This window comes from Pan paniscus, chromosome 12 (assembly GCF_029289425.2).
Source record: "Pan paniscus chromosome 12, NHGRI_mPanPan1-v2.0_pri, whole genome shotgun sequence".
In the NCBI taxonomy this organism is placed as follows: Eukaryota; Metazoa; Chordata; class Mammalia; order Primates; family Hominidae; genus Pan; species Pan paniscus.
Window position 1 is genome coordinate 106,393,275 of NC_073261.2, and position 288,358 is coordinate 106,681,632.

The 288,358-nt window shown below is 42.8% G+C and overlaps 4 protein-coding genes and 2 long non-coding RNA genes across 10 annotated transcripts; 4 read left to right on the plus strand and 2 right to left on the minus strand.

The window, feature by feature from the left end:
• Window positions 1-17,281: 17,281 nt before the first annotated feature.
• Window positions 17,282-82,891, minus strand: LOC134728623 (uncharacterized). Its single transcript, XR_010109218.1, has 5 exons — window positions 82,534-82,891; window positions 72,982-73,255; window positions 21,020-21,199; window positions 20,085-20,259; window positions 17,282-17,340 (listed from the first exon to the last, which is right to left on the minus strand). It is a non-coding gene; the product is annotated as an uncharacterized LOC134728623 (long non-coding RNA).
• Window positions 57,262-72,355, minus strand: LOC117979091 (uncharacterized). The gene is made up of 4 exons (XR_004669732.3): window positions 71,558-72,355; window positions 63,224-63,321; window positions 62,582-62,697; window positions 57,262-58,996 (listed from the first exon to the last, which is right to left on the minus strand). It is a non-coding gene; the product is annotated as an uncharacterized LOC117979091 (long non-coding RNA).
• On the plus strand, window positions 80,111-101,854 carry LAPTM4A (lysosomal protein transmembrane 4 alpha). Its single transcript, XM_003827009.4, has 7 exons — window positions 80,111-83,618; window positions 93,510-93,630; window positions 96,889-96,965; window positions 97,065-97,187; window positions 99,441-99,536; window positions 100,088-100,186; window positions 101,226-101,854. The coding sequence occupies exons 1-7, from the start codon at window positions 83,508-83,510 to the stop codon at window positions 101,298-101,300; spliced, it is 702 nt and encodes a 233-aa protein (XP_003827057.1). The 5' UTR covers window positions 80,111-83,507; the 3' UTR covers window positions 101,301-101,854.
• Window positions 101,855-120,897: 19,043 nt separating this feature from the next.
• Window positions 120,898-142,442, plus strand: MATN3 (matrilin 3). Of its 3 annotated transcripts, XM_055108211.1 has the most exons (8): window positions 120,898-122,108; window positions 128,197-128,763; window positions 131,222-131,347; window positions 132,431-132,556; window positions 133,946-134,071; window positions 137,231-137,356; window positions 140,085-140,193; window positions 141,326-142,442. In XM_055108211.1, the coding sequence occupies exons 1-8, from the start codon at window positions 121,886-121,888 to the stop codon at window positions 141,381-141,383; spliced, it is 1,461 nt and encodes a 486-aa protein (XP_054964186.1). In that variant the 5' UTR covers window positions 120,898-121,885; the 3' UTR covers window positions 141,384-142,442. The 3 variants fall into 3 exon arrangements, with proteins under 3 accessions (XP_054964186.1, XP_054964187.1, XP_054964189.1); XM_055108212.1 differs by lacking the exon at window positions 132,431-132,556; XM_055108214.1 differs by lacking the exons at window positions 132,431-132,556; window positions 133,946-134,071.
• A 1,796-nt stretch (window positions 142,443-144,238) lies between these two features.
• WDR35 (WD repeat domain 35) lies at window positions 144,239-222,277 on the plus strand. Of its 2 annotated transcripts, XM_034952656.3 has the most exons (28): window positions 144,239-144,497; window positions 145,207-145,324; window positions 152,365-152,436; window positions 154,117-154,209; window positions 156,025-156,153; window positions 159,237-159,370; window positions 160,264-160,429; window positions 161,194-161,339; window positions 165,309-165,434; window positions 168,001-168,186; window positions 173,353-173,385; window positions 175,064-175,124; window positions 181,355-181,499; window positions 183,709-183,778; window positions 186,959-187,012; window positions 188,607-188,716; window positions 189,184-189,394; window positions 193,363-193,443; window positions 196,804-196,940; window positions 197,258-197,461; window positions 198,840-198,986; window positions 199,605-199,737; window positions 201,693-201,803; window positions 202,759-202,923; window positions 203,796-203,936; window positions 204,653-204,809; window positions 221,244-221,484; window positions 221,813-222,277. In XM_034952656.3, the coding sequence occupies exons 1-28, from the start codon at window positions 144,342-144,344 to the stop codon at window positions 221,961-221,963; spliced, it is 3,678 nt and encodes a 1,225-aa protein (XP_034808547.1). In that variant the 5' UTR covers window positions 144,239-144,341; the 3' UTR covers window positions 221,964-222,277. The 2 variants fall into 2 exon arrangements, with proteins under 2 accessions (XP_034808547.1, XP_003827053.2); XM_003827005.6 differs by lacking the exon at window positions 173,353-173,385 and having other exon boundaries at window positions 144,319-144,497.
• A 6,582-nt stretch (window positions 222,278-228,859) lies between these two features.
• Window positions 228,860-238,758, plus strand: TTC32 (tetratricopeptide repeat domain 32). 2 transcript variants are annotated; one of them, XM_003827004.6, is made up of 3 exons: window positions 228,860-233,808; window positions 237,476-237,642; window positions 238,385-238,758. In XM_003827004.6, the coding sequence occupies exons 1-3, from the start codon at window positions 233,660-233,662 to the stop codon at window positions 238,522-238,524; spliced, it is 456 nt and encodes a 151-aa protein (XP_003827052.3). In that variant the 5' UTR covers window positions 228,860-233,659; the 3' UTR covers window positions 238,525-238,758. The 2 variants fall into 2 exon arrangements, with proteins under 2 accessions (XP_003827052.3, XP_008950599.3); XM_008952351.4 differs by lacking the exon at window positions 228,860-233,808 and adding an exon at window positions 233,815-234,483.
• The last annotated feature ends 49,600 nt before the right edge of the window (window positions 238,759-288,358 follow it).

The following is a 288,358-nucleotide window of genomic DNA, read 5'->3' on the forward strand; positions in this document are numbered from 1 at the left end:
GCTCAGCCCCATCCACTGCACCCTAAACCCAGCCTGGCACTGGGGTCCTCACGCAGCCTGGTGCCCTTCAGTCCTGTTTTTCTGGCAGCTGCCTCAGGCTTGAGAATAAACTCCACCCAGTTGCTTCCACTCGATCCTCCCCACAGCAAATATCTGGCCCCCCTGCATCTTTTGCACGCAATTCCCAAACTGGAGAATTTTCCATATTTTGAGTCTGTCCCAGTCAAGGTAGAAGCCAGAACTCACTCCCCACCCTCCTCAGGGGGCAGTCATTATGACCAATGTCCCTACGTGAGACTTGTAAGGAGTCCTCTATAGAGAATGGGGTGGCAGAAGCCTCTGGCCCTTCCGGGCAACGGTGGCAGTGTTCTGGGGTCATACTGGAGCAGGGCTTTCTGGGGTCGGGGGGCAGCCTCTGCTGTGAGTCTTAGGTATTATTCTTAGCTCCGTGGCATCCAAGTCTGACTCTTTGGTCTCCTGGAGATCCCATGAGCTTCAAAATGCCTTTCAATAACTTGCTTTTCTGTGAAAACAAGCTGGAGTGAATTGTGTTGTTTGCAATTTACCTCCCCTCTCCCTAGAGGCCCTGCCACTCTTAGAAAAACTCACCAGGCAGAAAGGATGGGAAAAGCAATCCTAGCAAAGAGTAGCAGTTCTTAACCCTTTAAGCCAGCTGGGCACTTATAAACGTGCCCACACCCAGCATCCTGCTTGCTTTGGGCATAACCCACATCTGAGTCGTTAGGGTGGCTTTAAATTCTGCAATGTTATGGGATTACACTTTTCCGTAATATTTGCATGAATTGGCTTGGGTCCCTATCACACATGAGGTGAAGATCCCAAGATGTTTTCCCTTCCCATGTCTTCAGGGGGTCTAGGGGACAGTGAGTTTTATTCAGGTCTCTTCTCTCTTCTTTGCTGAGCTTCTGCTTGTTCTCTTCTTGCTCTCTGTACAGTGTCGCCCTCCACCAGACACCCCCGAGGTCCTTTATTCCCTAAAGGACACCAATGAAAGGCTGAGTGTTGAAATCTGGGAGCCAGAAAGTGGGGTGAGTGATACCACAAAACAGCACAGCAGACCATCTCTTTTTTCTTTTAAGATTTTATTGTAGGATGTATCACACACAGAAAAGTGCATGAAACATAAATGTACACTTTAGCAAATCGTTATAAAGTAAAGACCTCTATAACAGTCACCTAACTGAAGAAATAGGCTATTGCCAGTGCTCCAGGACCCTCCCATGTGCCCCACAGTAAACAGTCTTTACAGTGACATGTTTCATACATTCAGAAGAGTGTATAAAACAGATACAACTGAATGAATCATCCAAAGAGGAACACCGTGTGCCCATTAAATATGGTATTACTAATATCTAAGAAGTCTTCTTTTTTTTTTTTTCAATGGAGTGTCACTCTGTCACCCAGGCTGGAGTGCAGTGTTGTGATCTTGGCTCACTGCACCCTCCACCTCCCGGGTTCAAGCGATCCTCCCACCTTAGCCTCCTGAGTAGCTAGGATTATAGGTGTGCACCACCACGTCTGGCTAATTTTTTTTCTAACAGTTTACAAAAGTCCTTTCTGGGGACATCACTGGACAAGACCATGAGTGAGCCTAGGGAAACACAGGCTCCCTATAACTGAGGCATCGGGCAGGGCTGTGATGTGAGCCAGATACCAGACACCTGGCAAGAGGAGAGAGCTGTTTGGTGTTTTTTCCTTCTAAGCTCACTATGGCCCACATCCAGTTCTCAGGAGCAGGGCAGATCACACTGAGGTGGGGGTGGCAGCAGGCAAGGAGGGGTGGGCACAGACTGCACAGCACATGGTCAAGACAAGGCAAGGGCAAATCAAAACTGGGGCCGGGCTCACCGGAGCCTCCTGTCCTCAGGTTGGAAAGACTGTCCAGTGGCAGTGATGCTGCGACAGCCCTCGATGTACCTCTTGCTGGCATTGTGCCACCCCCTCGGGGACCAGCTGCCCTCCCTGTCTGGTGCAGCGCTGTCCTCCTGCACTACCCTCCTACGGACTGCTCCTTGCCTTCTCCCCGTGCTGGCTGTGCCGTTTCCTGTGTCCTGTGTCTTCCCTTCTGTTAACTCTCAGTTTGAAGGAGCACATTCTCCAGTAGCTTCTTGAGAAATGTTGCATGGGAGGAAATTTTCTTGCAATATCGCACGACTAAAAGTGTCTTTAGCCTCATACATAATTAGTATTTGGCTGGATAGAGGAGTCGGCTTGGAGAGCGTGTCCCTCCAGCATTTCGAGTTTGCCTTTGCTGTCTTCTTGTGTCCCAGCGCAGCTGATGAGTGATCAGAATCATTCCGAGTCCTCATCCTTTGCATGTCACCTGTTTTCTGCCCCATCTGAAAGCTTGTGGAATTCCATTGTCCCCAGCTGCCTGAAATTTCACAAAGATATGCTTGGCATGGGCCTGTTTTCATCCCTTGCCTGGCTCTTTTTTTCTCTGTAATTTCTGTTATTTCCATATTAGATCTCCTGGGCTAAGCCTCCAATATTTTAAATCTTCTCTCCTACTTTCCATCTCTTGTTTTTTTTTTTTTTCTTCCTGATTTCTAGGAGATTTCTTCAACTTTATCTTGCATACCCTGTGATGTGGTTTGGGTCTGTGTCTCTGCCCAAATCTCATGTTGAATTATAATCTCCAATCTTGGGGGTGGGGCCTGGTGGGAGGGGACTAGATTATGGGGGTGGATTTCTCCTGAATGGTTTAGCACCATCCTCTTGGTGCTGTCCTCATGACAGTGAGTGAGTTCTCCTGAGATCTTGTTGTTTAAAAGTGTGTGGCACCTCCCCCTTCTCGCTCTTGCTCCTGCTCTGGCCATATGACATGGCTGCCCCCACTTCACCTTTCTCCATGATTAGAAGCTTCCCGAGGCCACCCCGGAAGCAGATCCTGGAGCTCTGCTTCCTGTACAGCCTGCAGAACCATGAGCCAATTAAACCTCTTTTCTTATAAATTCCCCAGTCTCAGGTATTTCTTTATAGCAATGTGAGGATGACGTAATACACCTTCTACTGTGGCTGCCATGTTTTTCATTTCCAAGAGTGTTTTACTTTTATTCTCAGCATATTCACTTTTCCTGTCTTCTAGGGTGGGGCTTGCCAACCTTTGACTTCATGGGGGAGTGGTCTGGATGTGTCATTTGTCAGAGATCCCCCCATATCAGGATTTAGTCTTCCTTTTGAGTTGCCCAGACTATTTAGAGAAGATTGTTCTAACTCCTGCTTTGAGAGGAAGGCTGCCTTGTGTTTTGGGTGTTTAGAGTCAGAGTCTGGGGTGGGGTCTCCATAGGCATATGACCCAGAATCTTCCTGCCTTCTGGGCAGTAACCACTCACAGTAATTTTCCAGTGGGGAAGGGGAGGGGACAGGAGGGTTTCCAGGCATCTGACTGCTTCTTAAACAACTTTCAACCCATCCTTATTTCAACTTCCTTCTTTACCCAGCTTAGAGAGGTTCCCTCTAGAGTCAGTTCCTGAGACTTCTAAGCATCCTGCTTGTAAATGGTTTTGATTCTAAACTCTCCCCACTGCTGGCCTAGGAACTGGCTTTCTCCATCTGCGTCAGAGAATGCTCATCTGCTGGCTTCCCATGTTTTGCTCCTGTTTTCTCCTCTTCTATTTCCCTCATTTTTGTGGTTTTATGTCTTCCTCTTAAAGTTCTCTATTATTGTTCTAGTGAGATTTGGGGGAAAATGCAATTAGATGTGTGTTTAGGCTGCCACTTTAACTTGAAAACCTCAAATATTCCTCTTCTGAAAGTCCCCCAGCCACTTCCTGAGAGTAGGAATTTCTCGCCAGCCCTCTCTTCTCAAATGCCAGCTTCCCTCCGTGTGGCTTGGATGCCTCAAACTCAACACCCTCATCGCCTTCATTTCTGTCTTCCTCACAGAGGCCCCGTAGCTCCGTGTGAGGCCTGCACACAGGAGAGACAAAGAGACATGAACTGGGAGACTCCAGAGAAGGTGTCTGTGCTGGGAAGAGAGACGACAGGGCCTGGGGCTGCTGCCTAGCTGGGGAAGAGCTGGGCCCCAGGTGAGGGCTTCTGGGCCCTGGCTCCGATCTGACCCAGGCAGACTCATAGACAATATCAATGTCCTGTGGTTTATGCCAGGATACAGAAAGTACGGGATAGAGCAGGAGCCCAGAGGAGGTGTGACTCACCCAGCTGGGAGACTTCGGGGAGAGCAGGGAAAGGTAAAGTGTCCTGGACTAAACTGGGCCTTGAAGAATGAGAAGCTCTTGGCCAGGTGGAGGAAGTGAGGAAAGGGGTGTTTCAGGCAGGCAGTCCACTGACCTATGTATGGTACCTCTGCAAATTAGACAAAGGTGTCCCCTCTGGGTAAATGTAGACAGTGACAGAGAGGCCTGCGTGTGCGAAAGCTTGGTGTGCTCTGTGGCAGGCAGGAGAATGACCCTCGAAGAAGTACAAGCCCTAATCTCTAGACCCCGAGAATCGGCTTGTGGATGTGATGAAGGACCTTGGGATGGAGCGCATATCCTGGATTATCTGAGCAGGCCCTGGGTAATCACCAGGGCCCTTCTAAGAGGGAGGCGGAGAGAGAGGTCAGTGTCAGAGAGAGATGTGACGATGGGAGAAGAGGTCAGAAAGAGATTGGAAGATGCTACTCAGTGGCTTTGCAGATGCAGGGAGGGGGCATGAACCAAGGAATCGGGAGGCTTTTTGAAGCTGGGAAAGGCAAGGCAATGGATTCTTTCTTGGAACCTCCAGAAGGAATGCAGCCCTGCTGGCACCTTGGCTTTCATCCTTTAAGACCCATGTCTGGACTCCTGACCTCCAGAACTGTAATATAATACATCTGCGTTGTTTCGAACCTGTAAGTCTGTGGTAGTTTGCTGCAGCAACAACAGGAATTAATACTCAGGCCCTGGTGCTTTCAGGGAAGGGCTGTGGCCAATGTGCCTGGGGCCTGGGGTGGGAGAGGTGGAGTGGGGACAGATGAGGCTGGACAGATAGGCAGGGGATACACAGGGCCTTCCAAGTCACAGCAAAGAATTTGCCCTAGCCAAGGCAGTCCAAGTGAGACAGGAGGAAGAGGGGAGCAGTATTTTGGGGGGATCCGTGCTGTGGAAGATGGTCTGATGGGAAGTGGCTGGGGCACACTGACATTGGGGAGCTGCTGTAGGTGCAGCCGAAGGTGACATGGCCTGGACCCAGCTAGTGGCAATGCGGGAAGGCATAGCCTGCCTGAGAGCTGAAACACAGCAGAGGGCAAATTCCTCTTCTCCCCTGCCCTTGTTTTTTTTCTTCCTGCCTCACCCAGCTATGGTGCCAAAGGCTCCAAAGGGCCACCTGAGATAAGGTAATGATTTTGGAGGAAGAGTAAATTCTGGGGAATGTTCCCAATGGCTCAACTGGGAAAGGACAATTGACTTCCTATGTGTGCACAGCTACGCATGCACACTCACACCAACGACACACACACACACACACACACACACGAGGGTTTCTAGCATGCCCGTGGCCTTTCTCCTCATTGGCCTTCTCCCTCGCGGGGCCAGGGAGAGGCTGCTCACCCTTGGCAGTCCCAGGAGCCCGAGGTGCGGCCCAGGGGGCATGTCTGATGTCAGGCCTCCAACAGTGACTCCCTTTTGGGGCCAACAGGTGAGGCAGACAGGAGGCAGGAGTCAGAGGACTGAACCCTGAGTGGGGAGGCACAGGGCACGCTGCCAACCGACTCTTCAATCACACCTGTGATCACAGCAGAGGCGAAACGCTGGTCACTTTATCAGAAAGATCAAGATTGCAAACCACAGCACCTGGTGTGTGCACACCCTGCACCCTTCACTCAATCTCCAGCCACTCTGAACCACCTGTAGCTCTCTGAATGCCACCTGTTTCACCTGTCTCTTTCTCTGTCTGGGCATCTTCTCTCCCTTCTGGTCTGCCTGGTTATCTCCTCCTGATTGTTCAGGTCTCACATCAATAAATTCCTTTTCCGCAGGGACTGGCTGGGACTGGCTGAGGTTCAGTGCATGGACCCTGGAGCTAGTCAGCCCTGCAATGAGTGCAGCCCTGCTGCCCACCAGCTGTGTGGGGCAGTCAGGGCTCCTCCCTGGGCAAGAGACAAAAAACCCAACCCACACTGGCTTAAGCAAAAACAGTATGTATTGGCTTATGAACCTGAACAACCCCAGGATGGACTTCAGGCAAGGGTTTATCCAGGACTCAAACGAAGAAACCTGGGCCAGGTTTCCTACCCTCCATTTTTCAGCCCCATTTCCCTGGTGTGAGCTCCATTCTCAGATACACTCTGTCCAAAGCCCCAGGCCACATGCTCCCCTATCCAATTTTATATTCAAATTTAAATTTATCTAAAACTTAAATATGAATAAACTATGTAAATCTGTAATATATATTTTATAGACAATATGACACACATATTAAATAAATTTAAATTTATATAAATAGTAAATATTTTAATTTATTAAATTTATATTTATATTTAAAAGATAAAGGAGGAAAATAAAAGCATTTTAAAATGAAGTATTGTCTTCCTCCTTTTCTGCTGGCCTGGGTCTTTACACCATGGCAGAGGTCTCTGCTGGTAGATGAGAGAAAGCTTTCCAAAGCTGAGACATGTGTTTTTGAGAACTAAATGTTAGATGGAGGGCAGTTAAAAATTAAAATATACCTTTGGCCAGGCGCAGTAGCTCATGCATATAATCGCAGCACCTTGGGAGGCTGAGGGGGCGTGGATCATTTGAGGCCAGGAGTTTGAAACCAGCCTGGGCAACATAGTGAAACCCCATCTCTTCAAAGATAAAAAATAATTAAAAATGTTTAAAAATAAAAAAAATTAAATGCACCTTTTCTAGACCCACTTCTATTCTAATAATTCTGCTTATATGCATTTATCTTATAAATATATGTCACTTGTTCAAAATAATTTATGCACAAGATTATTTATTGTAGAATTATTTGTATTAGTAGTGGATAGTTAGAAAAAGCATAAATATTCATTAATAGGCAATTGGTTAAACAAAGTACAGGACATTCCTATAATGGAACACTGTGATACTATAAAGTCATAGTATCATTAACCAAGAATGAAATCTCTGTTTTTTTTTTTTTTTTTTTTTTGGAAACACAGTCTTTCTCCATCATACAGGCTGCAGTGCAGAGGCATGATCTTAGCTCACTGCAACCTCTGCCTCCCAGGTTCAAGCAATTATTGTGCCTCAGCCTCCCGAGTAGCTGGGACTATAGGCATGCACCACCATGCTCGGCTAATTTTTTTTTTTTTTTTGTATTTTGATAGAGACAGGGTTTCACGGTATTACCCATGCTGGCCTCAAACCCCTAATCTCAGACAATTCACCCGCCTTGGCCTCCCAAAGTGCTAGGATTGCAGGCATGAGCCACCATGCCCGATCTAAGAATGAAGTATCTCTATAGTGACATGGAATGAGCTCCATGATATATTAAATGAAAAAATAGGCCAGGTGTGGTGGCTCACGCCTGTAATCCAAGCACTTTGGGAGGCTGAGGCGGGTGGATCATGAGGTCAGGAGATAGAGACCATCCTGGCTAACACGGTGAAACCCCGTCTCTACTAAAAATGCAAAAAATTAGCTGGGCGTGGTGGCGGGCGCCTGTAGTCCCAGCTACTTGGGAGGCTGAGGCAGGAGAATGGCGTGAACCCGGGAGGTGGAGTTTGCAGTGAGCTGAGATCATGCCACTGCACTCCAGCCTGGGCAACAGAGCGAGACTCCGTCTCAAAAAAATAAAATTAAATTAAAAATTAAATAAATAAATAAATGAAAAAATACAGAATATTATATAACCACTTATGTAAAATGTGTGTGCATGTATGTGTGTGTGCATAAGACAAACAAACTTGTATTATGCGTAAAGTATCATATGTCTGGAAGGCAGAAATTTTGGAAAAGGGCGTGCTCCTCTGGGAATGCTCATAGGGTGCCCATTAGCACCATCAGAATTTTGTATAATTTGTCTATATTTACCTATTAGAAAATAATAATTTTTTTAAAAAGTACCTCAAAATAATGAGAACATGAATAAATGAATAATGAATAAATGAAGTGCTTAGACCAGAGTCTGGCCTAGAATGATCACTAAGGAATGTTGCCTGTCGCCCCCTCCCAGGGCTGCCTTGGCACTCTCTGTGCCCTCATCACATTGCGTACACACCTCCATCCCAGCAATTATATCACTGTGTCATCACTGCCAAGTTCCACGTCTGTCCAACTGGACCAAATATGACTGTACTTCAGGGGCATTATTTTTGAGCTTTATATCCTCTGCCCCTAACATAGACCCTGGCATGGAGTAGGTTGTTGAGTGAATGAAGGACGGAATACATTTACTAATGAATGTATTAGAGGGAAAAATGAGGCTTTAGCCTCTGCTCTCTAGAAGCTCATGGCCCAGTAGTGGGACAAGAGTCACACAGGAAACATTTCAGTGACTACAGGCTGCATATGACAATGGCCCTGTGACCTTGGGGATCTGGGCGAAACAGAAGGGAACGCTCCCCAGAGCAGAGAAGAAGTGATTACAATGGGAAGGGTGGGTTGAAGCCTGCCAGCAGATGGGAGTCAGGGCAGCAGCAGGACCACACCTGGTATGGTGGGAAACACAGGGGAACCTGAACTTGACCACAAGGCAAAGCTATGCTCAGTTGACCTGCTATTATAACACAGGCTTCAATCTCAGGGCCATGCAAGGACACCTGAAAGACGCCTGAGCCTAACGAGCTGCTGCTTGGAGTCAGCACTCAGAGATGGAGCTGGGTACCCAGTCAGCCCCTCTGCCTTCGTCTGCAGCCCTGCGGGAACTGGGTTTTTGTGTCTTCTGGAATCTCAGGACTAGGATCAGACAGGAAGTATACACCCTTCCTGTATTTGTCCTAAAAACTGGCCTGACTGCTTGGAATGGTTATTAACTTGATTATTAACTTGGGCATTAACCAAGGCCTGACCTAACAGTGTCAATTCTTGGGGGCTGGAAGGTGGCACAAGGCTCAGGAATGCCAGCCAGCCTCACCATCAGGGAGATTGCTTTTGTTATCTATCATTGTATCACAAACCACTCCAAAGCTCAGTGGCTTTAAAACCACCACAATTTTATTGTCTCTCTCATGGTTCCATGGGTTGTCTGGGATCAGCGGGTGGATCTTCTGCTGGTCTTGCTTAGGAGTCTCTCATGCAGGTGCATTCAGATAAAGCTTGAGGCTGGAGTCAGCTGGAAGCTCAACTAAAATGCTGGATCAGTGGACCTCTCCTCCTCTCCATGTGGCCTCTCCATGTGGCCTCTTCAGCAGGGTGGCCAGAAATCTTTCATGGTGACTCAGGGCTCTCCAAGTGAAAGAAAGAAGAAGTATTAATAGAAGCTCCCATTTCACTTTTTTGTTTGTTTTTGGTTTTTAGAGACACGGTCTCACTCTGTCATCCAGGCTGGAGTGTAGTGGCATGATTATGGCTCATTGCCGCCTTGAACTCCTGGGCTCAAGTGATCCTCCCACCTCAGCCTTCAGAGTAGCTAGGACCACAGGTATGTACCACTACACCTGGCTAATTTTTAAATTTTTTGTAGAGATGGGGGTCGCACTATGTTGCCCAGGCTGATCTCAAATTCCTGGCCTCGAGCACTCCTTCTACCGCAGCCTCCCAAAGTGCTGGGATTACAGCCATGAGCCACCGCACCCAGCCTGCCATTCCTCTTAAAGGCTAAACCTGAAGCTGGCATGGTATCACTTCCACCGCATTCTGTTGGATAGTGTGTGTCAGAGGCCAGCCTAGGTTCAGTGTGGGAGGGGACTACATCAGGGCATGAATGCCAGGAGTGTGCTTCACTGGGGCTCATCGCTGGAGGCCAGCTGTCAAGCATGGCAGAGTGTTAGAGGCGCAGCTGAGGCACCAAGGAGAGAAGTGATTGGTCAGTGATAGATCCAGGTCTCATGGTCCTCTCCACTCGGCTAAGGAGGTCCTGGGGCTGGTCTTGGCTCAGGTCTTCCTAGCACAGCAGGAGTCAAGCTCAGGCGGATCTGCTTGTATATCACACTTTTTCACCCCCACCTTTCTGTACACCGTGCCTGTGCTCAGGGCTTTGGCCCCACTGTTCTCTGAATGGATGCCCCTTGACTGGCCACTTTAGCACACAGAGTTAAAGAAGCTCTCAGCGTGGCAGTGGTGGCTTGGCTGTTGCAAGGGAAACTCCAGTCTACTATACAGAATTGCCTCCTGGGCTGTTCCACTTGCTCCTCCCTAAAGCACCTCTACATCAATACATCCAGAGCTAATCCCCCACCTCCCACCCTGACACTCTCCAGAGGAGACTTCATCCGGGAGCTCCAAGGCCATTTGTCCTTCCTGAATAGATGGCTCAAAGACAGCCCCTGTTACAGTAGAGCAGAAAAATCAAGTTTAATATCTGGAAGTGCCCTTTCCCTAGAGTGAAATGCAGGCAGTAACCATGCCTGACTCAATATTATTTCTTGATAAGTAAACGGGATAAATTATGTGGAAGCATGAAAAAGTGTGGAGTGCTATAACCAGGGGAAGGACTATTATTTAAAGCAGGGACATTTCACCTCCGTTGATTAGTACTCTTTACCCACTTCTGACAACAGAGCCCTTTCCCTTAGGAAACCCATTCCGTGTGGTTTGGATGGGGCTAGCCTACTGAGAAGTTGGTACACGGCCTTAGGCCTAACCAGTCAAAGACTCCATATCTCCGACTATATGGATTGGTTCAGAAGTGGGCATGTGACCTCAGACTAGGCCAATCAGAGTCCTCAAGACTTTTCTGCTGGAGCTCTCAGGAAACACACTTTCTGTCACTTGAATTGCTAAGGTCAGTCTGGCCTCCCATCTAGTAAGAACCCACTTGGGAAATGTGTGTGTGTGTGGGTGTGTGTGTGTGTGTGTGTGTGTGTGTGTGTGTATCTGAACTATATATACTACATGATGTGGTGATTTGAGCAGGCTCTCATATATATATAATATATATATTATATATATAAAATATATAATATATAATATATATATTATATATATTATATATTTAATATATATAATATATATTATATAATATATATATTATATATATTATATATTTATATATATATAATATATATATTATATATATATATGAGAGGTAGAAACCTGTTGACATTATTCTAGCCTCTGGATCCAGCATTGCCTGAAGTCAGACCAACCCTGACATTTCAGTTCCATGAACCAATGTGTTATCTTTTTTGTAGTCTGAGGAGCCTAACTAATTGTCTTAAAAAATCTGGGCTAGTCATGGTGGCTCATGCCTGTAATCCCAGCACTTTGGAAGGCCCAGGCAGGAGGATCGCTTGAGCCCAGAAGTTCAAGAATGCATAGTGAGACCCTATCTCCACAAAAACTTAAAAAGTTAGCCAGGTGTGGTGGTGCATGTCTTTAGTCCCAGCTACTCCGGAGGCTGAGGTAGGAGAATTACTTGAGCCTTGAGCCAGGAGTTCCAGGTTGCAGTGAGCCATGATTGTGCCACTGCACTCCAGCCCGAGTAACAAAGTGAGATCCTATCTCTAAAAAATAAAATAAGAATAATAAAAAATCTCTTTTCTCTTCATTTTCACTATTCTACGACTCTTCAAGACTCAGCTTAGGCTGGGTGCAGCAATGGTTCATGCCTATAATCTCAGCACTTTGGGAGATCGAGGTGGGAGGATCACTGGAGTTCAGGAGTGGGCAACATAGCAAGACTTTTTCTGTACTAAAATTAAAAACAATTGGCTGTACATGGTGCCGTGTGCCTGTAGTCCCAGGTACTGGGAGGCTGAGGTGGGAGGATTGCTTGAGCCCAGAAGATTGAGGCTGCGGTGAACTATGATCGTACCACTGTCCTCCAGCCTGGGTGATAGAGCAAGAAAAAAAAAGCCATGGCTCAAATTCTCCTTTTCCAAGAAGCCTGCTCAAATCACCCCATCATGTAGTATATATAGTTCAGATTACATTGCCTTGTACAGGCTTGTCTGTACTATTATAAATTGGAGGTGGGGATGGTTTCTGGAAACTATGTGGTCCTCCCAAGTAGCTCAGGAGCTTCCAGGAGCAGGAGTGCATCAGGCTAGCTGTGAGGATCTGCACACTGGGCTCACCACCTGGGGTGGAGTGTGTGAGTGTGTGACGATCCAGGCACCCACCTGAGATCCTGAGGGTAGGTGTGGGCATGTGCATGTGACCAGAGCAGAGGTGATGTGCACGGCTGTGTGTGTGGTGACTGAATGAGGGATGAGTGAGCAGAAAGACAGGCTCTTCAGGAATCAGGACCAGTTCAGGGACAAGTCTCTGCAGGGCTGGCAGGAGCCCCAGAGCCCAGGCTTGTATGTGGTGGAGGGACCCGGCCGTGCCCTCCGCACTGGGTGCCATGGTCTCGCAGTTTGGTCTTGGGCTGGGACTTCCTTTACTTCCATAGTTCAGCTTTGTCTCTTCAACCACAGAAATCTGGGTCTTTTTAATTCTGCCTCCCCCGTCCAGGCGGGATGGCCTGGGCAGAGTCCCCTCTGCTCTTCCAAGTGGCTCCAGGAGGAAGAAAGATGGCCCTTCTCTGTCGGGCAGGCTAGATGATTTGTAAGCACTGTTTTCTGAATCCTCACTGTGCTTTCACTGGCTCTTTGAACATTCAAGTGTCCCTGCCTGGGACATGACCCTCTCTCTGCCCTGCACCTACCTCCTCATCCTTTAGGTCTCAACTTGGACACAACTTCTCCAGGAACTTTCCCCTGCACCGGCTCCCATGCATGCAGGGTAGAGTCACATCTTCAAGGCTCCTGCAACCCCCGTCTGCCGTGTAGCAAAGTGTCCATGGAGCTGCATGTTATAGATGCCAGTTTGTCTCCATCGCTTCTCTAGATTGGGAGCCCCTGGGGCTGTCCCCACTACCTGGTCTCGGTTTGCTCATTTTTTCAACAGCACTTTATTGAGCCCCAGCTAATGTGCCAGGAACTGCTCTCAAAGCAGGAAATACTGCAGGGAACATGATAGAGAAGGTCTCTGCTGTCACGGAGCTTCCAGCTTAGTAGGAAGAGAAACAACAAGCAAGTAAACAAATACTCAGAACACACATTTCACTGATAATCAAACAAATCAGGGTGACGCAGCTAGGAGAGCCTGGAGGGTGAGAGAAAGCCTCTTCTTTAAGAGCTTGTGTTTGATCTGAGATGTGCAGAAATCCGGGCAAGAATAGTCTAGGTAGAAGGACAAGCTGGAGAGCTCCCCCTAAGGTGGAACTATCTCCTACTTCCCAAGTTTGAGCAAGGGGATGAAGGTCGATGAAGGGGAAGAGTGGGAGGGGTTGGCGTCAGAGGGGCAGGTGCCTTGCACTGAATTGCAGGCTATGGCAAGGACTTTAGGCTTTATTCAAATAACAGTAGGGAAGTGATCTATCTTGTTTAAAATTTTAAAAGATCAGCTGGGCATAGTGGCTCACGCCTGTAATCCCAGCACTTTGGGAGGCTGAAGTGGGCGGATCACCTGAGGCCAGGAGTTCAAGACCAGCCTGGCCAACATGGCAAAACCCCATTTCTACTAAAAATACAAAAATTAGCCAGGCATGGTGGCAGGTGCCTGTAATCCCAGCTACTTGGGAGGCTGAGGCAGGAGAATCACTTGAACCCAGGAGTCAGAGGTTGCAGTGAGCCGAGATCATGCCACTGTACTCCAGCCTGGGCAACACAGCAAGACTCTGTCTCAAAAAAAAAAAAAAAGTTTTTTTAAAAGATCATCCTGGCTGTTGTGGGTAGAATGGACTTTGGGGAACAAGCAGGGGACAATTGGGAGGCTCCAACAGCCACGTGGATATGACAGGTGATGGCTCAGACTAATGTGGCAGTGACAAAGATGGAGAAGAAAGAAGGGGCTTGGGACATAACTGAGTTAAGTCTGTGGGACTTGGTGATGAATCTCAGGTGGCTAGGAAGAGAAGGAGGAGCTCCAGGAGGCCTACTAGTTTTGAGAAATGGAGTGTGTGCTGGTGCCAGTTACCAAGATGGGAAAGGTTGAGGTGGGGACAGAAATCGAAAGTTGTATCTTATCTATGTTAATTTTGAAATACCTGGTAGATATCCAGATGGAGACGACAAGTAGGTGTGAGCCTGTAGCTCAGTGGAAAGGTCAGAGCTGAAGATGCAAGTGCAGGAGGCCTGAGCAGGTGAATGCTTTTCAAAGACTCCATGAGCTCATCTAGTTCAAGACTGTCTAGAAAATAACAGAAGGCCCGTGACCAAGCCAGATACACACAAGAACATACAGAGGTTGATGGAAACCAACAGAGGAGCTTGAGATGGGCAAAGAGAGATAAGAAAAGTAAGGAGGTTGTTTTCTCTGAAACCAAGAGATTATTTCAATGAAGAGACACAGCCAGCCATTCAAATGCTGCTGATGGATCTGGTGCATTGACAGAGAAGTGACCACTGGCTTCAACAACATCAACGTTATTGGAGGCCTTGACCAGAGCAGTGTTTTCCTTTCCTTCCCCTTCCTCTTCCTCTTCCTCTGCCCCTTTCCTTTCCCCATCCCTTTCCTTTCCCTTCCCTTCCCTTTCTTTTTTTTCTTTTTCTTTCTTTTTCTTTCTTTTTTTTTTTTTTTGAGACAGAGTCTCACTGTGTCGCCCAGGCTGGAGTAGAGTGGTGCTATCTCGCCTCACTGTAACCTCTACCGCCCGGGTTCAAGCAATTCTTCTGCCTCAGTCTCCAAAGTAGCTGGGACTACAGGCTCATGCCACCACGACCAGCTAATTTTTGTATTTTTAGTAAAGACGAGGTTTCACCATATTGGCCAGGCTGGTCTCTAACTCCTGACCTCGTGATCTGCCTGCCTTGGCCTCCCAAAGTGTTGGGATTACAGGCGTGAGCCACCATGCCTGGCCTCCCAAAGTGCTGGGGTAACAGGCGTGAGCCACCATGCCCGGCTGGCTTTCTTTTCCTTTTCCTTTTCTCCTTCCTTCTTTCCTTCCTTCCTTCCTTCCTTCCTTCCTTCCTTCCTTCCTTCCTTCCCTCCCTCCCTCCCTCTCTGACAGGATCTTGTGCTGTCACCCAGGCTGGAGTAACCATAGCTCACTGCAGCCTCAAACTCCTGGGCTTAAGTGCTCCTCCCACCTCAGCCTCCCAAGTACCTGGGGCTGCAGGTGTGTGCCACCATGCCTGGCTAATTTTCTTAAAACTTTTGGCAGAGATAGGGTCTTGCTATGTTGCCCAGGCTGGTCTTGAACTCCTGAGCTCAAGCAATCCTCCTGCCTCAACCTCTCAAAGCACTGGGGACTTGGGCAGTTTTAGTGGATTGGAGGCAAGGGGAGCCAATGGGGTGAGCATGGAGAGTGGGAGTGAGTTTGCAAGCATGGCGAGTGTGGAGTGCGTGGGAAGCTATCACACTGTGGAGGAGAGCAGAGAATGAAACAGCAGCTGCTGAGGAAAAGGGGCCTCAGAGGGAAGATTTCCATTGTGTGTGTGTGTGTGTGTGTGCGCATGTGTGTGTGTGTTTTGAGACGGAGTTTCGCTCTTGTCGCCCAGGCTGGAGTGCAATGGCACGATCTTGGCTCATTGCAACCTCTACCTCCCAGGTTCAAGCAATTCTCCTGCCTCAGCCTCCCGAGTAGCTGGGATTACAGGCGTGTGCCACCACCCTCGGCTAATTTTGTATTTTTAGTAGAGATGGGGTTTCACCATGTTAGCCAGGCTGGTCTTGAACTCCTGACCTCAAGTGATCCACCCACTTCGGCCTCCCAAAGTGTTGGCATTACAGGCATGAGCCACTGCACCCGGCCTCCATTGTGTTTTTGTTTTGATTTTTGTTTTCAGGAGATGGGCTCTCCTAGAGCATGGGTTTATGCTGATGGGAATGGCCCTATAGAGACAGGGAAATGATATAGGAAGATAATGAGGTAATTTCAAGGGAATGACCTTTCCAAGGCAAAGGGTGGGATCCACAGCACAAAGACATTAAAGGAGAGAGAAGAAGGCAGAGAGAAGATCCCAAGGATATTAGGGAGAGTGCCGTGAAGTGAGAATGCCGGCGTGGTGTGTTTCTGTCCACACATGGGTGTGGACACAGAGGAGGCGGACAGTTAAGACAAATGGTTCCTGGGTAACCCAGAACTTGGGCCTGATCAAGAGGATGAGTCTGTCCTGTGGAAATATGGGACTCAGGCCTTGGGCCAGGGTGTCCCTGTTTCTGGGCTGGGAGCATCAACACATCTGCTGGTCTTTGCTGATCTTGGACTCACCCACAGAGATGTCTGTGCCACCCCTGCTGGCTCCTGGTGTGTTCAGTGCTCAAGAAACCCTTTCAGTGGCAGAGGAGCTACCTGGAGTGGGATACCTGCATGTGGACTAATTGCATGGGATTCTCAGTTCTTGCGTGCTCAGCTCTCTTCACATCCCTCCCACCCCAGCATGAGGTAGAGGAACCACATGGTGGACCCAGGAACACAAAGATAACACAGCGTGAGGCTGGGCCTCGTCCCAAACATACTTGGAAGACAAACAGGCTGTCCCGGGACCCAGCACAGGCACAAAGAGCTGCTCAGATGGAGTTTTATTGGGGTGTATGTGTGTCTGTCTCCCACATCATCTGGCACCCACTTGCCTCCAGAGAAAGGGCTTCTTCATCTCTCACGTTAGTCATCCATGCCTGCACGAACAACTGGCTCTTTCCACAGCTTCCTCACCCATCCCGGGGCAAAGCCAGCATGGTGCCTGGCACAGAAAGCTGCTTCATACTTTCCTATCGAATAAACAGATGAATGCACACCTTGAACAAGCACCCACCCACAGGCGAAAACACCCGCTTCCTCTCCAGCCCAGCAGGGACCCCTCAGAGGCATGAGCAGCCCCGTGGCCCAGTGCTTGTTCCCACCACAGTGATGAGGCTCTGGACCTTGGGCTGAGCTCCTTGTCCCCCAGTGGAAAGGCCACCTTGGGGACTGCCAGGCCAGGAGGTCAGCCAGTCAGCGGCCACGCTGAGCAGGGACAGCTGTTTCCAGCAGGGCTCCCAGTTCTGGGATTGGGCCGAAGGGATGTGGCCCGGGTCCAGGCCCGAGGAGAGATGAGCCACCCCGCCCTCCTCCTGATCTTCCAGCTGCTCCTGACCTCCACCTCCAGGCTCCTCCTGCTCCTCCAGCTGCTCCTGACCTCCACCTCCGGGCTCCCCCTGCTCCTCCAGCTGCTCCTGACCTCCACCTCCGGGCTCCTCCTGCTCCTCCAGCTGCTCCTGACCTCCACCTCTGGGCTCCCCCTGCTCCTCCAGCTGCTCCTGACCTCCACCTCCGGGCTCCTCCTCAGTGCCTGGTCAGCTGGACGAGGAATGGAAACCCCAGTCAGATTTCTAAAAGAAATCTGAGAAGCCAGCCTCGGGAGCACTTGCCAAGCCCTGCTGAAGTTGTTCTCCATCTGGTCATGAGCCGGGAGGAAAACCGAGGTCAAGTGACAGAGGGCCTACAAGCGACACCGATGAGGGGAACCCACGCTGGCCCCAGCCCTGCTGGGCAGGAGAAGGCAGCCACTGCGGGCTGCAGAGCAGAGTGAGGCTGCAGTGCCAGGGAAATGAGAGGGCTGGAGACGATGAGGGTGACCCCACTTCAAAAGTCAGGGCTGGGAGAGGAGTACGACACTGCCCAGCAGAGCAAGGGTCCAAGGAAGGTTTGCCTGTGGGGATGCCTTGAGGAGAAGCCAAGACAAGTGGAGGAGACCCGGGGGCTGAACTGGACTCCTCTGAGTGACTGTGTTAGCCCTCGCCATAATGAAGTACCGCAGGCTGGGCAGCTTGAACAAAGGAGTTTATTTTCTCACAGTTTGAAGGCCAGAAGTCCAAGATCAAGGTGTTTCGGGTTTGGTCCCTTCTGAGGCCTCTCTCCTTTGCCTCCAGATGGCCACAGCTGCCTCCTCGCTGTGCCCTCCTATGGCCTTTCCCTTTCTTATAAGACCACCAGTTCCATTGGATTAGGGCCTCAGCCTAACAGGCTCATTTGAACTTCACCACCTCTCTAAAGACCCCATCTCCAAATGCAGTCACATTCTGAGGTACGAGGAGGTTAGGGCTACAACATACAATTTTTGGGGGACATGATTCAGTAAATAACAGTGGCTATGGAAACATTATCTTGATAGTGACTGTGCATGTTATACAACAATTGACTGCTGGGCCCAAATAATATACCAACAATAGGGTGAGAGTTCCTCCGGTGTGTGTCTGTGTCTGTGTGTGCATGCATGTGTGTCTATGTATGTATGTATATGTGCGTGCATGCACATGTGTATGTGTATGTATGTGTGTATGTGTATGCATGTATATGTGTGCATGCATGTGTCTATGTATGTATGTATATGTGCATGCATGCACGTGTGTATATATATGCACATATGCATGTATATGTGTGTGCATGCACGTCTGTCTATGTATATGTGTGCATGCATGTGTGTATGTATATATGTGTGTGTATATGTGTGTGCATGCATGTATGTGTGTATATATGTATACATGCATGTATATTTGTGTGTGCCCATGCATGCATGTGTATGCATGTGTGTCTATGTGTATGTATGTATACATGTGTGTATGTGTGTGTGCATGCATGGGTATGCATATGTATTTTGTGTGTGTGTGTGTGTGTATATGCATGCACACACACACGTACACAGCAGCCTGCTGTTCACCCACTAGATCTACTTCCTTTGGCCTACCTGATCTTCCCCTCAGCCTGGGAGGAGGATGGGCATCATGGACCCATTTTATGGATTAGCTGGAGGAACTTGCCCAGGTCACACAGCAGGCAAGGGTCAGCCCTGGCACTGCTACCCAGCTGCCTCAGTGTCCTGGACACTCCCCACCTACTGCCACATGCTTTCTAACAAGGTCACTCTGCGAGGACCTCTCACCCCCAGCTGAAGAGCCCCCAGCAGTCACCCGGGCTCCTCTGCCTATGTGGTGCAGGAGGAAACTGAGTGAAGTGAGTCACAAGGCTGTTATGTTTGCAGCTTAATGCAGCTTCTTATCTGCCTGTGGCTTATCTCTCAGGCTTTTGATGATCAGGTTCTGTGCTGGCTCACAGCAGGTCCCTCAGGCAGGGCACACCCAGCCTTGGCCCCACCCTGACAGCCTCAGCCCTCCTTTTGGGGGCCTTTGCCTCTCCCATGCCTGAGAAACCTGTGGCCATTCCTGTTCCTCACTCTCGTCCCTCTGCTTGTGTGCAGAGGAGCGGAGGTCCCCAGAAGCCTTCTCTGGAGGGATGAGAACAGTGGCAGGCAGGGTGGGTGCAGAGGGCAACCTGGAGGCCAGAGGCCCAGTCTCCAGGACACCCGAGATTCTCATGGGGGCCACAGAAGCTATGCTGTGCATTGGCCCTGCCTGGTCCCACCTAGCAGGATGGCCTTGACCAGTGGTCCTTGCCCCACTGATTGAGGCACTGGATTTCCGGTTGGAAGGCTTCATCCAGATGCTTCTAAAGTGCTGAAACTCTGAAGTCCCCGGCTCCATGGCAATGGCAGGATGGGGGACCTGAGGGCAAGTCCTTCCTTATTCTGGCCACACCAAGTGAGGGAATCCCTGGGGCAGGGCTGCGGTCTGGAGGTTTCATCTTAGGCTGTTGGGTTCTTCCAGCCAAGCAATTGCTTAAGTATCATAAAGCAGGGGCCCTAGAGTGTCACCATCTACAAATGTGGGTTTAATCCAGACACTGTGACCTTTCCTCCCTGACCACAGTGGCTTGTGAGTGGACTGACAACTATGTTGTCACTGACCCCATGACAGCCAGGTGACTTGGGCTATTTGGGGTCTCTTTTCCTAAGTAGCCCCAACATTCAGGCCTACCCTAGTCAGAAAATGATGGCCAAAAACCACATACTGCCAGAGCTGTCAAGGACGCCCTCTCCCTTACTGTGCAGACCGTGGGGCCCACAGCTCGCTTGCTTATATCGGTTCTGGGCTGTGTTCAATTGCTACCATACCCTGGGCCAACCGTGCACCCAGAAGGTGGTAGACACTCAGACATGCTTGTATTTGTGAATGAATAGCTAGGTCCAGTCCCTGGTTAGGTCATACCTCTTTGGCCCATCCCCACTCCCAGTTGGGGTTATGGCCTGAAGGTCTTGAGAGCAAGCTCATCAGTGCGGGTGGTGGGGACACCTCTCTGTTTTCACCAGGAGCCCACGGTGGGTTGCCTGGTTGGAAAGGACTGCAGGTCTGTCCCTGGCCATTGCTGTAAGTGTGAGGCTTCCTAGGAAATAAAGAGGCATTGACTGCGTGAGCCACAGCAGGTAACTGAACCTGACTGATTCCCCTCAGACCAAACCCTGAGGCACTCTAGGCTGGGCTGTGAAAGGCGCTGGCGGGGCCTGGCCAACCTCCAGGAGCAGTGTGGGAACGTGGCCTTTAGCCCTGCCAGTCCGCACTGGGGAGCTGGGGTGGAGGGGGCTACTGAGGACCAGACACCAGTGCAGCCTCTGACGGACACTTCTGGAAGAACCTCAGCGGCCCCACAGTGGCCACTTCTCCTGTGTTCTCCCTCACTCCATGGGCTTCCAGACTTCTGTCTTTTGATGGTTGAGGGGGCTCTCTGGAACCCCTTATTCTCATAAGCAGACATGCAGGGCTCCTGACCTGTGCCACTGCCTCCCCTCCTCAGAACAACCTTCCGCCTCTGGAGAAGGATGATGGTGAGTGGAGGAAGCCCCTTGGAGGAGGGCGTCAGAACCTGCATCCGACAATCCCATCATTCTTTCCACCACATCTTTGGGAGAAGGTGGCTTCTATGTGTTGACCCATCAATGACTCCGAGTGTGGGAAACCAAGGGTCACGGGGGTGGGCGCTCCTGCCTAGGGGGCCAGTGAAGCTGCTGCTCTGAGAACGAGCCTGCTGTGCCAGAAAGAATCAGTCTGGCCTGGCTGATCCGGAGCCTGAGGCTGCAGGAAACCTGCCTTTCCTGCCCGGCACTCCCGCCCCATCAGGGCCCTGGGAGAGGGCAGGGCACTCTCACCAGTTCTCACACAAAGGTCTCTTGGGTTGGGTTCCAGAAAAACAAGACCTTGCTCCAGCCAGCCCACTCACTCTTCTTCTCTGCTTGGTGCAATGGAAAGTGGTAGACAGTTCTGGGTTCAATGAGGCCTGGGGCCAAGCCAGGTATTCTCTCCAGCCTAATTTCCTGCTCTGGAAAACTCTGTGAAACAGGATCACAGTACCTGCTTTAGTGGAGTTGTTGTGAGAGTTACCTGAGGAGATGCCAAAACTGTCTGCATCTTGCGGGCATTCCCTGATTGGTAGTTCTCGTCCCCACTCTGGTTCCCAGAGTCCTGAGCCCTGGGGCTGTCTGTGCCCCTGGCCCAACCCTGCCAGACACTGGCCATGCCCAAGGTTCAGCCTCGGCTTCCCAGCTCTTTCTCTTGTCTCCCTGTGCCCACAGCCAGCTGCTCTGGTGCTCTCCTTGGAGCCTGGTGGGCTAAGTCCCACCTCCAAGCTGTGTGCTGCTGGAATGGGACTGCCCTACCTCCCTCCCTTCCCCTGGACCCATGTTTCCTGCTCCTTCGAGGCCCCTCTTCCAGGCAGATAAAGGTCTCTTCCTCAATGAACCTCATCAGAGCACCCCTGGCCCCATGGTGGCCATCGTCCACTGGCAGTGTCTGCCAGCAGCCTGGGGCCCTATTAGCAAGCCCCATCCATGCCTCACTGGGAAATCCAGCTGACTGTGCAGGGTCCTCACAGAGCAGCTTCTGCACTCTCTGACCTGGGTCTGTTCGACACAGTTATGGGGTCCTGCCCTTTGAGGGAGTCAGGACGGTGGCGCCAGCGTCGCTGCACCTTCTGGGCACTTAGCGCTTCATACCCAAGATCCCCAGTCCTCACAACAACCACAACACGGTGACAATATACCACCTTGACAGATGGGTATTATCCCCACTCACAGAGGAGGAAACTGAGGCTCAGAGAGGTTAAGTGACTTTCCTGAGGTCACACAGCTAGTAAGTGATAGATCAGGGACGTGACCCTAAAGTCTATGCACTTTTTGCTGTATAAAGAAAGGTACTTCTGGCGGGGGCTGGGGGTGAAGAGATGTCTCAGATCTCTTGGGCAGTACAGGGCAGCAGCACCCCTCATTTGGTGCACCCCTAGCCTGGTGGAGTCATCTTTGGAAATCCCATTTCATCTTTGACCCTTTAATGTTTGAGACCTGACTCCTGTCCACTCTAGATGGCCGTCAGGGAAACACTCAGCTTCAGCTGGGCCTCCATGGTGGGGAGATACTCTTCCCAGACAGCCAAAGCCTGTCTGCCCACTGCTCTCCCTGTCCTCTCCCTCGGCCCAGCCCCATAGTTCTGGTTCTGCCCCATAAAGGGGATCAAGGATGAAATGGGAGGCTCCCAGGTTAGGTGACTTCATGGACTCAGGGGCTGTCTGCCATGCCCAGAATACATCAGAAACTCTTCATAGCTTCTAGTCTGTAGTTTGCAAAGAGACAGATTTGAATTCATACGGTGGCTGCAAAATGTACTGTTGTGACACAATGGAACGTTTATTTAACTTCTCTGAGCCTCAGTTTTCTCATCTGTAGAACGGGTTCTTATAAGGATTAAAATCTGAGAATAACGACCTGGTGCGGTGGCTCACGCCAGTAATCCTAGCACTTTGGAAGGCTGAGGCGGGTGGATCACTTGAGGTCAGGAGTTCGAGAGCAGCCTGGCCAACATGGTGAAACCCCGTCTCTACTAAAAATACAAAAATTAGCCAGGCATGGCGGTGTGTACCTGTAATCCCAGCTAATTGGGAGGCTGAGACAGGAGAATCGCTTGAACCCGGGAGGCAGAGGTTGCAGTGAACCGAGATCGCACCATTGCACTCCAACCTGGGGGACAAGAGTGAAACTCCATCTCAAAACAAAACAAAACAAAACAAAACTGAGAATAAAACTTTTGGTATTGTACTTGCCATGTAGTAAATCCTCCATAAATGGTGGCAGTTGTTAGCATTTCTGTAGTTCTGGATATTTTGGGTAGAGTCACCTGCCCAGGAGTTGGGGAAATGTCTGGATTTCATTACTGCACTGTACCGAGAGTTCACAGGGATGATTCACTAGGTAGAGGAACGCTCTGTAGATCAGAAGGGCCCCACAGTGGGATGAGCTTCCGTAGGGTCAGGAGAGGCAGCCCAGAGGAAGTGAACTCACACCCGGGGCAGCCACAATAGCCCCCGACTCAAGGGCCTAAGCCCTGCCCCCTCCTTGAGCCCTCTGCTCACTTGTAGCCTCACTCCACAGCCCCAGTGAGAAGAATGCACGCCTGAGAGTGTGAGCATCACAGACGTGGTGCAGGAGGGCTCTGCTCTGTGGCTTTTGTGGAAGGTCAGCCCTGCCCCTGACTGCACAGGCAAGGTGGGCCCAGAATGGCATCAGGTTGGCCTGCATGGGAGGGTCTTGATACCAGGTTGAGGACGCTGTACTTTCTGCAGCAGGACAGGAGCTGGAGGTGACAGAAGCAGAAGAAGCTAGCAGAGGGCTTGCTCGGGGAGCCAGGGAGAGATGGACAGGACCAGCTACACAGGAGGGCTTCCCACCATCCCAGGGCCCATGCTCCACATCTTCAGAGCCACCCTTTAGCAGGGCCTGCTAGGCTGGGCCAGCACTGTATTGAGGCTAGCACAGAGCATCAGCCTGCCTCGAGGCTGGGCCTAGGCCCCCTGGGAACCAGACCCCAGCACACTTGTGCTGTCTGGCAGGAAAACTCTCAACTGTTTTAACTGGATTTCCAGAGCTCTCAGGCTTGGGACGGGGACCTCAGGGAGAGAGGCTGGGGGAAGAACCAGGACATTTCCTGGGGCTTCAGCTGACTCAGGAGCTTCAAAAGCAAAATTGCTTCCAGTTTTTGTTTGCATAAAAGAAGCCGGTGGGAGGAGGAAGTAAGATCTGTCTACTTGTGGACAAGGTCAAAGACCTGTAAGATTTCCAGGGGATGGAACCCCTTCTCAGGTGACCAGGCATTCCCACTATATGCCCTGGTGGCTTTGCTGGTCACAGCATGGCGGCAAATTACATGTTATTAGAACAGTCCGGATAATGAAGTCACTGCAGACCTAATCCTATTTATTTCAATGACAGCTTTGGCAGAGCAGTAAATCTTGCTGCCAACCGTGTCTCTTGTGGCCAGTTCCCTGAAGGAACTACCATCAGACGTGACTATAGGGAGGGGTCCTTGTTAGAGCCTACATTCGCTATTCGTCACCTTTTTCCTCCAAATGGCAAGTTCTCCCAGGACAGCCTGCCCATGTGGCAGATTGTACTTTCAAAGTATATCTCATCTCACATGCTCTCCCTGACACTCTTCCCATTGAGTCCAGGAGAGGTATATGTCACCTCTCCTTGTACCTTAGTGGAAGAAACTTTATGACTACCTTGATGAGTAGAAGTCATTGCAAAAGAGACACTATGTGACTTCCACAGCTAGGTCAGAAAAATGCCATGCACTTCTACCCTGTGATCTTGTATCCCTTGCTCTTGGAATCCAGCCACCATGCTGTGAGGAAGCCCAAGCCACACAGAGAGGCCATGGGCAGCTGTTCTGGCTGATGATTCCCCATTAGGGGAATCAGCACCAGCCACCAGACATGTGAATGAGGAGACTGTCCATATGCCTCCAACCCCAGACTGCAACTGCATGAAAGACCCTGCGTGAGAAGCACTCGGCTGAGGCCTGCCAGCCCCCAGAGCTGTGAGAGGTAATAAAATGATTATAGTTGTTTTAACCCACTGTGATTTGGGGTGATTGGTTACATAGCAATAGATCACCAGAATACCCATGAACAGTGATAATGGACAACCCTTGCCTCTCAGGCATCTATTTTATTGAAAAATGGAAGTCCAATCCTTCCTTCCGAACTTGCCTTCTCAGGTTCTGAAACTTCCAACTATCAAGTGATTCAATCTCTCAAAGTGAGATTTGAAAGTGGGACTTCCAGGCCGGGCACAGTGGCTCATGCCTGTAATCCTAGCACTTTGGGAGGCTGAGGCAGGCGGATCACGAGGTCAGGAGTGACCAATATGGTCACTCCTGAACCAGCCTGACCAATATGGTGAAAACCCATCTCTACTAAAAATACAAAAATTAGCTGGGCATGGTGGCTTACACCTTGTAGTCCCAGCTACTCTGGAGGCGGAGGCAGGAGAATTGCTTGAACCGAGGAGGCAGAGCTTGCAGTAGGCCGAGATTGCGCCACTGCACTCCAGCCTGGGTGACAAAGTGAGACTCTGTCTCAAAAAAAAAAAAAAAAAGTGGGACTTCCAGTTGTCAGAAGCTGTCAGAACACTCTCCTACTCAGTTTCTTAAGGAAGTTAATCTCTTTAACATTTTTACTAAGAAAGGCAGTTATGATGCAAATTATTATGGAAAGCTTATGACTCAAACACCAGGTAGACCCAGGTACGATTCCTGATTCTGCCAGTTTCTGGCACTCTTTCCTGAGATGAGTCACTTTGCTTCTCTGTGCTTCAGGAGTCTCAGCTACAAAATGGGAAAACTCACACTGATCTTCTAGGATGCTATGATAATTAGAGATTTTTTACAAACAGTATTATTCTTAAAAAAAAAAAGAGAGGGGATTTGATACAGCTTATGAGCTTATGAAGATGATACATATAAACTGCTTTGTATTAGCAATAATAACTTATATTTGTCAAATGTCTACTAAGTGCCAGGCACTGTTTTAAGCACTTTGCACATGTTAACTTTTTTGGATAGTTATGACAACCTTGTGAATTAGATATTACTACTACATGCATTTTATAGATGGGGAAATCAAGGCACAGACAGGTTAAGTGACCTTCCCAAGGCTATACAGTAAGTAGCAGAGCTGGAATTTGAACCCAGGAAGTTTGATCCTAGAGCCCACTGTGACATACTGCATCTTGGTAAATGTTTAACTCTGGGTTCTGGGTGTGATGGAGTAACGCTCAGCCATCTCTTCCTGAAGAAGCGATCTGGAGCAATCTGGTGCTCAAACCAAAGTGCTATCAATGGTAAGTAAGATCCCTAGCGCTGATGTGTGCTAATGGGAGAGATACAGTAGGGATGAAAGTCACACCCAGCAGCCCCAGGCTGCTATGGTGGTTACAGACCAGAGAAAAGGAGACATCTGAGGAAGGGGACATTTTGTAACATCAGGACAGTAGCATGCATCTGGAGCATTCAGAGGCCTGAGTTACTTGGACAGAGGCAGCGAGGGGAAGTGGAGCTGGTTGCAGAACTCTTGATACTGAGACCTGCCCTTTTACTCACTAGCCATGGGACCCTTGCTGAGTCACCTGCCCTCATCTCTGAAATGGCAATAACTTGTGCAACCTCCCAGATGAGAGCGTGTAAACAAAGTGCCTGAAAAGCCAGAAATGGAAGCTACCAATAAGTTTTGGAGGAAAATTTACTTAAAATGAATAAGACACTTCCTTATCTTCTTCTTCTTCTTTTTTTTTTTTTTTTTTTTTTTTTTTTGAGATGAAGTCTCGCTCTGTTGCCCAGGCTGGAGTGCTGTGGCACGATCTCGGCTCACTGCAACCTCCACCTCCTGGGTTCACGTCATTCTCCTGCCTCAGCCTCCCAAGTAGCTGGGACTACAGGCGCACGCTGCCATGCCTGGCTAATTTTTTTTTTTGTAATTTTAGTAGAGATGGGGTTTCACCGTGTTAGCCAGGATGGTCTCGATCTCCTGATCTCGTGATGAGCCCACCTCAGCCTCCCAAAGTGCTAGGATTACAGGCATGAGCCACCGCGCCCGGCCCTCTTCTTTTTCTTCTTCTTTTTTTTTTTTTTGATGAGGTTTTGCTCTGTCGCCCAAGCTGGAGTGCAGTGGCACAATCACCGCTCACTGCAGCCTTGACCTCCCAGGCTCAAGAGATCCTCCTGCCTCAGACTCCCAAATAGCTGGGACTACAGGCATGTGCCACTACACCTGGCTAATGTTTTTGAGAGACCGGATGTTGCTATGTTGCCCAGGCTAGTCTCAAACCCCCTGGGCTCAAGCAATCCCCTGCCTCAGCCTCCCAAAGTGCTGGGATTTTAGGCATGAGGCACTGCATCTGGCCCTTATCTTCTTAAACAGAGAGTCTTGAACATCACTTAGCTTTTCTTCATGATTCAGCGTTAATCACTGTGCAGGGTTAATCACTGTGAACATCCATTCCCATACTGAGCTACAGAATGAGGAGGGGCTTAGAGGACACTGCCTTGTTGGGTTTGACTCTGCCCTGCACTGGATGACCCCAGGCTGCTGGGCTTCTGGAGGCCTCAGGCTACCCCTCGAAAGATGAACAGTCTCATCCCTCGCTAAGACTATCACCTGTCACCTCTCAGCACTGTCAGAATGTTGGCCTAAAGCAGTTTAATGAGACTGATTTGTTGCTTCTAATCTTTTTTGTGTATTTACAAACCAGATGCCTGCATTTGTTAGAAATGTTCATAAAAGCAGGGATTCCTGAGTACAGAGAACGGAGGGGTTCAGCTCAGGGTAAAGAGCATAAGCTTTCATGCATGGAGCTTGTGACATCCGTGTTGGCTGCTCAGGACCCTGTTTGCTCCATGGGTTTCAACCGCTCTAGACGGGGAATGTGTCACTGTAGCTGGTGATGGTGACCTATTAGGGACTCTATTTAGTTCTTCCTTTTTTTTTTTTTTTTTTTTTGAAACAGAGTCTCGCACTGTCTCCCAGGCCGGAGTGCAGTGGCGCCATCTCGGCTCACTGCAACCTCTGCTTCCTGCATTCAAGCGATTTTCCTGCCTCAGCCTCCGGAGTAGCTGGGACTATAGGCATGTACCACCATGCTCGGCTAATTTTTTGTATTTTTAGTAGAGACGGGGTTTCCCTGTGTTAGCCAGGATGGTCTCCATCTCCTGACCTCGTGATCTGCCAGCCTCGGCCTCAGAAAGTGCCGGGATTATAAGCGTGAGCCACCGCACCCGGCCCATAGTTCATTATTTGTACATTGATCTGTTTCTCTTCCTTCCTGATGTTTATTGTCACAGTAACTTCAGGGCAAACTCAGTGTCCTTCCCAGTGAGAGGTGACAACGTGCTAGCAGCCCTCACTCTTGGCGCTTCCTTGGCCTCGGCGTCCGCTCTGGTCGCACTCAATGAGCCCTTCAGCCTGCCGCTGCGCTGTGGGGGCCCCTCTTTGGAGCTGGCCGAGGCCGGAGACGGCTCCCTCTGCTCGCAGGGAGGTGTGGAGGGAGAGGCGCGGGCGGGAGGGAGGGAGAGGCGCGGGAGGGAGGGAGAGGCGCGGGCGGGAGGGAGAGGCGCGGGCGGGAGGGAGGGAGAGGCGCGGGCGGGAGCCAGGGCTTAGCACGGTGCTCGCGGGCCTGCGCGGGTTCCAGGTGAGCGCCGGCTGGCCTTGATGGGAGGCTGAATCCCGTGCGTGGACCGCCGTTGCCTCTTCGCGGGATCGTTGGCCACAATAGCAGGTCTCCCTCTCTTTCTCGCTTCCCCTGTTTTCCTCGATTGTCTGGGACGAGCTCCCTGTGGGCTGCCGGAGTGCCGGGGTTTGGTGCTGCAAAGTCCAGCAGAGAGTCCCAGTTAGAGATGAAGCGGGCTGGGCTTCTGGGACAGGTGGGGACTTGGAGAACTTTTCTGTCTAGCTAAAGGTTTGTAAACACACCAATTAGCGCTCTGTGTCTGGTTGGTTAATCAGGTGGGGACTTGGAGAATTTTTGTGTCTAGCTAGAGGATTGTAAATGCACCAATCAGCACTCTGTCAAAATGGACCAATCAGCTCTCTGTAAAATGGACCAATCAGCTCTCTGTAAAATGGTCCAATCAGCAGGATGTGGGTGGGGGCCAGATAAGGGAATAAAAGCAGGCCACCCGGGCTTGCAGCGGCAATCTGCTTTGGTGTTTTTCTGTGCGGTGGGTGCTTTGTTCTTTTGCTCTTTGCGAGAAATCTTGCTGCTGCTTACTTTTTGGGTCCTTGCTGCCTTTATGAGCTGTAGCACTCACTGTGAAGGTCTGTAGCTTCACTCCTGAAGCCAGTGAGACCACGAACCCACCAGAAGGAAGAAATTGTGGACACGCCTGACCATCAGAAGGAACAAATTTGGGCCATATCATCTTTAAGTAAACGGTAACACTCACCGTGAGGGTCCACAGCTTCATTCTTGAAGTCAGTGAGACCAAGGACCCACCAGAAGGAACCAATTCCGGACACACCAGGACACCACCTCTGTCTCTTTAGTCCCACATCCTCTATCCATGCCTTCGCCCCAACTTCTGATGCAGTGTCTTTAGATTACCCCTGCAAGCATTTTCTCAGTACCCCTATGTGTTCAGTGTGTGGCCATGCACTCAGTGGGGACTGCTAGGGTAGGCTCAGCCACAGCCCTGCCTTCCACGAGCTCAGTCTGGTTGAGGAGGCTAAGGCAATACCCAGAAACAGGATACAAATAGGATGGTGAGAAACAGAGGCTGGCCAAATCTATCCCAGTGTGATACGTGAGTGCAGTGGATGGTAAGGAGCAATAGCTACAGGCATATCAGGAAAGGAGTTAAGGAGGACGCTTGCAGTGACAAAGGGTGGAGGGACAGCTAATACTTAGCAATGCTCCGGCTCCAAAAAATGCTAGCAGGTATGAGGAGACCTGGGCAAAGCCAGCCCTGGATCCCCTGAGAGCAATGAGGAGTGGGCAGGTTATGGAACATGGCTGGATCCCCTTGGGACTGGCTGATGGAGAGCCTGTGGGCTTCCCTCCAGGGGGCTGGGGCTGGTGCTGGGGTTGGGGCTTGGGGATGGGTGGGGAGAAGAGCACGAGGAAACAAACAGCAGAAGGCATGTGAGTGGAGGAGGGCAGGAGGCTTGGGCAGTACAAGTCCCAGCTGTGGAGGGTGAGGGCGGGGGCTGAGACAAGTCATGGAGGGGGTGTCCAAGCTCCCCCAGGATCCCTGGAGTCCGCCCAGGCTAAGCTCAGCGATAGCTACTCTGGCCGAGCTGCAGACACTCAGGTTCTCCAAGGCTTTGGCTCTAGGTGACCCCTTACTCTGGCAGTTAGCAAAGTGAAATTGTAATGGGCAATTAGCAAAGTGAAACGTAAACAGAAAACGGGAAGCCTCTCAATTACCTTGAAATTGGTTTCAAGCCATGTTAACTGAGAACACACACTCCCTTCCTGTTAAACCTCATGTACACACATCACAACAAAAGGAAGTTCTTGTCCTTGCAAATTTGCAAGTGGCGGGGAGCATGCATGCTCAGGGAATGGCTGGGCATCCATTCCTTGCCCCACTCCCCCAACAAAGCAAGGTGCTTTGAGCATAGAGATAGATGTTCCAGGACATAGGGCCCTGGAAGAGCTTCAGGAGGTTCTTTGTGCGTCCCCCAACTTTGTTGGAGCTCAGAGAATCAGCATATCGTCCATACCCATCCTGCCCCGATATGCCTGGCTCCCAGTGCTCTGAGGACTGGGCAGAGGGGCAAGACATTGCGCTTGCAAGGTTGGGGTCCTAATAAGAATTCTGGCAAGGGCAGGTCAGTGGAATCCTGGCTCTTGGTCCAGAGGCCCCAGGAGTGGAGCAGGACAACTGCGTGTCAACATTGCTTTGCACACACCCTTCAACTTCCATTGCATCCTCTCAGTAGATACCTGGCATCTCCACTTTGTTCACATGAAGCAAGAAGGGCCCAGAAGTGTGCAGCCACGGGTCACACACCTGCTAGGTGGCAGAACAGACTCCTTACAGCTTTTAGGGCCCAACATGATATAGAGGGGCCACTGGGGTGGAGGTGTGGGGATGCCAATGGCAATTCTCACTCTTTCAAAATATGGCCAGGTGCAGTGGCTCAGGCCTGTAATCCCAGCACTTTGGGAGGCCAAGGTGGGCAGATCACCTGAGATGAGGAGTTCAAGACCAGCCTGGCCAACATGGTAGAACCCTATGTCTACTAAAAATACGAAAATTAGCTGGGTGTGGTGGCGCCCCTGTAATCCCAGCTACTTGGGAGGGTGAGGTAAAAGAATCACTTGAACCCAGGAGGTGGAGTTTGCAGTGAGCCGAGATTGCGCCACTGCACTCCAGCCTGGGTGACAGATGGAGACTCCATCTCAAAAAAAATAAAAATAAAAATAGAGACCCCTGTGTTTCAGAAACTATCAACAAGATGTGAGGGCCTCTCCATCCTGAATGTCTTTGGTTCTGCAGACTGCACTTCCCCATCTAGGTCCTGGGGAACACCCTCATCCCAAGGGTTCTGTCTCTTCCCAGAGAGAGGCACCCAGTGCCCCCAAGGCTCGATTGCACTGAGAGGTGGGTGGTCCAGCATTCAGCTGTAGACAGCTTTTCCCAAGATGTTGGAACCAGGCTCCATATCCTAATGAGACGCTTACCCTTTGATGCCTCTATTTTTCACTTGGCAGGATCATGCTATAACTGAAATTTCATAATCAGTAGCTTCTGCTTGTAACTTGACAGAACCTGACCTAAGAGATCCTTTAGTCCACCTAGTGGGTGACCTTGGCAACATCCCTAATACAACTGTTGCTCACTCTGTTTTAATTCAACCCAGTCATGGGATACTAGATGATAAAATTGCTCTATATTCTTTATTGATTAAATAAATGTCTGTACTATTGCTAATACTACATGCTGTACTTGGATAAATTCCTCTGGAAAAGTTGAGACTCATATACACAAAGTTTAAAAGAAAAACAGGCCACATGGTTACAAGTCTCACCTAATTCCCCATAATCATTTCATTTATTCGTTGGTTGCCTTTGGGTCTAGTTCATGACTCAAAACTACTACGCCAATTGAGACTATTATTTTACTTGATATTTTGCTTTTAAATTTTTATTTGTTACTTGTTAAATTTTTGCAGAAGTACAACTCCTAACAAATAATGCTGGCCTATACTTTGAGATGATAACAAATGCCTACAGAACAGATAAAACTGAAATTAACAATAGATTCTAGGTAGACTTAGCCTGAGAGTCACTCCCTCCAGAACTTAATTGCTCCAATGTGGCTGAAAGGGTTTTGACACTGACTCCTAGCTGCTAATCACAACTGGTCTTGGTGGGACCAGACCAAGCCAAACTGGGACAGGTCCCAGCACTGGGGGACAATCAAAATCTAACTACAGGAATATTGATCAGCAGTGCTTTTGGAGAAAGATCTTGATCAAAAGGGGGAAATGTGGAAGTTGTCAGAATCAGGATGGAGTTACTTATGTTAAAAACTCAGACAAATAGAGCTAGGGAAGCCCATGAAGGGAGGGTTGTCATGCACAAATACCTTATAACAAGAACTATCACAAAAGACTCACCAACTTCACAATCTTGCATAAAGGCCAAAACAACCTTACCAAAAAAATACTTCTGTATGAAAATCTGCCCATCAACTGCCTGTCAAACCTCAGACTGGTACCATCCCCCTCACCACCGTCTTCGTCGTCTTCTTCTTCTTCTTCTTCTTCTTCTTCTTCTTCTTCTTCTTCTTCTTCTCCTTCTCCTTCTCCTTCTCCTTCTTTCTCCTTCTCCTTCTTCTTCTTCTTTTTTCGTTTTTTTAGACAAGGTCTTGCTCTGTTGCCCAGGCAGAGTGTAGTGGTGTGATCATAGCTCACTGCAGCCTTGAACTCCCGGGCTCAAGCAGTCCTCCTGTCTTAGCCTCCTGAGTGGCTGGGACCATCATACCAGACTAATTTTTAAAAATTTGTTTGTAGAGATGAGGTCTTATTATGTTCCCCAGGCTGGTCTTGAACTCAAGCAATCCTCCCACCTTGGTCTCCCAAAGTGCTGGGATTATTGGTGTGAGCCACCACACTCAGCTCACCATCCTTGTTACTAATCCTTGTAGCTAAGGACAATTGTCTCAAAACAATTATGTAATCCCACTTCTGACACCATTATGTCAAACTGAATAACAAATAGGAAGAATCGACAAAAGAAAATCATGTTTATTGAGGAATGGGCATTGCAATGGGAATATGAGTATCACAGTAAACTATATTCATATGCCCATGGCAATGTCTATTCCCAAATAAACATCATTTTCTTTTAGAATCTTCCTCTCTGTTATTTAGTTTGACAAGGAACACCTTTCTTTCTGCCATGCCCTGAGTGTATGTCCATGGAAATGCCAAGAAAGCCTTGGGAAGTACTTGGCATGCTTTAAGGCGGAGCACAGAGAGGTCAGGCGGCATTTTATAAAGATCCTTCTGGTTGTCCCAATGGAGGCAAAGGGACAGGAATTAAGAAAAGGAGTTGGGGGCTGCTGTCAGAGTCCAGGAAGAGGTGAACCAATGTGTAGCCTCTGTTTTGACTTTAGGACCTCCTGAAGGAGTTCTTGGTACCCTAAGGGGCACCAGACCACTTTGAGAACTGTTGAATTCAGAATATGGTCATATGAGCCACAGGTCCCGGTACAGATCTAGAATCTAAATGTTTTTTAAACAGAGGCTATCTTTGGCATTCGGGTTCTGTTTCTTTGTTCATCTGAAGAATCTGCATTGAGGTTTCATGCTCCTGTGATATTCAGTTGAATCAGGAGACAGTAACGGGAACCTTCCTAATCGTGTTAAGTAATTCATTAAATGTAGGCAGACAAACACAATTACAGACACTATTTTGTTTTCGTTTATAAGTCACTTTCCAGCACAGAGACATAAGCAGCATTATGGAACTTTAGAGCTAGCAGGGCTCTACGAATTTCAGTCCAACTCTCTTATTTTAAAGATGGAGAAGTTATAGCCCAGGTAGCCCAATGTAACCCAAGTTAATAAGCCTTGAGCACCTATGACGTGGCAAGTAAAATCAAGCAAAGTAAGATGCCAGTAACTGATGGATGGAATGTTGTTTTAGATAAGGTGTCCAGGGAAAGTCTCTCTGAAAGGTGACTTTTGAGCAAAGGTCTGAAGGAAATGAGGAAGCAAGTCATGTAACATTTTGGTGAGAGGATCCAGGCAGTAGAACAATAAGTGCAAAGGTCATGAGGTCAGAGGATGCCTGGCATGTTGAAGAAACAGAAGGGAACCAGTGTGGCTGGCATTATGGGGCATGCAGAGCAGGGGTGGAAGTAGAAAGTGAAGTCAGAGAGGGGACAGTACAGATTTTGTAGGGCCTATAAGGCCACTCACTATAAGAACTTGAATTTTGTTCTGAGTGAGCTGAGATACATTAGAGGGTTTTAAGCAGAGACATCCCATGATCTGACTTAGAGTTAATTTTGGTCAGTACACGGAGAGTAGTCAGGGCTGGAGGGCTAGGGCAGAAGCCAGGAAATGAGTTACAAGTTCCTATAGTAATTAAGACAACAGATTATGATGGCTGGGGCAAGGGCGATAGGAGAACAGAGATGATATGTAACTAGACAGAGTACAGATAAACACTGAAGGCAGTGTCTTGATGAAAGGGACTTGTCCTAGTCACACATAATCAGGACATGAAATAGCTGGGGTTAAGGCCTCAGGTCTCTTGAGTCCTTGGCCAGTGCCTCAGGGCCTTTCCTATCTCTAAATGTCATCACAACTGGGAAGGTAGGTTCTATTAGTCCAGTTTTACTGATGAAGAAACTGAAGTTGAGAAAGAACAAAGAGAGCTTCCCAAGGTCACACAGCTGGTTAGTGGCTGTCTCAGGACCACACCAGTCGGACCCCAAAACCCCATTTGCCAGGGTATCACTACCGATCACCTCCTTCCCATACACCTCAACCAACACTGTCATGGAATGAGGATGGCTGTGAACACGCCCCAAAGCCTCCTGCCCTAAAATGTACCCATTGGTGGCTCTTCCATTGGTCTGAGATCTCCATCACTAGAGATTTCTCTGCGGGGTGAGGCATTGAAGACCACTGTCGACTACGCAAAATGAGTGATTCCTCAAATCCCAACGAGCCACACAAGTGCCAGGGGAGCCCAGGAGGGTAAAGAGCAGGGGGTCCAGGCCAAGTCCTCACAGCAGTGGTTTTGGATGGCAAGAGTTGGATCAGGGACGGATTTGTTTCTTAGGACAAAGAAGACATTTTTCTCAGCTTTCTTGTTTTAGAGGAAAGAGTGGCTGTCCCCAGTTTGCTCAGGAGGTCGAGAGTAACCTGAAATGACAATGTTAGAGCTGCCGAGAGCAGTCTCTAGGCAGTGGCTGAGCAGGAAGATGGGTGAGTGATCTTCTGAAACGTGCTAGGCCAGCGAGAGATGGCTGGAATGCCTGCCTGGAACAGCTCACCCTCCTGCCTGTGATAGGCCTGCAGGTCAGGACCTCACCTGACAGAGTGAGGAGGGGGGTGTTTCCTCCCTTCTCCTGCACACACAGCATTGCAGGAGCATGAACCCTGCCCCTCTCAGGCAATTTAGGTTCTTTGGATAGGCAAAAAAAAAAAGGGACTTGGATGCTGAAGATAGACACTGAAACTTTCCCTTTTTTTGGTTCTAGATTTACACCCAGACTTGAGGCTCACATGACCATATCTTTTTTTTTTTTTTTTTTTTTTTTTTTTGAGATGGAGTTTCGCTCTTGTTGCCCAGACTGGAGCGCAGTGGCACAATCTCGGCTCACTGTAATCTCCGCCTCCCAGGTTCAAGAGATTCTCCTGCCTCAGCCTCCAGAGTAGCTGGGATTACAGGCGCCCACCACCATGTCCGGCTTTTTTTTTTTTTTTTTTTTTTGTATTTTTAGTAGAGATGGAGTTTCAACATGTTGGCCAGGCTGATCTCGAACTCCTGACCTCAGGTGATCCACCCACCTCGGCCTCCCAAAGTACTGGGATGACAGGCGTGAGCCACCGTGCCCAATGTCACATGACCATATTCTTAATTCAGCAGTGCTCAAAGTGGTCTGGGGCTGCTTGGACATTCCCACGACTTTCAAGACAGAGCGTCCCAAGATCAAACTTGTTTTCATAACAATATAAACTGATTGCTATTCAGATTGGAAAAAATAAAAATATGTAACCATACAAACACGTTATTTGCCCTTTCCACTTTCATTCTATCTCAGGTGTACAGCGGAGTTTTCCAGAGGCTACATGATATGATACGGCGAGAGATTGCGTTTAGAAGCAAATGTGAAAATCAGTTGTCTTCTACTGATCCAGGTCTTAAAGGGAGGGTTGCAAAAGTATAAAATAATGCCACTTTCTGTACATTAAAAAAAAAACTAGTTATTTTTATTAAAATGTTATACTGGCTGGGCGCAGTGGCTCACGTCTGTAATCCCAGCACTTTGGGAAGCTGAGGCGAGTGGATCACCTGAGGTCAGGGGTTCAAGACCAGTCTGGCCAACATGATGAAACCCCGTCTCTACTAAAAATACAAACAAATTAGCCAGGTGTGGTGGCGCCTGTAGTGCCAGCTGAGGAGGCATGAGATGGAGGCTGAGGCACAAGAATTGTTTGAACCCAGGAGGCAGGGGTTGCAGTGAGCCGAGATTGTGCCACTGCACTCCAGCCTGAGTGACAGAGCGAGACTCCGTCTCAAAAAAAGAAAAAAATAATAAAAAGAAAAGGAAAAAGAAAAAGTTATATTATAAAATGAAATTTTAAAATAAATATTAAAATTATCAGTGTTAGTTGCCAGTATGGTATAACTCAGTAGATATTAGCCACATAAACATATTGGGATCCTCAATAATTTTTGAGAGCGTAAACATGTAAAAAGTGTCAAGGGACAAACTGGTTCGGATAGAGTAGCTGTAGCCCGGCTTGGGCGGCTGCTGCCCCTGCCCCAAGGAGCCAGCTGAAGCCTGGTGTTTCCCTAGGAACGTACCAAGTGCTGACCTGCACGCGGGGAGAAGGGGCAGATGCGGCTAAGACGAGTTGACATTACAAGGCAGCGACGCAAGAGGGCGGCCTTACCCACGGGCAGGTTTCTTGTAGTGCTGGATGCAAGATGACTGATGCAAATGTCAGTTTTATTCACCTCATTAACGAAAAGCAACTTTGGTTTCTTGTTTACGATGATATAATTTTTACCTCTCTTGTGTTTCTCTGGCTCAATATGGGTTCCAGTAAACACGTGCTGCCTGCTCATTTAAGGACTCCACACTGGGGCATCCTATGTGCTGGGGCAGGCACTCCCTGGTCACACCCCTCTGGCCCCTCAGGACGGAATCACAGAAAGACACATCAGCCCTTTGACCCTGTGTCTCCTGAAGTGGCCGCTGGAACACTGGCCTCCCACGGGTCCTGGTGAGGGTGGGCGGACATTTACTCCGGGGACCTCCATAGTAGCAACCGTCCAGGCTGGCCACTCCTGGTTCCGGCTGACATCTCACACCTTGCTTTGTGATACCACAAAGATGTTTTCTTGGTTTGTGTGTGTCTCTGGCCCATCCCTGTGGTTCCCAATGCCTGAGACTGGTTCATAGCAAGTAACCAGACTGGGTCTTTAGAGGTAATTAGGGGAGGGGATGGGCACTGGGAGGGTCCCTGGCTGGAGGTAAGGGACCCAGCTTCCAGGAGGCCTCCTGAGTGCCCTTAGGCCAGTCATGTGTCCCCTGGAGCCACAGCTTCTCATCTTTCAAAGGGGACTTCTGCCTGGGTCAGAGAGCTGTTATGGGACTCAGGTGGCACAACCGTGCGGTGGGCGCTGTCTGCCATGATACTGAAGTATGAAGTACGGGTGTTTATGGAATTCTTTTCTCTCTCCTATTGGCGGGGACAGTGGACGGTGTTTTTTTTTTGTTTGTTTGTTTTTTGTTTTTTGTTTTTGTTTTTGTTTTTTTTGAGACGGAGTCTGGCTCTGTCGCCCAGGCTGGAGTGCAGTGGCGCGATCTCGGCTCACTACAAGCTCCACCTCCTGGGTTCACACCATTCTCCTACTTCACCCTCCTGAGTAGCTGGGACTACAGGCGCCTGCCACCACGCTCAGCTAATTTTTTTGTATTTTTAGTAGAGACAGTGTTTCACCGTGTTAGCCAGGATGGTCTCGATCTCCTGACCTCGTGATCCACCCGCCTCGGCCTCCCAAAGTGCTGGGATTACAGGCGTGATCCACCGCGCCCAGCCGGGCAGTGGAAGGTTTTTGACAGGGAAAGGGCACAGTCTGTTTTGTGCCTTGGAAGGGTGTATCTGGTGACTGGTGAGAATGTTTGATTGATTGATCGATTGAGACAAAGTCTCTCTCTCTTGCCCAGGCTGGAGTGCAGTGGCACAATCATGGCTCAGTGCAGCCTCAACTCCCTGGGCTGAAGCCATCCTCCCACCTCAGCCTTCTGAGTAACTGGAACTGTAGGCATGTGCCACCATGCCAGGCTATTTTTTTTAGTGTTTCATAGAGATGGGATCTTACTACATTGCCCAGGTTGGTCTCAAACTCCTGGACTCAAGAGATCCTCCCACCGTGGCCTCCCAAAGTGCTAGGATTACAGGTGTGAGCCACCAGGCCTAGCCAGGAGAATGTTTTAGAGCACAAACTAAGTGGAGGGATGGGAGTTAGGAGGCAGTTGACAGGGGCCAGATAAAAGATGATGAAAGCCATCTGAGGTAGGCTATGAGAATGGAGGGCAGAGGGTGGGTGGGTGAGAAACCCTAGGAGCAGATGGAGGAGGCTTGGTCATTGGTTAGATTAAAGTGGGAAGGGGCCAGGGTAAGAATAGCCTAGGACAACTCCCAGGGCCTCTAGAAGGGGAAGGAGTAACTTGTTCTTCTAGACGGAGGGCGTTTTCCTCACTGGTCCAGCCTCACTGAGTTTGCTCAGATCCTGAAGGTGGTACAGGCTTTGTGTCTGGCAGCCTGAGGGCTCTCAGAGGGGCCTCTGCGGTCCCAGTTGGCTCTTCAGCAGCCAGGACCCCACCCCCCTCAACCACTGACTCAGTAGGATGGACACAGGCTCCCACAAATAGGACTCCCCCTCATTGTGGTAGACAATTCATTAAATGTGTGCAGAGAAACATATTTACAGAGACTATTTCATTCCCTTTTATAAGTCATTTTCCAACACAGTGACATAAGCATAGTTGTTGGACATTGGAGCTACTGGGACTTTTAGAATTCTAGTCCAGCACCTTCATTTTACAGATGGGAAAATTGTGTCCCAAATAATTCAATTTGACAGACAACGAGCATTGAGCACCTATGATGTGGCAAGTAAAATCAAGCAGAGTAAGAGACTATGAACTGATGCATGGGGTGACATCTTAGGCTGTTCAGGAACAGTTTCTCTGATAAGATGAGACTTAGGACCTCCCAGGCACTTCATCGACATGAAGGCCTTCAGCGGAGGCAGAAAGTGGACCGCAGAACTCCCTTTCCAAAGTAAGCTTACGCTCTGACTCCTACCACAGGCAAACTTAGCTGGATGCCTTTGCTTCCCTGGCTACATTCTAGAACCACAAGATCTGGTTACATTCTGGGGAAAATGGTATTTCCATCTATATTCAAAGGGTGGAAAAAAATACCTACTGTCAGAGAAATTGTCAAGGAAATATTTCAAGAAAATGTCCCAGACAAGAGGGACACGTTTCCACATTAAAAGGGCCCATTCCAGCACAATGGATGAAGAGACCTACAGCAAGGTCGGTTATTGTGAAATTTCACAACACTGGGGACAAAGAGAAGATGTAAAAGCTCCCAGAAGAACAGAAAAAAAAATCCCATCACATACAAAGGAGACAGAAATCAAGCTGGCTTTATGTTTCTCAGTTGCAACATTTTTTAAAGCAATGGAGCAGTGTTTTCAAAATCCTAAAGGAAAATGATTTCTAACCTAAAACCTATACCCAGCCAACCTATCAATCAACTGCAAGGGTAGAAAAGACTTTTCCAGGTATTCAAGTATCACGGCCCCAAATGCACCTTTTCTCAGAAAGCTACTGGGGGATGTGCTCTATCAAAACATAGGGGTGAAATGAGGAAGAAGGCAAGGGGACCTTAACCCAGGAGAGAGATGAAGGGATTTTCCCAAATGGTTATGCACAGGACTCTAGGGTTCAGAAGAGCTTCCCAGGAGGTTGAAGTTGGTAGGACACCACAGGCTTTCTGAACAGCCTGAAAGGAGATGTCTATACTTGACAAAAACTTTGGGGTTTCATTAGTAATAAGTACTTAGAAACTTAAACAAACTAAAACAAAGAAGCAAACAACAAGGTAATGATTAATTTCAGGAAAAGTACAAAATAAGCAAGCAAAAGGTTACCATGGTCTACTATATGATTCAGCTGTGAGTATTGTTGATGTAGTAATAATAATGTAATGCAAACTATTAATGAACTAAAATTATAATGTAACTCTATTTGAAGGGATAGGAAGTATGTTTATGTATACTGCTCTCACTATACATAAACATCTCATCTTCTGTAGCAGAAACTCAACGAATGACATTATAAGTAGAAAAATCAAATAGTAATCTAAGCCTAATATTTACAGCTATGAAGGTAAATACTAAAAGAACCAGCTGAAAGCTTGGGAAGCAGGAAAAGGCAAAATCTGAGACTGGGGGCAGGGATCCTTAAACTATGACCATGCATAAACAATAAAAATTCAAACTAAACTCCCCCTCCCCAGGCATTCAGTGTTCTTTGTGGTTTGGCCTCAAGCTGTTTTTACAAGCTTATTTTCCACTGCCCCTCCTTCTTCTGACATACCCCTGATGCCCCAGCTTCAATTGTAAACCCCTCCCAGAAACTGCCACCTTTCTCTAGAATGGCTTCCTCCTGCCTGTCTCAAGGTCCTAACTTAAACCCAACCTCTCCCAAGAAGCCTTCTCAGATCCCACAGAGCCAACCCCACCCACTGCCCAAGCAGGAATCAGCTGTTCAGGCTTCCTCCTCCTTATTGCAGCCATCCTGCTCCTCACGGGCTAGGGATCCACGCATGAGGCTGCCTCCCCACTGGGACCCAGGAGCCTGAGAGCAGGGCCTTGCCACTGTCTCCTACAGGGCCCAGCACCCCTGTGTATGGCCCCAGTTGCCTTGTTGAATCACAGTCCTTGGCATCAGGGCCAGATTCATACGTGGGGTGATATCAGTCACTCCAGAAGCCCCAACCCTGGGCTGTGAGGGTGGCTGACGGTGACTCCCTCCTGCCATTCAGGACCAGAGGCCTTCTTTCCCTGCTGGGCTCATGCTGCTAACATGCTCCTCCCAGGCTGCCCCCCACTCACTGGCTGGGCCCAATCTTTCCCCTCACAGCCCTGTCCCTCGGCCTCTAGGCTCTCACCCTGTTTAGAAGGCAAGCTTGGTACAGGAGTCAGATTTCCTTGGAAAGATGGGGGGATAGTTAATTGAGAAAGGAGTACGTGTTCTCCTGGTGTCTTCTCACATTACCAGGAGGTCGCCAGCCCTTGGCATGGCCTTGTCTGAGGGATTTTGGCAAGGCAGGCTTGCTGTGTCTTTAATAAAAGCCCAAGCTCCCAGAGAGACCGTGTGGATGTCCTGCAGGGGGTGCCTTTGAGAGGAGTATGGAAGAGAGATTTTTTTTTCTCCCAGGCTGGAGGGAGATCACAAGGAAGCCTGTGAACAAAAGGCCAGCCCAGGTGCACCTGGGCCCCCTGGACCTTAGACCCCAGGGCTTCCAGCCTTGCCAGACATTCCCGCAGTGGCTCAGAGCCACTGACCCAACGGGTCCATGTCAGATTCCTTCAGTCGGTGGTTGTCCAAACGGTAAACAGGAAGACCAGTAACTGATGACAGCAGGAAGTTCCTGAAGTTTCCACGCTGTGTAAGACCCCCACAGCCTGGGCACAGTCCTGGTGTGTGGGGATTTGGGGCAAATTAAAGTTGATTTGGAAGAATTAAGGCTAAGAGTCAGTGGGTCTCAGAGGCTTCTGCCCTTGCAGCCTACCTGGGCTGAGTGTGCATATGGCTGGGATCTCAGCGACACGTGAGGATGGCTTTTGTTCCCAGGGTGGCTGTGCCAATGAGGATGGCGAGGTCACACCAGAGACTGGGTGCCAAAAAGTGCCAAATTGCTCACAAGGGGAAAGGAATTACCACAAACAGTTTAGGCTAATTAATTCATCTCGTGAGGCTGGAAGGGGTGCTTGGATTCATGGCCACCTTCTACCAGGACAAGACGAAAAGGTGGCCAGAGAAGGCTGGTGGCTGGGAAGCCCTGGTGTCTGCCTCACACCTGCTTCAATGTGGTCCATACTGGGGAGGACTTTGCATGTCGCTGTGTAACCTGGAAGGAAGGGAAGAAGGAAAGAAGATTGACCTGTTCTTTCTGATGGAGCACGCCCCACCCTAAGCCTGGGGCAGGCGTGTGTGGGCCTGCCTGGATCAGTGATGGGGAGGCCACCAGAAATCTGTCTTGGGGACACAGGAGCTTTCTGGGAAAACATTCAAATTTGAGGACACAAAGTGTATCCTCACAAAGAGGACCCAGACCCAAGTCTGAATCAGTAAGAATCCCTTACTGACGAATCTCGAAGACGAGGAATGATGGAAGGCCCACAGAATGGCCACCACTCTGGTTCATTCCCTGGCCCGGTGCCCTCATGCCTTCAACAGTAGAGTTAGTTCCATAGTTGAGTTAAAATAGAATGAGTGACTTCACCAAAGCTCTGTGAGTTATTGCAGCTTGCACTTTGAAACCATCTGGGAAGCGTAGCATTTTCCTGGAACAACGTGGCTTGGAAGACCCCAGAGAACATAGTGCCGCTATGGCACCTCATGGGGAGCCTGGTTCATCATCATGGTGGTGACCTGGGGCAGTGGCAGTGGCACCGGGCAAAGGCGGCTGGTGGGATCTGGCGGCAGGCCCCAGGTGGGTCGTGGTGGCCGCAGCAGGTGACTTCATCTAGAGGGGGACACCAGCCGGGCCTCGGCAGGCACATACCTTTCCAGGAATTAGAAATAGGCACCCAGTCTGGGCCCCCCTCCGCTGGTCAGAAGCAGAACTTGACAAGCAGGGCTCAGGCTGTGTTCCAGCCTCTGCGTACTCCAGGCCAGGCATCTTTGGGTGACGGCCCTGGACACCAGTGAAACCCTGTAGGAAATCCAGATGTGCAGAGAAGAGACTGGGGGTGCCATGGAGGTGGGGCCTGGGAAAACACCCTGGCTAGAGCAATGTTTTAAAATCTAGAAAACCATGAAGAAAATAATGGAAAGCATTTGTAACGTCAGCATTTGATCTTCAAGTTTCAGAAAACTCGATGCAGAGCGAAATCCGATTCTGAGGGTCGTTTAAGAGACCTTCCTTCAGGAGATGCTCTGGGTCTCACTGGAGGAACCAGGGCTTTGCTAGACCCCGGGCGCAGCTGCTCCCTCACTTGCCTGCAGCCCTGGCCAGGATGACTACAGTTTATGCTGAAAAGCGTTACTGCTTCCTGTGCAGTCCCCACTCAGGAATTCCATTTCTCTTGGTAAGAGTCCATGTGTCAGATTCCTGGGGCTCACCGTCCCTGGAAAGCCCCCAAGCTCTGGAAAATGATTCATCGATTCATGCTCATTTCAGAATATTGCTTGAGAACCTTCTGTGCCCCATCCTTACCCTCAGGGAAAAAAAAAATCAGTGTGTAAAAAGGCCAACATAATCGCTGGCACTCCTCCCCTCTACCTGCGTGGCCCAGCACCTCTAACTCCCTGCAGCTGTCCCTTCTACTCAAAAGCCTGGCTCCGCTGTGTCAGGGCCATCATGAGGCCCCCATCACGAGGTCCTCACACCGCCTGCCAGAGATCTGGCTCAGACTGCTTCCTCGCAGCAGTCATTCCCAGGAGGTCTCATTGTACGTCCCCAGCTTCATTCTGCCTTTCGCAATATCCCTTAGTATTGGCTCAGGACTAGTCTCCACCCTTTTCTTAAAGGTCCCAACAGATGAGAGAAGGTGATTGCAATGGAAGGAGGAACTGCTTCCATTGCACTCCTCTGATAAAACTTCAAGGTTCTGAAGGTCATAAGAGGTGGAAATGGAATAAGAAGGGTATTTTGAACCCCTTTAGCCCTGCACAGTGTGAACACACATCACCCTCACACACACGCTGACACAACACACCTGCATGCTCACACCTGAGTGCTCACACTGTGTAACGGGCTCAACCTCAAGCTGACCCCTAAGAACTTTAACGCTTCCCTGAGTGGGAAAGGGGTTGCAAACAGCTTCCGACACCACAGGTGGAGGCTTCGTTTTGTCTTTTAGGGAAAATCCTTCTTTTTGCTTTTCTTCCCTCCTTGTCTCTCTCCCCTCCTTCTTCTTTCCTTCCTTCCTTTTTTTCCTGGCTTCTTTCCTTCCTCAGCAAAAAGGGCCCTTGAGTCCCACAAATGTAGTGTGACCATTGTCCTTGGGGGAAACTGTAGTTATTAACTCATAAAAGATTGTGTATAGACCCGTGTAATGAGGAATGTCTGAGTTGTCACCAAAGCTGCTGGGAATTTGTGTGGGGTGGGAGGTGGCGAGGGGTGTATGTGCAGGGACAATGTGGAAAGAAGGGAAGAAAAGAGCTTCCGAAGTGTGGAGGAGGAGGAGGGACAACCCTGGGCCTTCACGTGGCTTGTTCCTGGGGTGAGGCGGTCACTGCCCAGGCATTTCACACCGGCCATTATGAGGGCTTCTCGAAAGCTTTTTCTTCAGGAAAATGAAAATACATAAACACCACAGATATGCTCACAGATAATTGTATTACATTGTTCGGAAGTAAAAGAACTGTTTCTAAAAAAATAAAAATATTATAAACACCACCTAATCAACACGTTGAAATTAATAGCTGAACTGTGTGAGTGCCTACTGTCAGCAAGCTATGGACATGTTGCCCCCCATGAGCTGGCGCTCCAGTGTGCTTGGGGAGGCCATCCCAGGCGGAGAGGGCTTCTTTGAGGGGGTGCAGGCTGAACAGAGGGAGGAAGCTGAGGGGCTGCTTTCATGAGGCACTTGGTGGGAGGCAGGATCAGGAATAGCACTTTTCTTCCTCATTTACACGGAGGCAGAGCACCATCACTGCTCTGGCCATGGGGAGTGGACCTTGGCGGCTTTCAGGTGATCACATCACCGAGAGTCCTTCAGGAAACTTGAAGAGCAATGGGCACTGGCTGGGGAGGCCAGACCAAGAGAGGATACCAGGAGTGCCAGGACATCTGTGGTGGACCAATGGGCTCGGGAACTCTTGGGGTCCCCTTTTGAAGATGCCCAGAAAATAACCAAGAGGTCAAACACAGGCTGCAGAGGTACCGAGGGTCTGCCTCCTGCTAATAGGAGCTCAGAGTCACTGATATTTGGGCTATCAGTTCAAAAGAATCTTTTCTGCTCTGTTCTGATAAAAACAGGCGCTAGCAGCTATCTCAAAAGGCCAACCTTAGGTTCCACAAGGATGATGTTATCTGCAGGAGTGATTGGAAAAGTTGTGTATCTTGTGACCTCCGGAATAATGGCTGGCAATAATTTATGTCTACACCTTAGCAGAATTTAGGCTCCTCTCCTCCCCCTAACCTGGTGGTCTCTCATTAGCTTTACAAAGGTGGTTGAGTTTTGGGGGAAGGGCTATTATTTAAACTATAAATTATTGTCTTCCAAAGCTAGCCCTAAGCCTATGAATAATGAAGTCAGCTTGAAGGCAAGGGTGGGGTTGGTAGATCAGATCTCTGCCATTGCCATAATGTTCTCACTGTTATCATTTTTGCAAAGGTGGCTTTACTTCTACATACTCTTTAAAAGAATTCACCAGATCCTTGAAATTTATCCAGGGACTGCAGGTGAAGAACAACAAAGCTAGAGAAAAGGGTGTTTGGTAATCCTGATTCCAATGAAAAAATTAAACTTCATATTGAAGTTAATCTTGTTCAAAAGTTATCGTGTCTTAGGGGAAGTAGTGCAAAATGCAGAAGTAGTTTAAACATCCATCAGAAGGGTCCTCACTCTACCAGGACAGGACATTTACTCCCCAGTCTGTGTGTGACACTTTCAGCTGCAATAAGAACTTCTTTCACCAGAGTAAATTCAACAAAGATTTGTTTTTAAAAAAATACAAACAAACCCAGGCTATTTGATTCTAAAGCCTGTGGTTTTTTATCCCCCCATTATACCACAGGTACCAAACTAGACAGATGTTTAAGTTATTTAATAACTATGATTAAATTGTTGAACTATAATCAAAGGATGTAATTTAAAAAGAAAATTGTTGCATTCAAATTCCCAACACTATGCTGAAGCGAAAGTTAAGAAAAAGAACTTTGTATTCTGGTCAGGGAAGAGGGAGTTGGAGACAGGCAGCAACTAGAAACAAGGCAGTCAGTGATCAAAGGGGAGAACCTTAAATGCAGTCCAAGGACAGGACAGGCAGCCTGCATGGCTTTCTAGCAGAGACCATGGCTGGAGAAAGGAGGCTAGGGAAGGTTGGTAGGTGGGAGAAGCGTGTCACTTTAAGTGTGTCACTTCTTCCTACCAAGTCTGAGGTTTCCTGTCTGGGCCATAAAGGGGTAAGAACAGATCTTCCTAAAAGCCTTCCCAACTCTATGTTCCATGACTGTCCAAGGGAATAGCATAGGCAAAAGCTGTGAGGCTGGATTGAACCACAATGAATTAGTTGTTTGTCTAGGAGTCCTGTCTACTTAGAAAAGTAGATGCATTCCAGGAGATTACAGGGGAAAGGCTAAGACTACTCAAATGCGAAAACGATTAACCTTGGTGCTGAAGACAGTGGGAGCCATTGTAGGTCCTAGAGGAAAGATGTAGGAACATGATTAATCCAAACAGCTAAGGATGGAATGAGGAGGGAATGGAAATCTGTATGTGCACTGTGTTGAATATTTTCTATTTGCCTCTCTGCCCAGATCTATTCTATGCCCTGCTCTGTGCCAAGGACCCCCTGATGATTACATCAGGGGACTCTGTCTTAGTCTGTTTTCTTTTGCTGTGACAGAATACCACAGACTGGGTAATTTATAAAGAAAAGAAGTTAGGCCAGGCGCAGTGGCTCACGCGTGTAATCCCAGCAGTTTGTGAGGCCAAGGCGGGCAAATCACCTGAGGTCAGTAGTTCAAGAATAGCTCTGCCAACATGGTGAAAGCTTGTCTCTACAAAAATACAAAAATTAATTGGGCATGGTGGCGGGTGCCTGTAATCCCAGCTACTGGGGAGGCTGAGGCAGGATAATTGCTTGAACCCGGTTTCACGCGCATCCGTGTGAAGAGACCACCAAACGGGCTTCGTGTGAGCAATAAAGCTTTTTAATCACGTGGGTGCAGGCAGGCTGAGTCCGAAAAGAGAGTTAGTGAAGGGAGATAGGGGTGGGGCTGTTTTATAGGATTTGGGTGGGTAGTGGAAAATTACAGTCAAAGGGGGTTTTTCTCTTACAGGCAGGGGTGGGAGTCACAGGGTGCTCAGTGGGGGAGGTTTTGAGCCAGGAGAAGGAATCTCACAAGTTTAATTGCTCAGTTAAGGTGGGACAGGAACAAATCACAATGGGGGAATGTCATCAGTTAAGGCAGGAACTGGCCATTTTCACTTCTTTTGTGATTCTTCACTTGCTTCGGGCCATCTGGACATATACGTGCAGGTCACAGGGGATACGACGGCTTAGCCTGGGCTCAGAGGCCTGACATTCCTGCCTTCTTATATTAATAAGAAAAATAACATAAAATAGTATTGAAGTGTTGGGGCAGCGAAAATCTTTGGAGGTGGTATGGAGAGATAATGGGCGATATTTCTCAGGGCGGGATTAGGGGCAGCGTGGGAACCTAGAGTGGGAGAGATTAAGTTGAAGGAAGATTTTGTGGTAAGGGGTGATATTGTGGGGTTGTTAGAAGGAGTGTTTGTCATATAGAATGATTGGTGATGGCCTGGAGGCAGTTTTGGATGAATTGAGAAACTAAACGGAAGCTACAAGGTCCAAATAAAAGAAGGAGAAAAATAGGTATTAAAGGACTAAGAGTTGGGAGGACCTAGGACATCCAATTAAAGAGTGCCCAAGGGGGTTCAGTGTAATTACTTGCTTGGTTGGCGAGTTTTTGGGAAAAGACCATTAGTCCATTTTACCTTTCCTGAAGATTGAGGACAGAAAGGGGTATGAAGTTTCCACTGACTACCAAGAGCCTGAGAAACTGCTTGGGTGATTTGACTAGTAAAGGCCAGTCTGTTATTGGACTGTATAGAGGTGGGAAGGCCAAACTGAGGAATTATGTCTGACAGAAGGGAAGAAATGATGGTGGTGGCCTTCTCAGACCCTGTGGGAAAGGCCTCTATTCATCCAATGAAAGTGTCTACCCAGACCAAGAGGTATTTTAGTTTCTTGACTTGGGGCATATGAGTAAAGTCAATTTGCCAGTTCTGGGCAAGGGTAGGGAAGGGAGGGGGCCTGAACAATCCCTGAGGAATAGTAGAATAGCAGATGGAACACTGAGAAGTGATTTCCTTGAGGGCAGATTTCCACAATGGAAAGGAAATGAGAGGGTCTAAGAGATGGGCTAGTGGCTTGTAACCTACATGGAAGAGGCTATGAAATGATGACAGAATAGAATGGGCCTGTGAGGCCGGAAGGAGATGTTTTCTTTGGTCTAAGAACCATTTGCCTTATGTGGGAAGAGATTGATAGGTGGCAGTTTCACTGGGGGAGTAGGTGGGAATGACTGATGAGAAGGAGAAAAACTGGTAGTAAGGGACAGAAGTTGGAATGCTAGCTGCTTCTTTAGCTACCTTATCAGCATAAGTGTTGCCCTGAGCGATGGGATCTGACGCCTTTTGATGGCCCTTACAGTGAATGACTCCAGCTTCCTTTGGAAGTAAAGCAGGCTTGAGAAGAGTTTTTACTAAAGAGGAATTAATCATGGAGGACCCTTGCGTAATGAGGAAAACTCTTTTGACCATATAACATCATGGTGGTGCAGGATATGGAAGGCGTATTTAGAGTCAGTATAAATATTGACATATGGTCCTTTTGCAAGAGTGAGGGCTCGAGTTAAGTCAATGAGTTTGGCTTGCTGAGAAGTAGTGGATGGGGGCAGAAAGTATATGCATCAGGTGTGAGGAAGAAAATAGATTTTGGAAGTTATGAGAACTGTAGAGAGTGAGTTGAGCACAGTTTGTGATTTTGAGGGCCCCTAAAAGTATTAAGGCAGTGGCAGCCACTGCACGCAGACATGAGGGCTAGGCTAAAACAGTAAGGTCAAGTTGTTTGGATAAAAAGGCCACAGGGCGTGGTCCCAGTCCTTGTGTAAGAATTTTGACCGCACAGCCCTGCACTTTGGCTGTGTGTAATGAAAAAAGGGTTGGGATGAATCAGGGAGAGCTAGTGTGCGAGCAGTCTCTAAAGCTGTCTTCAAGGAATGGAAAGAGGAGTGGGGAAAGGATTTAGGATCTATGGGGTCAGCTAGGTTTCCTTTTGTGAGTTTATATAATGGTTTTTTTAGGATGGCAAAACCAGGTATCCCAAGACAAAAGTATCCAATCATGCCCAGGAAGGAAAGGAGTTGTTTTGTAGAAGGGGTTGGGGGTTTGAGAGATCAGTCGGACACAATCGGCAGGGAGAGCACGTGTGTTTTTATGAAGAATTGTGCCAAGATAGGTAATGGATGAGGAGGAAATTTGGGCTTGACTGAAGTAATGCGGGCTGTCCGTGAAGCCTTGCAGCAGTACAGCCCAGGTAATTTGCTGAGCCTGATGGATGTCAGGGTCAGTCCAAGTGAAAGCAAAGAGAGGCTGGGATAAAGGGCGCAAAGGAATAGTAAAGAAAGCATGTTTGAGATCCAGAACAGAATAATGGGTTGTGGAGGGGTTGTGGAGGGAGGTATTGAGGATAGGAGAGTATATGGGTTTGGCACCACGGGGTGGATATGCAAAACAATTTGGTTGATAAGGCACAGATCCTGAACTAACCTGTAAGACCTGTCCAGTTTTTGAACAGGTAAAATGGGGGAATTGTAAGGAGAGTTTATAGGCTTTAAAAGGCCATGCTATAACAGGCTTTAATCCTTTTAAAGGATTAAAAATAGGATGGTAAGGGGTCGCAAAGGAGGGAGTAGAGGTGTCCTATACTTGTGGATTAAGGTGGGGAGATACAAGGAGAGGATATGAAGGAGGCTTTGAACTGGGGAAAAGGGTGGCAGTGAGGTGTGGCTGTAGCCTAGGAATAGTCAGGGAAGCAGATAATTTAGTTAAAATGCCTAGACCTAATAAGGGAACTGGGCAGGTGGGGATAACTAAAAAGGAGTGCATAAAAGCATATTGTCTAAGTTGGTACCAGAGTTGGGGAGTTTTAAGAGGTTTAGAAGCCTGGCTGTCAATACCCACAACAGTTATGGAGGCAAAGGAAACAGGCCTTTGAAAAGAAGGTAATGTGGAGTTGGTAGCCTCCATATTGATTAAGAAGGGGACAGACTTACCCTCTACTGTAAGAGTTACCAAAAGCATCTGTGATGGTCCAGGAAGCATCCGAGGCAATCGGGCAGCATCAGTTTTCAGCTGCTAAGCTGGGAAGATCTGGGAAGGAGTCAGTCAGACAGCCTTGGGCCAGAGTTCCAAGGGCTCTGGGAGTGGCTGCCGGGTGAGTTGGACGGTCTGATTTTCAGTGGAGTCTTGCATAGATGGGACATAGCCTAGGAGGAATCCCAGGCTGCAGGCATTCCTTGGCCCAGTGGCCAGATTTCTGGCACTTGAAGCAAGATCTTGATGGAGAAGGTCCTGAAGGAACACCTGACTGCTGTGGCTTAGGCATTTTGAAGTTCTTGTGTGCTGGAGATGTGGCTGGGGTTTCTCTCACAGCAAAGGCAAGTAACTGCAACTCTTCTCTATTTTTGTACACCTCGAAGGCAAGGTTAATTAAGTCCTGTTGTGGGGTTTGAGGCCTGGAATTTAATTTTTGGAGCTTTATTTAATGTTGGGAGCAGATTGGGTAATAAAATGCATATTGAGAATAAGATGGCCTTCTGACCCTTCAGGGTCTGGGGCCATAAAGTGTCTAAGGGTTGTTGCCAAATGGGCCATGAACTGGGCTGGGTTTTTATATTTGATGAAAAAGAGCCTAAACGGTAACTGATTTGGGAGAGGTTGGATAAAGAAAAAGGAGCATTAACCTTGACTATGCCTTTAGCTCCAGCCACCTCTTTAAGAGGAAATTGTTGGGCAGGTGGGGGAGGGCTAGTTGCAGAACGAAACTGTAAGCCAGACTGGGTGTGGGGAGAGGAGGTGATAGAAGGATTATAGGGTGGAGGAGCAGAAGCTGAGGAAGAATTGGAGTCTGATTCAGCCTGGCGGGGAGTGACCTAAGGAGCAGTCTGGGGATGAGGGGACAGGTCAGATGGGTTGGTAGAAAAGGAAGATTGAAAAGACTCAGCGACGCTTGGGGTTGGGACTGAGGGAACAGGCGGGAGGGAAAGAAGGAGGATTTGGGATGAGTCGCATTGGGACTAGGGAGGGACCGATGTGTAAAAGAATGCCTAGACATCAGGCACCTCAGACCGTTTGCCCATTTTATGACAAGAATTATCTAGATCTTGTAGGATGGAAAATCGAAAGTGCCGTTTTCTGGCTATTTGGAACCATTGTCGAGTTTGTATTGGGGTCAAGCAGCATTGCAGAAGAAAATAAGGCATTTGGGTTTTAGGTCAGGTGTGAGTTGAAGAGGTTTTAAGTTCTTGAGAACACAGGCTAAGAAAGAAGAAGGAGGAATGGAGCATGGAAGGTTGCCTATAGTGAAATAGGCAAGCCCAGAGAAAAGAGAGGGTAGAGACATGGAGAGAAGGGTTGGGGGGTGCTTGCCCCCCAGGAAAGTGGTGCTTGCCACTAAAGGTGAAGGATCAAGGCAGGAGTCCCTGTGGTGATCAGACACCTCTGAAACGTGGGTGAATAATCAAGCAGGTGTCCCCATGGTGATTAAACACCAAGGGAAGACTGTCTTCCCAAGTCTGTGACTGGCACCAGAGTTTTGGGTTCATGGATAAAATGCATCTCCTCTGTGTCTACCAGAAAAGGAAAGGAACTGAAATTAAGAGAAGGGAGAGATTGAAATGTGGCACCAAGATTGAAAGGAGAAAGAGGTTGAGGGATAGTGAGAGAGGTTGGAGAAGAGAGTAAAGAGAGGCCACTTACCCAATTTAAAATTGGTGAGATGTTCTTTGGGCTGGTTGGTCTGAGGACCAGAGGTCATAGGTGGATCTTTCTTATGGAAAAAGAGCAGGAAGACAGGGGATTGATCTCCCAAGGGAGGTCCCCTGATCCGAGTCACGGCACCCATGTGCGTGACTGTGCGTCCATGTGATGTACGTCACATGTGAAGAGACCACCAAACAGGCTTTGTGTGAGCAATAAAGCTTTTTAATCACGTGGGTGCAGGCAGGCTGAGTCCAAAAAGAGAGTCAGTGAAGGGAGATAGGCGTGGGGCTGTTTTATAGGATTTGGGTGGGTAGTGGAAAATTACAGTCGAAGGGGGTTTTTCTCTTACGGGCAGGGGTGGGGGTCACAAGGTGCCCAGTGGGGGAGGTTCTGAGCCAGGAGAAGGAATTTCACAAGGTTAATCACTCAGTTAAGGTGGGGCAGGAACAAATCACAATGATGGAATGTCATCAGTTAAGGCAGGAACCAGCCATTTTCACTTCTATTGTGATTCTTCACTTGCTTCAGGCCACCTGGACGTATATGTGCAGGTCACAGGGGATACGATGGCTTAGCTTGGGCTCAGAGGCCTGACACTGGGAGGTAGAAGTTGCAGTGGGCCGAGATTGCGCCATTGCACTCCAGCCTGAGTGACAGAGTGAGACTCCATCTCAAAAAAAAAAAAGAAAGAAAGAAAGAAAAAGAAAAGAAACAGAAAAGAAACGTATTCAGCTCATGGTTCTGGAGGCCAGGAAGTCCAAAAGCATGGCACCAGCATCTGTGAGGCCATGCTTGGTGCATCACAACATGATAGAAGGCATTATATGGCAAGAGGGCAAGAGCAAGAGAGCCAGAGAGAGCTTGCTTTTTATAGCGGAGCCACTCCCATCATGGCATTAATCCATCCTTGAGGGCAGAGGGCTACATTTCCAATGCATGATCTTTTGGGAGACACATTCAAACCACAGCAGATTTTCTTGCTAAGGAGAAGCACAGCAGGCAATCAGAGGGTGGGGAGAGAATGAGGTAGGAGTATTTACTCCCTCCACTGACCCCCGCCCTGCCACCAACCTTGCTGAGCTCAGGTGCCGGCTGCATTCCTCAATCTATGGGGAGCTTCAGCTCTGCCAGGTTCCTGCCAGGTAGTTCCTTCCCATTGCCTCTCCTGGCCTAGTTTCCTGCTGCAGCTAGTTCTTGGATGTCCTTAATCTTGTGTTGCCAGAAAAAAAAAAAAAAAAATAGAATGCCCTGTTAAATTTGCTTTTCAGATAAATAATGAGGACTTTTTTTTTTTGAGATGGAGTTTCGCTCTTGTTGCCCAGGCTGGAGTGCAATGGTGCGATCTCGGCTCACTGCAACCTCCACCTCCCAGGTTCAAGCGATTCTCCTGCCTCAGCCACCCTGGTAGCTGGGATTACAGGCATGTGCCACCACACCCAGCTAACTTTTTGTATTTTTAGTAGAGATGGGGTTTCTCCATGTTGGTCAGGCTGGTCTCGAACTCTTGACCTCAGGTGATCCACTTGCCTCAGCCTCCCAAAGTGCTGGGATTACAGGCATGAACCACCATGCCTGGTCAATAATGAATAATTTTTTAGTATAAATATGTCTCAAATATTATTGCTTTAGGTATACTTATAAGTATTTATCTTGAAAAAATTATTCATTGCTTATTTGAAATGCAAATTTAACTGGACAACATATTTTTATTTGCTGAATCTGGCAATGCAGGCTTAATCCCTCTAAGCCCGCCCACATTCTGTAAGGGTCCCTTCATTAAACCTTTTCAGAAGAACCTCTGGCAGGTTTCCTGCTGCTTCTGACCCACAAACAACAAGCCCTCCTATTTCTACAGAGTTTCTTGGTGTTGCAGCAGCTGCAGGCCCTGCCCTCACTGGGGGTGAGCCTTACCAGGGCCCCTAGCCCCAGGTGCCCACATCTGCTGTCATGCACCCTCCTCCTTCAATGCATAATACCTGGAGGCCCTGAGGGGAGCCCCTTGTGGGAATCAAGAAGCATTTGCTCTCTGCATGGAGCAGAGCTCAGGCCGGACAGTGCCTGGGAACAACAGCTGGACCCGACTGAACCTCCCCCACAGGCTTCAATGCCTTTGAAGAGAGGCTCACACCGCCCCACAGCATTATAGCTGGAGGTGGTGCAGGGCAGTGGAGCCGCCCAGGCTCTTCAAGAAGGCAGCCTCACAGCCACTTCCTGCTTGGGTGGCCTTGACGGCTCTGAGCTTCAGTTTCCCATCGATAACTTGGAGGAAATATACTCCCCCCTCCCCCACCCAGGACTGTTAAGAGGAATGGAGATAATCTACATAAACATTTTGCCATGTAAGAGGTATTCCAAAACTCATAAGCATTGTAATTACAGTGAGTTGTATGTGTCTGTCTCCCTCCCACAACCCCCGTGGGCTAGCCAACGGCAGTTCTCAGAACAGTCCATGGAGTAGGAGTTAAACTGGGTTAACCATCTGACAAAGGTCGCCGGATGGAGAGAACCGGTGCTGTCACTGAGTGAGTTTCCAAGAAGGAAGAGTTTATTGCCAGGGGCCAGATTTGAACCTTCAAAGGCCCTGAGCAGGACGCTAAGCCCAACTGTGAAGCAAGCGGAGTCAGCGACCTCTTTCTGACCTGCACACAACAAGCCCTCCCATGTCCACCGCAGTTCTGAGTGCTGCAGCGGTAGCAGGCCCCGCCTCACTGGAGTGACCATTTTGATGATTTTGTTTTAGCCTTCAAGCCCCCTCTCCACCTTGTTTTGTGCATGTGATGCGGCTTTGCTGATGCATTAAGTACAAACTTTATCTGTTTGTCATGTTACCCTGCACTGGGACATGGGGCTGGGACAGGGTGTTTCTGGGGCAGGGGGCCTCTTCTTCCAGACAGTATTCAGACCTGCGCGCAGCTCTCTGGCGCCTTCTACTTCTTAGGAGTGCCAAGATTTCTCCTCCAGGGCCACAACCTGGTAGATCATGTTATTCTGTTGCTGGTTTTCCTTGGGCCATCACCCATTCACCAGCTCGAGGATGCCCTGGCCAGAAACCCAGGGGTTTTCGGGAGTACTGTGGAAGGTGGAGGGGGGTGATGGGGCCCACTTAGGAAGCCTAGAATGGTACCTCAGACACCCCTACTCCAGTTGACAAGGGACCTCTGAAGACCCTGGGCCTGTCACTGAGGCCAGCCGACTCCTGGTTTGGCATATGGTTGGGTGTGGTATCCAGCACAGACCACCCAGCACAGGCCTCATCTGGGCTTTGCAAAATAAACACCTGGCCACATAAAGGCCAGAGCCCCTGCTAGCCTCAGACCTCCAAGGCTCCTCATGTCCCCATGGAGCCAGGCCAGGGCAGGCCGGAGGTAACCCAGTGGAGACTGGGGAAGATCAGAACCACCTTGCAAATCCAAGTGCCTATTCTTCGGTCATGGGGACAGAAGCCCCACCTCCACACCCCATTCCAGATGCCATTCTGCAGAGAGGCAAGAGAAAGGGAAGGAAAGCTGAGACCAAGCTGACGGAGGAACCCCGTCAGAGGCTGAGCACCTATTAGCCAGAACATCATGTAGAGGATTCATTTAACCTAATGCAGCAAATGAAGTCTCTTCCACGGACTAAAAGTGTTTTGCTACTCTCTGCTCAATGGATAGCAGCTTGTTAGGAAGATCAGATCCACCCTATGCTAGATTTTAAGAGCTGTTTTCTCTGCAAGTCTGAGGTGTGGTGTTAGATCAATAAGGGACTCTGTGGCAACCTGCGAAAGTATTTCAAGAAAGTCAAGAATTACAGGACCATATAGGACTTTGAGGGAACCGGGGATGCTTTAAGGATGCTTTTGAGGCTGACATTCAGGGCAACACACTTTAACATCTGCTGTAAAGTGTCCAGGAACCATGCCATATAGATCTTCTGAGTTCTCCCTACTGGGTAGTTTTTTAGCAATAAGCTGTCTCTCTGTGGCCATATGTCAGGGGACATAGGACCTGGGTACAGGGCATGATTTCTGTTGGACCACAGCTCTGAGGACGAGGGCAGCTGTGTGTGGCTACAGACCTTGTGGAGAGCTGGAAGGGTCCCACTGCCCATTACTGAAGCAGCCACCCCAATGCCCAGCCTTCTCCTTGAAATGCATCAGAAGTATTGCTTGGACCCATTTAGGTGTCTGTAGGGTTCCGTGATGAGCAGGTCTCATCCTTTTTCAAAGGGTGGCAAGGACCCCTCTCAGCCTTCTGGGCTCGAGGAAAGACCCTGGAGAAGCTACTGGTGAGCGAGAGAACTCACACATCAGTGGGAGAAAAGATACCTGGAGATCACCTGATATCTCTCCCTACAGTGATTTCTGAATTCTCTCGCTCACCAGCAGCTTCTCCTCCCAACCCTCCCTGCTCTCTTGAATTGAGGGTACTGGTTATATTCCATTTGCCACCCCTTCTTTGGCCCCATCTGCCCTGAGATGCTGAACAATCACAGGAACTTCACACCTTGGGCCACTGCAACCTGGAAGCTGAGTTAGCTCACTTTCCTCCTGACAAAATTATTCTAGACCAGGTCAGGCCTCAGACACATCACCTCCTCTGTGCCACCTTCTTCCCTCAGTAGAATTAATCATGGATCATGCTCCCTTGGTGTTTGGAGATATGGTACATTGTGTTAGTAGTTTACCTACCAAGCTCAATCTCCTCACCTCACTGCCAAGCCTTGATATGACAGGGAGCTCTTCAAAGACAGAGACCGTGTCTCACTCACTGCTCTGAGCTATGAGAAGATGGTTAATTATCTAGATTTAATTTTTGTAGAACCTTTGGAAAGTGTCTTGACATTTGAATATAAGCATACAGAATTTGCTTTCCTAGGAATGGTCTTGCTCCAAATCAAATAACGAAGTCACACAGCATAGGGCCAACACAGCATGGGGGGAAGTTGTTCTACATCACTCTAGCTCCCTGTGCTCCTATTTTATGCTAGGATGGACAGAACCATTGCCCAGACTGTTTTAACACTAGCCTCGGATTTCTGTTTACCTGCTTCATTCCTTCCCTGAGGCTGCTGAGTGCTCAAGGAAATAAGAAGAACAGGAGTGCTGGAGAGAAATGAGAACTGACATTTACTCGGTGTCTCTCACGTGGCAGGCATTGTGCTGGGTAATTAGTATCTGCTCCATGCAGTGCATAAGAAGATGGTATATTGTCTACTGCTGGGTGCAACCTTCAATGTGTCAAGAACTGTGAAGGGTCTGATATTTGATCACACTTGCAATCTAGTAACTTAGCTTGCCACAGTTTCATATATACTGACAGAAGACATGAGACTCCTGGATCAGAGACAAAGGATTTATTACTCATCCCTAGCATAGCAAGCAGCATGAGCTTCATGCTTGTGTGGATTCTCCTTGCCCTGTAAGTCCCATGAGGCTAATACGAAGAGGCCCAGGTGGATGCAGTGTGTGCGTTTCACAGCTGAGAAACCTCAAGACTAGGAAGTTCCAGTTTTTTGTAATGAGCTGCAAACAAACCTCCTCAAACTTTGACCTAGAGGGAGGCAGTGTCTTTATTAGACTGGGCGGTGAACAAACTTGCTGTTCACTCCAGAGGGAGGCACTGTCTCTATAGTCCAAGGCTATTCATTGTACATACTTGAACAGATAATCCAGAACAAAAGCTGCACTCACAAGATGTGCAGAAGTATGAAAGACTAGTGAAGAATGATCTCCCAATACTATGTATGTATGTTAAATCACATCCATTAATTTTCTCAAATCTATTTTCTTTTGTGCTTGACATATTAATATATGATGGAGGCATGCCAAATCTCTCACTATTATGGATTTCTCCCTGTAATTTTTTCATCTTTGCTTTTTATATTTTGAAGCCATTTATTTTATTCACACTTTATTCTCATTACATTGGGCTTGGCAAAATGTCATGCATCCGTGTATAGATCATGTTATTCTGTTGCTTTCAGAGGGAATTGGGATCCAGATTCTAATTGTCTCTCAGTTCAGAATCTGGATCAGAATCAGAAGAGGGTGGCCAATGCTGCTAGAGGCTGCAGGCTGCAGGCTGCAGGGAAGAAGTCAGGAAACAAGCATGGGGCTGACCATGGGGGGCTCATGTTTCAGGGTTCTTATCTGGGCACCCAACGATCCCACATGCAGTTCGTGGGTGAGGGAGCCCACAGCAGCACCTCAAAGTGAACAGGGATGGCACAGGCCCCGGGTTGGTACTAGGCAGTTGGAAGAACAATTGCATCTGCAGAGGGAGGAACTGAAAAGACATCCTTCCATCTGTATCCCAGAATCCCGTGTAGGGCCTCTCCATCAGGACAGGGCCGGCACTGGCTCCTTGGCCTCAGGTTGGCCTCATGAGTAGTCCAGTAAAAGTCCTGCAAACTTGTCACGTGCCAGCTCCACTGTGTACCTGTCTGCTTGAGATGCTGGACAATCACTTTAGACTGTTCATGATTCTTCCTCGACTCTTCAAGAGATTTCTTCAAATTTAAGAGATTCTTTTAGGAAACTCTGGATCTCCTGGTCACTCCAAGTATTAATGAACTTGTTGGATGGTTTTTCTGGTTCCTCGGTTTCATTTTCCTCTTTTACTTCCTGGGGGTTTCTAGTGATTTCAACCTGAAGTCTTACTTCTTCCATTTTATTTCTGAGTTTTCTCCTGGGATTCTTTTCACTGCGGCCACAGGGCTTAATCTTGGGTTGCCAAAGAACTAGCACTCATTCTGTGCTAACGGAACCCAGGAGTGTTGGGAGGTGCCCTTGTGGAAATATGTTTGCTGCTGTCAGTCTCTGGAGGTCTCTCATTTTGAGGCTATTTAAACAGATGCTATACGGCTTTGCAATTGTTACATCTTCCCAATGAATTGAACCTTTTGCCATTATGTTATTCTCTTTATCCCTGGTGATGTTTTTGTCTTAAAAATCTATTTTAGACTGGATGTGGAGGCTCGTGCTAGTAATCTTAGCACTTTGGAAGGCCAAGGCAGGAGGATTGCTTGAGCTCAGGAGTGCGAGACCAGCCTGGGTGACACGGCAAGACCCTGTCTCTACAAAAAATACAAAAATTAGCCAGGCATGATGGTGTGTGCCTGTAGTCCCAGTTACTTGGGGGGTTGAAGCAGGAGGATCGCTTGAGCCCAGGAGATGGAGGTTGGAGTGAGCCGAGATCACACCACTGCACTCCAGCCTGGGTGACAAAAGTGAGACCCTGTCTCAAAAAAATTTCTTTTTAAATAATAAATTAAAAATATTTTTTTCTGATGTCAACTTTCTTGTGGTTGCCATTTGCCTGATCTGTTTTCCCATTTTTTGATTTTCAAATTTTCCATGCTCTTATGATCTTGGTGTGTCACATGGAAACAGCATATGGCTGAATTTTTTAACCAAACTGGTAGCCTTGATCCTTGAAAAGGAAAACTAAGAAAAATTAAATTTATTGTGGTTTTTGATATATTTGGACTTGTTTTTAGCCATCTTACATTGTGCTGTCTGCCCCACCGCTTGGTTTTTCTTTTCTTTTTTTCTCTCCTGTCTTACCTGTGACTAGTTCTTTGTTATAGAGACTAGAAAGAAAATTTTGAAAGGGAAATGGGCCACAATGTTCATCAAGAAGAAGAAAACAAAGGTTACTCTACTAAACCCCAGCACTAACCAGGCCAAATGATTTTTTTTTCTCCACCAAAATAAGGGTTAATCTTGAAAAAATTTAACCTGCTTACTTACTGCTTTTTTTTTTTTTTAGTAAAATAAGAAAAAGAACAGAGAAAAAAACAAAGCCTTTTTTGCAATCAGCCAGGCAAAAACTGTTGAACACCGACTTTGTGTAAACCCCTGAGCCACAGTCTAGGACAGGGTTCCCTCCTGGAGCTTCCATGCTAAGGGGAAAAGAGACAAGTGCACAATCAAGCTAATTCACACATGAGATCAGTACCACGAGTAAATTACAGAGGGTTATGGCAGCCAGAGAGAGACTGGGGCTGAGGTGGAGGAAGCGATTTCATAGAGGAAGGTGTGGGATGGTTTCTCTGAGCTGACCTCTGCAGGAGGGAAGGGAGGTGACCTTGGGAAAGAGCAGGAGAAAAGGGTGAAGGTGGTGCAGGCAGAAGGAATCACAGGTGATAGGTTAAGAGACAGGAATAAACTAGGTCGGCTGAAGGCAGGATGGAGGCAGGGTGGCTGGATAGGAAGGAACCGGGCAGAGCTGGATGAAGTACGAGGCAGGATCCGGATCACCACGGAGCCCCAAGGCCATGGTAAGAGACAGTCATGACCTGACTTCATTTGTAAGTTTATCATTTTGTAGAAAGAACTTTAAATAGGGTAAACAATTCATCCCAGATTGCCTAGAACATTCTCAATTTTAGCACTGAAAGTCCTATGTCCTGAGAAATCTCTTAGTTCTAAGCAAACTGGGACCACTGGTCACCTTAAGTGAATAGTGAGTATAAATCCTGGTCCACATTTAGGTCTTCAGGAAACACCACTTTATTTCCAGTAGCTCAGCCTAATTTTGTCTTAAGCCCCTCCCTTCCTGAAACGTCGTATTTGAGACCACTTTTCCTTTCAGGATCACAAGGGAATCCTTATTTGACACTCATGAAACATGGTGAGGGCCTCTAGTTGGCATGATTATAACAGGTGCTCTGACTGTCCAAGACTAGCATGCCCCCTTTAGTGACTCTCTGCAGGTAAAGTCCGCTTCCTTTGCTGTGGGACTCAGGAGGACGAGAGAGACCTCACGTTGAAACAGGAGAAGCTTTATTGAGTGCACTCAGGCCCAGCTGACTCACATCCAAAAGACTGGGCCCGGAACAAAGACAGCACCTGACTTTTATACACACTTCACAAAAGGGGGTGGGCTAGCTTGAAGCAAGCTTACGGTGGTGTGAAGGCAGGGACACAGAGGCAGGACAAATACAGGATTGCACATGACCGTTGCCAAGCAACCCAGATGTCCGTTATCTAGGTTTGCCTGGGCACGGGCTTATCTTATAACCTTCACTATGGTGCCCAGGCAGCTGTAGTTCAGGCCTACTCAGGCTTCTAATGACCTTCGTTGTACTTCTTAGATAAAACAGAATACTTGAAGTCACTAGTTACAGAGAACAGCAATCTATAAACTCATTCCATAAAACAAAGGAAATTTTGTTTTTCTTTTCCCTATGTTGAGGGAGGGCTGGGAGAGTCTCCAGAGCACATTAGATAATATTATCAAGACTTTTCTGGGTCTGGGCTGTGCCTGTTGCTGCCTCTGGGACAGGTCAGCCCAATACAGGAAAACTTATTTCTCTTTCTTCTTAATTTTATTTTTCTTTAATTTCCTGCCTCACCTTAGCACCTCAGCCTGCCAAGCTCTCTGATCTGGGCACCTCCTAAGGCCTCTTCCTTGGAACCTTGACTGGGCTCCTCCCTGCTCTTGGGGATTAAGGAACTCCCTCTGTTCTCAATCCAGAAAAAATCTCATCTCTGTCCCTGCTGCTGTGTCCAGACACACACACTCTCTCCCCACACCCCCCAGGACACCTTGCCAAAAGTCATCTCTGATTCAGGCTTCTGCAAAAGCTGAGACGTTGTTAGGCTGCCTTATAGCCTTTCTAGAATTCTAGAAACATGGGATTATCAAGTCTGTCTACCTGCTTGAAAAATGATGGGAGGGATGGGAGAGTGAACCAAAGAAGAAAAAGGTATAGACAGAACTTCTCAATGACTTTTTCTACACAAGGAAAAGCAGAGGGATAAGGTAGGGAGGTATTGCATATTCCAAGTGACAGAGGATGGTAGCTAGGATTAGAGAGGTGGCAGTGGAGATGGAGAGAGGGGACAGTTGTAAAGCATATTTTGGAAGTAGTGCATGCTGAGGGAGGTGGGAGATGTGGGGACAGAGGCACTCAAGGATCACGCCTTGGGTAATCCTTTCAGCTTGAGCATGTGGTGTAAATAATTTCAGTCTGAATTGGAAACTAGGGGCATATGCCCACATACCAGACCAGAATGTACAGCAGACACCATTTCTGCCTTAAGAGGGAAAGCTCTGGAAGGGGGTATGGCATTGGGGGGGACCATCTTGCGGACTGCTCCTGAGGGTGGCAGGTATACAAGCATACAAGCCACCATTGGCAGTTTATTTTTTTCAGAAACAAGGACTCACTTTGTTTCCCAGGCTGGAGTGCAGTGGCATGATCATAGTTCATTGCAGCCTCAAACTCTTGGGCTCAAGCAATCCTCCTGCCTCAGCCTCCCAAGTAGCTGAGACTACATGTATGAGCCACCACGCCTAGCCAATTAAAAAAAATTATTTTTTGTAGAGACAGGGTCTTGCTATGTTGCCCAGGCTGGTCTCAAACTCCTGGCCTCAAGCAATCCTTTCACCTTGGCCTCCCAAAGCATTGGGATTACAGGGATGAGGCACTGTGGCCAGTCCATCGGCAGTTTTATATCTTGGACGCTCTAAGGGGCCTTGGTGATATTTGTCTTTTGTAATGTGGTACTTAAAAATATGATGCAAGACAGTGATAGGATAAGCTGTGCTTTTCTCAAAAATACACAAAAATGTACTTAAACCTCTTTGAAAAGTTCAGAAAATAAACAAGATTTTAGTTACAGGTTATGTTGGGGAAGGGGAAGCCTGTTACCTTTTTAGACAGCTAGAGCAGTGGGACGAACTCCTTTACTAACTTTTTCCCTTTGATATTGGTGAGAGTCAGCAGTTGATTGTTCACTGGGTCCTGAACCATGAAATGCTAGTTTTCTGGAAAGAAAGAAAAGGAAAAGGAGGAAAAAAAAATCCACTAAATAATTTCCCTTCCCTTTCTACTCCCTCCGACTCCCAAAACAAGAAACGCCAACAAAACAAACAGAAACCCAGTCCCTTACAACGTGCCCCGGGTTGAGTGAGTGAGTGAGTGGCATGTGGCCTTGGATTCTTTCTGCTCACTGCTTTGAAAACAACCTCCAAAGGAGTGGGTGGGGTGGTCCTGGTGAGACTGGGAAGCAGAGGAACAAGTCCGTCTAGAGTTTGGGGGAAAGTCAGGGGAAGTGGGAGAAGGGGAGGAGGCTGCTAGGAGCCTGGGAAAGAGGACAAAGGGCTGGAGGAATTTGAATTACACAGTGAATGTCAGCCTGCCCTTAACTACTACCAGATGCTGAGCCTGAGTTTGCAACATATGTTGGCTGAAATTGCAACACATGTTGGACTCTTTTTTTTTTTTGGAAGCAAAGCCCTGTTATTGTGGAGTCAGAATCTTAAAGAACTGGGAAAGCAAAGGTATTATTACCTGTCCTCATTTGCAGGGATTTCCTTTGCAAGCCTCCTGTGAGAAGGTTATCTTTCCACACAGATCTGCAAGCCCAAAAGGTCAGGTCTGCATGTACCCTGCAGCCAGAAAGAAATTTCACTGGGTGAGGCTCACCGTCTGGGAACCTATGTCATCTTTCCCAGCCTGGGGCTAAAAAGTGAGCGGCCCAGACTTCACTGCAAAGAAAAAGCTCTGTGTGGTGGAGCCGGGGCTGCTGCTTGGCTGACTCAGCCCCCTTCTGGCTCTCACAGCCCCTCCGTGCCCCTTGGAGCTCCAGCCCTATCTTTCCTGGTCCCTGGCACAGGCCGTCCACACCACTACAAACGGGTGAACCGTACTCCTGGATCCTGTCCAGGCCACTCAGGAGCACATCTCTGGCCTCCATCCCTGTCCACCCCCACTTGCTATGGCTTTTGCTCTAAAACGGCCACTCCTGTGCCTGCAGCCCTGAAGCGGGAAGGCTGGGATACATCTCTAGCCGATGGAGCTGGGATGTAAAGCCAAGGTTTCTTCTGCATATGCCATAAAATTTTAAAAACACAAAAAGTAGAGAGTGAAAGAAAAAATAAGCTGCCATTCTTCCCTATTCCCTAGCCTCTCAGTTTCCCATACCATTTTCTTTTCTTTCTTTTTTTTTTTCCTGTGAGACAGAGTTTTGCTCTTTCGCCCAGGCTGGAGTACAGGGATGTGATCTCAGCTCACTGCAACCTTCGCCTTCCGGTTTCAAGTGATTCTCCTGCCTCAACCTCCCAAGTAGCTGGGGTTACAGGCACCTGCCACCACACCCGACTAATTTTTGGTTTTTGTTTGTTTGTTTGTTTTGTTTTGTTTTTTAGTAGAGATGGGGTTTCACCATGTTGGCCAGGCTGGCCTCGAACTCCTGACCTCGTGATCTGCCCACCTTGGCCTACCAAAGTGCTGGTATTACAGGCATGAGCCACTGCGCCCAGCTCCCATACCATTTTCTTACAACCACGGTAATTCCATATATAGTCGTTTATATACACAAATGCATAGTGATGTTTTAGTCAATGATATACCACATATACACCAGTGATCCCATGAGATTATAATGGAGCTGAAAAATTCCTATCCTCCTGACATCGTAGCTGTCATAACATTATAACATAATTGTTTTTTATAAATTTAGTATAGTGTACAGCAGGGGTCCTCAACCCCTGGGTCTCAGACCAGTACTGGTCCATGGACTGTTAGGAACCGGGCCATGCAGCAGAAGGTGAGTGGCAGGCGAGCAAACATGACTGTCTGAGCTCCGCCTCCTGTCATATCAGCAGGAGAATTAGGTTCTCATAGGAGCACGAACCCTATTGTGAACTGTGCATGCGAGGGATCTAGGTTGTGCACTCCTTATGAGAATATTTGTTTGTTTCTTTTTTGTTGTTGTTGTTATCTCCTTATGAGAATCTAACTAATGCCTGATGATCTGAGGTGGAACAGTTTCATCCCCAAACCGTCACCCCACCCCTGTCCATGGAAAAATTGTCTTTCACGAAACTGGTCCTTGGTGCCAGGAAGGTTGGGGTCTGCTGGCGTACAGTGTTTATAAAGTCTACAGTGGCATAATGTCCTAGACCTTCCCATTCACTCAGCACTCTCTCACTGACACCCAGAGCAACTTTCATCTTGTAACCTCCATCCATGTTAAGTGTCCTATGCAGATGTAGCATCTTTTGTCTTTTATACCATATTTTTACTGTACCTTTTCTATGTTTAGCTATGTTTAGATACACAAATACTTACTATTATGTTACAGTTGCCTACAGTATTCAGTACACTAACATGCTGTATGGGTTTATAGTCTAGGAGCATAGTCTATACTATATAGCCAGGTGTGTAGTAGGTTACACCATCTAAGTTTGTGTAAGTATATCCTATGATGTTCATGCAACATGAAATTGCCTAATGACACATTTCTCAGAATGTATGCCCATCATTAAGCAATGCATGACTGTATTATTTAAAAAAAATTTTTTAATGGTAGCATATTTTATATACTGTTCTATATCTGGCTTTTTTAATTTAATAATTTATCTTGGAGGTACATATTATGTTCTTAGTACATTTAGAGCTACCTTTCTTTTTTTTTTGAGATGAAATCTTGTTCTATCTCCCAGGCTGGAGTGCAGTGGCACAATCTCAGCTCACTGCAACCTCCGCCTCCAGGGTTCAAGCGAATCTCCTGCCTCGGCCTCCCAAGTAGCTGGAATGACAGGCACCAGCCACCATGCCTGGCTAATTTTTGTGTTTTTAGTAGAGATGGGGTTTCACCATGTTGGCCAGGCTGGTCTTGAACTCCTCACGTCAGGTGATCCACCCACCTCGGCCTCCCAAAGTGCTGGGATTACAGGCGTGAGCCACCGTGCCTAGCAGAGCTACTTTTCTTTTTAATGGCTGCATAGTGTTCCACTCATACCCATGATGGTTATTTATTTATTTATTTTGAGATGGAGTTTCTCTCTTTTGCCCAGGCTGGAGTACAGTGGCAGGTTCGTGGCTCACTGCAACCTTTTCCTCCCGGGTTCAAGTGATTCTCCTGCCTTAGCCTCCTGAGTAGCTGGGGTTACAGGTGCATACCACCACGCCTGGCTAATTTTTTGTATTTTTAGTAGAGATGGGGTGTCACCATGTTGGTCAGGCTGGTCTCGATCTCCTGACCTTGTGATCTGCCTGCCTTGGCCTCCCAAAGTGCTGGGATTACAGGCATGAGCCACCATGCCCAGCCCCGGTTATTTTTTGTTTTATTTATTTATTTTGAGACAGAGTCTCGCTCTGTCACCAGGCTGGAGTGCAGTGGTGCAATCCCGGCTCATTGCAACCTCTGCCTCTCGGGTTCAAGCGATTCTCCTGCCTCAGCCTCCCGAGTAGCTGAGATTACAGGCATGTGCTACCACACCTGGCTAATTTTTGTATCTTTAGTAAAGATGGGGTTTCACCATGTTGGCTAGGATGGTCTCGATCTCTTGACCTTGTGATCCACCTGCCTTGGCCTCCTAAAGTGCTGGGATTACAGGTGTGAGCCACTGTGCCTGGCCTGCCCTGGTTATTTTTATGTCAACTTGGCTGGGCCACAGAATGCCCAGCTACTTGGTCAGACATTATTTTGGATGTTTCTGTGAAGATGCTTTTGGATGAAACTTACATTTAAATCAGTGAACTTTGAGTAAGTAGATTGCCTTTCACAACATAAATGGGCCTCATCCAATTACTTGAAGGTCTCAGTAGAACAAAAAGTTGACCTTCCCCAATTAAGAGGGAATTCTGCCACAGACTGCTTTCAGACTTGAATTGCAATATCAGCTCTTTCATGTATCTCCAGGCTCAGTGCCTTTAAAGTCAAACTGCAACTCTTTCCTGCATTTCCAGCCCACTGGCCTCCCCCATTAGATTTTTGGCTTGGCAAACTTCCACAATCATGTGAGCCAATCTCTTAAAATAAATTTCTTCAGAAATACACAACACACACATACACACTTTCTATGGGTCTGTTTCTCTGAAAAATCCTGACTAATATAACACCATAGTCTATCTGACATAGTCCATTAATGGACACAGGTTTTTTGATTTTCCTGCTATTACAAACAATGCTGCAATGAATAAATATGTCATCGTGCACGCGCCAAGCCCATATTTTAACCACTGTGCTATTTTGCTTCAGTACAAAGGAATTTAGAAAATCTCTCCAAGCAATAGCCAGGCTAGCTTGGGTATGTCTTGCTACAAATCTTAGTGTCATTAGTCACTAGGAAAGTGCAAACTGCAATCAAAATAAGCTATCCTTATGTATTAGTCCATTCTCGCATTACTATAAAGAAATGCCTGAGATTGAGTAATTTATAAAGAAACTATGTTTAATTGGCTGACAGTTCTGCAGGCTGTACAGGAAGCATGGCAGCATCTGCTTCTGGAGAGGCCTCAGGAAACTTACAATCATGGCAGAAGGCAAAGGGGAAGCAGGCACATCTTACATGGCTGGAGCAGGAGGAAGCAGGGGGAGGTGCTACACACTTTTAAACAACCAGACCTCATGAGAACTCTATCACAAGACAGCGCCAAGGAGATGGTGCTAAACCATTGGAAACCAGCCCCATGATCCAATCATTTCCCAGTAGGCCCCACTTCCAACACTACAATTCAACATGAGATTTGGGCAGGGACACAGATCCAAACCATATTACCTTATATGCACCTACTAGAATGGTTAAAAGTATAGACTGGCCATATTAAGTGTTGGTGAAGATATGGAGCAACTGGAACTCACCCTGTTAGTGGGAGTATAAAATGGTGCAACTACTTTTTGAAACAGCCAATTTCTTAAAACAATAAAAATACATCTATGAGATGACACCGACATTACACTCCTAGGTATTTTCCCAAGAGAAATGAAAGCATATGTCCACACAAAGACATGCACACAAACATTCATAGCGGCTTTATTTGTAGCAGCCAAAAACTGGAAACAACCAAAGGCCCATCAACTGGTAAATAAACAAATTGCACTGTATCATACCATGGAATTTTACACAGCAATAAAAAGGAGGGAACTATCAATTCCTGCGGCAATAAAAATGAGTCTGAAAATAACTATGCAGAGTGAAAGAAACCAGACAAAATGTGTAAATACTGTATGATTCCACTTGTATAAAATTCTAGAAAATGCAAATTAATCTGTAGTAACAGAGAGCAAATCAGTGCTTGCCTGAGAACCGAGTTGGGGAGCCAGGAAACTTTTGGAGGTGAGGATATGTTCATTATTTTGATTGTGATGGCCATTTCACATATGTTGAAACTCATCAGATTGTACACTTTCAATATATTCAGTTTATTGTATTTCAATTATTATATCAAAAAACTATAAAACTCTTATTTTGAAAGTCAAAAGGTGAATAATAATGTTTTTGTTGTTTTGGTAAGTATTTTAGAACAATCTTAATCTCTCCATGTAAATGAATGCCTTAGGCAGATAGAGAGAATGTCAGATATTCAGAAAAGTAAAAGAGAAAAAACACATTAATATTTTTCCAAAATATCGTCCCAGTTGCAAATTTATATTGTGAGTGTGCCCCCGACTCCCACACTGCCCTTCAGTTTCATGGCCCACCACACCCCAAGGCCATCCGAGCTGCACCATGCTGAACTAGCAGTTTTCCAGACACACCAGGCTGTGGTTACCATGATGGGTAGAGCAGGCAAAGCTAGGACCTGCTGCAAAGTCTCCAGAGAAAAGGCTCACTCTGCAAGATACCTGACGATGTCCAAGGGCCCTATGCTCTTCCCTGCTCTGAACTGAATGCTTCTTGCCTGGCCCTAAGCTGTGAAAGAGAAAGATGAGTCAGTACCACAGTGCTTGGCAAGATGCCAGCAAAGAGGCTGGGCACTCCTCACCACTTGGCAGCCTGAGCAAATGCCCACCTGCCAGGCCCATACAGGCCCTTGGCAGCTGCCCAGGTCCAGGGCTGGGTGCTGGGATGAGCAACAGAAAACGGCTTTATGAAGCTCTTACTGTCAGCACAGGTCAGAGGCCAGAAGAAAATGGATGCACTGAGAGAAGAGAGGAAAGCTACACTCTGCAGGCAAGGACCGAGCCAGTTCCCCAACACGCTGGCCCAGCCCTCTTTCGTGGCTGCATGCCAGAGAGGCTGGGGCCTCTTCCAGATTCTCATGCTCTCTGTAATTCAGCAAGCCCCAAACTCGGTGGCCTGGGATTGTCCGGAAGCAGAAGACTAGGGCAAACTTTGACCTCTTCTATGTAGTTGTCACTGACATCCATTGTTCTTGGTGTCTGGAACTCCCTCCTTCCCCAAACAGCCCACATCTAGTTCCTCAACCCCTGGCAGAAGGGTCTGCTGGGCTTGTTATGCTTCTCTTGGACTTCAGAGGACAATATTCTCCATTTTATGAGCTAAACACCAGAGGTTAACATATCGTGCCCATCATCTGTGCACCCAGTAGAGACAAATGTCAATGGAAACTGCATTATTTATTATTTTTAAACATTATAGTCCGGGTGTTTGGCAAATCTGTATTTTTAGGATGAAGAGAGAGATGCTGAAAAGCTGAGATCTTGAAAACAAAAAGGCCAAGGATTCTGGTTTCTTTGATTTCACTCGCTGAGATCCCCTTTTCAGCCCAGGACTCTGCCCACTCTCCTATTGTGCAGGGTTGCTGTCGCTCACACACACAGGATCTTTAAGTTCCCTGGAGACTCACAAACTTGGTTATGCTTGGTTATTTGTCTTGATTTTAGATGTTCAGCAGTGGCTATTAAATTGAATGGTGAGGGGTGGTAGAATATTTCACTCTCAGTAATAAGTATTTAGAAGATCCTACCATTAAAAGCAATGTGGGGTAAACTCAGTGTACAGAGAATCCCAAGATCAAGTACTTGTGAGGTATTAAAAACCCACCGAAGGCAAAATCACTCAGAAGCCTCATTTGACCTTGTCCTGAATGTGGCAGGGATAGTAGGGGCAAATGTATTCCGCTCAGTTAGGAAATGTTTGACACATATGGTCAAGATCATGACAGCCTGGACTAGAGAACTAGGGAGATGTGTTTCATATTTTTCAGAAATAATACGGAGCCTAAGGATCAGACCAGAGGTGTGCCTTACCCACTATGTCTGATCCAACAGTATATTGGTCAGGGTTCAACCAGAGAAACAGAACCAGTAAGAGGTATGCACTAAGAGATTCTTGCAAGGAATTGGCTTCCACAGTTGTGGGGGCTGGCTGGGTGAGTCTGAAATTCCTAGGGCAGGCCTCGGGGAAGGGCAGGCTGGGACTTTGGGGTGTGGCTGAAGCTGCTGTTACATGTAGAGTTTCTTCTTCTGCAGGGAAGAAGAAATTATATGCCCCAGATGATCTAGAATAATCCATTTTACTTGAATCAACTGATAATGGACTTTAATCATGTCTACAAAATACCTTCACAGCAACACTTAGATTAGTGTTTAGTTGAATAAATGGAGACTGCTACTCAATCAGGGTGATACTTTAAAAAGCCATCACAACAGATTCCGCCTATGGGCCTCTGTCTAAGCCATTTCCAAGGCCCTCTTGAGAAATCTGGTGGATCAGTAGGTGAGGCAGCAACTGGGGCACCTGAAAGGTAAGTTCCCTATGATGTAAGGGTGAAGGTAAGTTCCCTACAATGAAGGGGTGAAGGGAGGGCCCCCAGCCCAGACCGTCAGGCACCACCCGGCTGTACACCTTTATACCATGGAATTTCAGGAAGCCCAGAGCCCCAGAACTGGGTGAACCTGTAGACACTCCTAGTCAAACTCTCTCATTGTCCATTAGGAAACCTATGGCCTGCATCAATGAAATAGCCAAGATCAACCAGAAAAAGAATATTGGTCTCCCATCTGCAAGACTGGGGAAAAAATTAGAAGACTGAGGGGATGAGGAAGGAAAGAAAACAGCCTAATGGAGAAGATCCTCAAACCTCAGACCTGGAAGTGAGTCTGGGGCTTCCCTAGTCTACCCCTGCATTGCACAGATGGGGAGACTGAGGCCCTAAGAGGCGGAAGAACTGACTCAAGCTCACTCTGTGAGTTGAGGGTGGAACTGGAACTGAACTCAGACCCACACCTCCTGGCAAAGTGCTCAATGCCCTCTGCCCGCGCAGCTCTCCTGCTCTCCTAACAAGCTAGAGACACTAAAAGCTGCGTCTCCAGGAGAATCGCTTGAACCCGGGAGGCAGAGGTTGCAGTGAGCCAAGATCGTGCCACTGCACTTCAGCCTGGCGACAGAGCAAGACTCCGTTTCAAAATACATACATACATACATGCATACATACATACATACATATATACATACAAAAGCTGCCTCTCTCACCCCCAGACATTTTGAATTCATGTTTTTGCCACAAAGTGTTCTTGGAATCAAAGAACCAATTCATTAATCTGGGTAATTAGTTTAGGAACCAGAGGGCTTGGAGACTGTGCTGTGAGAACAATTCCAAGCTCAGTCTCTACACTGAAAAACCTAACTACCTCTGACCTGTGTCCACAGGTGACACCTCAGCCTCAGCCAGGAAAAAGCTGGAGGCTCTGCACACGCCTCCCCCATCCCGCCCTCCCCCATTTCTTACCCCCAGAGGGACATATGGCTCAGGACAGGTATCCTGTGGGCAGTGGGGCAGGGACACCCTCCTCTTGTTCCTCTCCTGTATTTTACAAATGGCAACATGGAGCACAGAGAAATAATCTGTTCATGGCCATCCCACAAGCTAATGACTAAAAATTCTAGTCCTCTATATTAGTTTGTTTTCACGCTGCTGATAAAGACATACCTGAGACTGGGCAATTTACAGAAGAGGTTTAATCGACTTTCAGTTCCACCTGGCTGGGGAGGCCTCACAATCATGGCAGAAGGTAAAAGGCAGTCTCACATGGCAGCAGACAAGAGAAGAGAACTTGTGCAGGGAAACTCCCCTTTATAAAACCATCAGATCTCATGAGACTTACTCACTATGATGAGAATAGCATGGGAAAGCCCCGCCCCCATGATTCAATTACCTCCACCGGGTCCCTCCCATAGCACGTGGGAATTCAAGATGAGTTTTGGGTGGGGACACAGCCAAACCATATCCTCTATTTCTCATTTCAATGTTTTTCTTTCTTTCTTTTTGTTTTTTTAACATTCATTTCCAGTTGATTCCAGCAGGGCAGCCCAGCACTTAGACAAGTCTACCCTGAAAGTGTCTGAAAGTGCTCAAAGTTTTCTTACTGAGTGTTAGTGGCCAGATGGAAGGTAGGCAGGCTTGGGAGGCTCAGTGAAGTATCATCTAGCTATGCCAAAGCTTACGTTAGAGGAGAAGTATTTAAGTATGGGTTTGAGGCCTCATGCTTCAAAAGAATCACACAGAGAAATATTGTGGGCCTCTGGGAGAAATTTGAGCCTTGGCCGGCTGCAAAGCTGCATAAACAGTGGTGATGACTGTGGTTAATCCAAACCCCACTCCGAGCTCTGCAGAGTCAGTTCTGCCTATGGCTCGTGAAATCCCCACTCATTACTGAACCCTTTTAGGGAGGAAGAAACTGACACAAGTAGCAGAGGCAGAAAACCACCCTGGTCACATCATGCGACTTCTGGGAGATGCCCTGTGTCATAAAAGGTCACATTTCTAAACGGCTAATGCTAACCCCAGATGCCAAAGCTGGGCAGAAGCAGGTTTGCAGAGCTCTCTAGAATACATGTTCTTGTGAGCTTCAATGGCCCGGTTTTCTGCAATTCAGGGCAGATGACTCCATGTCTGGGTTGCCCATCCATCAGCAAAGATTTATCAAGCTGGGCTAGTGTTAGGTGGTTTGGTATATAAAAAGATTTAGAAACATGTCCCATCCCTCCAGGAGTTTGGTCTAGCCAAGGTAGTAAGACAAACTCACACCCAGATACTGAATAAAACCAGCCGGATGTGCTCTTGCCCAGCAGCAGGCGTGGACTCTGCCCGCACAGGGAATGTGAATGGTGCCCTCTGCAGTTGTGCACCACCATGGCCCAGGCTGGGGAGCTCAGAGGAAGAGCAGATCCCAGTGGGCTGGGCTGGGCAGGGCAGGGCAAGGAGGGTGGCTGTTCTATGCCCACATCCCTCTTCTTCCTTTCTCAGGTGGCAGTCACTGGCTGAGTTTTCTAGCCAATGGCAGAGGGCATGAGACCCAGGGACAGGCCTGGTGAAGGGCTGGATAAAGGAGCATCACAGGGGAGGCCACTGACCTGGCCACGCTTCCTATTCATGCCAAGTCCCATGGGGCGTTCCATAGCATCGCTGCACCCCAGCCAGCCAGTCTTCAGCCTTCTGTCCCTCTGTCCCTCTGTCCCTCTGTGCCCCTTGAATGGGGCCCATCGTAGGTTGACTGGGCTAGCTCTTTGCCCCGCTTGTTGATGCCACTTGTCATTTCCCATTTTTCCAATCAATCATGCGATGTGAAGGGCAAAAGGAAAGTGCCAGCTTTCCCAAATGCCTCCCCTGATGCCTTTCCAGAGGGAACTGTGAGAAGTAAATGTTGTTTATTAGTCACCGGGTCTATTGTATTCCACTATAGAAACCCACATGGACTAAAACATCAGTCCAGCTTCCCTGGATGGTTTCCCGGAATCCACCTCCCATCTCATGAGATGGCAATGGCTATCACAGCTCGGAGGAATCTGACTCCACTTTCACTATGAAAGTTTTGTCATGTTGAGCTTTTATGAAGTTACATTTACTTCTTGGATTAACTTAGAAACAGCCAAATTATACCCATTTCTTGGAGTCTATAGCTTTGTTTTAGTTTGCCCTTCTTTTAAAGGAAAGTCTAGAATCCAATGCTAATAAATACTTTGATTAAAATGTACTCCTTTTAATGAGATCATGTCCTTTGCAGGGACAGAGATGGAACTGGAAGCCATTATCCTCAGCAAATTAACACAGGAACAGAAAGCCAAACACAGCATGTTCTCACTTAAAGTGGGAGCTAAGCAATGAGAACACATGGACACAGGGAGGAAACAACACACACTGGGGCCTGTTGGGGGCGGGGGGCATTGGGGGGAGGGAGAGCATCAGGAAGAATAGCTAACGGATGATGGGCTTAATACCTAGGTGATGGGTTGATCTGTGCAGCAAACCACCACGGCACACATTGACCTATGTAACAAACCTGCACAGCCTGCACACGTACCCCAGAACTTACAATAAAAGTTGAAGAAAAAAGAAAACTATACTCTTTTTAAGCTACACAAAAGGAAAGGAACAGATCTTCCTCACACCCCTCAAAAGAAATGAACTCGACAAACACCTTCATCAGGAAGGTTGCCAGAACTATGAGATAATCCATTTCTTGTTTAAGCCACCCAGTTTGTGGTCTTTTGCTATGGTAGCCCTAGCAAAATAATGCAGACAGTTTCTCTTTTTAAATTGTGTAGCCAATATCTTTTTGCTCCTCCTCTGAAATAAACCAGGTTCCAGGAGGACTTGGGTGCCACCAGGTCTGCTCACCGAAATCCATTGACAAGATGCCACACATTTCCACTACATGGTGAGTCCCTCGCTTTAGGAATCATGTTTACTGATGCTTTCTGGATTCTGCTGCCACTTGAACCTCATAGCTCTTTGCCAGTTTCTCCTATATGGCTTCTGTCTAATCTTAGCTGCTCTCAGCAGCCCTGATTCATATTTTGAAGGCTATGGATTATATCTGCTCCCAAATTTGCTGAAGATAAGTTTACACTTTTTGTTGTTTTTGTAGCATTTAAAAAAGAAAAAAGAAGAAAGATGCTGAATCTATGTTACCATATTCACACCAGAAGTCCTCAAAGTTCACATTTAATCCCATAATCCTAAGTAGTGAATTCAGCAAAGCGCATGGAAAGCACTTTTCCCATGGTGATAATTACATAGTGCTTTTCATCTTCAAGGTAGTTGGCCAACACTTACTAATTAATTCTTCTAATACCCTGGAGCAATTAAAAATAAAAACCACACATTTAATTTGACTAGAGGAGATAATTACCAATATCAGCAGACAAGAAATCCTGCAAGGGACTAGAGATGAATAATTAAATTGTGGTGGAAATATTTCAAGGCATGATTGCCTTCTGCTTTCATTACAGTAAGAACATTAAAGCTTGATTAAGAAAGAAATCTTATTTCCCTTTTACAGGTGAAGAAACTGAGATTCAGACAAGGAGCTTTTTGTTAAGCAAATACTAATTAGCCAATAATCTAAATGGAAGTTAATGGAGAATTGTTTGAACTCAGTGCTATGGTCTGAAAGTTTGTGTCCCTCCCAAATTAAAATTAAAATTCTAACCCCAAGGTGATGGTATTAGGAGATGGATCCTTTGGGAGGTGATTATATCATGAGGGTGGAACCCTCATGAATGGGATTAGTGCCCTTATATAAAAACCCCCTCACCCCTACAACTATGTGAGGACACAGCAAGAAGATGCCATCTGTGAACTGGAAAGCAGGCCCTGATCAGACTCCAAATCTACTGACACCTTGATCTTGGACTTCCCAGTCTCCAGAACCATGAGAAATAAATTTCTGCTGTTTATAAGCTGCTCGGTTTATGGTAATTTGTTATAGCAGCCTGAATGGACTTAACACCTATGGTATTAAGAATTTTGAGGCCAGGCATGGTGGCTCATGCCTGTAATCCCAGCATCTTGGGAGGCTGAGGTGGGTGGATCAATTGAGATCGGGAGTTCAAGACCAGCCTGGGCAACATAGTGAGACATCGTCTCTATTTTAATTTTTTTTAATGAAAAGAAAAAAGAATTTGAAAATCCTAAATCTGCTTTTCGCCTCTATTAAAAAATCTTCAGGTGGCAGCTCTTAGTATCCTAGAGTCACATTCTGAATATTTGTAACCATTGTCCACAAGGGCAGTCAGAAGGCTCAAGTTAGTGGTTTCCAAACTTACTTTTTGGTCTAAAACCTCTTCATACTCTTAAAAATTATAGAGGACAATGAAGAGCTTTTGTTTATCTAAGGTAACTACTGATATATCCTTTACTAGAAAGGAAAATAGAGACAATTTAAAAATATTTCTAAATTGATTTTAAAATGACAACAATGTCCATTATTGGTTAATATAGACAACATATTTTTATAAAAAATAACTACATTTTTCAAAATATAAAAACAACTTGCAAGAAGAGTGGCATTATTTAATATTTTGCAAATCTGCTTAATGTTTTGCTTGATAGGATAGAATAAATGTGGATAAAACAGAATAGATAGAATAGATACATGTGGATTCTCATATCTGCTTCTGAACTCAATCTGTTGGATATGTTTTTTGTTGAAATATAAGAAGAAAATCCAGTCTTATAGATACATAGTTGGAAAAGTGAGGAGTATTTTATGAGCCTTTTTAGATAATTGTGGCTATTCTTTTTTGATTCTATACGAAAACATAGTCAATGGTAATTCCTTAAAAGGTCAGTTGCAGTGTGGAATCTGAAACCTACCAGTAAACTTTTCAAACTGTTACATTAGAAATCATTGGTCTATCTTGCATTTGACTGGCTCTTTTATTTATGCATGATTTTATAAGATTATGCCTTGGTTCTTTGGCAAATGGCTCATTTAATTATGCAGATAGTCAAATGTTGACAATATTAGACAAAAACAAAAATCACATCAGTTTATTTTACCTCGAATCTCATCATAAAAGTCTTGAATTATCACTGTCAAGTTCATGGTGGTGGACACAATTTCTTCCAAATCTCTCATTTTCCTCTTGAAAGCTCTAGTTTAATCACTGCTCACAAATACTCTAGTTGCTTTCCTTGAAGGGACAGACAGGCTTACTTCATTCATTTTCAAGAAAATGACTGCCAAATACTCATGTCTGAATATTAATATTTGCCTGTCAGTCGTTCTTTAAAACAAAATGGTACTCCATGAAAAAGCGGCTAGTTCGGTTCCCCTGCCTTGGCCTCCCAAAGTGCTAGGATTACAGGTGTTAGCCATGAGCCCAGCATTGCTATATTTTAATTAATTAACTTTTTTCCATTTTATTTTTAGTTGACACCATTATATAAATTCACAGGATACAGAGCAATATTTGGATACGTGTGTAATGAGCAATGATCAGATCAGGAAAGTTAGCATATCTATCACCTTGAATATTTATCATTTCTTCGTGTTGTGCACATTCAAAATCCTCTCTTCTAGATTATTGAAAATATGCAGTACATTTTTGGTAACTATATTCACCTCACAGTGCTGCAGAACACTAGAATTTATTCCTCCTATCTAGCTGTACAGTACTTTTGTATCTGTTAACCAGCCTCTCCCCATCCTCCTCTCCCTCCTTCTCTTCTCAGTCTCTAATAATCTTTATTCTACTCTCTACCTCTGTGAGCTCCATTTTCAGCTCCCACATATGAGTGACAGCATGTGGTATTTATCTTTATGTACCTGATTTATGTCACGTAACATAATGTCCTCCAGGTTCAGGTATGTTGCTTCAGTTGACAGGATTTCATTCTTTTTTATGGCTGAATAGTATTTGATTGTGTATATACACTACATTTTCCTTATCCATTCATCTGTTGATGTACACTTAAGTTGGTTCCATGTCTTGACTATAGTGAATAGAGCTGCAATGAACATGAGGGTGCAGGTATCTCTTCAATATACTAATTTCCTTCCCTTTGGATAAATACCCAGTAGTGGGGTTGCTGGGTCATATGGTAGTTCTATTTTTAGTTTTTTGAGAAACTGCCATACTGTTTTTCCATAATGACTATAAATCAACTTTTGACATTAATTATTGGCTTCCATTGTGGTAGATGAAGACCGATCACTCTTGGACTGTCATCTGCTCCCCTTCCTCCTAACCCTCCCAAAATATACATATCTCAATGTTTTATAAAATACCCAATATTCAATGTTTATTTGATTATGCCCATGTAATTACTATTCACAGCTACACACTGTGGTACACTCTGATTACATTGCTTTTCTAAATTTTTGTTTTTCTTGAACTTATACTAATTGCCTTGTTTACTAAATTGCTTAATTTTCTTTGTGCTTGTCATTTGCTCAGTTTTGCCACACTTTCCCAATGCCTTTCATTGTAGTTTTCCTGCCAGATCTGCCCGATCAGGTAGCCTATCAGTGCTAATTTCTTTCTTGCTCCCTGATACCTTCATTCTCTTCTATTAGTACTGGTGGCTTCCTAGGCCCCCTGCACAGCTGTCATCCTGAGACTTCCTTTTGCTTTCATCGTATGAAATTTCCTCGGCTTTTGTCCTAAGTTTGATTTCTGGTTTTTTGGTTCTCATCTCTTCCTCTTGGTTTTCTCCTTTTTTTTGGTGGAGTACATCCTCAAGTAGCTTCATTAAGATAAAAACTCAGTAGAATTACAGAAGGCAAAAATGATGATCGTGCTCCAATCTGAAATGGTTGACCTCTACACCTAATGTACAGTCTTCATACTGAAATCTCTATTATTCTCTGGAGTCTTCATCCACATCTCACTTATGTTGGATATCCTGTTTTCTGCATCCCACATTTTCCATCCACATCTCACTTATGTTGGATATCCTGTTTTCTGCATCCCACATTTTCCTCTTTAATGTACTCATTTCATTTTGATGGAGCATAACATCTGGTGGCTGAGAAAAAGATGTGTAGGAGGCAAATTTTTTGAGACTTATCTGAAAATGTGTTTATTATATCCTTATACTTGACAGTTTGGCTGTGTGTAGAATTATAAATTGTAAACATTTTCTATGCAGAATTTTGAAATAAAATCTCTATTGGGTTCTAGAGTCCAGAGTTGTTGAGAAGGCTAAGGCTATTTGACGATGAATTTTTCTATATGGCTCATAGAAATCTTCTCTTTGAAGCTCACAGAATCTTCTCTTTGTCCCCACTGTCTTGAAATTTCACTCAGATGTGCCTTTACATGGATCTATTTTATTCCAAAAATATGGTCACTCAGCAGATACTTTCAGTCTTGGAAGTTCATTCTTTCAGATCTAGGAAATGTTGTTATGATGATGACTTCCTCTCTCTTTCAGAAATTCCTATTATTCAGATACTGGATATCTTGGACTAATCCTCTAATTTTAATTTTTTTCTTTCTTATTTTACATGTCTTTGTCTTTTGATTTGCTTCTGGGAAATTTTCTCAACTTTATTTTCCAATCTTGAGTTTTTCATTTCTGCTCCCATGCTGTTAATTTCTAAGAATTTTTTGTCCTGTATAATTGTTATGGCACCTTATTCTTGATGTATGCTCAGAGTGTCTTTTTTTTCTTTTCTAAGTTCTCTTGACATTTTCTGCTAGACCCTATTTTCTAATTGTCTGGCCTCTGTCTTCCATGCTGAGGGATTTACTTAGAGCCTGGTATCCCTACATTAGCTGTTCTCCATTAGGAGTGGGGAATTGAAAGACTGGCTGTAAACTCTGACGATATTGGTGAGATTTGTCAACTTTGAGCTTCACTTTAATCCATCTGAAGGGTTGGCAAACTACCAATGCCATTGTCTTTAGGTCTTTCCTCTTGGATGGGTCATGGAGTGGATCGGCTTTTGTGGGGCTAGAAACTTACACAGTTAGGGACTTTTTGTTTGTTTTTGTTTTTGAGACAGAGTCTCACTCTGTCACCTAGACTGGAGTATAAGTGGTGCGATGTTGGCTCACCTCTGCCTCCCGGGTTCAAGTGATTCTTGTGCCTCAAGCCTCCCGAGCAGCTGGGACTAAAGACATGAGCCACCATGCCCAGCTAATTTTTGTATAGACGGGGTTTTGCCATGGTGCCTAGGCTTGTCTCGAACTCCTGAGCTCAAGCGATCCGCCCACCTTGGCCTCCCAAAATGCTGGGATTACAGGTGTGAGCCACATACCTGGCCAGGAAGCTAAATTATTTCTATCAAGATGAACTGTGAATCAATTAAACCTCTTTTCTTTATAAATTACCCAGTCTCAGGTAGTTCTTTATAGCAGTGTGAAAATGGACGAATACATGGGGAAATCATCTTGTAAATAAGTGACAGCTGGGAAAAGATAAAAGGAGAAAAGAAAAGAGCCTGACACACAGCCCTCAACACCACCAATATTTAGGGGGATGGACAGTAGAGGAGGGAACTACAAAGAACAATAAGAAGGAGCTGCCTGAGAAGTACAGAAAAAAATAGTGGATGGTTAATCAGAAGCCAAGAAATAATTTCTAGCTCTAAGGAAGAGTCAACATATAAATGCTTTAGGAGATGGGATGAAGACTGAAAATGCTCATTGACTTTTTCCCCCGTAGACTATATATACTCCAGGAAAGGTGCAATATCTCCCTTGTTCATTCTTTTTTTTTAATACTTTTTTTATTTTAGATTTTTGTGGCTACACAGTAGGTATATATTGTGTTGCTCATTCTCGTATCATCACATGGAATAGAATAGATCCTCAATAAAAATAAGCTAAAGTAATGTGAATAGACTAACACATTTAAAAGAGAAAAATAGATTAAACTATGTTAGCTAAAGAGCTTCAACCTCTAATTTCTTTCGTTGGGAGTTTTCCTAAGCTATTTTCTCCTAAAAATGTTAACTTTCCTTTCCCCATCCCCAGAAGATGGGTTGTTTTGCCAATAGTACCTTACAATTTTCTCAAAAAGGTGTATATATTAGATAAAAATTATCTAGACAAAACTCCATAACCGTATTTCACCCCTCTAATCCCGTTATGTATGCTATTGTTGTGCCAAACTCCTACTAACCTCAATAGAGAAGGTACCAAGTTCAAGAGGCCAAGAAGAGACTGGAGGGCCAGTAAATGAGACATGGGTTTGTATTAGGAGCTTACAGTCCAGTGGTGACAGAGGGGAAACAGTCCAGTGGCAGCAGGCTGGACAGAAGAACCAGCTATGTATAGAAGTGGTCCAGTGGCAGTGGGGTGGACAACACATCTCCCTTCCTACTGTCCCCTGGCAGTGGGCTGGACAACATAATTGCACGTCCCAAGGGCAGGAAAACCGCAACTGCCTGTAAACATCATGCAGTTTATACAGCATTTTCACTGAACACCCTCCCACTAACGACCTCCACCTGGCAACCTGCATTTAACCCAAAACTCAGGGCCCTAATCCCCTGTATGGCCCATGTTCCAATGGATGGGCCAGTGGGTGGGGGTGGGGGTTTAAGATGTTTATCACAGACACAGAACAAATCTCCAGGTTGGCCACTCCCAGATTTCCCTAGCTCAGAGCACACATTCAGGTGCATCTACCATACAGGGTCATTCTCAGGGTATGCTTACATTATTGCTATCAGATGCATTTATGTTGCAGGTCTCTAATGATTTACACCTCCCTGGTTCCTTGCCTGGGGTAGTCCCAGTACAGGGAGAGCAGCCCTTACGAGCTGATCTGATGCCATGTTAGGTACACCTGATTTTGAATTCATTTTGGCTTTTAGAGAAATCGGATAATTTCCCGATTTTTTTTTTTTTTTTTTTTTTTTGAGACAGAGTTTTGCTCTTGTTGCCCAGGCTGGAGTGCAATGGCGAGATCTCGGCTCACTGCAACCTCCACCTCCCAGGTTCAAGTGATTCTCCTGCCTCAGCCTCCCAAGTAGCTGGGATTACAGGCATGTGCCACCACGCCCAGCTAATTTTTTGTATTTTTAGTAGAGATGGAGTTTCTCCATGTTGGTCAGTCTGGTCTTGAACTCCTGACCTCAGGTGATCCGCCTGCTTCAGCCTCCCAAAGTGCTGGGATTACAGGCGTGAGCCACCGCGCCCGGCTCCCCTGATCTTATCTTTGTATTCTTTTTTATTTTATTGTATTTATTTCTGCCACATTTCATATCAAGACAGAATAACAGTGCTGCACATTAGGATCACCTGGAGAGCTTTTAAAAATTTCAATGCCCAGGTCTCACCCATGACAGTTAAATCAGAAGGTCTGGAATAGTAAGCAGGCATCAGTGGTTAGTAAAGATCCTCAGGTGATGCCAATGTGCAGCAAAGTTTGGAAACTATTGGCACAACAGGTTTTAATCTCAGTTGTGACACTGGCCTTGCAATCTTGGATATGTAATTTAACTTCTCTGTAGAGTTAAATAACGTAAGAGTACCTATCTCAGTTAGTTGTAGGAATGAAATGATTGAAAATAAAGTGATTGGATCTGTGCCTAGAACAAAATAAGGGATACGAAATTGTGGGGCGGGGTTAAGATAATCTACTCCCTACATAAGTAGAGAAATGTCCTAATTCATTCTGAGTTAAATAGCCAGCCACACCCCATCCTTTAGCGTGGGCGGGCTTAACTACTGCTTCCCAGATGGTTTGAAAGTAAGCTCCATGGACAACTCCTTCAGTGGTGAACAGTCTCTGCTCTCCTAAAATTTGTATTTTATTGGGGAGATAATCAACAAATACATACATAATTTCAGGCAGTGTTCAAAGAAGCCATGCCAAAGAAATAACCTTTACTCTGAATTCAGTGTGGTCTCTGGCTAAGAATGTGCCCTGGCAGAAGGGAAGCCCTTTCCATTCTCTGAAAAGAAGTGTGTTTACCAAAGCATTAAATGATAAATACATTTTTAAACGGTGAAGTCACAGGTCTCACAGAAATACAAAATGAACACGTGTAAAAAATTTATTTACTCATTAACCCGGGGACCAGTAAGCTGTTAGAACCAGCTCTAAGCAGAATTTAAAGCACCCACCTATATTGTTGAATCAGGACTGGGGAATGAATTTACAAATCGATGCAAAATGGCTTTTCCCAAGGAAGGGTAAGATAACAATACGAGGGGTCTTACCGAGTTGTGCAGAGCACCACAAAGAAAAGCGGACAGCCCCTCTAGCAACAGAATGCCCGGGACGGTGTGCCAAACTATGGCTGTTTTTTCATTTAAGACATTCAGTAATTTTTTGTCCATTTCAATGTGTTTCATAATTTCTCCCTACAAAAAAAAATCACTCATCTCTAAAAACCCAGCAGCTAAGTAGTTCTTCTACATTATCTTGCTTTCATTTATCCTTAATCCTTTTGCCTTTGGCAGGGTTGGATGGTCTTTCTTCGCCCCCACCAAGGAGGCTTCGGAGGGAAAAGAGGGTGTAAATCCAATCCCTCCACTCCCCCAGGCAGCCTCCCATTTCCGCCACAGGGGCGAGGATGGCTCAAGGCTGGGCTTGGCTCTGTCCCTTCCCCGCAGGCCCCGCCCCCAGCCCGCGCAATAATTGAGCTGCGCGCAAAGGTCACGTTATCAGCCTGTGACGCTTCCCATCCAGTACGTGGCACACATTGCTCAGAAAAGCCCCTTGTGCCCGCTTTCTGCCATCCGCGCTGTCTCGTGTCTCCCTTTTTCCATTAAATGCCTCTTTTCTTGCGGGTCTCATCTCGGGAATAGTGCACTACGGGGACATATCTATCCCCAACTATCCTAGGCCCGAGAACCAGCCCTTGCCGTCACGTAACGGGCGGAGACTCGCTGAGGCGAGTTGCACTTCTAATTGGGCGTGAGGTCTTGTCAATCCCCAAGTTCTTCCAATCAGAAGTCCGGTCCATCCAGCCTTCCGCTCCCCATTGGCCTGTGTGGAGGAAGAGGGGTGGGTAATCCGAAGTCGCTGCGCTCAGTGCGCAGGCGCGAAGAAGCTGGCAGGGGCTCGAGCCGGGGGCGGGTTTGAAGACGCGTCGTTGGGTTTTGGAGGCCGTGAACGAGCCGTTTGAGTTTGGCTGCGGGTGGAGAACGTTTGTCAGGGGCCCGGCCAAGAAGGAGGCCCGCCTGTTACGATGGTGTCCATGAGTTTCAAGCGGAACCGCAGTGACCGGTTCTACAGCACCCGGTGCTGCGGCTGTTGCCATGTCCGCACCGGGACGATCATCCTGGGGACCTGGTACATGGTAAGGCGGGCGGGCGTGGCGCGTATGTCCGGGGGGCCTGGGGAGCGGGGCCTGGTGCGGAGGGGGTGAGACTGGAAACGGGGTGTTGGGTGGGGCGGGGACTTGGAGGGGCGCTGCTTTTTAAGGCGCGCCAACTCTGGATGAAGTCCAAGGACTTTGGGAAAGTAACCTTGTTCAGGAATCGGAGTCGGGGGAGCGGGGGGCGGTGGTAAGCATGGGGAGATTGTTCTTTGGCAAGAATTTGAGGCGAGAAGCGGGCTTGGGAGAGCAGAGGCTTTGCAGGCGAAGGGACGAGGGTGCTGGGATTTGGTGGGAATTTCTCTGTTTTGGTTCTTGTTGTATTTCTACGATCTGAAAGGCAGCACCTCCCTTCCTCCTATCCAGTGCTCCCTGGAATTTTTTCCTCTAATGAAATAATTAGGAGCGGACCTTGATAAATGCAGTCTAGTTTCGACATTGGTCTTCCCGTTGGGAAAGCGAAAGATCCAGCGGTAACCCCGTTGTCCGCGTTTCTTGGACTTTGTTTTGTTTCATGCCTCTCTTGCATCTCCAGAATCGCTTGGGGGCGATAGCTTTTGCCTGAGTTGACGCCTGACCAGCTTTTGTCCTGGTGCAGCCTCCTCCCTGCGCAGTAGGTGCTTTTCGTAGCCGACCGGCTGTTTTTACAGAGACCTTTATTGAGAGCCCTCTCCATCCTGGCCACCTACGCTGGTATCTCCTGGGTTCCAAGATCTGTGTGATTCTGTCCTAACCAAGTTGACACTGTTGTTGCCTGGTGATTCACTAGTAATAAGTTTGTGATTTTTCTTTTGTAATTCACCATTTACAGTATCCATGCACATTAAACCTAACTTGTCCATGACTTCCAAATATGGGATTCAGTTTAGGTAGTTTTAGGTTATTATGATTTTGCCGAAGCCGTGACAAACTTCCTACATGGTCGACTTGGCCACTTTAATGACTTCGCGAATGTGGTTGTGTGGGTGACGTTGGTGATACTGTGCAGTTTTTGATACTTAACTGCAAAAGAGGAAGAGAGTTATCCCAGACACAATCTGTTTTCTCTGTACTTGCTGCTTCTCCCCACTCATTGACTTGAAATCATTAGTAAGCATTTGGACAAACGCCAGATGAGAATCATCTTAAATGAGGCAGATACTGTTTCATGGCCCACCCCCGGGAGACTACCTGACTCCACATGACTGCTACCTGCCCTGTTGTTTTTTACCGTCTTGTTTCTGATGTACATTTAAAAAACAACACGAATGTGTAGGTTTGCTTGTGCTGAGTTTATTTTCATGTTTCCTGTACTTTTATATTCGGAAATACCGCCTTATTGATAGAACTATATCACATTTTTCCCTCAGACTCTTTCGTTCTGTATTTTAACTGATTTGGAATACTAAACATATAGTTAATGACCATCAGCTGCATTACGTTTCTAACTTCCTTTTATAGCTTCTCCATTTTGCTGAGGGGCTGGGTCTCATTTCTTTTGTTTGTCCTTAGCTCTGTCTTCTATTTCCCTAAATGAATAATTCAAACCTTGAGGATCCTCAAGGCTATTACTCAATTCCGTCTTCCTCACCCCCAGAAGATGACTTTCTTTCCTGTTTAACTAAGAGAATCCATCGGCCTGGCTCTCTCCTGCAGTCTTAGTCTTCCTGTTTCTTCTCAGATCCTTCCCTCCACTCACAGAACAAAGGATTCCTAACTCCTCAAGAAGAGAATACCACCATTTCTATTTCGACCATCCGAATGTAATTGGCTGTATTTCTTTTCAGTTTTTCTCAGGCAGATTTTTTGATGCTGTGGGCTCAGCTAGAAAATGAATAGAATAGCAGGATAAAGTGGGAACTACAAACAGGAAACTCAAAATGCAGAGAGAAAAACTTCATTAGGGGCGTTTATTCTTACAAAGTAGGGAGTGAGGAGTTTACATCTGTTCCCTACTTTAAGCCCTTGTTGTGAGAAGGGTTCACATACCTCTGAAGACCATGCTTTAGTTTCACAATTTTAAAAAGATGCCATAGCTGTTCTTACTTTGCGTAGACTTCTCAGATTAGTGTAAAACATTTTATTGTAAACTTCTTAAATCATTTGACCTGTCTTAAATTGATTAAGAGATTTACTGACCACCTGCAGTGTAAAAGGCTTTGGTGGACAAACAAAAGGAATAAATCACAGGGGCCATGTGTCATTTGCCTTGTTTTCCTATTACCTGCCAAGTGCTAGACTCTCAAATGTTTCTTGTCTAACACAGCATCTGCCCTTAAGATATTTATGGTATCACAAACTTGGAGCACAGATATGAAAAATGTATGGTACAGTGATGAGGAGGAGGAGAAGGTGATCAGTAATATCAGATTCTAATCAGAATAAGTACTGGAAAAAGGCCATTGGTTTTGTTTATTATAGTTTTGTTGATGACTTTCAAAAGTGTTGCTTGAATACCATAGCAGTGTAAAGACAGTCTCTACCAACTTGGGGAGACATGTAACACGACACAAGACCACCTAAGCCAAAATGTAGTATAATACTTCGAAGCAAAGAAGGCTTGTCCAAGTAGTGCATTTTATTCTCAGAAGCTGCTTTACTAAGACAGAGAAACAGTATGGGGATGAGTGAGTATTAAATGTCACTTCCCTCCCTACCTACCTTGTCAAGGTACTCTCTTCCTTGATTCCTGGTGAGGCATGGGAGAATATTTATGTTTCTTTTTACATTATGTGGGACAGACTTCTGAGATGATGATTCCCCCTGTGTCATTTGGAACTTGGGGGAGCCCCTCTCCCTCGCTATCAGTGACTGTATCTGATACAGTCTCATTGCTTTCTAGCCACGGCTTCTACTGGTCTAGTGTTAAAGTATCGTAACACCATATACTAAAATATTCATTGTATAGTACAAAATAGTGCTGTGGGACATAGAGAAAGCCAGAACCAGTTATTATATGCACCAGAGGTACCAGCCCTGAAGTGTGAGCCTTTGGTATTTTAGATAGAAAAGAAGCATACCTGGTTAAGTAACAGGAAATTTCAGAATGAGCTCATGTTTAAATTCTGGCATTCCTGAAATGGTTTTCTCTATCATTTATTGAAGAATTTGAAGCCAGTTGATTTTAAACAAGTTTCTTATGAGGTATAAAGTCAAATATTTATTGAATAATTGAAAATGGACTTAAAAGTGTGCTGTAGTAGATATACTTTGTGGTTAATGGTGTGCACTACAAGACTACATTTTGAGCATTTGTAATAATTTTATCTCTTAGACTTAATATATGGCTAATTTTTCATGAGTGTCTCAACCATAAACAGTTTGAAGTTCTGTATCTGGGAGAGAAGTAAAAACAGGTTTCCTTAAGCTCTATTCCTTTCCAGCCCTCACCTCTGACTTCAAGTAAGCATAGCTTGTTTATATTTGTTAGTTTCCTTCCTTAAACTAAGGAAGTTTTGTGCCTCTGCCTTTGCATATGCTGTTCCTTCTCCCTGAAATGTTGCTATCCTCCCAAGTCACTTTCTAAAAATTTTATTAAGGAAATTTTCATACATACAAAAGTAGTGAAATAGTACGAAAACCTCCCATTTATTCATCACCCAGCTTCAACCATTAACAACATTTTGCCAAGTCCAGATAATTTAATGGTTAGCTCACATGTTTTCATGGTAAAACTTTCCTTTTTTTTTTTTTTTTTTTTCTTTTTTGAGACACAGTCTTGCTCTGTCACCAGGCTGGAGTGCAGTGGTACGATCTCGGCTCACTGCAACCTCCGCCTCCCAGGTTCAAGCGATTCCTCTGCCCCAGCCTCCCAAATAGCTGGGACTACAGGCACCCGCCACCATGTCCGGCTAATTTTTTGTATTTTAGTAGAGACGGGGTTTCACCGTGTTGGCCGGGATTGTCTCGATCTCCTGACCTCATGATCCGCCTGCCTTGGCCTCCCAAAGTGCTGGGATTACAGGCGTGAGCTACCATGCCCAGCCAAGCTTTCTTTACTTCCTAGCCAGGGGGATCTGTTTTTCTCACGGTGCACCTGCAAAAGTTTCTGGGTCCTTCTTGTATGTACTTATTAAATAGTACTCAGTACACATTGGTAGGATTGTCCTTTTCTCTTATTTTTCTCTCTACAGCAAGATGTTCTCCTGGAGGGAAGAGGGTGATGTCTTTATAAGGGCAGTGGCTCACGCCTGTAATCCCAGCATTTTGGGAGGCCAAGGCAGGTGGATTGCCCAGGAGTTCGAGACCAGCCTGAGCAACATGACGAAACCCCCTCTCTACCAAAAAAAAAAATATATTATATTATATATATATTTATATAATATATATTTATATATAGATATATAATATATAAATATATATAAAACATATAAAAATATATATACACACACACATACATACATATATATATTAGCGGGGCATGGTGTGGTGGTGCATGCCTGTAGTCCCAGCTACAGGGGAGGCTGAAGTGGGAGGATCACTTGAGCCAGGGAGGCAGAGGTTGCAGTGAGCCTATATCGCACTAACTACTCTCCATCCTGAGTGACAGAATGAGACCCTGTCTCAAAATAAAATGTGTGTGATGGCTAACTTATTAATTAAAACATTTTAGGTGTTCATTACACATTTGTTGAATGAGTGTCTCCTCCAAAAAATATTGTGAATACTCAGTTGTATCTGCATGTAACAGTAAACAACAACAAAAAACTTTTTTTTTTTTTAAATTATACTGTAAGTTCTAGGGTACATGTGCACAACGTGCAGGTTTGTTGCATAGGTATACATGTGCCATGTTGGTTTGCTGCACCCATCAGCTCATCATTTACATTAGTTATTTCTCCTAATGCTATCCCTCCCCCAGCCCGCCACCCCCCGACAGGCCCTGGTGTAGGTGTGTGATGTTCCGCACCCTGTGTCCAAGTGTTCTCATTGTTCAGTTCCCACCTATGAGTGAGAACATGCGGTGTTTGGTTTTCTGTCCTTGTAATAGTTTGCTGAGAATGATCGTTTCCAGCTTCATCCATGTCCCTGCAAAGGACATGAACTAATCCTTTTTTATGGCTAAAAAACGTTTTAAAGATAGTCAATTTTGATCTTTATCAGATAACAGGCTTTGCTTAGTTCTGTAGATTGACCCTCCTGTGGGTGCTTTCTCTGCATGGGAAGCCCTTATCTGGATGCCTCCTTAAACCAGACACACTGTTTTAATTATTATCTCAGTAGATACTGGCTCTGGGCAAATTACTGTGGGAAAACTGAAAAATGATTTTTTTTTTAAAGTCTCCAGAGAATCTTCTGGAATAGGTGTAGCAGTGAAAGAAGAAAACAAAGAATTCCTCTCTTCAGGCCCTGTGCTTCCATGGATCTGATACAGTTATTTTGTAACAAGTCAAATCTAACAGATTTCTTATTGTACACACTTACATAAGATGTAGAAGCTTTCAAAAACAATGCACACCACCTGATTTGACTGATTAAATTTACAGTACTGTTAACACATTGAGTGGTGAATCCGCAGCCCATGCTGCTAAAATATTGCTGCATTCTATACCTCTCCATATCGCCAAGTTTAGAAGTTAATAATTTAATCTTTTTTTTTTTTTTTTTTTTTTTTTTAAAGACATGGGGTCTTGCTATATTGCCTGTACTGGTGTGCAATGGCATGATTATAGCACACTGCAGCCTTGAACTGGGCTCAAACAATCCTCCCACCTCAGGCACCTGACCAGCTGGGACTACAGGCACACACCACTGTCCCCAGCTTAATCATTCTTTTTAAATTACATTTTTATTAACTTTCTTTCCTGAATACAGTGAAAGGAAAAAGTGAATCAGGAATAAATATTTGTAATAGTTAGTACATAGTTGGATATTTTCAGAGAAATTTTATATTGTAAGACTACAGTTAATTTTATGTATTTTTTGAAAAGCTAAACATGTAATTTAGAAATATCAACTTTAATCAGAGGTAAGTTGCCAGGGCTTACATATGAGCACAAGGTAGGCATTCGTTGGTGAATATCTTTAAGATCAAAGGATGCCAGGAGTGGTGGCTCGTGCCTGTCATCCTAGCACTTTAGGAGGCCAATGCAGTAGGATCACTTGAGGCCAGGAGTTCAAGACCAGACTGGACAACATAGTGAGACTCCATCTCTACAAAAAAAATTTTTTTAAATCACAAGGATGGGTTTTCCAGTGTAATACTTTAATATGTAAGTTGGGGTTCTAATGAAATGATGTGATCTAATGGAATATAATTAACTCAAAGAAGATTTGGAAAAAGCTTTTAATGAAGTAGCATTGAAATTTATTTCACCGTTTCTTGGTCCTTCTGATTGGCCCTACGATTTATTTTGTTTAATATTTAGTGATATGACCCACAGTGAAATGAAACTTGAAGTGTCTCTAGTACTAAAAGAAGATAATAGTGGATGAGCGTGTGACTTATCCATGGAAGAGAAGAAAAGTGAAGAGTTCTTTTGTTTTGTTTTTTAAGAGACAGACTTAGTATTGTTGCCTAGGCTGGTCTCCAGAGCTCAGGCGATCCTTCCCACCTCAGCCTCCCAAGTAGCTGGGACTATAGGTGTGAGATTTTTAGAAATCCTTCATGTAATAAAAATATTTAAGAAGGGAAAATAGAACTCCTAAATGTTTTTGGCATGTCATTCCCTTCATTTAGTAATTGGGTTTGCATGCTTTTCTTGACAAAGGAATTTCTGTACCGCAGAGAGCTTTTTCACTGTGGCTATGCTGTGTTTAGCAAAGAAGAGTTTGCCTAATTGATTTCAAACTGATTTCCATACACAGAACATATAACGTTTTAGTAGATATATCTGATAGTTCAGTAATTAATTCACCTAGTTGTATTAGCTCATACTCATACACCACACACGCTGGCCAAAACCCATTGCAGCAAATGTGGGCAACAAAAAAAATCAGCTTTCAACTGGGGAGAGCCACCTTGCAAAAGTGATTGTTCCTGGTAAGTCCTCTCAAGAATTGAAAGATATCATGCCTTGCCTCTGAACAATGCAAGGAAAGAGGCTTGCTGCTGAACATAGATAGTAAAGTCTAAACATTTTATAGCCTTAGATAATGGTTTCTTTGGGAAAGACCTTAAAATAGGAGTTACTGGGGAATGTTTATTAATAATCACGTAGTGCTGAGAAGGAGGATGTCTTAAAAACCAGACTTGTGTCCTGATTCTCCCATCTGTCAGCTCAGCAAGCTTAACACAAGTTGTATAGCTTTACTGAATCTTAGTTTCCCCATCTACACATAGGCTTTGGTAATATTTACTTCACGGGTTGTTGTGAGGAATAAGTGAAGTAATACACGTAAATACACATGTCATAAAGCATATCCTCAATAAATGTTGGTTGATTCCAAATTTCATATTGTGGCATTGTTTAGATCACCTACCCTAAAATAAAACTTGATCTGCTTATCTAGTGGATGTTAGTGAAATGACTTCAGCTGATAAAAGGAAAATGCATTTCCTGTGTGTTTATCATTCAAGGTGAAACAGGAGAGAAGTATATAATAGTTTGTTTAAAATACTATTGATAGCTGGCCGACACAGTGGCTCACACCTGTAATCCCAGCACTTTGGGAGGCCAAGGCTGGTGGATCACTTGAGGTCAGGAGTTTGAGACCAGCCTGGCCAACGTGGCGAAACCCCACCTCTACTAAAAATACAAAAATTAGCCAGGCTTGAATGGTGCACGCCTGTAGTCCCAGCTACTCGGGAGGCTGAGGTGTGAGAATCGCCTGAACCCAAGAGGTGGAAGCTGCAGTAAGCCGAGATCGTGCCACTGCACTCCAGCCTGGGTGACAGAGCGAGGCTTGGTCTCAAAAAAAAAAAAAAAGTCCCAACTACCCCGGGGGCTGAGGCAGGAGAATCGCTTGAATCCAGGAGGTGGAGGCTGCAGTGAGCCGAGATTGCGCTACTGCACTCCAGCCTGGGCGACAGAGCGAGACTCCGTCTCAAAAACTAAATAAATGAAAATACTACTGATAGGAACTTAACCCTTGAAAATTCCAGATGTTCACATTTTCACAAAGGGAAGGAGGGCAAATTCTGTGAACTTTACCATGCTAGATAAGGAAGCCTAACTCCAATCCTACGTGAGATTTCTGTCTTGAGTCATTAACAATACTCTTTCTGAGTACTTAAATGCAGTGAAGCCTCCTGGGATACCGCAGGGATTGGCCAAAAACTACAGGCACAACTCATTTCCTTTTAAAATGGATTTACAACCCTGGGAGACTAGGAAAATTCAGATATTATGATGGGATTTCAGCAGGCTGTTCCTCTGAAGAGCTAAACAATTTTATTCAGAAGTTGCTAGTTAATGGGAAGGGGCAGCCTCTGGCAGCTTTGTCCTCAGCTCTGTTCTCTTTTGTTAGTAACTTAGATGGAAATACTGATTACATGCTGATCCTAAATTCAGGAAGTTGAGACAGGTAGTAAATCTGTAGTGTGTCAGAATCCACATCCAGAAAATCTTCATAGGCAAGAATGTAATAAGATGAAACTCAATTACAGGTATATTAAGGCCTATGCTTGGGCCTCTGAATCCAACTGTATAGGTACGGGTGGGAGCTTAGCACAATCAAGTGTGAAAAAGAACGTGGTGTTTTAGGGAGTTACTCTCATGTGATATTCAGAAAATTTATAAAGCCAATGCAGGCCGGGTGCGGTGGCTCATGCCTGTAATCACAGCATGTTGGGAGGCTAAAGCAGGAGGATCACTTGAGGCCAAGAGTTCAAGACCAGCCTAGGCAATATGGTGAGACCTTGTTTCTAACAAAAACAAACCTCAGTACAACTTCAGGTTGCATTAATTGAAATTCGTTAGCCAGAATATGAGAACTGAGATCCCATTATGTTCTGACCAGGGTGACTTTACCTCATTTTAATATATGTCCATCAAACTGGAGCATGTGTAAAGAGGAAAACAAAAGGGAAATAGGTAGCTAGGAAACATGCTAGTCAGAGGAATGGCTTAAAGATCTGCATGTCTATTCTAGAGAACACAGTATTTGGAGGCTGTTTTCAGGTATTGGAGCACTTATTTAGAAGGGAGAGCACATTATCTCAAAAGGTAGATTTAAGGCCGGGCGTCTCTTGAGGTCAGGAATTAGAGACCAGCCTGGCCAACATAGTGAAACCCCGTCTCTACTAAAAATACAAAAATCACCCCCATATGGTCGTGGGCACCTGTAATCCCAGCTACCAGGTGGCTGAGGTGGGAGGATCACATGAGCCTAGGAAGGGGAGGCTTCAGTGAGCTGAGATTGCACCACTGCACTCCATCCTGGGCAATAGAGCGAGACTCCATATCACACACACGCACACATACACATACACACACACACACAAAAGTAAGACTAGTAGATGAGTTAAGTGACTTTCAGTATCTTGGTAAGTCTCTTAAGCATTTGAGTCTAGCTCAAGAGGAAATAGTGAGTTCTCTGTCACCTGATGAGAGATGCTGTGGAGGAGTTTTGGGCATCTGATGAATAAATATAACAGATGAACAGTAACTTCTTCAAATCCAGAAATTCTGAGATTGGTATGTGAATAAATAGGTAGCTTCGAACATGAACCATTTGTAATGACTCTTTAGTTTTAATTTTATTCTGGTGTATTGGTTAAGCATCTTATCTCTCAAATGGTTAATATTACTTATGCTTTATAAAATATTTATTTTTAAATTATTCTCATAGTGGTAATTGCGTATTGTTTTATCTCACAGGTAGTCTCCCACTATTTTATATCTTTGTTACTTCAAGTAAGACAATCTTAAATATGAGAGGACATCTAGAGATTGTGCTAAGATTGCGTCGTGATGGTAATTAATGTAACTGATAGAATGTTATCTTTTCCAGGTAGTAAACCTATTGATGGCAATTTTGCTGACTGTGGAAGTGACTCATCCAAACTCCATGCCAGCTGTCAACATTCAGTATGAAGTCATCGGTAATTACTATTCGTCTGAGAGAATGGCTGGTATGTGTTTAATAGAAAAACAAAAAAATCTCCCCTGCTAATTTTTATATACAGTCCCGTGTTGTTTAATGATGGGGACACATTCTGAGAAATGTCACTGGGTGATATTGTTGTGTGAACATCATAGGGTGTGCTTATACAAACCTAGATAGCGTAGCCTACTATACACCTAGGCGATGTGGTAGAGTCTCCTAGGCTAAAACCTGTACAGCAGGTTACTGTACCGAATACTGTAGGCAGTTATCATACAGTGGCAAATAGGTGTGTATCTAAAGATAGAAAAATATAGTAATACTGTAAATACACTATTACAGTGTTATGGAACCCTCATGATATATGCAGTCCTTTGTTGACCAAAATGTTGTTGGCCCATGTCTCTCTCTCTCCACACACACTGGTTATTTAGAGGATTGATTAGATTATGTTTAAGTTACATTTCAGAAAGTTAAAATGGTTACATAATAAGGGTAACAAGTTAAATTGTATTTAAGTCATTCTTGCTGAGGCAGGAAAGTATTTTGATGGGTTTTTCAGAGATATTCAGTGAGGATTACAATAGAGCATTTCTAGCCAGAAAATGTAATGGACTATTAAGTTTTTGAGAAATGTGTAAAATGTACCTTGAAATCAAAATAAGCATGCAGGCTTCATAAGACTTTTTTTTTAATGTAGCTACTAATAGAAAGGAGAAGTTGCTATGGTTACAATATATGTGTCCCTCCAAAATTCACATGCTGGAGCTTAACCTCCAAGGTGATGATATTAAGAGGTAGGACCCTTGGGTGGTGATTAGGCCATGAGGGCTCTACTCTTATGAATGGGATAAATGCCTTTCTTTTTTTTGAGACAGAGTTTTGCGCTTGTTGCCCAGGCTGGAGTGCAGTGGTGCGATCTCGGCTCAGGGCAACCTCTGCCTCCCGGGTTCAAGCGATTCTCCTGCCTCAGCCTCCTGAGTAGCTGGGATTACAGGCACACACCACCACAGCCGGCTAATTTTTTGTATTTTTAGTAGTTACTCCATGTTGGTCAGGTTGGTCTCGAACTCCCGACCTCAGGTGATCCACCCACCTCAGCCTCCCAAAGTGCTGGGATTACAGGCGTGCCACAGCGCCCTTCATTTTTAAAATCACATTTATATTATTTATTTGTTTAAAAAAAGTTTTTTAGAGAAAAGGTCTTACTTTGTTGTCCCAACTGGAGTGCAGTGGTACAGTAATAGCTCACTGTAACCCAGAATTCCTGAGCTCAAGTGATCCTCCCACCTCAGCTGCCTGAGTAGCTAAATTTTTGTGGCGATCGGGTCTCCCTGTCTTTACCAGGCTGGTCTTGAGCTCCTGGCTTCAAGGGACCCTCCCACTTCAGCCTCCCAAAGTGCTGAGATTACAGGCATGAGCCACTGTGCCCAGCCCATAGCAGACTCTTGAAAGCCGATTATTTGAATTACAAATTTTGCTTTCAAGTTTGATAATACCTGTTTAATTTCATATTTTGTTTTTACCTGAATTCTTCTAAGTGGAAGTTTGCATGTTGTAGCAGGGAAGTCCTTTAAATTCTTAACATTTATCAATCCTGTATCCTCTAAGAAAAAAGTAAAGAGGACTATTCCTAGTTTAGTGCCAAATATTGATGATGTTTTACTGCCCAGTGATAAATTATATATACATGCTGTGCATGGTGGCTCATGCCTGTAATCCCATCACTTTGGGAGGCCGAGGCAGGTGAATCACTTGAGGTCAGGAGTTTGAGACTAGCCTGGCTAACATGGTGAAATCCTTTCTCTATTAAAAATACAAAAATTAGCTGGGCTTAGTGGCGCAGGCCTGCAATCCTAGCTACTCTGGAGGCTGAGGCAAAAGAATCTCATGAACCCGGGAGGCAGAGGTTGCAGTGAGCTGAGATTGTGCCACTGCACTCCAGCCTGGGTGACAGATTGTCTCAAAGAAAAAAAAAAGGTTATATATACATTTACCCAATAGGGAATATTCAGCAGTTGTTCTAGTCATTCATCATTATTAGCGCCCTCAGTATTTTTTTTCTTTTTTCATTTTTAAAACATCTTTTGTGCATACAGGGTCTTGCTATATTGCCCAGGTTGGTCTTGAACTCCTGGCCTCAAGTAATTTTCCCACCTTAGTCTCTCAGAGTATTGAGATTACAGGTGTGGGTTGCCGTGCCCATCCCCCCCAGTTTCTTAATCTCTGCCCAGACGGATCACCTGATGTTGGGAGTTTAGACCAGCCTGGCCAACATGGTGAAACCTCGTCTCTACTAGAAATACAGAAATTAGCTGGATGTGGTGGTGCTTGCCTATAATTCCAGCTACTTGGGAGGCTGAGGCAAGAGAATCGCATGAACCTGGGAGGTAGAGGTTGCAGTGAGCCGAGATCGCACCACTGCACTCTAGCCTGGGCGACAGAGCAAGACTCTGTCTCAGGAAAAAAAAAGAAAAAACTGTCCAGAGTCACAGAATCAACTACAGATTTGTGCTAAGAAACTCAGTAAGTCAGGCACGGTTTAGAATTGCTTGAGATTACTTGGCTGTTTTGTGAAAAAATTAGTGAACATGGATTAATGGAGAGTTGGAACAACCTGAGGAAGAGTTGAGAAACAAAGAAGAAAGTAGTGTGTGTTAACATAGATACCAGGGTGCAGGAAGCAATGAATTTTAGTGTTTGGGAGGTTGGGTGGGGAAGTGAGGTTAATGGCGAAATTTGAATTTCAGGTTATATTTATCTAGAGCAAAGGGTAATGTATGTAGCATTCTGAGTTTAATACATTTGTCTTTTAAGCAATTGCCAGCCATTCCTTCCAGCTAAACCCTACTCATAAGACCCATCTTGTGTCATTTCTTCATATTTTTTCCTGATGCTTCAGGCAAAGCAAATTGTTTCTGCCTCTGTTGTAGCACTTGACACATTGGATTATAATGATCTGTTTGCACATCTTCAGGTTCCTGGGCTCATAAGGGCACAGGGACCTGTTTCTCTAGCAGAGAATGTGGTTCATGTGCCATCCTACACCCATGTCAGTGAGTCGTTGTAGCGATTTAACAAATAAGTGCTTTGTGTGAATGTCTCAAGGTTCATTACTTCATGCTGAGACTTTGATTTTTTTTTTTTTTACCCTCTTGGCCTTAGATCTTTTTATAGCCAATTTTGAAAATATTTAAATTTAATATTTTAAAGCTAGCTTTAAGTGAAGTTTTGTTCTTTTTGTTGTGTAAGTAGCTTAATTAGATTTTTGTTTTTGTTTTCTTAGATAATGCCTGTGTTCTTTTTGCCGTCTCTGTTCTTATGTTTATAATCAGTTCAATGCTGGTTTATGGAGCAATTTCTGTAAGTATACTGTATTTTCAGCTTTTAGAGTTTGACCTTAGGGGAGCTTAGTAATTTCCTATATGTGATACAATGTTATGGTTGTTATTTTTTCTCCAGTATCAAGTGGGTTGGCTGATTCCATTCTTCTGTTACCGGCTTTTTGACTTCGTCCTCAGTTGCCTGGTTGCTATTAGTTCTCTCACCTATTTGCCAAGAATCAAAGAATATCTGGATCAATTAGTAAGTGTGTATGCTCATTAAACTTATTTTTTTTCATTTTGAGTAAAATGTTTACATTTAAATTCTGAATCAGCCTTAGGTATTATTTTTAACTACTCCACTTGCTTTTGAAAGTGTCTTAAAATAATTATTTCTGCTCTCTTAGCTACTGTGACAAAACTGGCAAGATGAAAGTAGAGTAATTTCTTACCATCCATTTGGATAATTCAGTATTAAGAGTTCCTAGAAATGGATATTATGGAACTAGTAGTTCAGCTTTTGTTTTTGAGCGTCCAAAGGTACAGTAATTTGACTGTGTATGGCACTCTTTAAGTGACTAGCTTTTTGTCTTTACAGACATCTGTAGCAAGTATTCCAGTGCCTACTATGTTTTTAGCCCTTTGCTAGGCACTGTTGGTGAATGGTGTGGATATAAAGATAACTGCGAATATTACAGTTTAGCGAGCAAACTGTAATATTTGGGGAGTCAAGATACATGAAGATGTTACCTGTGATAACAAGCGGGAGCTGTCACAGCAGCAGCAAATAAGGAACTTCGATTAATGTCATCTGGAGGGGGGCAGGGAAAACTCTGGGCTGGGTGGCCAAGGAGGGCGTCGTGGAGGTGGTCAGAAGGAGATATGGGATCTAGGTAGATGAAAATTGGCAGGAGTATCCTCAGTTCATTTCCAAAGTGCTGTCTTTCAGAACTTTTCTTCCCACTACCAGATTTCCTGCCTAGCCCATTTTCCACACCACCAAATTCATCATTCATTTATTCAGAAAACATTCGCTGGTTGCTCTTATGTGCAAGGCACTCTGCTAGATCATAGAGATGCATCAGTGGAGCTTACTTCCTGGTGAAGGAATCAGGAAGTTGACAGTTAACTGATACACCATTGTAGGTTACTGTGGGAGTGGATATCACATGGGTACTAAACCTGGGCTGGGAAGTGAGATTTGAATTGTACTCAGGAGTTTGAACAGGAATTAAGATAGAGAAAGTATAGAAGACAATGTTCCAGATAAAAGAGAGACCTTGAGGCAAGAAGCAGCATAGTGAGGGCACTAGAAGCTGGCCATGGTGGCTGGCACACAGAGGGAGGGTGGGGAAGGCTGGAGAAAGGTGGCCAGGGGCAGGGCCTGTTGGCCTGGTCAGCCACGGTCAGCGGCTTCTGTGTGGCTCTCTGCTCATGTCATCTCCGGGGGAGAAATTTCAAGTGGTGCCTCCCTGCCTTCTGAGTAAAACCCTTAGCATAGCATTCCCTCATGAGCTCCACCTTCTGTGTTTTTCTTTTTGTTTATAGATGAAGATCAAAAAAACAGCTTTTTTCCCAAGGAGACAACCTGGCTGGGGTTTGGGGAGTAGTGTGTTCTTAAAATTTTTTTTTTCTATTTTTTTCAGTCCTTTGGGATTTCTGTTTATGTTGCTTTTTAAATGAAAATGTAATTAGGCCTTCGTGTTGACATTTCCATTAAAAACAAGCATAACTTAAAAAAATTAAATCAGCTTTATAGAAAAGAACATAAAAATTTATTATTCCTTTTACAGACCCTGGTGTTTTCTCTCCTCTGTTTTGTTCACTTAGTGCCTCAGACTGGAAGATATTTCCTCTGTTGGTTAGTTTTTAAATCTGAAATTCTTCTTTTATAACACCTTTCTCCCTGAACTTAGCTCATTGCCTTGTACACAGTCAGGGCTGAATAAGTATTTAAATGAATATAGCTGATGCTTTTCAGTAGAATAGAGTATGTCTGCAGTAAAACTTATGTCTTGCCTGACATTGTAACCAGTGGGTGTATTTTTGCCCCTGTCTGATGAGAGTTGAGACAAACGATTGACATTTAGAAAAATAATTTTCCCCTTGTAGCATTAAAATGGCCCAGTTTATCTGTAGAACTTACACAGACCTGAGCATCTCCTGAGTTAATGATGCAAGTGACACAGGGACTGATCTCCAGTGCCATATAGGCGATAGTGTTTTTCCAAAGGCCAGAAAGATGGAAAATAGTGAAAAGTAAACAGAAAACGAGCTAAATTTAGACTTTTTGGAGCATTGTGGGTTATCAAATGTACTCTAAGTGATTGTTAGCATGCATTAATGGTGATAAGGCTTAAAATTTAAAAGCACTTTGAATTAAATTCTGCTTATACATTTTTATTAAATATCACTTTTGACTTTGGTGCCTTTGTATTCTTCAGATGCTCTTCAGGTTATCAGCAAGTGCTAGTGCAATGGCTGACTTGTAAATGTGTGTGTGTTTCTTTAATAGCCTGATTTTCCCTACAAAGATGACCTCCTGGCCTTGGACTCCAGCTGCCTCCTGTTCATTGTTCTTGTGTTCTTTGCCTTATTCATCATTTTTAAGGTACGTTGCTGACTAAATCTTTAGGGGTGACTGAGATTGACACTGTGAATCTAAACCTTTTTGCTGCCTTTCACCTTACAAGTCACAGGAGATTGAGGATTTGTGGGGACAGTGTTTATTCTGGCACATGAGCAGAGATAGCTTCTAGGGAATGGTTTCTGTTGTGTTTCCAAGGAATGGTTGTAACTGTCAGGATCCTTCTCTAAGTGAAAGGACCTACTTTTTATGTTTTTGAAAAGGGGTTCATGATTTGTATTGAAAATCTGTTAAAATTCCCAAGGTTCACAAACCCAGAATTTCTTCTGCAGCACAGTGGGTTGACCTGAATTGAAGCTCCATCTCTGGTTTCTTTCTGCAATGTTGGCGATGAAACTCATGACACTTAAATGAGAGCAAGTTGGGAAAGGGCCTGGCCTGTGCTGGGTCCACACAGAGGTCAGCTCCCTTCTACACAGAGGATGTGTGGGGAAAGCATTCTAAGTCACTGGCATTTTAGAGCAGGTAGTCTGTTGAGTTTCTAGCAGATGTCAACTTTGTTTTTATTCTTCCAGGCTTATCTAATTAACTGTGTTTGGAACTGCTATAAATACATCAACAACCGAAACGTGCCGGAGATTGCTGTGTACCCTGCCTTTGAAGCACCTCCTCAGGTTAGCTACTGTTGGATAGAGTAAAAGGTCACCAGTCACTATTGACTGTTCCAGGAGAAGAACCTGGAGCTTGACTTTCTCTTTCATGCTGTAACCTATGGTTTGGGCATGAACCCTGGGTACTTTTATGAACAGCTTAAAATCCACAGGATTCAACATTTTCCACTTGGAATCCTGAGTACATGGGTCGCTTGTCTCATCCAGTTTGGCTGTTAGATTTACTCATTAGAGGTCCTCATTAGTGTCATGTTTGTAGGGGAGACAAGACAGGAAACAGCTATGTTAGGCCCATGTAGCCTGGGGCTTCTAAGGATGGGGAGTTCCATTGACTGAAACTTGTGTTGTTTTCAGAAAACATCCATATGATCCAACGGGGGAGCTGACCTGTCTGGGGAGATGAATACAGTGGTTTCATGGGTCTTTTGGGGAAGCCTACCTTTCACAGCCCTCTAATTGCTGCTGTGCTACCTTCCCAGGTTTTCAGCATATAAAATATATGTGGCCCATCTAGGGCCAGGCTTTCAGACTTGGAGTCACTTTGATTAGAATGTCACTCCTCCACTGCATAGGTGTGCCTGTTACCCTCGAAGACATGATATAAGTTCATAATCTTCTGACTACAAACTGATTCTGATGAAAGTCAGGATCCAGGAGCTAGCGTCTTATTGGGTGTTTCCTATTGCATGGTTTAACCCAACTCCTCAACACCTGAAGTGTAATTGGCACTGGCACTTTATCGGTCACACTGGAACGAGGGCAGAGCAATGGCACCCACTGCCTGCCTGTCTAGGAATCCTTGTCCAGAAGCGGAACTCTCTCTCCCCACCTCCCTCTCTCCACCCTCCCCTTCGCTAGCAATCTTGGTAAAATTCCAGGTTATTGAGGCATCTACTTGGGAACATTTTAGCTAACAGTTTCTTCAGCTCTTCTTTATGGTTTTGTATAACCCTATTTAGGGCATAAAGTCTGAAAGCTGAATTATCTCACAAAGGATTTTAAAGGAGAATTAAATCTGATACAATTTTTTTTCTCTCTTTAGTACGTTTTGCCAACCTATGAAATGGCCGTGAAAATGCCTGAAAAAGAACCACCACCTCCTTACTTACCTGCCTGAAGAAATTCTGCCTTTGACAATAAATCCTATACCAGCTTTTTGTCTTGTTTATTTTACAGAATGCTGCAATTCAGGGCTCTTCAAACTTGTTTGATATAAAATATGTTGTCTTTTGTTTAAGCATTTATTTTCAAACACTAAGGAGCTTTTTGACATCTGTTAAACGTCTTTTTGTTTTTTTGTTAAGTCTTTTACATTTTAATAGTTTTTGAAGACAATCTAGGTTAAGCAAGAGCAAAGTGCCATTGTTTGCCTTTAATTGGGGGGTGGGAAGGGAAAGAGGGTACTTGCCACATAGTTTCCTTTTTAACTGCACTTTCTTTATATAATAGTTTGCATTTTGTTACTTGCTACCCTGAGTACTTTCAGGAAGACTGACTTAAATATTCGGGGTGAGTAAGTAGTTGGGTATAAGATCTGAATTTTTCATCTGCGGAGACAAGAAAAATATTTGACATTTTGACTTGACTGTGGAAGATGATGGTTGCATGTTTCTAATTTGTATATGTTTCCATCTTTGTGATAAGATGATTTAATAAATCTCTTTAAATACTTAGGGTTGTCATTTTTTTTAATCCGTTACTTTTTTTTAAGATAAACCCTGACATTTTCCATTACAGTGTATTCAGAGTGCCAGTGTTTATTTTTTTTTTAACTTTGAGAATACAGTTGGCCCTTCATATCCATGGGTTCTGTATCCATGGGTTCTATATCCATGGAGTTAATCGACTGTGGATTGAAAATATTTGGGGGGAAAAATGGATAGTTGGATCTGTACTGAACATGTACAGACTTTTTATTCTTGTCATTGTTCTCTAAAAAATACACTATAACAATTTATGTAGCATTCACATTATATTAGATATTATAAGTAATCTAGAGATCATTTTAAAAATATGGGAGGATATGCATGGGTCATATGCAAATACTATACCATTTTATTATAAGGGACTTGAGCAACTGTGGATTTGGGTATCTGGAGGGAGAACCTGCAACCAGTCCCCCATAGATACCAAGGGACAACTGCACAATGATGCACACTTAATTAGAAATCATTTTCTTAATCCATTAACTCTAAATTTGTGGTGAAGATATTTCTTGAATCACAGGACAGAAATTAATACCAGTGGTTTGAAAAGTGATTGCTGTAGCAGTCTTTTTTTTATGTCTTATTTTTTTTCTTTCCAACTTCTTAGGTTCAGAGGGTACATGTGCAGGTTTGTAACATGGGTAAATTGTGTTGCAGGGGTTTTGTCAGTGTTTTGTCATCCAGGTTGTGAGCATAGTACCTGATAGCTAGTTTTTTGATCCTCACCCTCTACTCTCAGGTAGGCCCTGGTATCTATTACTCCCTTCTTTGTGTCCATGTGTACTTAATGTTTAGCTCCCACTTATAAGTGAGAGTATTTGGATTTCTGTTCTTGCATTAATTTGCCTAGGATAACGGCCTCCAGCTCCATCCATGCTCCTGCAGAGGACATGATCTTGTTCTTTTTTATGACTGTAGTATTCCATAATATATATGTACCACATTTTCATTATCCAGTCCACTGTTGATGGGTATTTAGGTTGATTCCATGCTTTTGCTATTGTGAATAGTGCTGTGATGAACATATGTATGCATGTGTCTTTATGGGAGAATAATTTATATTCCTTTAGGTATATACCTGATAATAGGATTGCTGGGTTGAATGGTAGAATGTTTTAAGTTTGAGAAATCCCTTATGCTGCTTTACACAGAGATGGAACTAATTTGCATTCCCACCAACAGTGTGTAAGTGTTCCCTTTTCTCTGCAACCTTGCCAGCATGTGTTTCTTTTTACTTTTTAATCATAGCTGTTCTGACTGGGGTGAGATGGATTTCTCTGATTATTAGCATTTCTCTAATGGTTAGTGATGTTGAGCATTTTTTCATTTACTTATTGGCCATATGTATGTCTTTTGAGAAGTGTCTGTTCATGTCCTTTACCAATTTTTTTTTTTTTTTTTTGAGACAGGGTCCTCGCTCTGTCACCTAGGCTGGAGTGCAGTGGCACGATCTTGGCTCTCTGCAACCTCCACCTCCTGGGTTCAAGCGATTCTCATGACTTAGCCTCCTGTGTAGCTGGGACTACAGGTGTGTGCCACCACACCCGGCTAATTTTCGTATTTTTAGTAGAGATGGGGTTTCACCATGTTAGCTAGGCTGGTCTCGAACTCCTGACCTCAAGTGTTCCACCCTCCTCAGCCTCCCAAAGTGCTGAGATTACAGGTGTGAGCCACTACACCCAGCCTCCTTTGCCCACTTTTAATGTTGTTGTTGTTGTTGTTGTTTTGTTTTTTGCTTAAGTTCCTTATAGATTCTGAATATTAGACCTTTGTCATATCCATAGTTTGCAAATATTTTCTTCCATTCTGTAGGTTATCTGGTTACTCTGTTGATAGTTTCTTTAGCTGAGCAGAGAAGCTCTTTAGTTTAATTAGGTCCCATTTGTCAATTTTTGTTTTTGTTGCAATTGCTTTTGGTGTCTTCCTCATGAAATCTTTGCCAGGGCCTACATCCAGAATGGTATTTCTTAGGTGTCCTTCTAGGGGTTTTGTTTGTTTTGTTTTTTCAGTTAGGTTTTACATGTAAGTCTTGATATGGGTTTGGATTTGTGTCCCCATCCGAATCTTATGTTGAATTGTAATCCCCAGCATTGGAGGTGGTGCCTGGTGGGAGGTGATTGGATCATGGGGGTGGTTTCTCGTGGTTTAACATCATCCTTCTTGCTGCTGTTCTCGTGATAGTGAGTTATTGCGAGATCTGTGTGTGTAGCACCTCCCCCTTCTCTCTCTTGCTCCCGCTCCTGCAACGTAAGATGCCTGGCTCCCCCTTTGCCTTCTGGCACGACTGAAAGCTCCCTGATGCCTCCCCAGAAGCTGATGCTGCCATGCTTCCTGTACAGCCTATGGAGTGAGCCAGTTAAACCTCTGTTCTTTATAAATTATTCAGTCTCAGCTATTTCTTTATAGCAGTGCAAGAACAGACTAATAGAAGTCTTTAATCCATCTTAAGTTATTTTTATATATGGTGAAGGTGTCTAGTTCTAATCTTCATTTGGCTAACCAGTTATCCCAGCACCATTTATTGAATAGAGTCCTTTCCCCATTACTTATTTTTGTCAACTTTATTGAAGATCAGATGGCTGTAGTTTGTATGGCTTTATTTCTGGGTTCTGTATTTGGTTCCATTGGTCTGTCTGTTTTTGTACCAGTACCATGCTGTTTTGATTACTGTAATCTTGTAGTATAGTTTGAAGTTGGATAATGTGATGCCTTCAGCTTTGTTCTTTCTGCTTAGGATTGCCTTGGCTATTCAGGCTTTTTTTGGTTCCATATGAATTTTGAAATAGTTTTTTCTAATTCTGTGAAAATGCCATTGGTAGTTTAATAGGAATAGCATTGAATCTGTAAACTGCTTTGGGCAGTATGGCCATTTTAACAATATTGATTCTTCCTATCTGTGAGCATGGAATCTTTTTCCATTTGTTTATGTCGTCTCTGATTTCTGTCAGCAGTGTTTTGTAATTCTCATTATAGAGATCTTTCACCTTCCTGGTTAGCTGTATTCCTAGCTACTTAAGTCTTTTGTGGCTATTGTGAATGGGATTGCATTCTTGATTTGACTCTCAGCTTGGGTATTATTGTTGTATAGAAATGCTACTGATTTTTGTGTATTGATTTTATATCCTGAGACTGCTGAAGTTTATATCTAGGAGCTTTGAGGCAGAGACTATGGAGTTTTCTAAGTTTAGAATCACATTTTCTGTGAAAAGAGATATTTTGACTTCCTCTCTTCCTATTTGGATGCTTTTTATTTTTTTCTCTTGCCTGATTGTTCTCACTAGAACTTCCAGTACTGTGTTGAATAGGAGTGGGGAGAGTGGGCATCCTTGTCTTGTTCCAGTTCTCAAGCAGAATGCTTCCAGCTTTTGCCAATTCAGTGTAATGTTGGCTGTGGATTTGTCATAGATAATTCTTATTGTTTTGAGGTTATGTTCCTTTGATGCCTCATAGTTTTTTAAGGGTTTTTGCCATGAAGGGATGTTGAATTTTATTGAAAGCATTTTCTGTGTCTATCGAGATGATCATGTGGTTTTGTTTTTAGTTCTATTTATGTGATGAATTACATGCATTGATTTCCATATATTGAACCAACCCTGGATCCTAGGAATAAAGCCCACTTGATCACAGTGGATTGGCTTTTTGATGTGTTGCTGGGTTTTGGTTCATAAAAGGCAGTTCCCCTGCACACACTGTTGCCTATTACCCAGTTCCAAAGTCGATTCCACATTTTCAGGTCTCCTTATTTATGTTCATCAGGGATATTGGCCTGAAGTTTTCTTTTTTTTTGTTGTGTCTCTGCCAGGTTTTGGTATGAGAATGATGCTGGCCTCATAGGATGAGTTAGGGAGGAATTCTCCTCAAGTTTTTGGAATAGTTTCTGTAGGATTGGTACCAGCTCTTTATATGTCTGGTAGAATTTGGCTGTGAATCTGTTTGGGACCTTTTCCAGTTGGTAGGAGTATTATTATTACTGATTCAATTTCAGAACTCAGGCTGGATACAGTGGCTCATGCATGTAATCCCAGCACTTTGGGAGGCCAAGGCGGGTGGATTGCTTGAGGCCAGGAGTTCGAGACCTGCCTGGACAATATGGTAAACCCCTGTCTCTACTAAAAATACAAGGTCAATGTGAAAGAAAAAATATTAAAAGCAGCTAGAGAGAAGGGGCAGGTCAGCTACATCAGGTTAACAGCAGATCTTTCAGCAGAAACCCTACAAGCCAGAAGAGATTGGGGACCTATATTCAGCATTCTTAAAAATTCCAACCAAGAATTTCATATCCAGCCAAACTAAGCTTCATAATCAAAAAAGAAATAAAATCCTTTTCAGTACCTAGGATGCAAGTCCACTACAGCTCATGTGTCCTGTGTCCCTGTTAAGGAACAAGTTGGAGATGAGGACCTCTTACTCTCTTTTCCCATCTGTATTTGGCACAGTGACCCACAAAAAGCTGAGGGGGAGGGAATTAAATGTTTTCTGAATGAAAGAATTTCTCTTCCCTCCACAAATTTTATACTGCTAATAGATCATTTTCAATATAATTGGGAATATACCAGTACACATACTACACTTACATTTAAAGTTTCTGGCAATAGGAAACCAAGAGATCTTTCACTGATAAATTGTACATTTTATTCCCTCTGGTGACTCACGCTGTTTTTCAGTCTGTGGCTAATTTGTTCACAGTTATCGTGGACTTAGCTTTGTTCTGAGCCTAATTGTTCCACTATCCCTTAATAGGCAAAGGATAGATGTGCTATTTTCAGAACTCCTGCTTTCAAAGAAGGAATGTGTTATAAATAAGCCCAAGAGTTGACTGAAAGAAAAAGCTGTACCTTTGCTTTTCTGAGGTTGCTTTTTCTGTAAATGTCATGACTTTGGTTATGAGAAAATAATTTGGAAACAAGATGAGTGTTGCCAAATAATGTGGAATTCCAGGCACACGAGAGAGGCAACACTGGGATGGTGGAATGAACACAAAGTTTGGCATCAGAAGGTTGAAATTCAATTCCTGTCTTCACCCAGCGATTACACTCTGACCCTGGGAAACTTAACTAGGATCTGAGCTTCAGTTTTTGCATCTATAAAATCAGAAAGATGCAAATAACTGACCTATGTACTCGGAGTTGTTCTTAGGATCAAGTGAGGTAACAGACCCGGAAGGGTTGGCAGACCATAAATCACTGTGCAAATATTATGAGGGTGTATGAGAGCAAGGAATGGCTGGAGGAAGGGCTGGAGAGGGAGAAAAGTATTTGACCTGGAAACCAGAAAAAGAGTGACTTTGTTCCTTGTCTGTTAGAAAGCTTTGTACAGTAGTCCCCCCTTATGTGTGGGGGATATACCCTAAGAACCCCAGTGGGTGCCTGAAACCATGGATAGTAACAGTACCCTCTATATACTATGCTTTTTCCTATAATACATACCTATGATAAAGTTTAATTTATAAATTAGAGTAAGAGATTAAAAGCAATAACTAATAAAATAGAACAACTACAATTTTTTAAGGTTTTTTAAATTATACTTTAAGTTTTAGGTTACATGTGCACAATGTGCAGGTTAGTTACATATGTATACATGTGCCATGCTGGTGTGCTGCACCCATTAACTCGTCATTTAGCATTAGGTATATCTCCCAATGCTATCCCTCCCCACTCCCCCCACCCCACAACAGTCCCCAGAGTGTGATTTTCCCCTTCCTGTGTCCATGTGTTCTCATTGTTCAATTCCCACCTATGAGTGAGAACATGCGGTGTTTGGTTTTTTGTCCTTGCGATAGTTTGCTGAGAATGGTGATTTCCAATTTCATCCATGTCCCTACAAAGGACATGAACTCATCCTTTTTTATGGCTGCATAGTATCCCATGATGTATATGTGCCACATTTTCTTAATCCAGTCTATCATTGTTGGACATTTGGGTTGGTACCAAGTCTTTGCTATTGTGAATAGTGCCACAATAAACATACGTGTGCATGTGTCTTTATAGCAGCATGATTTATAGTCCTTTGGGTATATATCCAGTAATGGGATGGCTGGGTCAAATGGTATTTCTAGTTCTAGATCCCTGAGGAATCGCCACACTCACTTCCACAATGGTTGAACTAGTTTACAGTCCCACCAACAGTGTAAAAGTGTTCCTATTTCTCCACATCCTCTCCAGCACCTGTTGTTTCTTGGCTTTTTAATGATCGCCATTCTAACTGGTGTGAGATGGTATCTCATTGTGGTTTTGATTTGCATTTCTCTGATGGCCAGTGATGGTTAGCATTTTTTCATGTGTTTTTTGGCTGCATAAATGTCTTCTTTTGAGAAGTGTCCGTTCATGTCCTTGGCCCACTTTTTGATGGGGTTGTTTTTTTTCTTGTAAATTTGTTTGAGTTCATTGTAGATTCTGGATATTAGCCCTTTGTCAGATGAGTAGGTTGCGAAAATTTTCTCCCATTTTGTAGGTTGCCTATTCACTCTGATGGTAGTTTTTTTTGCTGTGCAGAAGCTCTTTAGTTTAATTAGCTCCCATTTGTCAATTTTGGCTTTTGTTGCCACTGCTTTTGGTGTTTTAGACATGAAGTCCTTGCCCATGCCTATGTCCTGAATGGTAATGCCTAGGTTTTCTTCTAGGGTTTTTATGGTTTTAGGTCTAACGTTTAAGTCTTTAATCCATCTTGAATTAATTTTTGTATAAGGTGTAAGGAAAGGATCCAGTTTCAGCTTTCTACATATGGCTAGCCAGTTTTCCCAGCACCATTTATTAAATAGGGAATCCTTTCCCCATTGCTTGTTTTTCTCAGGTTTGTCAAAGATCAGATAGTTGTAGATATGCGGCGTTATTTCTGAGGGCTCTGTTCTGTAGAACAACTACAATTTAATAAAAGTTATCTGAATGTGGTTTCCCTCTCTGTATCTCTCTCAAAACATCATATACTGTACCTACCTTTCTTCTTGTGATCTGTTGATCTGATAACCAAGATGATTACGAAGTGCCCAATAGGTGGGTAACACATGCAGGCAGCGTGGATGCACTGGACAAAGGAGTGAGTCATGTCCAGGGCATTACAGAGCAGGACAGTGTGAGAGTTTATCATGCTACTCAGAATGGCATGCAATTTAAAACTTATAAATTATTTTTTTAAAGCCTATGGATTATTTACTTCTGGAATTTTCCATTTAGTATTTTTGGACTGTAGTCCCCCACAGATAACTGAAACTTTGGAAAGTAAAACCACAGATAAGCGGGGACTAGTATATCTGTTATCATTTGGTTAGGTTGCATCAGAGAACTTGATTTATATTCCTGGCCCTCCCACCAATTATATGAATTCAGTAAGTAATTCAGATTGCAAATGAGATTGTACATTCCTTCTTCCTCTGACCTTCTGTGACTCACTTTTGGTTAAACAGTTAATTATCTTTTATTATTATTTTTTAGAGACAGGGTCTTTATCACCCAGGCTGTAGTGCAATGGTGCAATTATAGCTCACTGCAGCCTCAATTTCCTGTCCTCAAGCAATCCTCCCTCCTTGGTGTCCCAAAGTGCTGAGATTACAAGTGTGAGCCACCACATCCAGCCAGTTCATGATCTTTTAAAGATAAAAAGATAATTTAAAAAACTACATAGGTACCCTCTTAGTTACCATTTTTGGTGTTCTTCATTCCCGTGTGTAGATACATATTTCCATCTGGTATAATTTTTCTTCTGTCAGAAAGACTTTAACATTTTTTACAGTGTGGTTATGCTGGTGATAAGTTCTTTTGGGTTTTGTATATCTAAAAATATTTTTACTCACTTTGGGAGGTTGAGGCGGGCAGATCACGAGGTCAGGAGTTTGAGACCAGACTGACCAACATGGTGAAACCCCATCTCTACTAAAAATACAAAAAGTAGCCGGGCATCGTGGTGCGGGCCTGTAATCCCAGCTACTCAGGAGGCTGAGGCAGGAGAATTGCTTGAACCCAGGAGGTGGAGGTTGCAGTGAGCCAAGATCGCTCCACTGCACTCCAGCCTGGGCAACAGAGCAAGACACCATCTCAAAAAAAAAAAAAAAATTACCTTTGTTTTTCAAAAGCTATCTTCCCTGGATATAGAATTCTAAGTGGACCTTTTTTTGGTTTATTTTTGTTTTTTTTCTTTCAGCACTTTAAAGATATTGCTTCACTGTCTTCTTGAACACATTGTTTCTAATGAGAAATTTACTGTCATCCTTGACTTTCTCTGTATGGAACATTTTTTTTCTTTGGGTAATGAACATTTTCTCTTATAGCCCTGATTTTGAACAATTTGTTTATGATGTTCCTCGATGCTGGCTTTTTGTTTTTTCACATTTGTTGCATTTGAGGTTCATTGAGATTCTTAAATCTGTAGGTTTATAGATTTCATCATGTTTGGAAAAATTTCAGTCATTATCTCTTCAAATATTTTCTCTGTCCTCTCTTCTCCCTCCTTCAGGGATCCTGTCTGGCTGGAAAAGGGAAGATAAGCTTCCTACAGTGAGCAGATTTGAGATAGGTCTTGAGAGTTGGTTAGGACTTGAACTGGTAGAGATGTCAATCAAAGACTTCACAACTTAATATGAAAGGATCAAGAGAGGAAGGAGGTCATCAAGATTTCTTTCATGCCTGTCTGGCCAGAGGAATAGTGGAATAAATGGGGAATAAAGGACAGTGAGCTTTTTTAAAAAAGAGGAAGATGAGTTCATTCTTGGTTATGATTGAGCATGACATACTTTTGTGACCTTTAAATAGAGGAGTACAAAAGCGAGTTACAAATGTAGTTTTATTGCTCAGGAGTAGGTTGGGACAAGAGACTCTGATCTGGAAATTAGCAATATAGAGGTGGTAGCTGAAACAACGCTGGTAGTTGAGACTCCTAACATAGATGGTACACAAAGTATCAAGACCTAGTCATTTCAGCCCTTCCATTTCTAGTAATTTCTTCTAGGGAGATAATAGTAATTCACAAAGATTCACGAAAAAAGATTCAGTGAAGCACAGCTTGCAATTAAAAACAAGTAGAAACTACATGTCCCACAATGGAAAATTGGTTAAGTAAATGAAATATACAATGAAATACAGTACAGTCATTACAAATGTTGTATTTGAAGAATATAACAGAAAAGTGTTCACTATATGTTAAGTACAGAAAGCAAGTTATAACCCTACAACATAGTATGGTCTCATTTTTAATAAAAATGGATGAATATATAAGCAGAGACAAAAGAGGTAATACCACATAGCTTATCTTTGGGTGGTAGTCTATGGATGGTCTTTCCATTCTTTTGCTTATCTACAGTTTCTACATTCTGTATAGTAAAGTATATGTTACTTTTATACTAAGAAAAAAATCGATTTTCCTTTTTAAAAGCTGATTTAGAAAAAAGCCTGTGGACTTCCACACTTCATAGAGCATGGAAAGAAGAAAAGGAAGTGGCAAATGAGAGAGACAGTGTAGAATCAGGACTATAGGACAACCTGGGATGAAGGGGCTAACACTGGAGCTCCTGCCAAAAACAGGGTGGTCTAAACTCTACCAAGAGGCCTCTGGGCTTGGTGATCTGAGCCATTATGCACTTAGGAGAGCACTTTCCTTAGGATAGTGCAGGGGAGGAAGGAAGAGCACTTTCCCCAGGATGGTACAGGGGAGGCAGTAAGAAATGGGTTAAGAAGTGATAGCTGTTGAGAAGTGTGGTGTGGAGAGAAGGAAGTGGGAGGATAGTCACTCATTGGCCCCAGATGTTTCATGACCACAGATCCAGATGCTCAGCAAGTCCCATTCATAACAAAGACATGGGGCCACTGTGCAGTTTCCTTGCTGGTGGCCATTTGCTTGCACCTGCTCTTACTGCAGATACAGGCCTGTTGCCAAGATCATTTGAACGAGATACTACAAACTGCAGGACACAAACTCCCTCGGCATAGCAGTTGCCTCCTGATATGGTTTGGCTGTGTCCCCACACAAATCTCACCTTGAATTGTAATAATCCCCACATGTCAAGGGTGGGGCCACGTAGAGATAATTGAATCATGGGGGCAGTTTCCCCCATACTGTTCTCATGGTAGTGAATAAGTCTCATGAAATGTGATGGTTTTATAAATGGGAGTTCCCCTGCACAAGCTCTCTTGCCTGCCGCCATGTAACATGTGCCTTTGCTTCTCCTTTGCCTCCAGCCATCATTATGCAGGCTCCCCAGCTATGTGGAACTGTGAGTCCATTAAACCTCTTTCCTTTATAAGTTACCCAGTCTCGGGTATGCCTTTATTAGCAGCAAGAGAACAGACTAATACAGTAACTTGGTACTGGTAGAATAAATTGGTACTGGTATTGATATTGGTAAATTGCTGCTGTATAGATACTCAAAAATGTGGAAGTGACTTTGGAACTGGGTAACAGGCAGAGGTTGGAACAGTTTGGAGGGCTCAGAAGAAGACAAAAAAATGTGGTTGGAACTTCCTAGAGACTTGTTGAATGGCTTTGAAAAAAATGCTGATAGTGATATGGACAATAAAGTCCAGGCTGAGGTGGTCTCAGATGGAGATGAGGAACTTATTGGGAACTGTAGCAAAAGTGACTCTTGCTATGTTTTAGCAAGGAGACTGGTGGCATTTTGCCCCTGTCCTAGAGATTTTTGGAATTTTTAACTTGAGAGAGATGATTTAGGGCATCTGATGGAAGAAATTTCTAAGCGGCAAAGTGTTCAAGAGGTGACCTGGGTGCTGCTAAGAGTATTTTGTTTTATGTATGCACAAAGATATGGTTTGGAATAGGAACTTATATTTAAAAGGGAAGCAGCGCATAAAAGTTCAGAAAATTTGCAGCCTGATGATGCAATACAAAAGAAAAACCCATTTCCTGAGGAGAAATTCAAGCTGCTGAAGAAATTTGCATAAGTGATGAGGAGCCAAATGCTAACCGCCAAGACAATGGGGAAAATATATCCAGGGCATGTCAGAGGTCTTCATGGCAGCCCCTCCCACCACAGGCCCAGAGGCCTAGGAGGAAAAAATGTTTTTGTGGGCCCAGCCCAGGGCCTTGCTGCTTTGTGCAGTCTGGGTACTTGGTGCTCTGCATCCCACCTGTGGCTAAAAGGGGCCAACAAAGAGCTCAGGCCATTGCTTCAGAGGGTGCAAGCCCGAAGCCTTGTTGGCTTCCACGTGGTGTTGAGCCTGCAGGTGCACAGAAATCAAGAATTGAGGCTTGGGAACCTCCTCCTAGATTTCAGAAAATGTATGGAAAGGCCTGGATGTCCAGACAAAAGTTTGCTGCAGGGGCAGAGCCCTCATGGAAAATTCCTACTAGGGCAGTGCAGAAGGGAAATGTGGGGTAGGAGCCCCCACACAGAGTCCCAATGGGACACTGCCTACTGGAGCTGTGAGAAGAGGGGCACCATCCTTCAGACCCCAGAATGGTAGATCCACTGACAGCTTGCACTATGCACCTGGAAAAACTGCAGACACTCAGTGCCAGCCTGTGAGAGCAACCAAGAGGGGGGCGTACCCTGCAAAGCCACAGCAGCAGAGCTGCTCAAGGCCATGGGAATCTACTTCTTGCATGAGTTTGACCTGGAATGTGAGACACAGAGTCAAAGGAGATCATTTTCGAGCTTTAAGATATGACTACCCCTCCCCAGGATTTTGGACTTGCACGGGGCCTCTAGCCCTTTCGTTTTTGTCAATTTCTCCCATTTGGCACAGGTGTATTTACTCATTGCCTGTATCACCCTTGTACCTTGGAAGTAACTAAGTTGCTTTTGATCTTGCAGGCTCATAGGCTGAAGGGACTTCCCTTCTCTCAGATGAGACTTTGGAACTGTGGACTTTTGAGTTAATGCTGAAATGAGTTAAAACTTTAGGGGACTGTTGGGAAGGCATGATTGGTTTTGAAATGTGAGTACATGAGATTTGGGAGGGGCTGGGGCAGAATGATATGATTTGGCTGTGTCCCCACCCAAATCTTACCTTGAATTGTAATAATCCCCATGTGTCAAGGTTGGTGCCAGGCAGAGATAATTGAGTCATGGGGGTGGTTTCCCCCATACTGTTCTTGTGGTGGTGAATAAGTCTCATGAGAGCTGATGGTTTTATAAACGGGAGTTCCCCTGCACAAGCTTTCTTGCCTGCCACCATGTAAGATGTGCCTTTGCTTCTCCTTTGCCTTCTGCCATGATTGTGAGGGCTCCCCAGTCATGTAGAACTGTGAGTCCATTGAACCTCTTTTCTTTATAAATTACCCAGTCTCAGGTATGTCTTTATTAGCAGCATGAGAACAGACTAATACACCTCCAGAAACTGGAAATTCCTGGGCCCAGAACCCAACCATGTGATTCAGCACATATAGGGTGGGGGCCCAGGAATCTGTCTTTGATAAGGCCTCCCGGGTGATTCTGACAGTCCAGTTGCAGGCCCATTGCATCAGGGCATGGGGACTACAGGCCTCCTTCCCCTTTGTTTGATTTGCACCCAGAGCTGGAAAAGACTGAACCTCTGAGAGATATGAAAAGGCTTCCATTGGAGGTTTCTGTAAATAGCACAACTGCATGTTTTGTCATAAATCAGTAAGTCTAGGATGTGGAAAAAATATATCTTGGGATCCATGGCCTTGCATGTGTCCTGGGAGATTTTAGAGCCAGGCTCTGCACAACTCGAAGTCAAGAAAGGGCATGACTCTTGGGAGTGACAACTTGTTGGAAGCGGATTCCAACCATGCTTCCCATTTGGCCTGAGCTGAGAGCTAGCAGTTTCCCTACTCGCAGGACACCAAGAAACAAGAACAAAGAAATTGCTCCACCAAGGCTATCTACTTATGAAGATGAAAAGCTGTTAGAAAGTGGTTAGGATTAGATCAGCCAACGTTGAGTGGCCTCTTGAGGAGAAGCCAACCTGGAATGAGAGATGAAGGGTTCTTGTTGAATCTTCTAAGAGAAGGGCCAACTGAGGGCCCCTATCTATCCCCATCATAAGCAATGTCTAAATAAATTGTGCTAGATCCTCTTATAGTTTCCAAATATTTGCCATTTTTCCAGCAAAAAGTTGATATTAATATTTCCCAACTGCTGCCATCAGGCTTGGCCACGTGGCTTGCTCCAGCCAATAACGTGAATGAAATTGATTTGCCACCTTCTTGCAGATGCATGATTCCACCATCTTTTTTCCTTCCTTTGCCTCAAGACCAGCACATTCCAGATTGGGCCTGCTCCTATGTCTGGGTGCCAGAATGAAGAAGACATGGAGGAGAGCTGCAGCCAACCTATGAAGGACACATAACACAGCAAGAAATAAACGTTCTTTGTTATAAGAACATGAGTGTGGGGCCATTGGTTACCATAGCATAACCTAGCCAAAGTTGACTAATAAATAGTTTTTTAGAATTGTAAAAAAAGTATAGCAATATTAAAGTGAATTTTTTAAAGAAAAGCAACTCTTAATTTACTTTCTAGCCTTGGTTAAATAGTTTTAATTTCCACAGATGCTCACATGCTAATGTGCTGAAACAGACATTACACTTTAGGCTGCGTCTCCCCCAAACTCCTTCCCTAGAAGGAGCCTGGTGTTGGAGGAGGATCTCACTCCACTGCTAGAGAAGGCCAAGGAAGAGATGGTCTGTGGAGCCAATGCCCAGCACAGGGCAGTCTGTTGTCAGTCAGTGAAGTGAAACAGAGCACTCGCCACCACTCAATTCCTGGAAAAAGCAGTGCCAGGCTGTTTCTCTTCCTACAAACAATCTATCATGCCTGTTGACTACCCTGCCAAGGAAAGGCTGAATATCAGCTCTGTTCCATGATCTCCCATTTCCTGAAGTCTCAGTCCTAACACAGGTTGTGAACCTGCATGTGGTAAGGTAGAATTTCTGGGAATTTAGTAGCAAACAATGCAAGCATTGCCTCTGCCCTCTTGGAGCCTATGCTCTAGTGGAGTCTGATGGAATAAATGCATTTAATACAGATTAAATAATTACAAAGTGAGTAAGGCCCACTGAAGCAACAAACCAGACACTTGTAATAGATTGAAAGGGCAGAGGCAGCAGAAGAAAATCTATTTAATATAGACGTTTTCAAACATTAGTGAATCATGAATTCTATTTAGATGTTTATAGCCAGATTTTTAAGAAAATGAAATAGAAATGAATGGAGTTGAATAAAATAGGAATCATTGGAGTGCATCACATGTGTTGTCAATATTGCTTTATAAAACTCATTTCTGGGCCAGGCGCGGTGGCTCACGCCTGTAATCCCAGCACTTCGGGAGGCCGAGGCGGGCGGATCACGAGGTCAGGAGATCGAGACCATCCTGGCTAACACGGTGAAACTCCATCTCTACTAAAAATACAAAAAAAAAAAAAAAAAAAAAAAAAAATTAGCCAGGCATAGTGGCAGGCACCTGTAGTCCCAACTACTCAGGAGGCTTAGGCAGGAGAATGGTGTGAACCCGGGAGGCGGAGCTTGCAGTGAGCAGAGATGGCACCACTGTACTCCAGCCTGGGCAACAGAGAAACACTCCGTCTCAAAAAAAAAAAAAACTTATTTCTGTTGTATATATGTATTATATATTTGTGCAGTAACTGGCTCATAATATAAAATGTGTTGTTATAGTGAATTGTGGTAAAAATAAATTTGAAAAACCTAATTTACAATATGGCTTCAGAGAATCAACTCTGGGGAAGACATTACAGTGAACTGGCTGACTTGATAATTGTTTTTTTATTTACTAGTGAAACTTAATGCTCATGCTTGTACTTCTAAAATGAAACAATAAAAATTAAAACCAATCTTTTATTAAAGGAAGCAAAAGTGTTATGAGTTGCTCTTTTCAAATATTGATTCTACTATTTTGAATAGAAATATGTCTTAAGTTGTAAATGTTAGTTAATAATAGTAGGTCATTAACAGCCCTCTTCAGAACTTACTGGCAATAATGAAATGTGCTTCCTGTGTTTCAGAAATAGTGTTTTTTTTTTTCTTTTTTAGAGCAAGCCAAACTTTGCCTTCAACCTCATCTCATTTGCAAGCTACTCTCATATAGCTAAGAATTTGGTATTAAAAATAGGCACAGGCCTTAAAACACAAGAGTTTAGATTTCGTTTCCATGTTTTCTGCTTATTCACAGAAATATTGACTGATTGATTGATTGAGACAGGGTCTCACTCTGTCGCCCAGGCTGGAGTGCAGTGCTACGATCATGGCTTACTGTAGCCTCAACCTCGTGAGCTGAAGCAGTCCTCCTACCTCAGTCTCCCGAATAGTTGGGACCATAGGTGTGTGCCACCACACCTGGCTAATTTTTAAAAAAATTTTCATAAAGATGGAGTCTCACTATGTTGCCCAGGCTGGTCTTGAACTCCTGGGCTCAAGCGCTCCTCCCACCTCCCAAAGTGCTGGGATTACAGGCATGAGCTACCACATCCAGTCTAGAAATATTTATTTAATAAAATAAATATTAATGGGTAGTACCAATCCATAATTTGTACTATCTTAATCCCTGTGGCAATTAAAAAACAGATGGCAATACAACTTGTAGGCTATTGAACATATTCATTTTTCATAATTACTTGTTTTTTTCAGGTGGGTAAATTGCAAAAAACATAGGTAAAGAGTTCTATACTTTCTGGAAAAGACTTCCACCTTGGGATTGAGACAGTTTTGAACACAAAAGAAAACAAATTTTTTTCTCCAAGTACATGGTCTGTCATTTATCAGATTTAAGAAGTCTTGGGACATCTTTTGACAACATTTTCTCCAATGCATCCATGGAATCAAAGGACTTTTCAACTTGTTTGGGGGTAGATTTTTTGGTCTAAAGTTGGAAACATATGTCTTCTTTCAATAGAACAGTGGATGTCTGCACACGTATTTTTCAATGTTTACACCTACAAGTCTATGCACATTCAAGACATTGGCAACAGTGGTGTCATTGGCAAGGGTGGTTGGGATAGTTCCTTTTCACCATATACCTGTAGTATATGCCACAGGTTAGCTGTCAACTCCCATTCCAATGCTTGTTTTCCTTTGCCTTCTTCACTGTGGATCAAAAAAGCTAAGAACTTACCTTTCAAGACCCCCTTGTGGCCAGGTGTGGCCATGAGATGTCAGCAGCAAATCTCTTTTGGTCCTTTGCTCTTTGGCCTTTGGTCTTCCCTCTTCCTTCATCCTGGAATGCCAACATGATACTTGGAGTTCCAGCAGCCTTGGGAACAAAATCCACACATTAAGGGCAGCAAAGCAGGAGACAAGTGGTTCCTTAAGTAGCTTGCAAGTCTTATTCTACTGCTGAAATCCTAGTTGTGAGAAAAATAATTCTCCCAACATGTTGAATTTATTGCTTGTAAGAAGTGATGCAAAGTTGAAAGTAATCCTAACATTTGGTCGGTTTCTTTTTTCTTTTCAAAGTTTAGACCAAGTGCATGTATTACCTATTTTAAAAATAATAAAATTCTAAAAACAATGTAAAGTGTATATATAAATCTTTATTGTATTTCTTAGATTTTTGAATAGTTCAAAAAACCTCTGTTTGGCTTTTTTATGACCTAAGTCTTTAGGTTATCGAAAAATTATTCTAGTCTTTATCTTGACAAAGTAGTATAAGATAATATGCAGTGGTAGAGAAATATAGCTTTTGCAATATTCCCAAGTAAACACCTGAAAGCAAAGTTACCACCTGGTCCAGCAGCCAGTTGAGTTGGTGACATGCAAGAAGGCCCTACAGCCACCTGAATTCCTCTGTCAGAAGAGCTACCTTTGTTTTATTTGACAATCTTTGGACATCAGATGTAAGACAACCGCCCTGGAGTGTGAACTCTGGAGATACAAACTTATCAGACAATTTCTATTTCATTTAAGATGGCATGACTTTCATACACCAGCATCTGAAATTGTCTGAGATACTGACAACGAATGTGTAGGGACATTCACCAGGGAGCTGAGATTTTTATTTTGAGCTCTTTAAAACAGTGCCCCCCAGTGGTATGCAATAGAAAAAAAAATCACCAGATTAATATATCCACATTGTTGGTGCAAACAGAACCCATTCCTGCTAGAATGAGCTGAAAAAGAGGCTAAGCATGGTGGCTCACATGTATAATCCTAGCACTTTGGCAAGCTGAGGTGGGAGGATCACTTGAGCCCAGGAGTTCAAGATCAGCCTGGGCAACATAATTAGACCCTGTCTCTATAAAGAATAAAAAAAAATTAGTTGGGCGTTGTGGTGCACACCTGTGGTCCCAGCTACTCGGGAGGCTGAGGCAGGAGGATTGCTTGAACCTGGAGGATTGCTTGAGCCCAGAAAGTTGAGGTTGCAGTGAGCTCTGATGACACCATTGCACTCCAGCCTGGGTGACAGAATGAGACCCTATTTATAATAATAATAATAAAGAAACAGAAAAAGTATATATTAAGGGTATTATTTGTCCCACTACTAGCTCAAAGTACAAATGGAAAAGCCAACCATTCCTCAAGAAACATCACTCCCCAGTTGAAGTGGAATTCCAAATGTTATAATCAATATGTGTTGACTACGAATGTGAATAGTGCCCCTGTGAACTTGTGCAATGTACACCTGCACCATCCATATGTAGCCCTGGATATTAAGTGGTTCAAATAATTTCTGGAAAGGTTCAAGAATCAAGCTTGGAAGCCACACAGTCATCAACCATTCCCAAAATTATACTGCAGGTTTGCTATATGGGAGACCTAGAGTCACTGCTGCTTGGCATAGACACCACATATGATCGATGAAGACTGGGCCACTTATGTACATCCTAGCTGCAAGAGATGCTGGGGAAGCAAGTTCTTGGAGTCAACTTGGGGAGGTGCTGACTCATGAAGTTGGAAATCCCTAAATTTAGGAAGGTATTTGTGATGGTGAATTTTAATGTGTCATCTTGACTGGGCTAATGGATGCCCAGATAGCTATTAAATATTATTTCTGGGTGTGTCTGTGAGGATGTTTCTGGAAGAGATTAGCATTTGAATCGGTAGACTGAGCAAAGAAGATCACCTTCATCAATGTGAGTGGAGTGGGCATCATCCAATCTGTTGAGGGCTTGAATGGAGCAAAAAGACGGTGGAAGGCAAATGTGTTCTCTGCTGGAGCTGGGCCAACCAGCTTCTCCTGTCCTTGGACATCAGCATTCCTGGTTCTTGGGTCTCTGGACTCAGACTGGGCCTTATGTCATTGGCTCTCCTGCTCTTGGGCCTTCAGGCTTGGACTGGATTACACCACTGGCTTTCCTGGGCCCCCAGCTTGCAGACAGCAGACTGTGGGACTTCTCAGCCTTCATAATCGCATGAACCAATCCCTCATAATCTCAATTACTCCCCCCACCCTCTTTCTATATGTATGTATATATAAAATTTATTGGTTTTGTTTCTCTCAAGAACCCTGACTAATGTAGGGTTCAAAGGCTTTGGGGATCATTCTAAAAGCAAGACGAAAGACAAATGTCCACCAGAGCTTGCAAATACTGTATTTATCAATCCCTCCTCTTCTTGGCATAGTTTCTTTCAAACTTCTTAGTGTCCTCTTCGATTATTACAAACTTCTCGTTTCTTCTAAGGTCCTTCTAAATTGGTGAGTTCTCAGTGGGAGTTGAGTGACCTTTTCCCTCAGTGTGACTATCACTGCCCAATGTCATTGATACATTATACAACTCCCCATCCCCACTTCCCCTCAGCTCCTGTTAACCACCATTCTTTCTGTCTCTATGAATTTGACTACTCTAGATTCCCCATGTAAATGGAATCATACAGTATTTGTCTTTTTGTGACTAGCTTATTTCCCTTAACATAATACTCTCAAGGTTCATCCATTTTGTAGCATCTGCCAAAATTTCCTCCCTTTTAAGGCTGAACAGTATTCCATTGTACGTAGATACTGCATTTTGCTTTTCCATTCACACAAAGAGAGACACTTGGGTTGTTTCCGCCTCTTGGCTATTGTGTATAATGCTGCTACCAGCATGGGGTACAAATATGAGAAGTGAGGTTTAGGATCGTGTGAGGAGGATCACTTGTAGAGGGAAAATAGTGAAATAGGACGACCAGATAGGCTCTGTTGGAACTCGCGCCCATTGTTTTAAGACGCAGCTCAAATGTCACCTGGTTTTAGAAGTCTTCCTGGTCTCCGCAGGCAGTCAGTGTCTCTTTCCTAAATCCACCACATTCCCGTAGACAGACACCACATTTATGCAAATCTCCTTCTCACAGACAGTGAGTTCCATGGGGGTCCCCTGGCAGCCTCCAGCCCTGTACCATGCTAACTCTTCCGGAGAGGAAATGGGGTCTCGGGAGAGCCTTTGAAGCCTGTGTCGGTACAGGCTGTCCTTCCAGCTAACGGGGCTCTCTGGGGAATGTATGTTTGACTTTCTATTCCCGGTAATATAAGTTCAAATGTTTGTGGATATTTGAAGCTCGGATGAAAGCGTTTCTATTCATGCCCCTAGAATCTGTGAGGCCTTTTCTTTCTTTTCTTTTTTTAAACAAGAGCCCACAGCAAAACTTGGGTTACTTGGCTGAGGAAAGGAATGTAGAGCGAGGAGCAGGGTTTCATCTTCAGCCCCAGGCGGGCAAACCAGTGGCAGAAGGGAAAGCAGAGCCCAGGGGTCCCCATCCCGTACCTGGGGCGCAGGGCCCGCTGGGGTGGGAGGGAGAGTGGAGGGCCGGGCAGGCTGCAGCCGCGGATGGCTGCCCCCCCTGCCCCGGTGTTACTGGGAGGACGGAGGTTGCGACAGCAGCCGAGCCCACCCAGCTGCAGCCGGCTCGGGGCTTAGGGCAGGGGCGGGAGGTGACCACCGCGCCGCTGGCCGCCTCGCCCAGACATTCCGTTTCTGCCGCTGGAATGCGCGGACAAGGCTCCTTGTTGGCCTTGGGCGGGGTTCGCCGGGCCGGCCTGGCGCTCGAGGCCCCGGGGGCGGGGCGGGGCGGGGCGGGGCCCGAGGCCGCGGGACCTTTAAATCCGAGCCTTGCGTGGGCTCCTGGCCCCCGACGGACACCACCAGCCCCGCGGAGCCCACCATGCCGCGCCCGGCCCCCGCGAGCCGCCTCCCGGGACTCCTCCTGCTGCTCTGGCCGCTGCTGCTGCTGCCCTCCGCCGCCCCCGACCCCGTGGCCCGCCCGGGCTTCCGGAGGCTGGGGACCCGAGGTCCCGGGGGCAGCCCTGGACGCCGCCCCTCTCCTGCGGCTCCCGACGGCACGCCCGCTTCCGGGACCAGCGAGCCTGGCCGCGCCCGCGGTGCAGGTACAGGCGGGCGGCGGGAGGGACGCGTGAGCATCGAACGAGAAGCCCCGGGCATCCACCAAGCGCGCTTCATCCCGGCCTCAGGCCGACCGTGGTGCGGGGGAAAGAGGCCCCTCCCGGATGAATCCTGTGGGGGAAACTGAGGTCCAGAGAAGGGGAGGGAGATGCCCAATATCACTCATGTGTCCAGGCTAGAGATGTGGGTCTCCTGAAGCTCTCACTCCCCTGTGATTTGGCCAGGAGCACAGGGCAGCTGGGGAGCGCAGGGGCTGCTGCCCAGCGGCTGCTGCTAAGCTCCGTCCCAGTCCTGACCTCTCCATTCAGTGAGCAAACCCTTCCTGAGACTCTGCTGTTAGTTCTCTTGGAATCTCTCCATCTCCATCCAATATCAGGGCGTGATCTTTCCTCCCCTCCCACAGTCCTCAGGCTGCCTCAGACTGGAAGGTAAGGGATGCGGGTGGGAGACCAGGAGGAGATCCGAGGAGCCGTAGGATACCCCAGGATCAAGACACTCTAGGTCTTTGGCGAACAATTCTATTTCTCTTTTTGGTCAGCAATTGATTCCTGAAGCAGAGCAAAGCTCATAGTGCAGCGAAGCGGGCAGGTCGTCTGACACAGCCCCTGACAGCACATGAAGGGAAACTGAGGCATATCAAGTTGAAGGGACTCTGTGAATCAGTATCAGAGGCCACAATAAAATTCAGGGCTCCGAAATCCCAAGCAAGGTCTCTTTCCACTGCCCCAGCCTACCAACCTCTTAATATGGTTTACATAAGATTGTATCTTCATTTCCAAAAAGCGCAGCTTCAGTCTTGCTAAAGAGAGTCTGTGCCAGGCCATTTCTGGGTATGCAGTCTCATTTGGCCAGCCACGCTGCATGCCTCAGGCTGATTTCAATTGTCTATCCCCTTCTGCATCTTTCTGGATAAGCTGAGAAGGAGCTCAAGGGACTCTTTCCTGACTCAAATACTCAGTCCCCGTATTTGAAGTGGCAGATTTGAAATGGCAAAAGCATTACTGCTAAGGCAGGAGGTACCGGGGTCCACAGGGCTAGATTCAGCTGGTGGCTGGTTGCTCCAGGCTGGGAATTGAGGGAAAGCCTTTCTTCTGGAAGTTAATCTTACTCTAGTCCTGACCTGCCTCCCTCTGGGATGGGACTGGAAGAGGAAGGAGAGATTCAGCACCAGGTGGCCATGTCCCCCTAAGCTTTACTGGTCTTTCATTACCTGGAGTCCGAACCTGATCATGAATGATAACCCATTAATAAATGCGAGATTCCACCCTCTTCCAAATTATCTCCTTTTAGCAACCAGAAATTGCTAAGCTTCGCTATGGATTTTTATTTCTAGCAGGACTATAAGGACTCAGTGGTATTATGAGTATGGGAACATTTTAGGAGATTCAGATTCTTTCCTTGTTCTTGGGAATCAAATTGCTGCTATTTAGTAAATGGGAGTGAGATTCAAAAACAACTAATGATTGATGCGGAGTACCAATCAGGAAGGAACCAGATGTTCACAGAATTTTCTGCCACCATGGTCAAGCCTCAGGTATTAGTTTTCTATGGCCACTGTAACAAATTACTGTGAATTTAGTGCCTTAAGACAACACACATTTATTATCTGAGAGTTCTGTGGGTCAGAAGTCTGACCCTGGTCTCACTGGGCTAAGATGAAGGTGTCGGCAGGGCTGTGTTCCTTTTGGGAGGCTCTAGGGGAGACTGCATTTCCCTTCCCTTTCCAGCGCATGAAGGCTGCTGAGTTCCTTGGCTTATGGCCTTTTTCTTCCATTTTCAGAGCCAGCTAAAGCAGGTTGAGGCCTTCTCTCATTGAGTTACTCACATTTCTTTCATCTGCCTCCCTCTTCTACTTTATAATTACATTGACTCACTGAATAATCCAGGATAACCTCTTGTGTAGAGCTCTTTGACTTAATCACACCTGCAAAGTCTCTGCTCTTTGCCACGTAAAAGTAACATGTCTCTGGAATTAGGACATGGACGTCTTTGGCGGGGGACATTATTCTGCATACCACACCCCGAATAGAGGATTCGGTGTGAATAACCAAGTGGAGAAGGAAAGAATCATGCACGTTTAGTTATAAGAACATAGCCATGATATTTATAAGGACACCATTTGGGTGCTGGTGAAAGCACTGTCAATTACAGAGTTCATATATTCATGTTGCCCCCACCTTTTCTTTTTCTAATTATGCAAAAATACTTTGACCCATCTCCAGGAAAGATTTTCAACGTAATTCTTCTTCCTAGCTCTAGATCTATGGGACTTTCCAGGAATGAAGTAAAATTCTGGAGTTTTTTTTTTTTTTTTTTTTTTTAGTATTTGAAGAGATTTATTCTGAGACAAACATGAGTGACCATGGTCTGTGACACAGCCCTCAAGAGGTCCTGAGTACATGTGCTCAAGGTGGTCAGGGTGCAGCTTGTTTTTATACAATTTAAGGAGGTATGAGACATCAATCAAATACATTTAAGAAATACATTGGTTTGGTCCTAAAAGGTGGGACAACTCAAAGCCGGTGGTGGTGGGGGGCTTCCAGGCTATAGGTAAGTTTAAACATTTTCTGGTTGATAATTGGTTGCGTTTGCCTAAAGACCTGGGATCCATAGAAAGGAAATGTTCAGGTTAAGATAAAAGACTGTAGAGACCAATGTTCTTCTGAAGTCTTATAGTGGCTACCCTTAGAGACAATAGATGACAAATGTTTCCTATTCAGATCTTTTTAAAAAATTATTATTATTTTACTTTAAGTTCTGGGATACATGTGCAGAATGTGCAGGTTTGTTACATAGGGATACATGTGCGCTGGTGGTTTGCTGCACCTATCAACCCATCATCTAGGTTTTAAGCCCCACATAGATTAGATATTTGTCCTAATGCTCTCCCTCCTCTTGCCCCCCGCCCCCTGACAGGCGCTGGTGTGTGATGTTCCCCTCCCTATGTCCATGAGTTCTCATTGTTCAACTCCCACTTATGAGTGAGAACATGTGGTGTCTGGTTTTCTGTTCCTGTGTCAGTTTGCTGAGAATGACGGCTTCCAGCTTCATCCATGTCCCTGCAAAGGACATGGACTCATTCTTTTTTATGGCTGCTGGAGTTGTTTTTTTTTTTTTAAAGAAAGAAAGAATTTTGATTCCTTTTTTTTTTTGGCTTTTAGAGACTGGGTCTCATTCTATCATCCAGGCTGGAGTGCAGTGGTGTGATTGTGGCTCACTGCAGCCTTGACTCTCTAGCTTTAAGCGATCCTCCTGCCTCAGCCCCCTAAGCAGCTGGGACTACAGGTGCCTGCCACCATGCCTGGCTAATTTTTAAACTTTTTATAGAGATGAGGTCTCCCTATGTTGCCCAGGCTGGTCTAGAACTCCGGAGCTCAAGTGATCCTTCTCCCTCAGCCTCTCGAAGTGTTGGGATTACAGGCGTGAGCCACTGCGCCTGGGTTTAATTCCTTTTGACTTAACTAAATGCATGACATACAGCATATTTCAGGGCGGTGACTTAAAGTCAACAAGCAGGATGTTTACTGAATACATGAGAGAATGTTGATTTTTGTGGAGGAAAATGTTGCCTCAGAGAGAGGTAACTGGGATTCAGTAGCAAGCTCCCAGGGACTGGGAGTCAGGAAACCTGGAGTCCAATCCATGCTCTACCACTTTCTAGTTCTCACACCTCCTTGAACCTCAGGTTTCTCACCTGTAAAATGAATATAAAAACCACCTCTGCACCTCCAGCTTCACAGGTTGATGTGTTGGTACCTTGTGATTCCTAAAGTGTTACTGAAAGGAAGATTTTCTTTTTGTTAATTAAATACCTCCAAGCAGCAGGCTAAAAACAGGAAGATAATTTTCTGCTTTTAAAAGAAAACTAGACAGAGACATAAGGTAGGCTGTTCCAGGTAAGGCTTTAATTTTTTTCTATAAACTGCTTAGTCTAGGCATTAATTTTGAATCACCTTTTTTTCCTACTAAGTATTACCTTCCTAGAGTAGCATCAACTTCTGCCTCCTTATTAGGAAAGGAAAGAGCCTTGAGTGACACTTCATGCCCCAGGACCTCATTTCCATTTAGGGCTGCATGCGTGTGTTGGGTGAGAAGGGGGAATGACTTGAAAAAGAAGTTTAGGGCTGGGCACAGTGGCTCACACCTATAATCCCAGCACTCTGGGAGACCGAGGTGGGAGGATCACCTGAGGTTGGGAGTTTGAGCCCAGCCTGGCCAACATGGTGAAACCCCGTCTCTATGAAAAATACAAAAATTAGCTGGGTGTGGTGGTGCACACCTGTAGTCCCAGCTACTCAGGAGGCTGAGGCAGGAGAATTGCTTGGACCCAGGAGGCGGTGGTTGCAGTGAGCCAAGATTGCACCACCGCACTCCAGCCTGGGTGACAGAATGAGACTCCGTCTCAAAAAAAAGAAAAAGAAGTTTAATAATTGGCTTTTTTTCTTGTCTCATCCTGACTTGTGGATTTGATTTTTGTATCGAGGAGAGAGGGTGTGCAAACAGGGGTTGGGGGAAACAGGAAAGAATAGGAAAGAATAGATGAACACTAAAATGTACTGTGATACTAAACTGTTAGGTACTTTTGTGTAGAAAAGAGATAAGTTCTTTGAAGGTGGGAAATCTGGCTATCTGGTTTATATGCTTTTGTAGCTCCAGGGCTTCATACATGTAGGCCCTCAAAAAATGTTTTTGGTGAATGAATAAGTCAAAGAGAGATGACCAAGAGAGTTAGTTGGGGCAGTAGGGTAGATACCAGATCACAATCCCTGCTTCTTACGAGACATGCTCACGAAGCTGGAAGCTCACTAAACAGATACAAGATTAAGTTGGCATCCCTCTTTCTACTTTTTTTTTCAGATGAAGTCTTGCTCTTATTGCCCAGGCTGGAGTGCAATGGCAGGATCTCAGCTCACTGCAACCTCCACCTCCCGGGTTTAAGCGATTCTCCTGCCTCAGCCTCCCGAGTAGCTGGGATTACAGGCACATGCCACTACGCCCCGCTAATTTTTGTATTTTTAGTAGAGACAGGGTTTCACCAAGTTGGCTGGGCTGGTCTCAAACTCCTGACTTCCGGTGATCCTCCCACCTTGGCCTCCCACAGTGTTGGGATTACCAGGCATGAGCCACCGCGCCCGGGCCCCTCTTTCTACTTACTTTTTTTTTGTTTTGTTTTTTGAGACGGAGTCTCGCTGTGTTGCCCAGGCTGGAGTGCAGTGGCATAATCTCAGCTCACTGCAAGCTCTGCCTCCCAGGTTCACGCCATTCTCCTGCCTCAGTCTCCCTAGTAGCTGGGAATACAGGCACCGACTACCAGGCCCGGCTAATTTTTTGTATTTTTAGTAGAGACAGGGTTTCACCGTGATGGTCTTGATCTCCTGACCTCTTGATTTGCCCGCCTTGGCCTCCCAAAGTGCTGGGATTACAGGTGTGAGCCACCACGCCTGGATCTACTTTTAATTAGTTCAGGGCTCCAGTGAGCCCCCAAATTCACTAAACAGGAAAGATGGCCAGATGGAGGGAGGATTCAGGGATACTCTGGAGCAGTTTTCAGCCCCTTGGAAGTGGAGTAAAAGAGGGGGGCCACCAGAAGAGCCCCTGAGTGCCTTGCCTCAGACTACCATTGCCTGAGGCTTGGGCACAGTGGTTGGCAGTGAGGCTGTCCCTGAGGGCCCAAGGCCTTTTACATGGTTCAGGGACACATTGTCCAATTGCTCCAGATAGCCAAGGTGCTTAAGAAACATGTAGAATCTATTAATTCCCAGGAATCATGAGGGCCCTTGGGAGCAAAAGCTTAAGCAGAGGGATGAGGTTCTAAGTGAAATTTCAGGATTCAGCCAGCCTGCAGGTGAGGTATTTGGGGAAACTTCACACCTCTAGGTGAATTCTCACTAGGGAATTCTGAAGTCCTTGGTGCTTTCAACACCCCGATGGTCTTGGGGAGGGTCGCAGGCAGTGGTGATGTTGGGGTCAGGAGATGCTGCCTTGCCTGGCCTCCTGGAATCCCAGAGTTCTCTGGAAGTGAGGATTACTGCATTTCTAATTGTGGTCTGATCATTGCTTGGTCTTTTGCAGGTGTTTGCAAGAGCAGACCCTTGGACCTAGTGTTTATCATTGATAGTTCTCGTAGCGTACGGCCCCTGGAATTCACCAAAGTGAAAACTTTTGTCTCCCGGATAATCGACACTCTGGACATTGGGCCAGCCGACACGCGGGTGGCAGTGGTGAACTATGCTAGCACTGTGAAGATCGAGTTCCAACTCCAGGCCTACACAGATAAGCAGTCCCTGAAGCAGGCTGTGGGTCGAATCACGCCCTTGTCAACAGGCACCATGTCAGGCCTAGCCATCCAGACAGCAATGGACGAAGCCTTCACAGTGGAGGCAGGGGCTCGAGAGCCCTCTTCTAACATCCCTAAGGTGGCCATCATTGTTACAGATGGGAGGCCCCAGGACCAGGTGAATGAGGTGGTGGCTCGGGCCCAAGCATCTGGTATTGAGCTCTACGCTGTGGGCGTGGACCGGGCAGACATGGAGTCCCTTAAGATGATGGCCAGTGAGCCCCTAGAGGAGCATGTTTTCTACGTGGAGACCTATGGGGTCATTGAGAAACTTTCCTCTAGATTCCAGGAAACCTTCTGTGGTAAGTTGGTCAGTCTTTGCTTCCAACTAGAAAGGATGTTATATTCAGACATTGTGTACCCAGAGAAAAGAGTATTATTCTCTTTTTGGTGGAAATTTAATGAAAAACTTAAATATATCCAATGCGTGTGTGTGTGTGCACGTGTGCATGCGCGCGTGTGTGCGACCAACCTAAACACACTCTATTGGTTTAGGAATATAGAGCTGCATTATATGGAACTTGGTTTGCTCATAAAATCTTCATGTTTGCGTTAGAACTGTGAAGGTCTGCAAATATCCAGGATAAATGACCCTGCTGTTCCCTGTCAGGGTCAGGAAAAACAAAACTCAAGATGCCTCTCCTGTCCCCTCTGCCCTACCACTACATTTTTTTCCCCTGATACATATTTTTTTAGTTTTACCATCTCTAGATCTAACAGAACTCTGTTTGTTCTCCTGCAGAAGACAGGGAGCAGCGTCTGTCCTTGGGAGAGTCAGCAGGCCTCTATTCCAATGTCACCGTCAGCCCGAGTGTGCATTTAGTGAATGCTCTGGTTTTCAGACTGGGCTGTTTATCTGATTACTCTTTGTTGAAGAACAGGATTCAGGGACCAGGCAGATTAGGGTTTCAGCTCACTTGAAAGAAAGCAAGATGATCTTAAAAAATCATTCTGTTAACTCTGCTACTCCTTCCATCCTTTAGGATGGAATTTGAATAAGGACATGCTAATTTTATTGGAATTTTTAGCATGAATTGACCAAATCTAGGACTACAGATCCATTCAATGCTGGAGTTTATTTTTAGTCACTGATCAGAATTATGATCTGTGGGACTCATGCTTTATTTTTTTATCATCTGGAGAGAATCTTTTGTTCCCTCTATGTGACTATCCAAGCAGTTGTGGACAAATTTCTAGTTCAGGTGAATTTTTAAACATAGATATCTTTTTGCAATATAATTTATTTCACACTTATTTATTCAGCATGCATTTATTGATCTCTGATGATACAAAGAAAAAGGTGATCCCTCCATACCATTAAGTAACATTCTGGGGGTGGGGGTGAGACAAACAAATGAACCAATAATTAATTACAATTATACATTTCAAGGAGACTTTTAATCTAAGTTAATGTGAAACCCAGCCATCAACGGTTTGTCAGGAAAAGGGAGATGAAGTCTTGCTCTGGGGCAACGTTTGGCCTCATTGCAGTCAGACTTGGCTGGGATCCCCTTGTCTTTCCTGTCCCAGGACACTGGGCTTTCACAAGCCATCACTGGCTTTGGTGGCATCTACTTGGCATTCGTTGGCTTCCACAAAGAAAGTGGCTTTCTTTCTCCCAGGAAATCACCCTCCCACTCCATGCTTGTGGGTGAGAGCCTCTCCATCAACATGCTGGTCTGTGGCAAAGTTGGGTTTCAAAGCTAGCACCTGGGGTTGGGCTTCGAAGGCTATAAAGTAACAAGTGGTGAGTGGCAATCTTTTCCTTCTGGTACAAAAGACCTGCTTGTTCTGGGGGAAAAACGTCCTCTCTATGGAAAAAAGACTGAGCGGCAGCTTGTTGTAGTCAACGGGTTGGAAAGATCATTCCATGAAAAGGCCCTTCTTGGGAAAATATTAGCCTTGTCCTGTTGCCAAGGGCAGTGGAGGTTGGGTTACCTGCCACAGGAGGGCCAGCCTCCTTCAACAGGCCTCCTTGGTTTCTCAGAAATGACTTAATTCATTGATTCATCTTTCAAAAGAGGTCACTAGGAAAAAAATATCCAATGAGATATAAATGGCTCCAGGAGCAATAAGATGGAGATGTAGTTTAGCTAATGTAATCTCATTTATTTTGTTCTTTTCTTTTTACCTGTTTATATTAGCATATGAGTTCACTATGGATTTAGCATATGGATGACTTCACCCACCTTACATATTCAGAAGACAGTTACCCGAACTGTCCTCTACCATTTGCGTGTTCAAATATGTACCACTGCCCACCTGTGAGTTCGTTCTAGGCTTAGACCCACACTTGTGTGAGAATTCTGTTTAGACATAGGCTATAGAACCTTGGAAATCAGATTCTGGCTACAATGGGACAACTAGCTCACGTCACTTCAGGCTGTGCATTTATTGTTCTCCCATTTCTTGTGGTGGGGAAGCACAAATCTTTTTTTCATGGGGAGGTGGATAAGCCAAATAAAACATCCAATTGCCTGGCCTATGTAAGTGTTTGGCTTCAGCTCCAAACTCCAAATTCCCTTTCTCCCTTGAGAAAGTCTATATAGCAAGATGTGTACTTTTAAATTAGCAACAATTTCTAGTTTAAGAGTAGCATTGCTAATAAGCCAGAGGCAGAAAACAAATAACCATTTTTTTATAGTGAAGTAAAGATGGACTCCGAAAGGAGCCCAGAGAGCAATGTCTATTGACATGGGAGACGGTACCTGAGATGTTTCCTAAGTGTCAGTGCTGACTGTTGTAAACTTCCTCTCACAGCGCTGGACCCCTGTGTGCTTGGAACACACCAGTGCCAGCACGTCTGCATCAGTGATGGGGAAGGCAAGCACCACTGTGAGTGTAGCCAAGGATACACCTTGAATGCCGACAAGAAAACGTGTTCAGGTGAGGCCTGTGTAGGGGGCCGTGACTGAATCAAATACTTGGGAACCTATGCTCCAGGTTTTGGACTGGCCTTGTGCTTTGACTCTCTGACCCTTTTACCTAACTGCCTTTTGGCTGGTTTACTGGTGTTCATCAGCAGTTTTCCCTGAAAAGGAGCTTAGGGAGAAAAGTGAAATGATAGATAAATCAGCTTATTTCCATACTTTGTAAGTTTTAAATAAAATCGTAGGAGAAAAGGCTACTAAGAAGGAGGTCCAGGCTGAGTGCAGTAGCTCATGCCTATAATTCCCACATTTTGGGAGGCTGAGATGGTAGGATAGTTTGAGGCTAATTCGAGATTAGCCTCGAGAACATAGTGAGACCCCATCTCTACAAAAAATAATTAAAAAAAAAAAGCCAGGTGTGGTGGTGCATGCCTGTAGTCCCAGTTACTTGGGAGGCCGAGGTGGGAGGATTGTTTGAGACCAGGAGGTCGAGGCTGCAGTGAGCTATGATAATGCCTCTGCTGCACTGCCACAGAGGGAGACCTTCTTTCAGAAAACAGAACCCACACACACAAAAAGGAAAAGAAACGAGTCCAAGATACTTAGCCCTTTTGAGGATTTGAAAATTTTCCTGGATTTTATTTAATTACATGCAAGCTACCCTCTTCCTCTCTAGTCATAGATGCTCATGGAATCTAGAAGTAGCAAAGAAGTTAGAGGGGTACTCACTGGTCTGGTACATAGATACATACATGGAGTCAATGAGGAATGGGAATTATATTTTTTTTGTTTTGTTTTTAATCCTAGAAAAAAGTTTTTGGGAGGAAGAAAGCTTAGAGATAACTTAATTTTATAGATAATGAAATTGAGATGGACAGAAGGGAAAAAACTTACCTATGTCACAGGGTCTCTTAGTGAAAGAGCCAAGACTGGAGGGTTGGTTCCCAACTCCCAGCTGCCCCTCCCTTGTTTCATTAGCTCTGTGTGTGTGTGCGTGTGTGTGTGTGTGTGTGTATAACTGTAAGTGGCATGGCCCACAATTATTTATTTCTGCCATGCTCTGCATGCATTTACATTTGTCCCAATCATCTTTTGATAGCTCTTGATAGGTGTGCTCTTAACACCCATGGATGTGAGCACATCTGTGTGAATGACAGAAGTGGCTCTTATCATTGTGAGTGCTATGAAGGTTATACCTTGAATAAAGACAGGAAAACTTGTTCAGGTAAGTGAGGGAGGAGTCTTTACTATTGCTACTTAGCTATCTGCCTACCTACCCAGTGATGGAAGGGCAGGTCATATTGACTGGGAAGTTGGTGTGTTTTCCTCTCTTGCCACCTTGAGCTTTTCCCATTTTTAAGTCTTATCCAAAATGTTAGAAATGGTAACATGTATGTATCTCGGCCCAAATATATAAATATGTTGCTCATTTCCTTCTCTGTAGCCAGCCTGAACAATCCTTCCCAAATGCTACAGACAATTCAGTAGGTTGAAATCACATAACAACCCACAAGTTACCTGTTGCTTACAAAGGAAAAGACAGTAACTTTATAGTGGAGAAACTGGCAGACATCACCTTAACCAAGTGATCAAAGTTAACATCATCAGTGATGAAACATAGTGACATCATGTATGGCCTGACATGCTGTGCTCAATACTGTGGACACAACAGCACACCTGTAGTATTCTTGCTAAAAATTCAGGATTATGAGGAAAGATTAGAAAAACCTGAGAGACACTCTCAGTTCACAAAATAGTTTTCCAGTACTTCTCAGAAACGTGAAAGTCATAAAAGACAAAGAAAGACTTAGGAAGTGTCCCAGGTTGGAGAGGACGGAGATGTGAAACTGAATGCAATGTGGAATCCTGGATTGGATCCTGGACCAGAAAAAGGACATTAATGGCAACATTTGAATAAAGTCTGTAGATTAGTAAATCATATTATATCAATGTTAATTTCTGGTTTGATAATCATACTATGGTTATGTAAATTACTGTTTGGGGAAACAGGGTGAAGTACAGGAATTTTTTGCACTGCTTTTGCAACCTTTTCATAAATCTGAAATTATCTCAGATGAAAAGTTTAAAAGTAAAAAATAGTTTAAAAATATATCAGTAGAGAGGAAAGTGCATTGAATGAAAACGTGTGTCTTGAGTTTTTATGCTGCTCTGAATCAAATGGTCTCCCTTGCGCTCCTTTCCCTCATTTAAAAAATAGAAGAGGGTTGAACTACAATTTCTTCAAACTCTAATTCTATGTTTTTCTGAATCTAATGTAATTAGCCACACAACTGTTGGTATCCCGCTGAGTTGGGATAAGTACAATAAGCCTAAAAGGAATGCTAGAAAGTATTTATGAGATACTTAGGTTATAAAAACTCAATACTGATGATTTCCAAAAGCAATTGTGGAAGGTCAGAGAATAATTATTGTATGTGCAGGATTTCACTTAACTCAGTTAACTTCTAGTTAGAAAAAAACGGTGCCAATGGCTTTGAATAGTTTCCAGTAAGTTTTCCTCATATGTTTCCAGCTGCAAATAAGGTTTCTATCCATGGGTAATAAAATACTTTTCCACCTTCTATTTCTTTTCTCCTGACTTTTTGTTTCACAGCTCAAGATAAATGTGCTTTGGGTACCCATGGGTGTCAGCACATTTGTGTGAATGACAGAACAGGGTCCCATCATTGTGAATGCTATGAGGGCTACACTCTGAATGCAGATAAAAAAACATGTTCAGGTAAGATCCACTCAAAAAATTCTTTCATACTTGGGTCTTTCACATGAAACCAACTTGCAACTCACCAGAAAAGAGGTTTTTAAAGGTAACTTAAGATCAAGGTTCAGACATTCTATCACACTTTTAGATGAAGGCACACATTGCTCAGAGGGTGGTGAGCTCACTGGAGCAAACATAGATTACTTCAGAAAATTACTGGGAAATAGGTAGGGAGTGGGGGATATGAGAAAAACTAACTAAATGTAGGGTCCTTATCCAGGAAAATTTTATAGCTCTGTACACTGAAGACTTTTAAGCAAAGAGAAAACTTTAGTGGAAGTCAGTTGGACAGTAACTATTTGGTGTGATAGGATGAACTGATCTTTTTCCAGTTAAAACTTGGCCTGGAACTTTTCTGTAGTGTTAATCTTAAAGCTGGATGATTTTAGTAAAGAAGACTTTGTGAATGCCTGAATTAGACCCACACAGATCTTCCAGTAAGTTTGAGGCCAGTCACTCCCTGGCAGTTTCTAGACGATCAATCATCGGTGAAACTCAGCCTTATACGTTGGCCAATGAGCCCAGACCAGTGCTGTTAATCCTCATTAATTTGATTTAAACTTACTGGCAGGACAGGGTGGCATTTATAAATGTAAAAACACTCCTGAGAGAAATTCCAAGCTCTCAAGGTGCCGTTTAGCTTTGGCATATTGAATGTGTTTTAGATTTGACATATATTTTCCTCTCCCTTGAGGACATACAGACTTCATCAAGATAGACAAAGGGAAATGGCATGTCACCCAGTCCCCTCTTTTTTTTTTAAAGGGAAACCAGTAAAAAAATACCGGACACCTACTTTGTTCCCAGTATGGAACTAAGCATTGGGAGCATATAAAGAAGCCTAAGTTTCTGCCTCTGAGCAAGTTAAATCTGGGTGAACAGAGAGCCGGCTCCTTATGAAAGCAGAGACTGAGCCAGGGAGAGGGACTGATGGAAACAAAGGGCTGTAGAGGCTGGGGAGGTGGGCATCTGTGAAGGGCTGGTGGTGGGCCTTGAAGGAGGGTGAAGATTTCAGTGGAGACAAGTGGAAAGTGGCACTGGTGGGGGACTGGCTTGAGCTGATTTGTTCAGGGCAGGATGACTAAGAAAGTTGGGGTGGAGAGAACTCACCTATGGCTGCACTTCTCAAACTAATGACAAGTGTCCCAGTTGGTACTTGAAGCTGCCAGGAACATTGAAGACCTGGGAAAACAAACCAAAAACAAATTTCCATTTAAACTAACAGATAGTATGGAATAAAGTGAAGCAATTTATTTTTAAAAAAAACATAAAGAAAATTTTCGGTTAAGGCAGACAACACTCCCAGATGCCAGTATTCCATATTCTTCAATACCTACTGTAGGCCATGCAGGATTCTAGGCATTTTAGATACAGTAGTGTACCTTAATACTCACAGCAACGTTAGGAGGAAACTGATTCAGTAACTTGCCCATGGTTACTCTGCTAGCAAGTAGCAGACCCAGGGTTTGAACCCAGGTACTTCCTCTAGTGGTTACATAGGCTCTTAACCACTAAGCCTTACTGTCTTAATGTACAAAGCACAGGACAGTGAAGAGGGACAGAAGAGAAAGACATACTAGTGGGAAAGTTAGTTATATATATATATATTTTTTTTCTTCTCTTTTTTGAGACAGGGTCTCATTCTGTCACCCAGGCTGGAGTGCGGTGGTGTGATCTTGGCTCATACAGCCTCTACCTCCCGGGCTCAAGTGATTCTCCCATCTCAGCCTCCTGAGTAGCTAGGACTACAGGCACATGCCACCACACCTGGCTAATTTTTGTATTTTTTGTAGAGATGGGGTTTTGACATTTTGTCCAAGCTTGTCTTGAACTCCTAAGCTCAAGCAATACACCTGCCTTGGCTTCCCAAAGTGCTGGGATTACAGGTGTGAGCCACTGTGCCTGGCCTATTTATATATTTTAAAGTAATAGTGAATACTGCTATAAAGCTGGGGAACATACCATGGATCAGATCCCTTCTAATGGTCTCCTTTTCCGTTGCTAGTGGTAGGAAGGCTTGTAAATTAAATGTGGAGCCCCAAATAAGGGCCAGGGGCTGGAAGCATGTCCATTTGCTACCTGTAGAGTGGGTACTAACCTGGAATGAGGGGAGAAAAAATGAAACACCCTGCTATAAGGCATTTTGCTGAAAAAAAAAATCTAAATTGTAGCACTGAAAGGGAATAGCCATATTAAGGTTGGAAAGGCACTTTATGTATAGATTATATAGCATCTCACATTTCACAAGAAGCTATTCTATAGGCATTAGTGAGCCACAAAAGGTTCTGCCCATGAAATGACATTTAAGAGGGAAATTAGAGGGAAATAAACTATTTTGGTTCCTGCAATGGCAGAGGAGGAACCTATGTCTTCCAGGAAGGCTTTCTGGATTTCAAAGGAGAATTACTGTTTTATTTGTCCTAGGCCAGTCTGAACATGGGATGAGTATGGCACTTTGCTCTGCTCTCCACTCAAATTTGGGCAAACTGCATTTGTCCCTGAAATGTTATTTGTGATAGATAGTAAGTACTTCACTCTCTAATCATACACATCATCATTATTACTAACCCTGTATCATTTCCCCATCTGTGCTTGTGTGTGTGTGTGTGCATGTGTCTCCAGGTCAGTGTTTTCTGTTCCACTTTGTAAGCTATGAAGGCAGGCACTTGGTCAATATAGTGCTTTTTGTGCAGCATCAAACTTAGCTCCATGTATGATTAGGTCCCTAAAACATTACTTTTGGTGATGATGATGATGATCCACGAGTAGCTGGGGATGCTAGAAGCATTGGTAGTCATCGGGAAAGGCTGGAGGTAAGTTCTGGAATATAGTCAAGACTCAGTGCTGCCCAGTGCTGTGGGTAGAAAAAAAGGAAAGGTACCCTTAGATATCTGTGAGAGATATAAAGGAAAGGAGTGTGTGTGATGTGAGGCCAAAGGGATGAGAGGTATGGGAAGAGAAAACAGGCTTGCTCCTGCAGCATGGGGCCTGTTGCTGACTACTGACTACTACATTCTCAGCACTTGTGGGGACCAAATGGAAGCTTCTCCTCTCAAACATTTGTGTTTACTTTTCTATTTAATGTGTGAATATTTTCTTTCCTGCACCACGTGCGGTCAGTCCGTGACAAGTGTGCCCTAGGCTCTCATGGTTGCCAGCACATTTGTGTGAGTGATGGGGCCGCATCCTACCACTGTGATTGCTATCCTGGCTACACCTTAAATGAGGACAAGAAAACATGTTCAGGTGAGGATCAGCCCTTTAAGGCTATTTCCTTTGGTAGGAAAATTTTTCAGGAGCAAGCTTTTTTCTTTCTGTCTAAGACACAGTTGTGATTCTTTCTCCCTGTCAGAATTCTCCAGTGGCTCCCACTGGTCTACAGAATAAAACAATGATACCCCTATACCAGGCAGCCTACCCTCCATGATCTGTTTCTGTCTTCTCTGTTTTTCACATTTTTCTTAATAATTAAACTTTCTGCCTAAGTCTGAATTTTTTTTATTGTGGTAAAATACACATACAATTTACCATTTCAATTATTTTCAAGTGTATAGTTCAGTGGCATTAAGTACATTTACATTGTTGGGCAACAACCACCAGTATCCATCTCCAGAAATTTTTTATCATCCCAAAATAAAACTCTGTGCCAATGAAACAATAACTGCCCATCACCCGCTCCCCTCAGCCCATGGTAACTACTTCTCTCATCCTGGCTTTTAAAACTTTTCTACTTCATTTGCCCCCAGATTCACTGCTTCTTCCCGCATCCTGGTCCAGCCACAGTGGGCTGTTTGATGGTCCAGGAGCATGCCCTGCACTCACTCATTTCCACCCTCCCCTCAATGCTTTTGCTTGTCAGAATTTGCTTGCCAACATTTGGTTTTGTTGAATGAAATTTTTGCCAATCCAGTGGACGCTTTTTTCATTTCCTGGTTACTAATGAGGTGAGGCATCTTTTCCTGGGGAGTACTGCCATTTTAACAGTCTTTCATTGCATTAACATGGTATGTCTTTAATTTAATTTAATTTAATTTAATTTAATTTTAGGTCTTCTTTAATTTCTTTCAAAATTGTTTTGTAGTTTTCAGTGTACAAGTCTTGTACTTTTAAAAATATTTATTCCTCACTATTTTATCCCTTCTGGTGCTATTATAAGCACCATTTCTCCATTTCTCAACTTTCAATTTTGCTACAACCCAGGTTTGAGAAATGGAGTTTGAGATCCATTTCTCAACTTTCAATTTTTCTACAATCCAGGTTTACAATTTTCTATGAAGTGTTTTAATTAGACTATCCCACTGAGCCCATGCCCTGCTAGAGCTTAGAGACTATCAGGCACGACAGACACTGAACAAGTATTATATATACCCATCTTATGGGTACAGGGATAACGGACATGTAGTTGATATTCAATAGATACTTCCTGGTTTATTGACTGATTAACTAAGATGGGATTTGGACTGGCTATCCCTAAAAGGTTCAATAGGATTCAGACAGGTGGACAGATGATAGATTATATTTAATGAATTTATGATCTCCCATCCCTATATTGGATCTTTGTAAAATGTTAAGAGTAAAAATGTTGCAGCAAAGGACCATTTCCTGTCCTCAGGCAATAGAATTACTCCATTGGAAGATGATACACCAGTCTTCAGACCTGGGAAGTTACTCTTATTTCTATTCACAACTTTAGGAGGAGCCCTGATACTGAGTAGGAATAGCTGCCTGACTGAATTCCATAAAGAAATAGGAGTTACTTTTATCACCTCTCATATTTGTTTAAATGTCAATACAAACCTGAATTTTCAGTTCCAAAGTATTTATTGGTAAGAACTAGGACTCTTACTTCAAACCATTAAATAGAATAATAGTCCTCTAGAGGAAATCAGGACTTAATCTGGTTTGTATCCTTTTTTTTTGTTTTGCTTTTTGAGACGACGTTTCACTCTGTCACCCAGGCTGGAGTGCAGTGGTGCGATCTCAGCTCACTGCAACCTCTGCCTCCCGGGTTCAAGCAATTCTCCTGCCTCAGTCTCCCGAGTAGCTGGGATTACAGGCATGTGCCACCATGCCCAGCTAATTTTTGTGTCTTTATTAGAGACGGGGTTTCACTATGTTGTCCAGGCTGGTCTTGAACTCCTGACTTCAAGCGTTCCGCCCACCTTGGCCTCCCAAAGTGCTGGGATTACAGGTGTGAGCCACTGCGCCCGGCCCTAGTTTTCATCTTTGATATATTTTAGCCATACAAATAGAGGACTATTGTCCTAGTTTTATTTTTATTTATTTATTTTTAAGAGACAGGGTCTTACTCTGTTACCCAGGCTGGAGTGCAGTGGTGTGATCATGGCTCACTGCAGCCTTGAACTCCTGGGCTCAAGTGATCCTCCTGCCTCAGCCTCTCGAGTAGCTAGGATTACAGGTGTGTACCACTATGCCTGGCTAACTATTTTACTTTTTTGTAGAGCCAGGGCCTTGCTTTGTTGCCCAGGGTGGTCTTGAACTCCTGGCCTCAAGTGATCCTTCTGCCTCAGCCTCCAAAAGTGCTGGCATTATAGGAATAAGGCACTGCACCAGGCCCATTTTCCTATCTTAATGACACAGTATCACATGAACACTGTCTTATTTCTATATCCCTGGCCTCCCCCTATACCAACCATGTTTTTCTAAATTTACTTTATATCATGAATAATTTCTGGCAATCACAAAAGTACAGAGAATAAAATAAGGAACCCTCACTTAAGCATCACTCAGCTTTGACAATTATAAACATTTTCCCCAATGTCTCCTAAGATGAATTTTTCTGTGATAAGTATTTTCTCATCTTTTTGTTTGTTCATCTATCCCTTTACCTCTTGGAAAATGCACTTAGGTAAGTCTTAACGGTGGAAATATTCAACTGTGGATTTCCTGATTTGTTATGATTCCTATATAGCTATTGCTAGATAGTATATTTGTGTACTGTCATTGTCTTCAGCCATTGAGGAAGCACGAAGACTTGTTTCCACTGAAGATGCTTGTGGATGTGAAGCTACACTGGCATTCCAGGACAAGGTCAGCTCGTATCTTCAAAGACTGAACACTAAACATATCCTTTCTGGAAGGTTTTCTGCTTCTGTCTGGAGCCAACCAAGGTACTACGATCGAGCCAAACACTTTAAGACATTCCACAGGCAAGTGACTTATTTGTTAGGTTTTAATATGAGCAGTGGTAATATACAACTTTAAAAAATTTAGAGTTCTTTTCTAATGGTTTAATAGACTGTTTCACCCATTCAATATTTACATGTAAAAGCTGCCTATTTTGTCCCCTAGTGCTTTTCCATAACTGTATATGCTCCTAATGATGCTCTTACATAACAGATGGAACATTTATGCTAATGACTCCTTAATATGGCTTTCTTAGTTCAGAATATGAACATGTACAAAGCAAGTCAGCTGATTAATGGGGTGTGATATCTCAGATTACACACAGTTGTACCCTTTGACTAGCCAAGTGGTCAAAAAGCAGATTTTAAAATGTAACATGATACAATCTCAGAAACTTTCAAAATCAGTTCTTTCTTCAAAGGAGTAACTAGGGAAAAGTTTCTCAGAACAGTTCAAGTTAACAACTGTGTTCCTACGTACCCCAGAGGAGTGGAATTCAGATTGTGGTAGGTACAATCTAGGCGTATGCAGAGACTTTTAAGGGAGGTACAGATAATTGGAAAGAATCAATTTCCAAATCCTTCACTTGTTTAAGACACTACTTGGAATCAGCTGGCATTTTCTTTTCCCGTCTCTCATTTCCGTATCACCATTCTCCTAACTTTACACAAGAAAGGCATACGTCTCATTTACCCTAGATCTACTAAGGTGCATTTGTTAGAACAGCAGAATCTTGAGATAGCCAAACAAAGGGACAATCCAACTATCCCTTTAATCAAGACTTCATAAACACTGCTTCCCCCATCCCTCACACTAAGATGCTACTCCAATTAAATTTTATATGAACAAAAACATCTGAAGACCACTGCAGTGGTCTACTTTTATTGTGCTCTCTGAAGAACAGGATTTTTGACTTTTAGACTGAATTCAACTTTTGGTGAGAAAACAGTTTTGCTCTTTTTTTTCACTTCTCATAGGACATAATTATTTTATCTTGTGAAGTGTTTGAAAGTGTGTTTATATTTTCTAATGTGTAAAAATAAATGGTGTTGGCCTTAACAACTTGCCACTTGATGACATTTTGGAGAAGTTGAAAGTAAATGAATATGGACAAATACATCGTTAAATTGCTCCAATTTCTCACCTGAAAATGTGGACAGCTTGGTATACTTAATACTCATGCATTCTTTTGCACACCTGTTATTGCCAATGTTCCTGCTAATAATTTGCCATTATCTGTATTAATGCTTGAATATTACTGGATAAATTGTATGAAGATCTTCTGCAGAATAAGCATGATTTTTCCAAGGAAATAAATATGCAGATACTTATTAAGAGCAAACTTTAGTGTCTCTAAGTTATGACTGTGAAATGATTGGTAGGAAATAGAATGAAAAGTTTAGTGTTTCTTTATCTACTAATTGAGCCATTTAATTTTTAAATGTTTATATTAGATAACCATATTCACAATGGAAACTTTAGGTCTAGTTTCTTTTGACAGTATTTATAATATAAATCAATCTTATTACTGAGAGTGCAAATTGTACAAGGTATTTACACATACAACTTCATAGAACTGAGATGAATGTAATTTTGAACTGTTTAACATTTTTTGTTTTTTGCTTATTTTGTTGGAGTATTATTGAAGATGTGATCAATAGATTGTAATATACATATCTAAAAATAGTTAACACAGATCAAGTGAACATTACATTGCCATTTTTAATTCATTCCGGTCTTTGAAAGAAATGTACTACTAAAGAGCACTAGTTGTGAATTTAGGGTGTTAAACTTTTTACCAAGTACAAAAATCCCAAATTCATTTTATTATTTTGCTTCAGGATCCAAGTGATAAAGTTATATATTTATAAAATTGCTATAAATTGACAAAATCTAATGTTGTCTTTTTAATGTTAGTGATCCACCTGCCTCAGCCTCCCAAAGTGCTGGGATTACAGGCTTGAAAGTCTAACTTTTTTTTACTTATATATTTGATACATATAATTCTTTTGGCTTTGAAACTTGCAACTTTGAGAACAAAACAGTCCTTTAAATTTTGCACTGCTCAATTCTGTTTTTCGTTTGCATTGTCTTTAATATAATAAAAGTTATTACCTTTACATATTATCATGTCTATTTTTGATGACTCATCGATTTTGTCTATTAAAGATATTTCTTTAAATTATACTGAATTAACAGTTATTTTGATATTCAACAGTTTCTTATCAAAAGACAGAAGTTTGATTCTCCTCCTATAGTTTAATCTCACACTCCTGAGGCTAAAAGTGTAAGTTCAGGTTCAAAAGAAAGGCTTCAATATAAAATTATCTAAATTTGGATAAAATAATGATGAGCTTTACATTAATATAAGCTCCTGAGAAGCAAATATATCCTACAGATGTAAATATAAAATATAAACTTTAAGGAAGGAACAAAAACTAAATATACCAAGGAAATATATAAAGCATCTCTTACTTTTCAAAAATTTTGAAAGGGTATGACATAGAGCTACAGTAGTATTTTCCAGACTTGTTTGAGCCCAAAATCAGTAATACATATTAATATACCACAGAGAAATGGTGGTATAGAAGGAATAAATGAGAGTTCATGTGCAAGAAGGGAAAGATGAAGAGAGGTGAGTTTTCAAGTGTCACCGTTAGTAACTAGCTTCAACTAATTATGTCTTGACCAGTTTATTGGAAACTCCTGGGTTAGATAGTACTAATTTGTCTCATGCGTCCAGTATAGGGAGCCTATGGACAGAGGCCAATGTATCTTAAACAGACACACAAACAATGGAAAACAAACATTATCTGAATGGGATTGGGTTAAGTTTGGAAAGAATTCCTCATGGAGACTGATTTGTGCTGGTTTGGCTAGGCACAACTGGCCTGTTAAGAGGGTAGGACCATATATAAAGTGGCTTGGGAAGCAGAGCCGGATGGAATGTTGCCCTGCAGAAAGCATATTGGCTTACTTGAGGTGGGGGCTCCCTAGTAAAAACATTTAGGATTGAGGGAAGATCTGATTTTGGATGGAGTTTACATTTGCTAGGAAAGGCACTAGGGATTATTGTCAATTCTATAATAGATTGTGCTGGGTGAGACAAATCACCCAGGTCAAAGGATTGGAGGATTTTTATTTTATTTTTGTCTGAGATGGGAAAAGACTCCAAGTGGGGAAATTAACTACTGATGCATAAATTACATGCTAGATCATGGTAAAAGGGAAAACCAGAAATAAAAACATAGGTGAGACCAAATAATTTCATGAGAGTGGTTCTACTTGGATTTCTGCCCTATGCCTTAGACTTTGAGGCTTTGTAACTCTCAAGCATTCCAAAAGGACAAAGGAGAATGAAGAAAGAAGGTAAGAAAAAGAAGAGAATATGTAACAGTCGACTCTAGACGAGAAAACACCAAACGCTCAAATATTTGTAAAATGGGAGGCTATGCCCCAATAGCAATTGTACGCTGTAATTACCCAACGTTTACAGAAATTCCTTTAAAAGGACCCTCGGGGTTGCGGTAATAATTAAACTGTTAAAAAATGTCAAAACAAGCGGAATAAACAAAATCTTCTATTCCTAAATTGCTCTAGAGGTTCTCCAATCCCCAAAGACACAGAAAAGGGTTGTAAGATCTCAGTACGCACATTTGCACTTTCATCTGGCCAGTGGCGCCAGCCTATCAAATACAGTAAATGGCTTTTCCCTTTCAAGAATGTTGGAACTTTGGAACTTACAAAATACTAAATAATTTGCCCTTATTCGAACGGGCGCCTCTCCTCTTAGGTTTATAGTAATGCCACCTGAGGCGCGGCTCCATCGCGATCATCACAGGTGTGGCAGGAGGGAGGGCGGCACTGACCACGAGACGGGGCGCAGAGGGCGAGCGCACGGCTGGCAGTGACAGGTCGCGACCCAGCTCCTTGCGGAGAGCAGAAAGGCCCAGACGCCAGGGAACAGGACTAGCCCAGCTACCGCCTCGCGCCCCGCGCCCACAAACCCATCGACGTCCGCGCAGGCGCACTACGCCGGTGCCCGCTGCGAGGGCGTCACCGGAAGTGTCCCGCGGCGCCCCGGATGCGACCGGGCAACAGCGGTTGCCAGGGCGACGGGAGCTTTCCGGAGCTGCTGGTACTCCCGATTGGAGACGTAGAACCGTTACTTGTCGAGGGCCTTAGCGGCCGCCGTGACCCTCTCGGGGATCCCACGATGTTCTTCTACCTGAGCAAGAAAGTGAGTTTCCTGGGGGGCGTCCTCGTTTCTCCGCCATTCCCGCAGCCTGCGGCGATTCCCGCTGCCTTCCCGAGAAGCCAGGCTCCTTCACCCGGTCCTGGTCGTGGCTTCGCCATTCCGCAGCCATCCTTCCCGCCGGGTCCAGCCTCCGACCTCTTCCTGCGGTTCCCAGAGCCCCAGTCTTTGGCCGAGCTTTCTGCCCTCTCGCAGCACTCTCGCATTCCTGCCCCTGGCTAGGTCCTTTTGGGTGGCTTGAGGATAAGTCGCCACGTGCTACCCTATGTTTCCTCCTCCACTTGTTGCTGATCCACGTGATTTAAACTCTTTGGATCACCACGAGCCATTGGGCAAGAGAAAAGAAATAACAATAGGATAGCCTAAGTTGTAGGTAAAAAGGAAGAGGGACTGGTGGTATGGATTTATACCCTCTCCCCGTCCTCCCTTTAAAAAATCCATCCGGTGAGACTCTGGCGTTGGCTTCCTCCGCAGTCACTATCCTTCTCTTTTGTGCACTTCTTTCCCTCTTTCCCAAATGCTAGAGCCCGGGTCAGTTCAGGGGACCATGCCCATTTTCACAGCAGCTCATTTTTTTTCTGCAAGGCCGTTCGTTTTTCTTCTTGGAAGATTTTCTTCAGCTTTCATCTCCTGCAGACTTACTTCCCAACTCCTTCGTGAAAAGTTGCTAGTGCGGCTGTGGTTGCTTTTTCAGATTTCCATTCCCAATAACGTGAAGCTGCAGTGTGTATCCTGGAACAAGGAACAAGGGTTCATAGCATGCGGTGGTGAAGATGGATTACTGAAAGTTTTGAAATTAGAGACGCAGACAGGTAAGTGAATGCAAGCCCACATGTTTGGTAGTAAATTGGCTAATGTTATTTGTTCAGTGCGATTTATTCATGTTATCTGTCAATATGCAGTTCTGATTATTTTAAAGGGAAAACTACCAAAACATTTTATGGTGTTTTTCTGGAGTATATTTGCAATAAAGTTCAGAGAATGCTGAATGTAAACATCAGATGGTTTTTGCTGAGTTATTAATGGAAAATGAAAAATAATGAAGAATGAAAATAAGTCACTGTGTTATGCTATGTCTAATTATTGTACTATATTATTAGGAGTCTAATAGAAATCCTGTGAGTCAACATTTCAGTAAGAAAATCTGGCAGATTGTTTACAGGTCTGTGTCATCCTTTCTGCTTATCAGATGCATTAATGGTTATTCACCTAGTGTCCAAGAACAGAAAATGGGATACGTTTTACATTTCTATTAGTAGGTCTCTTGTCTTTGCTGCTTGATTTCTTTCTTTATCTAGTTCTCTGGAATCACAGCAAACAGCTTCCCACTTCTTTAGCCCCCCTAGTGCCGCACTAGATTGAAGATCTAGATAAGGCAATTGGAGTTAAATCTCAGCTCTTCCACAAGACTACTGAATGACTTTCAACAAGTAGCTGAGGATCTCACTACTTTAGTTTAGTCTTCCATAAAATGAAAATGTAGGGGGTTAAACTGCATTACATTTTTGGATTCCTTACAACATAGCTTCTCAAACTGTATTAGGTATAAGAATCACTGGAAGAGGTTGTTAAGACGGATTTCATGCTCTACCCCCACACAATAGACCCGGGATGGGGCCTGAGAATTTCCATTTCTAGTGAAGCTGAGTTGCTGGTCCTCAGACCCCACTTTGAATAGCATTACCTTACAACTTTGAATGTGGTATGAATAATAAATACTTATTGACGATTTTCCATATAGTGGATGTTTAACCTTCACAATCTTATTTGACTTCACAATAATCTTGGGCAGTAGGTATTCTAGGTGAGAAAATTAAGGCTCTGAGCTGTTAATTGCCCTAGGTCACGCAGCCAGTAAGTGGCAAAGCAAGGATGTGAAACTAAGTTTGTCTCACATTCAAGTCCTTGTTTTTAACTACTACACAAAGGGCTAGTGGACAGCCTAAGTAAAGAAGAGTACCAATTAAAGTTTGGCTTATGCTGTTTTATAGTTCAATCTGTCAGTGCTTTAGTTTTTTAAAACTGTGTTAAAAGAAAGTTTTTCTCTGTTTCTTAAATGTGTATATAGATATATATATGTATGTGTATATATATATATGTGTCTGTATATACATACTTTTGCTTACAATATGTAGCAAGTTTTTTTTTTTTGAGACAGAGTTTCGCTCTGTTGCCTAGGCTGGAGTGCAGTGGCTGGATCTCGGCTCCTTGCAAGCTCCGCCTCCTGGGTTCATGCCATTCTCCTACCTCAGCCTCCCAAGTAGCTGGGACCACAGGCACCCACCACCATGCCTGGCTAATTTTTTTGTATTTTTAGTAGAGACTGGGTTTCACCGTGTTAGCCAGGATGGTCTTGATCTCCTGACCTCGTGATCTGCCCACCTCGGCCTCCCTAAGTGCTGGGATTACAGGCGTGAGCCACCGTGCCTGGCCTGCAAGTTTTAAATTACATTAAGAAATGCATTCATTTTGTTTAACATTGAGGGCTTTTTTAAAAACAAACTTCTTTTTCTGCTCTGCCCTTTTGATGAGCTGTGACTGGAGTATTCTTTGAAATTAGTGAACAAGATGGGAAATCGATTCTTGGGAGGTTTGGAAAATGAAGTAAAGTATTTGTTTTGGAACTGAATGATTATGAATTGTGCTGAAAGAAATAAATATGAGGAATATGGCTGTGAGAGTCTAACAAGATCAGTATATTATATTTAATACAAATAGTGTTGATTCAGCAGATCCCTCCGGTAACAATCATAGATATTGCATGCCTGCTTTCTATGAAGCACTGTGTTGTGCTAAAGATGCAACATGTGAAGTATAATGTGTTGTAGTTCGGGTACAGCAACATAATACAGCAATCCTCTACATCAATAAATCATCTTCTATGGCACCATTGTTAATGTCTATTTAGTATTTCATTATATTGGTATTAATATATCATAATTTGCTTAACCAATTTTAGTATTGGACATTTAGGTGTCTCCACATTTTTACTATTAAAGCAACTGTATCTTTGTATCCAAATCTTTGCATAAATTGTTAATACTTTCTACGATAAATCTCTAGAAATGGCATTCACTGGATCGAAGAGTGTGTACATTTATACAAGTTCCTAATATGTACACAAATTACCCTCCAGAAAGTTTGCACCACATTGCATTTCCAGTTTTCAGTTCCCTGCTCTAGAAGGAAAGGAATTAGAAACAGCAATCCATCTTTTTACATCAGGTTTACTTCTCTCACAGGCCAGCTTCCAGTGTTTTGCTGGAGCCCATCTCCCTTCACCTTCTCAGGTACCTTTCTGCCAATTTATCCTCTCTCTCTCCTTTCAATATCAGTCCTCTCTCCTTTTCTCTCCCTCACCAGTGACTTTCATGTTCTAAATCTAATGGACAGCTTTTATTGACTCATCAGGATTTGACTTGAAACATTATTTTTCCAGACAAGAGAATTCAGAATGTTTAAGTTATTGTTATATTTAGATGTACTACTTTTCTCTCCTTCTCTGGTCAGTCCTCAGTCTCTTTGCTAGATTTCCCTCTTCTATTAGAATTCCTGAGAACTTGCTTCTGGGCTCTCTATTCACTTGCTCTATTTATTCTTTCATTCTCATGCCCTTAAATGCCATCTGTGGTATGAGGTGAAGAGCCCCACATTTATATCTCCAGCCCAGTCCTGATTTTTCAGACGTGGGTGTCTCCACTGGAGTCTTTCACAGGTATCTCCTATTTACTGTGTTCAAAACCGAACTCTTGATATTCTTCCAAATCTCTTTCAATTCTCTCCATTTCAGCAAATATCTCCATTTCACTCATTTGCTCAAGCTGGAAATCTTCTCTTTTCCTCCGTTAACAACATCTGCATCAGCAATCCTGTTGCTTTTGTCTCCAAAGTGTATGTTGAACCCATCCTTTCCTTTGTCTCCCCTGCTCCCACTATAGCTCCAGCTACCATCATCCCTCACCTGGTCTATTGTGAGAATCAGTTTCCCTCCTTCCATTGTCTCTGGCTTCCTCTTAGTCGTTCTTGACACTCTAGCCAGTGTCAGGCTTTTTTTTTTTTTTTTTTTTTTTTTTTTGAGACGGGGTCTCACTCTGTTGCCCAGGCTGGAGTGCAGTGGTGCAATCTTGGCTCACTGCAACTTCCACTTCCCGGGTTCAAGCAATTCTCCTGCCTCAGCCTCCTGAGTAGCTGGGATTACAGGTGCGTGCCACCACGCCCAGCTAATTTTTTGTATTTTTTTTTTTTAGTAGAGACGGGGTTTCACCGTGTTAGCCAGGATGGTCGTGATCTCCTGACTTCAAGCGACCTGCCCGCCTGGGCCTCCCAAAATGCTGGGATTACAGGCGTGAGCCACTGCGCCCGGCCCTTTTTTTTTTTTTTTTAAAGGGACCAGATGATGTCATTTCCTTGCCAAAAGATATTTAAAGGGCTGACAGCCTGGGTTGGAGCTGCTTGTGGTAGGGTTTGAGGATGATGGTCCTGGGTTGGAGCTGCTTGTGGTAGGGTTTGAGGATGATGGTCCTGGGTTGGAGTTGCTGGTGGTAGGGTTTGAGGATGATGGCCCTGGGTTGGAGCTGCTTGTGGTAGGGTTTGAGGATGATGGTCCTGGGTTGGAGCTGCTTGTGGTAGGGTTTGAGGATGATGGCCCTGGGTTGGAGCTGCTTGTGGTAGGGTTTGAGGATGATGGTCCTGGGTTGGAGCTGCTTGTGGTAGGGTTTGAGGATGATGGCCCTGGGTTGGAGCTGCTTGTGGTAGGGTTTGAGGATGATGGCCCTGGGTTGGAGCTGCTTGTGGTAGGGTTTGAGGATGATGGTCCTGGGTTGGAGTTGCTGGTGGTAGGGTTTGAGGATGATGGCCCTAGGTTGGAGCTGCTTGTGGTAGGGTTTGAGGATGATGGTCCTGGGTTGGAGCTGCTTGTGGTAGGGTTTGAGAATGATAACCCTGGGTTGGAGCTGCTTGTTGCAGGGTTTGAGGATGATGGCCTTGGGCTGGAGCTGCAGGTGGTAGGGTTGGAGAACGATGACCCTGGGTTGGAGCTGCAGGTAGTAGGGTTTGAGGATGATGGCCCTGGGTTGGAGCTGCTTGTGGTAGGGTTTGAGGATGATGGCCCTGGGTTGGAGCTGCTTGTGGTAGGGTTTGAGGATGATGGCCCTGACTAGGATTGAGGTGGCATTTCTTGCTTTTTCTGCTACGACTGCCAAGGCCTCCACCCTCATCCTCATGAGAGGAAACAGAGAGCCCTGGAAGCCAACATTTGCATCAGAGAAAAAGTATATAGGGCCATGGAAGCCAACTGCAGCTGACTGCGCAGTCCTCCGGTACCTGCAGGCAGTGACATTGCCTCAACCTTCCAATATGCCCAGGACAACAAAATTGACCAGAAATCTCAGGTAAGGTGTCCTTAGCTAGACCCAGGGATGCATACAGAGTCCTTTGCAGTCAGTCATTCACACAGAGAAGCAAGGCAACCAGATGATCCTGCCAGAGAGTCTGGCGAGTATGGTACCATCTCTTTCTCAGAATTGTATTATCCTTATGTGTTGCAAAACAGTCTTCTGTATATTTTGATTCTAGGTTTCAAGCTTATTTTGCAGCATGTAACAGGAATTTCTGTTGAAATTGGGCTGCTGACAACTTTTATGATTGCAAACAAAAGCATTGGCAGTCACGCTTTTCTAAGAGAAAGATTCTCAAAGATTTAGTGTGCTTGATTATTGGTGTTATTAGCATGATCTTCTGTTCTTCTATGTCATACCTTTTGTTTTCAGTTGCTTTATTACACCTTAATTTTTTAAAAGCCTTCTTTGGACTTTTTGATGTACTTTGGATTGTTGGAATAACTGATTTCATTCTGAAATTCCTTTACATGAGTTTAAAATGCTTTATTTTATTGGTGACTTCTTTGATTATGCCTTTTAAATCCAAGGATTACTGTTATGTGCTTTTAGAAGATTTATGTCAGTATTACCAGATTTTTATTCACATACCAGTTTGGTTTCATTACCTTATTGGCTATCTGGAGTCTAGTAATGTAACTGAATGGAATCTTGGGATATTATCGCTGGCTTTACTCTACATCATTTAAAACTTTTGGCCTTTTTATGGACATCTGAGAACTTTCAGGTGGGTTTTATGAATATTTTTTACATGATCAAGTTACGGAGTTGCTTCCAGCAAGAGATGTTTTCAGATGTGGATGATATTTGTTCAATATATCAAGCTGAATTTCAAAGCCTGTTCTTAACTGTCAGCATGTGTTTTGTCAAGAGTATGCTACCTTATGGTCTAACAGAGGGCAAACATGGGTGGTCAATCTAAATCTCATATCACCCATTTCACTTAGGTTATAGTGACATCAGAATATGTGTGTGTATATATATATATGCATTAGAATGGATTTTTCAGTGCTAGAAGTTAAGAAAAATGTTTCCACCAAATATTTTAGAATATTATAATAAAGTTTAAGTATGTTGTACAATTTTTAAAAGATTAAATGAATGAAAGAACCCTGTGTTAAAAAAAATTATGTTCAGCCTAATGTGTGTGTCAGCAACATTTATTCTATCTTAATTGACAGATGATTGCATTGTTAAACTGTACATGTGTACTCTTGTGTTACCAAAACAACTGGGTAATTAGAACTAGTGATTTAGAGGAAATTAGGTATTTTTTCCTGACAATGTTTTCAGAATAAAGGATATTTTTCATAATATTTTAAGATACTCGTTATCTGAAAGTAGAATTTTCTTTAGCATTGGTATAATTCCCATTCTCACAAATTCTTAAGATCTTCATAACATTTGTATTTTAAATGAAAATTTTAAATGCTATGTTTTATGTGTAACAGATTTCTAAGCCAAGATTAATTTATTGAGATGACATTTTAATATTCTCTGTAGGATGGTTAGTAAATTTTTAAGACGTCTTTAGAGGTTTTCATTGCACTTTGGATAAAATCTAAAATTCTTATCATTTTCTACAAATACTTCATAGTTTTTCTTGTGCCTATCACTCCAGCCTTGTTTGATGCAATTTTCTCCCCTGTTCATCCACATAGGCCTTCTTAGAGTTTGTCAAGGGCTCTAGTTGTCTACCTCAGAGCCTTTGCGTTGCTGTGTCCTAGTCTGGAATACTCCCCTTCTTTCTCTACCTTTCCTGGCTATCTCCAGTTTACCTCTCAGTCTCAGCTTAAATATCAGTTCTTCTGATAGCCTTCCCTGGTTCCCCATCAATCTAAATTAAGTCACTTCTGCTACTCTTTCTTATTATGCTTTCACATTCCCAGTTTATAGTTACATTTATGTGTGTGTGAGTATGTATTTAATATTGGTCCCTTAGACTGAAAGCTCTGAGGAGAAAGGGGAAATGACTGTTTTGTTCACCATTTTATATGTAGAACCTTTTGTAATGCATAGCACAGTGTACACATTTAATAAATATTTGTTAAATGAATGAATAAATGAGTGAATATAAGATTCTGTGTAATCTAGTAAAAACCCATTTTCAAAGTCTATGCTGTTTTGATCCCTTGTAAGCTGTAGAGTTTTCAATCTGTAGGCCATAAATATTTCTATTTGTGGTCTTTTGGAAAGGAATAAAAAGCAGTGATGATTATTAATATATGTAATGTATGAGTAAACAATCTTCATTTATATATTTTGCTTTATTTTACCAGAATATCTTTGCAAGGGGTATGTGTTATTGTTCATGTTTATACCATGAGAAAAATATATCAGAATGGGGCATACTTAGAAAAATGATTAATACTGCCCAGGAATACAAAAAGAGTCAAAATCTTATAATATGTCACTTTTACATATTTATCATAGTAGTTTGTTTTGTTTTGTTTTAGATGATGCAAAATTGAGGGGTCTTGCAGCCCCCAGTAACCTTTCTATGAATCAGACTCTTGAAGGTCATAGTGGTGAGTCATTCAATTTCTTTTAAGTCATGTTTGAGTGGTATTTAGGCATTTAGAAAGCTTCTACTTAATGCAGAAATGTCAACATTTTAAATAATGGTAATATTTACAGTACAGATGCTCTTTGAGTTACGATGGGGATATGTTCCAATAAACCCATTGTAAGTTGAAAATGCATTTAATACACCTAACCTACTGAACATCATAGCTCTGCCTAGCTTACCTTAAATATGCCCAGAAAACACTAGCCTACAGTTGGGCACAATCATCTGACATAAAGCCTATTTTATAATAAAATGTCGAATATCTTATGTAACTTATTGATTTCTGTACTAAAAGTGAAAAACAGAATGGTTGTATGGGCACTCGAAGTACGGTTTCTACTGAATGCGTATTGCATTCCCATCACCGAAAAGTCATTTAAGTAGTACCATTGTAAGTTGGGAGCTGTTTGTAATCATTTCTGTTGAGACATAAGTAATACAACTTAGAGTCATTCAACTTTTACATGATTAAACAACATCTTAAATAAATCTAGAAGAAAATAGCTGTTTTTAATATATTGAAAATACTCCTGTCTATGGATGTTGTATATATAATCCTTTTTAGAATCTGTCCTATGATTCCAGATTAAAGGAGACTGAAGAGACTGGGTGTAGTGGCTAACACCTATAGTTCAAGCACTTTGGGAGGCCAAGGTGGGAAGACTGCATGAGGCTAGGATTTTGGAACCACCCTGGGCAACATAATGAGACCCTGTTTCTACAAAAAATAAAAAAAATTAACCAGGCGTGGTGCTGTGTGCCCGTAGTCCCCGGTACTCAGGAGGCTGAGGTGGGAGGATCCCTTGAGCTCATGAGTTGGAGGCTGCAGTGAGCCATGATTGTGCCACTGCATTCCAGCCTCGGTGACAGTGCAAGATCCTGTCTCAAGAAAAAAAAAAGACTAAAGATTGAAGATGTATAACAACTAAATGCACTGTATAATCCTAGATTGGATCTTGGAATGAGAAGAACAAGTGTCTATAAAGGACATTATTTGGACAATTGATAAAATTTGTATATGGACTGTGAGTTAGATAATAGTATATCAGTGTTAAACTTCCTAATTTGTAATATGATTATGGAAGAGAATGTCTTTATTTTTAGGAAATGTACACTAAAGTATTTAGGGATTAAAAAATTAAAAGTCATCAATTATTCACGTACCCTAGAGGTTTAAGATATGCTCAAGAGTGTTTTACTAATAGAATGGAAAACGAGTGAGAGGTGGGCAGAAGAGAGATTATAGGACATATCTACCAAAAATGATAAAAGTCCCCTAAACAAGTACTTGTTATGGTGTCCTTTGAACATCATTATTTTTGGGAGTCAGGCCAATTGAGTAAACCATGCTTGTATTTGTTTCTGTCATCAGGTATATGGTAGTTCTGGTAGCTAGCCATGATAGGTGTCTTTACTGGGATGAAATAGGGATAGATATGAAAAATAGTATTATGCATTGTTGTAGAAAATTAGTGATATCAATAACTGCATCTTATGAATAGGTTTTGAGGAATATTAAAGACTAGTTAGCTGTACAGGAACCATATTGATTTTAACATGGTCTTGGTGTTTATATAAAAATGTAAATTTGAAATTAATTGTAACCTTTAAGTTTCTAAATTGTTTTATAATGTTCTAGGTTCTGTTCAAGTTGTAACATGGAATGAGCAGTATCAGAAGTTGACTACCAGTGATGAAAACGGGCTTATCATTGTGTGGATGTTATATAAAGGTATACTTTACTAGGAGAGATTATTTAATTTTTCACAAGTTGGCATCTGGATCACAGTATTTGGATGGGTAAATAACATCTCCAAAATAGACCCCTTTTACTAACAACAGGAGTTCATCCTGACTGCACAGTGATAATATTTCTGGATTTATTGCTGCCTACTTTTCACTTTTTTTTTTAAACTTTAACCCTGTTATTAAGAAAGTGAATTAGGTGACTGTTGGCTATCTCCAAAATGAACTTAGACTCTTAGCAGAAGAATAGCTTCTGCTTGAGATAAGTCTTTTTTTTTCCAGATTTCCAATAAGAATTACTTCTAGGTAGTTCCAGTTTATAATTACATTCATGTGTGTGTGAGTGTGTATTTAATATTGGTTCCTCAGTAGACTGTAAGCTCTGAGGGGAAAGGGGAAATGACTGTTTGTTCATTTTATACGTAGAACCTTTTATAATACATAGCACAGTGTACATGTTCAATAAATATTTGTTGAATGAATGAATAAATGAGTGGCTAGAGTTATCTCAGTAGATAAAAACACATTTAGTAAGAAGTCAAAGGGAATAATTCACTTCCTGCATGGGCCAGTTAGTTTCCTTTTCTTTTATGGATACAGATTTTATCTCAACTCTGACTACTGGTTCACAGTTTGTCTACGAGAGAGGGCGAGTAAAAGAAGGATTAACTTAGATAATCCACTTTTACCAGAAAAGCAGCTCATAATACATGTTCTCCTGAGGCCTGTAGTTATCATCTTCAAAAGGGAAGGGTGCCTTAGTTCATGTGTGCTGTTTTGAAAAGTTCATGTGTGCTGTTTTAAATGGCAGGGCATACCATTTAAAAAGTCTTCATTAAAGATATGCTATAATACTTTAATTTTTAAAAAAGTGTGTGTGTGTGTGTGTGTGTGTGTGTGTGTAGGGGATAGAATGTGAAAATTGAGTGGACTGGAGTAAACTTTGTCTGTTTCCAAGGTAGGTCTTCAGGTCTTCTCTGGGTCTCAGTCTCGATTCTGTTATCCTGCTCTGGGCAGTTATTCCAAATTACATGATTATTTGCTTGGCTGCAGGCCAGAGTTGCCCATGTTGGTATGTAAAAAAGCCTTTAAGAAAAGCAAAAACAAAATAGCCTATTTTTTTGCTTCTAGTTTGGTTATGCTAAAAGACAAGTTACATCTCATTCCTACCCTGCATACAACTAGAATATTTTTGTCATTCAGCATTAGAGATGTCGTGTCACTAATGTAGTATAAACTGATTAGAATTTTTTCAAGCAGGCTTAGGGTTTTACCTAATATGCTGTGTATTTTTTTGCCTTCATTCTCTTTGTGATGGTAACTAATATACTGCATTTAATATGCTTGTAATTATTCATTGGAGAGTTTATGTGCATATATATAAAGTTATTGTTACTTGGAGTTTTTTTTTATTGGTTATGATCTGAACCATATTGTTCAAGTGGGAAAAGTTAGGCTTTCAGAAAAATCAGTAGTTTTATCTCTGAAAAAGCAAATGAAGTTTAATTTTTAATTGACAGAAAGAAAGAGACAGAGAGGGAAAGAAAGAAAGAAGAAACAAAGGATGGGCATTTATTATGTTTTCTGTGATAATCTTTGAAGCAGTTATCAGTTAAGCCCAAGTTAATTTTTCATTTTGTTTTTGTTGGATTTGGAAGTTTTATAGTTTAATGTCTCAGGTTGTAGAAAACTTTGCAGTTATTTGTCCCATGGTGTACTTTATGGAATGCTTTCAATTCTTAACTACTATTTCATAGATGTGAAAGTTTTGACTTGTAATTTTTTAAATTTGTGAAAACAGGCTCTTGGATTGAGGAGATGATCAACAATCGAAATAAATCAGTTGTTCGCAGTATGAGCTGGAATGCTGACGGACAGAAGATCTGCATTGTATATGAAGATGGGGCTGTGATAGTTGGTTCAGTGGATGGTAATGTATTGATTGGACATAGAACTAAGATCAATATCTGGCTGACAGTTTTCTTCTTTAGAGATTTAAGTTAGTTACCATATGTTAGCATTCTGATTGAAAAATAGACATAAAAGGGAAACTATTTGATATACAATTTGATGACATTCAAGAACCGTTCTTTGATTTTAACCATCTGTTTTTATGTATATTCAAGGAAATTTTTTTATTTCGTACAGTGGCATTGAAAAAATTGAATTAACTTTTCAGCATTATTTTAAACATGTCTGCCTCATTATGTAATTTCTTTTTATATTGGTTAGTCTGTACAAATATATAGACTTTAGTTTCAAAAAGTCTGTGGTCGTTTTTATTGGAACTGAATATGTCATTGTTGGTTGTAGTTTATAGCCTTAAAAACCTGTATTTTTCAAATTCTAGTAATAGATAAAACTGGGTCTTCTGAGACTCTGCACCTTTGTTTTAATTTGAAACTCTGTAGAGAAATAATTTATTTTAAAATCATTTTTATTTCTCTCTCTCGCTCGCTCTCTGTGTGTGTGTGTGTGTCTGTGTGTGTGTGTGTAACTTCATGTAGTCAACAAATGTTTCTGAGAGCCTATAAAGCAACAGCTATCATTTTAGGAACTAAGGGTACAGCAATGACCAGACCTAGATCAGGAGAGATGGATGAGTAACTGAGAAATTACAATATCCTGTGATAAGCGCTAAGATGGGGAAAATACAGGAGCATGTAGAAGTGCCACCTAATGCAGACTTGGAGGGATCAGGAAAGGCTTCCTGGAGGAAGTGATGCTGATGCTGAGGCATTGGCCACAAGGTAGGTTGGTGTGTAGAATGTCTCAGCCCTAAGAAGTAGTATTTGAGTAGGTCCAGAGGAGTTGCACTTAGCTGTGTTTGGGCCATTGAAAAAAGTTGATTATCAGTAGGGTATGATACTAACAATGAAGAGTAGTATGCAGTGAATCTAGAGAGAGAAACAGATGCCAGATCATGCAGATCATAAGTTATATTAAGGTGTTTGGACTTAAGTCCAACAGCACTTGGGAGGCCAATGAAAAGTTTTAAGAATGGGAGCAATGTGATAAGATTGTTCTTTAGAAACATCTCTGTGCTACATATGGAGAATAGAGACAGGAAGGAAAGATAATGGGCAGCTGTATCAGGAAACTGCTCTGGCAATTCAGGTGAGAGATTATGGTGGATGGTAGCCATCCAGGTAATGACAAGGGAATGGAAGTAAGTAGATTTTATACATACTCAGGAGGCAGAATAGATAGGATTGGGGATGAGAGGATGGAAGTCCCCAGGGCAGTATCCAGAGTTTTAGCTTGGGCAGCTGGATGGATGGTAATGCCTTTCATTAAAATAGTGTGGAGAAAGATTGATTTTAAGGGAAAATTCCTCTGTTGGATATGTTGATTTTGTCATGCCATAGGCCATTCAAGTAAATCTATCCAGACCATAGTTAGACATACATATCTGCAGCTCAAAAATGTCTGTGCTGAACACAAAATTTTGGGAACCACCAGCATATGCATGGTAATTTAAACCATTGAAATAGTTGAACAAAACTAAGAGGCATTTGTAGAGTTAAGAATCAGCAACATTTAGGCTGGGGACAGTGGCTTATGCCTGCAGTCCCAGCACTTTGGGAAGCCAAGGCGGGAGGATTGCTTGAGCTCAGGAGTTTGAGACCAGCCTGGACAACATAGCAAGACCTTGTCTGTGCTAAAGATAAAAAAAAAACAACAACAAATTATCTGGGCGTGGTGGCACACTCCTGTAGTCCCAATCACCTGGGAGGCCAAAGTGGGAGGATTGCTTGAGCCTGAGAGGTTGAGGCTGCAGTGAGCCATCATCTTACCACTACACTCTAGCCTGGGCAACAGAGTGAGACCCTGTCTCAGGAAAAAAAAAAAAATCAGCAACATTTAAGGGATGGGCAGAAGAAGGATGTCGAGAAATATAAGAGTCTTGGAGATAAAGGAGTATATGGGCTAATGGCAGCCAAGAGAGTTCAAGAAGGAGGGAGTGGTAAAAAAAAAAAAAAGTATCAATTGGCTTTAGCAACAGGCCATCAGTGACGTCCATGAAGGCAGTTTCTTTCTTTTTTTTAAACAACAGAAATTTATTTTCTCAGAGTTCTAGACTCTAGAAGTCCAAGATCAAGATGTCAACAGGTTTGGTTTCTTCTTTTTTTATTTATTATTTTTATAGATTTAGGGGGTACAAGTGCAGGTTTGTTATATGGATATATTGAATATTGGTGAGGTCTGGACTATTAGTATATAACCATAACCCAAATAGTGTATGTTGTAGGCAGTTTCAATGGAGTTGTGAGGCAGAAGCCAGATTGGGAGGGGTTAAGGGTTGAGTGGGAGTTGAAGTGGAGACTATAGGTGTGAAGAACTCTTTCATGAAGTTTGGTTGGGAAAGGAATGGTAGAAATAGTAGTTAGAGGGGGAACTTGGGGTTAATAAAAGTGTTTATTTTATTTTATTTAAGGTGATGGTTTCAAAGAGAAATAGATCTGCATGTGTTTAAATCCACATAAGAAAGGCCCTGGAGTGAAGAGTTTAATGAGAAAGATAAAATGAGAGTAGTCGATAAAGGGAGATCTTTGCAAAGGTAGGAAGGGATTAGATCAGAGAATACATAGAGGAATTAGCCTTAGATAGGGGACTGACTGGGGAAATACCTCTTCTTTTGTATTAGTGGGCAACGCAGAAAGTGTAAGCATGGATTCAGTTATGTTCTGAATTGTTGAAGATGGGAATGAGGAATTTGTTTTTTGGGTGCTTTTATTTTCTTTCCAAAATAGAAGATGGGCTCAACTGCTAATTGGGAGTGAGATCCAGCCTCAGAGTTTAGAAGAAAGGGGAGAAAGGTTGAAACAGCTGCTATTTCAGATGTCTTTTCAGGCACATATAGGTGCTCAGTAAATATTTATTGGCCAAATAAATTGAATGAATGCATGAATGCTGTGAAGAATTTGCGAGATCTTTAGAAAAACAAAGATTTTGAAAGCCGTTGTTGGAGGATCATGACCTTGAACAACTTTTAATAATGTTTTGTTTTAGGCAATCGTATTTGGGGAAAAGACCTGAAGGGTATACAGCTATCCCATGTAACATGGTCTGCAGACAGTAGAGTCTTACTTTTTGGAATGGCAAATGGGGAAATACACATTTATGATAATCAAGGAAATTTTATGGTAAGTGTATGCATCAGTCTTGTTTATACAATTTTATATGATTATCGTACATATCATTCATGTTTATATATACATTTATTTGTTATGGCGGTTTGTGTAATTAAAGTCTTCAATTCAGATTTTTTTTCTTTTTCCCAATCGTCTAAATTTTGTTTTAATGAAATAAAATTTTGGTTTTCTCAAGGCAAATTAGTGCAACAAGTTCGAGTGTAGCTTTTAGTTCCAATTTTTTTTTGGTAGGTAGAAAGGACAAGGTGTCAGTGCATTTAAGCAGAGAGATAATGAGTAGGGCGATGTGCAGTTTAAGTTTTGTAGGTGTCTTCTTGTGTCTGAAGCCAAAGTTTACATGTAGATACCAAAGGGTATTTTTGTAGCAAGCTACCAATGGTTGTTTGTAAAAAGAATGACAGACTTAAATGGTAAGTGAGAAAAATCAATCCCTGGAAAGAAGGTAAAATAGAATAGGATCAGGCAGCATAATCTGGAGAAAAATTCTGGCTTTGCAAGGTTTAGCTGTAATAGATGTATGATTACTGGTGGGGCAGTTTTGTTTTTTAGCAAGGGTTAGGACATTAAATAAATCCACTCACTGGTGGAAGTAAAATAATGAACTTTTATATCATTTTGCTGTTTTCAAAGCACTTTTATATACTTGATGTTTGAGTCTCATAAAAACTCAGTGTTTTTTAATCCTCATTTTTTACATGTGGGGAAAATGGACATTTAGGTGATTTGTCCATGGCCTGTATACCAGTAAGTGATTAAGCTTTAATTTGCTACCTGATTTTTAGATTGTATTTTTCAGTGTTCTTTCTACAATACTCTATTGAGTATTGTCTCTATACTGCTGTGTTTTAAAATGTAAAATATTAAACCTAACCAATTTTATTTAGATAAAAATGAAACTGAGTTGTTTGGTGAATGTCACTGGAGCTATCAGCATTGCTGGAATTCATTGGTACCATGGCACAGAAGGCTACGTGGAGCCTGATTGCCCTTGCCTTGCTGTTTGCTTTGATAATGGAAGATGCCAAATAATGAGACATGAGAATGACCAAAGTAAGGAATTTTTCTGTTTAAAAAATTTTTTAAATTTCTATTTTATTTTTTTTTTTCTTTTTGAGATGGAGTCTCACTCTGTCGCCCAGGCTGGAGTGCAGTGGCACGATCTTGGCTCACGGCAACTTCTGCCTCCCAGGTTCAAGCGATTTTCCTGCCTCAGCCTCCCGAGTAGCTGGGACTACAGGGCGTGCCACTATGCCTGGCTAATTTTTTATATTTTTAGTAGAGACGGGGTTTCACCCTGTTAGCCAGGATAGTCTCTATCTCCTGACCTCGTGATCCACCTGCCTCAGCCTCCCAAAGTGCTGGGATTACAGGCGTGAGCCACTGTGCCCGGCCTCAATTTCTAATTTTTAACTTTTTTTTTTTTTTGCGACAGGGTCTTGCTCTGTTGCCGAGGCTGGAGTGCAGTGGTGCATTCTTGGCTCACTGCAGCCTTGGCCTCCCAGGCTCAAGGTCTCAGCCTCCTGAGGAGCTGGGACCACAGGTGTGCACCAACTCCTCCAGCTAATTTTTGTATTTTTCGTAGAGACAGGGTTTCACCATGTTGCCCAGGCCGATCTTGAACTCCTGGACTCAAGTGATCCGCCCGCCTCAGCCTCCTAAAGTGTTGGGATTATAGGCGTGAGCCATTGTACCCAGCCCTGTTTTTTTAAAAATGTGGAAAGTTTTAAAAATGTTTAAAAGTTGTTCTTAAGATTATAAAGTTCTCTAGGCTACGTATTTTCCCACAGTGACCTCATTTTTCTCTTTCTGACTAGATCCCGTTTTGATTGACACTGGCATGTACGTAGTAGGCATCCAGTGGAACCACATGGGCAGCGTGTTAGCTGTGGCGGGCTTCCAGAAGGCAGCCATGCAGGACAAAGATGTGAACATTGTGCAGTTTTACACTCCGTTTGGTGAGGTAAATGCATTCAAATTGATCTTCTTTCTTTCTGTTTAAATGTGCAGTGAGTAAGGTAGAGGAAAAAAGAACAAAGGAAACGGTGTAAACTTATCACATTTTCTTTTAGGGACATTTCATCTTCATAGTATAAATCTTTGTTGTATTTTATCATGGAATTTTATAATCTTATAGTTTTATAATTACAAAATAAAAATTACAATTTTATACATTCAAAAAACCAGAAGTTTAACATAAGAAATCATCATGGAGTAGTTATTTTGAATATTTTCTCTGTGATCTGAATATGTGTCTCTTTTCATAGCCAGCTTTTGAGTAGTATTTAGTATAATATAGTTGTTTCAGATTAATTTTTCTGATTTTTAACGTGATATTTTAAATGTGTTTAGATGTTAAACATACATATCTGTCTGTCCTTCCTTCAAACTTCTAATACTTTTAATTTGTTGCAAAGTAATCAGTTACTTGAAGAAAATTTAATAATTAATCTTAGGTGATGCTACATTAAAATAAAAGCATTGTTTTCATAAATGTACGTATGAGTATTATCCTTCTCAATAGTATTTTTAATAAATTTAATTTTAAAAGAATTTTCAGAAGTAGCATTGGAAAATGTCAAGTAGGAGAATTAATATATTGTGAATTTTAAAGAATTTAGAAAGTGAGAGCTTATTAATAACTAAGCTTAATACGTTTTTTGAATGTCTTATTTTCTAACCCAGTACTATATTTTGTCCCTTTTGAATACCCTGTTGGCTTTTATAAATTCACCATAGACTACAGTGATATATATTTTTGGCTGCATAAAAGCCTATACCAGTTGTTTTAATGTTATTTTTATATATTTTAATAATTTCTTTTAGGGCAAGAAATGATGTCTTCTGATGCTTTTGAATCAGTATCTCAAAGTTACCCAGTGGAATATACTGTAGAACGTAGATGCTCTCTATACATTGTCAGACGACAATATTTCTCGTAGATGTAAAAGTGAAGGAAAAAAAAAAAGCATAGTTTTCAAGGTTCCTAAATAATTAAAAATCTGCATTCTAATTATTTCTATATTTATAGCCTCCTTCTTAATTCATGTTCTTTATTGGTTATTTTTGTTGGTTGCCATTTACTTATTTATCATAATGTTTTATCTGCTTATTTTTGTTAGTTCAGCCTTCCCCAGGTAGAAAAACATGGATCCTAAAGTCTGTTTGATTGTCTTGCAAAACAATGTGTTAAGTGTTAAACGGAAAACTGTAAGTGGGGTTTGGTTTAGCTGTAACTAAAAGTATCTAGCATAGTTCCTCAGGTCATAGTAGTCAGTATTTTCTGAGTGAGTGAATATATGGGGAATTATTTGGATCTGTGTTATTGTTAAGGTAGGAAAGATAACCTGGATGGAAGTTATCTAACAATTTAAACTTAATGATTTAAACTTAAGAAAACCTCAGAGAAGAATTTGCTTTTAAATTCTGAGGGCCAGGGGCTCCTGGGTTTTGCACTGTGGTCTTAGCCATGGTAGGAGATAACAGAGCATAGGGTTTGTAGTCAAGTTGATCTGGCATTGAACTCATTTTCCACAGTGTAGTTTGACGTAGAGAAGTTATTTAGCCTCTGAGACACAGTTTAGTTATTTTCAGAAAAAAGGAAATACGTCATGGTGCTGTTGTAAAGATTAAAGGAGATTGCAATGAGGAAATGCCTACACAGTGCCTGGCACGTAATGAGGGCTTACTAAAAGGTGGTTTTCTTTCCTTGCTGCTGCCACATCCTGGCTGGTTTGCAGTTAGAAGATGGCCGTATTCTCCTCCTCTTATGGATGGGTCAATACCAAGAGTACTGTAGAGGGCTTGCTGGTTCCCCTTTAATTTCATACAGGTAGCAAGACAGATAGATCAGACCCTCCTAGGTTAAAACTTTGGGTTTTTTTCTTCCATTGGTTTCCTTGGCAAAATGGAGCTCAATACATTTGTCTTACTCTATTATGTGCTGCTATGACAGAATACCACAGACTGCATAGTATATATTAACAGAAACTTATTGGCTCACAGTTCTGGAGAATGAGAAGTCCAGTATTGAGCTACTGACATCTGGTGAGGGCTTTCCTGCTGCATAATTTCATGGTGGAAAGAAGAAGGGCAAAGAGAGTGCAACAGAGAGACAAGAGGGGACCTAATTCCCCTTTGTATAATGGCAGTAGTCCCAGCCATGAGGGCCCTCATGCCCTGATCACTGCTTAAAGGTGTCATCTCTTAATACTGTCAAAATGGCAATTACATTTCAACATGAGTTTTGGAGGGGACAGACATTCAAACTATAGTAACATTAAATTTGACCCTAGAGGGTATCTGCTTAGAACAAGGGATACCAGTAAAGTTCATTGAAATTTTGGGGATTCTATCATTCTGTCAAATAAAAGATATAGATTAAAAATGTTCGATTGCCTTATAGCCACATTAAAAAAGTGTTTGTATTCATTTATTTACTCGTTAATTTGGTCATAAAAAGTACTGTTTGTTTATTTTAAATTTTAAATTAAAAAAATTTGAATGTATATTTATTGAAGATATATATTGACTATCAGTTTATCAAATAATCTATTAATGGAAAGGGAAAGAAATGTGAATATGATACAGTTAGTACTCTTAAGGAGCTCATTCTGTAATTCTCTGGAACCATAGAATGGGGGAAGAAGGCAGGACTCGTTGAGGAAGCAGTATTTGAGCTGTATCTTGATGGATGAATAGGCGTGCTCCAGGAGGACAAGGACCAGTAAGGATAGGGGAGCTGTGAGGAAAGAAGAGGGGGATTTCAGGCAGAAGGGATATTGTATAGGCCAAAGCTGTGGAGGCAGAGTAGTTCCTTCACGAGCAGGCACACAGCAGTTATGGCTAAATAGTGGGATATTAAGCCACATAATATGATTTTGGACAAGATGGGAAAAAGGCATTGTATGCCATGCTAAAGAATGTGATGGTGGGGATTTACTGATTTTTAAAAGTTATTAAACCTTTTAAAAAGCAGGGTAGGTTATGATTAGATCTGTGTTCCAGAAAGATAATTGTGACAGCAGAGTATAGATTGAATTGGGAGGGCAGAGGGGGAGAATAAGGAAACAGATGAAAAGTAAGACTTAAAGTTAGGAAGCTATTACCACAATGCAGTCCATTAAAAAGGTAATTGTAGAGAGTGGAAAGGAGTAAAAGCAGTAGGACTTGGTGACTCGTTGGTTATGAGGGGATGAAAGAGAAAGACAAGACTTTATGATTGAATTTACTAATAAAATATTTCATTGATTCTAAGAAATATAATTTTTTACAACTTTAAAATGAGGCATCTTATAATCAAAGTTGCCATATTTTAATTAGCAATGTGTTTTTTCCTTTCCTTAGTTGTACATAAAAATTCATGTTTCAGTCTATGGCATTTTAGATTTGATGAAATTTGCTATTGAATTCTTTGGATATAGTTTGTAAATTTTTCTTATATGCATGTTTTTCATTATAAAAATTCAAGAAACGTGGCTGGGTGCGGTGGCTCACGCCTGTAATCCCAGCACTTTGAGAGGCCGAGGCAGGCAGATCATGAAGTCAGGAGATCGAGACCATCCTGGCTAACACAGTGAAACCCTGTCTCTACTAAAAATACAAAAAATTAGCCGGGCGTGGTGGCGGGCGCCTGTAGTCCCAGCAACTCAGGAGGCTGAGGCAGGAGAATGGCGTGAACCTGGGAGGCGGAGCTTGCAGTGAGCCGAGATCACGCCACTGCACTCCAGCCTGGGCGAGAGTGAGAGATTCCGTCTCAAAAAAAAAAAAAAAAAAAAAAAAAAAAAAAATTCAAGAAACATGATTTTAAAGTGACTAGTAACTTTTCACAAAATAATGTTCATACCACTTTTGATCTCTGTGAAGTGATTGGTGGTAATTTGTATTTCAGTTAATTGTTATACTTTAGGTTAAAGATAACTTTCTTTTTCAGCATCTGGGTACTTTGAAAGTTCCTGGAAAGGAAATATCTGCACTATCTTGGGAAGGAGGTGGACTGAAAATTGCACTAGCTGTTGATTCCTTTATATATTTTGCAAACATTCGACCTAATTATAAGGTAAATATTAAGAGCAGTTGTAAAATAAACAGTGTTTCTTACTAAATAATTTTGCTATAGCTCAAAGTATATTCAAAGCTGTCTTGTTTTAGGAGCTAGCAGAAAGGAAGCCTTTTTGTGTGAAGATTTTAGAACTAGTAAACTTTTCTAGAATACTATATATAGTTAGTAAAATTACTCCATGAGTCTTAGCCAGAAACAGATGGTACACTCAAAGGAGTAATTGAAGAGAGATTGATGAAGGGCTTATTACAGGGATGTGGGCAGGGCTAAAGGGAACAGTAAGGGATGATAGAAAGTAGCACCCAAAGATTAGCATCAATGAGAAGGCATCACCAGCCCTGGGCCTGAAGGGGCAAGACAAGGGAGTCAGGCTCCTGGAACCCACAAGAGCTGTGGCTGTGCAAGAGGGTCTGCTCTGCAGGAGCCCAGACCCTGCCAACCAGCCAGACAGAGAGGGATTTGGGGAATAAATATTCCAACTCACCTCTCCACTTGCTGGTGCTTTCTGTTGGCCAAACCTAACTGGGAGCCAGATGGCCAGGTAGCCCAGGTGACGGAGTTCGTAGAAACTAGTCTCCAAGGCTCACGGCAGGGTAGAGAAGGGCAGAGAATGGATTAGAAGGAGAAAATGAGAATAAGCAACATAACATATAATCAGTATTTTATCTTGAGTTTAACATTTGATCCAAAAGCAAGCTCTCAAATGTGAGATTGATCTGGTAAACTGTTATAAAAATCTTATATATTTAATTTTGAAAAGGTAAAGGACCTTAGAGAAATGGCTGATTCTAGGACTAGGGCAGGGAAAATACAAGGTAAGCCTGGAACAGTTTATAGTCCCAGCAAGTAAGGAAGTGCTCAGACAACAAAAGGATGGGGAAATGTCAAAAGGACATTGCTGAAAGAGCCTCCCAATGGCCAAAGCTGGAGCACTTTGAATAATAAAATAAATGATGTATTATTTTATTGTGACCCAAAGTATAAATGCCCAAGAGTTGATGCTGATATAGATGGATTATTTGAATAAATAAATAAATGGGAGAGGAGAAACAAATCTTCCTTACAGAATTATTCCAGTTTACTTAGGTATTGCCTTCTCCAGGAGGTGGAACATAGGCCCCTGTTCCCCTGGCTTGAGTGTGGCTACACTTAGTTTCCAAAGAGTAGAGTATGGAGAGGGGAAAAAAAGTAGCTTTATATTGGTGAAACTTGTCAATCACACCTTGGCCAAGTGATAAAGGTTAACATCATTAGGAATGTCATGTGGATATCACATGCCCCCTGATATGGCATGATAAAGAAGTGCACTTCGGTTCTGTGCTAGTCTTCCTAAAAACCTGAAGTCCAATCTAAGCATGAGGAAAACATCAGACAGACCCAAATTGAGGGACAATCTACAAAATACTTGACCAGTACTCCTCAAAACTGTTGAGGTCATTAAAAGCAAGGAAAGACTGAGAAATTGTCACACCCCAGAGGAGCCTAAGGAGACATGACTAAATCTAAGTATCCCAAATGGGATTCTGGAATAGTAAAAGGACATTCGGGAAAAGCTAATGAAATCTAAATAAAGTATGATGTTTACTTAATAGTAATAGTAATATAGTTAATAGTGATGTTGATTTCCTAGTTGTGACAAATGTACCATGGTAAAGTAAAATGTTAACAATAAGGGAAATGGATGAGGAGTATATGGGAACTCTGTGCTATCTTTGCAACTTTTCTGTCCATCTAAAACTATTTTAAAGTAAAAAAACTTATTTTAGAAAGTAATCAGGATACAAAAAGCTAAACATGGTTTAGCTTAGTTTGTTTGAATGGTAAACACAATCATGGTAATATCAACACGATATTTTATTTCATTTTTATATTTTTAATATAATTTATGTATTTTTATTTTTTTATTCAAAATTAAATATAAACATGTTGGGAGAGTTAGAAGGGAAAGCTGTAAGTGTGTAAGTTCCATAATCAATAGATAATGTGATACAGAAATAAACACCAGAACAGTTGCAGTTAAAGTAGTTGTACACGACCATTCTAGAGAGAGGAAATTTGGCAGGGGGTTCTACATTTGTTTTTGTTTTAAATAAGCCAGGTAGGATTATTTGACCATATATTATGTGAATATGTTACTCTGATAAAAGCAAATATAAAAAATATGGATGGGGGTAAAAAGGCAAAGTGACTATTTTTGAATTTCGACTTGGAGATCCAGAATTGAAACTTTGACAGGGATCACGCTACCTGTTGTCCCCTGTCCAGCAGCTATTATTGATTATTGAAAATTTTTACCATTGAAGCTTAAATCTTACCAATTAAAATAAGGAAAGTTAGACAAACTAAATTTATATTTGCAGCACATTCTTTGTTTTATAAATCTCTATTATTTTTATAAAAGGTTGAATCTGTCTTCTGTTTCTGAAGAATATATTTTGTCAGCAGTGATAAATATCTGCAATATTTCAAGAGTAAAAATAAAATAATGTGATTTGCCTTCCCAATACTAAATAATTCTTCTCCCTTTCAATCTCCTTCCCTTTCCTCCTTCCTTTCTTCCTAGTGGGGTTATTGCTCAAATACTGTAATTTATGCATATACCAGACCTGATCGTCCAGAGTATTGTGTTGTCTTCTGGGATACGAAAAACAATGAAAAATATGTTAAATATGTGAAGGGTCTCATTTCTATTACTACCTGTGGAGATTTCTGCATTTTGGCTACAAAAGCTGATGAAAATCATCCTCAGGTAGGTGTTTCTTGATATCTTAAGACATAGCTGGGCTAACTGCTTGGGTTATAGTTTTCTACCTTTTCAAGCATGGCCTCTACACTGGCAAGTACATCAAAACATTGGGTCTGTTGGCACTATTGATCTAGACCAATTTTGGAAAACTCTGTGACTCCATTGATGCTGTGTCCCTGATTTTTTTTTTCTTCAAGCAGCTAATCTTACGGCAATTCATACTGACTGGTTCAATACTGAAGCTTTTTGTTTCTGAAATATATTTAAAATACCGCAATCCCTTTTCAAGTTAAAATTTCATGAGCAAAAATGAACATCCAGATGTCTACTATGCATAAATGCTGAAGAAATTATGCAGCAATGAACACTTGCGACAGTTTGGGTAGCTTTTGACATTGAGAAATCTACTTTGGAGTTATATTGCTTTTAAAATTAATATATCATAGCATAACATAAATAATACAAATATGTCTTTTTAAAAAGTATACTAACAACTTAAATATTTGCAGAAGTATGTAAATATTTCTGAAAAGGACTACCAATGTCTTTGGCTGTGTTATCAATTATTTTACCCCATTAAAAAGTATAGAGTTTTTTGTTAAAGGTGACTCTTTGAACAGCCATGTTTGCTGGTGTTCTCTCCTGAAACTTGCTAAACAATAGTAAAGGTATTTTTTAAAAAGTCATAAGCCCATAGGGACCAGAAAGGGAAAGGAAATGGCAACAACATTTTGTAGGTTAGAGTAGGTGGATTAGCGGTAATTACCTTAGCAGACCTAAGAAAGCTGAATCGTAAGCCATTCAGGGAGAAAACAGAGGCAACTGGCTTAGATCACGGAATCCCAAAGAGGCACAGGACTTGGGGGTACCTGGTGGGAGAAAGAAACAAACATAAAAGCAATTTGGAAGTACCAGAGATTATGCAGAAAAGAGAAAACTTTTTTTTAAGAAGAAGGAGATCCCACTCCCCTATACTGAGTCCACAGGCAGCTGCCCTTCTGCCCCCTACAACGACTGGGGTTTACTCTCCAGAGAGGATCAAAGAGTCTCTGCGCTGAAGAGCATCAAGCAGAGCTGAGGGTGGGGGAACTCTGCTGAAAACAGGACAATTACGTTAAAAGTTTGCTACTCAACATTACCCCAGTCTTCTTTTCCTACTTGGTTCCCAGAACACTGGCAGCCGAGCATTGAGCTTTGAGGTGGGAGTTTGGAAATCTTCTCAGGAGAATTTGACCTGTTCAAGAGAAAAGCCTTCTAAAGATACTGAGATTGAGAGTCCCCAGGGAAGTAGCCCTGCCCATCACCTTACAGTAAAGACGCCAGTCAGTGAGGCTCACTTATAGACAACTCTGTTCCGAACAGCTTTTCAATGTCTGACTCTTAAATATAAGCAGTTAGACAAGGATTGCCAGACATTTGAGAAAGCCATCTAAACACAAGTGGAAAAGAACTTGGAAGAAGCAGAGACTGTGCAGGAAGGACACGTCTGAAAAACATTATTTTGGGGCTGGGTGCGATGGCTCACACCTGTAATCCCAGCACTTTGAGAGACCAAGGCGGGCAGATTACCTGAGGTCGGGAGTTCGAGATCGGCCTGGCTAACCTGGTGAAACCCCGTCTCTACTAAATATACAAAATTAGCTGGGCATGGTGGCGCAAGCCTGTAATCCCAGCTACTCGGGAGGCTGAGGCAGGACAGTCGCTTGAACCCTGGAGGCGGAGGTTGCAGTGAGCCAGGATCGTGCCATTGCACTCCAACCTGGGCGAAAGTGAGACTCTGTCTCAAAAAAAAAAAATTATTTTGAAAGAACCATTAATATTACCTTCAGAGAGTTAAGAGATATTACATCCATAAAATAAGAAAAGGATACTATAGAAGAGGAAGTTTTTGGAAATTAAAAATATGATAACCATAATGAAAACTTTGGCTGGAGGATTAGAAGGTAAAATGAAGGAAAACACTTGTAAAGTGAAGCAAAAGGACAAGGAAATGGAAAATAGGGGTGAAAAGATAAAATTAGAGGACCAGTCCGGGAAGCTTAGCATTTCAATAATATTTCTGAAAAGAGTGAACAGGCCACTTTGGGAGGCCGAGGTGGGCAGATTACCTGAGCTCAGGAGTTCGAGACCGGCCTGGGCAACACGGTGAAACCCCGTCTCTACTAAAACAGAAAAAATTAGCCGGGCGTGGCAGCATGTGCCTGTAGTCCCAGCTACTCAGGAGGCTGAGGCAGGAGAATTGCTTGAACCCAGGACGCGGAGGTTGCGGTGGGCCGAGATCACGCCACTGCACTCCACCCTGGGAGACAGAGTAAGACTCTGTCTCCAAAGAAAAAAAAAAAAAAGAAAAGAAAAGAAAGAAAAAAGAAAAAAAAAGAGTGAACAGGCAAAATATACAAAATACAGGGGAGTAAGTATGAAAAAAAAATTCAAGAAAATTTTCCTTGACGTTCTGGATTGGAAGTGCCTAGCTCAGTGAATAAAAACATTTCCACATCGAGACACATCATTGTGGAATTTCAGAACATCGGGGAGAAAACAATCTTACAAGCTTTCAGGGAGGAAAAACAGATTTCATAACGTCAAGGATCATAAGTGGCATTCTACTTGTCAACAGCAATGGTTTGGAGAATTGCCTCAAAATTTGCAGGGATAGTTTTCCAACTAGAATTCCATAGCTGTAAGACAACTACTAATTAAATATGAGGGTAGCCCAGCACTTTGGGAGGCCGAGGTGGGCAGATCACCTGAGGTTAGGAGTTTGGGACCAGCCTGGCCAACATGGCAAAACCCTATCTCTACTAAATATACAAAAATTAGCCAGGTGTGGTGGCGGGTGCCTGTAATCCCAGCTACTTGGGAAGCGGAGGCAGGAGAATCGCTTGAACCCTGAAGGCAGAGGTTGCAGTGAGCCGAGATGTGCCACTGCACTCCAGCCTGGGCGACAGAGTGAGACTCTGTCTCAAAGTAAGTAAGTAAATAAATAAATAAATAAATGGGTGGAATACAGACATTTTTAGATGTGTAACTCACTAAAAATTTCCCTTCCAAGCTTCCCTATCTTAGGAAGTTACTTTAGGAAATAGTCTAACAAAATGAGGAATAAACCAAGAAAGCAGAAGAAACAGTAGAGTGGACACCAGTGAGGAAGAGAGTACCAGCTGACCATGGTGCAGTGTGTCCAGTGAGTCAGATGAGAGGTCAGAAGGCTCCAAGAGAAATTTAAGGGGATAACAATAGACTACCTGACATATTTGAGCCCTTGCAGCAAGATATACATAATTCAGGGATAATTGGGGATTTGTGTTAGTAATAAGCCCATAGAAGACTAATCAAAGAGAAAAAATACAATTATCGACTACAGAGAAAGCAGAATGTGCTTGAAAAGACAATAAATCATGATACACTTGACGGCTGAGTTGTGAATAGCATTTACATAGTCAAAATGATGTAATCACCCTTTTTAAACTTAAAACACCATTTAATTGAAGTATAATAAACATACTCAACCCTAAATTCTGATCCGACAAAATGGTATTAAAAATAGAGAGAGGGATGGAAAGGTGCCCCTGTGTGGTAGGGGTGGGGTGGAAAAGGGAATGAAAGAAAGCTAAAGACTTGTCATTTGTAGTGGGGAGGCAAGAGCTAATGGACTAAATTGAAATCAAACAAGTAGCCGTATAAACACGTTACTTAGATTTGTGGAGGTAATAGCAAAAGCATCGGTAAAGGGAGCACACGTTACTTAGATTTGTGGAGGTAATAGCAAAAGCATCGGTAAAGGGAGCACACGTTACTTAGATTTGTGGAGGTAATAGCAAAAGCATCGGTAAAGGGAGCACACGTTACTTAGATTTGTGGAGGTAATAGCAAAAGCATCGGTAAAGGGAGCACACGTTACTTAGATTTGTGGAGGTAATAGCAAAAGCATCGGTAAAGGGAGCACACGTTACTTAGATTTGTGGAGGTAATAGCAAAAGCATCGGTAAAGGGAGCACACGTTACTTAGATTTGTGGAGGTAATAGCAAAAGCATCGGTAAAGGGAGCACACGTTACTTAGATTTGTGGAGGTAATAGCAAAAGCATCGGTAAAGGGAGCACACGTTACTTAGATTTGTGGAGGTAATAGCAAAAGCATCGGTAAAGGGAGCACACGTTACTTAGATTTGTGGAGGTAATAGCAAAAGCATCGGTAAAGGGAGCACACGTTACTTAGATTTGTGGAGGTAATAGCAAAAGCATCGGTAAAGGGAGCACACGTTACTTAGATTTGTGGAGGTAATAGCAAAAGCATCGGTAAAGGGAGCACACGTTACTTAGATTTGTGGAGGTAATAGCAAAAGCATCGGTAAAGGGAGCACACGTTACTTAGATTTGTGGAGGTAATAGCAAAAGCATCGGTAAAGGGAGCACACGTTACTTAGATTTGTGGAGGTAATAGCAAAAGCATCGGTAAAGGGAGCACACGTTACTTAGATTTGTGGAGGTAATAGCAAAAGCATCGGTAAAGGGAGCAGGAAATGGGAACTTAGGGGGAACTGCCATTTTTTAGTAAGAAGCCTTGTGGATCTATTTGATTTTTGGAACTACTAGCATGTATAACTGATAAAAATGAAAAATATGTTTAAAATACAATTTGTGGTATTTTGTGGCAGTAAATAAGCTTATTTTAAGTAGTGGAAGAGTAAATTATGATTTTTTAAAATATGATTTTTATTATTTGGTTTATATTTATGAAATTAATTCAATGAGTTCTTTTTATTTTTTTTTAAATGTTATGGGTAATAGTAGACGTATGTTATCTATGGGGTACCTGAGATGTTTTGAGTAATTAAACAAATTTTAATCGAATGCTGAAAAAAGAAAAAGTCTGTAAATAGCGCATAAAGAACTGCTTTATTTGAAATTGTTGTTCTAGTCAGGAAAAACATCTAAGTAGAATAGTATTCTTAGTACAAGATACAGAAACAGAGACTAACGGTAAGAAAAATGAAATGATCACTTTAAAACAATGTGATGTAAAATGTGCATTATGTTTGATTATTTTCCTAATATTGGTCATTGATGATTATTTGTATATAAGCCATTTTCATTAGGTTGAATCATGTCTTTTTTGAGTTAACTGAATTTTTCTGAATTTCTCCTGTCATTTATATATTGCTTCAAAGGAGGAGAACGAGATGGAGACATTTGGTGCAATGGTAACAAATGAAATTAGCTCTTATAGCTGATCATAGGATAAAAATGAGTTTTGAGGTTATAGCTGATCAGAAACTGTAGAAATATGAGGGGACTTCAGAAGGTTCATGGAAAAATGGAATTAACAGATAAAAATAAAAATAGAAACTTTATTTTTCAACATAAGCTCCATCAAGGTCAAGACATTTTTGTAAGCAATGATACCGGATATTTAGTCCATCCCTAAAGAACTGAGGGTCCTGGGAATTTAACCATGTCAATGCAGTCTTTTTTACATTATTAACTAAAGATAAATGGGTACCCTTGAAGGATTTTTTAAGATTAGGAAACAAAAGGAAGTCTGGAGCCAAATCAGGACTGTAAAGTGGATGGATGCCTAATGATTTCCCGCCAAAACTCTTGCAAAATTGCCCTTGTTTGATGAATAGAATGAGCAGGAGCATTGTCATGGTGGGGAGAGACTCTGGTGAAGTTTTCCCAGGCATTTTTCTGCTAAAGCTTTGGCTGACTTTCTCAAGACATTCTCATAGTAAGTGGACATTATTGTCCTTTGGCCCTTCAGAAAGTCAACAAGCAAAATGCCTTGAGCATCCCCCAAAACTGTCGCCATGACCTTTGCTCTTGGCGGTCTGCTTTTGCTTTGACTGGACCACTTCCACCACTTGGTAACCATTGCTTTGATTGTGCTTTGCATTCAGGATCATACAGGTAAAGCCATGTTTCATCTCCTTTTGCAATTTTTGAAGAAATGCCTTAGGTTCTTGATACCACCTGTTTGAAATTTCCATTTACTGCTCTGCTCCTGTGTGCAGCTGATCTGGGTGCAATGGATTTGGCACCCATTGAGTGGAAAGTTGGCTTAACTCAAATTTTTCAGTCAGAATTGTGTGAGCTGAGCCAGTTGAGATGTCTATGGTGTTGACTATTGTTTCTGCTGTTAATTGTTAGTCCTCTTCAATTAGGGCAGAAACAAGATGAGATTCATATTTTCCTTGCTAATTGACATGGATGGTCTGCTGTTGCAGGTTTCATCTTTACTTTGTCTTGTCCCTTCTTAAAGTGAGTTGTCCTTTTGTAGACTGCTGATTTCTTTAGGGCATTGTCCCCATAAACTTTTCATAAAGGATTGATGATTTCACCATTCTTCCACCCAAGCTGCACCATAAATTTGATGTTTTTTCTTGCTTCAATTTTAGCAGAATTAATGTTTCTTTGACAGGGCTTTTTTTCAAACTGCTGCCATCTCCTTCTTAGTGCTTCAAACTAGATCCTGTTCAAACATGTTTTAACAAGTTAGTGCACATTTATTTTGGTGCAAACAATTTTTAAATCCATGCTTATTTTTTCCATAATACACATTTTCCATAAACTTTTTGAAGACCCCTTGTATAAATGATGAAAATTAGCCAGAGTACTTGTGTTTCTTGTGTCTTCTTAAAAACCACAGTGTTCCATTACATTGAGAAAGCAGCCTTGGTTTAGTATTAACTGATCTTTCTTTATATTTAATGCTGTAAATCATCTTTCTTTTTGTCTGCTATTTTTTGCATGTAACAGTTTCATCAGTTATTTCCCAGTTAGCAATACTTGAAAAAGAGATAAGCATGATATATATTAAGCTTAGTTCCTTTATTATTCATAAGCAGGAGTTCTGATACTTTTTGTTTTATTTGTTCACAGTTTGTACTAGTTCTTTGTAATTCTATTGGTACACCCTTGGATCCCAAATACATTGATATTGGTAAGGAAATGTTAATATTTATTTCTTTTCCAATCAGGTTTTATTTGTAACACTAATTTAAAAACCTAACACTGGTATTATTAATTAGAATGGTGTTTTCTAAAACGAGGATGACCATACTTCCTACTTTGTCAGATCCAGTACCAGTTTATATCTGTTACCATGGTAGAATTCTTAATATCCCATTTTACTCTCAAAAGTATCCTGGTTAAGACAGTAAATTATAAGGTTAGTCTATCTAAAATCCATTATAATTTCACAACTGCTATAGTACCATCATTCGCTTTAAATGGGAAATATAATTGTGTAGGAATTGGTATGCAGTGTAATGATTAGTATGTAATAAACTGAGGATTATAGAAAGAATTTTGCTATTAAACCACTTTCATTATTAATAAACTGCTTGTAAATACCTCTCTTCCATAAAAACACTTTAGCTGCTTGTAAAAGTGAGTTTTCCCTTTCCAGATTTTTCTAATGAAATGAGTCTATTAATAGGGACAGTTTTAAAAATTCCTGACTTTTTGTTTTCAAAGGACTTTTGTTACTTTAGATTTACTATTCCCTCTACCCAATAACTATGAAAGTAACCCATTAAAAATTCCAAATCTTATTCTAAGTAGATTATTAAAAATCATTGACAAGTATTTTGTTGCCATTTCACTGTAACTTCCAAAAGTAATGATTTTCTTTTAATGTGTATGGTAGTATATTGGATAGAGTATTGCAAAAATTATTAAATCTAAGAAATTAAAAACCCATTGCATTATTCCTGAGAACCTGAGAACTAGTCATTTTTTTTTTCATATTGGACATTTAGCCTAAGCAATTAAGTATTAATGCCTGTTGCCTTTTGAGTGTTTGCATTTTGCTAAGTGTTTGTTTAAAAAATTGCTAAGTGTTTGGGTGATAATAGCAAATATGAGAAATAATGACCTCAAAGACTTTATACTCTATGGCTTAGGGTCTTGATAACCTACTCACTTAGATATATTGACACATTTCAACTTCATGTCTTACATTCATTGCTACATAGGCATGTTTATATGTTTTATGTGTATATATTTATATACACATATATATACACATTGGTGTTCCTTGTTAAAAAGCTTAGCTTAAAATTATTAACAGACTCTCATCACATAAATATCTCTTGTTTATTAGAAGCATTAACAGTCTTTAAGAGGTAAATTTTGTCAGTCTTCAGATTATATGCTTTTTCTTTTAATATCCAAAGTTTTAACATAGAATCATAATGGTGATAGGGTTAATCTCAAAGTAATTTTTATCACAAGTAGACTTTTTTAAAAAATAAAGCTAAATGTAAATCCTTCTTCATAAAATGGCAAATACTTGAGAGCATGACTATTTGTATTTTTGAGTCTCAAAACTTTTTTTTTTTTGTAGTCTTGCTGACTGAGATTTTAACAAACAGTTCTTTCATTGGCCTGCAGTGAACACAGCCAAAGACTCAACATTTTTGTTTCATACGTATCCTGTAAAATTTCTTTTTTAAAGTTTCTATGCCAAATGTTTATGAGGACTAGAGGCTAAAACAAAAAAAGTCTATGAGTGATAGACTTTATTCTAGAATTTATTATTTTTGTTTTGCCACCTACTCTTCCTCTTTATAATTTTTGTAGAAACTTTAAAAATAACTTTATAGATTATTATAGAAGTATAGTTTGTGGGACTCTTATACTCTACACATGAGAGTTAAGTATCCTTTTTTGGTGTTCTTTTCTTGAGCACTCATAATACCTTTGGGGTGCTTCCATCCAAAATACCTCTTAACCTGCACTGTGGTTACTAATTTTCTTGTCTGTCTTCCCCACTAGACTTTGAACTTCTTAAAGATCTACGTCTAATTAACTTCTGTATCCCCATGACCTAACACTGCCTTGGCCCATGATAAATGTTTATTGAATGCATGGAAATTATTTATTTTCTATCATGTAAATAAAAAATGATGATTCATTTATTTAGCAAACTATCAATGAGTATATACTGTTTCAGGTACTGTACTGGTCACTGGGAATAATAAGAAATTAATTATGACATTTCCTGTGGGATTTCTGAACAAATAATTAAAACCTAGTTAATTCATTGAACAGTGATTTATTGCTTCCCTACTGCGTGCTAGGTATTGCTCTAGGTGCCAGGTAAATGGTTATTGGTGCATAAGGACGTCAGAGACATCTTTCTACTTAGAGAAGGTTTCATTTGAGCTGAGTTTTGAAAAGTAAGTATTTCTTTAGGTGATATTTCAAGGAAAGAAAACGGCATTTGCAGAGGAATGAAGGCATGGAAAGTGGCCATCAAGTACCAGTTTGCCTATGCTGCAGCCATTTTAGTGGGAGCACATGGGCAGCTTTCTAATGATGGTATCTAACACGTGCACTAGGTTTTCCATATATTTCAGAGAAAGTTAATTTGATGAAAACATTTCAGTGAAATTTCAATTTACCAGCACTTGAAAGGGCTGAGAAATGAATAAATGGGAAAGTGGGTGAACATTACAGATGTAGGCATTTATTTCATGCCTTAGCATTAAAATATTACAAGCAGGTTTTATTTATATGTGAATTCCAAGATTGTTTTAAATTATTTTACATCCTTGCTTGGCTAGTAATGACTGCCTATTAGCATTACAAAGTTCAGTTAATGAAAGCATAATTATTTTCTTAAAAACTTTTTTTCTAAGCTGGGCATGGTGGCTCACTCCTGTAATCCCAGCGCTTTGGGAAGCTGAGGTGGGTAGATCACCTGAGGTCAGGAGTTCAAGACCAGCCTGGCCAAAATGGCAAAACCCCATCTCTACTAAAAATACGAAAATTAGCCAGACATGGTGGCATGCACCTGTAATCCCAGCTACTTGGGAGGCTGTGGCAGGAGAATCACTTGAACCCAGGAGGCAGAGGTTGCACTGAGCAAAGATCGTGCCACAGCTCTCCAGCCTGGGTGACACAGCAAGACACCGTCTCAAAAAAAAAAAAAAAAAAAAATCCAATAACCTTTCTAGATATTTCAAATTTTTTTCTTTTCAGATATTGAACTGTCAAAAAGGGCATGGAGGGCCTTCATCTTGGCTGTGTTCTTGTCCTAAAACATTCTATCTGTTAAAATTTTGTTTTGCTTTTCCTAGAAGCTTAGTCTAGATGGGATGAATCTTAATAAAGATCTAGCAAAATATGTATAGATAGGATTATCTACCCATATGAATTTGCTGAAATTACCACCTTACTGATTCAAAAGAACATATTTTTCAGATATATTTCTATTGTTTGTAGTAACTGAGAATTTATATATGGTTTTATTATAAAATCCTATGTAGGTGATAAAAGTGAAAAGAACAATAGCAACCATGTCTAACTAATACTTGTTAATCCTTAGTGAGGGTCAGTCTGCTCTAGTAGTTAAGAGCAGTTTCTGGAGCCAGACTGACCAGGTTTGTGTCCACCTCTACTACTTTCTAACTGTGTGATATGGGCAAATTCACATGCCTCAGTTTCTTTATCTGCTAAATGAGGACAATAACGCCTACCTTATAGGGAAGTTGTGAGTTAATATGTGTTATATATTTAGAACACTGCCTGTCATATTTTTAAACATTCAATAAATACTGTCTTTTAAAAGTATTATTAAGCGTTTACTCTATGCCAGGCACTGTGCTATGCTATAATTTATATTGTATTTATATTTATATTGTTATCTCTCTTAAACTTTCAAACAGCTCTGTAGGGTTGGCATTATTATTATTTTCAACTTACAGTAAGTAAACTGAGAGAACAAATAATTTATTCAAGGCCACAGAATTAACAAGTGCCTGTCATTTGAATCCAAGAAGTCTGACTCTTACCTTGAACCACTAACATTTTAATTTTGAAGTAATCAGGCTAATGATAAACCCTTGTGAGTATTTAGGATCTATCAAAAAGAAAGGAACATGAGTGTAATTTATAATTGTAGGTAAACATTGGTTGGAAGAATGCTTTTATATACTTAGGAAAAAATGATATTTTATTAGAAAGCAGTTAAGGTGTGCAAACTTGCTTCAAATTACACTAAGGGCATAATAGTTACCAGCATTAGAGTATCCATGGTGGAATTTACTAAATATTTAACAAATTCTTAAGATTTAGTGAAGACCAGGTCAGGGAAAGGAGAGCGCAGCCTGACCTGGCAGGAGTGCACCCTGGAGGCTTTGCTGTCAGTCTCCATGCCTGGCTTTCAGCAAAGTGCTCCTTCCAAGAAAGGCTTTGAGCTCCCTCCAGAGGTTGGTAATAGTACACATTTTGAATGAAAAAATCTTGACAGTTACAGTGAAAAAAGAATTAAAAAAAAAAATTACTCAGTTGGACTGAGTTATTTAGCATATAAAAATTATTGAATTTGAATCCCTGAGTTGTTAACCCACTCAATTAACATCATACCATCAGACTAGTTTCTAATTCTTTGTTCAGTTTCTAAGTCTCTTGCTGCCTCAAATGTCCTTTGTCTGCACTCTGGCAAGAACTCTATAAATGGTACCTCCTAGTAACGTTATGTCTTTATTCCGGCCATATTAATGATTACATTGCATAGTATTTATAATAGAGAAATTAAGTTTTACAGTGTTTTGATTGTTCATGAATTTAGAAAACAGGTAGTATAATCTGTTTGTGAAGGAGTTTTTTGCTTTTATGTATTTCGTATGAGTGTTTAATTTTATGTTGTTTATTTTGTGTTTTGTGACCTCGGGCAAATTGTTCTACTTCTTTAAACCTCTGTTTATTTATCTATAAGATGGATTTGATGAGACTATCTACTTCATAAAAGCATATACAGTAGGAGCTCAATTAAATGTTCTCTAAGAAATGGGCAGATGAAAAGAATTATTTGCTTAGGAGAATATATTCCTTAGGAAGGGACTTGGGAGATTTTTCTTTTCTAAATTAGAGTAGAAATATAAGATGTGGCCAGGTGGGGTGGCTCATGCCTGTAATCCCAGCACTTTGGGAGGCTGAGGCGGGCAGATGGTGAGGTCAAGAGATGGAGACAATCTGGCCAACATGGTGAAACCCCGTCTCTACTAAAAATACAAAAATTAGCTGGGCGTGGTGGTGTGTGCCTGTAGTTTCAGCTACTCTGGAGGCTGAGGCAGGAGAATTGCTTGAACCCGGGAGGCAGAGGTTGCAATGAGCTGAGATTGCACCACTGCACTCCAGCCTGGGCGACAGAGTGAGACTCTGAACCAGGTAGTAATTGATAGTGGGGATGGGAGGAAGGAGTGGGATTTTATTTATTCATTTTTCAATTAATGGTTGTTTGAGTTGTTTCTACTTTTGATCATTATAAATAATGTTGTTATGAACATCAGCGTATGAGTTTTTGTGTGGACGTGTTTTTATTTTTCTTGGGTACATACCTAGGAGTGGAATTGCTGAGGCATATAGTAACTCTGTATTTAACATTTTGAGGGGTTGCTGAACTGTTTTCCAAAGTGAACACACCATATTACATTCCCAGATTTCTCCATAACCTTGCCAACACTTGTTATTGTCTGACTGTTTGATTCTAGCCATCCTAGTGGGTGTGAGGTGGTATCTCATTGTGGTTTTGATTTGCACTTCCCGATGGCTAATGTTGTTGATCATCTTTTTCATGTGCTTATTGGCCATTTGTGTATCTTCACTGTAGAAATGTCTATTTGTATCCATTGCTCACTTTTAAATTGGGCTATTTGTCTTTATTATTGAGTTGTAAGAGTTCTTTATATTTTCTAGATAAAATTTCTTTTCAGATACATGATTTGCAAATATTTTCTCCCAGTCTATGGGTTGTCTTTACTTTCTTGATAGTGTCCTTTGAAGCCCAAATGTTTTTAATTTTAATGAGTCTAATTTATCTAATTTTTCTTTTGTCATTTGTGTTTTTGGTGTCATATCTAAGAAGCCAATTATTGCCTGACCAAAGGTCATAAAGGTATTCCCAAGTTTTCTTTAAGTGTTTATGGTTTTAGCTCTTGCATTTGAGTCTCTGATTTATTTTGAGTTAGTATCTTTGTATGATGCTACAAGCTTTTGATTCTTTTCTGATTTCAGAGACTGTGTATGGGTATTTTGAGACTATGTGGGGGTATATTGTCTATAAAATGAGGGGTTGAACTCCGTGATTACTAAAGGCCTTTGCAGCACAAGCATTCTGCAATTCTGTGTAACTGTAAATTATCTTAATGTTATTTTTAACAGTACCATTGTTTGTTGCAATGACCAAAACCCATGTGATAGCAGCCTCGAAAGAAGCATTTTATACCTGGCAATATCGTGTGGCAAAGAAGCTCACAGCTTTGGAAATTAATCAGATCACACGGTCTCGAAAAGAAGGGAGAGAAAGGTATATCTTTTGATACATACTTTTTAGTAGCTCAACCATATCACATTGAAGTCAGACATAGTAATTGTAAATTGTCATGCTTGATAACTGTAGTGTCTTGATTAGTAGAAATGTTTTTTCAATTAATTTGATTATCTTTAAAATTTATGTGTTTAAATTTATTAAAATAAAAGAGAAGTAGCATGGTTTAATAAAGTCCTTAGAGTTAAAGAGTGGAAAGCTGTGTTTTTATAAGGAAATGGCTGTCCTCACTTACCCTCCCCACCAGATTAGAGTTAATATGCTATACTAAAATATGATTATTCACTTGAGATAGAAGGATCTAACTAAGGGTTTATTCCTATACGTTAGTGGTATAGGTTTTCCCAAGAGGGTGGGGTGATTCCAATATCAGTGACCAGAGGAGAGGCAGGCCTTTAGACACACATATGGAAGAAGTCTTTAGGTGGGGTGAACTGGGGACTTAGCTTCTTTTTCTTGCCCTGGTTTCCAAGGATTCTGGAGTTGGAATTACTTCTAGTAAGTGGGGTGAAAAGGGCTCTGCCACATAGTAGATAGGTTAGAAGCCAGGATAGAGGGATTCCGCACAGTAAGTCTGTAAGTGAAGAAGCATTTACTGTGTTTTGTAAGTTATATTGTCTCCATTAGTGATACTCTGTGTTTGCTGCTCTTCTGTTGTTACTCTAAGCCTGTAAGTAAAGCATTTTGTTGAATGTTTTAACCTAAGGATTCTTAATGGGGACACAGGCCTGTGTTAGTGGAAATGAGTGGTACAGTCATGACAGAAATGCTAGGTGTTTTTTCAAATCATTATCCTCCCTCACATCCTTGAGATCTTAAAGCAGACTCCCCTTGCCTTCCCTTTAAGACTCACTCATGTGCTAAGACGGGAGATGGATCCTCAGTAAAAGTATGTTGACTATGCGAATTCATGTGGAGGCAGGAAAAAAAGATTGAAAAATGTTATATCTTTTGTTCTGGAAGTGGTGCTGGAAGACCAAATGGAAAGAATCTTTGGAAGGAATCTTTGGCCAGTATGTGGTAGTCCTCATGCTGGTAGGCGTTACCGTGGTAGCAATAATAAGCAGAGGCCTGCAATCTTGTGGGAGAAGGTAGATCTTAGGACAAAGTTGAGGCAAAAAGCCTAGCCTCTCCAGAGTGTCTTATAGCTGCTAAAGAGATTATGACATTAGTTTAAATCAAGAAGGCAGCATTTCCTTATGTTTCTGTCTGGGATATGTGTACTGGTTTGAATAACTTTGAGTAGGTTCCCCTTAGAACTCAGTTTCCTCATCTCTAAAGTACAGTTGATGATGGTGATAACAGCCAACATTTATTGGGTACTTCTTACGTGCCAGACACTTTCATAAATCTAATCAGTGCTCATTATTCTTGTTTTGCAGAGAGGAAACAGACACATGAGCTTAAAGTATTTGCCAAAGGTCACCAGTGGAAGCTAAATAATGTGTACACATGGACGTAGAGTGTGGAATAATAGACATTGGAGACTCAGAAGGGTGGGAGGGTAGTAGGGGATAAGGGATAAGAAATTACTTAATGTGTACAGTGTACATTACTTGGGTCATGGTTGCACTAAAAGCCCAGACATCACCACTACTCAATATATCCATATAACAGAACCGTACTTTTGTACCCCTTAAATTTATTTTAAAATAATAATACAGGTACAGGTACTAGAGAGACAGTGGATGTCCAAAAGTGATACCCCTTCCTAACACAGGAAAGGGTAGGAAAGGCTTCTTTACTTCAGCGCAGAAGTTCCATTAATTAGAACCTCCTAAATCCACTTAAATTTTACTTTTATTAAACACATTGATAGAAGAGAAATTATGGAGAAACAACAGAGAAAGTTAGTGAATTAGATGTTACTCTTCACTGATGTTCAGGTGGAGAGTAAGGTAAAATGTCTCTCTGGGCTTAATGAAATTCATCGGGAATATATGATGAAATGTTCAGATATGTTTTTGGTACAGCTTTCAGGAATGTATCATTTATATAGCTAGTAAGCACCTGGTAGATAATTTTTATCTTCATTAAGATTTAACTGTGTTGAGAACTCTCTAAAATAATCAGAATTTTTATATTAAATAACAGTATTAATTGATGTTATCCAATCGTTTATTCTAGAGATTATGAAATAGTATAAACTATACTTAAACTTTCTTTGAAATTCTGATCTTTTTTGCAGAATTTATCATGTTGATGATACCCCTTCTGGATCAATGGATGGTGCGCTTGATTATAGTAAAACCATTCAAGTAGGTGATTTTAATTTTTCCAGAAAATGTTAATATCTGTAGATTTGAAATATTATAATTTTATTTTGAAACCTGAAAAATAATTTGTTTCCAGTGAATAGGATATTATTTTAGCAATTCTTTAAAAAAATTCTCTTCTGTAAACTTTTTCCTAGATCTTAAAAATTCTTGAACTAAAATAAAGATGGTAGATGGTGATAAGTAGCTAATATACTACTTAGAAAAGCGTATTATCTAAAAATGTTGGAAAACATAACTCCTCCTCTCCTCCTCACACCTTCCCATCTGTCTATCTCTTTATCTGTCTATCAGTTGACCATGGATTGGTCTGTCATCCCTGGCGTATTAGTGAGTGCATATATTTTGCGGATAATATAGTTAACTGTTTCTTTATGAAAATGTGCTTCTGTTTACAAACTAATATAATTTGCTATTTCAGTACATAGTTTTTGAAATGATTTTCTCAGAGTATTTAAAGTAGTGCCTATTGTTTATAAAACTGTTGTCTCATTTCTTATCTGATGCTCAAAACTCTGTAAGTCAATCAGCATGTCATCTCCTCTCTTACAGGTTAGAAAACTGATAGAGAAGTTCACTGATTTACTCAGGATCATAAAATGATTAAGTAACAAAGCAAGGGTGCAAGCTTAATTTTTTGACAGCAGATCTAGTGATGTATCTACTAGAATATGCAAGAGTTCATCTAGTCATCTACATATCCATCCATTTTTTTCAATTAAGTATTTTTTGAATGTCTATTAAGTGTGAGACATTGGAGTAGGTGCTGGGAATCTACTGGTGAATAAGAAACAGTCGCTTTAATAGGGAACTTTTGGGAAATTGATTCATCATCAACCAGCTTTTCTCCTGTACCCTCACATAAATTAAAATAGATGCCATCTTAAAAACAACAGAAGTTTCCATTGTCAACCACGTATTTTCTTCCAGCTATTACCTTCTCTCTTCCTCCTTTCATAGCTGAGTTTCTTGAAAGACTATTCTGTATTCATCTTTCCCCTACTGTTCATTCCATCTGCACTTCATTGCATTCTGGTTTCCAGAAGACTTTGAATTGCCAAGTCTGATAGGTCTTTTTCTGTCTTTATATTATTTGATCTACACATTACATTTAATATTTTTAATGACTACTTTTTTCTTCTTGGCTTTCATGAAACTACACTCCTGGTTTTATCTCTGGCTTTTCTTTCTGAGTCTTCTTTGTCAAGGGTTCATCTATGCATCACTTATTGTGATATTCCCTAATGTCTAGCCCTAAGCCATCTACCTTTTTAAAAAAAACCTGTGAATACACTCTTCTTAGTGTTCTTAATGAAATCCACCCCTTTAATCATATGCCAACGACTCTAATATGTATATTTCCAATGTTGAGTTTTTTCAATTTCTGAATAACATATTTCTTGCCATCTGGATAGCAAGAAATTGAGCAGCTCAAAAGCCCCCCAAGTTTAATCTACCTGAGGCTGAACTCAGCATTTCTGCATATATATTCTATATATCAGTGGTTGGCTTCACTATCTTTGCAAGAATCACGAGAACTCATTTTCTCTTGCTTTCCACGTCTAATAAATCACCAAGTCCTCTGGATTCTGTTTCCTAAATTTCCCTCAAATTGGCTTTCCCCTTTCCATCTCTGTATCAGTTTGGTCTACCATTAGTTTCTGCCTAGGTCACTGCAATAATTTCCATCCAGCACTGCCCAATGGAACTTCTTGTGATAATGGAAATACTGTATATCTTTGTTCTCCAGTGCAGTAGCCATTAGCCATATGTGGCTATCGAGTACTTAAAATATGGCTAGTTCAACTGAAGAACTGAATTTTAAATTGTATTTCACTGTCATTAATTGAAGTTTACATTTAAATGGTGACATCAGGTTAGTGGCTACCATATCGAACAGTACAGAATCGTCTCTCTACTTTCAATTTTCCCCATCCCCACTATGCCAATCCATTTATTATACTTCTGGCCACTGCAGCCTTTCTAAAATATAAATCTAATCATGTTACATATAGTTCCTCCCCTCCCCAATTACAAGCTTTCTGTAAGTTCCCATATTTTTCAGAATAAAGTATAAATAGCCACAACTACTCCTCCTCCCTGGCCCACTTCCCAGTTTATTCCTCAGATACCAGCTGTGGCAAACAACTTGAAATTTCCTGAATGTATCATGCTGGTTTTTAAAATTTTTTATTAAAAAACATTTTACCTGGAAATAATTGTAGGCTAATAGAAAATTGCAAAAAGAGTCCCTTCACTCAGCTTTCTTCAGTGGTGTCATCTTATGTAAGTGTAGTAGAGTATTAAAACCAGGAAACTGACATTGGCGCAGTACTGTAACTAGACTATGAGCTTATTCAGTTTTCAGTTGTTTTTACATGTGCTAATAGGTGTGTGTGTGTAGGTTTATCTAGTTTTATCACCATAAGGGATCTTATCTCTTTTTTCTTCATTTCATTTTCTTTCTTTTTTTTTTTTTTTTGAGACAGAGTCTTGCACTGTTGCCCAGGCTGGAGTGCAGTGGTGTGATCTCGGCTCACTGCAGCCTCTGCCTCCTGGGTTCAAGTGATTCTCGTGCCTCAGCCTCCCAAGTATTCTTGTCCCCTGGCAATCATTAATATGTTCTCCATCTCTATAGTTTTGTTACTTTGAGAATGTTTTATGAATAGAATCATATAGTATGTCACCTTTTGAGATTGGCTTTTTCACTAAGCGTAATGCCCTAGAGACTTGTCCAGGTTGTTGCAGTGCAATGCCTTCTTACATTTCCTCAATTTAGTATGTGCTGGCCCTTCTGCTGTCTGTTTCTCTTTTAGGCCTGAGCTCAGGTTTTTGCCTGTCTTGGTGTAAGTTAGGTACTCCTTTCTCTGCGCTGTCATAACCTCTGTTTCTGCCTCTTCTTTTATCATACTGTCCTGCAATGAGGTGTTTAGTTCACTGTCTTCCTCAATAGACTTTTCAGTAATCTCTGAAGATAAAGATTTCATCTGAGTATCTCTAGTGCTTAGTTCAGTGGTTGGCACATAGTAGGTGCTCAGCAGTAAATAAATGTTGGTTAAGTTAAGAAATATTGACTGCTTAGTGAATTGCATACTACGTTGTACCAGGTTAGTTATTCAATAAATGTTTGTTGAATAGTAATGATTGATTAATTTATTTTAGGGCACAAGGGATCCAATTTGTGCCATAACTGCATCAGATAAGATATTGATTGTGGTAAGTTTTGCAAAAACTTATTTTATGAATAATAATTGTTTAAATTATAAAAATATGGTAGGAGCCAGGTGTGTGCCCCATGTCTGTAATCACAGTTACTTGGGAAGCTGAAGCAGGAGGATTGCTTGAGGCCAGGAACTGGAGACCAGACTGAGAACATAGTGAAACCTTGTCTCTAAAAAAAAAAATTACAGTAAAGTTTTGAATATCATCTTATGGGCACCCCAAGTTTTACTGTACCCTTAATATAAGTTCAGTATAAGAAATAAGAAAGTTTTAAAGCTTTCCTCGCTAATAATTAACCATTTGCAAAAACAGCTATTTATGAAAGCAGTACAGGGATGACCAGCCGAGAAGACAGAGTACACTTACAGTTTCTAACACTGAGTGGAATGAGCCCTGTGGAAGATTGCATGGTGGTGGGGCAGATTGCATGGTGGTAGTAGGTATTAGAAAGTTTCCTCCTTTGTGTAGCCCGATATTTTATGTTGGAGAAAGTGCTTTGGCTCAGCCACTTTCATAAGACTTAGAATGACGAGGTAACATGTTTGTCAGCCAGTAAAATAGAGAAGCCTATGGCAAATTTCAGCTGAATTTTTCAAATAGAATCAATGGCATAGTGTCTTTTCTTAAGCTCTGAGATTTGAAAATATTAATTTTAGAAATTAATGTTTACTTTTATACAGTAATGCTGCTGGGGTTATTGCATTTGAATTATGTAAACAAAACCTTAATAGTATATATTCCAGTTCTAGTTACATTCTTCAGCCATGAGCTAATTTTATGGGGGGAAAAATCTTAAGAGCATAGTATTTCTATAGTATTCCCTCCTTTCTGATAAGCCCTCATGAGACTCATGCTGCAAAAGCAGTGGTTCTCTGATTAAAAAGAAGAGAGTTAAAGATCAGCTGTGTGGAGGCTTCCACTTTGTCCCACTGCCATGGCCTGAGGCAGCCAAGGATTTGAAACCCACAGTTCTCTCATGGCATTGTACTTACTGTTGATATGTCAACCTTAAGATTTGCCCTGAGTTGTGTACAAAATTATATGCTGCTTTATTTTTTAAACTTATTTAAACTAATATTCATAGTATCCCTGCATTCAGATCATCTTTCCTTTTGCTAAAAACTAGTATCAGATAGATGACTATAGGATAAAAACCTAGACCTTCAGTAACAGCTATATCATATGATCTTCTGTTGATTTTTCATATACATATGTAATTTAACTCAACAAGTACTTTGCTTTAGCTTTTAATGTGCCCTGAATATTAACCTAGATAACAAATATAAATAACTTTAGATTTTTTTTTCCTTGTGATGTAAGAATTTGTGTATTGCCAAAGTGCTAGGTTTCTGACTTCTTTCTTGAACATTACATGAAAAAAAATTAGAATACTTCAGCTGTTTGAAAAAGGTTTAATTAAATTAGTAGGTAAATATGTACTTAAGGACATGATTCATTATCAGAATTGAGAATTTGCTGTGACATCACTTTGGTTTTAAGACAAATGTATAGACATATAGAGAAATAGTTGTAGTTTAATATTATTATGATACACATATGCTTAAGTAATCAAAAGTAATTTCCATAGGGTCGTGAATCTGGCACCATTCAGAGATACAGTCTACCTAATGTTGGTTTGATTCAAAAATATTCCCTTAATTGTCGAGCCTACCAGTTATCCTTGAATTGCAACTCTAGGTAAGCCTGAAAACTCTGCTCATGTAGATGTTAGACTTAGAAATGATCAGTTGGGATTGTTAGATTTATATGTAATAAATGTAAAGATGGGCGTGTCTATTATGAACTTGTCTTAAAATTCAGTATGGTTTTATTTTATACTGCGTTTGGTTTAAATGTTTTTAATTGGGCGTCGTGTGGAAGTACTAGTATAATTTTTTACTCTTAAAGCTTAAAAGCATTGAGACTATTTTATATTTCATACCAATTGGTTTTGTCTCTGGATACATTTTCCTCAGAAGAGAACAAAATAGAGAGTAGTCCATATCTTGTATCAAATTTATTTAACAAAATTTTAAGCCATTTCTACTGTATTCCAGGTTTCTGATAATCTGATTTTGAAGAAGAATGGCTATAGGTAATTATTCTCATGATTGCTGATAGTAATTTTATAGTTTTTTCCTTTTCTCTAATTGCATTGTTTTTAGCCGTCTTGCTATCATAGACATCTCAGGAGTTCTGACTTTCTTTGACTTGGATGCTCGAGTAACGGACAGTACGGGACAGCAAATAGTTGGAGAGTTGTTAAAATTGGAACGAAGAGATGTCTGGGATATGAAGTGGGCCAAAGATAATCCTGATTTGTTTGCAATGATGGAGAAGACAAGAATGTATGTTTTCAGAAACTTGGATCCTGAGGTAAAAACAAGAAATGAGTGTTAACAGTCTATAAATAATGAGCCAAATATAAAAACCTGGATGATTCCCCTTTGTTTCTTTAAGAAGTTTGTTGAATAGCAGTGCCAACACGGCTGCATGAATTTCTGAAAATAAATAGGAACATTTCTGTGGATTTTAAAAATATTTGGTCTTAGGTGAGAAAATACTTATCTATTAAATATTCTCTACTTTCTCTGAAAGGTACTTCCTAGGCATTTATTTATCTGTTCTTTTTAAAAGGTGGAGCCATGGTCACTAGTCTTTTTTTCCCTTGTCAAACTTAAGAAAACAAAATCAGTAGTCTTATTTACCAGAATTTCTGAAAAGAACCTAATAAAAAAATATAGTTTTCAAATTTCCTTGTCCATTCATTCTTTTCTGTCTCTTTATTCACTTTATTCTGTGCTTACTTTGTCTTATTTATATTTACATTTACCATATCGTTCACAAATCTGTGTTCTTTCTTAACCCAGATATTCTTACAAATATGCAAGTTCAGGCAGGGATTAATCTCTCTTTTAGGTATGAGGAAGCCCCGTTTGTTCTCATTTTTAAGGTTACATTTTGATTTTCTGCTTGTGGCTCACATCAGCTCATTTCTATGCTCTGGATTTTCCTGTCACTTAGTCTACTCTGGCCAACTGTCAGCTGTTGTATTTAGGAAATACAAAATAATCCGAGTGGTAACCTAATCAAAACATCATTAAGAAGATAAATCTTTTAAATGACTTTTGAATTAGTAATGGATTTTCAATTTGGAATTTTCTGTACTTCTGCTGCACTCTACTCTTGTAAATAATAAGGAATAAGTTAATAAATGCTTTATATCATTAATTTCCATTTGTTTGCATGTATAGCTTCCTTCTTGGGAAGAAATTGCATGCTTGGGCCCCTGAGCTGCCAAAGGGTTTCTGGAGTAATTTATTTAGTGGTAAACTGTTTGCCCCTTTAATATCCTAAATTATTTTCACATTTCCCCATTTGAGCCCTACTCAGGAATTTTGGATGTAAAATGCCCTGATGTAAAGTGCTCTCAAAGGCTCTGTTAAAGCTTTTGCAAGTCTTAGGATCTTTGTGATTCTTCGACCCTGAGAAATAGTTCAAAGGAAAGGCATTCAGATTCAGGGCTGCTGCATTTGGCCTGTAAGCATGGGCTTCTTTCAAGGGTCCAAGGGAAATTTAATCCTTGCCACAAAACAGTTGTGAGAATTTGACAGGTAATCCACAGGATAACCTTGAGGATGGGAGTAGAATACTTTTTGAATGTTAGAGTCTTTTTCTATCCTTAGCCCCGCTCATACTAAATCACAAATCATATGCCTGGAGAAGGGAGAATGTTTGTTGTATCTGGCTGCTCATAATGTGTCTATAGCACACATGGTCAGTCTGGTACCAAGTGAAATCTTTGCCTGGTGGAAAGAGTTTCTTAAGTAGTTTTAACAGAACAGCCTTTTAAAAACATACTGTTTTTTAATTTGAATTTGTTTTCTGGTTTGGCATGTAGTTCGATTTCTGTTAGATTTAGAGCTAGATGGATTTCTTACAACCTTCCCACTGTCTGGATTTCTTTATAAATGATGCTGTTCTGTTCTTTTCATTCACAAGGACACTGGCTTACTGTGGTCGCAGCTGGTTTAGCTACTCTGCTCATTTGCTTTTCTAGCTGCTTATTGATCATGTAAGAACATGATCTCCTCAAAGCAGGGAAGATCTGTTTTACAGGATCTGCTGAGTTATATTTAATAGTACGTTCCTTAAGGACATAGTATTCTGTATTATTATTTAGGAGATAAGTTATTGTTTGACAGCTAATAACAATATATTTTTATCCATTTGAGTGTTGTTAAGAATTCTAGATTCATACCTTTATCTAAGCTGTAAATCTTCAGATTATTTGAGAGAAAAAGATGCCATCTGTGTGCAAAGTTTTAATTCACTGATAAAACACATTTTCTTTGGGAATTAGGAGATGAATATTTAATGTTGATATTCCCTGCTTGATCATTTTCATCTCCAGTGACCCTCTGAAGGTACTGATTGCGCTCTTTTGTTCTTTTTCTTGGCTCTTCCTTCTCATTGGCACTACAATTTCATATTCATGTTTCTTTCATATCTCATAATTTCATCAATCAGACTCATTTTTGTACATTTGCTTCTTTTTCAAACAAGGGGCTCCCAAACTTTTGAATATATGCTCTTATATATACATATTTATTTAGAAATTATTTACATGACCTACCATATTAATATATTATGAATCATGCCCCAAAATAGAAATTTTAAAAGAATGAGAAAAATAAATTATACTGGATGACATAACTTTATTTTTTTAAGTCATGCTAATTGCTATGGTTCATGCTAATGCTACATTAGCTAGTATATCAGCATAATGCACATTTTAGAGCAAAGTTTTGTTAACTTAGTGGATAAAAGTCTCATGTTTCAAATAGTCTACTTGGTAACTTTGACCTTTTAGCTGACTTTTGGTCAGACCTGATAGGATTGTCATTGTTTTCACGTTGTAATGTGACTGACACAAGAATCTGTGCTAGGAGTAAGAGAGGTGTCAGTTCTGCCTTTTCTTGTTTGCTTGTGCTTGCATTATTAATATTACTTTTAATTTACAAGTTCTTTGCAAGAAGCTTTTTAAGCCACTTGTCCAGTTTGTGAGAGTTAGCCAAAATTAGGTAATACAATCCCTCAATTCACTTAGTTAGGTATATGCAAACCTCAGTATATCACAATATGCTAAAATTGTAGGACAAATAAGGTACTTCAGGACACTCATTATATGGCACATATTATGAGGCCTTCTGACTTGTGTGCTGGATAAGGGTGCCAATATTTTGTTTGGTGTAGTATAGATTATTAAAGCTTTGGTTACTTTTTTGATAAAAAGAAGTATCTTGCATACTGGTTAGGTGAGACCCTGCTGGTCTGAAACTTCATATTTAAATGAAGTGTGTGGATAGATAGCTAATGAATTTTGGAAACTAAAGAAAATTGGTTAATTCCAGCAGAAGTTGAATTTTTAAAATCTGAATTACATAAATGTATTTACTTACGCATTAATAATCAGATTATTTTTGAAACTTTTATTTTTTGATCTCTCTTTCCATCTTTCTCCCTTTCTCTTTGGTAGTATTTTTTTTTTTCATGGATCAACTTTTGTGAGTTTATCTTTTGATTATCTTGTTTTGTTGCACTGTCTTGCCAAAAATAAAAAAAAAATTTCTAATGATAAACATGTTTATACAAGGATCTAGGGCAGCTACTTTACTTTATAATATGCATATCCTATTCTTTATTTCAACAAGCCCGTGTAACACTAAGATAAGAGACAGACATATAACAGTCTCATGCACTTACATATTGGCAAATAAATCTTCTTAAGAGTAGGAGATATATCAGGAATGCACTCTGGCTCATGTTACAGAGGAGAGACTGTTCAGTGTGGTATGGGATTTCTTTGATAGATGGGCTTACATACAAATATAGTGTTTATCAGCTTTATGAAGAATTAACTTTAATATTGAATTGCATGAATTAGAATTTTCAAGCTATATGACTTTTTATTAATTGAGAAATTTGGACTGAATATTACATGCTATTAGGGAATTAACATTAATTATGTAAGGTGTGATCATAGTAATGTGGCCATGTAAGAGAAAATTCTTATGTTTTAAAGAGATGTACTGCAGTATTTAGGGGTAAAATATCATGATGTCCGTAATTTACTGTATTTACTTTACAATACTTCAGCCAAGAAGTTAAAGGAAGCATATTTACCATAATGCTAATTATTTAGGTTATGGGTATATGGGTGTTAATGACATTCTCTCTTTTGTTTACCTGAAAACTCTGATAATAAAATTTAAAAGCATGATTTGTTAAAAGAGAGGAAATTTTGCATAATGAAACATAACTTTTTTTTTTTGTCTTTAAAGGAACCCATTCAGACCTCTGGATATATTTGTAATTTTGAGGATTTAGAAATTAAATCTGTTCTTTTGGATGAGATATTAAAGGTAATTCTTAAAAAGTTACATTTCTGTTGCTAGCTTGACAGGGGATTATTTCTGGACCAGGCAGTGTAGTATCCTGGTTAGCAGTGTGGACCCAGGAGTCAGATATATCTCAGGCCCAGCCCTGCTCTCTTATTGTTCAGCCTTTAGGTGGGTGCCACCATCTTTTTGAGCTTCACTTTACTTTCCTGTAAAATGATGATAAAAATGTATGAGTCTCAGTTATTGCCTTTATAAAATACAGATAATAATACTACTTATAGGATTGTTACTACATAAGATAATGTGTGAAAAGCAATTAGCACAATGCTACGGCCAAGTGAGAGCTAAAAAAAATGAGTGCTAATTGTTGTCATTGTTTTTGTAGTAATAACAAGGTACTGAAGAAATATTTAAGAGTTTAGCCTTTTTCTAGTTCTAAGATACTTGAGTAACTTTTTTTTAGAGATCTATCTTTCCATTTTTTCCAGGCTTTGTAAAATAATCCTTTTTTCTCTTTTTAAATTCAAGACATGATTTTGAACCCCTGCATTGGCCTACATTGACCATCCTTTGAGAATTTTTTTTCTCTAAGAATATACTGAGAGAAGTTTTACCTTCATTTTAGCCAAAGCATTAACTTTTTCTATGTAATATATATATAGTTTTTGAATTGAGATAGTAGATTTAAAATTTCCAGAAGTTAGTGGCAATTTGGAACAGGTTTGGGTTTGATATGTAAATCATATTTGGGTTTGATATGTAAATTATGGCTATTTTATTGTGAACCAGTTTCATTTTCTATATCATAACCACCATGCAGCAATGGGATGGGCCCCCACCCAAAATTTGGTTTGGATGTAAAGATTGATGATACCATAGGGACACCAAGAATGTATCTTCCATAATGAAACTTTTAGGGGAGAGAAGGGCAGGCTTCCCAAGCTGTCAGAAACGGCTGGAGAGCACAGGGAAAGGAGACTGGCTTGAGGGTGTTTTTGTTGTTGTTTTGTTGTTTAGTAGTTAGGGAGTGGGTCTGGGGTGAGGCTTTTAATGGATAGGGGCTTATGTGGTTTGAAACTCACTGGTGCCCCAAAGGAAGAAGCATCTGGGCTTTCTCATTAGCTTGCCCCGTGTGAGGCAGAGGGGAAGAGGGAGAGGTGAGGTTTAAAAGCTGTCAGCAGCCAACCATCAAAAATGGAGTCTGGGCTGTTATTACCAAGGATTATGTAACCTCCAGATTTGACTATCTGACTCTTCTCTATATGGATAGCACTTTTCTTGTCCTTGTTTAAGGTATATGACTTGTAAAACTAATGAACTTATTTCATTGCCCGTTTAATTTGAATACAGTACCACCAGATAATATTTTTTCCTTTTCCACACATGTGAAGAAAGATATCTATTGTTTTTTTTTCAGCAGGGTTTCTCTCTGTTGCCCAGGCTGGAGTGCAGTGGTGCCATCATGGCTCACTGTAGCCTCTGCCCCCCAGGCTCAAGTGATCCTCCCATCTCAGCCTCCTGAGTAGCTGGGGTCCCAGGCACAGGCCACCATGCTTGGCTAATTTTTTGTGGTTTTTTTTTTTTTTTTTTTTGTAGAGATGGGGTTTGCCATGTTGGTCAAGGGTGGTCTTGAACTCCTGGGCTCAAGTGAAACTCTCATTTTGCCCTCCCAAAATGTTAGGATTACAGGCGTGAGCCACCATGCCCAGCCAGAAGATGTCTTTCTGCTTGTCTTCTTTCCCAAGAGATTTAGGGAAAGAAGACATTATTTATTTATTTATTTATTTTTTATTTTGAATATGTGGTTCTTCCAGTGCCCTTTAAAAAGACAGTCATAAGTGGGTAGAATCAAACTAAGGTGACTGAAATATTTTGTCTGCTTTTATATATTTAATGGTTTGATAAAGAGTGAGCTTCTTGAATCCCTAACATTTAGCAAGGATCTGATACAGAGTTGGTTTTCAGAAAGTGTTGGTTAAATTGATTTTTAAAAATGAATACTTTACTGCTTTTAAACAAATGGCAGAATTATATAGAATTCAAGCAAAACAGAAAAGTACTGAAACAAGTTAAAAAAAAACCCTAAATCCCACAACTCAGATATTTTAGTCACTACCGTTAAACATCAGAACATCATTCCTTACAGCTGCAAGTTATATATGGAAATATGGATTTGATAGATTTAGATGGATGAACAGAAGTAATTTTATAAAAATGACATCATTGTACAATCTACTTTTTTAGTGTTAATTTAATTAGATAACCTGAAAGTGAGTTTAAAGGAATTCTAGACTTTTAGATAATATTTTTCCACTGCAAACAATACCATTTTCCTGGGTTGAGAAGAAAAATTATGAAAAACCAGGTAGTTATTAGTTTAAATTATATTTTAATTTTTAATAGTATTGTCTTTCTACTCTAAAAGATAACATTCTTACATTTTCTTCTTTTTCTCCTTTTGTAGATATATTATTTTTACATTGTCAAGATTTAGAACATTTAAATTTCGTCTTGTAATCCTAATTTCCAGTTGTTTAGTCTTAATAGTTAAATGAATTCAAAGCTATTAGCCAGGCTTTTTACTACATTTTCTCCGTACGTAAGTTCTTAATTTTGATTAATCTTTTAGTTGGCTGGATTTCATTGTTAGTAGTGTTTTTCAAGAAAGGCTCATAATTTCTGATTGCCTTAAGCTCTAGAATGTGTGAAAATGCCTGTGGTGTTGTTGCTGTAATTGATGATTATATTGAATTTTGTGAAGTTTTTTAGATAAAGAAGGCTCTCAGTGGTAAAAATGATTTACCTAAAGTTCATCTATTCATTAATTCAGCAACTATTAATTAACAGCCAATAAGACACAGTTCTTGGCCTCAGGTAGAGGAGTTGAGGAGATGGATAAGTAATTCAGTTGCCAGAAAAGAGTTAGGGGTGCTGTGATTCAGTCAGGATGGTACACCTGTTCAAAATTCTGAAGCAGGAGAGCATTAGGTCAGTTCTGAGATGATGAATATTGAATACTGTAAATAGTACAGCTAGGCATTGTGCTGAATCTTTGAGACATGTTATCTCATTTAAGGTGAAAAACCAATCTGAGCAGAGGGAAACAGGGATGCATAACTGTGAGGGACCCCTTCTGCCATTTTCCTCTGTCCCCTTTTCCTCATAGGCCGCCTGATTGCCTCAGAGGTACTTACTTGTGGGTTTTGGTGTTTTCCAGATAACTCAAAAGACCCAAACGTGAAGATTTCTCTTCCTTATTTTGCTCACAATATGATGCCGTTTTTTTTCTTGTTTTATTTTGTTCTGGTTTTTAATATAAAAAAGAAACACATACTCTAACGGCAAGTATTTGAATTTTTTTGTTTTCATCTTTACTTTTAGGATCCAGAACATCCAAACAAGGATTACCTAATTAACTTTGAGATTCGGTCTCTGCGAGATAGCCGAGCACTGATTGAGAAGGTTGGAATTAAAGATGCATCTCAGTTCATAGAGGACAATCCACACCCCCGACTTTGGTATTTAGAAAAAGCAAACTCTCCCAGGATGTCAGGTGTAGGTTTTTAAAGTCTCAGTTTTGTCCCTCTGCTCCCTACTATCCTCCTGATGGGAGCAGACTTCCATTCTTGCTCTTCTTTTTAAGATGTAGAAATTCATTTAGATTTGGAAGTCCTCAAAATAAGCAGAATATTATTTGAAAAATGTTTGCATGTGTTACTTTCCACCATGTTTCTCTAGAAATAATAGACATAAATGATAATTGAATTGTGATTCAAGACTAGTTTGTCAGTAATTTGCAATATGCACTTATGTTTTTGTTTCTTTTAAAATAAAGGCGCCTACTGGCTGAAGCAGCTCTTCAGAAACTGGATCTATACACTGCAGAGCAAGCATTTGTGCGCTGCAAAGATTACCAAGGCATTAAGTTTGTGAAGCGCTTGGGCAAACTACTGAGTGAGTCAATGAAACAGGCTGAAGTTGTTGGCTACTTCGGCAGGTTTGAAGAGGCTGAAAGAACGTATCTCGAGATGGACAGAAGGTAAGTTATGAAGGCGCAGGCATCCCTGAGTACTCTATCAGTTCATCATTGTATTTTTTACAAATGGAAACTATAAATACATTAGGTGTATCCTACGGTTCCTTTTAGAAAGTAATTTTAAGTTTGAATTACAACCTAGATACTCTACATGCCTCTCATTCATTTGTGTTTCATAGTCTGGAGGCAGTTTTCTTCTCTGTTTTTACATCTAATAATGGCTGACTCTGGGAGGTTTTTTTTTCATTTGATGGGAAAAAATGATAGAACAACAGAGACTGGGATCTTTTATATTTAAGACATAGCTCATTATTCCAGTTCTTTCTTTCTTTGTTTGTTTAGGCCATTATTTAATTTTATGTTGTCAAGAGGCATAAAATAAAAATCAGAAGTCGTTAGGGATCGAGATTAGTTCTTTATATTTCGTTTTTGATTTATATAAAATAATGTATGAACTTCATAAATATTTCTTCTTTTGAATTAAAGAACTGTGAGGCCTGTCTCCCTGGCCAGGAATCAAACCCAGGCAGCTGCTATGAAAGCAGAGAATCTTAGCCACTGAACCACAAGGCGGAGAGTCTGTCTGAACTTCATTTCAGCTGTTAAGATTGTATCTCATCTTCATTAATGTTATTTATACTCCCAGGAGATCTCTAATATGACTTAGGCTCTGAAAAGTCATATAAAACCACATGATGTTAACACTGTGTTTTGTTTCGAAATAAACCTGATCACATCTAAGAAATTGCTGAAAAGAAATGATTGTTATTTAAATCATTATTTTGCTAAATAAATTGAAAGTCCAGGAAAGTAAAGGCACAACATTCTTTTCCCTATTCTGGTATCTTAGACCATTTGGGGTGCTATAACAAGATACCTGAGACTGGATAATTTATAAAGAACAGAAATATTTTTCTCACAGTTCTGGAGACTAGGACGTCTAAGATCAAGGCGTCAACAAGTTTAGTGTCTGTTGAGGGCCCTGTCTCACTTTCAAGATGGTGCTTTGAATGTTATGCCTTTACATGGTGGAAAGTGAAAAGGGCAAAAGGGGCAAATTCTCTGAAGAGTCTTTTATGAGGGCATTAATCAATTCATAAGGGCAGACATAATGACTTCCCAGAAACCCCACCTCTTAATACTACCACAATGGAGATTAAGTTTTAACATGAATTTTGGAGGGGACACACATTCAAACCATAACCTCCAGGTGCTCCTCATTTCCTCTTAGCTAGTCAGGCTAAGTTCCTAAAGTGTTTGGAGAGTCACATTTTCCACTGCTGTGTAGCCTCAGCACCTAGAACTGTACCTAACACACAGCAGGCTCTTGGTAAATATTTGTCAAATAGATGAATGAATGAATGAATGCCTTTGTTTGTAGGGATCTTGCTATTGGCCTCCGGCTGAAATTGGGGGATTGGTTTAGAGTACTCCAGCTCCTGAAAACTGGATCTGGTGATGCAGATGACAGTCTCCTGGAACAAGCCAACAATGCCATTGGAGACTACTTTGCTGATCGACAAAAGTGGTATGTAACTTACCTGGAGCTCCTCAAGCATTCATGCAACACTTAGTAGCTGCCTGAGTACTTCTCTAGGAAGTAATCCTGGGGAAATGAAGATCATTTTCTTGAATTCTAAAATTCAGATAGCTCTAGATTCATCTTGGAAAGCTGGAGATCCTGTGAAGTTGTGAGATGAGCACTATAAAAATTTGTAGTGTATAAACACAAAACTTGTACTTAGCTCCATGCAGCTTTCTGTTTGAGCCTACAGTATATAATTCTAAGGTGTTTTATGATTTATTTTTGAACAAAGTTTAATAAGTGTTTTTATTTGCTTTATTATATATTATTTTCAGAAATCATTGGCTTTTATTCTTTTCATTTTGATTAGTATGCTTATTTATGTCAGCGTTTGGGAGTAAAGCGGTGGTATTTCTTAAGAATAGTCAAGGAATGTTACAACTAGAATATGCTTTAGATTTTTTTCCCCATTTATATGTTTGAAAGTTATTCTGGAGCTGAAGATAATGAACAGTAATACTAGTACTGGGAATTATGATGAAGGAACATTTTGGTTGAAAGTGCTTATTTATCAGGAGATTCACATTAGTTTTAAAAGTTTTTCCTTTTTTCTTTCTGTAGGTTGAATGCTGTACAATATTATGTACAAGGACGGAACCAGGAACGCTTAGCTGAATGTTACTATATGTTAGAGGATTATGAGGGGTTAGAGAACCTTGCCATTTCACTTCCAGAAAACCACAAGTTACTTCCAGTAGGTATTGCAAATTTTAGTTTTTGGAATTGTTAGGTTACTTTATAAAATTTTATGTTATAGTCAGGAAATATCTCCCACAATAAAGAAAATTAAAAATCTATAATGTTACAGTTTCTTAGACATGGAATGATGCTTTTAATTATAAAGTAATATATAAATAATATAGAATGCTTGAAAATGGAGGAGGAAAAGTCAGTCACATTCCTACTACTTTAATATGATCACAGTCTTGTGTAGTCTGTTAAGATTTATAAAGTTACTTTTTAAATGTTAGCTGAATACATGAAATATTTACAGATGAAATGATATGTTGCTAGGGATTTGCTTCAAAATAATCTGAAATTGTTTGAAATTTGCTATAACTTAAGTTTAAAAAGATAGCTCAACTTTTATTATGTTATATTAACAATAAAGTATTTCAAGTTAAAAGAGAAATGGAAAGAGTTCTCTTGCTTTCAAATGTTCTTTTAGAGCCTCTTAATTAATTGTTGAATACTGTAAATAAGTTTGTATTTTATGTGTTTAATATGTGAATCACTGAGCCGTACAATACTTCTAGAGCTAGCAGCTCTCAACTGCAGAGTCTGGATGTATATCAGTTGTGAGTTCTGCTTCAAAAATTTGGCCTATTAGTTAATAGATAAGTATAGAATTACGGTAATTCAGTTTTCCCTATTGTGAATTTGAGCGGCTATCTCTGTAATAATGGTATTTTCACTCACCCTTATTTTCAATCCTATGGGTTTTCTTGAGTAGGAAAGAAACTGAAATTACTTAGAACCCTGGGTATAGGGAAGAGTGTATCCTCCGTTAGTGTTGTCTGTTAGATGTGTCTGATGATGCCGATAAACATTTTGCTGTAGGGTATCCAGAATAGTAATATTCCTGAGTAAATGCTAAGTAATTATAACTATAATGATAATTAAATAACTAAAATGGTAAAAATTTTAGTATTATAAATTTTAAATAGAGTTATAGAAGAATTTTTAATAATATGGGAAGGTGTACATAATATTTAAGTAGGAAATACAGGATACAAAATTATGTATTGTGTGATTGTGTACAACACAAACATATACATATATATTCAAAGGACAAAGATGTTAAGAAATTGCACCAGAGTATTGAGAGAGGTTTCTTATGAATGATAAGATTATGAGTAATTTCACTTTTTCATGTTTTGTAATTTTTTTTACAGATAGAATGTATTCCCTTATAATCAGAAAAATATAAGCATTGTTTTAAAAGTTGGATATAAAATATACTTTCATACTTCCAAAAATATTGTAGAAGGGTTGGGGAGGGAAAACCTCTGGCTAATTAGATATTCTGAAAGAAAAAAAAAATGATGTTCTGAAAATGGCCAGTGCAGCTGAACAAGTAGGATTTTTTTTTGTGGTGGTGGTGGTGGTGGTGGTGGTGGTGGTGGTGGTGGTGGTTCTTCCTCGCTGCCACCACTTTCCAAGGGAGCTCTGTTTTGGGTCTAGCTTCCTGAACTGATTAATGGCAGACTTCTCTAGGACATTTCTTTATAGAGGTATTTGAGAGCTCTGTGAATGTGAGATTTCCCTTAAGTCTCTAGTTAATAATTAGCACTGAGTATACCACCAATTGACATAAAGGCTTTTTTCACCCACTGGTGGGGGATTTGTTTTGGAGCTTGACATTTCTGTATACCAGCTACTGAACTGAGATAAGAAAGGAGTGCAGTGTCTTCAGGGCCTCGTTAAAAATCAGATCCACAGCCTGAGCCAGTGAAGCTCTGGATTTATAGGAGTGATGCCTTAGCATCCATTCTCATTTGTACCCTCTGCCCTCGCGTCTGTTTACAAGAAAAATCTGTAACTACCAGTAAATTTAATACTCATACGTCCCTACGGAGTTTTGTTAAATTAAAATATAAGTAATTTCCTTGGTCTGTGAAATCTGATAGTATTGTTTTGTTTGCACAGGAAATAGCACAAATGTTTGTCAGAGTTGGAATGTGTGAACAAGCAGTGACTGCATTTTTGAAATGTAGTCAACCAAAGGCAGCAGTAGATACCTGCGTACATCTCAACCAAGTAGGAACTGAAACTTTCTGTCTGTGCAGCTTATTGTCTTAGGAATTTTTAAGTCAAAGCAAGGTTAAAGTCACCCTAGTGATCTTTTAAAGATTATTGCCAATGTAAGGGTTGGAGAGCCTGACGTGAATTTTATGAAAGGAGCCAGGCGGGTATTCTCTTAATTGAGGACGAAGAAAGTTGCACTTACCTCTTAAAGTGCTACCATGAGGGGTGACCCACTTATAACCAGCTCAGTATGGGAGCATGAACAAACCCTGTGCTTTTAGTCTGGCAAGTTTTTGTCTGGAAGTAATTTCATAATTTTCTGCATTTTGTTAGGGTTGGGTTTTGTTTCCAAAGAAGGACCAGTTAATGGTTGGTCATTGCCTGAGGAAGGAATTGAGTTACTTTATCAATATTTATTTTGGCAAATCTGTTTTCCTTTTCCTTTATAGAAAACATACATTTGATATTTTTAAGAGCTGAAATTAAACTAAAAGTACAGCATTATTATAGAAACTATTGACTATTAATGTATTCTTTTAATATTTTTCTTATTTTTTAAAACCCCTTTTGCTTTATAAAAATAATTTTAAAATGTCAAATCTGATAGGACATTTTCACAACTGAAATTGCATATTTTGTTTTACTATAACATATAAACAAGTGTATCTTTTTCTTGCTTGAAGTTTTGTAAGATTAGAATTACAAGATTAATATGATTATAAACTTTGAAACTTTCATTTTCACATGTATTTCTTAAGCAAATCAGAGTCTTAGAGATCATTTAATCATTTTGACTTATGCTTATAGAACTTATGTTGCTGTGATTTTAAATGCTATTTTTAAAACATACCAGTTTTTAATTTTGAAATAGTGTTTTTACTATAAACTTAAAGCCTTCTTGTGTGAATTTTATGATATATGTGACTGTAAATACTTGGGTGACTGAATGGTGTAATTTTTCTCCTAGTGGAACAAAGCTGTTGAATTGGCTAAAAATCATAGTATGAAAGAAATTGGATCTCTGTTAGCTAGGTATGCATCTCATTTACTGGAAAAGAATAAAACTCTTGATGCCATAGAACTCTATCGGAAAGCCAATTACTTTTTTGATGCTGCTAAACTGATGTTTAAGGTAATGTAAAAATCTTGGTGAATATTTGATTTGTTCCAGTCACAATATTTTAATATATGAAAGAGCACATTCTCCATTTTCTTTGGAAACAAATATTTATTACAGCAAAACCACTCTGGTTTTATTGCTTCTGTATACATTATTTTAGTGTTATTGCCTTTTACCAACAAAGATGTTTATTAATATTAGCAACTTACTAATACCTAAACAGTTGTATGTTGAATACTGGAGTTAACAAAGAGTTAAAGAAATTACTGAGACTGCAAAGTACAAATTTCTACAACAGGGAATTAAATTTTGTTGATAATAGAGTTTTCAGTTCTTTTAAATGTACAAGTTTTAAATATTACGCTTTACATAATATTTATTTGGAGGGAAGATAATTAGTACAGTATTAATGTATACACATTTTACCTTCTATTCTATTCCCATTTGATTTAATGAAAAAGGAAAAATATCTCTTTAAATCGTTTAAATAAGTTTCAGCTTCTGAAGGATGCACCATGTTAACACTATCATATCTTTGTGTACTTGGAACATTATTTTAAAAATCTCTGTATTATGGAAAATACCAGCATTTCATCAACACTTTCCTTATTCTGATTTAGTTATCTAACAGCACCTCTCATTTTCTAAGAGTGATCTGGGTTCCAACTCCTAGGGCTAAATACTAAGGAAAGAACTAAATACGAATAGGTACTAATGAAAAGAAGATAGGTTTTAAAATATTTATCTTAAATAGGTGATATTTATATTCCATCTTACTGATTTTCCTCCTTTTTTAGGGAATCAAATTTGTTAGTTTTGGAAATGATTATATTGTACAAATATAGATAAGAAGTAACTTCCCTCAATTTTTAAAAATGTTTAAGATTGCAGATGAAGAGGCAAAGAAAGGAAGTAAACCTTTACGTGTCAAGAAGCTCTATGTACTGTCAGCCTTACTTATAGAGCAATACCATGAACAGATGAAGAATGCCCAGCGAGGAAAAGTTAAAGGAAAAAGTTCAGAGGTAAAGTAGCACGTTAAATAACATTACATCATTGGAAGTGTTTAAGAAAAAAAAAAAAAGAAACTATTAAACTTCTTTTATGGATAGGTCATTTAATTTGCATGTCTGCATTTGTTTCCTTAAATGATATGAAGAAAAAGAATGACTGATTTAGAATTAGTATTCAAATTCAGAAATTTCTACCTAGAAATATTGAAATTGTTTTTCTGTAATACTAATCTGTAGTCTTTGCTTTAATGTCTTATTTGTTAAAAAATTTTACTTACCTGGGAAATCTTCCTTTCTAATCAGTGAGTTTTAAAACTTTCCTAGATATATTGTTGTAATGCATAAATGAATGTCTGATTAACTTAGAATCTAATTAGTTATATTTTAAAATTTATTCATACCAGTTTAACAAACTATGAATTATAATAAAAAATTAAATCTGTTTTGGGTGCAGTGCTCACACCAGTGATCTCAGTGACTAGGGAGGCTTAGGTGGGAGGATCACTTGAGTCCATGAGTTTGAGATTGCAGTGAGCTATGACCACGCAGCTGCATTCCAGCTTGGGTGACAGAGTAACACCTCATCTCTTAAAAAAAAAAGTCTGTAATCATAGTTTTGTAATGATAAAATCTGCTCATTTAGATACTTTAATGACTGTTGTTATTTGGGAGTTGACACTGTGTGTGCATTTGTGCTGACGGAAAGTGTGGGCTGACTTTACTCGTAGGCCACTTCTGCCTTGGCTGGTTTGCTGGAAGAAGAAGTTCTGTCTACAACAGATCGTTTCACAGATAATGCATGGAGAGGGGCAGAGGCTTACCACTTCTTTATACTTGCACAGAGGCAGCTCTATGAGGGATGTGTGGACACTGCGCTGAAGACAGGTGGGCATGTCACCTGATGTGTATAGTATGTCTGAAAATTATAAATTGAGTATGAAGGGCCAGCTTCTTCAATTTGCCTTTATGTGGCCTTCAATAACATTTTTTCCTATGGATTTATTTTCCTATGTTTGAGTCTTATGCATTCCCATTTTTGAAGTTTTTTTTAATACAGAGAAAACACATAGTTCACAGAAATGTCAGAAATTTGAGATAAGCAAAAAGAATGTGTATAGCATTCATATGGCTAGCCATTCAAAGTTAAATACTTCATAGCCAAGTTCATATTTTTTGGAGAAAAATATATATACATGTATCTATTAAATATATTTAATACATATATTTAAATACATAAAATATATTTAATACATACATTCAGATAATTTTATTCTTTACAATATCGGGAGTATAACATGGCATGCTTTTATGTACTTTTTGAAAACCACGTTTTAAAATATTTCCATATTTTACATATACATTGCTATAGCATTTATCTTGTGTTTTATAAAAGTGATACTTAGCTAATAATTTCAACCAAAACAGAAAAATATGAAGAAAAAGTAAAATAATCTAACAACTTGTAAAATAATCCTATAACTCAGAGGTAATCATTGCTAAGGTTTGGGTAAACTTCCTTTTAGATGTTTCTACATGCAGGAGCATGGTTTTTTCCCTCAGCAGTATATTATAGTTCTTTCCTCATTCTTAAACAGAGATCTATATAAACATTCTACCTAATATTCCATGGTATTTGTGTACTGTAATTGATAGAAGATTATTTACATGTAATATCAGGATCTCAATTTCTTCTTAACAATAACAATATTCTAGAATTTAGATATATGAACTCCAGAGAGTGTAATTATGACAATTATGTTGTAAGCCAAAGCATATGAATGACTAAATCATTACTGGTCTTTCAGCTTGGCCATAGCAAGCACTGTCATGACACCCCACCCTTCCTCTGTCATATTGGTGACATCATCCATTTGCTGCTCACATCATCACCATATGCACATCACACTCTAATCCTAATACATCATGAATCTGTATTCCAATGGCATGATATTAAAAGAAAACTTTTAGAGAAATTCTTTTATTTGAATATTTCTGGAATTCTATAGGGATGATTTTTATTTTTAATTATTTTTATAAGAGCTCTTTAGAGACCATATGTAATAATCCTCTTTCATATATATTGATTTTCCCTAGCATTTATAAGTTACAGTTACTTGATCCTTTCTAAGCTTCAGTTTCTCTTTGTGTAAAGAAAGGATAATAGTATCTTCCTCAGCCGGGTGCAGTGGCTCATGCTTGTAATCCCAGCACTTTGGGAGGCCGAGGCGGGTGGATCACAAGGTCAGGAGATCGAGAGCATCCTGGCTAACACAGTGAAACCCTGTCTTTACTAAAAATACAAAAAAATTAGCTGGGTGTGGTGGCAGGTGCCTGTAGTCCCAGCTACTTGGGAGGCTGAAGCAGGAGAATGGTGTGAACCTGGGAGGCGGAGCTTGCAGTGAGCCGAGATCGCACCGCTGCACTCCAGCCTGGGTGACAGAGTGAGATTCTGTCTCAAAAAAAAAAAAATAGTATCTTCCTCATAGAGTTATTGTAATGATTGAGAAGTTCATGAAAAGAAAACTCACTTATTATGCTGCCTGGACATTGTGAGCCCTCAATAAGTGGTAGCTGTGATGATGATATTAATAGTTTTTTTAATATAGTCATGTCTGTCAGTCTTTTACTTCATATTTTTCTCTTAGGAATCATGCTTAGGAATTCCTTCAAGTTTGTTAAATATTATGTTTATTATAACATCTAAGTTATCCTGAAACCATATATTAGGTTTATTCTTTCTTAACAGATTTGAAATTCTACCTTAATGTGCCGAGACCAGCTCAGTCAGGGAGACCCTAACCAAGTGGCGCTAGAAGAATTAAAGACACACACACAGAAATATAGAGGTGTGAAGTGGGAAATCGGGGGTCTCACAACCTTCAGAGCTGAGAGCCCCAAACAGAGATTTACCCACGTATTTATTAACAGCAAGCCAGTCATTAGCATTGTTTCTATAGATATTCGATTAACTAAAAGTATCCCTTATGGGAAACGAAGGGATGGGCTGAAATAAAGGGATGGGTCTGGCTAGTTATCTGCAGCAGGAGCATGTCCTTAAGGCACAGATCGCTCATGCTACTGGTTGTGGTTTAAGAACTCCTTTAAGCAGTTTTCTGCCCTGGGTGGGCCAGGTGTTCCTTGCCCTCATTCTAGTAAACCACAACCTTCCAGCGTGGGTGTTATGGCCATCATGAACCTGTCACAGTGCTGCCGAGATTTTGTTTATGGCCAGTTTTGGGGCCAGTTTATGGCCAGATTTTGAGGGGGGCCTGTTCCCAACATGTCCCCCTTCTTTGATTTGCAAATCTATAAAGGCAAGGGCAGCTTTGTCATGGTGAGCTACTTCTTGCAGGAGTCAGGATCCACATCTGCAGACTATAGAAAGACAAACAACACAGATTAAAAGCACAGTCATCATTGAAATTACAGGGCTTCCAAGTGTTTTTATCCATTTTAATGGGTTACTAGCTGCTAATCTGTCTGCAGCTCCTTTAAGCACTCCAGTTCTTGGCATTAAAGTCAGGTGTGCCTGGGATGCTTTGAATATTTGTTCTTTTAATTTTGCTATATCCAAAAACAAGTTTGTAGAGTGTCCTTCTAGACGCTTTTTTATTCTTTCCCAAATTTTGATCTTGTTAAGAGCTATTAATAGTTTCCACAAATCCTTAATGTTTAGCTCCTAGAGCGGGCCATATCATTTGAGGTTGAGGTGCCACTATACCACCATGGTTCTAGATAATAGGAACTCTTGCCGTACTTCTTATTATATCTACCACCTGAACATTTTGTTGAGACCATCTGAACATAAGTATGGCCATGGCACGCAGACTGAGAAGTGCAATTCAAGCTAAACATCCCCTTAGGGGACCAATTAATAATGATTCCATAGGAATCATTGTGCAGCACCTCTGCCTGTTCTGCAATGCAATCTTCCTAAACAAGTACGTTCATTTTTTTCTGGCCAGGTTCAATTTTGTTTACAAATAGGTTTTTGAGGGCGGTATGCCTCAATTATAGGAGCAGATTTATTATGGTAAATACTGAGATCAGAAAGCTGTGTAACTGCATCATAGAGTGATTACATCTAGGCATTATTGCCAGCCAAGATTGATAAATATGCCCAATAAGTGTAATTGTTCCCTGTGTCAGCCCTTACTGAAGGAATACTCATAGCAGTGGTGATAACCGCTGTCATAGCTACCATTAAATTACTCATTGTGACTGGTTGTCCCACTTTCCTCAGGTTTTCTTCCGCCATCTGTGACAGCTTCTTGATCTGTCCCCAGGTAGTTGACTGTGTTCAACGGGTGTTGCTTGTGACAGCTGGGGTCCTCCTCAGTGTCAGTCTCGAAATGGCTGCAACAGGGTGGGGGGTCCTCGAGATCCTCCCGGAATCTCTTCCTTGGCATCTGGCTCATGATAAGGTTTCAGGTGTCTTGATGGTATCCAAATCGGCTGTTGATTTTGGCCTGGAGAAACACAAGCATAACCTCTACCCCAAGTTATTATTTTACCTATTTCCCAACTTTTTGTTATCAGATCTCTCCACCAAACTAGTTGTTCTGCTTCTGTCTTTGCAGCTGGTTTCTGTAGATGTTGTTCAGCTGCTGATAACATCTGGCATTTGGGCAGGCTCAAAAAATTTAAAGTTAATAATGCTAGATTCAATTGTGTATGGGCTGTCCCATAATCCCTGTCTCTCCCTCTTTTTTGTTTTTGTCATCAGTTGTTCATCTGTATGAAATCATAACTGAGCATTTTCAATTAACTGTGTAGAATGAACCACGTATGAAGAATCAGATATCACATTAACAGGCAAATCAAAAGCAGTCATTACCTCAATTACAGCTACAAGCTTCGCTTTTTGAACTGAAGTATAGGGCGTCTGGAAAACTTTACCTTTTGATCCAGAATAAGAAGCTTTACCATGACTAGACCCATCTGTAAAACAGTGAAAACACTTAGCAGGCTGCAGGTTGTTTACCACAGGAATTGTAAATGCAAACTGTTCACAGTCTTGCTCAGCTAAGGGGATAGTAAAGAAACAGTCTTTTAAATCTATGACTATTAAAGGCCAATTTTTTGGAATTATAGCAGGAGAAGGCAATCCTGGCTGTAATGCTCCCATAGGTTGTATAACTGAATTGATGGCTCTTAAGTCAGTTAAAATTCTCCATTTACCTGATTTTTTCTTAATTACGCAAACTGGAGAATTCCAAGGGGAAAATGTTGGAGCTATGTGCCCATTTTCTAATTGTTTAGTAACTAATTTCTCTAAAGCCTCCGGTTTCTCTTTACTTAGTGGCCATTATTCTATCCAAATTGGCTTATCTGTTAACCATTTTAAAGGTATAGCTTCTGGAGGCTTAACAATGAGCACCATCAAAAATGATATCCTAATCTTTGGCGGGAACTTTGTCTTTCCACTTGAAGCGGTTCTTCCAAAGCTTGCAGATTTTTTTCTAGTCCCATACCAGGGATATACCCCATTTCATGCATTATATGTTGACTTTGAGGGCTATATAATGGTTCTGGAATTAGAACTTGTGCTCCCCATTGTTGCAATAAATCTCTCCCCCATAAATTTGTAGGTACAGAAGTTGTAATTGGTTGAATAGTCCCAGGTTGTCCATCGGGCCCTTCACAATGCAAAATATAACTACTTTGATATACTTCAGGGGCTTTACCAACTCCAACTATGTTAAGTTGAGTGGGTTGAATTGGCCACGCAGATGGCCAGTGCTGTAGAGAAATGATTGAAATGTCCGCTCCTGTATCTACCAAACCTTTAAATTTTTTTCCCTAAATAGTTACTTCACAGGTAGGACGTTTATCAGTAATTTGATTTACCCAATAAGCTGCTTTGCCTTGTTTATTTCTGCTTCCAAATATATTGTGTTGGTTTAATTTCACTTTTCCCCATTCCCACATATGGCAGAATAAGGAGCTATGCTATGCACTCTCCTGGCTCTGCTTTCTAGGGAACAGAAGTAGATATAACAATTTGAATTTCCCCATTGTATTCTGAATCCATGACTCCTGTATGTATTTATACCCCTTTTAAACTTAAACTAGACTTTCCTAAAAGTAATCCTATTGTCCCCACTGGCAAGGGTCCACAGACCCTTTGCGGGGGTTCCCCAGGCAGAAGGCTCACAGTTTTGTGCAGCATAAATCTACTGCGGCACTACTGGCTGTGGTGGGGAACAGACATTGTACAGGGGTGAGGGAATGGCCTGAGCTGGAAATGCACCGGTTTGGAATGGGGCCCAGGACGGGCCCCTCGTTGCATTTCCCGAAGTCAGGTTCCCATCTTTATTAAACTTAGAGTGACACTGATTAGCCCAATGTTGTCCTTTTTTACATTTTGGACATATTTCAGGCTCAGCAGTTTTCTTTTTTCAGCTATCTGGTGGCCTGACTTGCTGATTTTTTCTACATTCTTTTTTAGTATGACCATGCTTCCCACAGTTAAAACAACCTCCAGGAAATGGAGTATTTCCTTTATCCACTCTTAGTCCTGCCATTGCTCGTGCTAGCAGAGTAGCCTTATGCAGATTACCTCCGATAACATCACAGGCCTTGATAAAATCAACTAAATGTGCTTTCCCTCTGATAGGTCGCAGAGCAGCCTGGCAGTCAGGATTAGCATTGTCAAAAGCTAATAACTGCAGCACTATATCCTGAGCAGCCAAGTCTGCAATCACCTTTTTGTTTTGAGATGAAATCTCACTCTGTCGCCCAGCCTGGAGTGCAGTGGTGCGATCTCGACTCACTGCAAGCTCCGCCTCCCGGGTTCACGCCATTCTCCTGCCTCAGCCTCCTGATTAGCTGGCACTACAGGCGCCCGCCACCACAGCCGGCGAATTTTTTGTATTTTTAGTAGAGATGGGGTTTCACCATGTTAGCCAGGATGGTCTCGATCTCCTGACCTTGTGATCCACCCCCCTCAGCCTCCCAAAGTGCTGGGATTACAGGCATGAGCCACTGCACCCGGCCTGCAATTACCTTTTTAAGAGACTCCTGTAACCAAGCTATAAAATCCACATATGGTTCTTTTGGTCCCTGTTTTATAGCACTAAAGGAAGCGTATTGTTCTCCACATGAAGGGATTTTTTCCCAAGCTCTAATGCACACTCCTCTAAGCTGTTCTATGGCATCATCCTGCATGACCACTTGTGCATCTAAACCAGCCCAGCCGCCAACCCCCAAAAGTTGGCCTATAGTTATATTAATTTGAGGCTGGGCCTGGGCGTTGCAAGCAGCCTGAATGGAAGCTTCATGGGCCCACCAAGTTTTAAATTGTAAGAACTGAGCAGGAGTTAGACAAGCTTGAGTAAGAGCATCCCAGTCAGTAGGAATCATCTGACTGGAAACAGCAACATTCTTTAACAGTCCCATTACAAAATGAGAACCTGGTCCATACTGATTTATAGCTTGTTTAAATTATTTGAGCAATTTAAAAGGAAAAGGCTCAAATGTAGCTGTAATATTTCCCCGTTGTTCTGGGGGGTGTATTCTAACAGGGAACTGTCAAGCCTGTAAATCACCCTCTCGTCTAGCTTGCTGAATTCCTGCCTGAATAGAACTAAGAGCAGTCGCTCAAGGTGCTGTTCGAACAGTCACTGGGGCAACTACTTTTCATCCAGTGTCCTCTGGAAAAGAAAGATCTGGAGGGTCATTTTCTTCAAAATAATAATGAGGGGGTGCAGAAGGATAGGGATGAACCTCTCTCCTTTACCGCTTTAGCTTTAGCTGGCAAATAAACCTGCTCTGTAATCTCTTCTGTTACTTCGTTATACTCTCCTTCCTCCTCATCATCAGTGTGAAAAAGTTCCAAGGTGGAACGAACCACAGCCCACACTTGTCCCATTGTTACCCTGATGCTTCCGAGCTCCCCTTCTTACTCACTACGGGGATTGCTTTAAGAGTACTCAGGTGTCCTCCAGCTAGTTCCACGTTCTCCAACTGTCGCTCCAGCGACCCTTTGATCTGGATTCGAGCCCTCACGGTGGATGCCACTTGCCGAGACCAGCTCGGTCGGGGAGACCCTAACTCAGTGGTGCTGAAGGAATTAAAAACACACACACAGAAATATAGAGGTGTGAAGTGGGAAATCAGGGGTCTCACAACCTTCAGAGCTGAGAGCCCTGAACAGAGATTTACCCATGTATTTATTAACAGCAAGCCAGTCATTAGCATTGTTTCTATAGATATTTGATTAACTAAAAGTATCCCTTATGAGAAATGAAGGAATGGGCTGAAATAAAGGGATGGGTCTGGCTAGTTATCTGCAGCAAGAGCATGTCCTTAAGGCACAGATCGCTCATGCTACTGGTTGTGGTTTAAGAACTCCTTTAAGCAGTTTTCTGCCCTGGGCAGGCCAGGTGTTCCTTGCCCTCATTCCAGTAAACCCACAACCTTTCAGCGTGGGTGTTATGGCCATCATGAACCTGTCACAGTGCTGCCGAGATTTTGTTTATGGCCAGTTTTGGGGCTGGTTTATGGCCAGATTTTGGGGAGCCTGTTCCCAACATTCATAAAACTAAATTTATACTTTTTTTTTTATTATACTTTAAGTTCTGGGGTACATGTGCAGAATGTGCAGGTTTGTTAGATAGGTATACACATGCGTTGGTGGTTTGCTGCACCCATCAACCCGTCATCTACATTAGGTATTTCTCCTTATGCTATCCCTCCCCCAGCCCCCCACCCCCTACAGGCCCCGGTGTGTGATCTCCTGCCCCTGTGTCCATGTGTTCTCATTGTTCGACTCCCACTTATGAGTGAGAACCTGAGGTGTTTGGTTTTCTGTTCTTGTGTTACTTTGCTGAGAATGATGGTTTCCAGCTTCATCCACATCCCTCCAAAGGACATGAATGCATCCTTTTTTATGGCTGCATAGTATTCCCTGGTGTATATGTGCTGCATTTTCTTTATCCAGTCTATCATTGATGGGCATTTGGGTTGGCTCCAAATCTTTGCTATTGTGAACAGTGCTGCAGTAAGCATACATGTGCATGTGTCTTTATAGTAGAATGATTTATAATCCTTTGGGTATATACCCAGTAATGGGATTGCTGGGTCAAATGGTATTTCTAGTTCTAGATCCTTGAGGAATCGCCACACTGTCTTCCACAATGGTTGAACTCATTTACACTCCCACCAACAGTGTAAAAGCATTCCTATTTCTCCACGTCCTCTCTAGCATCTGTTGTTTCCTGACTTTTTAATGATCACCATTCTAACTGGTGTGAGATGGTATCTCATTGTGGTTTTGATTTGCATTTCTCTAATGACCAGTGATGATGAGCTTTTCTTCATGTTTGTTGGATGCAAAAATGTCTTCTTTTGAGAAGTTTCTGTTCATATCCTTCACCCACTTTTTGATGGAGTTATTTGTTTTTTTCTTGTAAATTTGTTTAAGTTCTTTGTAGATTCTGGATATTAGCCCTTTGTCAGATGGGTAGGTTGCAAAAATTTTCTGTAGGTTGCCAGTTCACTCTGTTGATAGTTTCTTTTGCTGTGCAGAAGCTCTTTAGTTTAATCAGATCCCATTTTTCTATTTTGGCTTTTGTTGCCACTGCTTTTGGTGTTTTAGTTATGAAGTCTTTGCCCATGCCTATGTCCTGAATGGTATTGCCTAGGTTTTCTTCTAGGGTTTTTATGGTTTTAGGTCTTACATTTAAGTCTTTAATCCATCTTGAGTTAATTTTTGTATAAGGTGTAAGGAAGGGATTCAGTTTCAGCTTTCTGCATATGGCTAGCCAGTTTTGCCAACATCATTTATTAAATAGGGAATCCTTTCCCCATTTCTTGTTTTTGTCAGGTTTCTCAAAGATCAGATGGTTGTAGATGTTTGGCGTTGTTTCTGAGGCCTCTGTTCTGTTCCATTGGTCTATATATCTGTTTTGGTACCAGTACCGTGCCGTTTTTGTTGCTGTAGCCTTGTAGTATAGTTTGTAGTCAGATAGTGTGATGCTTCCAGCTTTGTTCTTTTTGCTTAGGATTGTGTTGGCTATGCGGGCTCTTTTTTGGTTCCATATGAAATTTAAAGTTTTTTCTAATTCTGTAAAGAAAGTCAATGGTAGCTTGATTGGGATAACATTGAATCTATAAATTACTTTGGGCAGTATGGCCATTTTGATGATATTGGTTCTTCCTATCCATGAGCATGGAATGTTTTTGCATTTGTTTGTGTCCTCTCTTATTTTCTTGAGCAGTGGTTTGTAGTTCTCCTTGAAGAGGTCCTTCACATCCCTTGTAAGTTGTATTCCTAGGTATTTTATTCTCTTTGTAGCCATTGTGAATGGGAGTTCACTCACGATTTGGCTCTCTGTTTGGCTGTTTTTGGTGTATAGGAATGTTTGTGATTTTTGCACATTGATTTTGTATCCTGAGACTTTGCTGAAGTTACTTATCAGCTTAAGGAGATTTGGGGCTGAGATGATGGAGTTTTCTAAATATACAATCATGTCATCTGCAAACAGGGACAATTTGACTTCCTCTTTTCCTAATTGAATATCCTTTATTTCTTTCTCCTGCCTGATTGTCTTGGCCAGAACTTCCAATACTGTGTTGAATAGGAGTGGTGGGAGAGGGCATCCTTGTCCTGTGCTGGTTTTCAAAGGGAATGCTTCCAGGTTATGCCCATTCAGTATGATATTGGCTGTGGGTTTGTCATAAATGGCTGTTATTATTTTGAGATATGTTCCATCAGTGCCTAGTTTGTTGAGAGTTTTTCATATGAAGGCTGTTGAATTTTGTTGAAGGCTTTTTCTGCATCTGTTGAGATAATCATGTGGTTTATGTCACTGGTTTTGTTTATGTGGTGGATTATATTTATTGATTTGTGTATGTTGAACCAGCCTTGCATCCCAGGGATGAAGCCAACTTGATCATGGTGGATAAGCTTTCTGATGCACTGCTGGATTTGGTTTGCCAGTATTTTATTGAGGATTTTCTCATAGATGTTCATCAGGGATATTGGCCTGAAATTTTTTTTGTGTGTGTGTCTCTGCCACATTTTGGTAGCAGGATGATGCTGGCTTCATAAAATGAGTTAGGGAGGATTCCCTCTTTTTCTGTTGTTTGGAATAGTTTCAGAAGGAATAGTACCAGCTCCTCTTTATACCTCTGGTAGAATTTGGCTGTGAATCCGTCTGGTCCTGGACTTTTTTTGGTTGGTGGGCTATGAATTGCTGCTCAATTTCAGAACTTGTTATTGATCTGTTCAGGGATTCGACTTCTTCCTGGTTTAGTCTTGGGAGGGTGTATGTGTCCAGGAATTTATCCATTTCTTCTAGATTTTCTAGTTTATTTGCATAGAGGTGTTGATAGTCTTCTCTGGTGGTAGTCTGTATTTCTGTGGGATTGGTGGTGATATCCCTTTTATCATTTTTTATTGCATCTATTTGATTCTTCTCTCTTTTCTTCTTTCATAGTCTAGTGGTCTATCTATTTTGTTGTTGTATTCAAAAAACCAGTTCCTGGATTCATTGATTTTTTGAAGGGTTTTTTGTATCTCTATCTCCTTCAGTTCTGCTGTGATCTTAGTTATTTCTTGTCTTCTGCTAGCTTTTGAATTTGTTTGCTCTTGCTTCTCTAGTTCTTTTAATTGTGATGTTAGGGTGTTGATTTTAGATCTTTCCTGCTTTCCTGTGTGGGCATTTAGTGCTATAAATTTTCCTCTACACACTGCTTTAAATGCATTCCAGAAATTCTGCTGCACTGTGTCTTTGTTCTCATTGGTTTCAAAGAACATCTTTATTTCTGCCTTCATTTCGTTATTTACCCAGTAGTCATTCAGGAGAAGGTTGTTCAATTTCCAGGTAGTTATGTGGTGTTGATGAGTTTCTTTTTTTTTCTTTTCCTTTTTCTTTTTTTTTTTTTGAGATGGAGCCTCGCTCTGTCACCCAGGTTGGAGTGCAGTGGTGCAATCTCAGCTCACTGCAAGCTCCGCCTCCTGGGTTCACGCCATTCTCCTGCCTCAGCCTCCCAAGTAGCTGGGACTACAGGCGCCCGCCACCATGCCTGGCTAAATTTTTTGTATTTTTAGTAGAGATGGGGTTTCACCATGTTAGCCAGGATGGTCTCAATCTCCTGACCTCGTGATCCACCCGCCTTGGCCTCCGAAAGTGCTGGAATTACAGGCGTGAGCCACTGCGCCTGGCCTTGATGAGTTTCTTAATCCTGAGTTCTAATTTGATTGCACTGTGGTCTGAGAGACCATTTGTTATGATTTCTGTCTTTTGCATTTGCTGAGGAGTGTTTTACTTCCAATTATGTGGTCAGTTTTAGAATAACTGCCATGTGGTGCTGAGAAGAATGTATATTCTGTTGATTTGGGGCGGAGAGTTCCGTAGATGTCTATTAAGTTCACTTGGTCCACAGCTGAGTTCAAGTCCTGGATATCCTTGTTAATTTTCTGTCTTGTTGATCTGTCTAATATTGACAATGGGGTGTTGAAGTCTCCCACTATTATTGTGTGGGAGTCTAAGTCTCTTTGTAGGTTTCTAAGAACTTACTTTATGAATTTGGGTGTTCCTGTATTGGGTCCATATATATTTACAATGGTTAGCTCTTCTTGTTGCATTGATCCCTTTAACATTATGTAATGCCCTTCTTTGTCTCTTTTGCTTTTTGTCAGTTAAAGTCTGTTTTTTCAGAGACTAGGATTGCAACCCCTGCTTTTTTTTCTTATTATTGCTTTCCATTTCCTTGGTAAATATTCCTCCATCCCTTTGTTTTGAGCCTATGTATGTCTTTGCCCATGAGATGGGTCTCCTGCATACAGCACACCAATAGGTCTTGACTCTTTATCCAATTTGCCAGTCTGTGTCTTTTAATTGGGGCATTTAGCCCGTTTACATTTAAGGTTAATATTGTTATGTGTGAATTTGATCCTGCCATTATGATGCTAGCTGGTTATTCTGTCTGTTAGCTGATGCAGTTTCTTCATAGCTTCGATGCTCTTTACAATTTGGTATGTTTTTGCAGTGGCTGGTACTGGTTGTTCCTTTCCATGTTTAGTGCTTCCTTCAGGAGCTCTTGTAGGAGAGGCCTGATGGTGACAAAATATCTCAGCATTTCCTTGTCTGTAAAGGATTTTATTTCTCCTTTGCTTATGAAGCTTAGTTTGGTTGGATATGAAATTCTGGGTTGAAAATTCTTTTCTTTAAGAATGTTGAATATTGGCCCCCACTCTCTTCTGGCTTTTAGGGTTTCTGCCGAGAGATCTGCTGTTAGTCTGATGGGCTTCCCTTTGTGGGTAGCCCGACCTTTCTCTCAGGTTGCCGTTAACATTTTTTCCTTCATTTCAACCTTGGTGAATCTGACAATATGTGTCTTGGTGTTGCTGTTCTCGAGGAGTATCTTTATGGTGTTCTGTGTATTTCCTGAATTTGAATGTTGGCCTGCCTTGCTAGGTTGGGGATTTTCCTGGATAATATCCTGAAGAGTGTTTTCCAACTTGGTTCCATTCTCCCCATCACTTTCAGGTACACCAATCAAACGTAGATTTGGCCTTTTCACATAGTCCCATACTTCTTGGAGGCTTTGTTCATTTCTTTTCACTCTTTTTTCTCTAATCTTGTTTTCTTGCTTTATTTCATTGAGTTGATCTTCAATGTCTGATATCCTTTCTTCTGCATGATCAGTTTGGCTATTGATACTTGTGTATGCTTCACGAAGTTCTTGTGCTGTGTTTTTCAGCTCCATCAGGTCATTTATGTTCTTCTCTAAACTGGTTATTCTAGTTAGCAATTCGTCTAACCTTTTTTCAAGGTTCTTAGCTTCCTTGCATTAGGTTAGAACATGCTCCTTTACCTTGGAGAAGTTTGTTATTACCCACCTTCTGAAGCCTGCTTCTGCCAGTTAATCAAATTCATTCTCCATCCAGTTTTGTTCCCTTGCTGGTGAGGAGTTGTGATCCTTTGTAGGAGAAGAGGTGTTTTGATTTTTGGAATTTTCAGCCTTTTTGCTCTGGTTTCTCCCCATCTTCATGGATTTGTCTACCTTTGGTCTTTGAAGTCGGTGACCTTCGGATGGGGTCTCTGAGTGGACATCCTTTTTGTTGGTGTTGATACTATTCCTTTCTGTTTGTTAGTTTTCCTTCTAACAGTCAGGCCCCTCTCCAGCAGGTGTGCTGGAGTTTGCTGGAGGTCCGCTCCAGACCCTGTTTGCCTGGGTATCACCAGTGGAGGCTGCAGAGCAGCAAAGGTTGCTGCCTGTTCCTTTGGAAGCTTTGTCCCAGAGGGGCACCTGCCAGATGCCAGCCAATGCTGTCCTGTATGTGGTCTCTGTCGGCCCCTACTGGGAGGTGCCTCCTAGTCAGGATACATGGGGGTCAGGGACCCACTGGGAGGTGTTTCCTAGTCAGGATACATGGGGGTCAGGGACACACTTGAGGAGGCAGTCTGTCCCTTATCAGAGCTTGAACACTGTGCTGGTTGATCCGCTGCTGTCTTCAGAGCTGCCAGGTAGGGACGTTTAAGTCTGTTGGAGCTGCGCCCATAACCACCCCTTTCCCCAGGTGCTTTGTCCCAGGGAGGTGGAAGTTTTATCTATAAGTCCCTGACTGGGGCTGCTGGCTTTTTTTCAGAGATGTCCTGCCCAGAGAGGAGGTAGTCTGGCTGCAGGGGCCTTGCTGAGCTGGGGTGGGCTCCGCCCAGTTTCAACTTCCCAGCGGCTTTGTTTACACTGTGAGGGTGAAACCGCCTACTCAAGCCTCAGCAATGGTGGATGCCTCTTCCCCCACCAAGCTCAAGCATCCCAGGTTAGCTCAAACTACTGTGCTAACCGCGAGACTTTCAAGCCAGTGGATCTTGAGCTTACTGGGCTCCATGGGGGTGGGACCTGCTGAGCCAGACCCCTTGGCTCCCTGGCTTCAGCCCTCTTTCCAGGGGAGTGAATGGTTCTGTCTTGATGGTGTTCCAGGCGCCACTGGGGTATGAAGAAAAACTCCTGCAGCTAGCTTGGTGTCAGCTCAAACGGCCGCCCAGTTTTGTGCTGGAAACCCAGGGCCCTGGTGGCGTGGGCAGTGAAAGGAATCTCCTGGTCTGCAGGTTGTGAAGACTGTGTTAAAAATGCAGTATCTGGGCAGGAGTGCACGGTACAGTCCCTAATGGCTTCCCTTGGCTAGGAGAGGGATTTCCCCATCCCCTTGCATTTCCCAGGTGAGGTGACGCCCCACCCTGCTTTGGCTCATCCTCCTTGGGCTGCACCCACTGTCCAACTAGTCCCAATGAGATGAACCTGGTACCTCAGTTGGAAATGCGGAAATCACCCACCTTCTGCGTCGATCTTGCTGGGAGCTGCAGACCAGAGCTGTTCCTATTTGTCCATCTTGCCAGCCAAGGCCAACTTTTTTTTTTTTTTTTTTTTTAGACGGAGTCTCACTCTGTTGCCCTGGCTAGAGTGCAGTGGCACAATCTCAGCTCACTGCACGCTCCATGAGGTCAACTTTTTTAGATCTCACATATGAGTGAGAACATGTGATATTTGTCAGAAACATCTATTTTAGAAATCACTTATGTATCTGTCTGTGTTTCTTTTTTTTTGTTTTGTTTTTTTTTTTTTGAGACGGAGTCTCGCTCTGTCGCCCAGGCTGGAGTGCAGTGGCGCGATCTCGGCTCACTGCAAGCTCCGCCTCCCGGGTTCACGCCATTCTCCTGCCTCAGCCTCCCGAGTAGCTGGGACTACAGGCGCCCGCTACCACGCCCGGCTAATTTTTTGTATTTTTAGTAGAGACGGGGTTTCACCGTGTTAGCCAGGATGGTCTCGATCTCCTGACCTCGTGATCCGCCCGCCTCGGCCTCCCAAAGATGTATCTGTGTTTCTAAAGATTTGTAGTTTTCTTCTTGCTGGCTCTAAAGGTTTATTTTTCAGTTTATTCCTAGTTTTGTTGTCATTAATGAGGTTGTAAATTTTTTTTCTAATTGGTTATTAGTTATATATAAAAATTATTTTTATGTTTATTTTATAACTGACCTTCATTTAGTTTTAACTAATATGTGACATAAATTATACACTGTTTAAAATAGCTGTATCATATTCAATTTATACACCATTTCTAGACTTAAAAGAACAATTAGATCTTTAACTTGAGATGCTTCACCTACTGGGTGAAGATCTCTATATGCCTCATTTTTTTTTTTTTTGTCAGTGGTAAGACGATCTGAAACAATGTATGACCTGTAAATTATTACCCTTGAACCTATTATGCTTTGGATATGAAATTAGAGGATATTGTTTATTGTAACTGAGTGATTACATTTTATATACATTTTTTCTACTACACTTTGTTGTAAATACTTGACCCCAGAACCAGTTTATAGGATTCTGATTGTAAAACACATGAATATATTGTTTAAACTTGTTTTATGAAGTTTTTGATATACTATAACAAAGTATTTTTAAGATTCCAAGGTCTAGAGAAGAAAAAGATACAAATTGGTTATAAATCTAATATTAAATCTTAATATTAAATCTAATATTAAGTCTGCTTTTTTTATTATACTTTAAGTTCTGGGGTACATGTACAGAACGTGCAGGCTTGTTACATAGGTATACATGTGCCATGGTGGTTTGCTGCACCCATCAACTGTCATCTACATTAGGTATTTCTCCTAATGCTATCCCTCCCCTAGCCCCCTACCCCCAACAGGCCCAAGAATACAGTGCATTTTAAAGAAAGATTTTTTTATCTCCAGTATAATTGCAAATAAGATGTTGCAACTTGAATTGCCTCAACTGACAACTTGGAGACTCATTTTCACTTTTTCACAAAATCCTATTGTTTCAGTGAGACAAACGACAAAAGCAGTAATACAAAAGCAATAATCTGTCCAAAGAAACACAAAGAAAAGAACATATTATTTTATACTGTTTTGCTTATATTGTTTTGCTTTTTTTTTAACAAAAGGAAACATGGTATTATCTTGCAGTTTATGACTAACATAGTATAATACTCATTTGCTTTTTATGAAGTGCCACAGAAATTTCTAACATAAATTGAAGAAAATGTGGATGTTTTGACACCAAAATTTTGTGTGTGTGTGTGTATTTCTGAGCTGGCACAGCCATGTGCAGCATTTGGTGGTGGTTCTTTTCATAGGATGAGCTGTTAGCCAGCTTCACAGAACCTTGGATATCATGTAGCCTAGTTCCTCCTCTTGGTGCTCCCATCTCTCAACACTGTTTGCTTTCAGTTCGTTCATGCAAGTTCAATGAAATCACCTTAACTTAGATTCTTCTTTTGCATGTTCATGATATCATAATAATTATTTTAAAAAACCCCAATTGCCCTGTTTTTCTTAGCTCTTCACCTGAAAGACTATGAAGACATCATCCCTCCTGTGGAGATCTACTCTCTGCTAGCACTCTGCGCATGCGCCAGCAGAGCCTTTGGGACTTGTTCAAAAGCTTTCATTAAACTTAAATCTTTAGAGACCCTCAGTTCAGAACAGAAACAGCAGTATGAAGACCTTGCTTTAGAAATCTTCACCAAACATACTTCAAAAGATAACAGAAAACCTGAATTGGACAGCCTTATGGAAGGGTAGGCTAATTTTAATTAGTGGATGCCATTCTATCTTATTAGAAGCTTGGATTTCTAGATGTACAATGTTTAATGTAGGAATTAAAGCACTGAATTTTGAAGCAATTCACATTAACATTATACCCTATTTTATTTATTTTTACAAGTGTATTCATGCTTTATTTTGTCATTGTAAGAAAGGTTTTTTCTTGAAATAACTTTTTTAAATGAAAGTATTTGATGTTCATCTCAGAAGTTTTATTCTTTAGGTTTTTTTAAAGTGTATTAAATAAAGTTAGACTAATGAGAAGTTTTAAAGTATAATGAATTGTTTCTCCCCGTTTTACAGTGGAGAAGGGAAACTGCCAACATGCGTTGCCACAGGAAGCCCAATCACTGAGTATCAATTCTGGATGTGCAGTGTATGCAAGCACGGTGTCCTTGCTCAGGAAATAAGCCACTACAGCTTCTGCCCCTTATGCCATAGTCCAGTGGGATAAAGGAATGATAAACTGTATATAACTGTAAAATATATGTAGCATATATACATGGCTATATGCTGTATATGTAATAAGGTTTATTTCTGTGAGTTTTGTATGAAAATCAGCCTCATTATTTATAGTTGAATTTTTGCACAAAATATATGTTAATAAAATAATTTTTATGGCAATACAACTGTGAAATAATAAGGCCGATTTTCATATAAATGTATGAAAATCAACCATATTTTCTCTCACCCTCTCTCTTTTGTTTATCTTGTTTTTGGTTACATGATACCATGGAAATATTCCAAATAAATTTTTTTCTCACAGTGTCAAGGTAACTGAATTCATTAAAAAATCTTGAAGGGAGTAGGGAGTGGGGGAAGCATGGGAGTGGGGCAAAGTTAAATTTAGAGAATTTTTATAACCCATGTTACAAGGAAGTTAAACAATTGTAATAATGAAATGAGCTTTCTCTATAGCCATATTTAATTAAATAAGTGTCGAATGTCTTCTTTATTATATTTTCAGAAGTGAGGCGATGGCATTTTAAGACATTTTTTACAATCTGAATTGTTTCTAATAGCCCTATTCTTCTATTTTAAAACCTGTCCTTTTAGTCTCATTTAAGAGATGGCATTTGGAATTTACACTTTCATATGATTGTGCAGAAAACTTGCCTCTATTTATAATGAAGATAACTTAAACAAAAATATCCATTTTGTAGTTATAGCTTCTGTTGAAACATTGTCACTAAGCTGGACCGTTTATTTACACAAGTATTGTTGAGGGAGTGATTTTTTCTTGATATGCATCTGTTTTCATTTATTATTAATTTGAAAGATAAACAGTTGTGATCCATAATGGATCATTTCTTATGTCTTTTACATAGCTAATAATGTTCTCTGTTTATTTCTCATGAATTCCCATTTTGTGGCTAAAGACCAGACCTTTGCACTATTTCATCAAGATTATTTTATTGAGGTTTGGCTTACGTATAGTAGAGGCAATACATAGAGATACGCAACTTTGTTTTTGCAGCTACAATACACTTTCTCAATCTCATATGTTTTTGTCTTGTAGAGACAGAGACAAGTTCAGCATGTTGCAAATTGGGAATAGTGAGCTATGAGAAGAGATTTAGAGCCTAGATGAGCTTAGGATAGAGAGTGGGCTCATTGGCCTAAATAAAAAGAGAAGACCAGAAGTCTTTGAGGTCTCTGTCTCTATTCATGCGCCTCGTGGAAAATTACCTTGGTACAATGGTAGCCTCTAAATAGACTGCCTCGCAAGCTATTCCAGAGGTCATGGAACAGAAAACCTTATAAACCAAATAAAAATTCTCAAAATACATTGGTTTATTGAACCAATTTGCAATACACAGTGAGGAACAAGGAGAAAGCAATGATAGATTAACACTGTTAGTGTAACGTGCCAGTGGAGTGGAATGACCGCAACACCTGAATCCTGGGTTTTGTAATGTTTTTATGTCCTGACTCACATTCTGTCACATAAGCTTTCCCCTAATAGTCGGGTTACAAAAAGGACCAGAGTGGCCGCTTGAGCCAGATGACTCAATCAGATGAAATGTGCCTGAGGCCAACGATGTACACTTGCTCTATAGAAGGGTGTCAGGGGCAAGTACACTTCACCACAGCGATAGCTTGCCTATTAGTCTGCTGAGCAGTCATGAATTTTATTGTATTTCTTGGGTAAGGACAGGCCAGAATGAGTGTCACCAGTGGGTAATTGAATCAACTTCTCACACATACTGAAGGCTTTATATGTCTCATGCATACTTAGTGTATCATGAATATTTGGTATCTTTGTGGCTTTTCATATTTTTAGTGCTTCATTAATATTTGGTATCTCTTGCTCCTTTCTATCTGTGGTCACACATACACGCTCTATTAACTTTGCCTAATATGTCTCCTAAGTTACTAACTTACTTACCTAAATGTAACACAATGAATTCCAGCTTTCTCATTTGTTCTATACCAGAATGGGAAATTTCCCCAAATCGGAAAATCACATCCTAACAAAGAAGTCTGTCTAAGACAGTACATCTCCTGTTGAACTTGCATCTTTCCACAGGACTTTCTGTTTTTAGGGATGAGACTATTCTCTGCTTCATCAAGGAAAGAGAAATGTTCAGGGTTGTAGGGATGGCACACTTATTAGTTCTGCCTGTCTGAAAGGTTCCTGCAGGACAGTTTGATCAGAGCTGCAATTCTTAGTCCATGGTCTAATGCTTGAGTATCTCTTCTTTCCCTTTCCTGTCTCAGGAATCAGCTGAGAATTCATTCGATTGTCATGCCTCTAGCCCCTTACTGTGATTTGTTGGTTACACTTTCATTTGCTTTAATTCTAGAATCACCTGTTGACTCCTCAGACTTCACCTAACTTTGGAAACTCTCTTTTGGAGCCTTCTCATTTCCCCCTAATTCTGTGCTGCCTGAGCCCTAGAATTTTCCCACCAACGAATTATTCCAGGTAGATCCTAAGTTGCTGGATCTAGTTGATATTTAAACAATATCTAGTTGATATTTCTCATTCAGTTGGATCCAGAAACCAGTATCTCTAAAAACAACCTCTCATACCTTGTGGACCTAATTTTGTGTGTGTGTGTGTGTGTGTGTGTGCGCGCGCATATGTATATAGACAGACACATCTTTTTTACTTTTGTAAAAGCTTATGCCTCTTTGGTATCTATATCTGTGAAAGTTTTAATGATCTGCCATAATGTCTTGGGGACCTTTGTCTTCTGTGTAAATGGTACTAGAGAAAACACCTATATTATGAGTCAATCTAGTTGGTTTTATTCGACATGAAGGAAATTTCCAGATAACAACACTAACAAACTCTCCCTTGACTAGGGGGACAAAGAAAAGCAAAACTGACCATAAAAAACAATTACCTGGTGAGAAGTTGCATAAACAGAATTAGGTAGTATATTGAAGACAGCATCATTAAACAGTTATGTTGTTCTCCTTGCAAAAAACATGTACTGACTTCCCGTTGAGTAATGCCAAGTTGTTTTTTTTATTATAAAACTTGCCCTTCATTACATGTTTCAAAGTGGTGTGGTGGGCCAAAATATTGAAATGATGGAACTGACTGATAAAGCTGTACAAATAAGCAGTGTGCCTAACAAGCAACACAGTAATGTTGACATGCTTAATTCACAAATGCTAATTTCATTATAAATTGTTTTGCTAAAATACACTTTGAAACTATTTTTCTGTATTCCAAGAGCTGAGATCTTAGATTTTATGTAGTATTAAGTGAAAAAATACGAAAATAATAAACATTGAAGAAAAAAATAACTTGTGTTTATTCCACGTTTTCTTTATCTATAACTTACGGAGAACACGGTGTTTGCTGTGTCTTCATTTAAGTATTCTGATGGGGGTTGGTTAGGAGGGTATTGGGCTCCAGAGTGGAGAAGGGGAAAAGGGAGCAGGAGGTACAATAGATATACAATACCACTTTTGCTACCAAACAAGGGGGGAAAAACCCCAACAACCTTCCAGAGGCACTAGGCAAATGTCAGATATTGGAGGTTGCTGTGAGCTACTCCTTAATGGTCATGCTGAGTTCTCATTTAGGAACGAAGGAAATTATGTCCTACTAGACCTATAAGAGAAAATAAAGAATACTAAATTTGATAATGTAGCTCCAAGATTTTCTACTCAGTTTCAAAATGAAAATAGGAGTATTGTACTGCCTCTACTGTCTATTTTAAAGACCATTTTCTCAATTCATTTTTTTCTCTAAGAAACTAATATTTACTGGTTTTTTTTTTTTTTGAATATAAAAAGCAGGCCAGGCGCAGTGGCTCACGCCTATAATCCCAGCACTTTGGGAGGCTGAGGCGGGCGGATCACGACGTCAGGAGATTGAGACCATCCTGGCTAACATGGTGAAACCCCGTCTCTACTAAAAATACAAAAAATTAGCTGGGCGTGGTGGCGGACGCCTGTAGTCCCAGCTACTTGGGAGGCTGAGGCAGGAGAATGGCGTGAACCCGGGAGGCAGAGCTTGCAGTGAGCCAAGATAGTGCCACTGCACTCCAGCCTGGGCGACAGAGCAAGACTCCGTCTCAAAAAATAATAATAATTAAAAAAATAAAAAGCAAAAATGTTCATGGCAGAAATTTTCAAAAATACATAACGGTATAGATGAGAAAGTAAAATTAGTTGATCTTTATAAATAAAATATTTTAGTTGAATGTAAGAGATGAAAAAAACTGAAGTGACACTGAAGAAATTTGTATAATTGGTTTCTTCGTACCAAAATCAGTATTTGTTCTTAAGAGATTTCTTTAAAATTAAAAGAAAGTAGACATTAAAAGGCTTTGGGAAGCCGAGGCAGGCGGATCACAAGGTCGGGAGTTTGAGACCAGCCTGGCCAATATGGTGAAACCCTGTCTCTACTAAAAATACTAAAATTAGGCAGGCATGGTGGCGGGTTCCTGTAGCCCCAGCTACCCGGGAGGCTGAGGCGGGAGAATCGCTTGAACCTGGGAGGCGGAGGTTGCAGTGAGCCAAGATTGTGCCACTACACTCCAGCCTGGGCGACAAAGCGAGACTCTGTCTAAACAAAAAAACAAAACAAAACAAAATTATTTAGCTAATTTATTGTTTGGCAGTTTAAATTTCTAGGTAGTAAAATTGAGAGAGATTTAGAAAAAATGAGATGCTTCTACACACTACAATGGCTAAAATTGACAAGAGAAATGGTGAGGGTATAGAACAGCTGAAACCCTCATACATTGCTGATGGAAATGCAAAACAGTACACTCACTTGGGAAAAGTTTGGAAGTTTCTTCTAAATTTAAATATACACTTAACATAGAACCCAGAAATCTCACTCTTAGGAATTTACCCAGAAGAAATCAAAACACATTTACAGGAAGACTTGAATGCAAATGTACATAAGTTTTATTTATAGTAGACAGAAACTGGAAAGAAACCAAATATCCATTAATATGTGAATGTATAAACAAATTGTGGACTATCCACACAATGAAATACTACTCAGAAATAAAAAGGAATGAACTGACACAAGTAACAACATAGATGAATCTTAAAAGCATTGTGCTACGTGCAAGAAGCCAGATATAGAAGACAGCATACTGTATGATGTTATTTATATGAAATTCCAGAAAAGACAAAATCATAGAAAGTAGTGCCTGAGATCAGGGAGAAGGGTAGGTGATTGACTGCAAAGGTATACAAAGGAGCATTGTGGGATGATAGAAATGTTCCATATCTTGGTTTTGGTGATGATTACATGACTCCACATTTGTTAAAACTCATCAAATTGCCCATTTAACATTGGTAGTTTTATTTTTTTACTAAGAGATTTCTATTTTAGTTGAATTTAACAGAAGAAAAAGAAACTGAGGTGAGACTGAATAAATTGTTGTATTATGTCTTTATGCTGAGAGATATCAGCTCCTAAGAGATTTCTCTAAAGTTAAAAGAAATTAATGTCAATGATACCTCCAGCTGATTGAAGTCCACCCTTTCCACACTGATGTGCAATTATATGGGAAAAAAATCAAGTCCATATATGTAGGTAACAATTTCTGATTTCTTTTTCTGTTCCATTGATCTGTTTGTCTTTCTTTGGCCCAAAGCAGAATGTCTCAGTTATTATAGTTTTTAAAATAGGTCCTGCTATCTGGTACAAGTCCTACTTTGTTTTTCTTCTTCAAAAATGTTTTGTCACTCTCAGTCCTTTGCACTTCTTTTCTACATATACAACTATATAACCATGTTTAATGACTGCTTTTTTAAAAAAAAATACTTCTCAATTGTCATGTCTTTCATTTCTTTTTATCATCTTATTGCACTGGCTAGGATACCCAATACAATGCTGAATAATTAAAGTGATGATACTGGGCATTCTTGTCTTATTCTTAATCTCAAAGGAAATTTTTCAATATTTTAAGAAATCATTGCTTATTATATTTTCTGTAGACATTTTGTCGGTAGGTTTTAATAAGTATGTCTTCTTGTCCTAGTTTGCTAAGGAGTTGAATTTTATTAACTGCATTTTCTACATCTGTTGAGATTTTTCTTCAATTTGTTGATGTGGTGAGTTAAGTACTACAAGCAAGAATACTTGATAATGCTAAAAACTGCTATTCACAGTGACAATGTAACATGTAAGAGTATCTGTAGACATAGATATAACACCTAATATCTATGCTCGTAGCAACCACCTTTATAAAGCAGAAACTGCGGTGGATGCAACAAAATCAATTAATAGAAATACAGTAATAATGACTTCAATGCAATGTTGTTGCAACGATCTTTTACAGAAAACACACTTGCCACTTGATTTTTCCCTATTTTTTATGTGATGAAATAGACATAGCATAAAATTTACTATCTTAATCATTTTTAATTTTTTTTAAAATTTTTTACAAGACGTGGTCTAGCTCTGTCACCCAGGCTGGAGTGTAGTGGCACAATCATAGCTCACTGCAGCCTCAAACTCCTGAGCACAGTGATCCTCCCACCTCAGCTTCCCAAAGTGCTGGGATTACAGGCATGAGACCCTGCACCTTGCCTATCTTAATCATTTTTAAGTGTACAGTTAAAGTGGCATTAACTATATTTATTAAGTACATTCATATTGTTCATATTCCACCACAACCACCACCACCACCACCATCCATCCATCCATCTTCAGGATTCTTTATCTTGCAAAACTGAAACTGTATGCTCATTGAACAATAACTCCCTATCCCCCTTAAAGCTGTCCCTGGCAATCACATTCTACTTTCTGTCTCTGTGAATTTGACTACTCTGGGTACCTCATAAAAATGGAATCATTCAGTCTTTTTGTGGCTGGCTTAATTCACTTCATGTAATGTCCTCAAGTTTCATCCACGTTGTAGCACGTGGCAGAATTTGTTCTTTTTAAGACTGAATAATATTCCATTGTATGAGTATACCATATTTCGCTTATCCACTCATCTGTTGATAGACACTTGGATTGCTTCCACCTTTTACCTAGTGTGAACAATACCGCTATGAACCTGGATGTGTAAATATCTCTTTAATACCATGCTGTCAGATATTTTGGGTATATACTTAGAGGTGAAATTGCTGAATCAAATGGTTATTCTTAGTATTTGAAGAAGTGTCACACCATGTGGTTGCACCATTTTACATTCTCACCAATAGTGCACAAAGATTCCAGTTTCTTCACATCCTCACCAACACTTATTCCTTCTTAATAGTTTCCATCCTACTGGAGTGGTGAGAAGTGGTATTTGATTGTAGTTTCGATTTGCATTTCCCTAATTATTAGTGACGTTGAGCATTTTTTCATGTTCTCATTGGCCATATGTGTATCTTCTTTAGAGAAAAGTCTGTTCAAATCCTTTGCCCATTTCTGCATTGGATTGTTTTGCTTTATTGTTGTTTTTGGAAGTTCTTTATATATTCTGGGTATTAATCCCTTATCAGATATATGACTTGTAAATATTTTGTTTTTTACTCTGATAGTGTCTTTTCATGCACAAAGGTTTTTAAATTCTTGTCAAGCCCAATTTGTGTAGTTTTTTCTTTTGTTGCCTGTGCCATTGATGTCATATTCACAAAATCATTGCCAAATTCAGTGTTGTTAAGCTTTTGCCATAGGTATTTCCTAAGAGTTTGTAATTTTAGTTCTTATATTTAGGTCATGATCTATTTTAATTTTTGTATATGGTGTAAGAGTCCAGCTTCATTCTTTTGTAGTGGATATCCAATTTTCCTAGCACCATTTGTTTAAAAAACTGTCTTTATGCCAATAACACACTTGTTTTGGGTAATGTAGCTTTGCAGTAAGTTTTGAAATCAGGAAGTGAGTCCTTAAACTTTGTTCTTTTTCCAAAATTGTTTTGGCTATTTGGGAGCCCTTGTAATTCCATATGAATTTGAGGATGGAGTTTTCTATTTCTGCAGAAACATCATTGGGATTTTGATAAGGATTCCATAGAATCTGAAGATTGATTTATATAATATTAACATCTAAACAATATTAAGTCTTCTAATCCATGTACATGTCTTTCCATTTATGTCTTCTTTAATTTCTTTTAGCAATGTTTTATAGTTTTAATTGTACACATCTTTTACTTTCTTTGTTAATTCCTAAATATTTTTTTCTTTTTGATGTTACTGTAAACGGAATTGTTTTCTTTTCTTTTCTTTTTTTTTTTTTTTGAGACAGAGTCTTGCTCTGTTGCCCAGGCTGGAGTGCAGTGGTGCAAGGCACAATCTTGGCTCCCTGCGACCTCCACTTCCCAGGTTCAAGTGAGTCTCCTGCCTCACCCCCTGAGTAACTGGGATTACAGGTGCCTGCCACCACAGGCTAAATTTTGTATTTTTCATAGATAACAGGGTTTTGCCATGTTGGCCAGGCTGGTCTCGAACTCCTGACCTCAAGTGATCCATCCACCTTGGCCTCCAAAAGTGTTGGGATTACAGGTGTGAGCCACCGTGCCTGGCTGGAATTGTTTTCTTAATTTCATTTTTGGATAGCTTCATTGTTAGTGAATAAAAATGCAACTGATTTTTGCATGTTGATTTCATATCCTCCTACCTTGCTGAATTCATTAGTTATAACCATTTTTTAAATGGAATCTTAAGAAGGACTGGTGTTGGTTCTTCCTTAAACATTTAGTAGAATTCATCAGTGAAGCCATCAGGTCCAGGGCTTTTCTTTGTCAAGAGGTTATTTTTAGATTACTGATTGAATCTCCTTACAAGTTACAGGTTGATATGGTTTGTCTGTGTCCTCACCCAAATCTCATCTTGAATTGTAGCTCCCATAATTCCCACATGTTGTGGGAGGGAGCCGGTGGGAGATAAAACTGAATCATGGGGGCAGTTTCCCCCATACTCTTCTCATGGTAGTGACTAAGTCTCACAAAATCTTATGGTTTTATAAGGGATTTCCCCCTTCACTGTTCTCTCATTCTCTCTTGCCTGCTGCCATGTAAGACGTGCTGTTTGCCTTCTGCCATGATTATAAGGCCTCCCCATCCACGTGGAACTGTGAGTCCATTAAACCTCTTTTTTCTTAAAAACAAAAAAATTACCCAGTCTTGGGTACGTCTTTATTAGCAGTGTGAGAACAGACTAATACACACGTCTATTCATATTTTCTATTTGTTCATGATACAATCTTCGTAGGTTTTTTGTTTCTAGGCATTTGCTCATTTCATGTAGTTTCTCCCATTTTTCAGCATACAATTGTTCATAGTACTCTCTTATAATCCTCTTTATTTCTGTAGAATTGATGGTAATGTTCCCATTTTCATTTCTGATTTTAGTAATCTGAGTCTTTTCCTTTCTCATAGTCAATTTAGCTCAAGTTTTATTAACTTTTTTAATCTTTTTAAGAACCAACTTTTGGTTTTGTTGATTCCATTTTTGTTTTATCTGTGTTTTGATCTTTTATTATTTTCTTCCTCTGCTAGTTTTGTGTTTGCCATTTGTTCTTGATATTTAATGTTAATAAATGTTTTATTTTAATAAATCTGTTAATATTCCAACTGTTTTTTAATATAATTGCTTTCCTTTGTAATCCTATGTTTTAAAAACACTTGAAAACATTGAAACGACATAGGCTTCACCACACTTGTAAAGGTGCCATAGCACAAAAAAGGTTAAGAATCTTACTCCTATTTAGAAACCCCCTTCCCAAATCCCCAATTTCCATTACATATCCTGCTATTTTCCTCTTAGATCACTGCTTTTTAGACACATAAATATTCCTGTTATTCCTTGAACAGAACAAAGCAAAACTTCTAGTCAGGTGCGGTGGCTCATGCCTGTAGTCTTAGCACTTTGGGAGGCTGAGGTGGGCAGATGTCTTGAACCCAGGAGTTGGAGATCAGCCTGGACAACATGGGGAAACCCATCACCACAAAAAATACAAAAATTAGCTCACTGCCAACCACTTCCACCCAGAAGGGATTCTTGTGCCTCAGCCTCATGAGTAGCTGGGATTACAGGCACCCGCCACCACGCCCAGCTAATTTTTTGCATTTTTAGTAGAGACGGGGTTTTGCCATGTTGGCCAGGCTGTTATCGAACTCCTGTCCTCAGGTGATCTGCCCGCCTAGGCCTCCCAAAGTGCTGGGATTACAGGCATGAGCCACAGAGCCTGGCCATCTCCACTTTTTCTTATCCCCCAAAAGGATTAACATCCCTGGCTTTATGTAGAATAGTGTACGCTGCCACATCAGTGTTTGAGTCATTCCCCAGAGGAGAGGGGAATCCCCCCATTTTTTTGGCAACATCTTGTCTTCCCTTTGCTGTTGCTTCCCCCAACACACTTGGTTTTGTTCTATCCTGTACTTCAGATTTATTTTTTGTTTTGTTTTTTTCATATTGAAAAGATGACATTGCTCCAAGAGGCAAAAATAAATGGGAACTGAAAAAAAAAGCTTTTTATCTTATTTATTTAATCTTTTAATTCACCTGGAATGAATATTATGTCAATTGGGAGCTTAAATGCTTAAATGTTTTTTTCCCCAAATGGTTAACTAATCCTCCCAATAGCACTCATTTGAATAATCTGTCCTTTCCTCATATATGTTACATGTCTTTTACAAAATACAGCCTATTTGCGGTATGTTTCTGGGCTTTTGTTCTATTGAGCTGTCTATTTGCTTACACCAGAAATGCCAGTTTATTTTTTTGTAGTCTTGCAATCTTTTAATTTCTACTAGTGCTTTTTAATTTAACCTTAATCCACTGTATTTGTATTTTTTTCAGTGGTGGTAAAAGGAAAAAATTAAAAATCTAATGAAAGCAGCCAAAAGCACACAATTTATGTCCTGTTAAGACTTCCGCATGTAAGTATCATGCTCCAAATATATTTTTTCATCTTTACTTTTTATGACGGAAAGGGCTCAAGTACTTTGGGAAGCAAAACAGAATTGAGGGACGCCGAGAAGATACACAGCAGGCATGTAGGGTAGCGTGGCTGGCAACTGTTCTTACAAAATTTTAATTTGAATTATACGTAATGTACGTAATAAATTACTATTTGGATTTCCCTTTGGCATAAACAGCCAGGGAATATAACTAACATCAAAGATCCCAGACTCTCGACACAATATACTACTAATCGTAACACAATTCTAGAGGGTCAAAAAAGGTAGAGAAGTTTGGACCGTGGAACAGACCTGGTGGAATGTCGACACAAAGCGTTTCAGGGTAGACAAAGCCTACTCAGAACACCCTAAACGCGGAGTTTTGCTAAGTTGGGACGCTAAAAGGCAAGGGAATGACAGGAAGTCCGCAGGCTAATTCGCCATTAAGAAACAGAACCGCGGCTTCTTCCACCTCCAGCGTCATCGGCCCCCAATTCGCTGTAACAAACGGATAGTGTCTCGCAGCATCAGACAACGGACTTGGAAATCAGTTTGCGACCACGCATCCGCGCCTTTTCTAAGAAAAAGAGGAAGGCGGGTCCAACACTGGTAACGGCAGAAACATAGTTCACAGGGGCCACTGCAAACGCCCCGCCAGCAGCGGAACCGTTATCTCGCGAGACGACGGATCCCCATAAGGCACAAACCTAGCGCCAAGGTTGGCTGTCAAGGTAGATTCCAGGGTGTGGAAGTGGCTTTGTGGTGCCACCTCTAACCGCTCGGAGGTCAACCCCCATTCTACACCGAAAACTAGGCCTTGGCTGCTATGGAAGGACAGCGGCAAGAAAGCCACGCAACCCTAACACTCGCCCAGGCTCATTTCAACAATGGAGAGTACGCGGAGGCCGAGGCACTGTACTCCGCTTACATTCGCCAGTGCGCTTGCGCGGCCTCTAGCGACGAGAGTCCCGGGAGGTAACTATCGCGAGACCTGGGGCCGCGGCGACCCCGGGTGGAGGCGACGTTGGGGTTGTTTGGGCTCCTGTCTTCGCCTCTGGAGCTCACGGTCGGCGCTTGTTATAACCCAGCACTAGGACTGAGCGGGCGGACGTTCGTCTTTCTAGAAAGGCCTAGGCGAGGCCTAGGACGAGGGCGGCGGAGAACGCGGGGAGAAGCCCACCCGTGAGGAGCCAGCTGCCGCGACGGTGCGGGGAGATTCCGGGAACCAATCCCTCTGCGCGATCCTCGGGCGCGGGCCGCCGCCTCTCACCCCGCCGTCTCTCCTTCCACGTTCCTCATTCGCACCCAGAGACTTAGGACAGATAGGAATTTTCCACTCGTGATTTTAGCTGGCGGGAAATCCGCGACCTGGGAAGGGAAGGGGTCACGGCTGCGTAGGGCCACAGTACCGCGACTCCCATCTCAGTGTCACGGCGCAGGCTCTTGGTGGTGTTTTTCACTTGTGAAAAACGTTTAAATATGTGGAAGAGAGCATAACGAACGTCTAGGTGTTTATCACTTGGTTTAAGCATTATCAGTTTACCTATTGTATTCATCCATGGATGTTTCAGAAGGAACCACCATGTCATCATCACACAGTTACTTAATATCAAGTCGTCAGTGTTGGAACCATTCTGATCGACTAATAAGGTGTTTTGTTCTTTGGTTCGCTTTTCGCAGTTAGTTCAAGTCAGGATACACATCAAGTCTTTTTAAGTCTCTTCTCCACCTTCCCCTCTTTATTTGTTGAGGAAACCGATTCTTGTGTCCTTTGAATTTCCGTGTTTTGGACTTGCTGACTGAATCTCTTCTGTCATTTAATGTGGTCATCTGTCTCATATTGCTGTGAATTGGTGGTTAAACCTTGAGGTTTGATCCAATTGAATTCAGATTCAATATGATGGCAAGAATACTTTTTAGGTGGGTGTGTGTACTTTCACCAGGAAGCACATAACGATTCGCTGACTTTCTCTGATGTGAGCGGCGTCACCTGTTACTGTCTGCTTGCCCAAAGCATCTTTTCGGCTTGTGCCTGGATGTGTAGCATTTGTTTTTACTCCAAGTCTTGCCTTGATTGGGCTTGTTGATGGTATGGAGTGGATCAGGATGAGAAAAGAACAGAGAGGTTGGTTGAACAGCTTTTTGAATAGTTGTGAGTTGTCTGTTGTGGATTTGAGTTTTCTGGACAGGATGCCAGCTTGTCTTTTGTATGAGGCTTAACTAAACACTAAGGACTTGATTCTTACCCTGTTTGTTACACTTACATGGAATTAAACCAGAAAGATAAAATTGCCTTCTCATTTCAATAACACACAAGAATAATAATAGAAGTTTCTGAACAGGCAATAAGATGATACCATCTACTTTCCTCAGTGCACCTCCCTCATAAAAAAGATAAGTAAACATAGAAATCGAAACTATTCATGTTTCAAGCTCTAAGAGTAGACTTACCTAGTAGATTTTAAAAAGTATTCGTCAGCATCAGGTATGCTGTTGCTGTCTAGTCTTGTTATTCTTCCTTCTTTGCACCTCTCAGCCTAAGAACACAAGTGTCTGTAGCATATATAATAGCTATGCCTTACCAGCACAGGAAAGACAGTTTGTCATAGCACAGTAGAAGGGAGTTCATCATGCCTGAATTCCAGTCTTGGCACTGCCACATGGCTAATGTCTCAGCCTCAGTTTTTCATCTGTAAAATAAGCTTTTGATAAAATTTTAGGAACTCATGGATTGAAACTGAATTCTGTCATTTCACCTTTTTCCCTTCAATTTATCTTTTGGAGCTTACATTTATTTTCTAAGTATTGGGTCACTAAATCATTTTGAAACAATATTTGCAATTTTTGAATGCCTTTCATTCTGAATGGTTTGTGACGTTTTCTTTTAATATCTGAAGTATAGCTTTAGTCATAAACCTAATTTCCAAAGTGTGTGTATATATATATACACACACTTTATATATAAAAAATATATATACACACACTTTATATATATAAAAAAAAATGTATTTTTTTTTGGCGAAAGTTAGCAAATCCTAAAAATTCACATTTGGGTTGGGTAACTTGAATGAATTCCATTATAATAAATACTATCATTACAAAAATTTTAATATAGCAAATTTCGGCTTCAACTGTTAGTCCATTTCTTTAAAATATGAAACAAAATTTCCACGTGAAAACGATTTTAGAATTTGATTTAATGAGATCTAATTCTAAATCTAACATTTTATGATTCTCTATATTACGAATATATAATTAGTATTAAAAACTTATAACAATAATTTTGAAACTTCGATTTAATGACTAAAACCTTACTGGCATCCTGAGATTGCTTTTTTCTTCAAACTCTCTACTGGGAGCAGTTCAACTAGTGTCATGTCACACATAGGTGAAGGGGAGTGGTACCGTCTTGTAATCTAGGTTTTAACGGGGGTGCTTAGTGGCATCCAGAAGTATCCTTACACCCAGTCTCCATCACAGCTCATAGAATAGACATTTTCTAAAATTGCGACAGTTCCTCTCCATCGTTAGCAAACTTGGTTTGAAGGAAGCCCTTGGGCTGTGAGTGCCTCTTAGGGTAGCAATAGTTACAGTCCCTGTCTGAAATCTCAAGGATCAAGATATTAAGAGAAGTAGCTTTTATTTACACTAACTGCGTTCACAAATATTTTCAGAGGACTATACTTTTTACTACGGGGTATTACAAAGAAGTGACAGATGAATTCTCTGTTTGGTTCTAATTTGAGAATTGCTTTGGGAAAAAAGAAAGGGAAACAATCATCCCTGACTGAGAGCAGAGGCACTAATGTTCTCTGTGCAGACTATTTGTCCTGTGCAGAGAAAGGTTCAGGGCAGCCAGAGGCTGTGACCTGTTGAGCTGGTGGCTGGTTAGAGCTACCTGGCTGTACAGCCCAGGAATGGCTGCTAATTTAAAGCTCTTTGGGCAACCTCTAGTTCCCTCAGGTGCAGAGCCAGTTCTACACAAAGGACATCCAAACTGACTGGAGCCCTGAGGGGGTCTAAAGGAGCCCTCCCTCCTAGCAGGAAGCCAGCCTGGCATTGGGGAGGATGCCAGCTGAGGCTGGAGGGAGGGCAACTCTGTCCCCAGAGATAACTTCCTGGGGATCATAGCATGTTGAATTTTCACTTAGCGTTAACTTTAGTTTTTTATTGGTGGAAAATGATTTCAAATCTCATTGTTTTAAGATCACTTAAAAATTTGAGAATGAAATTGATTCACATTGTGACATGTCCATAGCAAACTCGGGCTTTGGGCTGGCTTTCCCTCTTTGCTTAGTATTTATCTGTTCTGTCTTCTTTGCCCTGCTGGTGTGTGCTTAGAAAAATGAACAATCATTTTAATGTTATATTCAGCAGAACAAGTTGGCAGTGAACACACTGTAAAGTTAGTATGCTTTTCAGGTTGACGTTGCAGTGGTATAACCCTACAAAAGTAGATAACAGGGTTAAACAAAAATTGATTTTAGCTCTTTATTTGTACGTTTTTTCTTCAGCTTGGATTTTCAGTGTTGATGCTGCATGTTATAGGCTGTGAAGTTTGACAATACCCAAAAGAGAATGAAAGTGGAAATGAGAGGAATTTGGTAACACGGTGTTTTTAATGTGAACTTTTTGTTTAAAGCAAATGCAGCCCTGAGGATTTGGCTACTGCATATAACAACAGGGGGCAAATCAAGTACTTCAGGGTTGATTTTTATGAAGCCATGGATGACTACACATCTGCCATAGAAGTCCAACCCAATTTTGAAGTTCCATATTACAACAGAGGGTTGATACTGTATAGGCTGGGTAAGATTTTTTTTTCTTTTTGAGTTTTGTCATTGACTGTATTCTGTTATTTCAGAGCTTTCAAATGTTGTAAAACTAACGTGGTAATCAAATTTTAAAGTTCTATGAAATTTAGGTTTAGAGCTTGGAACAAAGGAAGTGTCCCTGAGTTTATTTTAGGCTTTTGATAGGCGTTATAGATCACAGCAGAGCACTGGGGTGGGAATTGGACCTGGGCGCAGGAGCCGGGGTGACCCCATTACTTTGTGCTTGTGCATTCCCAGCTGTGAAATGAGGGCAATTCAGATGTTCACCTGTGAAACTTTTCTGAGTTAAAATCTTTGAAGACACACAAGACAATAGAAAGTGAAGTTTAGATTCTTGGATTAAAGGGACCATAGGTACTGTTTCTTCATTTAAAGTGTCAAAAAGAAAATTAGTTCCTGTTTCTTAATTTTATTGCAATTATGTAAAACAGGTGATACAGTTTTATTAAAATTTTAAGATGATTGATAATATTTACCTGTTAAATCTCAATAAATAAACCCATAGCTAATTTTAGGTGTATTATTCCCTAAGGACACACAAAATTACTTTGATATACACATCTCTATATTATTAAGATAAAAAAATTCCTTTACTAGAAGTGACTGAAAGCTCATAAATATAAAAGCAAAAGTACATGTATCAAAGCTTTTCCATGAATAATATATAGAAATACTCAGTTTCTTTTCTCTTTTCCATTTTTTGGGTTCTGGTACAGGATATTTTGATGATGCTTTGGAAGATTTCAAGAAGGTCTTAGACTTAAATCCTGGATTTCAAGATGCTACTTTGAGCTTAAAACAGACTATTCTAGACAAAGAAGAAAAACAAAGAAGAAATGTTGCAAAAAATTATTGATATTTTTAACTTAATGGAAGTATTGATTCATGATCCTTACATCTGCATCTAGTTATCAGTAATTTAAAGTAGATATTGAGCTATTTTGATTTATATTTAAGAAATTAATACATTAGCACTGAAAGTTAAATAGTGTGTTTAAGGTAGTTAATTTCAGGTTGAATGGGTTTTTTTAATGAAGTGTAAATAATACCAATGTATAAGTGTATATTATTATATTAAATATAGTAAAAAGGAATGTGTGGTGTTTTCTTCAGCAAAACTATTTTTATGATTTTTTTATTCTCAACTTTTTATTTAAAAAATGTTACATCTGCAGAAAAGTTGAAAGTATAATAAACTCTTCAGTTAAATTCATGAGTTGTTAATATTGTGCCACATTTGCTTTTTCTATTTAAATATATAACTTTTTGCTGAAACATTTGAAAGTAAGGTGACGAGGTCACAGTACTTCGCCCCTAAATATTTCAGCCTACATTTTCTAAGATTGAAGACATCCTCCTTTCTAACCACAATACCATTATAATACCTAATCAAATGAATAATTCTGTAATGTCAGCCATATCCAGCCCATATTCCAAAGTGTGTAGATTTTTATTTGGATCTAGAGCCAATCAGGTTTCAATTGCATTTTTTTTTTTTATGTTTCTCTCAGTTCTTTTAATCTAGTCCCCTGTCCATTTTCTTGCCCTAGCATTGGCTTTGAGAGAAAGGCTATTTTATATAGCTAGGCTAGAGAGACATAACATTTAGGCTTAAAAATAAACATGTCCTACAAGAGAACAATTTGAAAGAGTTCAGCTTGAATTACACTTGATTTTCTCAAGTAATCATTGATAAAAATAGGTTAAGATTTAAATATTGAACACATTTTCTGTCTCTGGATAATGACAATTGTTATCAACATTTACGGAATACTATAAGCCAAGCACTGTTCAAATCTCCATAATAATTTGGTGATCAGGTAGGAATGTATAGAGAGGTGAGGAAATGACAAAAAGCACTTAGTAAGTATAAAGTTTAAAAATCTTTTATTTTGGTGCTGCCAACAATTAGGCCCTTATGAGGCTATCAAAAACCGGGAAGAACTTGAAGGGAAAACAGACTAACACCAGCCATATGCCATCTACATTTTTTGTATTTTATTGTTGTTTGGCTTCCAAAGATTTAGACCCTGCATCTCAGATCTCCCAAACTAGTTTATTACTGCTATGGAAAAGCTGTTCTGTGGTGGAAATTACCCGAATCAGGAGAAAGGAAAGTGTCTTTGCTTCGTGTCTTCAGAGGAAGGCGCAGGGTAACTTCTGTGGCCTCAGATGCAATCAGCAGCAGCAGCCTTAAAATGCTTTTTTTGTGTGTGTATGAGTAATCTCATGAAGCAGAAAAAGTAATTGCCCTGTTTGTAGCTCATAAGTAATATCTGGCAAAATACATGGAGAGTTTGGGCTGTAGGTAAGTGAATATTAAGAGGAAATTAAGTTTCATGGCCCAGAAACAAAGTCTCTGTTTCTGGAATTATTCACACTTTCCAAAATGGGTTATATTTGTTGGAAATCTAAAAAAAATTCTAAAATTGCATTAAAATGTAGAAAAATCCTTCTTAGGAAAACTTTTTTTAAAAAAGCAAGTTTCCTAGACCTTGGGAGGGAAAGCTTTAAGCCATTCCACCCAGAGAAGCAAATGCTTAATGTTTAATTTTATTTTCTCTTGACTCATATTCTCTTTACTCTTGACTGGGATCAGATGGAATATGAAAAGGAAAAATTGTTTTACATTTTCGTGTGGTTTGTTAGATTATATTCAAAATTTCTTCATTCTTTATCAGAAAAAAAAAAGTCACTGAAGTTCAGAATCAGCAGTTGCTGATTGTAGACCCAGGCACTCATTTTCTCTTGTCTTGTTACTGGAAATAAAGAATAATTCATTTACCTTGTTTAGCGTTGAAACTTTAGGCATTATTCAGATTCTAAGTTTCTGATTGACCAAATAATACCTTGGATATTTACCTTAAAAGATATTCATTACCGTTCATATTTCCCACATTTCAGTATTCGTTATTTCCTTTTTCTTCTAGAAAAGTAACTATGTTTTCTAATTTTTTCCTTTGTAAAAACAAAAGAATTGTGGTTTGTTATAAGGTTTCTCTTTCACAAAGTGAGGTAAGATAGGATAAAATGGATTTAAGTTACTTTTGAGTTTAGAATATTACTCCTAACAGTAGTTGAAAAGTGTGGAGCTATTTGTTTTTTTCTGAAATTTGGAACTGAATAAAACCCTTTATGATAGCAAAGCAGATATCCAAGTCAGTCTTTAGTCATTATCTATTTGCTCTTTTGCTCTGTCTTTTTTGGTTTTCGTCATTATCTATTTGCTCTTTTGCTCTGTCTTTTTTGGTTTTCTGTTTTTCACTGGCTTCTCTACCCTCTCAATCCTAAATGTAGCCTTGGCTCCCTGTCATTTTGTAGGTCTTAAATCTTTCTCCGTGGGCATGATATATTTCAACCCCACCTACCACTCAGCGTTTACACTGATTCTTGTCTCAATGTCTCCCTTTCTGCTAAGTCTAGCCCCCTTAAAAATTTAACTCAGAAGTAAACAGTTTGTATATAAACCGTAATAGCATTTTTTTTTTCTTTTTTGAGACAGGGTCTCGCTCTGTTGCCCAGGCTGGATTGCAGTAGCTTGATCACAGCTCACTGCAGCCTTGACCTCCCTGGGCTCAGGTGATCCTCCCACCTCAGCCTCCTAAGTAGCTTGGACTATAGGCATGCGCCATCATGCCCAGCTGATTTTTATATATTTTGTAGAGATAGGGTTTCACCACATTGCCTAGGCTTAGCATGAATGTTTACTATGCTAGTTTTTTGTTTTATTGAGAATAATTCACATATCATGTAGTTCACCCATTTAAAGTGTACAGTTCAATGGTTTGAAAGTATATTCAGAGTTGCTGCACCATTTTTTCAAGGTTTTTGGGTATCCTGGTCTTGCATGCAAACTGCGCTTAAAGTTACAACACAGAAAAAATTTTATGCAAATTAATGACTAAACATGAGAATGTTTCAAAAACAACAGCTCATGCACAAAACAGATCTAAGAGTCCTAAAAAGTGCTGCTTCTGGCTTCATTCAAATATGTCGCATGATTCCACTTTGTCTCATGTGATGCTAACTAGAAATGTGTTGAGTAAATCAGACGGCTTATCTCTGCCTGAAATGGATGCTGAATTTAGTGTGTTTAGGTTAACATATTGCTACGCTAAACAAATTGTTGACAAACGTGTAATAGCTTTTCAGGAGCATAGTGAAAAGTTGACTGAATATTTGCTATTTAAACTAGGTGTGTAATTTTAACAATTTCTATATAAATTCACATTTTGGTGTTTTCTGTGTTTCTAAAAAATGTGACAGTAAATTGTGAGAACAGAATGCCCATAATTTAAAATGGCAGTTGGTAAGAGAGGGAGAGTGAGATTTGTTAAATTTCAAATCTAATGTTAAGGGACTTCAAAGGACACCATTTCACTCTACAGAAAGGAAAGAAGGATAAGTATAGTCTAATTTCTGTTTTTGGAAAAACAAAGCAATTGATACAATTAAAACACATAGTTTATCCTTTTTAAAATCACAAGAAGGTAAAAGAACACGTCATGTAGCAAGACGAATTATAAAACAAGCAACCTGTAAGGAAGCCCCAAAACTGAAATTATGAATGTGGATATAAAAGTAAAATAGGAACACAACAGTGTAATCCCAGGTTTATATGTGTCATCACAAAATCATAAATACAGCAGTTTAGTGAAGGTCTTATTCTGCATAGAGGATGAAGCTAAGAAATTGAGTAACTTGTGCAAGGTTGTGTCCAAAATCCATATAAATATTTGAAACTGCAGTAAGTATCAATGTTTTTGCTGCTGGCATCAACTCACAGCAGATATGTGGACTTTTTTTTTTTTTTTTGGTCTTGATAAAAAATTTAAATTGCTCATAAAATGTTTTAGTACCCAGCAAAGTGAGTATCAGAATAATACTAAAGTATGTTTTTAAATAATGGAATGTTATTGCAATGCCCACATTGCTTGGTGGTCATTTTTCTTATTAAAAACAGACACAAAAGATGGTGAAAAACATTAATTTTAAGAGCAAACTCCATTTGGAAACTAGATAGCTACAGCTGCCAATATGTAAATTTTTATCTTATGTCAAAAAAAGCATCCGATACGTAGAAATAAGGCAAAAGGATTTGCATGGCATTTCAATATCATCCCAGCAGACCCACTCAACGACTGTTTAATTCTTTTGGGGGGCCATGTGTGTGCCTTTCTTTGATTTTCTATTTACTCTTGATTAGGGCCCAGACTCTGGGAGGTTGCATGTAACTTGCAGATTTTTGTCCAGAGGAGATGCAAATGAACTCTGTCTGGTAGAAAAGATAACCCCAAAAGTTTTGGCTATATTGCCCTGAAGAACGTTAACCAGTTTTGTAGTTAACCTAGCAACTTTATTCCCAAATTCTTTCTTCATGGGCCATAAGCACTCAGTTATTCTAATGCTCTTTTACCACTCTGGCGGTTCTCTATTAATGAGTTAAACATTTTTCACGTTTTCATTCTATATTCTTATAAGAATCATGCTTAACTTTAAAAAACATTTTGGCCCTACTACTGAAGAAACAACAAAAAACCCTTGGTATGGTTTGGCTGTGTCGCCACCCAAAATCTCATCTTGAATTGTAATCCCCATAATCCCCACGTGTCAAGGGAGAGACCAGGTGGAGGTAATTGAATCATGGAGCGGTTTCCCCGATGCTGTTCTCGTGATAGTGAGTGAGTTCTCACGAGATCTGATGGTTTTTAAGGGTTTGGCAAGTTCCTCCTTCTGTCATTCTTCCTACTGCCTTGTGAGGAAGGTGCCTTGCTTCCCCTTCTGCCGTGATTGCAAGTTTCCTGTGGCCTTCCCAGCCATGCTGAACTGTGAGTCAATTAAACCTCTTTCCTTTATAAATTACCCAGTCTGGGGCAGTTCCTTATAGCAGTGTGAAAACGGACTAATACAACCCTTAAGTAGAATTTATTATTACATAGTCACATTATTTCTAGCAGGAATAAAAGCCAAGGGGGACTGAAAAGCTTCAGTTTTTTTTTTCTGTTGCTTTTTTTTTTTTTTTTTTTTTTTTTGAGACAGAGTCTCGCTCTGTTGCCCAGGCTAGAGTGCAGTGGCGTGATCTCAGCTCACTGCAACCTCCACCTCCTGGGTTCAAGGGATTCTCCTGCCTCAGCCTCCTGAGTAGCTGGGATTACAGGCGTGTGCCGCCAAGCCCAACTCATTTTTGTATTTTTAGTAGATACCGGGTTTCACCATGTTGGTCAGGCTGGTCTCAAACTCCTGACCTCATGATCCGCCTGCCTCGTCCTTACAAAGTGCTGGGATTACAGGCGTGAGCTACCGTGCCAGGCCCACCTATTTCTTCAAACTATTCAACAATTCTTGTTTGGAGTGTGTGGAGGCTTGAGCTCTGGCTGAAGCGAAGTAGAGGGAAGGCCATCACATTCAATTTAAACACATGCAAAAAGTACTCCTTTTAAAAGTGGCAAACCTGCAGAATATAAGGTAAAAAGCAGTTCCTGTCTATCCTTCTAGGCCTTTTTCTTTGTACAAATACATGGGCACATGTATGCAGATACATGCGCAGAATTATGGTATACATATTATTCGGTAACTTAAATCACTTATTTTGAACATTCTTTTGTGTAAGAACTTAGAAGTCTACCTTATTCTGCTTTGACACATAATTTTTAAAGCCGCATGAAAAGTGCTTGCCAATTTCTTGATATACAATTAATACATGGCTATGGTAATAAAAATTAAAACAGTACAGGAGGTATAAATAAAAAGACCCCCCGCCTTTCATATTTTTCTCTACAGCTAACCATTTTTAGCCAGAATAACTAGAAACGAAGGGTTAAAAGGCTCCCTTTCCTATGGCTGCTAGTCACATCTTGAAAAAATTACTATTCTGTTCACCACCTGAGTGGCTCTTTTCCCTCTAGGCAATTTTGACTCCTGTGTACCAAGAATACCTTTGAATATATTCTTTTGGCACCACATTTATTTGGACCTATTTCCATTTTATTGGAAAGCTCTTTTTAAGATCACAGAGTTGATGTTGTGCAAACTTAAAGCATCCCAAACGGAGTTCCTGGTCCTCCCCCAGCACAGCTAATGGCAGCTGTACTGTCCCGCCTCTCATGCCAGACTTGGTCCCAGTGGCTCCCCAGCGGCAAACACTGTGGGTTCCTACCTTGAAACAGATCCCAATTCCAGCAATTTTCATCTCATCCGCTACCACCCAAAGCCAAGACATCAGCCCCTCTGTATTGCAAGTCTCCTGCTTTGTCAGTTTTACCTCCAAAGTCAGTTTCAACACAGCCACCAGAGTGAAGGTTTGGGAGTGTGCCATGCCTTCTCTCAGTGAGAAGCAGAGTCTTCACAAAGACTCACGTTGAGGAACTTACATGTGCTGTTTTCTCCCTGCCTTACCCCATGGCCTTATCCTGGCCCTTCTCTGACCACTCTCTTTAAAATAGCAAATCCCCATCATACTCATCTTTTTTCTGTTTACCGAAACCATGTTCTTATTTTTGTCTTTCCCACACTGGAAGGCAAGCTCTGAGAGGGCAGGGATTTTTGTCTCTTTTGTTTACTGTTGTGTCCTCAGCACCACGGCCTGGCATACAGAAGGGCCTTACATGTGTTGAATGGATAAATGAATTCGTTATCATAATCTGCTCAGTAACTTGCTATTTAGAGCTTACAGATTCATCACTGGCTAATAGGTATGGGGTGGATAAGTGTTTGACCCCTTCTCAGCTGACCTTGAGAATAGGGCCTGATTTATAGTTCAGCATTAATTTTATTTAAAACAGGTCACTATTCTAGTTTAGAGGAAAAAGCCCCTCTAAAAGACAAGGTCAAATTCAGCAGGTAATATAATGTTATAAACTATAAAGGTACCTGTTAGGAGTTGAATTGGGCCCCCCAAAAAGATATGTTCGAGTTTTAACTACCAGTACCTCAGAATGTGACCTTATTTGGGAATAAAGTTATGACAGATCTAATTAGTTAAGAAGATGCAGGTGGAGTAGGGTGGGTCCTTACAGATACCTTGTGTGACTGATGTCCTTACAAGGAAAAAGAAATTTGGACACAGACACTGGGGAGAACGGCTTGTGAAGACAGAGGTGGAGACTGGAGTTGTTCTGCCACAAGCCAAGGAACACCCAGGGATGCCCGAAACTGGAAAAAGCAAGGAAGGGTTTCCAGCTCCCCAGGGGTGAGGTCCATGCCCTAGAGGCTTCAGAGGGAGCATGGCCTTGCCAACACCTTGATTTTGGACTCCTCAGTCTCCAGGACTGTGAGAAAATAAATTTCTGTTGTTATAAGCCACTCAGTTTGTAGAGCCTTGTTACAGCACTGCTGGGAAAGCCAATAAATATTAGTTTCATTTTCAAATGACAGGCCTTTTGCACATGAGCTCGCATGTTTCTGCACCTACACATGCAGCTCTATTGAAGAAAAGGTGAGCCTTTTGTTAGAACAAACCTGAAAATGGAAGACTTCCAAGGTTGCGGGGTGGGTGTGGGAAAGAAGGGGCTATTACTCCTTTATCTGATCATGACCCTCACTGGATCAGGAGAGGAACCCATGACTGAGCACCATATAGAACATGCTGGTTGCCCTGGCTGCCTGCTGAGAAATCCATAACCACCCCGTGTGGCTTCGAGACATTCAACTCTCGGAGAACTGAGGCTTCTCTGACTTGAGATTGGAAAGGAAAAGTGGGAGTCACTTCATGCTGCCAAACAACAAACCATTACTAACAAGCCAGGTGAAAAAATAACCCAGTTGGCTGAGCAGGCAGGATTGGGAGCTGTCAGTCTGGGACTCACAGAACAATAATTATTTCCATTATGAAGACTGGCTGCCAGTAGACTTACTGGAACTGCACTAGCCTCTTGCTTGGGGAGGGTGGGGTGGAGGCAGATGGAGCAAGGCACCTGCATGCAGGGCCCCAAGCCTCAGTGTGTCACTCATCTGTGACAATGGCCAGTGTCCACTCCTCTACCCTTGCTATTCTCAATCCCACCGCCCTGCCTGTGTTCAAATTTCTCTCCCAGAATACAGCCTTTTCATTTATTTAAATCCTGCTCATTCTTCTGGGACCAGCCCAAGTCCCAGTAACTACCATTAAACCTTCCCTGCCAATATCAACCCAAACTCATCTCATTCTCTAACTTCCATCGCACTCTGGTCTAGATGGAGCACCCTTGCTACTGTATGGGGACCACAGACTGGCAGCATTGGCATCACCTGGGAGCTTGTTAGAAATGCAGATCCCTAGCCCTGTACCAGACCTGCTGAATCAGAGCTTACAATTTACCCAGGCCCCCAGGTGGTTCATACGCACACTAAAGTATGGGGAGCACTGTCTGTAGTACTGGTTCTCAGCACATGGTCTATGGACCAGCAGCACTTAGGACCATGTTAGAAATGCAAAATATCAGCCCTACCCCAAGCCAAGTGAATCTAGCTCCCTAGGGGTAGGGTCTAGCCATCTGTGTTTTCACAAGGCCCCTGGGGAGTCTGAGGCACACTCAAGTTTAAGAACTACTTCCAGTTCATCTGGCCCAGCATCTAATTCCAGGGTGTTTTTCCATTTCCTGTGTTCCTCTCCCTCTTCAAGATGTGGACCCTGAAGGCAGGAGCCATGTTGGTTGTCTGTCTGGCACTCAGACCAGTTTCAACAGGGTGATTGACATCCCGGGGTAACTGATCTGTTTTCCTTCCCCCTCCCTGCCCTATACAAGCACAAGGGAGTCTGGGGAGAAGGAGAGTGGAGGAAAGGGCCGATGGAAGATGACCTTCTTTTGTTTTCCCGAGTCAAGGGTTTGAGGTTTTTGTGGGAGTTTGGGGCGCATTATGCTGCTTCTCTCAAATTGGAGACCACTGTTACCATGTAATTTTATGTTGTGGCCTGACTTGATCCAGAATTCTGTCTCCAATAGTTTTATATGGGTTTTCTCCCTGGAAAAAGTTTTTATTACGATTGAGCAAATAAAGCAATGTTGGCTAACTGTTCCCTTTTCTGGATCAATACGTCCTTCATCTGGGCAAGTGGCAGTGGCCAGCTCCTCTGGCTTGCAGGACCAGCAAGGAAGATTTTCAGACGTGACTAATGTATAGGCTCCTTGGACTTCCTACTCATGAACTCTCATAAAATGTGCTTTGTTCCATCATTGTCAATTAACACAGCAGCGAGCAGTGCTGGGCTGGGGAGCAGCCGGGCCTCGCCTTTAGTGCACTTCCTCCTTGGCTGGCTGTGAGCTTTCAGATAGCCAGACATAATTCCTTTTGAGTTGCTTAATGGACACAGAATTTTAATCAGTCATAGGACACTTGAGCGGGAAGGAACTGGAGAAATCATCTACTCCTTTATTTTACAGGTAAAGGTTCTGGCTTAAAGGTTATGCAGTTGGTTAACAGAATTATGACCAGATCTAGCCCTTCCGGTTCTCAGTTTAATAACAGTGACTTCCAGTTAGTGAAGCATTCCCCGGTGTACACTTATTTTCATTAATCCTGATGGCAAACCTTAGACCTATCTCAAGATTCAATTTTGTGCCCAGGACCATCCTCCCGGATTGGAGTCCCATGGGCCCAGCCCTGTGATGTAATATGCAAAGGCTCAGAAACATAATTTGGAGAAGAACACTGGGCACTGAAGACGTCCTGCAGTAGACAGGACACCCCAAGGCACAGCTAAGTTGTGGGGTGCATGTCTCCAGCTGGAGCTGTGGGAATGAAAGCTGGCATAAAGAATGTTGGGACAAGGGACATAGACCTAATCACATTTCCATCTACTCAAATGCTGCTTATAATCTGACTTACAATCATGGGAAGGAGAATGGTGATTCCACATAAAACCTCAGGTACTGAGGACAGCAACCTACCTGGAATAGGGGTGGGGAAACTGGAGAAACTTCCAGCAAGACAAATGTCTGCCATTTCCATGTGTCCTCATGAAAGCCTCATGACATTCTTTCAAGACTGACATTATTTCTATTTTACTAAAGGGACAATCAGAGAGTTATGTTAGACTGGAGTCAAAGCTAGAGAGTCCCAGATTCTTTTCCTTAAACCTAAGCTCCCTCTAGGGTGACCAACTTGCTCCATTTTGCCCAGGGCTCAGTTTTGAAACAAAGTCTCGTGTCCTGGGAAGCCCCTCCGCTCAGGGCAAGCCTCGGTCCTCCCTCTTCTTGCCCTGGAGGGAATAGGAGTTCTTGACAGGCGCCGTCCTGGCCTCGTAGGGCCTGAGTTCAGCCTGTTTTGCTCAGCTGATTGGTGCCTGGCACCAGGGCAGGGCAGGCTGCTTGGTTGGGGTGGAGGGGGGATGTGGCCCACAGCCCCGGGCAGGCTGCTGCTCTGCCAGCTGCTGTCACACCCCATTTTACTGTGGAACGCTGGTCACCAACAGGAGAGTGCCGCCTGCCTGGTTCTACTTTAATTCACGCCCACAAGAAGTGGAATAAGCGGGAGAAAACAGGAAGACAAGTGACTCAGCCATCAGAGAAGCCAATCCCCGCTGTTTCTGCCTTGGGCCAAATTTAGGTGCAAGGGTCAAAAACTTAGAATTAGCTGAAGTCAAAAGGGACATTAAGGATACGAGCCTCATGGAACCAGGAACGAGTTTCATGTCCCAGGCATTAGCAGAATGTGGAGGGGACAGCTCGCCCACCAGTCCTCCGCAGCCCAGCCTCCCTGGTGTCCTGAGAGGCCCAGTAGCCAGCACTGGGTTTTGAACCAAACGGTAATGCAGACAGGCAGATCCAGAGGGGATGCTGGGCTTCTCTGGGAATAGGACTGGGTTGCAGGATGCAGCTTAGAGGGGACACTCCAACAACAGAGCCTCAGAATTCGGAAATGGTCCTGGATGTGGCAGGCACTGCCATGGGGGTAGGGGAGGGTGTGGGCGGCGGCTGCTGCTGCCCAGGTAGGGTTTATGGTAAGAAGGAGACAAGAGCCACACAGACTCTGAAAGCAGGCACCCCCAGGAGAGTGAGGGGAGAGAGGAATGGGCTGAGCTATGCAGCTTGTTTTTTTTTTTAACCCACACCATCCCCTCCCTCTAGCATCAGGGAAGTCACTGTGTCCCAGGGTGGGGCAGAGAGAAAAGAGAGAGGGAAGAGGCAGAGAGATGGTAGGAATGTCATAGCTAGTAGAAGTCCACCCCCATGGCAGGAGATAGGAGTTGGGGGAACAAACATTTCTCCTCCTTCCCCCTGTAGTTCTTGGCCTGGGACTCCAGCTATCATAGCCTTGATTCCTGGCTGACACCTGCACTACTGTGTGTTATGCCCTTGGCTTCTCCTGCTTATAGAGCTCTGACCTGCCCAGGTGGCTCCAGATTGCAACTTCCTTACTGAGGCCTCTCACACCCCTCAGAGGTGTTTTCTCTTCTCTGTACACTCACATCCATCAGATTGTACCAAGGGCCTTTTGCTTTTTAAAGCAGTTCAGGTTCTAGTCCAATGAGGACATGCAAATTCTATCTTATTAGGAGTCCCTTAAGGGCCTCTTTTCTGTTCTTTTGATGCTCTTGGTATTTCTAAAATCCTGATAATGAACTGGGGCCTGAGGTCCTCAATGGGGAGAGGCCAGCATATTGAAGCCTTTATGGCCCAGCAGGAGTCCCGGCTGGGACTTGGAGACCTGGCTGTCTTCATCACCAAGGCCAATGGGTACACCCCCCACTTCCCAGCCCTTACAGCTAACCAGTATCTGATGCTCAGCTAGGTTAGCAAGAGGGACCACCCGCTTTAACAGCGAGAAACATTGCCCTTCTGAGACGGCTATGTAGGCCAGGAAAGAGTGTGGGCTGAGTTGAGATCTCAGTCCATTACAGCATGATCTGGAAAGGAGACAGACTCCATAACTGGGCTCTAGGGAACCATTCTTACCACCCTCCTCAGAGGCTGCTTCAGGGTCTGGCCAGGAAGGGCCCCAAACAAGAGGCCTACATCTAAGGCAGTCAGTGTACACAATGGGGAAGAGAGTCATGCCAGAGAATCTCTAAGTCAGACTGTGTTTTGCGGACTCCCAGCGCGGAGCATTTACCTAGGGGGTGGAGATGGTCACAAAGATGTCACTAGAAGACTCATGTGGAGAAGTGGGACACGCTGAGCTTGACAAGTAGGACAAGTCATAAGAAAGTGTAGGGAGGCTGCAGGCAGACATGTTCCAAGTGCTCATCGAGAGCTCAGAACTCTGGGCAGCACTTAGGGCTATGGCGGTACCAGGGCAGTTTTCTCCTCCACTAAACGCCTCTAGGATGCAATAACCATTCTTGCTGCTAGCTTTCTTCCTTGCTAGTAATAGGTCTGCTGGTACTTGAGAAGCCAGGCAACATGGCTTAAGTCAGGCATCTCATTTCACTAAAATTCCAACAGGCTTCAAGGGCCTCTGCAGCAGAGTGCCAGGAGTTGTCCCTTGCTTTAGGAGAGGCAAGATCAGTGAGATAGAACACTTCCAACAGAACAGTGGGGCTGACAGGTGCTGGGTTAAACGTGCTTATTACACTGGGAAGCTGTTGTCACGTGTCATTCATGGAATGATGTACAGGTCATCTTGGACAGGACCAGCACAGTGGCCACCACCGTGACCAGGAAGCAAGATGGCCAGCCAGGGCCACAACCAGGACCTTCAGGCACTGTTCTTTGAGGAGGAGGAAGGCAGAGTTTCAAGGGCGGCAGGGGCCCCCATGACATGCTTTCCACAGTTCCCACTCAGATCTTGATCTTCTTTTGGCTTGTGGGCATATAAGTCCTGGAGTCACTGGAACCAGAGCCAGATGGTCAAGTGCTCTCTTCTGGCCTGAGTTCAAGGTGTGTATGGGGTGAGGGACTCACTGAGGCAGGAGGACTAAGATCTAGGTTCATATGACCTCTATTCTAGGACTGTCTCCTAGAAGGGTAATCAGACTTGTTAAATGTTTCATAAAACGCCTGAAAATTATCATACTAGGCAAGTGTGATGGGCAAGAGCCAGGGGTTTTTGGCCAAAGAGCTCTTAGAACTCACTCAGCTCTGGAGGAAAGGCCTCTTCAAGAGTTCCTCAGGCTGAGATGTAGGCATGACATGCAGAGTGCTTGCTGTTCAGGGACTTCTGCAGGAGGGTGCCATCTGGTCAGGACTTGAGGCAGCTTTCAGAAGGTTGAGTTTGTTTGGAGGGATGGAGGGGGAAAGTGCAGAGAACTTTGTGGGCAGGACCTTTGGGGCAGAATTTCTCAGTGTTGCTACTGGACACATGGCTAGGGGCCTGCTCTTACCTCCTCCTCTCTCCTCTGGATAGTACTGGCCACCACAATGCCCATCAGGGTCCAAGTGTAGGCAGGATTGGGTCAGGTGGTATGGATACACCTGAGAATGGAAGTGGGTGAATAGCAGAAGACTGAGCATTACAGCAGGACAAACCTTAAGGGGCCAAGGATCTGGAAGCTTCCACAGCATCTCGAGCTGTGTGTGGGCAGAGGCCATTCTGTTCTAGCAGCAACAGAAGTTCCCGTCTCAGGGCCTTGGGAAACCAAGAGTGACCCAACAACAATTCCTTCCCACCCACACTTTTTCCTAAGACAAAAGCCTTATGGGACCTCATCCCAACTGGCTTTAGTAAGAGGGCAGGCTTTCTTCAAGGAGACAAGAGGAGGAGAGGAGGAGTTAAAGTGTGAGAATGGGATGGGGAAGATAATGAGCTTCCTCCTGCATCTAGGCATGAAATGGGATTATTCTGAGGGTGTTGATCAGGAATGAGTCAGTTTCGTTTCCTATTAGGAAGTCTACTTATTGAATGCTTTATCAATACTTCTAAAGTCTTCAGTGACTTTAACGTTAATGCTCCATTTTGCAGAAGGTGGTAAGGTTCAAAAAGGAGACATGACCTGTTTAGGTCACAGAGTCAACAACTGTCTAAGCAGAGGATCAGCTAGGGTCCCACCCATGCTAGCCTGCCCTGTCCCCACCCTCCATGCTTAATCTGGTTACCAGTTGCCATCTGTCAGACTTGACTTCTAAACATTGATGCCAAGTCACCAAGCAGGACATGTCATCCAGATCTCTTTATAAAAGCCTAGGAAGTACTTGGGACCTGGGGCTCCCAGGGACTTTGCTCAGTGTCCCCATACTGGCCATATAAACAGGAATCTAGGTTCCTATTTAGCCCTTTCCAGTTCTCTGAGATCTCACCTCTTTGAATCTGGGTGCCACAAACTTCACCAGCTTCTTGACCAATGAGGGGTATTGGACCTTCTCACCCTGGGAGACAGGGTAAAAGTCTACCTCCAGCAGGTTATTCTCTTTTTTGCAGCTGTCTGGAAGAATTTGGAGACAAACAAGGAGTGAGGCACTCTGAAGAAACCTTGTGTCCATTCCAGTAGTTATCTCAGGACTGGTGAGGACTGGCTGACCCTTTCTTATACATGAGGAAGTATGAGTAGGACTGGGGCGGGGGCTTGAGGCTGCTAGAAGTCAGGGGAAGTTCCTAACTGAGAAGCTGCACACAAGTGATGGAAGTCTCATTTGGTAGACTCAGATCTATTGGGAGATTTGGTCCTGTATTAGTCCCTTCTCACACTGCTATAAAGAAATACCCGAGACTGGGTAATTTATAAAGGAAAGAAGTTTAATGGACTCACAGTTCTGCATGGCTGTGGAGGCCTCAGGGAACTTACAATCATGGCAGAAGGCAAAGGAGAAGCAGGCACCTTCTTCACAGGGTGGCAGGATGGAGTGAGTGCAAGCAGGGGACACGTCAGACACTTATAAAACCATCAGATGTCGTGAGAGTCACTATCATGAGAACAGCTCAGGGGAAACTGCCCCCATACCTCCAACCTTGGTCCCGCCCTCGACATGGGGATTGTGGGGATAATTCAAGATGAGATTTTGGGTGGGGACACAGCCTAACCATATCAGGTCCTCACTTTGGGGATCTTGCTCTAGCATGTAAGATATTCTTACAGAATCTTGGGCTATATCTGGTAGGACTGGGGTTCTGGTTCTGCCCTCTCAGCTGCTAGCTGAGGATATGTACCTATTTATTATGTTCCACTGGGGGCTGCCATCAAATTCTGGTGACTCTGACACCCAACACTTGTCCAGGAGTAATTCTGCGGAGGCATCTGCAAAGCTCATCAGTTCTACCTCAAAGAGTGTTGACTATGGCTGATTCACAATGGCCATCTCCCCATGGTGAAACTCAATGAACGACTCATCTTAAGAGAGGAAGGGCTTGGTGAACTCATGGACAACTTTCTTCTTCTGCCCTTTGTCCCCCAAAGTATACTCCAGAACACCCTTACCTTGAGCTACTCTTGCCTGGATCTCCAGTGTCTGTCTGCTCTCTCTGAGGCCCTGCTGAATGAGAGAATGTCAAGCTGAGGGCACCCAGGCAGAAATACTCAAAGTTCTCCCTCTGTTCCCCAGCCACCCCTTGACCTCAGACCTGGGACTGCCATACCACCATGCCATCTCCTGGTGGCAGGACAGCTTTCTTCTTCCACCTGTCCTTGTGCCTGTCCTCTTGGGCCAATGTTTCTTTAACTGAGTAGTAGCAGAGCAGCATCAGCCTAGGACAAGCATGGAGGCAAGAGCAGGCTCACTGGTTTGTAGAACTGCAGAGCAAGAAAGGACTTGAAGGAACTCTGGTTCATGGACAAGATAAGGCAAACAGACTCTGTACCAGGGAGGCAAAGAGACTTCAACGTCTCAACTTAGGAATGACAGCATTGGGGCTTGAGGCTGGAAGAGATAGCCTACTATCTGTTCTGCTGGTCTTCTCCATTGGTTGGTGGGCTATGTGCATGGTGGATCATGATTTAGTTATGCAATGATTTGTTTCTAGCAACACTGCTTAGTCTATCAAAGAAGAAGCTCTGTCAGTATTACTCCAATTTACATCATACCTCCAATATAATAAGTATTAGGTAAGGAAGTAAAATAGGACCTAAAAAATGAAAAAGAGAACATGGAAACTGAAGCATTTTGGGGCACTGTCACTGATGTTTTGAGTTCCTGCTGCAAACTGTACATCGGCATTCTCTTCCCTAGTCAGCTGGAATTTCCTGAGGAGAGGGGTGGGGACAACAGTGAGATGAAGCTCAGGGGCACAGCTGACTTCCATTCATACAGTGGCCATCTCACCTGTAGTCTGGATATCTTGTAATTGTGGGCCAGCCCTTCATAGCAAGGGTTCCTTCTCATACATGATTCCCTTTTCATATATAATATAGTCACCTTCAAACTACATAACCCAAGATTTTAGAGCATATGGAGAACACGGGTGATACGGTTTGGCTGTGTCTCCACCCAAATCTCATCTTGAATTGTAGCTCCCACAATTCCCACATGTTGTAGAAGGAACCCAGTGGGAGGTAATTGAATCATGGGGGCAGGTCTTTCCTGTGCTGTTCTTGTGATAGTGAATAAGTCTTATGAGATCTGATGGTTTTTTAAAGGGGAGTTTCCCTGCACAAGTCTTCTCTTCTCATCTGCTGCCATGTGAGACATGCCTTTCACCTTCTGACATGATCATGAGGCCTCCCCAGCCATGTGGAACTGTCAGTCCATTGACCCTTTTTCTTTTGTAAATTGCCCAGTCTCAGGTATGTCTTTATCAGCAGTGTGAAAATGGAACAATACCACAGGACTGAGAAGAAAAAGCTTAGATGGTATGCTAAGGCCTGGCAGGAGCAGGTGGCCCTTTTGCCTTACTCACCCTCACTGAGGTACCACGGCTGGTGACGTCAAGTCGGAAGAAGGCTTGGTTCCTGCTAGACTCTGTTGGCTTGCAGGTGCGATCCTTCAGTGCGGCCTTGCACATGTCAATGGAAGGGTCTGTGGCCATCATGGAAGAGATGGCCACAGTCCCACTAGGGAAACACGCTAGGAACACAACCATAGTTCTCACAACCATCCTGTTTCCAACCATATTTTGATCAAAGCCTGTTCTCTATTTTACCTGGCAGTCCTTGGACTAGGCTGGACTAAGCCTTTATGCTGCTCCTTGAGGTAGGACTTGGCTCCTGACCCCAGGGCTTTTCACAAGTTACCTCAGACACACCCATTTAAAATGCATTTTTAGGCCATCAAGTAGGTTGTGGATAAATATTGGAATTTGTTCATTTTTATATGTATTATTTGAGGGGCTGAAGGCAAAACCTGGATACTATCTGAGGCATGGTGATCAGGTTGGGGGCCCTGCCTTCAAGAAAGTCAGCTCAGAAGGGAAAATAAAGACAGTCAAGGACAAGTAACTAGTGCAAGGCAGAAAATGGTTATGGCTCTGATTATGAGAGTTCAAAAGGAAAAAGTTGGGGGAGAGGGAGGAACCAGAAAGGAGATCCAGTGGTTGGCAGGCTATGTGGTTATAGGAGAAACAGCATTTGAAATGGGCTCTGAAGCCTGAGACTTCACATAGGAGGCGAGGGGGGTTAGTTTTCCCATAGAAGGTATGGATGTGACACACAGCAGTGTGAGCTGGTCTCGATCATCTCCCCAGGGAGTAGAGACCAGTCAGCCTGGAAAGATCTCACCAAGGCAGATGCACAAGGCCTTCTTCATGCAGGATGGGGGCGGTGCTGTGGTTCTAGACTGGGATCAGCAGTGGGCCTGAAGACAGGGTTGGGAGGTGGGATGAAGCAGCATGGGGACCCAGAAGCCCAGCTTCTCACCAGTGAGGTCTGAAGAGGGATAAATGCATGGGAGCTGGTGTCCCATGTAGAGCTCCAACAGGAGAGCAGGTCAGTTACTGGGATGGCCAAGTATAGGTTCTCACTGTCACAGGTGCCAATGGCCTGGGGAAGTTCTGTGAAAAGTACAGAATGGGTAAATGGGACTCAGGTTGGGGTCCGATTCTCCTTATTGTCCAGCCTTGACATAGCAAGACTGAAGAGTCTTGTTGGAGGCCTTTTCTCTCCCAGTGGGGTAAATCCATGGAGAAGGTTTCTGGAGTCTCTAGCATGTCAGTTTTCTTTGGGGCCATCTCAAGCTGGGCGCAAATCCTCTGGAGGGAGAGATCCTGGGACCCACCCCACAGCTGGGTTCAGTTTCATCAGAAACAGATGCCACGCAGTCCTGGCCATTGGGGCAGATCTGGCAGCTGAGGCCTGTGGGGCCCAGGACGCTGAGAGTCGCCCAGGGGGCCTGGGATCTGGAAGCCACTTCTTTCTAGTTCTAGGGATTTTAATGACATGACATGCACCCAAACACAGGCCATTCCTCACAAATGCTGTTGCAGACTGTATTAGATACCATACATTGTGCTCCCCGAGAACACTGGACAGGGATTGCTCAAGCCCGCACCCCTGGCCTGGGAGGGGCTTCCACAGCCGCTGTTTGGACAGAGCCAATGCAACTTGTTGGGCACCAAGACCATCCAGGCACTTCCTTGTGTCTGATGTGACACACCCCTGTGATTGATGGCCCAGGACAGTGGCTGCACAACTTCTCTCCACCCTCCTTAGCCCGTCAACCAGCTTAAGCCCTCGGGGGACCCCCTCATACAGCGCCCCTGGAGAAAAGAGTTGCACTGCCAATAGCAGATGGGTGGAGTTATCTGTCATGAGGACTATGTCAAGGGGTCCTGGCCTACGGCTCAGGTGCCGGTGTCCCATGTAGAGCTCCCAACAGGAGAGCAGGTCAATTACTGGGATGGCCAAGTATAGGTTCTCACTGTCACAGGTGCCAATGGCCTAGGGAATTTCTGTGAAAAGTACACAATGGGTAAATGGGACTCAGGTTGGGGTCCGATTCTCCTTATTGTCCAGCCTTGGCATACCAAGACTGAAGAATCTTGTTGGAGGCCTATTCTCTCCCAAGCATCCATTTCTCATCACTCCCCTTTGGCCCTTTTACTTTTCCACTGGAGCCCTAGTGTGAAGGCCCTTAAGTGAGATGGCTTTTATTTTTGATTCAGCGTCTCACTCTTGCCCAGGCTGGAGTGCAGTGGCACAATCATGGCTACCTGCAGCCTCCATCTACTGGGCTCAAGTGATCCTCCCGCCTCAGCCTCACGAGTAGATGGGACTACAGGCATGTACCAGCATGCCATGGTAATTTTTAAATTTTTTGTAGAGACGGGGTCCCATTATGTTGCCCAGGCTGGTCTTGAACCTCTGGAATCAAGCAATCCTTCCACCCAGGCCTCCCAAAGTGCTGGGACTATAGGCATGAACCACCTTGGTCAGCCCAAGAAGGCTTTTCTTTTCTTTTCTTTTTTTTTTTTTTTGAGACAGTTTCACTCTTATTGCCCAGGCTGGAGTGCAATTGTGTGATCTCGGCTCACTGCAACCTCCACCTCCAGGGTTCAAGAGGCTCTCCCGCCTCAGCCTCCTGAATAGCTGGGACTTCAGACGCATGCCACCAAGCCTGTCTAATTTTTGTATTTTTAGTAGAGACAGGGTTTCACCATATTGGCCAGGCTGGTTTCAAACTCCTGACCTCAGGTGATCCACCCGCCTCAGCCTCCCAAAGTGCTGGGATTACAGGTGTGAGCCACTGTGCCTGGCCAAAGGCTCCTTTTTTTTTTTTTTTTTTTGAGACAGGGTTTCACTGTGTCACCCAGGCTGGAGTGCAGGGGTACAAACAGGCTCACTGCAACCTCTGCATCTTGGGTTCAAGCAATTCTTGTGCCTCCTGGGTAGCTGTGATTACAGGTACATGCCACCATGCCCTGCTTTTTTTTTTTTTTTTTTTTTTTGTATTTTTAGTAGAGATGGGGTTTCCCCATGTTGGCCAGGCTGATCTCGAACTCCTGGCCTCAAGTGATCCACCCGCCTCGGCCTCCCAAAGTGCTGAGATTACAGTGTGATCCACCGCGTGTGGCTGAGAAGGCCCCCTTTTTAAAGAAAAGTCTTATCTCGTGGGAAGTCAGCAGGAGAGCCAGGGATGGGGAAGCGGTTCTGGCACTAGATCAGCAATGGCAGTTTCTCAGGTTACAGCTGTGTGAGGTCTGTGCTCACGGCCTTGGGTTCTGAAGTGTAAGCTTTTGGTTAGGACAGTGGGGAGATAGGGGACTTGGGCTCTGGTCCAGCTCCATACTATGCCAGCTGTGTGATGGAGCTCCTCTCAGAGCCTAATGCCACCTTGAGTTTTACCCATCTTGCAGAGCTGTGGGGCTCAGAAGAGAAGGACTCCATCTTTGGAGAGCATCTTGGTGTTCAACATGCTTTCACTCTTCAGCCTCCTTAGAGGGGGCCAGTAGTTGGAGAAAATGGGGATTGGATAATGCTAAGTTCCTTGCTTAAAGTTTGCAATGGAACCAGGATTCAGACCCATTAGATGGCACCCTGAAAATGCTTTGAGGATAGAACAATGCCATCTGTGTGGCAGCAAGCCTTCAACACTAGAATCCTAGTGACCTTAAGAGGATGACACCTAGCAGAGCTATAGGAAGGAAGACAATATACCCGTTTTCTTACTTCCTGGAGCTGTCAAACCTATAGGCAGGCCTAGTCATGGGCAAAAGATGACTCACCTGGAACTTTCCTGTTTTTATATCCTTTCCCTGCTATCTCTACATTGGGTACCTAATGACCTTGCTGGGAAGAAGGCCATGTCTGATTTATACCAAGGTCTTGATACCACTGGCTACCCTTACTGTGACCTTGACAGGAGAAGTCTACCAAGGTTAATATTTCAGGGGTGGTGGCACCTGGGAGGGAAGACTGTATGGGGCACCTTGAGTCCTGTTCATGTCATTCCTGGCATGATTTAAGTGAAGTCTTACTGCTGATTGTATGAGCAGCCACCCATTCTCTGTATTACTTCATGTGTCTGCCAACAGCTGCTTCTATACTGGGTTTCCAATCCCAGCATGCAGACAAGCCACTTGTGAGGAGTTACTTCTGTGTAGCTCCCATGGGAGGGGCTTCCACAGCTGTTGTTTGGACAGAGCCAGTGTAACTTGTTGGGCACCAAGACCATCCATGAGTCCAGGACCAGCACCTCACTTGGTGTACTTACCAACATCCTTGAAACTATATACCATTTCTGCAGGGTAGGAGAATGGTTTCCCATCTGGACCCACGCTCAGCATGTAGTTCACATGGAGGACATAGTGGGTTTTATTCCTGTTCATGTACTAGAAGACATCACAGGAACAGTCTGCAAGTGATGGATAGAGTAAAGTAATTCAAAATCTAAGCTGTTAGAACCTCAAAACATTTTGAGCCTTAAGGGAATGTGATTATAGGACCTGAGTCACATGAACATGCAGCTGTAACCTTTGTTTCTGATTACAGATTGGTCCTTTTTCTTACCTACATGTTTTGTAAAATGTTGTAAATGACTAAAGGGTGCCAGGGAAGACCCCTTCCCTCTTAACTGTTGATATTCAGTATAGATTAACTTCCCTCTTTCCTCTTCCACACAAAGTCTTCATGGCTATGGGATTGTCTAAGATGGAATGTTAACTACTCTTAAATTGGAAAGGAAATGAAAACAAGCTGTAAAGAAAACAAACTTTATGGAAAAGAAAACAAACTAAATTGTAACTCATAAAACAGCCTTGTATAGAAAATGATAAAATCCTACTGAATTTCTTTATTTTCTGCCTATATAAGCAAGACCTTAACTTTTAACTTTGGAGCACTTATTCCATTTCTCTGAAGTCTGTTTCCTGTATGGTCATTCCCAGCTTTTTGCTTGAATAAACTCTTTAAAACTGGATTCTGATCCTTTCAATTATTTCAGGTTGACCATAGCTTAGAGCCATGCTGAGCAAAAGGCTGCCTGAATTTACGAAGCCACTTCTGGGTAGTGACCCTAGGACAGCTTCCTGCCCCCTTACAGCATCTGCTCAGGCTGGACAGCATAGCAGAGTAGGCCCTGTCCTTGTGTGCCCACCACCTGATGGGGGGCTTGAGACCTCAATCCAATGAGGATGTCCACTCTGGTCACGTACTCAAGTGGCTACTGGTCTCTCCATTACAGTGTTTCAAACTGCTCCAGCCTGCCAAGCTAGATTAGACAAGATGTGCTCATGTAATTTAATGACCTGTGAGGGTGGGGTGGGTGAGAGCTCTGCCTATGAAGTATGTTACCTGCCCAGCAGGTAACACTATCTGGTAAGCTATCTGCTGGGCAGAGGATCTGTCCAAACTGACAGCTTCTTACCTGGACATGAGCACTGGCTGACCTCTTTAATCACTTCTGTGTCATCAAGGACACTTCAAGCACAAACCCTTGTGTTCCATCTGGGAGGGAAATTTCCCAAATCTTATACCCAGGTTCATCCACTTCTGAAATAGGATAGGGCACAGTTCTGATCCCTATTGCCACCAACTGGTCACCAGGGAAGACAGCTCCAAAGGTGATGTTGAAGAGTCTTGTCCCAGGGACCGTATCTGTTGGAAGTTCTCATCTGTTACAGCCTGTGGTTTACCGGCAACAGACTCTCCCAGTCTCCCTTAATTAAGTCCTCAGAGCTAAGAGCATCCTGTTTTCTCTTTCCTGTGAGGGGACTAGAAAGGACTAGGGGTGTCTGTGTCCTTTGATAATCCTCTCCCCTTTCCCCCCAAAGATGCTCTTGTCTCTTAGAGTCAATCCTTCTTTAGCCAGTAACTCAGAAACAAGGCCGAGTGAGGAACCACAGGAAGGATGCGATCAGCGAGGGCCATTTTGAGAACATAAGCCCATTCATAAACCCGAGGGCAACCCAGCAGCATGAGTCAAGAATTGCCAGCCATTCCTTATGCAAATAACCACTAACATACTAGCCTCACCATCCCAGGTAAGAGTGCAATTTATCCAGCTTTGTCCCTTTGTATGTTGGCTTAAGTAGCGGCTGAACACAAAAAAATAAGCTCGCATGTGAGGGCTAACCACAGTCTTCTTTGTGTAGATTATAGGCTCATGGAGGTCAAAAGAATCCTTACTACTGTTGTCTCTCCTCAGGACTGAAAGTTATTCAATCACTTTAGAGTCTGAATAATAGTTTTTTTTTTTTCTTTTTTTCTTGGAGACGGAGTCTTGCTCTGTTGCCCAGGTTGGAGTGCAGTGGCATGATCTTGGCTCACTGCAAGCTCTGCCTCCCGGGTTCAAGTGATTCTCCTGCCTCAGCCTCCTGAGTAGCTGGGATTACAGGCATGTACCACCACACCCAGCTAATTTCTGTATTTTTAATAGAGATGGGGTTTCACCATGCTGGCCAGGCTGGTCTCGAACTCCTGACCTCAGGTGAACTGCCTGCCTCAGCCTCCCAAAGTGTTGGGATTATAGGCATGAGCCACTGTGCCTGGCCCGAATGATAGTTCTAAAGGAAGGTCTATATCATGTTTTTAAGCATTAATTGGATGATAGGCTAGAAAGTTGATGTTCTGAAGCTTTTACTTCTAAATATCAAGATCACACTTTTGACAGAACTCTGAATCCACTTACCTAGCCCTTAGTTACAGCCTACAAGTGATCAGAACTCAAACTGAATCCGTCTATGGGCATATTGAGACCTAAAGGTAGAAGCTGGCCTAGATGGGATGGGCTGTACTTGCTAAAACTTGAGCCCTTATGCCAAGTCAGTATTCCTGCTGTGCACACTAAGACCTACCAGGCACCGTCCACGTGGTCCTCTCTGGGGCTTCGTTCACACCAAAGGATCATCCCAATCTGGCAAAACTTCAACTGAAGTGGCAGGGAACATAGTAATACTGAAGCTTGTGGGCATGAAAGGAGTTCTGTTTTGACCACCATCAACTTGGTCACATGCCAATCAGTGTCTGACCACGTGTGCTCCAAGAATAGGTGGATGCTATAGCTTGCACCACAGATACCATGATGTCACTCTAGGAGAAACAAAGAGGCAGCAGATGAGAGGTGTGCTGTGGATGAGGCACTTCGCCAACTGCCTTCCCTAGAAAACCATAGCTGGCCACCCAGTTGGGATTGAGACAAACTTCTAGCTGGAGTTACAGTTGTGATGTTATACCACCCCATGAGATCACACCTCAGTCCTACCCAGAGGCACTCTTTAGAGAGAGGCAGGTATCGAGTTATATTAAAACCTAGAGAAGATGATATAGGAGTTGTTTGAGATGAAATAAACTTCCTATAAGTAAGACCAGATGCCTAAATCCTGAAAACATTCATCTATTTGCTCCCACATTAATCTATTTGCTCCCTGGAACATGACCAGTTTTGATTAGAATTGCTCATAAAGATAAAAGCAGACTTAAGCTATTTGACCAAGCTGAGATTACTTTTGCATCAACCTAATAGTACTCTGTGCTCAGAGCTCACAGATGTCAGTTAAAGAGCATCCTCCTGATCTGTCCCCACTCTCGCTCTCCCAAGGATTAGAGTGGGGTAGATGAAACTCACCCGGTAACTTCAGCCTCATTGCTGGAGTAGGGCTAATGCAGGAACATGCAGGCCTCAGAGCTGCTGAAGCCATAGTCCTGCTTGGCCATGTGGCTCATCAGCATAATCTTCCTCCCTGTGGGATGCTGGAACATCACCTGCCATAGCTTGTAAGTGGTTCCTGAGCCTGACAGACAGGAGCGGGGTTGACCGTGCAATCAAGTTTGAGATCTAAGGAGTTGAATGCAAGGCAGGAAAGAGGCACTTGTTCACTTACTTGTTCTTACAAAAAAGAGGTACTTGCTTCTCTCATCTCCTCTCAAATGCAAGACAACCAGATCTTTTACTAAGTTGGCAAGATAGAACACTAAAAGGCCCAAAAATCAAGGCTGACCAGAATCTCCCCCCAAAAAATACTAGACACAGGGCCACTGCTTGGAGTTGTGCAGGCTGTACAAGTTACATAGCTGCACTCAGCAACCCTCACTGTCCCTCCACCACCTGGCTCGGTGTGAGCAGGGCTCAGCGTGAGCAGGGCTCAGCAGAGAGGACTGGCAGAAGAGGCTCCCAGTTGGAGGCAAGACTGGCAAAGACAGGGGTACCTCCCCAGGTAGGCAAGATGAGACAGGTGGGGCTCCTGTCTCTAGGATCTCAATAGGCTGCAGGGAATTTGAAGGCTGTGATGTTGCTTGCAGGCTACCTGCACACTGTATGGGAGAGTGGTAGGCAGGTCCATCTGGGCTGGCCAGGGATTGCTTGGTCAGTCCTCAGTCCTACCATGGGGAGTGCATCCAGCCAATGCTGACATCCATTGCTCAGGGTCCTGGGCTTCAGAAACCATGGGCACTTTGATCCTCACAGACACCTGCCAACAAGCAAGCTCTTCATGCAGCTCTGTCTCCTGACTCCCCTCCCCTCCTCCAGTTACAAGTGTCTTAGCCTCTCCTTTGGGATCCCTACACCACATGGCTGTAAATGCAGATTCCCAGGACCTGACCCAGCAGATACCCACACAAGTCCAGTTACATCTCCTGGAGCAGGGATGCAGCCTAAGGGTCACGTCATTCATAGGAATGGCCTTTCTTGTTGGGACCTAGGTTCTCATGAGATATCCTAAGGGCTGAGGGCCTGGTTGGGGCACCAGCTTTGATGCTACTTCTGAGCCCAAGGCAACAGCAATGAGCCACGTGGTTGGATGATGACTGTGTACAGCCCACCTACCTTTAGGCCTCTGTTCCTTTGCCTGAAACACTCCCCTGCCAACCTAAATCAGGATTTGAAGTTGTATTTTTAATTGACTCATAATAAATGTACATATTTATGGGGTACATTGTGATGTTTACAATGTGTAATGATCCAATCAGGGTAATGCATATCCATCACCTCAAACCTTTATCATTTCTTTGAGGTAAGAGCATTCAAAATCCTCTTATAAATATACAATATAAATTATAAATATGATAAATATACAATATACTATTGTTAACCATAGTCACCCTACTGTACAATAGAACATTAAAACTTATTCCTCCTAACTGTAATTTTGTACCTTTTAACCTATCTCTCCTACACTTCCCAGCCACCTGGAACCACTATTCTATAGTCTCTACTTCTGAGATCAGCTTTTTCAGATTCCACAAATGAGTGGGGTCACGTGGTATTTGTCTTTCTGTCCCTGGCTTGTTTCACTTAACATAATGACCTCCAGGTTCATCCACGTTGCTGCAAGGGACAGGATTTCATTTTTTAAAACTGGCTGAATGGTATTCCTGTGTGTGTGTGTGTGTGTGTGTGTGTGTGTATGTGTATCTAATCTATCTCACATTTTATCCATTCATCCAACTGAGGGACTGAGAGGGACTTAGGTGGATTCTATGTCATTGTGAATAGTGCTGCAATGACCATAAGAGTGCCAAGATTGCTGACATTCTGATTTCCTTTCAACTTAATCAAATCTTGTTTCCAGAAAAGGGTCTATTTCATGGCTGATAAGGCTTAAGTACTAAGGGACTTGGTTCCATGAAAATATCAAGTGTGGCCTCACTTCATAGAACGAAGGAGGTAGTTTTGGCCCCAGGAGACCTGGCATTCTGGCTGGGGTTACCTGTGCTCACCTCCATGTAGTTCCCTTCAGAGAATCTCCCTCGAGGCCCATGTGAAATAGGGACAGGACATGGTATAGTTGTAGGTGGTTTCTTCACCACCTTCCATGAACCCAGACACCTCGATGTTCACACTGAGGGAAAACCATCTATTATCCTGGAAGAAGGGCAAGAAAGCACCGAAGTCCCAGGGAAGATGAGGCAAGAATCGAATAGGGAGGTTTGGCCCAGTCCCACCTGGCTCAGTGGGACTGAGGTACAGGTCTCTTGTTAGTAGATAGACGGCTGGAGGTGTGCAGGGAAGGGAGCATGATGAAATAGAGCAGGTAGAGATGCACAGAAGAGGCTTAGGATTTAGTGATCTGACACTAATCTCACCTCTGTTCTGTTCAAGTGCTCCCTATACCTTCGAACCCCTAAATCCAGGCATAGCTGGGGCCCCAGTCTCCTCGTCCACCTTGCTGAGATCGTAGCCAGGTTAAACCCTGCTATCCCACCTGAGTCTCCTTCTGATTGCTCTCATCTGCAGTTCTACCCCATGCCTCACCTGAGCGCAAGGTGCCTGCATGCGGCTTCCTCTAAACTCCTACAGCTTTGGGCCTCCTGCCACACTCTGGCAGTTCCCAGCTGTCAGTTACAGCCACCTGGAAATGCTCTTTTTTTTTTTTGGTTCACCTTACAAAGGTGATCTATTCATTAGAGGTCAATCCTGGCAAGGCAAAGATGGAACTGTGGTCTCTGTTCTTAGACACAAGAGGACTCTGCAGCTGTGAAGACAGCCTGTGCCAGGCGGAAGCGATCTGCATCCAGGAGGGGATGCTGGATTCCCCAAATGTCCTCAGTGCTGAGGGCAGGGCCAGATTTCTTCCATATGAATCTTGGACACCTGTTTCCTGGGGCAATTGAACAAGGGCACCTCAGAAGCTTGCTCACCTGGTTGACCACATGACAGGCCAGTACAGAGGCCCTGAAGGTTTCCCCAGGCGTCTTCAGACAACACGTAGCCACAGCGTGGGGCCACGGGAGGTGCGGCAGCTGGGCATCCAGGGGTCTGCAGTGGAAGGAGTATGGTCACCTGCCAGCCTGGAGGAGCCTGGGGGTCCTCAGAGTCCCTGGCACCAGGATCACTTAAGGCAACGCTGAGGGCTGGTCCCAGGGAAGTAGACCCAGGGCGTCTCATGGCGGGTGGGGACAGGCAGATGGGTGGGAGAACCAGTGCTGGGCGGCAGGCTGTGGGGGGCAGCTGCTTGATTCTGTATCCTTGCTGGACCCCAGGCAGGCCAGTCTTTCTGGGTTGGGCGGGCTAGCAGGGAACCTGGGTGGGCTGGGGGTCAGGAGGTTGTTTTGGGGACACTGGGCTGCAAAAACCCATGAGTCCTTCCCCTGTCACCAGTAACTTCCGCGTAGAAGGCTTTGTTGTCTAGAGAGCCTCATCCGGAAGATGCCGGCGGGGCAGCTGCTCTCCACGAAGCCTGTGAAGCCCGGGTCGGTTCGGGTCAGTTAGAGAAGGCGCGGCCCCTCCCTGCTGCCCTGTGGGAACTCCACGTGGGAAACGGGGGGCTTGGCGGGCACTTGCATCCCATCCTTCACTGACCTGGGCGGAGCGAGAGGGTCGCTTGAGCGCCGAGGCCGGGGCCATGGCGACAGGAGCAGAAAGAAGAGCCTAGGCAGGAGAAGCGGGCGGGTTGGGCACAGCGAGGAGGAGCAGGAGGGGGCGGGGAGTGGGACGACCGGGCCACACCTACCCTGCAAGCAAGGGGCCCGCGGCGGGGACTCCACTACTGGGCTGGGGCGGGTCACGCGCTGCCCGGGCCTTTATCCGCGAGGCCTCCCAGGCGCTCCACCAGGTGTGGAAGCCAGGTCAGGTGCGCTCCGCCCGGGTGAGCTGCACTTCACTGCGGTACCCCAGCCTCAAAATTCCCCGTACAGTTCTGGGAGCCCTTCCCGGCTATGCCCTAGGTGGACTTCACACTTCTGGGACAAATTAAGAGTGTCCTAGGATTCTTGGATTCAGCTGTTAAAAAGAAAAAATAAAATCTTTGGTTTTTCTTAAAATGTGTTTTAAGCATAAAAAATACATAATACAAATGCACAGTTTAAGGAAGTGATTCTACAGCAATCACATCATGTTCTTGATCACCCACAGCGAAGTATTGCTGGCACCCCTAAACCTCCCCTGCCTCCTCCTCACTGGTCCTGATTTATTCAACTAGCCTTATCTGTTCTGGTTTTAACATCACTTTCACGGCTGCGGAACTTCTGTGCAGAATTGTTCCCATTCTCTTGAAGGCTTAGGTTGTTTGCACTATTTAGATGTTATAAATAATGCTGAGACAAATATTTGTTCACAAGGATGATTTCCTTAGGATAAATTCTCAGTACAGATGAGGAATTTTCAGCCAATAGCCATCTTTATTTTCAAGGTTCTTGGAATATGTTGCCACAGTTTTCCCCCAAAGAGTTTTGCCAATTAACCATCCATTGGCAAGTCACCCACAGCGAAGTATTGCTGGCACCCCTAAACCTCCCCTGCCTCCTCCTCAGTGGTCCTGATTTATTCAACTAGCCTTATCTGTTCTGGTTTTAACATCACTTTCACGGCTGCGGAACTTCTGTGCAGAATTGTTCCCATTCTCTTGAAGGCTTAGGTTGTTTGCACTATTTAGATGTTATAAATAATGCTGAGACAAATATTTGTTCACAAGGATGATTTCCTTAGGATAAATTCTCAGTACAGATGAGGAATTTTCAGCCAATAGCCATCTTTATTTTCAAGGTTCTTGGAATATGTTGCCACAGTTTTCCCCCAAAGAGTTTTGCCAATTAACCATCCATTGGCAAGTCAAATCAATAAGTGCCTACCCTGAGCCAGTCCCAGGGAATAAATGGCAGATCCATGTTTAAGTCTCAGTTCCATCACATCCTTGCCAGCATTTGGTTTTAGTTTTCTGAGATTAAACAAATCTAAGATTTTAGTTTGCATCTCTCTGACGTTAGAAAGGCAAAACTCCCACGTGTGTCTGCTTGCTAATTAGAGCATCTTCTAATTGTGTGTGTGAACTGTCCATTTACTTCTTGGGATGTTGATGTTGACCTGAGGCACTTGGATGTATTCTTTATGTGGTAGAGATAGTTGCCCTTTGCCATTTTTGTATGCTTTCAGAGCTGAGTGAGACCTGGAATTCACGTTGTCCAAACTCCTTACCACGGGTTGAAGTGTGCGCCTCCCTCCGCTCCCCCCGGCCCCAATTCTGCCACAAAGATATGTTCATTACCTAACTTTTAGAACCTGTGAATGTGACCTTATTTGGAAACATAGCCTTTGCAGAAGTAATTGAGAGTCTGAGAAGAAGAGTTTATCCTGGATTATCTGGGTGGATCCTAAATCCAATGTAAGTGTTCTCTTAAGAGAAAGGCGGAAGGAGACTTGGGATAGAAGAGTGGACAGCAGTGATGTGAAGACAGAAGCAGAGACTGGAGTTCTGCTGCCGCAAGCCCAGGAACACCTGCATTCACCAGAAGCTGGAAGAGGCCAGGAAAGATTCCTCAAGGCTTTGGAGGCCCTTTCCACAGGTTGGTGTCAGATTTCTGGCCTCCAGAACTGGGAGAGAATAAATTTCTGTCATTTGAAGTCACCAAGTTTGTGATGCTTTGTTGCAGAGGGCCTAGAACAGGGATACAGCCTCCATTTTGTAGGTGGGAAGGACTTGAGGGCGCAGGCTTATTCAGGATCATTACTAAGTCCAGAGTTGAGATCCTAACCCAGGGTTCTTTGTCTCCTAGGCCATGAGACCAGGTGGAACATTTTCCCCCAGATGCCTCTCTGGTGTGCAACTGAGACTTCCATGGGGAACTCTGAGGCTGTAGGAATGGAGTGGGTGAAGTGAGCTCACACATTGATGAGCTCAGACTGCGAGCGCAAGGACCTAGGCTCTAGTTCTGGCTCTGCCACTTATTAACCTTGTGCTCTCAAATGAGTTATGTGTGGGCCTCCCAACAGTCTGAATAGCATCCTGTTACTGCAGCTCCATGGTCTTTGTTTAGTGCCCTTGAGTTGTTGAGATGTGCAGACTTGTTTTACTCCATGGATGCTTTACAAGTGTTGCCTCTTTAGGGGCAGTGGCTACATGAGCAGAAATTGCACCATACTTTCATTTCTATTTGGTGGCTACTTCTCTTGATGCTTTAACTGTTACTCATATCCCTAAATTAGCTAGAGGGATTTGGGACACACCCCCCTATAACATGAAGCCTGTAGAAACTGAGTACTTGGACAGGACAAGAAAAGACATGGATTTCTTTTCTTTTTTGAGACACAGTCTCACTCTGTTGCCCAGGCTGGAGTGCAGTGGTGCAATCTTGGCTCACTGCAGCCTCAGCCTCCCAGGTTCCAGTGATTCTCCTGCCTCGGCCTCCTGAGTAGCCGGGATTACAGGTGGGCACCACCATGCCCGGCTGATTTTTGTATTTATAGTAGAGACGGGGTTTCACTGTGTTGGCCAGGGTGGTCTTGAACTCCTAATCTCAGGTGATCCACCCACCTCTGCCTCTCAAAGTGCTGGAATTACAGGTGTGAGCCACTGTGCCCAGCCAAGACATGGATTTCTAAGTGCTGTATAGCTGGGTATGGTCTCATTTAAGGATTCTGCAAAAAGATCTAGTGCTAGCTTGTCCACTGATAGACACTAGCATATGCAACTACTGAACACTTGAAGTGTCACCAGTGTTACTGAGGAACTGAATTTCTCATTTGAATTCATTTAAAATAAAAAATACTGGCTGGGCACAGTGGCTCACGCCTACAATCTCAGCATTTTGGAAGGCCCAGGTGGGAGGATCACTTGAGCCCAGGAGTTCAAGACCAATCTGGACAACATCGTGAGACCTCATGTCTACAAAAAAATAGAAAAAAAAAAATAGCTAGGGATGGTGGTGCATGCCTGTGGTCCCAGCTACTCAGAAAGCTGAGGTGGGAGGATTGCTTGAGCCTGGGAAGTCAAGGCTGCAGTGAGCTATGATCTCACCACTGCACTCCAGCCTGGGTGACAGAGCAAGACCCTATCTCCAAAAACAACAACAACAACAACAACAACAAACCCAAAGCCAACAATTCAGTTACTAAAAAATTTTAAAGTACGGCAGTGGAGTGGGTGAAGTGTACTCACACTTCATGTGAGCACTTTATGTTTGGAACAACAAATTCACATTTAAAGTATGTGAATCTGCCACTGCAAAGTTTATGAAATCTAAATACAGATCAAGTATTTTCAATGAAAATTTAGCACCCAAATTGAGATGGGCTGTTAAGTGTTAAATATATACCAGATTTTTAAGAGTTAGTATAAATAAAAGAATGTAAAGTACCTCTAACATTTTCATATTGTGTCAAGATGATAATATTTTAGATATACTGGGTCAAATAAAATAATGTTAAACAATTTCACCTGCTTCTACCACTTACTCGCTCTGTGGTTTGGGCAATTCCCCTAAACTCTCCAGGCCTCTGTTTCTGCTTATCTAAAGTCACTGAGTGGAAAGGCCCTGCAGGCTCATCTCAGGCTGTGGCTGAGGGAGGATGAGGACACTTAGTGGGAGGGGTAGTTCTGCAGCCATACTGTAAGGCTGGGTCTTGGGAGGGGTCACAGTCCCTAGTACAACAGGAATGCCCACCCCCACCGCTAGCATGAGGGTTCGTCTTCCCAGGGCTTGAAAGTAAGATTTACTTGACACACTCTGCCTAAGAAGTGGCTCTGAGCTTGGTCTGTTGGTTCTGTCGAAGGTAGTAACAACCACATCCTTCTAGCTTCTTGAGCCCTTCCTTCCTCTCCACTGAGCTTCTGAGCTGGGTGGGCCTAGGACCCTCCCTGTCCTCTGTCCCTGGGCTCCAGGGCCCTGCCTTGGACCTGCCTGAGTAAGGGAACAAGTAGAGGGGCCTCCCTGCTCTTCTCTGGGCTTTCCCAGTCTTCTCTAGGCAGCTGGAGGGGTGGGGATGAGGGCAACAGGGGACAGCCGCTTCTAGGATGGATACTTGGGGTTCCAGGCTGGATAACTGTGCTGGCGGTGGGGGGATCGGTGTGAACTTGACCCTGAGGCAGTCAGCGAGGGGTCCTGGGCAGCTTGCATGTGTATGTTTTGGCATGGGGTGTGATCAGGGCTGTGTGAGATGAAGGGCAGAGGCTTTGCAGAACAGCAGAGGCAGGAGATGTCTCTGATTTTGATCACTTAGTTCCACATACCTGGGGCTGCCTGAGATACGGTGCAGCTGTTTTCTGTCATGCTGATATGCATACAAAGCTAAAGAAGAGCCCGCCACCACTGAGCACCTGTTATGGGAAAGGTATCACGTGGGGAGCTTTAGGCACCTGCCATCATGGAATCTCCGTGGTAACCCAAGAGAGGAAAGGCCCCATAGAGAATTTCCCGAGGCTGCAGAGCTGGGCGGGCCAGAGATCGGATTTGAACCCAGCTGTCTGATATCAAGGCTTGGGGTCTTGAAGACAAGTGGCTTACCCAGGGTGGGGTGGCTCACGCTTGTAATCGCAGCACTTTGGGAGGCCCCAGGCGGGCGGATCACTTGAGGCCAGGAGTTTGTGACCAGTCTGGCCAACATGATGAAACCCCCTCTCTACTAAAAATACAAAAATTAGCTTGGTGTGGGGGCACGCACCTGTAATCCCAGCTACTCGGGAGGCTGAGGCAGGAGAATCGCTGGAATCTGGGAGGCAGAGGCTGCAGTGAGCCGAGATCGCGCCATTGCACTCCAGTGTGGGCGACAGAGTGAGACTCCATCTCAAAAAACAAAACAAAACAAAACCACACACACACAAAACACAAACAAACAAAAAACAAGTTGCTCACCCTTAGCTGCACATGTCCTCAGAAGCGGTTCGCTATAACCCCAGTGGCCCTGGCTTCAGGGATGGGAATCGGGGAGGGGTGGGGCTTGTCCCAGTCCTGGAGCGGAGCCTGGCCTGGAGCCCAGGTGGCGCTGAGTTCGCTTTGCCCCTGACGCCAGTCCCTGGACCCTGCGCTGTGTGTTCCCAGGGCGGGCAGGAAGGCTCTTAGAGGGTGAGCCAGGCTGTCCACAGGCGGCCTGAGGGGTCTGAATGGGAGGGCCAAGCGGCCTAACTCATGCGCGGTTTGCTCTTTAAACAGCTGCGCAGGTCGTCAGATGGCCTGTGAAGGTGGAGAAGGCCTTGCTGTCCCTCCTGGGACCGGGAGTCTCAACTTGCAGACCAGAGGACATGGGACTCAAATCGGACTCGGCCACCTCCTCCTGGCCTGAGGCTGGCGAATCAGACGCTGCTGCCACCCGCCTTTGGGCTCGAGCAGGTCATTTTCCACATGGCCACTGGGTGTCGCCCTCGCTCCACGAGTGGGCCGCCCTCGCCTCTGTCCCCGGCAACTTGAGCGCCTACTGTGTGCTGGCCTGTCCCGCGCGGGGAGGTGGCCCCTTGGCCAGGCTCTGTTCTGAAGGCAGATGGGCCTGACTCAGCCAGAGGTGGTGCTGTTTCTCCCTGTAAACGCAAGCTGTTTGCAGACAACAGCAGGATGTATCCGGACTGTGTAAGAGCATGCTTTTCTGTGGATGATATGGTTTGGCTCTGTGTCCCCACTCAAATCTCGTGTTGAATTGTAATCCCCATGTGTCAGGGGGGACGGACCTGGTGGGAAGTGATTGGATCAGGGGGGCGGTTCCCGCCTGCTGTTTGTTCTCGTGACAGTGAGTTCTCACGAGATCTGATGGTTTAAAAGTGTTTGGCAGTTCCCCCCTCTCTCCCTCTCACCTGCGACCATGTGAGGTGTGCCTGCTTCCCTTTCGCCTTCCGCCATGATTGTAAGTTTCCTGAGGCCTCCCAGCCATGCGGCAACTGTGAGTCAATTAAATCTATTTTACTTACAAATTACCCAGTCTCGGGCAGTTCTTTATAGCTGTGTGAAAACAGACTTAATACAGTAGAGGTCTTGGCTGTGTAGTCTTGGAGGCTCACCTGTTTAAGGAGTCTCCAGACCTCTTGGTGTCCGTTATTACTTTTGTGCCCTAGCTCACTCCCTGGGGCTTGGGAGTGCTGGTAACAAGGCCTCATGCCTTATCGAGCAGGGATGGAAGAGCCTCTGATGTCTAGTCATGTGAGCATTGCTGACAGCCGTGGAAAAGCCACTGCACAGGGGGCCTGCACCTCACAGATGCAGGAGGTCCTCACTGGACCATCTGAATGTGCTGGGAGGCAGGTGGAAGAGACCATAAGCCACCATCCCCGGGCCATCCATGCCACAGGTGAGTCACCTGAGGTCACACAGGACAATGGCTTGCTCAGGGTTACTCGGCTGGTTGGGGCTGAGGTCTCCTCTGCCTCAATTTCACCCCAGAAAAGGTGCTGATCACAGGCTAAGTCATGATACCCCCAAATTCACATGTTGATGTTTTAACCCCCAGTACCTCAGAATGTGATGAAATAAGAAAATAAAGAATTTCAAATAAGGAAATACAGTGGTTGAAGATGTAGTTAGTTAAGGCAAGATCATAGTGAAGTCAGGTGGGCCCCTAATCCAATGTGACAGGTGTCCTTGGAAAGCGGGGACACTGGACATGGCAGGAGGCAAGAGGCCGTGCACGTCTGCTGTTTAAGCTGCTCTGTCTGTGTGGCATTGTTGCGGCAGCCCCAGCAAGCAAATCCAGTGCCCACGCCTGGGGGGCTGCTCCCGCCCCTGGACTCTGCCCTCCTGAGCCTCCCACTGTGACCCCCAGCTTTTCTTTGTCTCCTTACTTGGCCTTCTGGCTGAACAACTCCTCTTTCTCTCCCCACTGCTTCCAAGACTCGTATTGTGCTCTGTGTTCCAAAATGACCCAGCCTGCATCACTTCCCAAACAGATCTATTTTTTCAGAAAGTTGAATTCTAGCAGAAGGCAGCAGGAAAGCAGCCTGATCAAGCTGATTCACACTAAGGGGTGAGTGACTAACACCTGGGTAGTGTGATTCCAGGGAACAGCCTCACTTAGCTCTTCTAGGAAACTTACACGTTCAAAGAGGAGTTTGTTAATTCCTAAAGAGGCCCTTTTGCCAAATGGAGATTATTTTGTAATGTGAATGTTTGTCCCCATTACAAGTCACTCAGTTAACAAGTTAGCATGTTTTCTTTCCGTGTCTGTGCTGCTGACTCAGGGGCCCAGGACTGGCTCCGGCTTCTGCACAGGCAGGTGTCCTCCTTGGAGGCCACCCCCACCATCCCCACTGACAGTGGAAGCCTGAGCCCACTTTCCCACTTCCCTCCTCAGTAGGAAGGACCAAGATGGGAGCTCTGCCCAGCGCTCCCTGCCTCTTCTCCCCACGCCCCCATGGCTCCACTCTGGTTTTGTAAGAGTGGGCTTGCTCATTCGCTGTGATAGGGCCGCTTTTAGCCTCCCTGACCAGACAGGTTGCCCCTGGGGCTGAATGTGTGGCCTCCTGGCAGTGGGGCTCTGTGGAAGTGCTGAGGCCCAGGAAATGTGGCACGGGGCACTACACGTCTGGCTTTAATGATCTATGGCCTTCAGCTGTGGAAGGCTGGTGGTGTGGGGAACTGAGGAGTTCTGGGAGGAGGTTGGGGGCAAGGGGCTGCCTTCCAGGCAGGGTGGAGGAGCCTTGGAGAAGGTGCTAGAAGCTGGGGTTCCTGTGCCAAGGGCTGGGAAGGCAGGCAGAGTCCTGGTTGGTGGAGTCATGGATAGGGGCTGGGGTGGGTGTGGGGCTGGATGGTTTGTCCTGCTCCCATGCCAGCCTCCCTCTGAGTTTGTGGGCCCCTCCTGAAGTCTTGGTGTGCCTGGACCTGGGTTAAGCCACACTGCAGGGAGGTACATGTGTACAAAGTGATCTTTCTTCCAGAAGAACACAGTCTACAAAGGCGTTTCTGCAAAGTTGTGAGATGCCTGTGCACATCTTGTGGTGGCCGTGAACTGATGGCTGAGGTGTGCTATAGAAATTAGAGAAGGGAGGAAGAAGTTCATTGCCGGTTGAGCAGTTCAGGGAAAGCTTCCTGGAGGAGGCGGAGTTTGAGCAGGGCCAGTGGGGATGGAGGGTTTGTCCTGGAGGAAGGAGAAGGAGGGCAGTCAATGCAGGCAAATAACACACCTGACATGTACTCATGTTAGGGGCCACGTCCCCACCTCTCAACTCCCTTGCTCATCTCCAGGGCTTGCATCTGACTGAACTTCCCACTCTTCCCTCTCTACTCCAAGCCTCTCTGGCCCCCCACCTTTGCCCATGCCCCCATTCTCTCCAGCTTGTATGTGTATCTCACCCCTGCATCTTGTTAGCTCTGTATGCGGAAATCCTGCTAGCGTGTCCGGACACTTCTTGTTGGTTTCACCTTCCTCCATTTCTCTCAACCTTCCTCTCTGCACCAGAATCCGATCCATCTTCGCCTCACTTGGCAATTATAATCATTCAACCTCCCCCAAACCCTTGTTCATAGCCCAGCACACATCTGCAGGGCCCACAGTTTGCTGGGCATTGGGGGTACACATTTTCTGCCTGCAGAAGTCCCAGGACTGGCAAGGTTCATACTGAGATGCCAGCCTGGGGACTCTGCCAAGGCCTTGGCAAACTTGTCTCAGCATCTCCCAGGCATTTGCCCCTTCCTGCCAGGAACAGGGCAGAGGCGGAGGTGACTGTTTCCCAAGAGCAATGGGCAAATCCATCTTGCTTGGGTTTATTCTCGTCATTTCCTGAAGTATTAGGTCACCCAGGTTGTTAGTGAGGACCTTATTTGGAGAGCCTGGCTTCCTGGTATGAAGTGGAGAACCTAGGAGGGGCAGGCCCTCTGGTCTCAGTGGCTACGCCATCAGAAACAAAATCGTGTTTCTCTTTCACCGCAAGCACTGGGAATTGAAGTATGTACGGAAATACAATTCATAAATTGAGGGACTTTATTTTCACTGTTCCCAGGGTTTAATTTCCAGAAACAAAATGTCAGTGTTATGGCTGAAGTTCTCTTAGTTTTAGGAAACACATCATAACCCAGAATTGTTTATGCATAGTTCATGTATTATATGACAAGAACGGTTTTGAGAGTCATCAAGGGTCAGAGGACTGCGGTTACACGGCAACAAGGCGGTCTGAGTGTGGTGAGTGTGGTGATCCAAACCTCGATCTTACGTCTCCCCTCCCAGGAAAATCCCAGGGAGTGGTGGTTCTTCTAGAAGCCTGCAGCTGCGGGTAACCAGTCACCAGGGAGTGCATGGGCCTGTTGCTCACGGAGAGCCTGTGTGTGTGTGCATGTGAGCATGTACTTATGTGTGTGAGCATGTGTGCCTATGTGCATGTGCGTGTGCATGCACACTTGTGGTTAGTGTGAGAAAGAACACTGGCTGAGGCAGGAGAAATGGGCTACAGTCCTGCCCACCCACTTGTTACCATTGTGGCCGCTCCCCTGCGTCTGCAGTGTGGGTGCACGGATCCCTTCCTTAGAGGTCACCCAGCATTTCATGACATCTGTGTATTAACAGCAGAAGTGAAGGGGCTCTCGGGCAGCCTTGGGGATTCTGGAAATGCCCGCTGGAGGAGCTGAGGCTTGCTGGACCCTGGGCGTGTGGTCCTTGGATCTTTCCCAGTGGCACCATGGGCCACGGATTCTGGCGGGGCTCAGGATCCAGTGGCTCTCTTACCTCCTTTTCCTTCACGTGGGTTGTTGGGCCCCTCCTGCGTGCAGCGCGGCCAGGTGGCGAAGGTGAGAGCCGCTGCTGTCGCTGCTCCTGGCCTGTGGGAGAAAAGTCCCTCCAAGGTCACCTTTGTAGCTTGTTCATGAGCAGAGCATCAATTGGATCTAATATTTTTACAAGATGCCCCCCAAATAAAGATCAGCATTTGGCTCAGTTCATTTCAGCAGAGGGCTCAGCTTTGTCTGCTGCCCTGTGTAAGGAGGGATAGACAGGAAGCGCCACTTCTAGAGATAGCTCTGGCTGCTGCCTCTCAGGAATCCTGGCCTGGGCGGCCTGACGGGGCTACCAGCTTCCCTCCTGAGGATCTGTTGGTGGCTCACACCAGGTAGGTTTAGGGGTGAGGGCTGGGCGCACCTGGCCAGGGCCTCTCCGCAAGTGCAGAGCCCTCGGTCCACCTCGTGCCTCCACTGGGATCCCCGTGTCTCCACTTCTGCACTGTTTCAAACTCCAAACAAGATTTTCAGATGGCAGAAACTGAAGCCTGGAAGAGAACAACTTAGATCAACTTGACTTAGTGTTTGCTCTCAGCCAACGAAGCCCTGAGGCTGCCTTCCTCAGGGAGCTTTGCCCACATTTCTGAAGAGTGTGCAGGGCACCTTTCTGGAGGACAGAGCCTGCATTTCCAGACAATGGCTTTCAGAGGATGCTCTCAGGTCTCCCGTGTGCCCTGCCTTTGGTTAAGTGTCTTTCTGCTACATAAACAGCTCAGGGACTCAACCCTGCCGAGACCGGAGAGGAGCTCTTGCAGTGGTGAGAATCCACCTTGCCTCTGGCAAAGTTGCTCTGGATGAGGTTGATTGAGCTGCATGCCTCCATTCCTTCCAGAACAATGTCCCTCCTCACCTACATCCATGCCCAGCCTTTGGAGCCAGGGACCCCACAGGTGCTGGTTGCTGGGATAGATAAGGAAAGACTCAAGCCCCTTCTGAGACCCTCCCTACTAGCCACACATCGGAAGGAACAGAACTTTGAGCTCCCTCATCTGTAGCCGAACTAGTGTGAGAAGGAGGGTCAGAGGAGGCGAAACTTTGAAATCGCAGGGCCACTCCTCTGCCAGCCCCATCAGCCTCACTCTTGGAGACTCGGGGATGAGTCACTGCTCTGACAAGCGGGTCGTGAGGACAGTCCTTGCATGCACAGCTGATGGGGAAGGTTCCCTGCTCAGGCACCGCTTCCTTCCTTGAGCAGAGCAAAGAGCCATCCTCACAGGCTCGCTTCACCTGTCTCGTGTGGCCCTGGGACTCTGGAAGCTGCTAGTGTTGTGGTGGTGGCTGCTGTCCCGCTGCGGCAGAGGACACAGGAGGCACGCTCCTCCCGCAAGTGGGGAATTGCAGTGTGTTACGTGGCACGAGAGACTCCAGCGCTGTTCTGAAGATGCCAATCCATGCTTGGGTTGTTTGGATTTGCTGTTAATTTGGGGAGTCTGGCTACCAGGTCAAAGGCATGGAGTGTGCAGTTTTTAATAATTGTGATCCAACCATGCCATGATATGGGCTTTCTGGTTTCCTGGACACTGGGCAGCAGTAGTTTGAAGTTGGGAGATATTTACTCTGCAAAACATTTTTCCAAATGTTCTTTAAGCTGATGCCCCTGGACTTTCATCAGGAGCCGGGCAGTATCGCCTCCCCTCCCCGACTTGTTCTTCTGGGGTCTGATGGAAGGAGATGGGGTCTGGAGGCCTGCAGGGGCAGGGAGCCTTGTTTTACTGCATGGGAATGTTGCTGAGTCTATCTTCCTGATGTTGTTCTTATATTATTTCCTCTGGTTGGAGTGAACAGGGAAGTGGGGGCACATCTGTGTTCTATGAAAACTGACCTGGAGCTCCCCACGCAGCGGGGTCCACCTTAACTTCCCTTTTGCGGTTGGAGTTGATAAAATGGGTTATTGAGTTGTCCTTGTGATGGGGCCTGTATTGTCGGATCCTGTCCAGGGGCCAAGAGGTGAACTCAGACAGGATGCGTGCTTTACTCTGTTTGATTGATTATGTAAACGGGTGCTATGCAAATTGAGAAGATGTCAATATCAGGGGCTGCAGGTTTTTAGGCAAAATTGTTTGGGGAGTAAAGTGAGCCTGAAGAACCAATATTTTGAAAAGTTATTGCGAGGGGAAGAGACAGATGAAGAAAAGAATTGTTTTCTCATTTTCCTTTAACAGTAATTTGAAAAAAAAAAATTACCCTTTGAAATGTTGCCAGCAGTGAATGAGTAAAAACCAGTGAAAGTTCAAAAGTTAGAGTCCTACTCTGGTTTCAAATAAGGTACTTAATGATCCTTTCCCATCATTCAGCAGGAATACATATCCACAAAATCTCTCTAAAATTTGATTTTGTTCTCCATTTCACGGGGAAAAAAAATGTTGTGAACACTCTGAACCTGGTTCCCCTGGCCATGAAAAATTCTCATGAAACCAGTACAGAATTGGATTTTCAAAGCTGCCTTCAGAGGGGCCTTGGTGTGGGCTTCTGGGAGGGGTGTGGGGAAGAGCTGCCTACAAATTGGATGCACATATAATTGATATTTAAGTCTCTCTCTGGAAATTTCTACTTTGATAGTTTACATCTCTGCTTAATAACATATTAAATCATTTCATAACCCTTAACAACTGTTTAATCTTTTCATTGTTGAAAAATGAGGTAATTGATCTAAACTGTGTTTGACTATGCCAGGAAAAACTTATTTAAATGTACCACCCTTCACCATGGCATTCAGAGGATTCTAGGGACCCATTTGGGTTTTAGGGTGTTCCACCTCCCCCACGATGGGGGTCTCACCCTGAGTGAGGTCAGGAGGCTGGTGGGGCTGTAACAGTTCTGGGAAGTTTGGAGCCTGGCCTTTGGCCCTTAGGCTTCAGTGTTGCTGCCATCTAGGATTTTGGCTCCTAACTGGGCACTGTCAAAAACATGCTTTTTTGGCCGACAGCATGTTCTATGATTTCTCACTGTGTTCAGCACGGTTGTTTGTGCACCATCACAGTTAGAATGCTCATGGCTGGGAGAGAGCGGGAGGGAGATCAAGTAAAAGCGAGAGAGAGAGAAAGTAAGTGCTCTGCTATTCCAAAAACAAGTATGCCTTCTCCTTGGGAATGACACCAAAGAATACCTTCTAAATGAAGTATGTTTCCCTTCAGAGATTACAGCATCAGATGATCAAAGTCCCCTGGAAATAGCTTTTGGCAACCCTGAGGTTCTCCGTAACTCTTCTTTGACTTAAGCGGGGCGGCCCCGTGCTGGGAGCAGCAGCTGTCTTTAGAGGCCTGAAGAACCAGGTGTGGGGACAGAGAGGTGCCCTGTGTCTCTGCTGACTGCTTTGCAAACCCTGTGGCCTCATGCTGGTTTGGGGCATTGGAGATGGCTTTGTTTCCCTGGAAAACTGATTATGGTACACAGGCTGGCGTCCTGTGTCCGATAACGCAATGCAGGCATCTTCTCAACTTAAGCAGGGCTTTGGCAATTCTGGTGAAATGTATTGTCGTCAGCTACGTGTCCTGACGTCCTCCATAGAGTTGAGGAATGTTTGGACCTCGGCCCTTGAGCCCTTTCTGGTTTAAGTTTAATGAAAGTCCAGGCAGTCTAAATGTCTACCTGGCAGCAGGGAAGAGACCCTTCACGTTAATTATTGCTAAGCTAAACCGTCTCCTTCCAAGCCCTATAGACAGGCCTACACATTTGTATACATTTTATATGGTCTATTTCCATTATAAATTGCCCATAAATTAAATGCAGATTTTCTTGGGAACATCTTAAAAAAAAGGGAAAAGATCTGTATGATACATGTTTCTGGTATTGGAGGTGACGTGAATTACAAGGAGGGAGGGCAGTCCAGAGCGCCAGCTCCCCAACATGGAGGTCAGGCGTCTGGGTTAAGGCAACCCGAGTTGTGTGTGAACGGATGTGCAGTGTGCCTTTTCTCCATCATTCATGTTGTGGGCTGCACATCATGATTTAGAAAAGGATGGAGAGGAATGATTGACCTAGACAAGCTAGAGTGGGCCGGAAGGGGACAAGGGGGACAGTGCAGGGTGTTGAGTGTTTCTCCTCTTCCCCAAAGAACATCCTCAGGCTGGGGCTGGGTGCATTTGTCTCTAGGACAGCTGTTCTCGGCCACCGTGTGGTAATGCATTGGGGAGCTTTCTTCATTGTGAGGTGTGTTGCTGGCAAATTTGTTGCTAATGATAAATAACTCATGCATTTTAAGAAGTCAGAGCAGATGCAGGGCTGGGTGCCAGTGGCTCACGCCTGTACTCCCAGCACTTTGGGAGGCCAAGATGGGCGGATCACTTGAGGTCAGGAGTTTGAGGCCAGCCTGATCAACATGGTGAAACCCTGTTTTTACTAAAAATACAAAAATTAGCTGGGCCTGGTGGCGCGTGCCTGGTGGCGCGTGCCTGTAATCTCAGCTACTCAGGAGGCTGAGGCAGGAGAATCACTTGAACCCAGGAAGCAGAGGTTGCAGTGAGCCGAGATTGCGCCATTGCACTCCAGCCTGGGTAACAGAGTGAAACTTCATCTTTTTTTTTTTTTATTATACTTTAAGTTTTAGGGTACATGTGCACATTGTGCAGGTTAGTTACATATGTATACATGTGCCATGCTGGTGCGCTGCACCCACTAACTCGTCATCTAGCATTAGGTATATCTCCCAATGCTATCCCTCCCCCCTCCCCCCACCCCACCACAGTCCCCAGAGTGTGATATTCCCCTTCCTGTGTCCATGTGATCTCATTGTTCAATTCCCACCTATGAGTGAGAATATGCGGCGTTTGGTTTTTCGTTCTTGCGATAGTTTACTGAGAATGATGATTTCCAATTTCATCCATGTCCCTACAAAGGACACGAACTCATCATTTTTTATGGCTGCATAGTATTCCATGGTGTATATGTGCCACATTTTCTTAATCCAGTCTATCATTGTTGGACTTGAAAAAATAAAAATAAAAAAATCGGAGCAGATGCAAGGTTCGTCTCTGCAATGTTTCCTCATTGCCGGGCATTCTCAGATCTTTCTAGGGTGGCGAGCTAAGGGTGACTAGACTCCATAGAATTGTGCCCAACCTGAAGCCTATTCCATTTGTGCCCAGCTTTGCTGCCTTGGGGCCTTTGCACTTACTGCTCCCGCTGCTTGGCTTGCCCTTCTCCCTGATGTCTGCATGGCTTGCTGTCTCCCTCCCCTTTCAGGCCTTTGCTAATGAGATCTTCCAGCCTGCTCTATAGAAACAGGTATCCCAAGTACTCCCCTGTCTTGTCCCTGCTTTATTTATATTTAAACTTATCTCTACCTGATATGCTGTATATTTTACTTACTGGTGTTATAAACAATAATAAATATAGCGTTCAGGAAGCAGGAGTTTTTGTCTCTTTTCTGTTCTACTCTGCTCTAGTGCCTGGACCTAGTAGATGTTCAACAAAACTTGTTGAATGAATGCATGAACAGGTGCCCATGGATATGCATTTGTGAGTCATCAGTTACATGTTACAGAAGAAAAAGTTGTAAAAACTGCTTTAAGGGACTGGACGTCAGCCAGTCAGCAGTAATTCCAAAAAGATTGGTTTTTAACCTAAATTAAAAAAAATTAAAGGAATACCCCTTCCAGCTAAAGAAGGTGCTGACTTCCAGGGGAGTGAGTGCTTGTGAAGGGAGTGTTTAAGGTAGGTGAGGATGGATGCTTGCCAGGGATGCTGCTGAGAGGCCTCTTGCCTAGGACATGGAGAAGTTTAGGTCATAGATACCCTTTCTCCCCTTCTCTATGATTCTGTCTAAGGTCATAAAAGTTTCTCTTCTGAGCTCTCCTAAAATTCACTATCCTATAATCCTGTGTGCTTCTGGTGGTTCAAATGATCCCAGGGCTAGTCCCAGATTGCACAGCTTTGGCTGGGGACAGGCCCAGATGGCGCAGGGTTCTCATTCAGAATGTGAGCCTTCAGGACACTGTCACCTGCCATGCTAGGGCAGCCTCTGCATCTCCAGCAGGTGGTGACCCTGGTGGTCCCCAGGCTGCCTTTGTCATAGTCAGCTGGATGTTTTCTTCAGGCCCGGGTGGTGTGGCAATTTTATCTTGTCCACAAATGAGGTATTCATCTCTTTTTTCTCCACTCAATCAACCATTACATGCTGTGCTTTGCCCTTGAGTCTGCTCTGTTCAACAAAACTTGTTGAATTGTAGGGGCGGGCCCCATCTCCCAGACGTCAGACTGGAAACTTTCTCCCCTTCTTTCCCCACCATGGCATCAGCCCTAGCTCAGAATCCTGGAGGCTTAAATGTTATCTGCAGATGTGTGTTCAGTGCGCCAGATAGGGTGCCCAGACCTGGGTTCCGTAGCTTAAGAGCTTTAGGGATGAATGAAAGAGTTTCAAATAGGGCTTCACTGGGAAAGCTTGCAGAGGGCTCAGCAGGAATGACATACTTGGGCAAAGTGAAGCGAGCTCCACGTGGAGCAAAGGACCTATTGGTGGATGTGGTGTCAGACACCAGGCCCCGCAGGTGCAAAATAAGGGCCAAAACCAAAACTCACCTCTTTTCCATATTTCTTTCTCCTTTTTGTTTTTTTAAATAGAGACAGGGTCTCTCTCTGTCACCCAGGCTGGAGTGCAGTGGCATGATCATACTTCACTGCAGCCTTGAACTCCTGGGCTCAGGCGATCCTCCCATGCTAGCCTCCTGTGTAGCTGGGACTACAGGCTTGTGCCATTACACTTAGTTATTATTATTATTTTTTTTTTTTTGTAAAGACAGAGTCTTTCTATATTTCCCTGGCTGGTCTCAAACTCTTGGGCTCAAGCAATCCTCCTATCTAGGCATCCCAAAATGCTAGGACCATAGGCGTGACCCACAGGACCTGGCTTCCATTTTTCTTCAGTGTGGGCCATGCCTTGTGTGGGGTTCAGGAGCAGTCCGGGGACACTTTGGATCTCCCAGCACCAGGACACAGAGCATACTAAATGCTGTCCACTGGGAACAGTTGCCTTGGGTAGTCAGAGACCCTGAGCTCCATTGCAGATCAGCTGAGTGACCCTGGACAAGTCACACCACCTTTCCTCCAGCAGTAGAGTGGGGACTCAACCTTCTCTTAGATAAGTCTTTTAATGTTAGGTGGTGGATTTTTCTCTTCATTGTACAACTTTCTATGCTATTTGACTTTTTAATTCTATAGAGGCATCACTTTGTATAATATCATAGATATTTGGACACAATTTATGAAATACTGTATGATCACATCACTCTTGGCTCTGTGACGGGGGTGGCGATTGGTGATAAATGGCTTTGGGGGCACTACACTTCTGCCAAGTCTTTGTTCTCAGGCTGTGCCACTCCAGCCTGCACAGGGGGGCCTGCCCAGCAGTGAAGCAGCCCCTCTGGGCTGGAGCCTGTTCCAGCCTGGGGCCTGTGGGGAGTTGGCTGTGGATGAAGTCTTTCCCACTTGGGCTTTATAAATTGTTCTGTGGGGTCCATGAGAGCTGGGTGGGGAGCAAGAGAATGATTTTATGGGCAATTTCCACATAGCCTTTGTGTGAGATCCCACACGTTGCCAGCTGGACAATGGGTTGCTGGCTGCTTCAACAGCCAAGTCCTGGACTGGGGCAGCTCCCACAATGTGAGATTAAACCACAGTGGTGTGATGCTCCCATTGACCTGTGGCTGGGCAGAGAGGCCCTAGGATCTCACAAGGAGGTTGACTCCAGAAACGCCAGGAAGGAGGTAAAGTGATGCATCCTCATCCCTTCATGTGTTATCAAGAGGACTTGAACTTCGATCCCTGAAAGCCAGCATAACTTGTTTTCTTAGGAAGAATCGTGGTGTTGGAACCAGCAGTGCCTTTGCCATCATATAACCCAACTTTGGGTTTTACTTTAGAAGAAACAGTCTCTGAGACGGGTGTCTTTCGAGGATCACACAGTGGGTCAGTGATGTGGCTGAGATCAGACTTTTTTGCCCGACTTCATGTTGTCTCTTTGGACAAAGGAGGGGAGGAGCCAGGGTTTGGAGGGATTGGTGTCAGGCCACAGGGGGACAGCTTCCCAGAAACCTGGTGCTTATAGGGTACCTGAGTCATTAATGGCCTTCCCAGCCTGTGACCTACCTCTGCCCTTCCTGCAGCACTGAGCCTGTGCTGCTGAGATGCCCTGGTGCCTCCTTGGAGGCTGCATGGTGGGGGTAGTTGGTGGCTGGGAGGGGATGGGCTGCCTGGTGCTGACCTGCCTGGGCATGTAAGGATGACCCATTGTTCTCACCCTCTGTGGGTAGCCGCAGCAGCTGGGTGAGGGGCGCTGGGTCTGAAGCTTACGCCTGGACTTCCCTGGCCACCAGAGGGCTGAGCTCATGGCTGCAGCATCCCCAGTGGCCCTGCCAGCATGGGATGAGGGCTGGCCTCACCTGGCAGGTGCATCTGTGCTACTCACTGCATCATGAGCTTGAGAAAGTCATTTCCTAAGTGGAACTTCTCTCAGAACTATTGCTTTGCCTGGGACATTTGAGGAACAGAGTGCTGTTACTCAGCCCTGATCACAGAGACCCTACGTGATGTTCCCACTCCTGCCCGTGTCTCTGTCTTGCTCCCCTGACTTCGTGGGCATCCATGCTTGAAAGAGGTTGGGACTTTTGCCATTTTGAAATTCTGAGTAAGTTGTGAACAAGAAGACCCACATTTTCATCTTGCATTGGGCCACTTCAGTGATGTAGCTGGTCCTGTCCTTAGCCCCAACTAGTCTCCCCCACCAACATGTGTTCCTAATAGATGATGGGGGTGGGTTAGGATAGGGGCAGAGCAGAGGGCATCTCAGCATGGTGGGGGTAGTTGGTGGCTGGGAGGGGACAGGATAGCTCACAAGAGACACCCAGTGCCTACAGCCACGGTGCCCGTGAGGCAAATCCCTCATCCTAATAGTGATGGTGATCTTGTCCCACTTTCCCAAGCCACTGCATTCCAGACCCCTGGTCTGAACCCCATGGTTTGGGGAACATGCTGGCTGCCGGCTCATAGCCACTTGTTTGGGGTGCTCGCCTGTCTGCCTGTCTATTTCCACTGACTCTCAGAGGCACTAGCCTTCAGCCATGAGGCAGCCAGAGGATTTGTGAGTTACCTCATTTTGTTCACATTTACGTGGCCAAAGCCCATTGCAGACAAAACACCAATAAAAGCCCAGGCGCTGCAGAGCAGAGGGAGCAGGGTTGTTTTCATGGTCCAAAACTTGTGTCTTTTTTTTCCCCCTTTTTTTGGCAAAAGAGAAAACGAAATAAGTTTAAAAACAACGTACGGTCCACATCTGATGGCTGAAGAATATGTTCGGCCTTCAGCTGCTTCCAGAAAATTATTCATGATTGATTTGAGCACTTGCTAGACGCTGACACTATGTCTCCTCACACTGACTCAGCCACTACCTGGGGCCCTGCCCAGGGCTTTCCGGCCTGGGATCGTTGAAGGATTCCATACCTGATCCAGGTGACTCCGTTTAGGATAAACTCTATGTTCAATTCCACAGGTGGGCTTGGGGCAGTGAAGCATTAGTAGGGCCTTGTAGTGGGCCCTGAAGCTGGGCTTGAGGATGTCGGGTCATCAGTCATCCTGGGAACAATCCAGCAGAGGTAACTGCCCAGGTCTCAGGTGTCCTGGCCAAGCATGGACTGTGTGGTTTCCATCTGTGGAAAAGCCCCTCTATTTGCATATCTTATGGTTCACAATTAGGAAATAATTGCCATTCATTTTCGCCCTCCCCTTCTTTCAGGATTCTTGTGTAGCACCTTTTACCCTTAAGGGATCCTTGAGCTTTGCTGAATTAGATGAAAAGAACTCTGGTGGGAAGGTCAGGAGACAGCACCAACCCATTCCATGGCCCATGCTTGGGCCTCTCTGCAGCAGGAGCAGAGACCACGAAATTGACACTGCCAGTGACCAGGACTCATGAATGATTGCAATTCAGAAATGATTCAGAAATGATTGCAATTCAGAAATTCAGGTCCTTTAAAAATTTTCTGTTTTAAAAAGCAAGGGCATCTGAAAAGATCCACGGAGGACTTTCTTCAAACAAAAAGCCTCACATATAGTACAGATAAACTCAGAGCTGCTGTTCTGATAGGACAGGGGCACGGAGAAGACACTGATGCCTCTGGCTGTAGCTTACCTTGTCCCTAGGCTCCTCTCCCCAGCATCCCTTAAAGGGCTCTGTGCACTCCCCAGAGCTTCATCAAACATCGTTTGAAAACCAGCGTGGTCACGTGTAAGGACATCACAATATATGGCAATTTGATTCTTCCCCCATCCCTACCTGAGCAAAACAAAATAAATCCCAAATGGCACCAGAGCTCCCTTAAGACCCAAGAACGAAGGAAGGAGACGGACTAATGTCTTCATGGGAGCTTCCTTTCTCTCCTGTGTGGTTGAAACACTAGTTGTTGACAATGTGATGACCTCCATTCCCTGAACTTTCCCTTCTCAGCCAAGTGGGCTTGTTCAGGCCCTTGGGAGACCCAATTCAGGCCCTATTCTCTTCAGGTCATCTCTTCATTGACCTCGGGCAGCTGTGAGCTGGCAGGGCCCTGGTCCTCAAATGTCTCATGACCAAACACTTTGGGGTGTGTTCTCAAGGTCTCCCAACTCTTCTACAGAGTCCTGCCAAGCGATTCCACAGCAGGAGAAACCAAAAGAGATGAAGTAGAGGGACAGAGGGAGGTACAGGTAGTTGGGGATTCAGGAGGCCATAGTTCTATTAAAATTCTAGACTGATTGGGCAGGCGCCATGTTGGCTTAGATGATTAATATTTGTGAGTAAATGAAGATACGGTGGGGGAAAATGAAAGGCAGATTTCAGCACAATGGAGGAACATTTCTGAATTGCAATCATTCATGAGTCCTGGTCACTGGCAGAGTCAATTCTGTGGTCTCTGCTCCTGCTGCAGAGAGGCCCAAGCATCAAAGTGCTAGATGGGGCCTTGGACTAGAATGACCCTGAGTGTCTGTCCATTCTCACCCTGTGACCTATCCCTCTTTTAATAGAGAAAGGGTCTTGCTCTGTTGTCAAGGCTGGAGTGCAGTGGCATTACAGCTTACTGCAGACGCAAACTCCAAGACTCAAGTGATCCTCCTGCCTTGGCCTCCCAGAGTGCTGAGATTACAGGTGTGAGCCACCACACCCAGCCTTGACCTCTTTATATATACCTCCCTAGCCCTGCCATAAAGGTCTTAAAATCTAGAGAAGAAAGATGGCCCACTTTGGCTATGTCAAGTTCCTGGGCGAAGTGACTTTCTTTGTCTTTGGAAAGCCGACTTCCTTCTGCCCAATGAACCTGGCGAGGATCAGCCTAGGGAAATCTCTGCTTGTTAATGGTGTGGAGACTGAGTGGACAGAGATGTGTGTGTCCCAGGAGGCTCAGCCTGGAATGCTTCACTTGCAGGCGCCAATCGCAGGTAGCCCCCCATTGGGTGGCCTAGTTTCCTCACTGGGTCAGTGCTGTAGATCTTGCTCTGCTGGGCTCACATTTTGCAAGTTCGTTTTCAATTTCTGGGTTGGGGAAGGCGGCCTGGAATTTTAGCTTGACTTTTCCTACCTGGGGTGTAGCAGCTAAATTGTTGGACACATCTGACTGAAAGAAAGTAGGTGTCTTTTCTGAGCTCCACAGAAGTAACTAGCCTCTTATGTGATCTT

What these genes read in the sequence shown, in the direction of transcription:
- LAPTM4A (XM_003827009.4), top strand. Translation starts at nt 83,508, where the DNA reads ATGGTGTCCATGAGTTTCAAGCGGAACCGCAGTGACCGGTTCTACAGC. An exon ending in TCCTGGGGACCTGGTACATG is followed by an intron (nt 83,619 to 93,509) that starts GTAAGGCGGGCG and finishes TATCTTTTCCAG; the next exon opens with GTAGTAAACCTATTGATGGC. An exon ending in CCTTTGAAGCACCTCCTCAG is followed by an intron (nt 100,187 to 101,225) that starts GTTAGCTACTGT and finishes TTCTCTCTTTAG; the next exon opens with TACGTTTTGCCAACCTATGA.
- MATN3 (XM_055108211.1), top strand. Translation starts at nt 121,886, where the DNA reads ATGCCGCGCCCGGCCCCCGCGAGCCGCCTCCCGGGACTCCTCCTGCTG. An exon ending in TGGCCGCGCCCGCGGTGCAG is followed by an intron (nt 122,109 to 128,196) that starts GTACAGGCGGGC and finishes GGTCTTTTGCAG; the next exon opens with GTGTTTGCAAGAGCAGACCC. An exon ending in AGACAGGAAAACTTGTTCAG is followed by an intron (nt 132,557 to 133,945) that starts GTAAGTGAGGGA and finishes TTTGTTTCACAG; the next exon opens with CTCAAGATAAATGTGCTTTG.
- WDR35 (XM_034952656.3), top strand. Translation starts at nt 144,342, where the DNA reads ATGCGACCGGGCAACAGCGGTTGCCAGGGCGACGGGAGCTTTCCGGAG. An exon ending in AATCCACACCCCCGACTTTG is followed by an intron (nt 196,941 to 197,257) that starts GTATTTAGAAAA and finishes TTTAAAATAAAG; the next exon opens with GCGCCTACTGGCTGAAGCAG. An exon ending in CTGCTAAACTGATGTTTAAG is followed by an intron (nt 202,924 to 203,795) that starts GTAATGTAAAAA and finishes AAAATGTTTAAG; the next exon opens with ATTGCAGATGAAGAGGCAAA.
- TTC32 (XM_003827004.6), top strand. Translation starts at nt 233,660, where the DNA reads ATGGAAGGACAGCGGCAAGAAAGCCACGCAACCCTAACACTCGCCCAG. An exon ending in AGCGACGAGAGTCCCGGGAG is followed by an intron (nt 233,809 to 237,475) that starts GTAACTATCGCG and finishes TTTTGTTTAAAG; the next exon opens with CAAATGCAGCCCTGAGGATT. An exon ending in GTTGATACTGTATAGGCTGG is followed by an intron (nt 237,643 to 238,384) that starts GTAAGATTTTTT and finishes GTTCTGGTACAG; the next exon opens with GATATTTTGATGATGCTTTG.